The 288,358-nt window shown below is 43.0% G+C and overlaps 1 protein-coding gene across 1 annotated transcript; it reads left to right on the top strand.

Annotated features, from left to right (window-relative positions):
• The first annotated feature begins 66,928 nt into the window (after positions 1–66,928).
• Positions 66,929–283,690, top strand: SLC26A9 (solute carrier family 26 member 9). The gene is made up of 20 exons (XM_089677378.1): positions 66,929–67,053; positions 70,832–70,971; positions 71,066–71,176; positions 71,265–71,440; positions 76,219–76,383; positions 76,922–77,074; positions 78,719–78,801; positions 102,424–102,571; positions 104,966–105,079; positions 128,776–128,853; positions 129,102–129,197; positions 149,545–149,651; positions 186,413–186,482; positions 191,566–191,658; positions 195,924–196,031; positions 244,884–245,171; positions 249,382–249,436; positions 250,427–250,572; positions 270,004–270,078; positions 282,699–283,690. Exons 1-20 carry the CDS (start codon positions 66,929–66,931, stop codon positions 282,744–282,746), a joined length of 2,379 nt encoding a protein of 792 aa, XP_089533504.1. The 3' UTR covers positions 282,747–283,690.
• The last annotated feature ends 4,668 nt before the right edge of the window (positions 283,691–288,358 follow it).

The raw sequence follows: 288,358 nt of genomic DNA, 5'->3' as shown, positions 1-288,358 counted from the left end.
TTTGAGAGAAAAGCGCATAAAGGTTGCGCATTTGGTGAGTGCGCAATTTGTACCCCCATTTTTTTCACCGTGCACACAGTCGGTGTTGCCTGGAAAGTATCAGAACGTTTGGAAGTTTAGTCACATCCTCACATTGAACTCTTGTTTGGACATTATCCTTTCCTCACGTTTACCAGACACATTAGTGTTTATTAACTATATGCACTATGTCACCTTGAATTTTTATGTATAATCATTTTCATTTATTTGTATGTTAGCGCTGCACCTTTTATAGATTGTCAGATTTACTCAAGCACTCCCATCTGGAGTGTGTGCATAAAACCTCCTAAAGCCACTGCCATAGTTTCTATGTCCGTGACAGTAAAAGGGTTAAAAGAGCATCCATAAGGATATATTTATCATTAACATTTGCACATTTTTTTTTTACCAAGGTTCCACATTCCCTCTGTTTATCACAGTGGATTTTACCCATTTTTGCCCATCTAAAATAGCACTAAACTAAATTTGTCCATATAAAATTTTTATTTAACAAGATTCACCAAACATCTTTTCTTTAAAGGGAAAGTGCTTTATTGTACTACCCATCCTATTTATAATGTAGATTTGTTCTGAAATGTGTCCAACAAATGCTTTCCTTGATCTATATTTAAAGAATAATTCTAGGCATGGATATATTAATCATAGTTACACTGATCCGGTTTGGACCAAGGTACTGTATGTATATACATACAGGGGGGTCAACACCAATAAAATATTCCCTTTTTTAGTTAATATCTACTTTTTCAGGTTCCATTGATGTCCATAGACGTTTTGCAGGATCTAAAAATGGACAATGATGTGACATTGTTGCTTATGTTTGGCCTATGTCCCAATGTTCCAATATCCAATCTATGCAATGACATCACAGGGAACTCCACATTACATCACTGCCCATATTTGGACTTTAGCCAAATGTGGGAAACATTGTCTCAGGAAACTCCCTCCCCAGAGTTCGCTGGGAACAAAAAACAGTGTCAGTGGTGAGAACCTCTTCAGCACTCAAACACTGCTTGCACAGTGAAAGAGGGACCAGTGTCCCCCCATACTCTGACCTGTCATCTCTGAAATGGACATTTTTGGACATCACTGGAACCCGCAAAGGTAATAAATGGTTACATACAATACATAGTTAGTCTGGTTGAAAAAAGACACAAGTACATCTAATTCAACCAATAAAAGGGGAAAATAATGTATACAATCCTATATACTCAATTGTATAGAAACATAGAAAAGTGAAGGCAGGAAAAGACTGAGTGGTCCATCAAGTCTGCCTTTTTTGTGTTTTTATGGGGGGGGTGATTTTTTTTTTTGTGGGTGTTTTTTGGATTTTTTTTGTTTTTTGGGTTTTTTAAAACCAACTTTTTGTGTGAATATAGATCTATGCTTGTCCCAAGCATGTTTGAAGTTATTTACTGTTGACTGGCTCACTACCTCTGCCGGAAGTTTATTCCAAGCATCAACTACTCTTTCAGTAAAATAGTATTTTCTGAGAGTAGTTTTGAACTTTCTTCCAGTTAGTTTAAAGTAATGTCCCTGTGTTCTTGATTTTGGTTTCAGGTTGAAAATACTGTCCTCCTAAACCTTATTCGCCCCATTGATGTATTTAAAGGTTTCAATCCCTTTCCCTTCTTTCCTCCAGACTGTACATGTCAGATTCCTGAAGTCCCTCTTCATATGGTTTTTTCCCCCAGACCTTTCACCAGTTTTGTTACCTGTCTCTGGACTCGATCTATCTCATCAATATCTTTTTGTAAGCGAGGCCTCCAGAACTGGACACAGTATTCCAAATGAGGTCTAACTAAAGATCTATAAAGGGGAATCAGGACCTCCTTCCTCCTGTTGGTGACCCCTCTAGTGCTACATCATAGAATTCTATTTGCTTTCCCCACTGCCTGGCTACACTGTTTGCTCATTTTGCAATCATCTGAAATAAGTACCCCCAAATCTTTTTCTTCTGTAGTGCTGGCCAACAATATACCCCCAATGTTGTACTCTCTCAAGGGATTCTTTTTCCCTAGGTGCATTATTTTACATTTAGAAACATTGAACTACAATTTCCACTGTTTTGATCAATCTTCCAGCAATGCCAAATCATGTTCCATGTTACATACACCTCCAAGGATATCAACCCTATTGTACACCTTTGTGTCATCAGCAAAAAGATATGCCTTACCCAACAAACCTTTAGTTATATCACTTACCTATAGATTAAATAGAACAGGACATAGTACAGAGCCTTGTGGTACACCACTAGTGACTGGTATATTTTCCGAGTGAACCCCATTTACAACCACACTCAGGTATCTATCCTTTAGCCAGCTGCATATATACTGAACCACCCAAGGGCTAACTCCTATCTTGTACAACATTTTTATTAGATCATTATGTGGAACTGTATCAAATGCCTTGCTGAAATCAAGATATGCTATGTCCACAGCACCACCTTAGTCCAAAACATTGGTAATATAGTAAAAAAATTCAATCAGATTAGTCTGACATGATCTGCTCTCAGTAAAGCCATGCTGCTTTGGATCTAGCAAGTTATGTGTTTTTAAGTGATCAATGATCCTTCTTTTCAGGAGTGATTCCATTAACTTGACTACAACTGATGTTAAACTCACTGGCCTGTAATTGCTAGCTTCTGCCTTACATAGTTACATATTTAGTCTGGCTGAAAAAAGACAAAAGTCCATCCAGTTCAACCAAACAAAAAAAAAAGTTATAATCCTACACTCACAGTTGATCCAGAGGAAGGCGAAAAACCCAGAGAAGCATGATCCAATTTGCTCCTGCAGGGGGAAAAATTTCCCTCCTGATCTCCCGAGAGGCAATCGGATATTCCCTGGATCAACTTTACTTATAAAGGTTAGTATCCAGTTCTATTATGTGTATCTAAGAAAGAATCCAGGCCTTTTTTAAAGCAATCCACTGAGCTGGCCAGAAACAACTCTTGAGGGAGTCTATTCCACATTTTCACAGCTCATACTGGGAAGAAACCTTTCTGTATTTGGAGATTAAATCTCTTTTCCTCCAGACATAAAAAGTGCCTCCTTGTCCTCAAGGACCTCTTTTTCTTCCTCATCCTCTTCTTCATCCTCTTCTTCTTCTTCTTCATCCTCTTCTTCTTCTTCTTCATCCTCTTCTTCTTCATCCTCTTCTTCTTCATTCTTTTCTTCTTCATCCTCTTCTTCTTTTTCTTCTTCTTTTTGTCTTCCTCTTGCAGGTCACTGCTCATGCGCAGATTTTTTATCGGTAAAAAGATCGGCCAATTTGACCATCATTGCCGTGAAAATTGGCCGATCGGCAAAATCGGCCGATCTTTTTCAAACTTTAACGATAAAAAAAATCTGCCAAAATACCGAAAAACGGCCGACCTTTTTTATTTTCTTTTTTTATTTTATTTTCAGACGAAAAATCGGCCGATTTTCGACCCATCTATGGCCTGCATAACTTTCTGTAGTTTGAGCTTGCCTGCATTTTGCTTGCTGGACCTTTGACACCGCAGGGGCAGACTGACCATTCAGGCTCTCGGGCACTGCCCGAGGGCCCGGGGTCAGTAGGGGGCTCCATGAAATGCCCCTGGTACCTTTTATAGGCTTTTTTGGATGTGCTTTGAGTGTGGGCAAGGACACAGGGACCCCATGATCCCCTATTACCCGGGGGCCCCATGAGTTGTCAGTCCGCCCCTGTGACACTGTGGACATTTGATGAGTGGATTTAAAAAACCGGAGTTGAAAACAGGAGATTATAACAGGAGTTTACTAACCTGTAAGTGACAGCTGATATTTCCTGTTAATAGTGTAACTGGGATAATGTGTGCTAGCAGGGTGGAAGGTTTTGTGCAGTGCACAGTGTGCCGCATGTATGCAGCAATGGAGCAACAGTTCCAGGATGGATACTGCTGCGACAGATGTGAGCGGCTTGCCCTTTTTGAGACTCGCGTTAGACATCTGAAGGAGCAAGTTGCAACACTGGGCAGAACCGACAAACTTGAAAGGGGTCTTCTGCTCTCTGAGCAGGTAGCTAATGGTATTGATGTGGAGGGTGGAGGGGCTAATCACGATTATGAGGTAGAAAGATGGGTTACTGTAACAAGAGTGAGTGGTAGGGGCTCACAGAAAAGGAAGAATGGCCCTGGATTTGAGCACCCAAACAGATTTGCCAAGTTGGGTGAAGATGTGGGGGTGGCAAGCTCAGTGGTGGCAGCCCTGGATGTCATTGCTATCCCTAACAGCCGGGAGGGCAGACCATCTGGGAGGGGTAGTGAGGGTAGTACAGGAAGGCCTAGATAGCTGGTGGTAGTAGGGGATTCCATAATCAGAAGGACTGATAGAATAATTTGTCGCCAGGATCGCCTCAACCGAATAGTTTGCTGTCTCCCTGGTGCCAAGGTTCGGCCTGTGGTGGACCGGATTGATAAATTACTGGGAGGGGCTGGGCATGACCCAGCTGTCTTGGTTCATGTTGGAACCAATGAGAGAATACATGGAAGGTGGAGGCTCCTTAAGAATCAATTTAAAGAACTAGGCTGCAAGTTGAAGGGAAGGACCTCCAAGGTGATATTCTCTGAAATATTACCTGTGCCATGCGCAATTCAGGAAAGACAGGGGGAGATTAGAGAACTCAATGCATGGCTGAAGATCTGGTGTAAGAGGAAAGGACTTGGGTTTCTTAGAGCGCTGGGCTGACTTTTCATTGGGGTGCAACCTATATGCTAGAGATGATCTGCACCTAAATGGAAGGGAGTCTGCTGTGCTAGGGGAGAGGTTTATAGGAAGGCTGGAGGAGTATTTAAACTAGGATCGATGGGGAGGGAGAATTAGATTATAACAGTGTAGACAGATCAGACAGGGGTCAGTACTTACTGGTGGGTGGAATGGTGAAAGATGGGGGGAAGGCTATGGCAGATAGAAGGTTCCCATGTTGCAAACAACCAGTGGAATTGGTAACATTTTTATGAAAATAAAAAATATGCAAAATACGTGTGAACAAGGTGTCAATGACTTAAAGTGTTTGTTCACCAAATGCCAGAAGTCTACCAAGCAAAATAGATGAGTTAGAAGCTTTGATGCATGAAGAGAACTATGATTTAATTGGTATTGCTGAATCTTGGCTTCATTCTTCACATGACTGGGACATTAATATTCCTGGCAATGTTCTCTTTTGGAGAGACAGGGTAAATAGGAAAGGTGGTGGTGTCTGTCTCTATGTGAGAAGTGATCTCAGAGCAAGTGTGAAAGAGGACCTAGTTGATGAAGAGTGTGATGAGGCTGAATCATTATGGGTGGAACCGCACATGGGGGTGCGTACTACAAAGGTAATTATTGGAGTTTGTTATAGGCCTCACAGTGTTAATGAGGAGGTGGAAACTCAGCTCCTTGCACAGATGGAAAGGGCTGCAAGGGCTGGGACAGTGATAATAATGGGGGATTTTAACTACCCGGAAATTGACTGGAGTAATGGTACTGCAGGAATAGTTAAAGGGAAAACATTTTTTAACCTACTACAGGACAATTTTATGGTACAGTTCACAGAGGCCCCTACTAGGAATGATGCTCTGCTGGACCTTGTAATCTCAAACCACGCAGAGCTTATTATGAATTTAAATATAAAAGAACATCTGGGTAGCAGTGACCATAACATGATTTAATTTATTGTTAGCTGTAAACAGCGAGTACATACTGGAAAAATAAAAACACTCAATTTTAAGAGAGCTAATTTTCCAAGGCTGAAAGCTGCTCTACAAGACTTAGACTGGGAGGGAATATTGGCATTGATGAACACAACACAGAAATGAGAGTTCTTCGAAAAGACTATTTGAACACACTGCAAATATATTCCCATGGGAACAAGTTTAAAAGACTAAAAATCAAACCTATGTGGCTTAAAGTTAAAAAAGCAATATATAATAAGAAAAGAGCTTTTATTAAATCTAAAAATGAAGGAGCTCTATCATCGTTTAAATATTACAAAGAATATAACAGAATATGCAAAAAGGAAATAAAGGCAGCAAAAATTGAAATGAACGACAGATTGCAAAAGATAGCAGGATCAACCCCCAAAAGTTCTTCAAATATATTAATAGTAAAAAGGTCCGGTCCGAGCATGTAGGCCCTTTAAAAAATAATCTAGCGTGGGTGACTGGGTGACTGGGGATAAAGAGAAGGCAAATTTATTTAATACCTTCTTCAGCTCTGTGTATACAAAGGAGCATGGGGGAGTGCACTGCCTATACTCGCCGTGGATACCAGAATGCGTTGTGACGTCAGAGCCCCTCCCCTACGCGTTACGCCACCGGGTCACGTGGCTTCATCAGGGGGATACGATTAGACGACACTCCGCTCATTGCTTTATATAGGACTTACGGGCGCCATTTTCTTAAAGTCCGCATGGACGCGGCCATCTTTATGGGGCCAATATCTGCAATATGTGCTGTAAGCACACTCTCTACCTTACTAAAACACCAAATCTTAATTAACTCTGCAATCAGTCACGACCTTCTTCCAAGACGATAAGGGTGTGCAAATCTACAAAGAGGACACTGAATAAGTAAAACAACCCAATTATTATCAAACATATAAATAACAATGACATATTTTATTCCTATGCATATATAGATATCCGCATACTATCACATATTGCCTGCTGCCCATAAGACCCACATATAATTATTATAAAACTCTATATATTCATATTATTAAAATTTATAAAACACCATTCTGTACCTAATAATTATTAATATGTTATCTTCATTTAGCCATCTACATAATAATGATCCTTTAAAATTTTTACCAAATAATGATAGAACTGTTAGTTTAACTTTTATAGTTGGGAAGATACAGGAGAGTTTAATAAAAGACCACATAGATGAGTTCTTGCTGGAAAAAATATTTTAAGCACAGACAGAATGGATTCATGAAAGATGACAGAAGTTGTCAAACAAATCTGATTTCTTTTTATGAGGGGGTGAGCAAAACCTTGGACAGAGGGGTGGTGGTGGATGTGGTATACGTGGATTTTGCAAAAACGTTTGACACAGTTCCCCACACACAGCTAATGTGTAAGGTAAAGTCTACGTGCTTTGAAAAATCCATATGTAAATGGATGGAAAACTGGCTAGAAGATCGTATTCAAAGAGTAGTGGTTAATGATTTATACTCTGAATGGTCTAAGGTTGTCAGTGGTGTACCCCAAAGTCCAGTGTTGGGACCCTTACTTTTTAATATATTTATAAACAATATAGGATCTGGGATTAAAAATCCCATTTCAGTCTTTGCAGATGAGACCAAGCTGTGCAGTGGAATAACGTCCTTACAGGATGTCTTCAATTTACAAGCTGACCTCAATGCACTGTTTAATTGGACAACTATGTGGCAAATGAAGTTTAATGTTGATAAATGTAAGGTTATGCAGTTGGGAGCTAACAATATGCATGCATCATACATACTAGGGGGGTACAACTGGGGGAATCAATGGTGGAGAAGGATCTGGGAGTTCTGGTAGATCACAAGCTTAATAATGGCAGGAAATGCCAAGCTGCGGTTTCTAAAGCGAGCAAAATCCTCTCTTGTATTAAAAGAGGTATAGACTCCAGAGAGAGAGATATCATATTACCCCTGTACAAATCATTAGTAGCACCTCATCTGGAATATGCAGTTCAGTTGTGGGCACCAATTCACAAAAAGAACATTGGGGAACTGGAGAAAGTACAGAGAGGGACAACCAAACTGATGACAGGCATGGAGGAGCTCGGCTATGAGGAAAGATTAGAGGAACTGAATTTATTCTCTCTTGAGAAGAAGAGATTAAGGGGGATATGATCAACATGTATAAATACATCAGTGCTTCATATAGTGAACTCTGTGTAGCGTTATTCACCGCGAGGTCATCTCAGAAGACAAGGGGGTACTCTTTATGTTTAGAGGAAAAGAAATTTAGTCTCCAATATTGAAAGGTTTCTTCACAGTAAGAGCTGTGAAAATGTGGAATAGACACCCTCAAGAGTTGGTTCTGGCCAGCTCAGTGGAATACTTTAAAAAAGGCCTGGATTGTTTCTTAGACACACAGAATATAACTGGATACTAACATTTATAGGTAAAGTTGATCCAGGGAATATCCGATTGCCTCTCGGGGATCAGGAAGGAATTTTTTTCCCTGCAGGAGCAAATTGGATCATGCTTTGCTGGGTTTTTTTGCCTTCCTCTAGATCTACTGTGGGTATAGAATTTTATAACTTTTTTTTTTTCATGCTTGAACTGGATGGACTTTTGTCAGCCAGACTAACTATGTAAAGTATATGTATATATATATATATATATATATATATATATAAAAAAGTATATATGTATAGCAAATGCACTCAGCTGTGTGTATATACAGTCAGGTCCATAAATATTGGGACATGGACACATTTCTAACATTTTTGGCTCTATACACCACCACAATGGATTTGAAATGAAACGAACAAGATGTGCTTTAACTGCAGACTGTCAGTTTTACTTTGAGGGCATTTACATCCAAATCAGGTGAACGGTGTAGGAATTACAACAGTTTGCATATGTGCCTCCCACTTGTTAAGGGGCCAAAAGTAATGGGACAATTGGCTTCTCAGCTGTTCCATGGCCAGGTGTGTGTTATTCCCTCATTATCCCAATTACAATGAGCAGATAAAAGGTCCAGAGTTCATTTCAAGTGTGCTATTTGCATTTGGAATCTGTTGCTGTCAACTCTCAAGATGAGATCCAAAGAGCTGTCACTATCAGTGAAGCAAGCCATCATTAGGCTGAAAAAACAAAACAAACCCATCAGAGAGATAGCAAAAACATTAGGCGTGGCCAAAACAACTGTTTGGAACATTCTTAAAAAGAAGGAACGCACCGGTGAGCTCAGCAACACCAAAAGACCCGGAAGACCACGGAAAACAACTGTGGTGGATGACCGAAGAATTCTTTCCCTGGTGAAGAAAACACCCTTCACAACAGTTGGCCAGATCAAGAACACTCTCCAGGAGGTAGGTGTATGTGTGTCAAAGTCAACAATCAGGAGAAGACTTCACCAGAGTGAATACAGAGGGTTCACCACAAGATGGAAACCATTGGTGAGCCTCAAAAACAGGAACGCCAGATTAGAGTTTGCCAAACGACATCTCAAAAAGCCTTCACAGTTCTGGAACAACATCCTATGGACAGATGAGACCAAGATCAACTTGTACCAGAGTGATGGGAAGAGAAGAGTATGGAGAAGGAAAGGAACTCCTCATGATCCTAAGCATACCACCTCATCAGTGAAGCATGGTGGTGGTAGTGTCTTGGCGTGGGCATGTATGGCTGCCAATGGAACTGGTTCTCTTGTATTTATTGATGATGTGACTGCTGACAAAAGGAGCAGGATGAATTCTGAAGTGTTTCGGGCAATATTATCTGCTCATATTCAGCCAAATGCTTCACAACTCATTGGATGCCGCTTCACAGTGCAGATGGACAATGACCCAAAGCATACTGCAAAAGCAACCAAAGAGTTTTTTAAGGGAAAGAAGTGGAATGTTATGCAATGGCCAAGTCAATCACCTGACCTGAATCCGATTGAGCATGCATTTCACTTGCTGAAGACAAAACTGAAGGGAAAATACCCCAAGAACAAGCAGGAACTGAAGACAATTGCAGTAGAGGCCTGGCAGAGCATCACCAGGGATGAAACCCAGCGTCTGGTGATGTCTATGCGTTCCAGACTTCATGCTGTAATTGACTGCAAAGGATTTGCATCCAAGTATTAAAAAGTGAAAGTTTGATTTATGATTATTATTCTGTCCCATTACTTTTGGTCCCTTAACAAGTGGGAGGCACATATGCAAATTGTTGTAATTTCTACACCGTTCACCTGATTTGGATGTAAATACCCTCAAATTGAAGCTGACAGTCTGCAGTTAAAGCACATCTTGTTCGTTTAATTTCAAATCCATTGTGGTGGTGTATAGAGCCAAAAATGTTAGAATTGTGTCCATGTTCCAATATTTATGGACCTGACTGTATCAGCAAAATCTCATAGTTGCATTACACCTTGTGTGGCAAACTCTACCACTCATTAACACACTATTGTATTTAAAGGATAAGTTCACCTTTGGAATATGTTACATGTTCCACCCTTTTGTAGGATGGAACAAGTAACATGTTCCCATATCTGCAGCCCCCCTCCCTCTGACAGATAGTACGAGGAGAAGTTCCCCCGTACTATCTTTCAGATTTGAAAACATCCCGTATGACAAGCAGATATTCTGACAGCTCTGCAGGAAACTTATATGGCATCAGCGACTTACTGATTGCCGGTGCAATGCTTTCCAGGCTCCTTTGGACAAAAATAATAAATGCACATTATTTTACCTGCAAAAAAAAATGCATTTAATATTTTTGTCTGAAAGGTGAACTTATCCTTTAAGGAAACAAGAAGTCCTAAATCTTCACTTCTCATATGATACATATCCATAAGGTGGAATAGTGATCTTTGTATAATCATATTTGACATAAGTTACAGGAAAGAGAGGAATGTTGGTATGACAGGAAATCTAAATTTCAAAAAAGCTAACTTTTAATGTGATCCTTACAACATGACACTTAATGGGACCAAATACAGTATCTAAGACAAAGAGTACACAAGGCAAGGGGAGTGTTTTAAAGATAACTTAAACAAGTGCTTTAGTAATTGTATTTCATCGGATAACAAACATTTTCTCAAATATATCAATAGTTTAAAGGTCATGAATAGGGATTAGCTGAACTGTCCTGGTTCAGATTCTGAACCTGAACCCCACTGAAATCCAGGGAAGCCAAATTAATTGGAACATGTTACCAGTTGAAAAAGTTTTAAAAAATTTGATTTGGCCAGGAGCAGTGATTTAGCGGGAGCACTAACATTTACCAAGGAAAACTGGTTTTAAATTGCTTGCAAATTACATCTCCCTTCTGGTTTCCATTAAATAAAAATGGCACACAGACCACTCCAAAGGTAACCACCTTTTCTAACATGAATGGGTAAGGGCTAGCAGCCCTACTCATTCACAAACAAAATGTAAATAAAAATTTCTGAAGAAAGAAATGCAAATGCTTGAAAAGTTCTTTATTAAAAAAATAAAAATCCCCCAAAAAATGTCCCTCCCTGCAAATCCATTGTCCATCATAATGCCCTGTGACTGACTGAAATGAAAAACTCAATGGACCCAGCACAGAAAATGTAGCTGTCATCAAATAGATAAGGAAGGGCTTTTATATTGTTGATATCACTGACCAAATATGGCCAAGGCCATGGTCAATGTCATGGCCCAGATATGGCCAGTGGCCACATTTGGAGAGTGATATCACTGCTAACCTTGCCTCTATGCTTATGTGCGTGACCAGGAATTCCCATCAATGTAACCAATGTGCTGGTGACAGTGGCAGTTGCTAGGGGTGTAGCGGATGTCCGCACTACCTGCTTTTTTAGAAATCATGGACAGCAGGAAGTTGTCATATACAGACGCAGCAGAAATTCAACTTCTATATATATGGTGCTCAACTCCTGCCAAACATGAAGTCGAACGGGCAAAAGTTCAGACAGCTCATTATCAGCTCATACCTAGGTATGGAAGAACAGACAGGCCCATAACAGATGAACACAATGCCTTGTAGATTATACAAGCATATTCAGCACTCAGAATGGTGATGGAATATAGCCTTTGTGCAAGTCTTTGGATAAGTGGATCAGCTCCTTGCCCAAGGTTAGGGAAACTTTCACAGACATGTAAAGTAGAAAGACAGCAAGGCACCAGATTAGTATGTGTAAAAACAAACAATGCTTTAATGTAGATGGTGAAACCGGCTGCACCTGCAAGGCTAGGGGAGACCAGCTGATCGATGGAGCCAGTCAGCGTCTCTCCTCACTTGTTCTCGACAACTGACAGGGAAAAGTGACAGGTCTGGGGGCGGCAGGTGGACAGGTCGCAACGCATTTCTGAGGCCCCGTCTCCTTTGTCAAGCTGGCCTGCCCCTTGGACAGTGGGAAATTTAAGAGCTGTAAAGCAGCTAGCAGAAGCCAATCAAAGAGGACATGGAAGGAGCCGGACCGCAGAAGGGAAATGCCAGAAGTGAAAATGGGATTGGGACACAATGATTGGGAAATGTACATAGAAAAGCCAGATTAAGAAAGCTATGCAGCTGGCTAGTTGGATCCACCTCACAAATGGGTGCTGCGTATAATTGCTGAATATAATTAAAACAACAAAGAAACATATAGTACATGAATCATAAGGGAGAAAAACAAATAAAATAAAACCACAACACCAGAAACTCAGATGTCAAGTACATTCTCACTGTTTCTAAAAATTCTAATATATTTCTGTATGCACTTAAGTGTATATATATACACATATATGTGCATATACATGCGTCTCTCAATAGCATATATAAAAGCATAATATTATATATGTAAAATATCTTACAAGTGACACACTCACACCGGATGAGACCTCACTCCTCAAAAAAGGTTTGAATTTTGCCCCGATGAATACTCACAACTCCTTTACACTTTTTAAGGATTTGAACAGATTCATCCACAAACTTACTTTAAAACGCTACTATTATATCAAGAGTCTTAGTTTTAATACAGATGCTCAGTCCCCCACTGATCACATAGAGAATAGTGCATGGGATCCAGAGGACCTCATGGCTTTTGGCAGCCCTAGAGGATCTCCTGACGGCTCAACCGGTCACCAGTGAATCTTCTGGTGCTTCTATCCCCTGTAATTCCATTTCACATACTGGATTTAAACCATCTTCCACTTTTTATCCCACTCATGCAAAAGCTCCATTCATAGACACATTTTATCAAGTCACATATGCAGACGTACTCAAATTTTGCTCCACCACTCATCTTAGTCGGCATAAACACCATAACCTTATTAGATCAGAAAGATTAGCTTTAGACCATCTAGCTGCAAATGATGACATAGTCATCAAACAAGCAGACAGGGGAGGAGGTATCAGTATCCAAAACAAATCAGATTATGTAGTGGAGGTGGTTAGACTCATTGCTAATCAATACACTTATAAGAAACTTTCTGGTGATCCCCTGGAAACATACAATGCTGAACTCAAAACCTTGATTGACACTGCTTACCACAATAAGATCATTGATTTAGGGGAGTTTCATTTTCTGTATAGAGAATTCTAAAAGCATCCCTATTTTTACCACCTATCAAAAGGTACATAAGAATCTCATCTGCCCCCTGGTAGACCAATCATTGCGGCCATGGAGATCCTTACCAGTGGTTTGTCCCAATATGTGGTTTTTATTTTTTGCAGCCCATTGCTCAGGCTCTCACATTATATACTCAGGACTCATTGCATCTACCTAAACCCCTGTCCCATTACACATGGAAAGAAGCGTACCTGTGGCTATCCCTTGATGTCTGTTCCCTCTGCACCTCCATCCCACATGAGGTTGGCCTCATGTCCAACCTACATCACAAACAGGCTCATTTCATTCAGGAAGGTATCAGATTTTGCCTGGAACATAACTACTTCAAGTTCCAGGGGGTTACTATCTCTAGGTGCATGGTACTGCCATGGGTGCGTCCTTCACACCATGTTATGCCAAACTAACTATTGGTGGGAAGAAACATGCATCTGGAGAGGTAACCCATCATTCACTGTGTGCTCTGCTAGTAATACGGAGCCATGTTAGAGCTTACTGACCTTCAAAGAGGGCAAATTGTTGGTGCCGCTCAGCTGGTGCCTCTGTGACTGAAGTTATCAAAAGGGTTTGATGGCATATATGGTTTCTGGCAAAAACATCATCTGATCAGCAAAGGCGTGGTCGACATGGTCAACTGACTAAAAGAGACAAAAGGACATTGAGCAGGATTGTAGAAGTTGTTTTCTTATTCTGGGTCACAATCCTGCACAATGTCCTTTTGTCCCTTTCGGTCAATTGACCATGATAATCGCATTTATGCTTGTCAGACGATGTTTTCCCAGAAACTGTATATGCCATCATAACCTTTGATACTGTACCTCGCGACACCGCAAATAAATTGACAACTTCAGTCACAGAGGCACCAGCTAAGTGGGCACCAACAATTTGACCTCTTTGAAGGTAAGTAAGCTCTGGCATGACTCCATATTACTAGCAGCACACAGCGAATGACGAAAGTAAGGCTTCCCACCTGTTAGCTAGGGATCTCATCATGCAGTGGAAGCAAAAGAATGTCACATCACGTCCGCTTTTAATGTGAAACATGTTGTCACTTTCACACCTGCAAATCATGTAGTATTTCCATTGTTTTGTCTGACCCCTGTATATTGTTCTAAGATTCCTGAAGAGGACCTCAGTACATCAGAAAGTCTCTGAGCACATCAGGAATTCCTTTGTTTCCAGCCCTGTGTTCCCATCAGGTATTCCATGGCAGGTCTAGATGTCCCTCACACTTTATAGAACAACCTCTTACCCATGAATGGATATTGTTTTAATCTCTAATGGCTTAGTACATATTAAAACAAATCTAAGGGATTGCATATAATCCCTCACCAGATTTGACCTTATAAATAAAGGAAAATTATAACTTTTAATGAAATCTTTCTTGAGAGAAACATGGAGGCTGCTTTTTCTGACTTCTCATTAATTAAAATCATGGTGACTATTTTGTTTCAATAGTTTGAATTACTAATACACAATGGAAATAAGAGCTTCTGACTTTAATGAAGCACATAATGAGCAGCAGCTCAGTATTGACAATAGAGGGTCAAAGTAACAGCCAGGCAACATTTTCAGAAGGTCAGCAATAGCTTCACCCACATCTCTCTCAGAAATGGTTTACTTTATTTGCTTCTATTTTTGATATACAGTATTTAAGGAGGTAATATGCAGAAACAGTGTGTTTCATAAAGAAAAATATTTTATTTGTCAAGCTTAGCATTATACAGTAGGTGACATTTACTCTACAGTTATCTTAGAACTGTAATGTAAGTACCAGACCCAATTATCCCTTTTATAACTACATGGATACCTGCATAGGTTGCTGAGTGGCCTGTCCTGTAGTGTTTCTGAAAGACAAACTTGGGGAGTCAGATGTGTGAATCCTTACAAAAAAAATGAGGACCATCTGCAACACTACTGGCTGGCTGCCATTCACAGATTTCTGAAAGTAGTTGATTGTTGAATTTTAAATAGGTTGGGAGCATCAACCAGATTATCATCAGATCCAGCTTTGATTCAGTTTCAGCATAATTGATACATGCTCTGTGGAAGATTATTTTCCAGGACTACTGTCTGCAAGAACCCAATGTTACCTCTACATGAAACTGAAGGCAAATTTCCCCAATGGTACACAGACAGGGAAAAAAAACCTGGTAGGGGTAGGAGTAGGGGTAGGGGTGTTTCCTACCCCACTCTATCAAAAGCTTTGTAAAAGGTTTGGCTATATACTGAATGCAATTTAAACTTGTAGATTTTTGGAGAATGTTTTGTTTTAACTCAGAATTTCATATCTTTTAGATTATATTAAGAAACTACATTCCACAAGGCAGTGCAGGAGTTAAGAAACTTTGTTTGCATAATATTAGAGGCTGTTCAGAAGATTAAGGAATTCTACGTCAGATTAATGCAAACATCTGAAGTAATGACGTTATTCATAGCCATAATCCACAGCTTCACAATGGCTGGACAACTTGTCAGAACATGTGTAAACGTGCAGTTCGATCATCAACAATGTCCAATCTCATCAACACCAAAATCATTTGGTTTATTTTACATCAGTAAAACTGCTTCATTGCTAAAAATATCTAACCCTTTCATTCCCCGTGCTAACTGAACCTTCATTAACAGACCAGTTTATACATACACTATATTGCCAAAAGTATTGGGTCACCCCTTCAAATTATTGGATTCAGGTGTTCCAATCACCTTCATGGCCACTTAGGCATGCAGACTGCTTCTACAAACATTTGTGAAAGAATGGGTCGCTCTCAGGAGATCAGAGAATTCAAGTGTGGTACCGTGATAGCTTGCCACCTGTGCAATAAGTCCATCCGTGAAATTTCCTTGCTACTAAATATTCCACGGTCAACTGTTATTGGTATTATAACAAAGCGGAAGCAACTGGAAACAACAGCAACTCAGCTACGAAAATGGTAGACCATGTAAAATGACAGAGCAGGGTCAGCGCATGCTGAAATGCACAGTGCGCAGAAGTCGCCAACTATCTGCAGAGTCAATAGTTAAAGACCTCCAAACTTTGTGTGGCCTTCAGATTAGCACAACAGTGTGTAGAGAGCTGCATGGAATGGGTTTCTATGGCTGAGCAGCTGCATCTAATCCTTACATCACCAAGTGCAGTGCAAAGCGTTGGATGCAGCACGCCACCACTGGACTCTAGAGCAATGGAGACGTGTTCCCTGGAGTGACGAATCACCCTTCTGGCATTCCGATGGACCTGTCTGGGTTTGGTGGTTGCCAGGAGAACGGTACTTGCCTGACTGTATTGTGCAAAGTGTAAAGTTTGGTGGAGGGGGGATTATGGTGTGGGGTTGTACTTCAGGGGTTGGACTTGGCCCCTTAGTTCCAGTGAAGTGAACTCTTAAGATATCAGCATACCAAGACATTTTGGACAATTTCATGATCCCAAGTTTGTGGGAACAGTTTGGGGATGGCCCCTTCCTGTTCCAACATGACTGCGAACCAGTGCACAAAGCAAGGTCCATAAAGACACGGATTATAAAGTTTAGGATGGAGGAACTTGACTGGTCTGACCTCAACCCAATAGAACATCTTTGGGATGAATTAGAGCGGAGACTACGAGCCAGGCCTTCTTGTCCGACATCAGTGCCTGACCTCACAAATGCGCTTCTGGAAGAATGGGCAAACATTTCCACAGACACACTCCTAAACCTTTTGGACAGCCTTCCCAGAAGAGTTGAAGCTGCTATAGCCGCAAAGGGTGGGCCAACTCAGTATTGAACCTTGCAGACTAAGACTGAGATGCCATTAAAGTTCGTGTCCATGTAAAGGCAGGCGTCCCACTACTTTTCGCAATATAGTGAATCTACTGTACATCTTTATATTTAGACGTCAAATCAGCCTCAGTTCCTGCACCTTAGAGATGTCAGTTCAGCCCTAATTACTGCACCTCAGGGACCTTAGATCAGCCCCAACTCCTGCATGCACATTAGAGACATCAGATCAGTCCCAATTCCTGCACCTTCACACCTCAGATCAGCCCTAATTCTTGCACTGTCACACTTCAGATCAGCCCCAATTCCTGCACATTCAGATCTCAGACCAGCCCCAATTCCTGCACTATTGAGACCTCAGATCAGTCTCAGTTCCTGCACAGTTCCTGCACTGACACACTTCAGACCAGCCCCAATTCCTGCTCCTTCTAACCTCAGACCAATCCCAATGGCTGCAAATTCAGATGTAAAATGAGTCCAATTACAGCACCTTCAGACCTCAGATTACTCCCAAATCCCGCTCCTTCACACATCAGATGAAACCCAATTCCTGCATCATAACATCTCAGATCAGCCCAAAATCCTGCACTTTCACACTTCAGATTAGTCTCAAATTCTTGCACCTTCAGACCTCCAATCAGCCCCAAATTGCTGGACTTTTAACCTCAGGTCAGCCCCAATTCCTGCACCTTCTAACCTTAGGCTAGCCCAAATTTCTGCATCTTCACACCTCAGATCAATCCCAGTGCGACTATCCCCCGCTCTTCAGAAACACGGGGGATTTACACTCCCAAAACATTTTTATGACTACTTCACCCTCCTCAGACCTCTTTCACTACTTCACCCACTACATACCTCTTCTACCACTCTGCTTCCGCTCCCCCCTGCATCTGTTACACCAGGGGTGGGCAACCTTAAAGAGGTGGAGATCTACCTGAACATCATGGGAGAAGTCAAAGATCACCTGGCACAGTGATGCCCAGTATCTCCTCCTCACACCCGATTTAAACCTCTAATTGTCATACTACCATGTTGCAAATGCGTGTACTGCTTCACACTGACCTGAAGATCTCTTTTTTCCTGCTGCTGGCAGCACTCTGGAGAGTGGTGAAATGCAGGTATCACTCCGCATGGAACAGGAGCCAACACTAGAGAAGAGGCATTGGCTAATGCGGCTCTTGCTCCTTACTACAGCTCCAACTTTACAAGTAGTCCCTCTGCATTGCACTCTGCTTGATGGTCTGGGATGGTGGTTCAGCAAGCCCAGACCGCGATCTACCAGTCACTTGGCCACGATCTACTGGTAGATCACTTTCTACAGGTTCCAGACTCCCATGTTAAATCACCACTGCACCTTTCCTGCACATCTGTTCTTCTACCCCTGTACTTCCCAGCACACCTGTTCCATCACTGTCACTGAACATCTGTTCTGCCACTGTACCCCCCCACACATCTGTTCTGCCACTGTACCCCCCTGTACATCTGTTCCATTACTGTACTCCCAGAACACTTGTTCTACTGCTGTAGGCACCTGCACACCTGCTTCACTGCTGTACCTCATATCTGCTCAGCCACTGACCCCCCTGCAACTCTATTGACCACTGTACCTTACTGTACACCCGCTCCAACACTGTGTCCCATGCACACCTGTTTACTACTGCACCTTTTGCATGCCTGTTCACTACTGCACCTCATGCACACCTATTCTCCATGGTACCCCCCCTCCCTCACATCAGCTCGACTGCTGTACCCCCCAAACACCTGTTTTGCGCTATACTCCCTGCACACCTGTTCACCATTGTCCCTCTTGCACACCTGTTCACCATTACAACCCCTTGCACACCTGTTCACCAGTGTACCCCCCCACACACACACACATCTGCTCCCCACCACTGTAGCTCCCCATGCATGCCTGTCTTACCAATGTAGGCCATTACATATCGGTTCTACCAGTGCACTTCCTGCTTTTCATCCCTAAGATCTGTCGGTGGAATTTCATGTGTCTGCATATGGCCCAGGGGGGAGGGGCTGGATGTCATGACAAGCCAGGGATTGGAATGCAGTGCTGGGTGTCTATGCCAGTGATCTAAAAAAAAACCCCAAAAAAACAGGAGACCTACTAGAGAGCCATTGAGAGGAAATTTTCTCAATGCAAGAACGCCAGTGTGTACCACTGAAAAAGGCAAAGTGTGCCAACTTTGGCACACATTTTGGGTTGTTGCTGACCCCTGCAATAATGCTTTTCATAATAATATATACTTCCTAGCTACACAGTTCACCAGGTTTAAAAAAGGACTATTTCATCTGGTTCAATCAAGAGAAAAATGAATGAAATAAAAATTTGTTTAATACCTTCGTGTACAGAACTCATACCTAAAGTTGATTCAGAGGAAGGCAAAATAAACCTTAATAAAGCATGGTCCTATTTGCACATAGTCACACACAGTCACACCTTTTACTGTGAAAAAGCCTTTCCAAATGTGGATGTAACCATTTTGTTTCTCCAGAAAAAGAGCACCCTCTTGTCCTTTTAATATCTTTAAAGTGAATAACTTTGCACCAAGGTCACTTTAAGGCATTTTATGTATTCACAAATGATTATTATATCCCTGCTCAAAAAAACTATTTTCAAGGAAGAAGAAAAATGTAGTGGATGATCTTTCCTCATAGCTGATGTCCTCCATGCCTCTTATCAGTTTGGTTGCCAATCTCTGCACTTTCTCCAGTTCCCCAATATCCATTTTGTAAACTGGTGACCAAAACTGATCTGCATATTCCAAATGAGGTGTTGTTAATGGGGTAAGATGATGTTCTTTTTTCTGGAGCCTGTACCAGTAAAAGTATTTTGCTAGTTTAAGAAAGTGCAGCTTGGCACTGTATGCTATCATTAAATGTATCATCTCCTTTCTCTGTAAGTATGGGCCTCTACTCTCTACTCTTCTGTCTGTAACTGTAGGTTTTGTGTCCTCTCCCTGCTCCACCTGCTGCCATTATCTTCTCTAAGTCAAATGTGGTGGGTTGGGGAAGAGGGCAGGTTACAGTGCTGTTCTGGTTGACAGAGGAGGCAGTGAGAGGATGAGCAACTGTAGTTCAGGTATTTTACAGACACACGTGCCCATAATAGACATTCATGGACAGAAGTAAAAGATCACATTTTTTTTAAACTATCTGAGAATTTACAGATGGTTGGCAACCCTGTATAAAAATCTGAACAATTTGTTTTCTCTGTTCCTAGAACTTGTAACTTGTCATAAAATGCATTTTTCTTGTTGGCTGACTCTTTTTAACTTGGTATGGTAATATAAAGTGAGCAATATAGTTTTAATGTATTCTTTTAATCTTGCTGCCCACGTAGCAGTTTTTTTTCAAACACTCTGTTTAAAGCATTTCCATATATATTCTTTGTCATGTGATAACAATATTATTATTTATATATTATAGGTACTTATATAGTGCCATGAATTTACACAGCACTTTACATATATATTGTACATTCACATCAGTCCCTAACCCTCAAGAGGTGTACAGTCTAAGGTCCCTAACTTACAATCATACATACACATACAAGGGCCAATTTAGACAGGAGCCAATTCACCTACCAGCATGTCTTTGGAGTGTGGGAGGAAACCAGAGTACCCAGATGAAACCCACGCAGGCACAGAGAGAACATGCAAACTCCATGCAGTTGGTGCCGTGGTTGGGATTTGAACCGACGACCCAAGTACTGCCAGGCAGAAGTGCTAACCATTTAGCCACTGTGCAATATTCCCATGAGAGTGGTCCTCAGCACTGGCAAACTGTCTCTCCTATAATTTAGTGTTTTTGTCTCTCCAGTATGTCCTTTAAAAAATAATTAAATTGAAAAACGTTATGATCACTGCTACCCAGATTTCCCTTTGTATGAAAATTTGTAATACACGCTGCAATGTTTGAGAATAACAGGTCCAGCAGAGCATCATTTCTATTTGGGGCTTCTATGAACTGTTCTCTATATAAAACTGTTTTTATAAATTTAAAGTTCCAGCAGTGCCATTACATCAGTCAATTTATGGTAGTTAAAATTTGAGATTATTACCATTGTCCCAGCCAACTCAGCCATTTTTCTCTGTGTAAGGAGCCGAGTCTCTACTGCTTTGTTATGGCTCTAAAAATGAATTTAACACTATGTATATCAATGTATAACTTTAAATTGTATAACTGTATACAATTAGAATTATGCACACCCAATAATGCCCATAATGCCCCAGTCCCATCACTAGTTAACAGCTCAGTTATGTAAAACGCCATGGTAAGATTTGGCAATACCAGTTATATCAGCATTGTTTATCAATCAAAACTTTCAGACTTACCATTTTGCTTGCCAAAATCCTGGCAATTGTAAACACTTTAATTCATCATTACACCTTGCACTTATATTTAGCAAATGTTTTTGTTGTACATTTAGTACTGTATTCACCAATGTTTGTATGTAACAAAATTCAAATTGATAGTATGAAAGCACATCAGAGTTAAGTAACCCAGAAGTCTAAAATATGTCAGTAATATTTAGCACTACTCTCGCAGGAGCTGCTTGGTTTGATGGGTCCTCTGTTTCTTGTGACGACTCAGTAAATCGCTTTGTCCCCTCTGACATACCTGGTTCTGTAATAGCATGCTGCAAGGGCCTATGTTAGTATAGGTATTAGTATACTGCCCCAACTATATCAGCATATAAAATTAGACACCAGTTTACTTGACTGTAAACAAAGTAAATATATTATTGCAAAGAAAAAAGAAAAAAAGAGCAATGCACAATAACAGTAAGTAGGTAAATAAGTCTGTTTGAGTGCAGTGCATTAACTGACATGAGTAACAGACTATGACATAGCAGTTCGTTCAGGTCACAGTGGCAATAGACTAAATGTAACTGGTATCAACTGTACTGGCAAAAGAGCAGCATAAACTGTGAACCATTTGAATTATGAACAATATAAACAGTAAAGTCTTGTAGTATCTCTTATGCAGTAAACCACTAGCAGTTTCATCACTCTGCACTCCATGTATATATATATATATATATATATATAAAAAAATATATATATATATTTACTGTATATATTCTTCTAAGACCTAGTTGCCCCTAAAAGCAGCTATTCAGTAAATGGTGCCTGACTTGCTTCTTCAGCCAGCTAACAGTGGGGCCCAATCTGTATGGTGGTGCACTTATTACCGTCTCTTTAAGGTTGCATGCAGTGATTTGTATTTAGGCTGTTGTGCAAATGGACAGTCTCCTGGTGTACTGACCTTGCTAAACAGTGATGCAATCAGCACAGTTGCAACCGCTCACTAGACCTCATACACAGTGAAACCTGTCCTTGATACTTGTCAGGCTTCAGTCCTCAAGATCCTGATCCTTGGTGGCTTGTCTCCAGCATTCTGTTCCTCACAAGCTCAATTCACTTTCACAGTGCAGCTCTCCTTCTAAACTACATTACCTAGTGCCCTGTGCAGTTGCCTCATCCAGGAGGGCAGAGCTAGTATAAAGGGGGAGAGACGTGTGCAGAGAAACACATACAGCCTTGGAGAGGGAGAAAAAAACAGTCAGAGGAGCACATACCCAGCAGAACACCTTGCTACAAATATTTTCATTTTCTTTAAGTAATATACATATTATGAAATAAAGAGCATTAAAAAGTTATAGGTTTTATTCAGTGTAGAGTGTGGCACATACAGTGTATGCATCAATGGAGCAACAGTTCCAGGAAGAATACCGCTATGCAAGGGCGGACTGACAACTCATGGGGCCCCCGGGCAATAGGGGATCATGGGGCCCCGTGTCCTTGCCCAAACTCAAAAAAGCCTATGAAAAAGGTACCAGGGGCATCTCACGGGGCCCCCTACTGACCTCGGGCCCTCGGGCAATGCCCGAGTTTCCAAATGGTCAGTCCGCCCCTGCCGCTATGACAGATATGGAGAAGCAAAATACAACACTGAGAGAAAATGACAAACTCAATAGGAGTCTTCTGCTTGCTGAGCAAGAAATTAATGGGGTGGATGTGGATGGTGGAAGGGTTAGTCAGGATAATCAGCTAGGGAGTGACTGTACTTAAAGGAGTCTCAAGAGCTCTCAGAAAAGGAAGGCTTGCCGCTCTCACCTCTTAACTTATTTTTGTTTCAGTGCTCAAACACAGCACTGGCTCTGGAGCCGTATCGCTTGGCACAGAATTAGGTATATTTTAAGCCAACTCCGCTGGCATATTAACAGAGGAGGACTGTGCAGCAAACAGGATCTCGAGAGGCCTGGTCAACAGACAGATCTTGACAGAGGTAGAGTGAACAGCACACATTATTTCACATAGACAATTTGTACATCAGATGGGATCTTTACAAAGGTAGGATGGATAGCAGAAAGGATCTTGGCAGAGGCATGCTAGATAAGAAGACAGAATTGTGACAGAAGGAAACTGGACAGTGTACCACATCTTAGAACCAGTAAAGTATGTCATAGATTGGGCCCCTTTATAGAGTATAAAGATTGCTATCTATACTGTTTTCTTGTTAAGGTATGTTTTAAGAAATTCTCCAAAAGTAATGTTTTATAACTGAATAAGGATAGCTAGATAAACATTTATTAGCTAAAAACCTTTTACAAGTTTATAATTCTACCAAATTGAAGTATTGGAAAAGTTAATATTCTGGAGTAAAGCAATAAGCTGGGTATACACGGACTGAAAATCAGTTGGTTCAGCAGGAACAGGACAACTTCTGATCCGTGTGTATTGCTGTCTTTTCAGTAGAAGACTGTCTAACGGCCAGCTGTCAAGCTCAAAAACTAGCGTTAGATCAGCACTTGCAGCCAATGGCTGCATTGTTAATCTGTGTATTCCGATGTGCAGGGAGAGTCCCCCATTTCAGAATGCAATATCACTGCAGGGGAAATGCCTGCATCACACATCATTTGTATTGATGTGAGGATCTTCAATTTTTTTTGCTCAACCCACTGGTTGAACAAAAAAAAACCTGAATGTGTATACCTTGCTTTACTTTTTAAAATCCTTCATAGGCTCCCTTAACTTTTTCCTTTTTCTCTACACATTTTGTGAACTGTCTGCTGCCTTCTTTTTCTGCTATTTTGACACTCAGAATACAGTAACGTGACCAGATTTTCAAAATAAAATCCTGGGACATCCTACTGACCATGCCCACTTTTATTGGGGGTGTGTCTGGAGCAGAGCAGGGGGTGGGGATAATAGCAGCATGTAACACAAGCTGCACCAAATGTTGGAATGGGAGGTACATAAAGGTGTGTAGTTTAATAACCTAAGCCTACTTTGATCTGGCTCAAGAGTGCATAACAAGCAGGGTGTTGAGGTCAAAAGTAAATAGTGCCTCTCAACTGCTTTTCTAAGAATGCTGGGTGCTGCGATCAAAATTCCTCTCTCCACCCAATTTACTCCCCCATGACAAAACTCCCTTTAGCAGAAATCCTCCCCATCCTAAATTTTTCTGACCAGACCTTGAGATGACGTTGGTAGTGAGTCGTCACAGTATAGCATCAGCTCATGTTCAGAGCTCCGGTGGTAGCACCTGTACAGCTGCAGAAGGCACCATATAGTCACAGGAAGGGAGGTGTCAGATAGTGTATGTAACCTCTCCAGCATCCCCCTGCCTCTCTCTGCATAGGCTATCACCTACAAGCTCAGGTGACAGGTCATGTCTCAGGATTCATTTAGAGTTGGATGCCAGCAGAAGGCTATCCAGTCCCAATCCACTTCAGTAAAGTTATGTCACAATGTGCCATTGGTGTGTATTGCTACTGATTGCCACACTGCACCAACACCCTACTCTCCTTCCCCCACATTAAAATGCTGTGCACAGTGCAGCTGCTCCTCTTGGATGCCCACACACTCCTTTGTCCTGACCCTGTACCCTAGTATGCAGTTGACATTCCAGCTGAAGGCCTAATTGTGCACTGCAAGTCACCATCACAAAGAAGAGCAAGGCAGCAAATGATATCCTTATCCCACCCCATGGAAATGTCTACAAAAGCCGAGAGGGGAGGGATCAGATAGACCACCTGATATCGGCATGTGACATCATCAATAACCATGGACACAGCTGGTAGAAAACACACTCCTTCCCTCCCTCCTCCAACTCCAGACCAGTCACAGAAATGTTGCTGGATAGCTTACCCTGCAACTACCTGGGCCAAAGACTTCATTATGCAAAGAAATCACACTTTTTCCTGGGGACAGCCCCCTAAAATCTGTGGATTTCCCCCAAAGCCAGGGATATCTGGTCACCCTAGAATACACTTAATTAAGCTTTTCACTGCCATTGATGTACGATATATGACAGAACAGGGTCGCTCTCAGTATACATTCCTACTTCTGCTATGAGCTCACGGTCACTTCAGTGTCCAGGAACTTATATGAGAGCCGTCCCCTACATGGGGGGGGGGGGTGTAGTTGGTAAACATACCTCTTATGTTTATGGATCCCTTTCTTTCCATAGCAAACATTGCTTGGCATGTCTTCTTTTTGTGAATGTACAGGAAGCCTCTGTAAATAATGTTTCCAGCTCTTTCATTTATTTCTTAAGCGTAGTTTTGGCTGCAGAGGAGGAGATTAAGGATTCTGTATCCTCAATATCTTTCACTAATTAAAAACTGAAATATGAGGGGTCTGTTTAGATCCCTGAAATTTCACAAAGGACTGTAAAAAAAAAAATTTTAAAAAGTATTAAAAAAATTTAATGGTACAAAATTCTAGAACATAATATGTAATATTAATAATAAAATATTATAAAAATAAATAGTGTATTTCTGCACCAATAAGTCACAAGTATTTGTGTACATGTAACTGCGCATCCTGGATGCCAACTACGCCACTCATACACCCCTATATGCATGTAACCAGTCAGATGAACAGTTGCAGTCATACAGCCATGGCGTCTGTCACGGTCACCCTTTCATTGATCTATACAGGATGCCACTCACAGCTGTAATCAAACATTCATGACACCGGTGTTTAGAAATATGCTCCTTCTAGATTTTTGAAGTTCCTTTGGAGCAGTGTGCATGAGGCCCAACACACTCCCTATACATACACACACACTCATATGCACTCATATGCACACACACACATACATTACACTTACAGGTAACGTACACGTGTGCATTACAAATATTGAGGTAATGCACTTTATGTGTGCACTGGACACTGGAGGCCCATTCACAGCAGTCAATCCTTCAGTACACATTATAATGTACATAATCTGTGCGCACTGGTATGTGCTGTGCACAAGCGCTGCAGTGCATTGCTACAATGCATAGGAGAGTTTGATTTTTGAACTCTATGTGCAGCAGGGCATTGTAAACAAATGTAGGCCTGCAATATTTCATCACAACACTCAACAAGGCAGTGCACCCATGGCACTGTGATTTTGCCCAATCACAGTGCCATGGGTGCACTGCCTTGTTGAGTGTGAAGCCAGCTTCCAGATTGCTTATTTACAGTTTTGCATACCTTTGAATTCACTGTTTTGCAAAAAGCACAATTTAAATGTAAATGTTTACAAGTATTTGTTGTTTATTGCCTCAATACTTAAATAGATAATTTTTCTCGTTCTTATACTAAAAATTACTATCCAGCATAATGTGTTCTCCTTATATATAAGCTGAAGTTGACAATGGACAGAGTTATTGTCATTAAATTCTCTTTTTACCATCTGATGCAGTATAAAAAGCCCCAAGATGCATATAATGCAAGGATCAGTTCAGTAGGTATGCCGGGCTTACAGCACTAGAAACTGGCTGGTGCTATGACCATCAGTAAAAAAATATAGCTAATCAGGGTTGTTTGATCATAGCTGCATAAAATGGGATTTTTGTACTCACCATAAAATCCTTTTCTTGGAGTTAATTGAGGAACACAGGATTCAGAAAGGGACACAGGATTCAGAGACATTTTTGTGTTATACTGTTGCTTTTGGGAGGATTTGGACTCTGGCAAAAAAGGAACCAACCTGGTATAACCCCTACCACCCTCAACATGCCTCAGTTTTGTAACAAAGCAGTGCTGAGAACAAGATCACAAACACAAAGAGGTGGGACCTGTGATCCTCAATGAACATCAAGTACAAAAAACCTAGTTTCTGGGGTGAAAGTGTTTTCCTTCAGATGAAAGTATGCCTTTATGTGAGATGATATACCTTGCGGTAAGTGGACTTCATGGTCTTTTATTTCATGGGGATCACCAAGCTGGGGAGGACCCTGCTATTTAAAACCTAGACCTCAACAGCCATGCTGATAAACCCAGTAGCTGTAAGGCAGGATAAGAAATCAGTCAGTAGGACAGAAGATCTGGTATATCTGGAAAAGCCCACAGAGCATCTGCTAGGAGTTTCATCAGGTCAAAGTACAACATCAATCTGGACCCATTGGGAGCTATGAAGATCACTGGAATGACCTCCTGGATCCTGAAAAGCAGACAAAAAGGAGGTTAGGTGACAAAAGGCATAGATCAGGTTATACTTCTCCAAAGGTTGCCCCACAACTTTTAGCAGGTTGTGTAACAGCTGAACAACTGAATAATGTATTATCACAGCATACAGAAAGGAGTGTGTCCAGTTAGTGGCTGATCACCTTAGGGAATAGCAGAAGTGTTCACGGCGGTGCTCAGCTTTGCAGTAGGTTTCCCTAGGCTTGACACAAAGTTTGATAGTCAGTTGAAATATCTAGGGCTCAGGAGCTTTAAAAATGGAGCTGCTTGTCTAGTGGCCAAAAAGACAGCAGTAATGCCCAAGCAAGTTCCAGTGCATGGGCCATGGGCTTGCAAAAATATATGACAGATATTATGTAAGGCATGACCTCTTATGATCTTGCGGTCTTAATATTTGGTAAGAGTCCTTAATGCTTGTGGTGGTGGCTAGCTGTCTCTGACAGCTACTACAGTATATGAGAAATTACCTTTAATGATCTTGAGGTCGTAATATTTGCTAAGAGTCCTTAGTGCTTGTGGTGGTGGCTGGCGTTCACACAAAGGAGTCTTCTATTTAAGGATTTAGGAGTGGACTGTTATGGATCAACTTTTACTCTGAGCCCTAGTTCACACTGATGCAATGCAGTAGATCGCATGTGATTTGCACAGGAACCGCACCGCATTCCTGTGCAGATCACGGTCGATGTCTGTGTGGTGCGCTTTGAGCCACACATTTTGTATGGCTCAAATTGCAGCTGCACCAAAAAGGTACATGACCATTTTTTCCCCGCACCTGTTTGGCATCGCATGGGTGTCCACACCAATTTGATTTGAATTCTGGTAAGCGCACTGCAGGGTGTTGTTAATTTAACATTGACACCCATACCAGATCGCATGGATGATGTGTGGGAAAAGCACAGGATTCACTGCGTTTCCCACACTGCATTAGTGTGAATCAGTGCTCAGTAAGCTTTTTGTACTTTTTAATGCACTGCAATAATGATTTAATTTGTTTACTTGTTTCGGGTTATTTGTTTGTATCAAGTTGATTGTTTCACTTCAATCACAATTTATAGCACAGCATATTTGGGGAATTACAAGTGTGTTGGTGTAGTTTAATCCTTTTTAGGACTACCTTTTTGTGTGTCAGCAAAAACTGCAGTTGCTGATAAGCTGTTGTCCCCCTTTCCTGCCTTACAATGTTTTTTTTCTTCATTTCACATTTATTCACATTTTTTTAGTTAACAAAATGGGTTGCGGTTTAGTGTTTCAGCACTAATTTTCGTTGGGAAAGGTATATATTATTTTCTCTTCTTTTGCTAGGGCCTTTGTGATTTTTGTCTGACAGGCAAAGCTACCTTTTTGTTTGAAACACATTACCCCATACTGGTGCAGTAAAGTAATGTACACCAAAACACTGCATATTTTTTTTACCCCAATTGCCCTAGCTGCCATTACTTTCAGGTATTCCATTATTTGAAAATGTCAGGCAGGCCTAAAGTGAGAGACAGAGATTCTGCACAGATGGTAGGGGCAAGTTTTGCAGAAAATGTCACTTGCTAATTTTTGTCCTATATATCAGGCATCACTAAATGGTGGACCACAGTCCGTGTCCAGATCAAGTCAATGTCCCATCTGGACCACTGTTGTACCACCAATTAGGAGGCGTTCTGTTCAGAGCTGTCTTCAACACCTCTGTCATTCTAATTTTCACTGAGCCGACAGCGGGAGGTGGGACAGCTCTGGATGGAGGGTGGAGGCTGCCTGACTTAACAAGCAGGTGATTGGTTGCTAGGATGCAGGGCAGCCCCAGCAGCCAATCACCAGCTTGCAGCTCCTGTGCTCTTGCCAAACCTTCTCTACCTTCTGTCATCCTCCTCGTCTGTGTAGTGTAGGACAGGAAGGGGTGGGGGGTGTCATGATTGCGGCGTCAGACCCCAGACCTTCTCACCAAACTCGTGACCGAAGGACTAGCCGATCTAAAACCGCGATGTTACGTGCGTAACAATGCCACACCCAGTTGCACCCTGCACAATGATTTCCAGCTAATTGGACCACAATTGATGTACCGGCAGCCTGAGCGATTGTTACTGGGCAGGTTAATTACACAATTAACCCTTCACACTGCCACCACCTCCTTTTTTACAGAGAAAGAGGAAACTCGGCGATATCCGCAATAACACTATAATGGTTGAGGTAATCGTCTGTATAACACGGTTATACAGAGGGTTAAACAAACACAGTAGCGTTCTCTTTAGAGGCAGGAATTCGTAAATTGCAATACAGAGCTATAGAAACAGTTCAACACTTTCAGAAGGAAAGATTTATTACTAAAAGGTCAAACGGGTGCAATAAAAACATTTACAGAAAAAGATGTAACTAAGATATATATATATAAATATACAGAGACTAACAGCACAGCAAAGAGATATCAGAGAGGTGAAAGGGTTAAGGTACATGCCAAAGTCCTGAGTTAGCAGATCCAAGTTTCAGAGCGAAAGGGCACGGGTCTCCCCAGGTGGTACTGATGTTAAAATGGGAGACATCTTCAACTTAACTCTCTTAGGTCTGACAGCCCATTTTGTGGTTCCCCAGCAGGGGGTGTCTCTGAAGTCAAGGACCAATACCCCGTTTAGGGCGTGCAGGTATGGGCGGATACCTCAACTAGAGCCAAAATCTCCCATAACTCATATTTTGGCCCATAACTTTCTATCTGCACAAGTGACATTCCACCTGCGGGTAGATTATTATGCAGACACGTCTGAGGATTGATTAGATATGAATTATGAAATTATACACTGAACGGTTCATGAGATCTACTTTTCTGTTTTCCTATGTATTCGAGACAATGCGAGTGACCTACCAAACTGTTCATCCTCTCGTGGCCAATCTGACGATATGTCCGATTTTTATGTAAGTCTCTCATATTCCAAGATATGAGACATAGGGGAAAAATGGATTTTAACAAAGGTTATCTGGTCGTGTTTCCTTGGAATGTTCTTTGAACTCCGGGGAAAGCTTGCCTTATCTTATATGAGGTGTTAAATTGCACAGGTTCTTTGGACAGCTAGGCCCAGGCTCAGAGAGGTGTTTTATAGCTCTGGGCTCCCTGCTGGCTCTAGCCTGCCAGTGACCCTTCCAACACACATATGTCCCTGTGGATTAACAGAGAGGAAAGGGGGAAAAATGAGGGACAACATGGAGATTCTTAACAAAATGGAGGACTGCGTCAGTCTCTGGTGCGCACGTTTGCGACACCTCCCCCTCAGGTGGTTGCATGGGAGGGAACTACAATTTCCCTCCTGACACAACCGACCTCTGCCCAGAGGTTAACCTTGGGTCGACCTGGTACCGCTGCACTGCGGGAGAACCAAGTTCCGTCTGAAAAGGGATCTTTTTTCCCCGGGAACACTGCTGTGCTGACCAAGTGAGTGAGCCCCAGTCGGCTGTGGCTATCCGAATATTGTGGCGACTGCCGGGGTGCCCACCTGTTCACAGAACACTTCAGCTCAGGGGTGTCATCTCTTAACATATTGATATGTAGCTTCTTGTCGAGGTAGAGGAGGAGATTTCCCTCTCCCATCTCCTTCCTCAGGCCTATGACTACATCTGGCCCAAAGGTAGTGGCGCCTGTGTGCACCGGAACCGGACAGGTGAATTCTGGAACTCGCCTCCCAGATGTGTCTACCGGTATCTTCATCCAAGATGAACAGTCCCCTTTACCTGCTAGCATCCAGGACATCAGTTCCTCCAGTTTCCTGTCTGCTAGGTCAGTCACAGGTCCAGCTGAGCCATGATAGTTGCACCCAGGCGTCTTACCGTAGCCAGCTGCACCCACGACTGACGTAACCTGCTTTTTGGCCTGGGGAGCAGACCAGGCCACAACTGCCTCAGTTTTCCCATGCCCAGACCTCTGGGGGTCTCTTCCTACTGGTGGTTCCCAAAGCTGAACCACTGACATGCCCCTCTGACAGTTACCCTTCTCGACTGTCAGACTAGGCACAGGCGGTTGGTTCCTGACTAGTGACAGAGGCCCAAGTTGCTCTTCCCAGACAGGGCCGAACACCGCAAGGCCCCTAAAGTGGACAACTGCACCCAGTTCCACTCCGCATTGCAGGTCATTCCTGACCCCTGGAGAGGCGGTTGGTGCGTTCTCAACCCCAACTAGCTCTCCCATGGATTCAGACAAGCCACACGGGGTAGTGAAGGCTGGCTCGTCCTGAGCCTCCTGGGTTAGAGATGGTGGCCCATACCCCCTGCTCAGGTCCATGATGGTTAAACAGCGGGCACCTTCCGGATGCTTCATTACCTCATGGCCCTCGGACATGGGGTGTGCCACACCCACAGGGCTGGCACTCAGTTTTCCAAGGTCCTCAAAAGCCGGGTCATCTGATCCTGTTTGGGGATCGAGACTACCGGGGATGCCCAGACTCGAGCTAACCCCTGGATTCCTGACTGCGCCAATCCCTCTGTCTCTTTGGCCCATTCAGCCTGCACCTTCTAGGAGATGATGTTGGCGGAAGGCAGGAGGGAGGCAGACATTCTGCCGTCTAACTCCTGAACCGCAGGGTGAGCTCTTCCCGGGTTCTCCTGAATCCAGACACCATCTATCAGAGGCATTGCCAGCAGCTTCGGGACCTAGTGTCAGGGAGCGAGGAACCAGACACACAAGGAGGTGCAATTAAAGGTAGGTTTATTAATATCAAAATAAGACAAGACTCTATGCAAGTCCAACAGCGGAAATCGTAGTTAAAGCCGGGATCAAGAGTCAGAAAGAATCATCGCCAGAGCCGGGATCAAGAGCCAGGAAGAATCGTCGCCAGAGCTGGGATCAGGAGCCATGAGGAGTCTTAGCCAAAGCCGAGTCGGTATCCAGGAAAGCAATGAGTAGCTAAACAGGAGTTTGCTGCTGTGCAAGAGACAGGACACGAATGCAATGAGCAGCTGCAGACAGCAGGCTTAAATGTGATAAGCCACCACCTCCTGGAGGAGGAGCCGCAGAGGCCTAAAAGCATAAAGGATCCCACAATGCTTTGCAGACACCTAAGATGGATGCCAGCACATGGAGCAGCACAAAACCTGAGGAAAGGTAGGACCTTGACAGTACCTCCTCCTCAAGGGCCCCTCCCCCTCCGCGGCTCAACATAAGGCTTCTGGAGAAAGCGGGCGTGAAAAGCTCGGTGGAGAGCAGGAGCATGAACATCTGTGGAAGGAACCCAGGAACGCTCCTCGGGACCATAACCACGACAATGGACCAGGAACTGCACCCGACCGCGGACTAACCGAGAATCCAGGATGCGGCTCACCTCATACGCCTCACGACCGTCAACCCGGATGGGATGAGGCCGAGGTGGGGAGGCAGTAAAGCGATTACAGACCGGAGGCTTCAACAGGGATACGTGGAAGACATTGGAGATACGCATCCCAGGAGGAAGAGCAAGGGCATAGGCAACCGGGTTCACCCTGAGGAGGATGCGGAAAGGACCAACAAAACAAGCAGCCAGTTTCGGTGCGGGCACCCGAAGATTGAGGTTACGAGTGGACAACCACACCCGATCTCCGACCTGGTATGAAGGAGCGGGCAACCGTCTACGATCAGCCTGGAGCTTCTGGCGCTGTGCTGAGGCCTTCAAGGACCTCTGGATCTGCCCCCATGAGGAACGCAGGGCAGCAAGATGGTTATCCACAGCCAGAATGTCCTGTGGCGAGAACAACTCAGGCAATACAGCGGGTTGGAACCCATAGTTGGCCATGAAGGGAGACATCCCGGAGGAGGAGATGACAGCCGAGTTCCTCACAAACTCTGCCCATGGCAGGAGATCGACCCAATTGTCTTGATGGTTTGATATATAGCAGCGAAGGAATTGTTCCAGGGCCTGGTTGGAACGCTCCGCAGCCCCATTGGACTGCGGGTGATACCCAACTGGGAGCAGAAGGCGCACCAGAACCTGGACACAAACTTACTCCCACGGTCCGAGACAATCACCTTGGGCAACCCATGCAAGCAAAAGATCTCCCTGGCGAAAACTGTAGCCAGTTCTTGCGCAGTTGGCAATTTTTTGAACGGAATACAATGGTACATCTTGGAAAAATGATCAATGACCATAAGAATGACCGTATGGCCTCGAGACACAGGGAGGTCTACAATAAAATCCATGCCCAGGTGTGACCAAGGACGCTCCCCATTGGGAATGGGTTGCAGAAGGCCCAATGGAAGATGCCGAGGAGATTTATTCTGGGCACAGACCGAACAAGCCGCTACATATGAGGCGATGTCGGAACGGAGAGATGGCCACCAGAATAACCGAGAAACGACCCAGGACAACTGGTTCCTCCCTGGATGACCGGCAGTCTTGGAATTATGGTAGGTACGCAGCAAGCGGGTACGCAATCCCTCAGGTACGAAACATCTGCCAGCCGGTCTCTCAGGAGGAGCATCAGTTTGAGCCACCAAAATCTGCTCCCCAAGGGGAGAGGTCAGGTTGGTACGAATGGCAGCCAGGATCTGGTCCGGAGGTATGACCGAGGTCGGCTCAGAGTCCTCCCTGGACAGCTCAGACTATTGCCGCGACAAGGCATCAGCCCTGACATTCTTGAAGCCAGGCAAATAGGAGACCACATAGTTAAAACGCGACAAGAACAGGGCCCATCTGGCCTGACGGGGCGTCAACCAGCCTCCGAGAGATACGTCAGGTTCTTGTGGTCAGTGAGAATGAGAACCGAAACCGCAGAACCCTCGAGCAGGTGCCTCCATTCCTTGAGAGCCTGAATAATGGCTAACAACTCCCTGTCTCCAATCTGGTAGTTGCATTCTGCGGAGGAAAGCTTCCTGGAGTAGAACCCACAGGGAAGTAAGGGTCCATCGGGTGACCGACGCTGAGACAAGAGGGTGCCTACTCCCGTCTCAGATCCATCAACCTCGAGGACAAAAGGCAACCCAGGATTGGGGTGAGACAGTATCAGAGCCGAAGCGAAGGCGGACTTCAGAGCTTTGAAAGCTAAGATGGCCTCGGGTGACCACTCGTGAGGATTACTGCCCTTCTTGGTCAGATCTGAGAGAGGCTTGGCCAGCGTGGAGAAGTTCCTGATAAACTTCCGATAATAGTTGGCGAATCCCAAAAAGCGCTGAATGGACCGAAGACCACTGGGACGAGGCCACTGCAGAACCGCCAAAACCTTCTGAGGGTCCATGGAAAAACCCACAGCGGAAATGATGTAGCCCAAAAAGGCAACCTGGGTTCGGTGAAATTCACACTTCTCAAGCTTACAGAAAAGCTTGTTCTCCCGTAACCGTTGCAGCACCCACTTAACATCCTGGATATGAGACTCCATGGACGCAGAGTAAACCAGGATGTCGTCCAAGTAAACCACCACTGCTGCAACAACTCACGAAAGACATCATTAATGAACTCCTGAAAGACCACGGGCGCGTTACACAACCCAAAGGGCATAACCAGAGATTCATAGTGACCGGTTCTGGTGTTGAACACGGTCTTCCATTCGTCGCCCTCCTTGATCCGTACGAGGTTGTACGCAGCCCTAAGATCGAGTTTAGTAAAGACCGTTGCTCCCTTGAGGCGGTCAAACAACTCGGTAATCAACGGAATCGGGTAAGCATTCTTAATCGTGATTCGATTGAGGCCCCTAAAATCAATGCAAGGCCTCAACTCACCGCCCTTCTTTTTCACGAAGAAAAAGCCAGCTCCTGCTGGAGAAGTAGACTTGCGAATGTGCCCCCGGGAAAGCACATCCGCAACATACTCCTCCATGGCCTGATTCTCCGCAACCGAAAAAGGATACACCCTGCCACGCGAAGGAGTGGCATCGGGTTGTAAGGTTATGGCACAATCGTATGGACGATGAGGAGGCAGAGCACCAGCACGCACCTTGTCAAACACGTCCAGGTACTCCCCATATTCAGTGGGCAACACAGAGTCCGAGGAGGCACACAACACCTTAACAGGTCCATGGATGCAACCGGCCCCACACTGTGGTGTCAAGGTCCTACCTTTTCCCAGAGGTTATGCTGCTCCATGTGCTGGCATCCATCTTGGGTTTCTGCAGAGCATGGTGGGAGTCTTTTATGCCTTCAGGCCTCTGCGGTCCATCCCCCAGAGGGGTGTGGTTGATCACATATAGCCTGTTGTCCGCACGTGCTCTTTTCATTCGTGTCTTGTGTGTTAGTGTTGCAACAGCTTTGTTTATACTCTCGTGACTCTCCTGGAATCTGATTCGGCTTTTGACTAGACCATTCTCTGCGTATTCTTGTCTACTGTTCTGTACCGTTTGTCCCGTTGTTGTCGACCCGGCCTGCCCGACTACGTAATTGTCTGATCTGGTTCCTACCAGCTATATGCCATTGGCGGCGGGCATTACAGCAGCTGGGGTGTCTCGGGGGCCGCGACCTGGTTCCTGGCTGCGTCAAGTCCAACCCCACCATCAGGGGCCCTGGTGAAGGGCAGCCTGGGACTTAGACTCCGCGCCCTGAGGGACTCCAGTCTGTGGGTGGTGGTTGTCGTCAGTCAGTGCGTGACCCTGCCACTAGGCCTGCCTGTCCGTTCCACAGCTCCTGCCCTGACATATGGCGACCATGAGAGAATCTCGGCTGACCGCCAATCAAAGGTCGGATTGTGCTTCTGAAGCCAGGGATAGCCCAAAACCACGGAGTAGTGCGGGGAAGAAATTACCTGGAAACAGGCCAACTCCCTGTGAACAGCCCCAATAGCTACTTCAACCAAGAGGGTCTCGTGGGTAACCTGCGACGGTTGCAGGGATCTGCCATCTATCGCCTCGAGGACCAATGGAGTAACTTGATCCTGCAGAGGAATGGAGTACTGGGCAGCAAACGAACTGTCCATAAACAACCCGCCAGCCCCAGAGTCTACTAACGCCTGGGCCGTCACCGAGCCTTCCGCCCAAGAGAGGACAACGGTGATTAGTGGTTTATCCTTACGGGAAACCGGGGATGAGGAAACTCCACCCAAGATCTGCCCCCGACAGGATCTCAGGTGCGAGTGTTTCCCGGACGGACCGGACAGGACTGTCGAAAAAATGCCCACTGAGACCACAGTACAGGCAGCGACCCTCCCGACACCGAGAGGCCCGCTCCCCCTCGGAAAGGCGAGCAAACCCCAGCTGCATGGGCTCACCGCCAGACAAGCCATCCCCAGGAGGCGTGGGAGGAGAGGGAGGCACGGGTGGGACAGAAAACGTTAGCGCCAATCGGTTAGGAGGCCTCCGCAGACACTCATTAAATTAAGGCCTCTCTCTGAGCCTGGTGTCAATCAGGATTAGGAAGGAAATGAGTGCCTCTAACTCCACAGGCAGTTCTTTGGCTGCAATCTCATCCTTCAACGCATCTGAGAGACCATGAGAGAACGCAGCCACCAGAGCCTCATTGTTCCAACCCACCTCTGCCGCCAGGGTACGAAATTCTATGACGTACTCGGCAACGGTTCGTGAACCCTGATGCATGGACAAGAGCAGTTTAGCAGCAGAGGTGGAGCGAGCAGGCACATCGAATACCCTACGGAAGGAGGCAACAAAACCGTCAAACTCGTGAATCACAGGGTTATAGTTCTCCCATAAGGGATTTGCCCATGCTAAGGCCTTGTCCGAGAGCAGCGAGATTAGGAAGCCCACCTTTGACCTCTCCGTAGGAAAAGCATGGGGTATCAATTCAAAATATATGCCCACTTGGTTAAGGAAACCCTGACACTGACTCGGCTCACCCCCAAAGCGCTGTGGAAGGGTGGCTGAACCAGTCATGCCTCTGGGCACCACAGGTGTGGCAGCAGATGCGGATGTAGGCACAACAACCGGAGCAACATCGGAAGCGACCACAGGAGTGAAAACCGGTCTAATAGCACCAGGAACAAGGTGCGCTGTGCGTGCAAGCAGGGTTTGCAACGCCTGAGCGAACTGATCCAACAAGCGATCCTGCTGATCAAGTCTGGCAACCAACATAGGGAGCGAGGGCGTACCTGCACCGTCAGGATTCATGGCATTCGTGTAGTGTCAGGGAGCGAGGAGCCAGACACACAAGGAGGTGCAAGTAAAGGTAGGTTTATTAATATCAAAATAAGACAAGAGTCTATGCAAGTCCAACAGCGGAAATCGTAGCCAAAGTCGGGATCAAGAGTCAGGAAGAATCGTCGCCAGAGCCGGGATCAAGAGCCAGGAAGAATCGTCGCCAGAGCTGGGATCAGGAGCCAGGAAGAATCGTCACCAGAGCCGGAATCAGGAGCCAGGAAGAATCGTCACCAGAGCCGGGATCAGAAGCCAGGAGGAGTCTTAGCCAAAGCCGAGTCGGTACCCAGGAAAGCAATGAGTAGCTAAACAGGAGCTTGCTGCTGTGCAAGAGACAGGACACGAATGCAATGAGCAGCTGCAGACAGCAGGCGTAAATGTGATAAGCCACCACCTCCTGGAGGAGGAGCCGCAGAGGCCTGAAAGCATAAAGGATCCCACAATGCTTTGCAGACACCTAAGATGGATGCCAGCACATGGAGCAGCACAAACCCTGAGGAAAGGTAGGACCTTGACACCTGAGTGGCAAGGAAAGGTGATTGGAGCTGAGGACCGCAGCCTTCTCTCTGTAATCCAAGCATCAACCCCAATAAGGCCCCTTGCACTCCCAATCCAAGTGTGCTGTCCCTGCCTAGGACACATGTTTGTCTGCCGGATGACACACCAATAAGGTCAGATCAGATTACATGCTTTCAGGCTTCCAGCCCCCTGCAGATAGGCCATTCTTTCTGTCAGGCCTGTGTTTACTCTTCCCAGCAGGGAAGTTCACATCTAGCCAGAGGCTGAAATCCCTGTGTGAATGGCTTTCCAGTGCTGGCCTGCATGTGGGACTACAAGGCCCAGCCAGCTGTTGTTTACCCTCCTCAGCAGGGAAGCTCTCAGCTAGCTGACCTCTGAAGTTCCTTTGTGGATCGCTTTTGAGTGCTGCCTTATGCGTGGAACTACAAGTCCCAGCCGACTGCCCAATACCATGCAAGGCCAACGGCTGGGCACTTATCAAGGCATAATCTTCTGAGCCTGGGCAAGGGACAGGCCTATCCAGACCATCCCTTTGCTCAGCCCCCAGAGATTGTACCTATGCCCCCTTCACAGCACTGTGGTTGACCCCCAACAATGAAAATGCATCATTTGTTTCATGATGAATATCATAACCATCATTAGCATTACCAACATTCTCATCAACATTGCTGACATTATCAATAACAGTGTCACCGTCATCATTATCATTATCAACAATCACGTTTATAATATCAATGACACATGAGTTCGATACCTCCCCAGGCAAGGGGATTTCTTCTCGTTCTCCAGCTAATGGAGAATCCTGTAGCCCCACTTCATTCCCAGCCCCCTCCCTCTGTCCATCCACAGGTTGCCCAGACATTACACCAATATCTGCACACAGTACCTTGGCATGTCCAGAGTGTTCCAGGGGGCCCTTCCGGGTATTCTCGGCAGGGGCATAATAAGAAACAAGAGTGCCTAGATCAGCACCCAACAAAACAGGTGTAGGAATTTCATCCGAGACCCCCACCTCCCTTAGCCCCCTTTCCGCACCCCAATCAATGAATACCTTTGCACAGGGTATGCGTGAACGGGTCCCCCCAACTCCTGTGAGGGTAAGGAACTTTCCTGGGATTAGGTTCCTTTGCTCAATCACCTCTGGACGGATCAAGGTGACTTCTGCCCCGGTGTCCCGGAAACTAGTTACAGACCGGTTGCCCACAGTGACTGGTTGCAAGTTGGTGGGGTTTACCCGCATCTTCCTGTGGACGAACAGCACGAAAGAAGAGTTGCTGGCCGGTTGGCCAGATGATGTCCTCTGCTTCTGCTCAGGACACTGCGTCCTGAGATGTCCGGCTTTCCCACAGGTGAAACATATGCGGTTGTCAGGCAGGAATGGCTTGGCTCCAAGTGCTGCAGGTGTGGGCGGAGGGGAATCTTGACTCACCGACGTAGGAGGGGTTGCTAGGGGTGATTTCCCTCCTTCCAGCCGTTCGGAGGAGCCTTGCGATGGTCAGACACTTGCATGTGGACGAAGGTATCTGCCAAATCGGCTGCAGCTTTAGTAGATGCTGGCTCTCTCTCCAAGACAAACTGTCTGACGTCAGCGGGGTAGATGTGTAGGAGTTGGTCTCGTATCACGAGATCTTCTAAAGACTCGTAGGAGTCGGCTTTCATTCCCCTGGTCCACTGTCGGAATGTGGTGCGTAAGCGACTCGCCACATCCGTGTAAGAGTTCCCAGGTCCCTTCTGCATGGACCTGAACCGCTTGCGGTATACATCCGGGGTCATCTTTTAAAGCTTCATAATCGTCGTCCTGCCCCTCTGGTAATTCAACAAACGCATCCAGGGCCTTGCCTCGTAGCCCTGGTGTCAGGTACCGAGCCCATTGAGTTGGGGGCACATGGTACTGACGGCACGTTTTTTCAAATGACAGTAAATAGTGTCAATGTGACTATCTTTTTCCATCACTGGAAACTTGGCTGCGCCCACAGCCAGAGAGGCGTCCCGGTGCTCTAAGGACCCAAGGTTCTGGCCCTGTCGCTGCTGCTGCTGGAGCCTCGTCATCTCCAGCTCATGCCGATGATCAGCTTCCCTCTGGCATTCCTCTATGTCAGCCGCTGCTTGGCGTTCTGCCACCTCTCTGTCAGCCTGGCGTTCCTCTCTCTCAGCCTGGCGTTCCGCAGTTTCTCTGTCAGCCTGGCGTTCAAGGAACCGCAGGTATGCCTCAAGATCTGTCTCCATGAGGCATTTCAGGGATTCCTGCATCTGAGGAGAGTCTCTGCTGGTTACAGGCACTCCGGTGCTGGCCCGCTCAGGCGGTGGTGTGATGATACCATTCGGTGATCCTCCAGTGTCAGTCTCTGTATGCCCATCCTGCGAGGCTGTCTCTGAGCCACTGGGAATGTAGGTAGCGGGAACCCCGTCATGCTCAAGCTCCCCCGAGTTCTGATCTGCTCGGCTATCATGCTCCTGTAGATCCCGAATCAAATCTTCACGGGTTTTGCGACTGATGTCCATTCCCCGTTAGGCACATTCCACACTCAAATCACTTTTGCTAATTTTCTTGTATTCTGCGTCACCAGGCATAATTGCAAGCAAAGATAGAATAGAAAGTAGAAAGAGGAAGGAGTTGTTGCTATATGTCTCTCTCTCTCTCTCTCTCTCTATATATATATATAAAAATATGCACCACTTGTTTCTAAGGACTGTTTCCACAAAGGTTACAATCCTTCAGTGCAGAGCTGATTCCTAACAACGCTCTGAAGCTCCTAATGCAACTATCCCACGTACGCTGCCAGCCAATCTGTCACGATTGCGGCGTCAGACCCCAGACCTTCTCACCAAACTCATGACTGAAGGACTAGCTGATCTAAAACCGCGATGTTACGTGCGTAACAATGCCACACCCAGCTGCACCCTGCACAACGATCTTCCAGCTAATTGGACCACAATTGATGTACCGGCAGCCTGAGCGATTGTTACTGGGTCAGGTTAATTACGCAATTAACCCTTCACACTGCCACCACCTCCATTTTTTTTCAGAGAAAGAGGAAACTCGGCGATATCCGCAATAACACTATAATGGTTGAGGTAATCGTCTGTATAACACGGTTATACAAAGGGTTAAACAAACACAGTAGCGTTCTCTTTAGAGGCAGGAATTCGTAGAATTGCAATACAGAGCTATAGAAACAGTTCAACACTTTCATAAGAAAAGATTTATTACTAAAAGGTCAAACGGGTGCAATAAAAATATTCACAGAAAAAGATGTAACTAAGAAATATATATATATAAACATGCAGAGACTAACAGCACAGAAAAGAGATATCAGAGAGAGGTGAAAGGGTTAAGGTACTTGCCAAAGTCCTGGGTTAGCAGATCCAAGTTTCAGAGCGAAAGGGCACGGGTCTCCCCAGGTGGTACGGATGTTAAAATGGGAGACGTCTTCAACTTAACTCTCTTAGGCCTGACAGCCCATTTTGTGGTTCCCCAGCAGGGGGTGTCTCTGAAGTCAAGGACCAATATCCCATTTAGGGCGTGAAGGTATGGGTGCGGATACCTCAACTAGAGCCAAAATCTCTCATAACTCATATTTTGGCCCATAACTTTCTATCTGCACAAGTGACATTCCACCTGCAGGTAGATTATTATGCAGACATGTCTGAGGATTGATTAGATATGAATTATGAAATTATACACTGAACGGTTCACGAGATCTACTTTTCTGTTTTCCTATGTATTCGAGACAATGCGAGTGACCTGCCAAACTGTTCATCCTCTCGTGGCCAATCTGACGATATGTCCGATTTTTATGTAAGTCTCTCATATTCCAAGATATGAGACATAGGGGAAAAATGGATTTTAACAAAGCTTACCTGGTCGTGTTTCCTTGGAATGTTCTTTGGAATGCTTTAGCCTGCCAGTGACCCTTCCAACACACATATGTCCCTGTGGATTAACAGAGAGGAAAGGGGGAAAAATGAGGGACAACATGGAGATTCTTAACAAAATGGAGGACTGCGTCAGTCTCTGGTGCGCACGTTTGCGATGGGGGGGCAATGTGAAGGGGCGCTGAAGTCAATAATGGGATCGCTGAAAACTGTAATGGAAGTGTCCAGGACATTTAAGAGGGGGAACTCAGGACAGTTAAGGGAGAGCTAAGGATGGTTAACGGGGGGGAGCTCAGGACAGTAATGGTGTAAATCTCTGAAATGGCTAACAACCTAAACCAGTAGGTGCACTCTGCTACACCACAGACAATGACTTATTATTATTATTATTATTATTATTATTACACAGTTTTTATATTATGGGTCCTGGCAAAAAGTGTACTATACATTCAAATTAAAGTTTTTTTAATGGTAATTTATTAAAGATGTGTTGGTCCTTTTAGATAATATAACGTATTTACCCATATGAAAGAAAAATATATTTTAAATATATTTTAAAAATATCCTTCCCAAATATATTGCCATATATTTGAAATGCTACAATTGTGGCCATATTCAATATATTTCAAAATATATTTCAATAAATATATATATATATATATATATATACTGCGTGTTGAAATGTGTTTTTATTACAAAATATATGAAAAATATTTTTAAAAATACATTTCAAATATACTGTATGTCTTTAAAAATACAAATCTATATTTTTGGAATGCATTATGTATATATGTATGCTTTTATATATATATATATATATATATATATAATATAGCCAAAATTGTAGCATTTCAAATATATGCCAATATATTTGAGAAGAATATTTTTAAAATATATTTCAAATACATTCTTCATCCATTTGAGTATGAACATTATGTGCATGAATTGCCAGGTAATTCAGGTCAGTACACATAATAATAAATATATATATATATATATATATAGTTTGTGCAGACATTGCTACTGCAGGTCAGCCTGTGACAGTTTTTTTTTTTTGAAGTGCTTGTGTGTCTTGCTTCTCTTCTATTGTTCTCATTATATATGATTACTTCATCTGTTTGCAGAACTAGGAATTTAATTTGCTGCCTATTTTTTTGCTGTTTGCTTCCAATGTTTATTTTTATAATTTTTCCTTTTAGCCCTAGCTTTAAAGACCTCTTTCCACAATGATTGCAAGGACAGAGTGCATGTAGGAGATGATGTCGAGAACGTTGCTTTATTGGTAACTAGCTATATTAAATAAACAATGCAGGACAACCATTAAACAGAGCAATTTGTATATTGGTTAAAGTAGCGTGTTTTGAGTCTGTAAGTATCTAGGTTAATGTTGCTATTGTAGGCCCTTCAATGCAAAACCTTTTTAGTTTTGGATATAATTAAAACACTTTTGAAGCTCTGGGAACTATTGCTGTGTCTGTTTTTGTGTAGATTTTATGGGTGTTATAAAAAGAAAAAAAATCTCTCCAAAGAGGATACAAACAGCAAGAAAAATACACTTTGTGTATAAAAAAACAGGAAAAATCATTCCATGAGATTGTGGTTGCTATCTCTATAAGAATAACTTGGCTTTACCTGTGTTTCCTGTCTAGGTAATCGGCATTAGACAGAACAGAAAAAGAAGGGAAATCTGTATAGGGACACATACATGAATAAATTCTAACTAAAAATGTCCTCCAAGTGTACATAGCATTTAAAACCTGACATTAGTTTAGCACTTCCCTATCGTATTATCAGTTGGCGTAGGACTTTAACACAAATAGGAAGCCTAACCTTTTTCACTTTCGGTAGAGTAGAGGATTGTAAAACCCCTGTCAGTTTGTTTGCTGTCTTTTTTCCCATTGAGGAAATTTGCCATTATTTCTGGTCCTGTAAATACCAGTGGTCACCAAGAAAAACTGTGATGATGACTCTAATTGGCCAATCAGGCTTTGTTACAAAGCTGACCAGGGTAAGCACCCCTGTCAGTATTAAATGGTTTGTTTTAACCCTCTAACTGCTACTTTGCCTGGACAGCTTGGTTTGTTGAAGTAAGTTAGAAAAATAACAGACTTACTGATTGGATCACAAGGTAAAATAGAGGAAAACATCCTAAAAAAAAAAAAGAAAATGAATGCAGCCACCACATCTAAGAGATGGTGAGCTGCAATTTTATACATTTTTATTATGGGGGTTATTACCAATTTAAATGTGCAGCTGCAGGCTCCAGTGGTCCTTAAATAAACTGCAGAATTGTACTCCTCTGATCCTTTAACGTTGTCCCTTGCCATTCCATCTGCCGGCACTGTCACTTATTGGGTGGACACTGCATGGGTTACATGGCCTTTGTCACCTGCCTGCTCTTCAAGCTTCCTAAAGATGCTGGGGATGAGCTGGGGTGTACACTGTGCATGTGCTTCAGGAAGTGTACATGATTTTAAAAGTTGCCAGGAGAGGGGCAAGGTTTTTTTTTTAGCAGTTGAGACATGCAAGCTGAGACTAAAAAAAGATGTCTGGATTAGAAAGTATGCAGAATTTGTTTTTTGCAGGTAGGACGGTATGCACTTCAGGTATATTTTGAATTTAGTTGTTTGTCAGCCCTCCTACTAAAACTGTGGGAATTTTTTTTTAATCAAATGGATATACAATGAATCCACTCAGAAAAGAAAGCCTCACACATTTGGGGAACTGTGCAAACCATCTGAAAATACATTTTGTCATTCTCAGTTAAGGGTAAATCATCATGCTTTTGAGTCAAATTTTGTTGTAGACTTTTTAATGGTATATTTTACTGTTAATATAAATAATATTTGTTTTACAAAATGTAGTACAGAGTGCACTGGTGTTTCAAATCACTATGAATTTTCTAAAAAGACAGCACAACAGAAGATGGCATTGTGTGAACAGGCAGGCAGGGAAGGGGTATGAATCCCTGCTCATTCAGCTTTGTGTCTAAATTTCAGCTTCAGCTATTAGGCTCTGTAAACAACAGACATCTTTTCAACACAACAGCTAAGAATAAACAAGTAAACCTGAAAAGAAGACCCCAGCATTCCTGCTGGCTATCGTAAATATAACATAATGATATGCACTAATTTATATTTATGTTACCAAAACTGTTTTTCTTCTTTGTGGAGCATTGCAAATAGGTAAAAATATATATATATATGCAAAACTCATTCCCATTAGAGTGCAAACTTATATGCACAAGGGTTTTATTGTTTTGATAAATAAGGAAATTGGCATTGTATACAGCTAAAATATTATTGTTATTGCCATGTAGTATTATCTTCCTTGACATCTGCCAAATTCTTCATGCCTGTCCTATACACATGACAAATATTTGGCATGCGGTTGTTTTGGCATTATTAGCTGCCCTTCTGTATGAAAGTGCAGAAAGCTGAGAGAGACAAAGAGCTGTCATACAGTGGCCAGATAAGCAGGGAACAGGTTACTGGCAGTCAATCGCTCTTGAATGTATAAGATAATGATAAAAGAATGACATCTATTTTTCTGGAGAGAAAGGCACATTTGTGTTAATTATACTATTTCTTCTAGAGAAAAAAAAAACAGAGTTTACTGAAATTAACTAAATTGTTAAATATCAGATTTTGGTTTGGAATCTTTTAGTGTGTTTTTTCCTTACAATACAAAAGTTACAACACCACAATTTTATGTTTATGCTGGTCCACTCCATACTCCATCCCTAAAATAAATTGATGGCTTACTTTCCAGATGCTGTGTATATTGAATTGTGATGTGTTGCTTAAATAGACAGATCTGTGCAAAAGGTCTAGGCACTTGTCAAAAACTGATCTAAAGTAAAACATAATGAAATCAGTCATTTTTATTTATCCCTTAAGAACCTTAATATTTTGTGTAGCCATCCTTTCGCTTTAAAAAGAGCATCCATTCCTCCAGCTACGCTTGCATGCAGTTAACTGCTTCACATCCTAAAAATTATTTTAATTTTCCCCACACATGTTAAAATCTGCATTTTTTTTCTAGGAAAATTAAATGAAACCAGGACAGGGCAGAGGTTTTTATTGTTGCACAAATTTTTTTATGTTGCACAATATTTGTAAGACTTTTTATCAAATCTATATTTTAGGGAAATTTACACCAAAATGAATTGTACTGCACAAAAATACAATATAGTACCCTTTTGGGTAAAAATATGGGTTGTGTTGAGTAAATAGATAGCAAATCTGTCAAGTTTTAAAATTGTGCGTGTCTGTAAAATGGCAAAAAATGACAGTACCCAAAAATGTCCATAGTTGATGCTTTAACCAGAGAGAACGGCAACCAAACTGATAAGAGGCATGGAGGAGCTCAGCTATGAGGAAAGATTAGAGGAACTGAATTTATTCTCTCTTGAGAAGAGGAGATTAAGGGGGAGATATGATCAACATGTATAAATACATCAGTGGTTCATATAGTGAACTAAATGTAGAGCTATTCACCCTGAGGTCATCAAGGGGGCACTCTTTAAATCTGGAGGAAAAGAAATGTAATCTCCAAACATAGAAAGGTTTCTTCACAGTGAGAGCTGTGAAAATGTGGAATAGACTACCCCAAGAGTTGATTCTGGCCAGCTCAGTGGATTGCTTTAAAAAAGGCCTGGATTATTTCTTAGATACACAGAATATAACTGGTTACTAACATTTATAGGTAAAGTTGATCCAGGGAATATCCAATTGCCTCTCGGGGGATCAGGAAGGAATTTTTTCCCCCGCAGGAGCAAATTGGATCATGCTTTGCTGGGGTTTTTTTCCTTTCTCTGGATCAACTGTAGATTTAGGATTATAACTTTTTTTCGTTTTTTTATGGTTGAACAGGATGGACTATGGTCTTTTTTCAGCCAGACTAACTATGTAACTATGTAACCACTTGCCTACTGGGCACTTTTACTCCCTTCCTGTCTAGGCCAATTTTCAGCTTTCAGTGCTGTCGTGCTTTGAATGACAACTGAGTGGTCATGCTACACTGTACCCATATGAAATTTTTATCATTTTTTTCACATAAATAGAGCTTTCTTTTGGTGGTATTTAATCACCACTGGTTGTTTATTTTTTGCACTATAAACGAAAAAAGACCAAAAAGTTTTTTTGCTATTTCTATTATAAAATTTAGCAAACAGGTAATTTTTCCCTTTCACTGATGTGCATTGATGATACTGCACTGATAGGCAGCACTGATGGGCACTGATAAGGTGGCACTGATAGGCAGCACTGATGGGCACTGATAGACTGCACTGATGAGGTGGCACTGGTGGACATTGATGAGGAGGCACTGATGAGGCTGCACTGATATGCGGCAATGATGGGCACTGATAGACAGCACTAATAGGCAGCATTGAAGGGCATTGACTGACGGCACTAACTGGTGGCAATGACTGACGGCACTGACTGGCAGCACTGATGGGCAAAGATTGGCATACTTGCTGGGCACTGATGGACAGTACATATGGACACTGATGGGCAGCACTGTTGGGCAGCACTGATGGGCACTGATGAGGCAGCACTGATAGGCCCTGGTAGGCGCATTCTGGGAGGATGTCATATGACGCACTCCCAGAACTGGATGACCGCGCTGTAGCCATCATTTGGCTTTAGTGCAGTCAAGAACAGATTAAAAGCCTTTACAGGTTAACACTTTATTATGGCCCTAGAATTATCCCTGTCTCTCTGATGATAACAGCGATACCTCATGTGTGGCTCAATCACTGTTTACATACGCGTGTGCATGCACAGGGTGATGGGGGTGCTTTTAAAATTTAGACTTTACAGATCACATTTACTAAATAACTGGGAGCTGACTGAAAAAAACAATACTAAGCACATGGCACCAGCTGAAGCCATGCCCTTGTTTTTGCCATTTGAGGTCGTTTATAAATGAACTGTGGATGGTAAGTGGTTAAAGCCCATCTCTGGGCAAACATGACCCCCTTCCACCCTCCTCTAACCCACCCTGCATGTATCTTTTCTTACATTGTAAAACATGATTTACTCACCTAAATCCTCTGTCCAAGTACCTTGCTGACAGTGTATGAGATGCAGGGGACCACTAATCCATCGCTAACGATGTGCCAGAACTAATTGCTGTATACCTAATTGCAATACCCTTGCACTGACATCACTCCCTTTCTGGATCCAGAGAGGACCCTGCTGTTAGACAACCAACAGTAGGTGTCCACATCATCCAGCCACTAACATGGGAACCTGATGTACACCTTATGTAAACAGAAGAGGAAAGAAGACTCTGGATTCAAGCATCACGTGACTGCAACTTTAAATCTTTAAATAAAAAGGGCATATATTTGTGGGGTTTTTTTAGCCAGCAATCAGTTAGAGGGGGGTGTGGGGAGGTTTGGTCTATTCCAGCAATGGGCAAACTACGGCCCGGCGGACCTTTTAATCCGGCCCGTGGAGCTAGGCTCCCGCTAGGCTCCTCTCACAGTCCGCCCTGAAGACCGGTGTAGCATGAAAATCTGTCTCCTATGAGGATCTGTCCCCCTCGACGTATCTGCGCATGTGCCGGAGATCGCCGATCGGCTGCTAATGCCTGAAACTGGCACATGCGCAGATACGTCGAGGGGGGCAGATCCTCATAGGAGACAGATTTTCATGCTACACCGGAACGGCGCGGGAACACGGCGAGAGGAACGCGCGGAGCAAAGGTAAGTGAATTGACACAGGGGGGACTTGGGGACTTAATATGGGGGATGAATTAATATGCTGGATGAATTAATATGGGGAATGAATTACTATAGGGGGGATGAATTACTATATGGGGGATGAATTACTATGGGGGATGAATTACTATGGGGGATGAATTACTATATGGGGGATGAATTACTATGGGGTGTAAATTACTATATGGGGGATGAATTACTATGGGGGATGAATTACTATGGGGGATGAATTACAATATGGGGGATGAATTACTATGGGGGACAAATTACTATGGGGGGATGAATTACTATGGGGGATGAATTACTATGGGGGATGAATTACTATATGGGGGATAAATTACTATGGGGGATGAATTACTATATGGGGGATGAATTACTATATGGGGGATGAATTACTATGGGGGATGAATTACTATATGGGGGATTAATTACTATGCTTACTATGGGGGAATATTACTATACTTACTATGGATGACACATACACATCATTCATCTACTCTTGGTCCGTCCCCCGGGTCCAATATATGAACCCATTGCGGCCCTCAAGTCAAAAGGTTTGCCCACCCCTGGTCTATTCCATGATTAAAAAGATTTACCAAACAGGTGCTAATGACAAGATAATTTGTAAGTTAAAATACAATTATTAAATGTCAGCTGTGTAGGAAGAAAAAAACTGGGTAAGGAAAAGCAATGTTCTGTTAACATATTGAGGTTGCTGAAGACGTGTTAAAAATCTTACAGCAAGTCTGAATATAGAAACAAGACACAGGGTGGTCTTAATATACAAGGTCTCTGCTAAACTCCAGAAGGGTCTGGTCAGAAGTGGTTTCCTTGAAAGCTGAGCCTCCGACTTGAAAACAAGGCCAAGTGCTAAGCATGAATACACAAAATTCAGGTGCGCAGAGAAACGGCAGGAGGCAATTTGGACTGATTATTCCATTTTGAAATATTTGGCTGTATTGAAAACAGTTTGTTCTCTAAAAAGCCTAGAGAGTGTTACAAGCATTACAAGGATGAGTTTCTGCAGGCAACAGTGAAGCATATGATATCAGTTAAAGAAACCTTATCAGTAAAAAAAAAAAAAAAATCTAAATCTAAAATGTATTCCTTTTTAACCCCGTATTACCCATTAGTTTACGTTAACAGGCCCCTGTTAACTCTGGCTTCCCCTTCTTCTATTAGGTATTTTTTTACCATTAATATTACATTATCTTAACCGTACAGTACAGGACACAAGCAACCTATTCATACACCATGGCATACAGGCTGGTACCTTCAGGTGACTGATTATTGGCAAGCTTTTGAGGATATCCCCCCCATGTGGCACCTATCCTTTATCCATACTCTACTCTGTGAGTCCTCAGTCTTTTGCTAGTGTCTGAAGATTATGGACCTCTTCTCTAGCTTCACTAGTTTAATATTTTTTCTTGTTATGTTATCCTCTGATTCTTCAATCAGCCCTCACTGTCTTCTACTGTCTGCACAGAAGTAGTGTATTCCAGATCAGTGTAAACTCAGTAAAGCCTTGGGAGCTACACCCATACACCCTGCTGTGGGGACATCCAACAACAGCACTCCAGTCACTAGATCCTATGTTAACCTCAACTTAGCTTGTGGCACAATTCATTATGTGAGTAGGTCTAGGACTATACTCCATCACTATAGAACCCAATCCCTGAAGTCCCCTTCGGTGGTATGCTGACCATGATGGGCAAAGCCTGGATTTTATATACAGTACAGCATTGTGGACAGGTAAAACAGGGTTATGTTGTATTGCTGATGGTTACTGTGTAAAACGGGGTTATGTTTGGAATGTATTGACTTCATGTGTATCTATGGCAGAGACCAGGCAAAAGGAAGCCAATTCTGAACCACTAGCAAACATTCACTCTGCCAAAGACCAACACAACACAAAAACGTAGAGTGACAATGTGTCCCTTTGAAGTAGGACCCACTTTTAATGGCTTTCTCAGCATCTGATTCTAGCTCTATTTTAGGCATGCAACAAATGGCCTGCTCTTACCAGGTATCCATATCAGAATTTCTCAGACAGATTATGGCCTTAATTCAGCTATCTTTGTCCATGGTGCAGAAACACCCCACCTCTTCTCCTACTCCCGTTTCTCAACTGGAGTTGGACCCTGATAAGCTTATCTTAGAGAACACTGAATCAGAGGGGACAAAAGGGGTTGTCAAGGCAATGTTGGAGGAAGCTGCAGAAGATTTCTCTCCCTAATGTTGTCAATGTATTTAAGAGGGAGCTTCACGCAACATGCTTGTTAATTTTCATTGCCTCTGACTACAAAACCCTTGACATTATGCAAATTGACTCTCCTCCATCTCGCCATGCCCCTGAGGGCACAGAGACATACAAAAGAATGCAAAACATTCCCTGTTTATAAAAATATAGAATATGCAGTCTATAATGACTGGGTCACTCTTGAAATGATTTGTATGCCCCCCAAAATTTAGGTGAACTCTATCCAGTGGAAAAAGAGATTCAACAAAAATAATTTTTTCCCATGGTTGACCCTGCATTTCTGTCCTAAACAAAATATTCACTGCTGCCTATTAAAGATGTTCACTTCTACCTTTGAGAAAACACTCTTGCCCACCAGGACAACTCCACAGTTATTCTAAGAAACCTCTAGTTCCCACACTCCAGACCCCTGGGAGGTTTCTAGGGAAACCTCTGTTTTACCTGAAACCTGATACTGCTGACAAGGAAAACGGCACCCTTTCCTCAGTGGCCACCCATATCGCCATAATTAACTAAATTTCTGCCTAATGCCTGGGGGGCTGATCCTTTGTCTGCACACTGGCCACATTTCTGATTGCCTCTGGATTTGGCCATGGCCTGTTTATCTACCACATTTATGCCTGCAACCTGGAGCAGTCCTTTGACTGTTTTCTCACCTTGTCTATGCCCTGGCCTGTTAATCCACATAATTTTTGCCTGCTGCCTTTACTGATCCCGGACTTATTGGCCATGTTTCTGCCTCCTCCTGAACCAATCTTTTGTCTGTTTGTTTACCATGTCTCTGCCTGCCACCTGTACTGTCTCACTGACTACATTCCTGCAAGGCACTAGTCCCAACCATCTCCTGTGGACAACTGCATTACTGGAACCATGGGTACTCTTTTGTTCACCCTTTGCTTAGACTCCTGTACCTCTTGGCCAGGGAACATAGCATTTGTGTATAATTCCTGGGGGAAACCAGGTACCAGTAGATTAGGTCTGCTAGGCTTTCAGGACCAGGAACTGCTACAGGTGAAGCTACACTAAGCTACACTCCCTGACCACTCATACAGAGGTGAGCATTACAGTACAGTACACTGTTTTGATACAATGTCAGTCGATTTTTGCGATGCACAAGATACAATGCCGAGTCGATAATCAGTCAAAATACTACAAAAGTCTCACATGTGGTATCTCTATATTCAAGAGAAGTAACAGAATGTTTATTGGGGTGTAATTCTAAGTATGCCTATTTTGTGTGTGTTGAGATATCTTATTCAATTGAAAACTTTGTGTAAAAAAATACAATTTCATTTTCTTTCCTCATTTCTCAAAAACTTGTGGCAAAAAAATTAAATATTCAAAAGACTCACTATGCCTCTTAGAAAATACCTTGGGATGTTTGCTTTCCAAAATGTTATCATTTTGTGGGTATTTTTGCTGCCCTGGTGGTCTAGGGCCCCCCAAAAATGTAAAAGATAGTCAGGAAATTAGATCTGAAATTTATGTCCCATGAAAGCCTGGAGGTGCTTCTTGGATTTTGATCCTCTCTTTGTGGCTAAAATGGAAAAAAACTCACACATGTGGTATTCCTATAATTGAGAGGAGGAGTAGAACGGGTTTTGGAGTGTAGTTCTAAGCAGGGGCAGACTGACCATTCGGGCATTGCCAGATGGCCCGGGGTCAGTAGGGGGCCCGTGAGAGGATCACTGTCCAATGACAGCGTGGAGAGCGGAGGAGGAGGCAAACTCAGATCCCGACCCAGAAGTAGCTCACCTGTCACTTCAGGTGGGGGCAGAGTGAGTCGGGCGATGGGACCGGACACTGCTGGTGATGGAGCCGGTGGGCAGTGGGAAGGTGAGAGGCATATCATCCATGGTGCGGGGTGTTCACTGCACACACCCTGCACACACCCTTTCCCCATGGATGATATGTATCAGGAACAAAGTCGAAGGTGATCGGTGCAGTGGAGGGACAGTGACAGCACTGATCTTCCTGCATGGATTTCAATGAAGCAGCTGAAAGACTTCCAGCTGCCTCCTTGAAATCCATGCAAGGAGATCGGTGCTGTCACTGCCCATCCACTGCACCGATCATCCCTGACTGTGCATCGGATTTCCCTCCTGGGCCCCCCCTCTGTGCTCCTTAGTCCCCTCCTTGCAGGTCTCTGATGCTTCTTCTACTCAGATGGTGTCCAGCCCCTCCCACCATCTTCCACAGCAGAGCAGAAGAGAAAGGATCTGCTCTGCCTCCCCTGTCCAGATTAACTGGCAGCTCTGTGATTTATTCTCTCTCCCCCCCTCCCCCCCTCTCTCTCTCTCTTTATCTCTCTCCCTCTCTCTCCCCCTCTCTCTCCCTCTCTCTCCCCTTCCTTTATCCATCCCCTCCTTTCATTCTTTCCTCCCTCCCTCCCCTCCTTTCATTTCCTTCATTCCTCCCTTCCTTCATTCCTTCCTTCTTCCTTCTAATCCTTCCCTCCCTTTTCTTCCTTCCTTCCCTCCCTTCTTTCCTTCCTTCCTTCCTTCCTTCATCCATTCCCTCTCTCCCTTTTCTTCCTTCCTCCATCCCCTCCCTTAATTCTATCCTTCCTTCCCTCCCTCTCACCCTTCCTTCCTTTCGCTCTCCCTCCCCTTCTTTCCTTCCTTCATTCCTTCATCTATTTCATCCCTCGTTTTTCTTCCTTCCTTCCTCCCTCCACTCCTTCCTTCCCTCCCCTTCCTTCATTCCATCCTCCATCCATTTTCTTCCTTCCTTCCTTCCTTCCTTCCTTCCTTCCTCCATCCATTTTCTTCCTTCCTTCCTTCCTTTCTCCATTCCTCCTTCCCTTCATTCATTCATTCCTTCCTTCCTCCATCCCCTCCCTTCATTCTTTCCTCCCTCCCCTCCTTTCATATCCTCCCTTCCGTCCTGCCTCCCTCCCCTCCTTTAATTTCCTTCCTTCCTTCCTCCCTCCCTCACTCCCCTCCTTCCTTCCCTCCCTCTCCTTCATTCTTTCCTCCATCCATCCATTTCCTTCCTTCCTCCATCCATTCCCTCCCTCCCTTTTTCTTCCTTCCCTTCCCTTCTCTTCCCTTCCTTCCTTTCTCTATTTATTCCCTTTTCTTCCTTCCTTCCTTCCTTCCTTCCTTCCTTCCTCCATCCATTCCTTCCTTCCTCCATTCATCCATTCCCTCCCTCCCTTTTCTTCCTTCCTCCATCCCCTCCGCCATTCTGTCCTCCCTCCCCTCCTTTAATTTCCTTCCTCCCTTCCTTCATTCTGCTTTCCCTCCCCCTCCTTCATTCCTTCCTTCCTCCATCCATTCCCTCCCTCCCTTTTCTTACTTCCTTTCCTGCCTACTTTTCTTCCTTCCTTCCTCCATGAATTTCCTTACTTCCTCTATCCATTTCATCTCTCCTTTTTCTTCCTCCCTCCCCTCCTTCCTTCCCTCCCCTTCCTTCATTCCTTCCTCTATCCATTTTCTTCCTTCCTTCCCCCATTCCCTCCCTCCCATTAATTCCTTACCTTCATTCCTTCCTTTATCCCCTCCCTTCATTTGTTCATTCCCTCTCTCCTCGTCCTTCAATCATTCCTTCCTCCCTTCATTCTGCTTTCCCTCCCCCTCCTTCATTCCTTCTTTCCTCCATCCATTCCCTACCTCCCTTTTCTTACTTCTGTCCCTGCCTTCTTTCCTTCCTTCCTTCATCCATTCCCTCCCTCCCTCCGTTTTCTTCCTTCCTTCCTCCATCCATTTCATCTCTCCTTTTTCTTCCTTTCTTCCTCCCTCCCCTCCTTCCTTCCCTCCTCTTCCTTCATTCCTTCCTCCATCCATTTTCTTCCTTCCTTCCTCCATTCCCTCCCTCCCTTTAATTCCTGACCTTCATTCCTTCCTTTATCCCCTCCCTTCATTTTTTCATTCCCTCTCTCCTCGTCCTTCAATCATTCCTTCCTTCCTTCCCCCCTCCTTCCCCTTCCTTCCTTTCTCCCTTCCTCCCTCCCTTCATTCCTTCCTTCCTCCATCCCCTCCCTTCATTCTTTCCTCCCTCCCCTCCCCTCCTTTCATTTCCTTCCTTCCTCCCCTCCTTCCTTCCCTCCTGTTTTTTTATTCCTTCCTCCATCCATTTCCTTCCTTCCTCCCTCCATCTATTCCCTCTCTTTTCTTCCTTCCTTCCTTCCTTCCTTCCTTCCTTCCTTCCTTCCTCCCCTCCTTTCATTTCCTTCCTCTCTCCCCTCCTTTCATTTACTTCCTTCCTCCCTCCCCTACTTTCAATTCCTTCCTTCCTCCCTCCCCTCCTTTCATTTCATTCCTTCCTCCCTTCCTCCCCTCCTTTCATTTCCTTCCTCCCTCCCCTCCTTCCCTACCTCCCTTTCCTTCATTCCTTCTCTTTTCTTTCTTCCTTCCATCTATTCCCTCTCTTTTCTTCCTTCCTTCCTTCCATTTCCTTCCTCTCTCCCCTCCTTTCATTTACTTCCTTCCTCCCTCCCCTCCTTTCATTTCCTTCCTTCCTCCCTCCCTCCCTCCCCTCCTTTCATTTCCTTCCTCCCCTCCTTCCCTACCTCCCTTTCCTTCATTCCTTCCTCCATCCATTTCCTTCCTTCCTCCCTCCATCTATTCCATCTCTTTCCTTCCTTCCTTCCTTTCTTCCTTCCTTCCTCCCTCCCCTCCTTCCTTCCCTCCCTCGCCTTCATTCTTTCCTCCATCCATCCATCCATTTCCATCCTTCCTCCATTCATTCCCTCCCTCCCTTTTTCTTCCTTCCCTTCCCACCTCTTCCCTTCCCTCCTTTCTCTAATTATTCCCTTTTCTTCCTTCCTTCCTTCCTTCCTTCCTTCCTTCCTCCATTCCCTCCCTCCCTCCCTTTTCTTTCTTCCTCCATCCCCTCCCATCATTATGTCGTCCCTCCCTCCCCTCCTTTAATTTCCTTCCTCCATTCTTCCTTCCCTCTCCCTCTTTCATTCCTTCCTTCCTCCATCCATTCCCTCCCTCCCTCCCTTTACTTACTTCCTTCTCTCCCTTCTTTCCTTCCTTCTTTCCTCCATTCCCTCCCTCCCTCCTTTTTCTTCCTTCCTTCCTCCATCAATTTCCTTCCATCCTCCATCCATTTCATCCCTCCTTTTTCTTCCTTCATTCCTCCCTCCCCTCCTTCCTTCCCTCCCGTTCCTCCATTCCTTCCTCCATCCATTTCCTTCCTCCCTCCATCTATTCCCTCTCTTTTCTTTCTTCCTTCCTTCCTTCCTTCCTTCCATTTCTTTCCTCCCTCCCCTCCTTTCATTTACTTCCTTCCTCCCTCCCCTCCTTTCATTTCCTTCCTTCCTTCCTCCCCTCCTTTCATTTCCTTCCATCCTCCCTCCCTCCCTCCCTTTCATTTCCTTCCTCCCCTCCTTCCCTACCTCCCTTTCCTTCATTCCTTCTTCTATCCATTTCCTTACTTCCTCCCTCCATCTATTCCATCTCTTTCCTTCCTTCCTTTCTTCCTTCCTTCCTGCCTCCCCTCCTTCCTTCCCTCCCTCTCCTTCATTCTTTCCTCCATCCATCCATCCATCCATCCATCCATTTCCTTCCTTCCTCCATTCATTCCCTCCCTCACTCCATCCCTTTTTCTTCCTTCCCTTCCCACCTCTTCCCTTCCTTCCTTTCTCTAATTATTCCCCTTCCTTACTTCCTTCCTTCCTTCCTTTCCTTCCTTCCTTCATTCCTTCCTCCATCCATTTCCTTCCTTCCTCCCTCCATCTATTCCCTCTCCTTCCTTCCTTCCTTCCTTCCTTCCTTCCTTCCTTCTTTCCTCTCTTTCTTCCTTCCTTCCTTCCTTCCTTCCTCCCTTCCTTCCCTCCTTTACCTTCATTACTTCATCAATCCTTTTTCTTTCCTTCCTTCATTCCTTCCTTCCTCCATCCATTTCCTTTCTTTCCTTCCCCTTTCTTCCTCCATCCATTCCCTCTCTCCCTTCCTAACTTCCTCCATTAATTTTCTTTCCGTCCTTCCTCCATCCATTCCCTCCCTCCCTCCCTCCCTTTTCTTCCTCCATCCATTCCCTTCCTTCCGATATAAGGGGGTACAGGTTCTGTTTATTCATCCCAATCTAATGACAGCCCAACATGTACTAGTGCTCCCACTGACACTGTCCACTGCCCCCACAAAATTATTGTGAAAAAAATAACACAGAAATAAATTGTAAAAAATAATTACAAAATTAGATAATAAAAATTCCTTCCTTCCTTCCTTCCTTCCTTCCTTCCTTCCTTCCTTCCTTCCTTCCCTTTCCTTCCTTCCTTTCCTCCCTTCCTCCCTTCCCTTCATTATTTCCTTCCTTCCTTCCTTCCTTCCTTCCTTCCTCCCTTCCTTCCTTCCTTCCCTGCCTTCCTCCCTTCCCTTCATTCTTTCCTCCCTCCCCTTCCTCCTTTCCTTCCTCTTTTCCCTTCATTCTTTCCTCCCCTCCCTTCATTCTTTCCTTCCTTCCTCCCCTCCTTCTTTACCTCCCTTTCCTTCCTTCCTTTCTTCCTCCATCCATTCCCTCTCTCCCTTCCTAACTTCCTCCATTAATTTTCTTTCCGTCCTTCCTCCATCCATTCCCTCCCTCCCTCCCTTTTCTTCCTCCATCCATTCCCTCCCTCCCTCACTTTTCTTCCTTCCTTTCCTCCATCCATTCCCTTCCTTCCGATATAAGGGGGTACAGGTTCTGTTTATTCATCCCAATCTAATGACAGCCCAACATGTACTAGTGCTCCCTACTGACACTGTCCACTGCCCCCACAAAATTATTGTGAAAAAAATAACACAGAAATAAATTGTAAAAAAATAATTACAAAATTAGATAATAAAAATTTAAAAATTTTGACACCCACGCCATTGCTCTACTAACACCTTCCACTGGCCACCCAAAAGCATTGTGAAAAAAATGATAAAAATAATAAAAAATTAATTTGTAAAAAATTGTAAAAGAAAATAAAATAATAATAATAAAAATGAAGAACTACTGACACCATCCTACACATACTACCCACCACCATACACTCCACACTCCTCTCCCTGTACATACTACCCACTGTCATACACTCCACACTGTACATTCCCTATTTAACATTACCTCATTCTGCACTATATAAGTCATCTCAGACACTATTTAACCACACCCCTTTTAAGCCCTTTTTTAGCGCAATTTAAAACACAACCCTCCTCTCTCATCCCTTCCTCTCTCACTCCTCCTCCTTCTCTCTTTCTCTCTCTCTCTCACACCCCTCCTCTTTTTCACCCTCTCACTCCCCTCTCTCTTTCACTTCCCCTACATGGCAGCCATCTTTAAACCTGAAAGTGCCCAGTGGCTTCTACGGAAAGAAGCTGGGAACATGCATGCAGTCTTTACTGCAGTAAATATTTAAATGCCCCTTCTATGCAGCTGAGCTGCAATATGTAGGTAGGGTGTTGTGTGGGTGTGCTTGAGTGTAGGCGGGGACACAGGGGGCCCCATTATCTCTTACTGCCTGGGGGCACCATGAGTTGTCAGTCCGCCCCTGGTTCTAAGTATGACTATACTGTGTGTTAGAAATGTCTTAATAATTGACAATTTTATATAAAAAAAAATTTTTTTTTAAATCATGTGGCAAAAAAATTGTAATCTTTTAAAGACACACTATGTCATGTGTTAGTAATATCTTAATTAACAACAAAATAGATTTTCTTTTTGCATTTTCTAAAAACAGTAGTTAGGACATTATATGCATAAATAATGTCCCATGAAAGCCTGAAGGAGCTCTGTGGATTTAGGTCCTTTATGTGGCTAGGCTGCAAAAAAATCTTACACATGTAGTATTTCTATACTTGGGAAAAGAAGAGGAATATGTTTTGGGGTGTATCCATCTCAGATGAAGTCACATGACCATGATTTAACACATAGGGAGGAGTCAATAATGTCATGCTGCAAACCGGACATGTTTGGCCTGCAATCTTGTGAGAGACTGCATGAAGTTAAAAAAACTCTTCAGCCTTTACAGCCACTTTAAGGGGAAATTCAGCCTGTAATACTGAAGTGCACCAGATTTGTGCGCATCATTATGTGAGTGATATTTTCATTGAATGTTAATAAAATATAGTGGGAAATGGAAAGCACTATGATTATTTAAATTATTTTTTAACCAGATTCAGAATTTTTTCCATGGATTAATAAAGGTAGAGTTGGACTGACTATGCCTAAGACAGCACAGAAGGGAACTAGATGTGGCTATAGTAACCCCATTAAAAGGGGAATGTGCATATTGAACTAGAATAACTTTTTAGGTCAAATTGCAAAGGTGAAAGTATTTGGAGATTGGTGTTGGAAATTGCACAGTGAAAGGTGTATGGTGGACACTAGACACAATTAAATGGTGGACTGTTTATTTTGAGATACTCATGGTATATATTTGTTTGTTTCACAGTTCTGTTAAAAAAAAATGTATATATATATATATATATATATATATATATATATATATATAATTATTTTATTTTATTTTTTTAATGGCATTTTGAAGCATTGTAGCACACAATTTTGCATGCACACTTTAATATTTCTATTTTGAGTGTAATTATAGATATGCCCATACTGTGTTGTAGAAATGTCTTATTATTTGACAACTTTGTTAAAAAATAAATAATTTTCTTTCTTTATGTTCCAAAAATTGTGTTATGTTGAGGTGTCTGCTTTCCAAAATATCATCATTTTGTGGAACTTTCTAATGTTCTGGCACACCAGGGTCTACCGAAATGTCATAGATAATAGACATAGACATAATTCATGCCTCATGAAAGCCTGAAGGTGCTCCTTGGATCTTAGTGCCATCTATGCAACTAACCTGTCAAAAACATCTCACATACTGTAGGTAGCATCCCTATACTCAGGGTTAGCAGAATATGTTTTAGGTTTTTAAGTGTGCTTGATCTGTATGTTAAAAATGTCTTATTGCCAACTTTGTGTAAAAAATAAATTTAATCTTCTTTCTTCATTTTCCAAACATTTGTGGCAAAAACGTACAATCTTCAAAAGACTCACCATGCCTCTTTGTAAATACAGTGGAGTGTCTGATTTGCAAAATGTGGTCATTTTTTGGGTGTTTCTTCTGTCTTGGCATTTCAGAGCCTCAAGAAATGCAATATGTGGTCAAAAAAATTAGATATGTAACCTATGCCCCTTGAAAGTCTGAAGACTTTTATGGCTCTTCTATGCATTTAGACAATAAAAAAGTCTCACACATGAGGCATCCTTATGCTCAGGAGGAGTTCATGAGATTGAGGTGTATTTTAAGTATCTGTAACGGAACCGACCCAGATTGTGCTTCAGTTCTTCCGTTAGAATACTGCTTCCCCGTCCGAACACCGACCATAGAAGACTAGACAACAAGACAACATCAGTCTTGAAGTAAACCAGTAGGTAGACTAGTTTATTAGAAAACACAGATACAATATATACACTCAGGGGACAGTCCCCCCTCCCTATATAATGACACAGGGTGGAGCAATCTACATTTAGTAACAAGAGCTACACAGATATTCAAACTTCACACCAGCAGACAGTCCCATCAGGAGGGAGGGCTGCTGGAGACCCCCCCCACTAAGCTAATACACATAAACACATTAAACAACAACAACCCCTCGCCCCCACCTATCTCCAAAACATGTCTACACAGTGTGAGACAAAGCCCACACAATATTAGGACAGATCACCCTGTAACCCTAACAGGCACATGGAGTCTTACATATAAGAGGGATATGGGGAGCTGAGACAAGGGTCTCCCTACCCCTCCAAAGTGAGCTGGGTTCCATGGGCCCCCCACCCAAAGTGACTCCCGTCACATACCTCCCCTTTCGGCAGGAGACTAATGCAGGAGGAAACCCCAGACAGGTGGACTCCGAAGTTAGTCGGTACTTCCAGTCCCCCAATGCCAGAACCCACACAGTTCCCCAAACAAATTGTCCCACACAAAGCATTACTCACCCAGCCAACCTCTGCCTCTCTCGTAGAACATACCCGCCGCTGGGGAGAAGTACGGACTGGTCCTTCTCCCTGAAGTCCTCTCAGTCACTGGAGAGAAGACAGGGTGGCTGGGCCGACTCCATCATGCTGTTGGGGATCTGGGCTGACTGCCCAGCATCCCTGGGGTATCCAGGTGGTGACTATAGTCTCATCCTCTTTGACTTGATGGACATCCCCCAGTGTTCGCAAGGTAAGGCGACATCCTCCTGTCCCAGTGCCAGACCCTTTTCTGGGGTTGTGTCAGTGGATACCGAAGTCCCATCCATGGACAGCAGCTCAAGCTGCAGTTGTGAGGTGCCGATTGCATCCTCTTCCTGTAGCTCCTGCAGTACTGACTGTTGTGGGCAAAGGTCAACACGCCATGCCCTGATGCCAGCTCTTCTTCTGGAGGCACACCGGCTGGTTCCTCCTCAGCAGAAAAGTCAATCAAATCCCTAGTCTCTTAAACTGGTGTCTGGGGATAGGGGTTCACCATTTCCTGTCCGTGGAACCCAGAAGATGTTACCAGCGCTGGGCATAAGCTAGCAGAGCTCTGCCCTTTTGCCAGCACTTTAGGTTTGGGGATGGCAATCTCTGGAATTTCCACTGCCCCTTTTGGGCATGCTGCTGAACATATTTTAGCAGTTGCCTGTATACCCTTTCCAGATGCTGTTATTTCATCAGCAGGTACTCCAGATCTGATTAGTGGAGTGGATGAGCTGTTTAGTGGTTTCTGGAGTTAGGAACGTGCGTATTTTGGCGATGTTGCGGAGGTGGAGTCTTCACGAGCTTGTTAAAGATTGGACTTGGGGCTGGAAGGATAGGTTGGAGTCCAGAATGACACCAAGTACTCTGGCCTGCGGGGCGGGTTTGATGGTAGCGTTGTTCGATGTGATAGAGAAGTCAATGGGGGGTGGTGTCCAGGCTGGGGGGAAGACAAGAAACTCGGTTTTGGAGAGGTTCAGGTTAAGGAAGTGGAGCGACATCCAGTCTGATATGTCGCTCAGCAGGTGTGTGATTCGAGCGGAGACAGAGGGGGTGAGGTGGGGGGTTGAGAGATAGATTTGTGTGTTGTCGGCATAGAGGTGGTAGTTGAAGCCGTGAGAGTGTATGAGTTGGCCAAGGGAGGAGGTGTAGATGGAGAAGAGAAGGGGCCCGAGGACAGAGCCTTGAGGGACCCCAACAGAGAGGGGGAGTGAGAGGGAGGTGGGAGCATTATAGGTAACGCTGAAAGAGCCTTGTGACAGGTAGGATGAGAGCCAGGAGAGAGCAGAATCTCTGAGGCTGAGGGAGTGTAGTTTTTTGAGGAGGAGGGGGTGGTCGAAGACCGCAGAAAGGTCAAGGAGTAGGAGCACTGAATAGTGGCCATTAGCTTTGGCGGTTAGCAGGTCGTTGGAGAGTTTGAGTAAGGCAGTTTCGGTGGAGTGTAGGGGACGGAAGACAGACTGTAGGGGATCGAGGAGGTTGTTGTTGTTGAGGTGAGAGCATAGGCGGGTGTAGACTAGGCGCTCGAGGAGTTTAGATGTAAATGGGAGCAGGGAAATAAGTCTGAGGTTGTTCGGGTCATTGGGGTCCAGGGAGGGCTTTTTAAGTATGGGGGTGATGTGTGCATGTTTCAGAGGGATGGGGAAAGTGCCAGAGGAGAGGGAGAGATTGAAGATGTGGGTGAGGGAGCGTAGGATGGAGGGGGAGGGAGGTCGTAGGAGTTGTGAGGGGATAGGGTCGAGGGGGAAGGTGGTGAGGTGGGCATCAGAGAGGATCTTGGAGACTTCCTCGATGGTAGTAAGGTCAAAGGTGCGGAGTGTTGGGGGAGCTTCAGTATGAGGAGTGTAGGGTGGGGTGGAAGAGGAGGTCAGAGCAGTGGTGGGGCCGTGGGAGAGGAGTGATGAGGGGCTAGCTGAGTGAGGGGGAAGGGGGTTGGAGGGAGTTTGAGCAGCAACGAAGTCCCTGTGGGTTATGTCGAGGGGGAGGGGGGATGAGGGGGTAGCTGTGTGAGAGGGGATGGGTTGAGAGGGCGTGTGAGTTGCGGCGATGTCCTTGCGAATTGTGTCAATCTTGTTTTTGAAGTGATTGGCAATCTCAAGGGCAGTGAGTGAGGTGCTGGGTGGAGGTGGGGGTGGCGAGAGTAGAGAGTTGAAGGTGGAGAATCCTCGGCGAGGATTGGAGGAGAGGGCCTTGATGAGGGTCAGGAAGTAGGCTTCTTTGGCAGCGTGGAGGGAGGAGGTGTAGGTGTGGAAGGCAGATTTGTAGCGGGTGAAGGCTTGTTGGGATTTTGTTTTGCGCCATAGTCGCTCCAGGGCACGACTGTGTCGTTTGAGGGTTTTGGTGTGATCAGCCTGCCAGGGCTGGAGCGGTCGGGGTCTGATGTTGCGTGCGGTTAAAGGCGCTAGTGAGTCAAGGGCTGTTGAGAATGCGTTGTTGTGGGCGGTCATAGCCAAGTCGGGGCAGGACAGGGGGAGGATGCTGTCGTGGAGTTGATCAGCTGCAGAGTGGAGGGGGGCAGGGTTAAGGTTGCGGAGGTTACGGCTGGTAGTAGTGTGACATTTGGAGGGGTAGGCGTTGAAGGACGAGGAGATAGAGAAGGTAATCAGGTTGTGGTCAGAGAGAGGGAAGGGGGTGTTAGTGAGGTTGTGGGGAGCGCAGCGGTTGGAGAAGACAAGATCAAGGATATTACCGTCAGAGTGGGTGGTGGATTGTATGCACTGTGCAAGTGCAAAGGAGGAGGTTAAGTGGAGGAGACAGGCTGTGTCCAGGTTGTCGAGGTTGACAGGGATGTTGAAATCCCCAAGGATGATGGTGGGTAGCTCAGAGGAGAGGAAGAACGGTAGCCAGGAGGAGAAGTCATCCAGGAAGCGGGGTATGGATCCAGGAGGCCGGTATATTACAGCAATCTTCAGGGGGGTTGGGGAGAATAGTCGGATGCAGTGGGCCTCGAAGGAGGAGAAGGATAGGGAGGGGGGGTTTGGGAGGACCCAAAGGTGCTCTGCGGTGACAGGAGCAGACCAACCCCACCACCTTTACGACCGTTGGGCCTGGGTGAGTGGGTCCAGGTGAGACCGCCGTAGGAGAGTGCAGCAGGGGAGGTAGAGTCAGTGGGCTGGATCCAGGTTTCCGTAATTGCCAGGAGGTTGAGGGAGCGGGAAACAAAGAGATTGTGGATGGCGATAAGCTTGTTGCACACCAATCGGGCGTTGAGGAGTGCACATGAAAACGGGGGGGGGAGATTTTAGGGAGCAGGGGAACAGATACTAAGTTGCGGGGGTTGCGGCGGGACGTGGAGGCGGGAGGGTGTTGTGCGGGTGAGGGAGGTGGTGGAGGGCCAGGATTCAGGGAGATGTCCCCCGCGGTTATTAGGAGGAGAAGGGTGAGAAAGGTGGCATGGGAGCCGGATGTGCAGGAGCGTGAGAAACTACTAGTGGAGGTGCTGGGGTCAGTGGGAGAGTGGAGTAACAGGAGGAGGTGGTGGGTGCCGTAGAGGGGCGAAGGAAGCAGTGAGAACACAATATACAATTGTTTGGGAGGAGCAGAGAGATATAGTGAATGGATTTTGGGAACGGAAGAGAGAAAAACGAGAAGGAGGAGTGGAAGATGCATTTTGGGGAGGTGATGAGAGCAATAGTAGGGAGAAGATAGCAATGAGGGGGAGATGTACAAGTTTTAGGGTGGAGCAGAGGGGTAAAGAAATGAGATTTGGGAACAGAGGATAGTAATAAGATAAGGAGAAGAGGGGGCGTATTATATAAAAGGTACACGGAGTGGGTCTCAGGCATGTAAGAGATGTTTCCCAGGGTGTTTGTTTGCAGTCTGTCCAGCTTGCAGTAGAGTTTCTTGCTATTGTTGTGTCTTCCTGCTGCTTGAGTTCTCCTGCTTAAGTTCAACTGCTGTGTTTAACTGCTTCGCACTCGTTCAAAGCCGCACTCAATCAGAAGCAGCGACTTGCCCCCCATCAGTGATCTCCCCCCATGAGCTGATCTAAATTTATAGGGAGATGCTCAAATGAGCATTCAACTCCGCCCCAATTAGAAGCTGATAAGGCTCACATGAATAGTGGGGGATGTTTCTTAGGAACCAGGCTACAGTCGTAAACCTGATTGCACCTAGAGGTGAGGACTGGTCAACATACACACAAATATAAATACACCATTTGTTCAGAATTTAGCAGGAGTCAATGCGTTTTTCTAGTTAAGAGCGGAGGTAGGAGATAGATGCAGTTACCCAGAGAAGAACAGCAGGAGTCAATGCGTTTTTCTAGTTAAGAGCGGAGGTAGGAGATAGATGCAGTTACCCAGAGAAGAACAGCAGGAGTCAATGCGTTTTTCTAGTTAAGAGCGGAGGTAGGAGATAGATGCAGTTACCCAGAGAAGAACAGCAGGAGTCAATGCGTTTTTCTAGTTAAGAGCAGAGGTAGGAGATAGATGCAGTTACCCAGAGAAGAACATAATGAAATAGGGTGGGGCAATCTACATTTAGTAGCAAGAGACACACAGGTATTCAAACTTCAAACCAGCAGACAGTCCTATCAGGAGGGAGGGCTGCTGGAGACACCCCGCCACTAAGCTAATTCACACATTAAACAACAACAACCCCCCCACCTCCACCTATCTCCTAAACATCTATACACAGTCTGAGACAAAGCCTAACAGGAACAGGGTGATTTACACATAAGAGGGATATGGGGAGCTGAGACAGGGGTCTCCCCACCTCTCCAAAGTGAGCTGGGTTTCATGGGTCCCCCACCCAAAGTGACTCACAGTATGTGTCTATAATATGTGTGAGAAACAACTTGTTGAAACGTTTGTGAAAAGAAAAACAAATTTTATTTCATTTCTTCATTTTCCAAAAATTTATGCCAAAAAGTTACAACTTCAAAAAACTTACCATGCTTCATACTAAATACCTTGACATGCCTACTTTCCAAAAAAGGGTCCTTTCGTGGGTTTTTGTACTGTCCTCGCAGTTTAGGCCCTCTAGAAATCATGGTTGATATATTTTTACATTTATCTACCACGGTTTGTAGATGCCATAACTTTCACAGTCTAAATATTATACATTAATTCGTTTTTTTAGAGATGATATGTCGTAGAATACATTTTAACCTGAATATTTGAAGAAGAATTATTTATTTGCAACATTTTTTTACAGAAACTAGGCAAAACCTTTTTTTTTTGTGTTTTTCCCTTTTATATATATATATATATTAAAAAAAAAAATGAATGGTGATTTGCCACCCAGAGATCTGTTGGTCTGTGTCACAGTGCTGAAGCCTGGACAGGAAGGATGTTTAACATGCTGGTCTTCAAATGGTTCAAACTGCACCGGCCATGTGATGACGTCAGCACAGGCCTGCAGAGCCCGTACTGATATCATCACATCGTCCAGAGCAGCCGCAACAGAGGCATGCTAGATGCAGATGTGTTGATTTTTTGTGAGTGGTCTTTTAATTTGTGCTTCAGTAAACCTGGAGGTTTTATGCTATGAGATCTGTTTTTTTGCCGGATACACGGTGATCTAAGTACAGAAAAGGTGACTGTATGTATCTCACGTTGAAATGCCCTGTGTACTTCCCAATCTTTGTGATATGATTGCTTCAGCATTTCTCTGGTATCTGTGAGTCAATTAACACCTGCCTATAACTTGGGGGGCTTGATTATTGGTAAGAGGCAAAGTGTGACAATGATAATGGAACTCACCTGGAGGAGGGAACACATGCAGTTTTATTGACTTTTTTATGCACATCTTGGCTGATGAACCATATAGTAGACTTTATAGTTACATATTCATGATTTTTACACTTTGGGGTGAGTATATATATATATATATATATATATATATATATATATATGTACATCTGTGTGTGTTTCTTTTCAATGTACATTTGGTTTGTACATTTAAAGGGAAAGCAGTTACCAGTTTTAAAGGTTCAAACATTTAAAAAATGACAAAGTCCCCACAAAAAACAAGCAATTATGCTTCATAAATAATCTGTTTGCAAAATTAAATCCAAATTGTTACAAAAGTTAGGTTTTGTTAAATGAAATATATTTTACATTTTTCATAGCTAACAGAAAATGTTTTCTTTTCAACTGTATAGGCTGCAAACATGAACAAAGTTCGTCCTCGATATGCAGTTGACCGATTTACATACTCACTTGACATTTTCAATGAGGAATATGAAAAGAAGAATCGTTCTTACCCTGTTGGTGGGAAGGCCCGAAAACTGTTCAGGTAGTGTATACCTACATTATTTTATTTACTACATTATTGCTTATTAGGGAGTTGTTCAAAATAAGCAATTTACCGGTTCTTCCAATAAATTGCTGAGCAGCAAACCAGAGAGATCTGTCCTTTCTCAATTCTCCATTTTTCAGAAAACTAAATCTCTGTGTTTTTACTTAACACATTATTTATATAAAGGGGAAATAAGTGAAGTTTTAGTCCAGAGCATCACAGGAAGAATTCAACAATATTTATTAAGGATTTGTATTGAATTGAGTAGAACATTGTCTTCCTAAGGGTTTTATAATACATTATACCCCTAAAAGAAAGGTAGAGGTATAGCAAACTGGGAAAAAAGAAGGGACACAGCGCTTTAAGAGTATCTCTATATTCACATTAAATTCCACGTAAAATTGTGCACCCTTACATTCTAGTTTGGCTGCACTTGCACCAATGGTGCATCTTGGTATTCAAGCTGTTTGCAAAACAGTGGTCCCTCAGTCCTCAGAATATTGCTGGGTGAAACATCCATGGCGATTAGTGCTTGTAATCACAAAGGAATAATTGCTTGCAAAAGGTTTAGATGGACCAATGCACCCGCTTCAGGAGTATATTACAAACACTATGCAATTTAAAACCCCAACAAAAAAACACATTAATCTAAAACATATGGATCTCTGGAATTAATTCTAACATTGCCAAATAGCAAATATATGGGTTTTTTGAATAAATTTGCTTGCTAGCCACAAAAACCGCTTCCATCATACATTCGCACCCAGGGACTACATATCAAATTCAAATCAAATTACAATACCTCAATCACAAAAAGAGCTATACAGATATCTGTCATACACATTCTTGCCCCCAGGCCTCAACGTAACATATAAAAAAAAACCCATCATGCTAAATTCACCCAAAAAATAGGAATTGGGCAAGCTCCTCAATCTTTTTCTTTGCCGAATCTACTATAATAAATATACAAATTGTAAAATTACACTGCGCAGTGACAAGAATAGTAGGTTGTATATAAGGAATTTGGAGCAACATATTGAATATATTTTTATGTAGAAAATATACAAACCAAATTCTATAAAATATAAGATCTAGACCAATATATCTCCAGTTAGTATAAATCCTATTTGCGTCAGTAGTATTAATTATTTTTAATAGTATTAATATTAACATTTATACAGGATCTCTATAGTAAATAAAATGCAACAGAGTTTGTCTCAATAAAATAATTATACTATTATATTCAAAACTAACCTATTGTCATAAAGGGAACAGGGAAGGACAGAGATGAGGATCTTGGAAAGCATAATCTCTTTCCTGTCCCTCTCAGGTGGGCTATAAGAGGATGCAGTGATTGTGGTTTGAAAATGTATACATTTAAAAAATAAATAAATAAATAAAATTGAGACAAAGCCATTATTGTTTCCCTTTAATTTGTATTTACCCGAGTTAACTATTTGCTTCATTTGCCAACAAGCTATATTCAAAAACAAAATATTGTAAAACCAAGCACGTAAATGTGCCTACACCACTCATCTCATATAAACAGACACTATATAAGATGTGCAAGTGAGAAAAAAAAATGTAGATGTTATTTAAATGTATGCTCTGTCTGTAAAGGAAACAAGGACAAAAGTCTCCAAACAAGTCTCTACTAGTGAACGGTGAAATAAAAGTAGGCAGAAGGAGTTACCTAATGTTAGAGTGCTAGAGAAAAAGTTAGGAGTTAGCAGTGGCTTGGTGGTTAAAGGATAAGTTCACCTTTGGAAACATGTTACCTGTTTTTAGGATGGGAACATGTGACATGTTCCCACAGCTGCAGCCACGTCCGCCCCCCCCCCCCTCAGATATTACAGATAATACAGGGAGAAATCTCCCCCTACTGTCAAATTTTGCGTGGCTGTATGTTGCTCCACCCACACGGCCGCTTCATTCATTCATTCACTCACAGACTTTCCTGAATGCATGAACTGCAAGTCCCGACAGCCTTAGCGGCTGTGGGCTTAAAGTTTTCAATGAATTACCACGGCGCTGTGGAGCACCATTGTGGTTAATTGCAGCTTCTCTCAGAATACTTGCTTGCTCAAACATCCCGTACGGCATGCAGATATTCTGACAGGTCTGCAGGAGACCTGCATGGCATCAGCAATCTACTGATCGCTGGTACAATGCTTTACAGGCTCCTTTGGACAAAAAATAATAAATGCACATTTTGTTCCCTGCAAAAAATGTGCATTTATTATTTTTGTCTAAAAGGTGAACTTATTCTTTAACACTTCTACCTTGCAGCACTTATGCAATCATTTGAATCCTATTCCTGACCCTACCTTCATGGAATTTGTATGTTTTCCTTGTGCTTGTGTAGGTTTTTGCCCAAACTCCAAAGACACATTTGTAAGTCAATTGGCTCTTGTCAAAATTTGACCTAGTATGCATTTGAAGCAGGGACTAGAGTTATCTCTAATCAATTCCCATATGTCCATTTATTGCTTCAGCTAGCTAGTCCATATACACCAAGAGGGACAGGACAACTTCCTGTTTTTGGTAACACAGAGTCCAATGCATGCCTCACCATCCTCTCTGTGTTGCATCACAAATGTTGGAAGTAAGGCATGTATTTTATTAAAAAGAAATTCATAGCAGTTCTTCCAATGAAAGTACAGTGCCTTCACTGTAAACATATTTCAGATATTTATTTGTAAAAGATTTTGAAAACCATATATCATTTTCCTTCCACTTCACAATTATGTGCCACTTTGTGTTGGTCTATCACATAAAATCCCAATAAAATACATTTACATTTTTGGTTGTAACATGACAAAATGTGGAAAATTTCAAGGGGTATGAGTACTTTTTCAAGGCATTGTACATTTGTTCTGTGCAAATGAGGGAAAATATATTGGTAGGCCATTTCATGTACTACTCGAATGTTTTTAATTTGGAGTGGAAAATACCACATTTTGCTACTAGATGGAGATAATTATCATCTAGTGGTGAAATAGGATAGCCTTCATTTTAAAGTGGAGCTCGACCCAAAAGGGGAAGTTCCGCTTTAATGCTTTGTCCCCCGATCACCATTACGGATTGGCATCTTTGGGGAGCAGGTACCCGAATTTGACAGGTTCCCACTTCAGGTGCGATCGCCTAAGGCGATTGGAAGCAGAAATTGTCCTCTCCCTTTCTCCCTCCCTGTCTCAGGAGACTACGGGACCATTCACAAAGCGCAATGCTACTTGCGCATGCTCAGTGGACACCCAGCTGTGAAGCCACAAACTGTCACAGCCGGGTGCCCACACTCAAGATGCCGAGGAGAGCAAACAGCCGATGAAATCAGCCTTGGTGAGGACAACGCTAGACTGAGGGAAAGGTAAGTGTCTGTATTTTAAAAGTCAGCAGCTACAGTTTTTGTAGCTGCTGACTTTTATTTTTTATTTTAATTCAACTGGAACTCTGCTTTAAATCTATGAAAAACGCCCAACTAAAAAAAAAAGTAGCCTAATATCATGCTGTGTTGTTGCGTATACAGTATGTTAACAGTATGTATCTTTCCTTATTATTCACAATATTTTTTTTCTTTATTAATGCATGCCTGAGAAATAAAAAATAACCCCTGCTTAGAGTTACCATTTCTATTACCATTACTATACAGTAATTGCAACTATAAGTGATCAAAATTGCAGTAACTGAGTTCTGTATCAGTAATCTATGTTATCACATATGCATAAAAGAACCAATCTTTAATACTGTATATTCTCAACCCATCACTTTTTTGTAGCTGTTCTCCAGCCAAATTTAAATCTCTGATATTTGGCCTCTTTCCTATACTCACCTGGGTGCCCAAATATAATTTAAAGGAATATGCACTACCAGATGTTCTTGGTGGCCTGAGTGCTGGCACGATACAGGTACCACAAGGTTAGTAATACATCTATTGCATATTGATACAAATTCATTGACATCGGGGAAAAAAAGATGTTGCCTTTTTTCTTTTTCTTTTTTTTTTATACAGGTATGGCTTTTGCTCTTCTTGCTAACCTTCCCCCAGTGAATGGCTTGTACTCTTCCTTTTTTCCTCTTGTGATTTATTTCTTCTTGGGAGGAATTCCACAGATGGTGCCAGGTATGATATTGCTGACATGGTATCACATATTTTAATTATCTATTTCATTGTGTTATATTATTCCTTTTTTTAAATTATTTTTTCAAAGGTACCTTTGCTGTCATTAGCATTATCGTGGGAAATGTGTGCATGCAACTGGCTCCAGAATCAAATTTTCAGACATTAAACACAACTACCAATATAACTGTTACAGACACTGAAGCAATGAATGCTGCCCGGATGCAAGTTTCAGCCACACTGGCATGCTTAACAGCTGTTATACAGGTAAATGTGGCAGTAACCTGAAACTGAACAAATCTGCCAATGTTTGATTCACCAAAATTTCAGCAAATTCATTAAAAAATGGTTAAACTGTGAATTTTGACACTGCACAGGGACATTTCTGTAAAGAGAGTAATGTCACTAGGTCCCCTTGTGGTTGTCAGCAGGCAGTGGGCAGACTCTTTTGCCATTGGACAGCCTGCTATCAATCACAAGGAGAGAGTGCGCCTGATGGGGAACTGGTCCCTCAGCTTCAATATCAGACTCTGCCCACTGTCAGTGCAACTGGTTGCTAGGATCTTTTTGGCTGTGAAGCCGGTAGTGTTCTTAACAATCAGTGGTAGGTGGGGATGGGACCGGGTAGCAGAGACAAATATGTAGCTCTGCTAAGCAGTGTATAGAGACAGACACCCTTCCTGTACACCAGCTTACAACTGGTCTTAAATACCTCTAGTTTCCTCATCTTTGAACTGAAGGTAATTTATTTTTTAATTTAGTGCAGCCAAAGTATCAAATAGCACAAAAGCTTTATTGAATTCTCCTCAGTGAGTAAATGGGTACAACAATGTTACAACAGCATACAATGACCTCGTATTTTTAGCTGTGAAATTATTTACTTCCTTTTACAATTAGGTTGCCGTAGGCCTCACTGACATGGGGAGTACTAAAGCATACACCCATGGAGGGCCGAGATTAACTTCACTGGGATGCACAAGAGTTCCATGTACCCCTATGCAGGCAGTCTCATTCATGTCAGTTAAGATACAGGGGCTGTATGAACACTGCATGACACTGCTCCAAATCTGACATTCATGTGGGTGTAGGCTCACAGCCCCAAGTGCACTCTGTCTGCATTTGGGGCTGTGCACCCACACTGATGTCAGATTGCGAGCAGCATTTGTATCTGTGCAGCTGCTACATCCCAATTCACATCAATGGGACTGCCTGCACTGGTATGCACTTAAGACCTGAGCAACCCTATGCAGGTAAATAAGACTTTAGTATGCACTAGGTCAGGGGTCTGCAACCTTTAAGACATAAAGAGCCACTTGGACCCGTTTCCGAAGGGAAAAAAAAGACTGGGAGCCGCAAAACCATTGCAACATTTAAAACAAATCCGACACTGCATATATTGTTTCTTACCTTAATGCTATATACAGGATCGTGCAGTTAGCTGTCAATCTGAAGAAAAAAAGAACTTTTTCACTTAACAATGTAAAATATATTTTTGCACATTAATAGCTAATTAAAATATTTAATTTATCTGGTTAATGGGATTTTTTCTCCTGAACCTCAGTGCACAGTGTCTGCACATCAGGGCTGTAAGACGTCACCTTCATTTTCACACAGGCTTGCAAGCTGTCATCTGTGAGGCGTGATCAATGTTTGTTTTTAATATAGTTCATGTTGGAGAAGACCTGCTCACATACATATGTGGAGCCGAAGATCGACAGCACTCCAAATGCATACTTTTTATTTTGAGAGCCACATTTTTAAAACTAAAAATACATCCCTCATATAGTAATTCATCCCCCATATAGTAATTCATCCCCCATAGTAATTCATCCCCCATATAGTAATTCATCCCCCATAGTAATTCATCCCCCATATAGTAATTCATCCCCCATAGTAATTCATCCCCCATATAGTAATTCATTCCCCATAGTAATTAATCCCCCATAGTAATTAATCCCCCATAGTAATTCATCCCCCATAGTAATTCATCCCCCATATAGTAATTCATCCCCCATAGTAATTCATCCCCCATATAGTAATTCATCTCCCATAGTAATTCATCCCCCATATAGTAATTCATCCCCCCTATAGTAATTCATCCCCCATATAGTAATTCATCCCCCATAGTAATTCATTCCCCATATAGTAATTCATCCCCCATATAGTAATTCATCCCCCATATAGTAATTCATCCCCCATAGTAATTCATCCCCCATATAGTAATTCATCCCCCATAGTAATTCATCCCCCATATAGTAATTCATCCCCCATAGTAATTCATCCCCCATAGTAATTCATCCCCCATATAATAATTCATCCCCCATAGTAATTCATCCCCCATATAGTAATTCATCTCCCATAGTAATTCATCCCCCATATAGTAATTCATCCCCCCTATAGTAATTCATCCCCCATATAGTAATTCATCCCCCATAGTAATTCATTCCCCATATAGTAATTCATCCCCCATATAGTAATTCATCCCCCATATAGTAATTCATCCCCCATAGTAATTCATCCCCCATAGTAATTCATCCCCCATAGAGTAATTCATCCCCCATATAGTAATTCATCCCCCCTATAGTAATTCATCCCCCATATAGTAATTCATCCCCCCTATAGTAATTCATCCCCCATATAGTAATTCATCCCCCATAGTAATTCATCCCCCATAGTAATTCATCCCCCCTATAGTAATTCATCCCCCCTATAGTAATTCATTCCCCCCTGTGTCAATTCACTTACCTTTGCTACGCGCGTTCCTCTCGCCGTGTTCCCGCGCCGTTCCGGTCTTCAGGGCGGACTGTGAGAGGAGAGGAGTTTGTCACGCTGCCCCGCCTACATCCTGACAGCCAATGTTTGCCACGCTGAAACCCTATTGCCTGTCACCTGGTGGGCAGTGTGCTCCGGAGCCGCAGCAAAGATGAAAAAGAGCCGCATGCGGCTCTGGAGCCGCGGGTTGCTGACACCCGCACTAGGTGAATAAGGCCTTATGGAAACCATCAGCGCTTATGGAAACCATGAGCCTAATGGTAGTTTCCCACTGCCCTGTTGTGCTTTTCCTAAAGCGCAGCTAACCCATAGTTTTTATGAGGGTTAGCTGCGCTTTATTATAGACTTTCATGAGGAGCTGCAGTTTTGATGCAGTTTTAGAAAGCTCACCAAAACTCCTGAATGCTGCATCTTTGATTCACTTTTTGAAACCACACCAAAACTGCAGGACATCATAGAAGTCAATGGAAAAGCACAGCTAATCCACACGAAACCGGCAGGTTAGCTGCTGTTTGCCAAAAGCACAGCGGAATCGCATCGGGGCAGTGTGCCCTAAGGTTCAGTTTGAATACAATAGCTATTGAGCAATGAAATTTATTGCTAATATAGAAAGTAGTACTACCAATAGGGTATGTGAATAAAGCCGGTCATAGATTAATCAAATCTCAGCAGGTTCAGCAGGGATCGGCTGAGATTCAATCCATCTATGGGCAGGCTGGTTGTACTGAAGTCGATCCAGAACAGTAATATAAGTCTTAATGAAAAAGAACAGACAAGGGTGCACTCTCATCGTGCATTACCGTGGTAAAACACGTATTTATTGAAAAAAGAAGATATATACTCACAAACCAGCGTGATTAAAAGCAGTATATGTGGTCCACAAACACGGTCACAGTACATCTGTGTCTAATGATGCGTATGAGTTGACGCGTTTCGGGAGCTAAACCCCCTTCCTCAGAGCTAAAGATGCTCCTACTGGCCACAAGCCAAGGGGGTTTAGCTCCCGAAACGCGTCAGCTCATACGCATCATTAGACACAGATGTACTGTGACTGTGTTTGTGGACCACATATACTGCTTTTAATCACGCTGGTTTGTGAGCATATATCTTCTTTTTTCAATAAATACGTGTTTTACCACGGTAATGCACGATGAGAGTGCGCCCTTGTCTGTTCTTTTTCATTAGCGCTCAGATTTCCCGATCTTAGAAGGGCTGCACCTCTTCGGTTGGAATTTTGGCATCTTCTTGGTTGTATGAAGACTGGAGTGCTGGTTACGTTAGTAATATAAGTCTGTATATGCAGTAAGGGGTCAATCCTCTGCATTGTTGTTAAAAGGCTATTTGATCCTTTCTTCTCTGCCCCTCCTCTTGTTGAAATGACTACCTGATACAGACTGAATCTGTAGTCACATACGCATGCTCAGTTTGGTGTGTATTGCTAGAGATGTTTTTTTTTCTTTGGAGAGTGCATATGATCAGCACAGGGCCAATCAGCACTGTCCAGACAGAGGTCAGGGGTTTCATATCCTCCTAGAGCAGAAAGAAAACTCCTACAAGCTTTAGCCAGTGCTCTGTTGAAGTCACAAGACTGCTCTAATTGCTGATGAGAAAAGTTAGCAGTTTATATATACTAAAATAATTGCATTTCCATGTTCTGTGTACTGTGGGAGACCAGACATAGTGAATGCAGGGTCCTGGGTTTAGTAACACTTTAAGTGTTTGAACACAGGGAGGACAATGTAGCCCATCTCTGCAACCTACAGCTATACAGCTCCTAGAAACACTGACTTAGTGGTTTAGGTTTGCAATATGGCTACACTCTTTTGGTTTTTTTCCTTCAGATAACGTGATGAAAAAAACAAACAGATTCTCCCATCCAAACCAACAAGGAGGATGGAGGAATTGCCTCCCCGAACCAGGACATTGTATTCTGATAGGAGGCCCACTACTATCAGAATGCACTGATTGGCAGAGAATGGCCAGCTTTTACTGTGAGTCAACTCTTTAAAGTATAACTAAAGGCAAAACTTTTTTTTTAGTCTAATGGATTTAAAGGGATGGATTAGAACATGCCAAGAAAAACAAACATCATTCCATATCAATTATAATTGAGAAGTACGTTCAACAAAAAGGTATATTTTTTATGTTTTTTTTCACTGACTTTTTGCATAGTAATTGTAAAGTATTTCCCCCAAAGGTTTAGATGGTCTGACCCTTTAGTGTAAAGAATACAAGCAATTTTCACTATCTTTTTATCTGCTTCTTTTTTTCAGATTGCCCTAGGCTTTGTTCAGTTTGGATTTGTTGCTATATATCTCTCTGAATCCTTTGTACGTGGTTTTATGACTGCTGCTGGCTTGCAGATTCTTCTTTCTGTGCTCAAGTATATATTTGGAGTCACCGTTCCACCATACAGTGGCCCTCTGGCCATTATATATGTAAGTCAGCCTTTAACACTTTCTTGCCTAGGGGTCATTGAAAACTGGATACCCAGGTCAAATTAAGAAGTGTCAATATGCTTTGGTAGCTTGGCAATAACTCTGACTAATGTTCCAAAGCAGTTTACATTTTAACAGACATATAATGTTTATGATTTGGTGTGTTAATTTAAAAAAAACCCCACTGCTTTGTTTTTATTATAGGGTGATAAATAGACAACAATGTAAAAAAGTTATAATAATTCAAATAATATTTGAATACTGTCTTTGATACTGCAATTGTATTTAACAATTACAATATTAAACAAAGACACATTTCCCTAATGATGCACCCAACCTGCATGTGATCTCAATCCCATTTGTTAGTGGGGCATCTAGATATCAGTGGCAGCCAAATCACAATTTGAAGCTACACAAAATGTTGAGTACAAGCTGTCACAAGGGGAATGTAGATGAACATACCCTGAGCAGGAGACACTGTGCAGGGGAAAGGTAATCTACAGCGGTATTTTAATTTGTTTTTTTTTTTCTCCTGCAGACATTTATAGACATCTGTAAAAAACTGGGACAAACCAATGTGGCATCTTTAGTGTTTGCTTTGGTCAGCATAGTGCTGCTAATCACTGTGAAGGAGTTGAATCTCAAATATATGCATAAAATCCATTTTCCCATCCCCATGGAGATTATCATCGTAAGTGTCATTCATTTGTTTTGTTTATAAAACTCAATCACCTGCACATTCACTGGATCAAGCAAAATACTGACATTCATCAACATCTGTACTTACTGTACTATTTGGCTTACTTTTAAAACCGTGAATGCAACATTTCTTCCACATTCACAGATAACCTTTACCTCAGACATTCAATGTTGTGAATTTTAAAACATGTTTTAAAGGTCCATGAGTACAGGATCCAAGGATGATTAGCCATTTAGTATGCGGCAGTCATGTCTTCCATGCATCCTATAGTTGCTACACAAAATACTTTTAAGTTCTTTATAATAGTGATAAAAAGATACTGTATGTAAAGATCTGGATAAATTGCTAGGTTGCCAAAAAAAAAAATCAAAACAGGTTAACTACAATTCTAATTGTTATATACATTTTTTTCGTAATCAGAAAAAACATTGAAAAACTAATTAGTAAATGAGTTATATCAACTCATAAAAGTATACTTGTATTTTTCCATACTGCACCGCCCTGTACATCACATCAGCACTGTGGTGTGAATTAGGCACGTAAAAAAAACTTTATGTGCCCTTTTTGTGACTGGCATTTTTTTCTAGTACAGAAAAACTCTAATCACCTCACATAGCGTGAACAAGCCCTCAATGAACACTTACTCCAACATTACATTTTAGACTGTAAGCCCTCATGAGCAGGACCCCCCTAACCTCCTTGTCTTGCATTGTCTCCTTTTATTTTGTAAAGCTCTGTACAAACTGTTGCCTCTATATATTCTGTATAATATAAATAATAATAATAATTAGAGTGGTTCTAAAGGCAGACTTTAATTTATTCTCTGCATTAAAGCGTAGTTCCACTCAAAAGCGGAAGCTTCGCTTATTTGCCTCCTAACCCCCTCCACTGCCATATTTGGCACCTTTTGGGGGGGTACCTGGTTTTGACAGGAAGCCGCAAGCTGTCACAGCCAGGTGCCCACAGTTGAGATGCCAATACAATACCGTGGAGGAGAGAAGGGGAGAAGGGATGGCACGGGTGAGAAAATCGCTGGACTCTGGGACAGGTAAGTGTGTGTTTATTAAAAGTCAGCACCTACAGTTTTTGTAGCTGCTGACTTTTAATAAACACAAAAACTTCTGGTCTGGAACTCTCCTTTAAGGTAAAAAAAAACTTTTTGTCTCACGGACACACAGAGCCAAATCGAGGGCTAGCATGTTCGAGTGCCCCATAGCAAGCATCTTGCTATGGTGGGCACTTGGTGGGGGGGGGGGGGTCCAGGAGCAGGAGACTAGAGAAATGGAGGATCAGGGCTGCTCTGTGCAAAACCATTGCACAGAGCAGTTAAGTATGGCATGTTAGTTATTTTTTTTTAAAAAAGTATTCTTTACAATTACTTTAAGACATTGCTGCAGATTCATAGGTTTGAGCATCCACTGACATCACATTCATTGCATTTTAAATATTTTAATTGATGCTGATGAATATATAGTAAATGTAAATGAATCCATTACGATGAATGTGACTAGATGCCTCAGAATTTCATAAATATGCTTGCAAATTTTAATTTGTTGTTCTAACTCAATACAGCATTTATTATTTTTTTTAAATTTTACTTTTACGTCTTAAATAAAATTATATATATGTTTATAGGTCATTATTGCTACAGCCATCTCTGGTAGTTTTAACCTTCCTGAAAAGTATCACATGGATATTGTGGGACAGATCCCTCTAGGGTATGTATTTAAAATGAGCATTGGTAAAGCATTACAAAACAATCAGGGACAGCTATATACTTCCTACCCTTCACACTGAGCATTCTGTCTTGTTTAAAAACAAAATTGTGAGCTGTACTTAAACCGTCTTTCAAAACTTTACATTATTTACAGAATTAAATTGATAACTGCATTGTGTTAATTCATCAAAAATATCAGAATTCATATTAATCATCAAACCACAAAAAAATGGGTGAATAATATAAAGTGCAATGTGCCAAGAATGTACATAAAATTAGCACAAATTTATGCAATTTATAAAGTGTTTGAAGTGCAAATACATTTCAGCGCAAAAAATTAATCTACTGAAATGTTTTTGCACTGGACTGTTTTTTTTTTTGCAATTTTTTTAAAGATGGCAATACAATCAAAAAATGCAAACAAGGAGCTAACTAAAAATGGTACTACTACTAACCCATCTTTAGTAAAGCCGACTATGGTTTAAAACCTTCACAGAAAGAGAAAAGGATCAAACGTTAGTCATTCACAAGTCTTGTTAACCTGCCCAGCTACGGAAAAAGTTCCTGTCTGTTTTCAGCGTCTTCCACAAAGAAAGACGGTGAGGGACTCTATAAATCTGTGACAGACTTTTGATAAGCTTATATATTCTATAGTTCTCTTTCTATTAAAAATGTATTTGTCGCAAACCTGGACCTTTTAAACCGTACATGATGAACAATTGCATAAGTAAAGATACCTTCAGTCAAATGAAATATCACATATAATCGCTACAGACAAGGATATGGGCAACTGAAATTACATGCAATCTCAGCCCCTTACTCCTCCTATACCTATCCTGGTCAATGAGGCTCTTTTTCATAGGAATAGGACCAACAGGAAAACTCAAAAGGTGGGGTACTGATTGGTCCAACAACAGTACCCGTCTGCATTGCTTCAGATTTACCAATCCCTGACTGCTGCACAATTAAGGTATTAAAGATACAAATGTTGAGGATTCATTAGGTACCTTCTTCAGGCTTCAATTCTGAAAATGATTTTAAAACCTCCATATTTATATACAGAGTTACAAAGAGAAGCAATCAAGTACAACCATTTCTTTCTTAAAACACTTGAGTAGAAACAGCTGTTGTAGAGGATTAGACTATATTATAAAAAAAAATGTAACAATTTAACAAAGATGAAACTGCAATCATCTCAGAGAGATAGCTAGGCCATCCACAGAAGTTAACACCTCAACAGGAGTGTCTTCTGATGAGAAGGGTTGAAGAAAATCACCATGCAAGTACAATGCAATTAGCTAAAGAAGTGTACACAATACAGTGTACACTGCAGAGGAATGGCATGCATGGGTGTCATCCATGAAGGAAGCCTCTCCTACAGCCCATGCACAAAAATATTTGTTAAATTAAATAATAATGGTTAATAAAAACAGAAATAAACAAAAAAAAAATCAGCAGGAAAATAATAGTTGAATGGAGACAGGGAAGAATAAGTTAATTTGGGCTAGGTAACCAAGGGTTAATAAGGATTAAACACATTTTATTAAACAAAAAACAATATATATTTTTACCTTATCAAGTTGCTTTAACAGACAGCATCTTCAAACCATCCCTTTGATCTGCAGTTGAATGAAACAGTGTAGATACAGAAGTAACATCTCTCTATTTTGCTTCTGATATTGATGTTGATAAATACTGAGTCAGACGGTTCTTTTTTTTTTTTTTTTTTTTTTTTACAGTAACAGTCGCCAGAGCTGCTATATTTGCACAGCAGCTTTCTGGCTTCATTTTGAGACCTGAGTTTCAAGTTTTGTGTTAGGGGCACAGCAGATATTAGAGGGACTGGAGGTGCTAAATACATCCTGCATACTTTGATAACTTTTTTGGGGTGTGTGTAAAATGAGTCCTCAGCTAATTAAAGGCCTCAACTACTGCAACTATTTAAAGGCCCCTTACAAGAGTGTCATTGAAAGGTTTGCTGTTTTCCCATGTTGCTCTCAAAATCACTTTAACCACTTGCAACTGGGTACTTTTAATCTCTTCCTGCCCAGGCCAATTTTCAGCTTTCAGTGCTGTCACACTTTGAATGAGAATTGCTCGGTCATGCAACACTGTACCCAAACAAAATTTTTATCATTTTTATGGGGACATATAGAGCTTTCTTTTGGTGGTATTTAATCACCACTGGGATTTTTATTGTTTGCTAAACAAACTAAAAAATACTGAAATTTAAAAAAAAAAATTCTTAGTTTCTGTTTTAAAATTTTGGAAAAAAAGTAATTTTTCTCCTTCACTGATGTGCGCTAATGAAGCTGCAGTGGTGGGCACTGATAGGTGGCACTGATGAGGAGGCAATGATAGGCATCACTGATGGACAGTGAAAGGCAGCACTCATATATGGCACTGATAAGTGGCACTGACTGGCACTGATAGGAGACACTGATTGGAACTGTTAGGCGGCACTGATTGGAACTGTTAGGTGGCACTGACTGGCACTGATAGGCAGCACTGATAGTTGGCACTGAAAGGCAACTCTGATGGGCACTCATATGTGGCATTGATGTGCACTGGCTGACACAGATATGTGGCATTGATGTGCACTGGTTGACACTGATATGTGGCATTGATGTGCAATTACAGGTGGCATTGATGGACACTGACAGGTGGCACTGATGGGGCTACACTGATCACCAGTGCTATGATGATCAGTGTAGATGTCCCCTCTGAGGAATACTGATTACCGGATCTCCTCTCCTCACGTGCTGTCAGCGTGAAGAGACATCTGCTGATAACCTGCATTTCTAATTTAAATGTGATCAGCTCTGATCACAGCTGATCACATGACAGAGCCGACATCATCATCTCTTTACTCTGATCAGTGATCCGCTGTGTCCCAGGGACACAGTGCACCACCGATCACACCCCCAGGGGCTTGCATGCACAGTTAAAATGGGAGGACATCATATGACGTCCTCCCAGAATGAGAGAACCGCCTTTAGGAGGCAATTAAAGGGAGGACCCACTCCCTTACATACAGTATATTTATTTATTTATTTTTATTACATTGGTAAATGTCTTCATGCCATATTTTGACAATACCTTGCCTATTAGCCTTAAAAATGTTCAGATTGATTATATAAATTTAGCCCCCTATAGACTTCAATGGGATTCAATTTAAAATTTGGAATTTTAATAGTTTAGGAAAGATTTGAAGAACGTCTCATGAACAGAATCAAGCATATTCACTCATACTTATTGTTGGGGTAATTAATTAGGAGATTAGAAGTCCACGCACATTTTCATCTTAGTGTGACTTGGTGAGAATGAGAATCAAAGGATTTAAGGAAATGTTGTTAAAGGTCAAAATTTCAGTTGAAATCAAAGTGGTATATAAAATGTGTCTCCCTATTTAGACTACAATTGAGTTTTGAGTATTTCTATGAATTTGCCTACCTTTCTTTCCATGATATGACCACCTCCAGTGGTACCATAGTCCTAAAATCAGTCACTACATCTGAGGACATGTAATCACTGCAAAAGCAGATAGCTTTGGTGGGGCAGAAAGATGGAAATGTGTAAGCATTCCAGATGTCTATTGAGGCCATAAAATCAACCAGAAGGACAAAGGCAATGATCCATCTAGCAGTTTTCATATGGAACTTTTGAACCCATAAGAACAAATTGAGATTCTTCAGATTCAGAATGGGTCAGGCACTTCAGGTCAGTTTGGGAACTTTAAAAAGGTTTGAGCGAAAACCTTGAAACCTTTCTAATGTTAGCACAGGGTTAATGACCCATTGAGTCAAGAGCTGATGAACAGCAGCAAGAAGATCAACCCGCCATGACAGGGAAGAGGACAAATTTGTAAGTGTGAGTTGGAGAGGAGGCAGAGAGCGAAAGTCCAGTTTGTAGTCCCTGGAAATTACACTTTGGACACAAGCATCAAAGATTTTCTGGAAGAAGAAGGCAAAGAAATCCAACAGATTCCCCTTCCCTAGTCTTAGAAGTAGGGGTGCCCCCATAACTAGGAAGAGGCCCTGGAACCAGTCTTGTCTGGTTTGGTGGGTCAAGTTGAAAGTAACTTCCAGTTCTTACTTACGTAAGTCAGTTTCAGGCTTGGACTTGACATTGGAAGACTGAGAGTGACGAAAAGAATCATTCCTATTTTCAGGAGTAGAAGTCCTACTGGTAGAGGTGTGAGCCTTCTTTTTCTGAAGGAGAAGAGTACTCTTACCCTCTGTGATCTTCTTGATGTACTGTACATATCCAAAAGAAACCAAACAGGCTTCAAAGGGTAACCGCTCCACCCTTCAAAGGGTAACTGCTTGTATGAGACCCAAGTTGACCAGCATTTAAGCCAAAGGGTCCTGCACATCTGGATGATTTGTCAAAGTATGTCCACCAAGCTATTCACTCAATAGTGTAAGGCCATAAATGAAAAGTCTAACTTGGGGGAGGAGCTAGATTCCGGCATGTGTACAGCAGGATGATAGAGCTCCAGCCGGGACAAATAATTATACAGTCATCCTGCGGATCTATGGCATCTGATTTTGTCATAAATCGGTACACCAAGAGGAGCTGAAAAGACTATCCGGACCATCATGGTAAAGATCAGCCAGGCAGCAGGGAAATCCTCTGCAGAGCGCTTAGCTAAAGTTTGCTTGGGGCTTGCAAGACGGCGGAGGCGGCAGTAACAGCAGCCAGGAGCCACGTGGAGAAGAGCTGCGGCACCGGAAGGTCCCGGTCTCTTCAGCTGGATCTGCGGCAGTAAGCCCTCTGCCCCAAAGAGATCATAACCTAAAAAGGGGACATTCTCTGGATAGGTTGTCTCAGCCTGCTTATAGTAGTGAGCAACAGGAGGAAAGTGATGCGGAGCCCTCTTTGAAACAAATCATGGTGGCCATTCAGCTCTGTCAGTCCACTCTCACTGAGCACATTGATGGTAGTAGAGTGGAGTTATCTTTTCTAAAACAGGACAACAGGACGTGTAGTCTGTTAAAGAGAGATCTTCAGCTGTGGAATAACGCATAAGTGATTTAGAAGATATAGTGCATCCAATGGAAGGATCTCTGCAGACTGCTCAAAAATAATTGGCTGCCCATACTGACAAGCTGGGGGATATGGAAGACAGGCTGAGACATAACAATATTTGGCTTGTGGGTTTCCCGGAGGGAGTAGAAGGCAAACAACTGGAAGATTTTTTTTAAGAAGTAGCTCCGAGACAACATGGCTGCTGACACCTTTTTTCGCCTACTTACGATAGAGATAGCCCATTATATTCCACCAGAATCCCCCTTTGAGAGTCCAACCCAGACCCCTTATTGCCCGAGTGTTACACTTTAGGGACAGGGGAAATATTTTGAGGGCTGAAAGGTCTATTGGAGAGCTGCAGCTATGCAGAACCAGCGTGCCAGTTTTGTCAATGTGAAGAAAAAGACTAAGGGACTATCAGCTAATCTACAGTATGCTATACCTTGCAAAGCTTAGGGTGGTAGATAGAGGCAGGGTGCATTTTTCAATGCTCCAGTGGATGCCTCACGCTGGCTGGATTCTAGACGGCACCCTAATGCATCAGCTGACCACGGAGAAGTTTTACTATTTTTCTTTTTAGGGATGCTTTGGACTATGATCCGATTGATTTGAGACTGATTTACCATGATGCCACTATTTCTTATGGGGGCCTTGCTTGAGTTGACAGATCTCATTTTCCCCTTCCCTTCTTTCTTCTCCCTTCCTCTCTCCCTTCCCTGTCCCTTTTCCTCCCCCATTACATCTCTCCTATATTTCTTCTTCCTTCCTTTATCATTTCCTCCCCCCCCCCTTTTCATTTTTCCCCCTTTTCCTCCCCCCCCCTTTATTCCTCTCTTCTTTCTTCCCTTTTATTGACTGATTATAAGATATCAATATCTTGTCGCATTTCCGATTTTTATATAGTCCTATGCTGCACTGATTGTTGCTCAGGTTCAGTGTTCTTATCCTACGATTGTTTTTTTTATTTTCAATTGTCTGAGTGCTCATGTGCCAAATCTGTAGGTTCTTTCCTTCTGAGAGTTCAGAGGATTGGATCTTATACTTTCTAGAGTCTACACTTCTGATGGAGGACCTTTTGACCCCAAGGTCGATTCATTAATACATCATGGGTATAAAGCACTCATCATGTTTGGGTTGTGTGCGGGGTGGGGGGAATTGGGGACTGTTTTTTTTTTACTCGGAGTATGCTAATTTTCTGCTTCTGTTCTCTTATCATGTATCTAGCATTACCAGTGTTTTCTGTTACTGTGTAACTAGGAAAGGACCATATGACCCTGGAACATGAGGGGTACGATATTTGCTATACCTGCTATATGTAACGGCGTATCTATGACACAGTCTGTAAAATTATTGTCCTGAAATGTCCAGGGCTTGAATTCCAAAATTAGGAGGTCTTTAGTTTTTGATTACATTCAGTGCCATAAACGTCATATTATTCTACTTCAAGAAGCCATTTGCAGGGTTTCAGGGTCATGACCTTAAAATGATCTAATATTGCACAGGTTTTCCATGCAGAATATTATACCTATGCAAGATTTTAGTTACGAAATCTCTGAATATCCATATTATACAAATTAAAACTGACCCCAAAGGGCAATATATAATTAGGTGTGTAATTATTTAACACGTGTTTCACAATAGTGAGTTTAAATGTGGGAAACTCTACTAAATAGGACACTGCTGAGCAAAGCATATTGGAGGAGTAAAAAATATCCTCCTGGTGAAACCAGTCCCTATCCAGGACTAGTTATGCCAGTGAGTGGACTGATAAATTCCTAACTGATTTGGGTAATTTAAAGGACCCCATGCTGGATACATTGGGGTGAGAAGACTCAGGTACTCTAATGCTAAGCAGGAGCATATAACCTCATATGACCTCGATAAAGGTAGCTATAGTATCCTTTAAATTGAATGCAATTTATGCTACAGACATGTCATCCTGATCTGATTCCTTAGAAGGAGAGGTATCATACTAAATTGCTACCGCCTTCTTAGGTAATACAGTATGTCTGGCTCAAAGGCAAATACAAAGAACAATTCAGGAGGGGAGGTTGAAGGGGCACATCTGTGATACCTGCTAGCTGTGGTCTTAATAAAATGCCCATAAAATCTGGCATTTTGGCAGTTTCTTTCTGGATAGAAAAGAGGAAGTTGGTGTGGCAGATGGTCCAGCAGAATACCCAGTGGAAGACAGGGAGACAGATTGGGGAAACTGCCAGAGTAAAAAGTAGAGCTGACCCTAAACTAGCAAGTCTATCAGACCCTTTTCATTTGTGCTTCAGATCTGCCAAGCTTGTGAATATACTTACCAGAGGGGTACTGACAGCTCAATGACTGTGGAGCAAAAGGGAATGGTCTGGTGCCAACCTTTTTTAGGTTACAGGAAAACCCAAATAATGAAATGTAATAATAACTAAACAATGCCACCAGGAGAGAGTCCAGAGGTGTTGCTAGTCAATATTGCACCCAAAAAAGTAAGAGGTATGGCTCACAGCTGGAGTAAGCCAACTTAAGGTGATGTGGCACAAAAAGGGTCTGGGTCGTGCAGGCTCAAAAGGCACAACAAGGGGGAAATGTACAGGAATTGTAGTGCATTTCAGGCATGTGATAACAGTCTCCAAACTAGCATCAATTGTAAAGGCAATCCTGGCGCACAGTCCACCACCAGGGTGGTGGATAGTAACTTCCACACACACCAAAGGGGATCCACAGCACTAAAATAGGGCACCCTTGGCCGAATATTTAAAGGGCTTCTGCCCTGTATTCAATAGTGTAGATTTTGTAGGCCATAGTAACAGAGAATATACATCATAATGACTAATGACATGATGGGCATACCCCAACAGGGGTCTTCAGAGACAGAGCTCTGCCACTGGCACACTGTGGCTAACTCTATGCATTGCTCTTTGTGCCTGCCAGCAACATTACAGGCCAGCCCACCATTTTTCATCCAGCAGGCACTTACTGGGTGCTGTGGAGGAGTCAACTGATCCAGGAGCTGCATTAGGAGCCTCAGTGACAATGGTGCAACATGAATTTTAATAAAAGAATCATCTTCGTGAAATATTATCAGAATGCAAGATAGAGAGAAGCCTCCATAGTAAGAAGGTGAGCTTCTCTCAATTGGGACACTAGCAAAATACGGAGGCTGGCTTGGAGTACGAGGGCTTATATAGAGGGATGTACCTGCAGTCTTCTTTTTTTGTCAGTAGACAATCACCTAAATGTAGCTGTAAATAACCTACTCATAATGATTAAAGAAATGAACACTAATAGTAAAATAATAGCACTTGTAGTGGTAAAACACCACTTATTGCAAAGCTGACTAAAACACTTATACCACATTTGAGGATCTGTAGAAAAAGTACCCAGTATTCTGTACTCCTGCTTTAATCACACTCGCATCTTTAATAACTTAAGTTAACAAACAAAAGCTAACACCAAACTATTTGCAAAAATTGATGTTCAAACATGGTAAAAAGATTCTACTACATTGATTGTCTATTGAGATTGCTTTGGAGTATTGGCCTTCCAAACCCTCATTGCCAGTCTTTCTGGCCTCTCCAATTCAAATACCCTTTCATCTCTATATGTCTCTGCTCTTTGCTATCTGCCTTAGGCCCCTTTCACGAGTGAATTGGAAGCTATATTCTCCTCTAGGGGCATTTGAGTGTAAATGGATAGCTGGTCAGTTTACATCCGACTGCTTATAGAACAGAGCGGGCTGTGTCCGTGTCCGTGTCCGCTTTGCATAAGCAGAGCAAAGACAGTCCTTGCATCTGGCCACTCTGCTGAGCTCTGCTCAGACTGCATTCATGGCAACAGTTTATAAGCTATTGTTATTGATTATTAATAAGTCTGTAGTTGTTCTTTTTCCCCTCTGACCTATTGGCCCACCCGGTAGTGATTAAAGTGTCTTTGATTTTAATTCTGATGGTTTGAAATTAGTGTAAACCTGTCATGAAAACAATTCTGCAAGCTGCAACAGTTGACTACTTCTTTTGAAACATCCAAATAATCTGGGTTTCCTAAGCATTCAGGAATACTCTCCCCATTCCAAAATCTGGTGATTGCTGTTTACCATATGGTGTTTTGGAGTATGAATCACATTGGAAAAAGTACTATTAAAGATGGTATGAAGATTCTTAGGGCCCATTCACACTAGGAATTGCACAGGAAGGAGGTGCGCATTCCTGTGCAATTCACATGCAGTTCTGTGGTGCCATGTTAGCCCATAAATATATTAACAGGTTCCCGTCTGGCCTATAGCCAGATGGTGGCCTGCAAAACCCCTCGTCCCTCCGGGTGGACACCATATGGCGTCCTTTCGGGCATGTGCAGATTGCATGCCCGCAGAGCAGCGCAGTGGCGCGATCTGTCACCGGCCGTGTACCTCGGACAGATGACAGATCTGAGTACCGGCCCCATTGCCGGTACCATGTGACCTGCTGTGACCAATCACAGCAGGTCACATGACAGTTGTATACAATGGATGCCTTCCTTTCGTGTGTCTAGCTGTGAATGGTCACAGCAATCACATGCACAAGCTGGGACAATCACAGCTGTGTCATGTGATTAGCCGTGGCCAAATCACAGCTAAGCACAAAAAAAAAACCCTGAATGAATGCTTGCTTATAGCAAAGTAATTCTTTGATATAAGCAAATTGTGTAAAAATTTTTTTAAAAAAATACTGATCACTTCCCCAAAGTAGTACAATGTTACTATGGTAACATTGTACTACTTTGGTCATAGTAAAATAGGAAAACAAATCTTAAAAACAATGTAATAAAAAATTAAAACTAATAAAAACTTTTTAAAAAATTAAAATATAATTTTTTTTTTCATACTGTCACCAGTCCGTGTCCCTGATGCCAGTTATATGATGACGCTGTACTGCACCGGTGACAGTATGTCAAAATAATTTTTTACATTTTTTTATTTTCCGAAAAATTATGACAAAAAAATAACAACTTCAAAAAACTCGCCATGCCTCTTATGAAATACGTCAGACTGTCTACTTTGCAAAAAGCGGTCATTTGGGGCATATCTGTACTGTTCTGACATTCTTGGACCTCAAGAAATTAGATTGGCTGTCAATACTTCAGGACTGATCAATATTCAGATCTATACCATAGTTTGTGAACTCTATAACTTTCCTACAAACAAAATAATACATCCTAATTTGGGTTATTTACACCATAGACATGTAGCAGAATACATCTTGGCCTAAATTTATGAAGAACAATTATTTATTTGCAAACTTTTATAACAGAAACAAGGAAAAACATGTTTTTTTTTTCAAAATTTTCGGTCTTTTTTTGTTAATTTAGCAAAAAATAAAAACCCCAGTGTTGATTAAATACCACCAAAAGAAAGCTCTAGTTGTGTGAAGAAAATTATAAATTTTTAGTTTGGGTACAGTGTTGTATGACCGCGCAAGTCATTCAAAGTGTGAGAGCGCTGAAACCTGAAAATTGGCCTGGGCAGGAAGGGGGTAAAAGTGCCCTGTATGGAAGCGGTAAATAGTAAAAAGCTTAGATCCGAGCATGTAGGTCCTTTACAAAATAATCTAGAGTGGGTGACTGGGGACAAAGAGAGCTGAAGAAGGTATTTAATAAATTTGCCTTCTGTGTATACAAAGGAGCATGAGGGATCTCTTGTTCATAGTGGGCATGGTATTGACACAGCCCCACATGATCCACATTGGCTCACAAATGATATGATCCAGAAATATTTAGACAGAACAAAGGTGAATAAAGCAAATGGACTGGATGGTGTACACCCACGGGTCCTTAAAGAAATGAGCTATGTCATTAAAAGCCATTGTTTCAACCGGAAATCCATCCAGCAGTGAGCCTGCAAACTAAAGGACCATCAAGACCCACCACTGCACACTCCCCGGCCACCCACGCAACCGTAAGCCTGCAGCCCCCATCTCCTTCTCCTCCTGAACCCACAGTTGAACCTGGCCTGCGAGACCTGCCTCAGCCTGACCCGTACCTGAGGCCCTCCTGTCTACCCCCCGTGCACTTTGAAATAGATGTGAACCATAAATTTCTTACATCTCAGCCTGGTGAGGTCTACCATCTCCCTCCACGACGCAACCCTGCCCGGACCTGCTGAGCCCAACCGATGATCTCGACCTGGTAAGACCTACCATCGCCTACCACGACACAACCCTGCCCTGACCCAAAGCCCATTCGATGACCCCCGGAAACACTCCCACTGCTGACGTCCACCCCTCATCTCCTCAAGCCAAACCTCACCCCTCAATCTGGGACTGACACAAACTGGAACTTGCTGCTTGACTACCCTTGGCCACAACTGACCGAACTGAACTCTACCCATCCTGATCCTAAGCATGAGAACTCTTGTTACAGAAAGTTACAACTACGAGATACGCCACTGCACGCTTGACTATCTACAACCAAGCGCACTAAGAAACTTTCCACCGCACTTGTCCGCCACTCCGTTTACCGTCCTAAAATGCCACCTGTACTCCTCCTCATACTCGTCTCCTCCGTTCCCAAAATCTCTTCTCTCTATCCCTCTGCTCCTCCCAAACAACTATACATCGCACCCTCACTGCTTCCATGTCCCCACTGCGGCTCCCACCACCTCCTCCTGATACTCCACTCTCCCACTGACCCGAATGCTACCACTGGTAGACTCACACGCTTTTGTACATCCCGCTCCCATGCCACCTTTCTCACCCTTCTTCTCCTAACCGTGGGGGACATCTCCCCGAACCCTGGTCCTCCACCACCTCACTCACCCACAAGGCACCCTCCTACTGCCACGAACTGCCGCAACCCCTCAACCTAATACCGGTCCCCCTGCTCCCCAAAAACACCCCTCCATTTTCGTGTGCACTCCTGAACGCCCGTTCGGTTTGCAACAAACATACCACCATCCACGACCTCTTTGTCTCCCGCTCCCTCAACCTCCTAGCGATCACCGAAACCTGGATCCAAACCACCGACTCTACCTCCCCTGCGGCACTCTCCTATGGAGGTCTCACCTGAAACCACTCACCCAGACCCAGCGGTTGAAAAGGTGGTGGGGTTGGTATGCTCCTTTCACCACTGAGCACCTTCCAAGTCCTCCCAAACCCCCCTCTATATCCTTCTCCTCCTTTGAGGCCCACTGCATCCAACTATTCTCTCCAATCCCTCTGAGGATTGCAGTAATCTTTCGGCCTCCTGGACCCGTGTCCCGCTTCCTCGACGACTTCTCCGCCTCCTTACCCTTCTTTCTCTCCTCCGAGCTACCCACCATCATCCTTGGAGACTTCAACATCCCTATCAACATCAATAACCTGGCTACATCCCAACTCCTCCACTTAACCTCTTCTTTTGCACTCGCACAGTGCATACAGTCCACCACCCACTGCAACGAGAACACCCTGGACCTTGTTTTCTCTCATCTCTGCACCCCCCACAACCTCACAAACACCCCCTTTCCCCTCTCTGACCACAACCTCATCACCTTCTCCGTCTCCTCATCCTCTAACACCTACCCCTTCAAACGTCAAACTATCACAAGCCGAAACCTCCGCAACCTGGACCCTGCCCCCTTCCACTCTGCAGCTGACCAACTTTACGACAGTATCCTTCCCCTGTCCTGCCCTGACCTGGCCACTACTGTTTATAACAACTCGCTGTCAGCCGCTCTTAACTCCTTAGCACCCCTAACCACACGAAGCATTAGACCCCGACCGCTTCAACCCTGGCAGAATAACCATACCAAAAATCTCAAGCGACGCAGTCGTGCACTGGAGCGACTATGGCGCAAAACCAGATCCCAACAAGCGTTCACCTGATATAAGTCCGCCTTCCGCACCTACACTTCCTCCCTCCACGCTGCCAAGCAAGCCTACTTTGTAACCCTCATCAATACCCTCTCCTCCAGTCCTCGCAGGCTCTTCTCTACTTTTAACTCTCTACTCTCTCCACCCCCACCTCCACCCAGTACCTCACTCACTGCCCACGAGATTGCTAACTACTTCCAAAGCAAGATCAACGCACTTCGTAGGGACATCACCACTGCTCAGACTTCCGCCCCACCTAGCATCCCTCGCACGAAAACCCCCTCAACACTCCTTTCCTTTGACCTCGCCACTGTCCAGACTTCCACCCCGCCCAACATACCTTACACTAAAAACCCCTCAACACTCCACTCCTTCGACCTCGCTACTACTGAAGAGGTCACTAAGGTCTTCTCAGAAGCCCACCTCACCACCTGCCCCCTTGACCCTGTCCCCTCACAACTCCTACGATCACCCTCTTCTTCCATCGTACGCTCCCTCACTCACATCTTTAATCTCTCCCTTCTCTACTGGCGCATTCCCCTCCCCTCTGAAGCACGCGCACATCACTCCCATACATAAAAAACCCTCCCTGGATCCCACTGACCTAAACAACCTTAGACCCATCTCCCTGCTGCCATTTACATCCAAACTCCTTAGTCTATAATCGCCTGAGTTCCCACCTCACCGACAACAACCTCCTTGATCCCCTACAGTCTGGCTTTGGTCCCCTTCACTCCACCGAAACCGCTCTACTCAAACTCACCAACGACCTGCTAACTGCCAAAGCTAATGGCCACTACTCAGTGCTCCTACTCCTCGACCTCTCCGTGGCTTTCGACACAGTCGACCACCCCCTCCTCCTCAAAAAACTATACTCTCTTGGCCTCAGAGACTCCACTCTCTCCTGGCTCTCTTCCTATCTATCACAGCGCTCCTTCAGTGTTACCTATAACGCTGCCACCTCCCCTTCACTCCCCCTCTCTGTTGGGGTCCCTCAAGGTTCTGTCCTTGGGCCCCTTCTCTTCTCCATCTACACCTCCTCCCTTGGCCAACTGATACACTCCCACGGCTTCAACTACCATCTCTATGCCGATGACACGCAAATCTATCTCTCTACCCCTCGCCTCAACCCTTCAGTCTCCGCGCGAATCACTAGCCTTCTGATCGACATATCAGATTGGATGTCACTCCACTTCATCAAATTAAACCTTTCCAAAACCGATCTCCTAGTTTTCCCTCCAGCCCGCGCCCCCCCCCGACCTCTCCATCACGACCAACAACGCCACCATCAGCCCCACCCCGCAAGCCAGAGTACTAGGTGTCATTCTAGACTCCAATCTGTCTTTCCAGCCCCAGGTCCAATCTCTGACAAACTCATGTAGACTCCACCTCCGCAACATCTCCAAAATACGTCCGTTCCTAACCCCAGAAACTACAAAGCAACTCATTCACTCCCTTATTATATCATGACTTGACTACTGTAACTCCCTTCTCACTGGCCTACCTCATCACAGGCTATCCCCGCTTCAGTCTATCCTGAATTCTGTGGCTAGACTCATCCACCTAACTAACTGCTCCGTATCCGCCACCCCCTTCTGCCAATCCCTCCACTGGCTTCCGATTGCCCAACGCATAAAATTCAAATTACTAACATTGACGTACAAAGCTGTTCATAACACTGCCCCAAATTACATCACCGACCTGATATCCATTTACCACCCAAAACTTATTCTCCGCTCCTCACAAGACCTCCTACTCTCTAGTTCCCTGGTCCCCTCCTTCCATGCCCATCTCCAGGACTTCTCCAGGGCTTCCCCCATCCTCTGGAACTCACTACCCCAATCCATCAGACTGTCACCCACCCGACTCACCTTTAGGCGCACCCTGAAAACCCATCTCTTCAGGGAAGCCTACCCCGCCCTCACCTAACTGCCGATCTCTTCCACTCTTCCTACCACTCCATCCCCCACAGCTATTTCCTTCTGTACCACTTTCCCCTCCCTCCTAGATTGTAAGCTCCAAGGAGCAGGGCCCTCGAACCCCTCGTGTATTGTATTGTATTGTTACTGTGCTGTCTCGTGTACTGTCTCCCATTATAATGTACAGAGCTGAGCAAACTGTTGGCGCTATATAAATACTGTATAATAATAATTATTGTTTCTCATTTTTAGGGACTCTTTAATGACTGGCATAGTACCACTGGATTGGTGTAAGGCCAATGGGGTGCCTATATTTATAAAGGGATCATAATATTTAACAAGTAATTATAGACCTATTAGACCTATTAGTTTAACATCTATAGTTGGGAAGATACTAATAAAAGACCACATAGATGAGTTCTTGCTGGAAAAAAATATTTTAAGCAACAGACAGCATGGATTCATGAAAGACAAAAGTTGTCAAACAAATCTGATTTCTATTTATGAGGAGGTGAACAAAACCTTGGACAGAGGGGTGGCTGTGGACGTGGTATACTTGGATTTTGCAAAAGCGTAAAATCTACAGGCTTGGAAAAATCAGTATGTAAATGGGTAGAAAACTGACTAAAATATCGTATTCAGAGAGTAGTGGTTAATGATTCATACTCTGAATGGTCTAGGGTTGCTAGTGGTGTACCACAAGGTTCAGTGTTGGAACCCTTATGTTTTAATATATTTATAAACGATATAGGGTCTGGGATTAAATATACTGTTTCAGTCTTTGCAGATGACACCAAGCTTTGTAGTGGAATAACGTCCTTACAACTTACAAGCCGACCTCAATGCACTGTTTAATTGGGCAACTATGTGGCAAATGAGGTTTATTGTTGATAAATGTAAGGTTATGCACTTGGGGGGTAAGAATATACATGCCGCATACATACTAGAGGGGGTACAACTGGGGGAATCAATGGCGGAGAAGGATCTGGGAGTTCTGGTAGATCTGGTAGATCATGGGCTTAATAATATTATTAAAGATGGCGTCCGGAGCGGCCGCATAACCGCCAGCTCCGGTGCCCGCCGAATCCACCGGCATCCGGGCGTTAGAAGGGTCCGGTGCATCCCCCAGAGATCCTCCCAACACCCAGAAGGGGTGCTGGGCGCTCTGTCCCTCCGAAGGTGCCGCGGCGACTCGCGGCCTACCCCGGCCCCTGAAGCCTTTCCTACCGGCCGCGAAGGAACCACGGAGGACCGCGAACCGCGGAGGACCGTCACCGACTGAGACGCCCCGCTCCGGGCTCCGGAGCATCCCCTGGGGATCCTCACAACACCCAGAAAGGGTGCTGGGCGCTCTGTCCCTCTGGCAGAGCCCCAGCAACTTGCAGCCTACCACAGCCCCTGAAGCCGCAGCCTTTCCTGCCGGCCGCGGTGAACCGCGGAGGACCTCGGCTGACCGAGACGCCCCGCACCAGAAGGGACGCAACCCCGCTCCGGAGGGGATGCCACCACCAACCCCGCCCCGTCGGTACCCTCACCAGCCGCTCCGGAGGTCCTGCCATTGCCCAGGAGGGGTACTGGACACCCTGTTCCCTGCGGCCTAAGCCTCCCTACCCCCCCAACGCCTGAACCAGGACGCCGCCGCCCGCGCCAACGAGAGGGGAACCACCACCGCCTCCCCTACCTACAGCCGCCGCAGAGAGAAGGGAAGCAGCAACCACCCCCATCGGCACAGAGAGGGTAAGCCGCCACTGGCCCCGGGAGGGTTAGCAACTGCTACCACATCTGCTCCCCACCGTGTTCCACACAGCCGTGCCCCTGCCACTGCACAGCCCTGAGCCCCGTCCAATCCGGCGGAGGCGAGCCTGCCACGCGGCCTCCAGCACCCCCTGATGCCGGGCCATACAACACCTACGATCGCTGGACCCTACCGCTCCCACAGACGCTGGGCCCCTTAGCACCCTCATTCGCTGGCCATCCACATGCACTGGCCCACAACACCCATTGACGCCGGGCCCTATTGCGCCCACCAACGCCTAGCCCACTCCACCTCCAGACATCTGCCTACACCACCTCCAGACGTCGGCTTACACCAGCTCCTGCCACCGGGCCTTTAGCACCTCCTGACACCGGGCCTTCATCACCCCCTGATGCCAGGCCTTCAGCACCTCCTGATGCCGGGCCTTCAGCACCTCCTGGCGCCGGGCCTTCAGCACCTCCCGACGCTGGGCCTTCAAGACCTCCCGACGCCGGGCCTCAACACCTCCCAACGCCGGGCCTTCAATACCTCCCGATGCCAGGCCCTCAACACCTCCCGACGTTGAGCCCTCAGTACCTCCCGATGCCAGGCCTGAAGGTACTGACGCGTCGGGAAGATTGACTTCATACAGCACCTCCTGACGCCGGGCCTACGGCACCTCCAAACACGGCTCGTCCAGTCGACGAACTACTGTACCCACCGACACCGTGCCACAGCTCCCACAGATGCCAGCCTACAGCATCCACAGACTGCAACTAGCCAGCTGCTAACCCAGCCGCCCACCACTCTCACTCTCCTCCTACAGATGGACACAGATGAACTGCGCCAGGACATGACAGACTCTCCGCATCATCACGTCCTGATTGAAACCTCTCACCTCCCCGATCTGACCAGCACTCCGCTCACCCTAACATGCCACCTGCACTCCTCCTCATTTTCCTCTCCTCCATTCCCAAAATCGCCTCCCTCTACCCCCCTACTCCCCCAAAACAGCTCTACATTGCTCCTTCACTTCTTCCTATTCCCCACTATGGCTCTCGCCACCTCCTCTTGATACTCCACTCTCCCGCCAACCCACACGCTACCACTAACAGATCCACACGCTCCTGCACATCCCGTTCCCATGCCACCTTCTTCACCCTTCTCCTTCTCCTAACTGCATCTCCCCGAACCCTGGCCCCCCACCTCCACACTCCCCCTCTCAGCACCCCCCTGCTCCTGCCAGCCGCCGCAACCCCCTCAACCTTATACCTGTCCCCCTCCTCCCCGCATCCACTCCTCCTCTGTCGGTTGCACTCCTGAACACCCGTTCAGTTTGCAACAAGCTCACCGCCATCCATGACCTCTTTGTCTCCCATTCCCCCAACCTCCTAGCGGTCACCGAAACCTGGATCCAAGCCACTGACTCCACCTCCCCTGCAGCACTCACCTATGGAGGCCTCGCCTGGACCCATTCACCCAGACCGAGTGGTCGCAGAGGCGGTGGGGTCGGCATGTTCCTGCCACCACTGAGCACCTTCCAGGTCCTCCCTAACCCCCCCTCCCTATCCTTCTCCTCCTTCAAAGCCCACTGCATCCAGCTCTTCTCTCCCACCCCCCTGAGGATTGCAGTAATCTATCGGCCTCCTGGATCCGTATCCCTCTTCCTGGACGACTTTGCCGCCTGGCTTCCCTTCTTCCTCTCCTCCGAGCTACCGACCATCATCCTCTGGGATTTCAACATCCCCATCAACGTCAACAACCCGGCTACTTCCCAACTCCTCCTCCTAACCTCCTCCTTCGCGCTCACACAGCACACACAGTCCTCCACCCACACCAATGGAAACACCCTGGACCTCGTTTTCTCCCACCTCTGCACCCCCCACAACTTCTCTAACATTCCCTTCCTCCTTTCTGACCACCACCTCCTCACGTTTTCCATCTCCCCCTCCTCTAACCTCCCCCCCTCCAAAGCGTCAAACCATCAGCAGCCGTAACCTCCACAACCTGAACCCGGCCCATCTCCACTCGGCTGCTGACCGTCTGTACGACAGTATTCTTCCACTGTCATGCCCTGACCTGGCCACTATTGCGTACAACGACTCACTGTCGGCTGCCCTCGACTCCCTGGCACCCCTAACCACGCATAACATCAGACCCAACCGCATCAACCCTGGCAGAACGACTATACAAAATGTCTCAAACGATGCAGTCACGCGCTGGAGTGATTATGGCGCAAAACCAGATCTCTTCGTGCGTTCTCCCTCTACAAATCAGCCTTCCTCACCTACACCACCACCCTCCACACCGCCAAGCAAGCCTATTTCATAACCCTCATCAACACCCTCTCCACCTGTCCTCGCTGGCTCTTCTCCACTTTCAAATCCCTGCTCTCTCCCCCCCCACCTCCACTCAGTACCTCACTCACCGCCCACGAGATTGCCAATCATTTCCAAAACAAGATTGACGCAATCCGTAAGGACATTGTCAACTCACAATCTACCTCTCCACCTAGCCCCCCTCCCTCCATCACCCCTTCAACTCTCCTCTGACCTCGTAACTGCACTGCCCCCTACCATACCTAACGCTCCGCACACTATCACCTCCCCAACCCTCCACTCCTTCAGCCCTGCTACCACTGAGGAGGTCACTAAGGTCTTCACTGAAGCCCGCCTCACCACTTGCCCCCTGGACCCTATCCCCTCACAACTCCTCCGGTCACCCCCCTCCTCCGTCATTCGCTCCCTCACCCACATCTTCAATCTCTCCCTCTCTACTGGCACATTCCCCTCCCCCCTAAAGCACACACACATCACCCCCATACTCAAAAAACCCTCCCTTGACCCCACTGACCTAAACAACCTTAGACCCATCTCCCTATTACCACTCACTTCCAAGCTCCTTGAGTGCTTAGCCTACAATCACCTAAGCGCCCACCTCACTGATAACAACCTCCTTGATCCACTACAGTCTGGCTTCCGTCCCCTACACTCCACCAAAACCGCCCTACTTAAAATCACTAATGACCTGCTAACCGCCAAAGCTAATGGCCACTACTCCGTCCTCCTGCTCCTCGACCTCTCCGCGGCCTTCGACACAGTCGACCACCCCCTCCTCCTTGCCAAACTGCACTCCTTTGGCATCTCTCCTGGTTCTCCTCCTCCCTATCCCAACACTCCTTCAGCGTCACCTATAACGCTGCCACCTCCCCCTCTCTCCCCCTCTCTGTTGGAGTCCCCCAAGGCTCTGTCCTTGGACCCCACCTCTTCTCCATCTACACCTCCTCCCTTGGAAAACTGATACACTCCCACGGCTTCAACTATCACCTCTATGCCGACAACACACAAATTTACCTCTCCACCCCTCACCTCACCCCCTCACTCTCCGCCCGCATCGCCCATCTCCTGAACGACATATCAGACTGGATGTCGCTCCATTTCCTCAAGTTAAACCTGTCCAAAATTGAGCTCCTGGTCTTCCCCCCAGCCCGCGCCCCCCCCCAATCCTCTTCATCACGACTAGCAACGCCACCATCAATCCCACCCCACACGCCAAAGTCCTGGTTGTCACCCTGGACTCAAACCTTTCCTTCCAACCTCATGTCCAATCACAAAGTCATGCAGGCTCCACCTCCGCAACATCTCCAAGATATGTACATTCCTCACCCCAGACACTACTAAACAACTCGTACACTCCCTCATCATCTCACGCCTGGACTACTGCAACTCCCTTCTCACTGGCCTACCCACACAAACACTATCCCCACTCCAGTCTATCCTGAACTCAGAGGCTAGACTCATCCACCTCACCAACCGCTCCACATCTGCCACCCCCCTCTGCCAATCCCTTCACTGGCTCCCAATTGCCCAGCGCATCAAATTCAAATTACTAACTCTGACCTACAAAGCCATTCACAACGCCGCCCCAAACTACCTAACTGATCTGATACCCAAATACCACCCTACCCGTGCCCTTCGCTCCTCACAGGACCTCCTACTCTCTAGCTCCCTGGTCTCTTCCTCCCACGCCCGACTGCAGGACTTCTCCAGGACTTCCCCCATCCTCTGGAACTCCCTACCCCAATCCATCAGACTGTCACCTACCCTCCTCACCTTCAGGTGCACCCTGAAAACCCATCTCTTCAGGGAAGCCTACCCCACCCTCACCTAAAAACCGATCTCCTCCACTCCTCCCACCACTCCATCCCTCACAGCCACCTCCTCCTGTACCACTATCCCCTCCCTCCTAGATTGTAAGCTCGAAAGAGCAGGGCCCTCGAACCCCTCATGTATTGTATTGTTACTGTATTGTCTCATGTTCTGTCCCCCTCGCTATTGTACAGCACTGAGCAAACCCTTTGGCGCTATATAAATACTGTATAATAATAATAATAATAATAATGGCATGCAATGCCAAGCTGCGGTTTCTAAAGCGAGCAAAATCCTCTCTTGTATTAAAAGAGGTTTAGACTCCAGAGAGAGAGATATAATTGTACCCCTGTACAAATCATTGGTAAGAGCTCATCTGGAATATGCAGTTCAGTCTTGGGCACCAATTCACAAAAAGAACATTGACGAACTGGAATAAATGCAGAGACGGGAAACCAAACTGATGAGAGGCATGAAGGAACTCAACTATGAGGAAAGATTAGAGGAACTGAATTTATTCTCTCTTGAGAAGAGGAGATTAAAGGGGGATATGATCAACATGTATAAATACGTCAGTGGTTCATATAGTGAACTCCGTGCAGCATTATTCACCCTGAGGTCATCACGGAGAACAAGGGGGCACTCTTCACTCCTGGAAAAGAGATTTAATCTCCAAATACAGAAAGGTTTCTTCACAGTAAGAACTGTGAAAATGTGGAAAAGACTTCAAGAGTTGGTTCTGGAAAGCTCAGTGTATTGTTTTAAAAAAGGCTATGGATTCTTTCCTAGATACACATAATAGAACTGGATACTAACATTTATAGGTAAAGTTGATCCAGGGAATATCCAATTGCCTTCCGGGGATCAGGAAATAATTTTTTCCCCTGCAGGAGCAAATTAGATCATTCTTTGCTGGGTGTTTTTGCCTTTCTTTTGATCAAGTGTGGGTATAGGATTATAACTTTTTTTGGTTGAACTGGATGGACTTTTGTCTTTTTTCAGCCAGACTAACTATGTAACTATGAAATTGCACCACACCAAAAGTAATACATGCACTACTTTTGAAAACACATTTCAACTGGATCAAATGGTACTTTTGTAGCATGCAATCCTGTGTGGGCAAACACACTTCGTTTGTGATCTGTATTTGGGGTGTCATTGACATTGCAAGTTCATCTTTGGCAGTAAGGCTACGATCAACAATAGCAACTTTGAAGGTTGATCTCCAAGTCCTATAGTCCTCTGGACAGCCATTGAACCTTGAGAGTGTAATGTTAATGAGCTTGCAGCAAATCATATATTTGTAGAAGTCAGACAGGCTCAGTGCTCTCTCACTCTTTGGTGCCAAAGTCACTTGTGGTACCCCTTGGGCATGAAAGTTCTCTGGGAGGTTCACTAGGATAAATTGATGTTGCAAGAGCATTTAGCTGTGGTTTAGTCACTAAGGCTTCTGCTGACTGTTGCTTGAACTGTGGCTTGTCACTGGGAGTCACATTGTCATTGATAGGAGGTGATATGGTTTGCTGTGTGGATGCACTTTTGTTGTGGACTTAAAGAGGGACTCAGGCTTTTGCAAGTTATAGGTCTTTTGAGAGTCTGAACAGTATTGTTAGCACATATTCACTGGTGCGTTCAATTGGATCTTTCAGTTCTGCTGGAATAGAACAGTCTGAATTAGTAATTTCTCCCATTGCTTGTTCAAGGACCTTCAGCCTTGCCAGGGTAGCTGCTTCCTCCCTTTCCATATGCAGAATCTTTATTTGGGATTCCACCTTTGCTTGGTGAGCTTTGCTCTGAGCTTTTATTTCTCCTTGGCGAGTTGTCATCTCCACTTGGCAAAACATGGGACTGCCAAAACATGTAATTTGCCCACATTCAAGGACACATTACCATGTGGCCTAGAGACAAGTGGCCTTATTCATCCCAAAGAAGACAGTGAAGCAGGAAGAGGAAATGCATCACTAACTAGTGGGAGGGGACAAGATGTAAAACAGAAAAATAAGGTGACATAACTCAAATATCCACAAGATAGCAGTATATTAACATTAACCATAACTATGCATTGCATTATATTGTTACACAATAAGTGTAATAGCACAAGTATTGTTGCACATATACAGTATATAATTTAAAACAATCTGTTTTTCTGATAATGGAGTGTGAAAATGAAGTGTTAACCTGGCCACATTAGTGTCTTTCTTTTACCTTTATGTTTAGTCCTAGTATTTAATCACAGCAGTGATAAAGTGTTAGCCTGGCCTCATTAGTGTCTTTTTTACCTTTATACCTAGTCCTAGTATTTATTTACAGCAGTGATGTAAAAGGACACAGACACTAGCAACAATTGCATGAAAGAGTGCATTAATCTAGTAAAATTAGCTTCATTGTAATTAAACAATATTCTTATTTCTTCTTATTTATTTTGTCAAATTTCATTTCATACTATGTTTTTCGAAAGATTAAAAAATACATCCAGCAAAATTAAAGGCTAAGTTCACCTTTAAAAAGAATAATACATGCATATGATTTTGCAGATAAAATATGTGCATTTATTATTTTTTTACACTGCAGCTTGCAAACCATTGCACAATCAGTTGATCGCAGATGCAATGTTAGGCTCTTGCAGACACTCAGTACAGATGTCTGCCCATACCTCTGTAATGGCTAATTATTACCAAGGTGCAGGAAGATTCCTGCCTTGGTGGAAGATGTGACTTGTAGTTCATTCACAGATCTTGTGAACAAAAAATGTGGCTGCATGGGCAGAGCCCCCACAGCCACACTGTTTTTAAAATAAGACCGCGGGTACAAGGAGAAGTTCCTCTTCCCGTTGTCAAAAGGGGGCTCTGGGGAGTTTGGCTGCTGCATAGTAACAGGTTACACCTTAAATATGGGTGTAACATGTTACAAAAGGTGAACTTATCCTTTAAAAATAAACATGAGAAAAACATAAAAATAATCTACTTGTCTAACTTGCAGATTTCCTTCTCCTACCTTACCGCAAGTCAGTCAGTGGGGAGAAATGGTTGGCACAGCATTCTCCCTAGCTATTGTTGGCTACGTGATTAACCTTGCCATGGGCAGGACCTTAGGAGCAAGACATGGTTACGATGTTGACCCAAACCAGGTTAGATTTTTGCAGTACCAATCTTTATCAGTCTGTTCAAGACTCTATGACACATCATGTATTAGTGGTGTCAGATTTCACCTGCCACATCCTGATTTCACTATTCAGCAATTCACATATAATAGCTTTTTCTAAGAATGTTTTATTCTTGTAATAAACACATAAAATAAAACAATATAACACTGAGCAAGGTTTTGTAAGAGTCTTGCAAGGCAAGGGAAATGGGTCACTTAAACCTAGGGCTGCTGTTAGAACCACGGGGGCCCCATACAGCTAACCTGACAGGGCTCCCCCTCAAAAAAACACATTTTATTATGCTTTGGTTATGAATGAACACAGTGAGTGATCAAAAGTGTTCATTTAGAAAAGGAAGGGGATGGTAAATGTGATGCATTTACCGGACCTTTCCCACACTCTCCATCCTGAAGGATCCTATTGTGTGCTTGCAGCTGCCAGTGGGAACGAGGGAAGACGGCAGTACTGCAGCGGGGGGGGGGGGGGGGGGCCTGGGCAGCTCTCCTGGCCCAAGCCACATACAGGAGGACTGGTGGTACTCCCTTTTCCACTGACTGCCCTGCTAACCCCCCCCCCCCCAAGGCACTCCACACCCAACATCATATACTCACCTTTTCATACTGCTGCCTTGCAGCTCAGTTTTCCCAACTTCTGCCTAAGGGAGTGAAGCAAAGTAACCAGCACTCCACTCCATTCTCTCATGTGGCAGCTATAGTTGCCTTAGGATTAGCACTGTGTTGTCACATGGGGCCTGGAAAGGAATCCATAGCTATGTTTGAGTGGAGGTTGAAAGAGCAATACAGGAATGACAAAGGTGAGCTTGATTGCCCTCAAATTTCTCCATTATAAGTGAGAGTTGGCAATCCAACTGTAGAATTTGGGTAATAATTAATTAATAACCCCCCCCCCCTCAAAAGTTAGTAGACTAAGCACATAGTTGTGCCAGGTAGTAGGTGCCAGATAGTAGCACTGGCTGCTGAAATATTCTCTTTATAGCCCTGTTGAAGCTTTATGAAAAGTCTGTGCTTCTGGGATAATGGTCTTATGGTATCTTTCTGGGTCTATATGGGCTCTGGGTTGCATTTACAATTTTTTGGAAAAAGATATTTGCCTCGCATTCTTAAATATACAACTTTGTAATTGGCAAATTAATATGAACGTATTCTGAAGTCTTTTAAAACTTCATATATGTAATCTCCATGTACTCCACATCAGCACAGTTGACATGTCATTAGATATTTCACATACAGTATGCTCAACACTGGTGATATGAAGGCATGTCTTCAAATACTTTTGAAAGTTAACTCACAGATGGTGCAAAGCAGGGGGAAATGCATGAATGATATTTTCTTTCATTCATTTGTTTCAGCATTTCTCTGGATGAGAAATTAAAATAGAAACTGTGTGGAGTTTATGGCTTACTTGTGTACTTGTGTAAAGCATAATATACTAATAGAACAATTACAATATCTTACCATGCTACCATTTGTGAATCCTTTACATATACTACATTAGTACATCACTAATTTTAACAGAACTGATTTTAGAAGCGAAACAAGAAAAAGATTGGATGAGTTAAACTAATTCCATTGCACTTTATGTGACCATAAAATATATGGGTTGAGTTACAAAAACTGGAGAGTGCAAAATCTGGTGCAGCTGTACATGGTAGCCAATCAACTTCTAACTTCAGCTTGTTCAATTAAAGTGGTTGTTAAGGCAGAAGGTTTTTTTTTTTTACCTTACTGCATTCTATACAGTAAGGTAAAAAACCTTCTGTGTGCATCTCCCCCCACTGCCCCCTAAATACATACCCGAGCCCAATCTCTATCCAGCAATGTGCATGAGAGCCTAGGCTCTTTTGGCTCTCTTGCTCCTCATTGGCTCAGATACAGCAGCAGGAGCCATTGGATCCCTCTGATGCCAATCAGAGCCAGTGACGAGGAGCAAGGGGTGGGGCCGAACTTATGGATAAACAGAGCAGGGATCAAGAGCTAGCATGCATCAGTGCCCCCATAGCAATCGGCTTGCTCTGGGGGGGACTCGGCGGTGTGGGGTGGAGCCAGGTTTTCCAGCTGGAGGTGCGAGGAGGATCAGGACTGCTCTGTGCAAAAGCATTGCACAGAGCAGTCCAGTATAACATGTTTGTTATGGTTATAAAATAAAAATTAAGCTTTACAATCACTTTAGACTTTGACAAAAAAAAACATGGAAGATGATTGGTTTCTATGCAGAGCTGCACCAGATTTTGCACTCTCCAGTTTTAGTAACTCTCAACTCCATAGTATTTACAATTCACAAATAGCTTTGACACTAGTCATTAGTGTTCCTATTGTACTTATAAAAATATACTGAACACAAGCAATACTTTTCTTTTAGGAAATGTTGGCCCTCGGCTGTAGTAACTTCTTTGGTTCATTTTTCTTTATCCATGTGATTTGCTGCGCTCTTTCTGTTACTTTGGCAGTGGATGGGGCTGGAGGAAAGTCACAGGTAAGTATTCACGTTTCAGAGATGTGAGATGTGAAATGTCAGAGATTTTATTGAAAGAAATTATCTGATACAAGATAAAAAGCATACACCCCAAACAATCCAACTACCAACCAATATAGTAATCCATTGAATCCAGTCAGTTTTCAAGCTACTTTAGTCTAATCTGTTAAGAAATGAATTAATGTTGATTGTGCACATAGTCACCATTACACTGTCTTATAGAATAAGAAAGTTCAGAACACAAGCATCTTATTCCTACAAAATGGGTTATAGGCCTGTACCTTCACGTAATTGTTCACTGACAAGCTTTTGCAGACGCCCCCTGGGGTGCCTCGCAGGCAAGACAGAATGCTCAGAGGAGAGAAGGCATAGGTTAGCCTCAACTAAGATCAGGGAATAACTATGGCATCTGAGGCCAGAGCTAGAGGATTCCTAGTTCTGAATACAATGGGGGGGGGGTTTATATCAGACCGGACACATCTAGATGAAGAGGCTATTCCCCTTGGTCCAAGCTGTGGTGGCTGAGATAATCCACCTGCCAGTTGTCAACTTCTAGGATGTAGACCACAGAATCGCTAGACAGCATGTTTTTGTCCATGAGAGAAACTGGTTTGTTTTCCACTGGACAATACATTTCTATCCGCAAGAGGATCTGGTTTGTTTTCTTCAAGACAGCAAGCCTCCTTGATGGTTCATATATGCCACTGTTTTGCCATTGTCTGATTGTACCCAAATTGGGTGTACCTTTAGAAGGGGTGTGAAGTGCTGCAGGGATACCCTGACAGCTATGAGCTCCAAGATGTTGATAAGGAGCTTGGCTTCTTTTCTTGACCAAGTTCTCGGAACTGTCCAGAATTACAGAAGACTCACATCTGTTGTAAGAGTCTTCCAATTTTAAAGAAAGAAGGATTTGCCCACTGTTAGAGATGAAGTGCTGATAAACTAAAACAAGGAATTTCTTGTTTGGAGGGAAATTAGCATAGGTAGCTTCAGGGGAAAAGCCTACTTTTTCCATGCTGACAGGATGTTTTACTGAGAGTTCCTAATCAGAATTGAGTGAAAGGCGGTGCCTTAAAGGAGACCACCAATTGACCAAGAACTCACCCAACATTTCAAAAAAGTTTTTTAGGGACACCTGTTTTCCCATATGTCCAGAAAGCCACTGCAGATGGAACATGTACTTTAACTAGGGAAAGGGCATTCATTTAATATGGAAATGGTTTTACAGGAAGCATATCATTACTTATTTATTTGTTACAGATACAGGTGAAACTCAAAAAATTAGAATATTGTGCAAAAGTTCATTTATTTCAGTAATGCAACTTAAAAGGTGAAACTAATATATGAGATAGACTCATTACATGCAAAGTAAGATAGTTCAAGCCGTGATTTGTCATAATTGTGATGATTATGGCTTACAGCTCATGAAAACCCCAAATCCGCAATCTCAGAAAATGAGAATATTGTGAAAAGGTGCAATATTCTAGGCTCAAAGTGTCCCACTCTAATCAGCTAATTAAGCCATAACACCTGCAAAGGGTTCCTGAGCCTTTAAATAGTCTCTCAGCCTGGTTCAGTAGGAATCACAATCTTGGGAAAGACTGCTGACCTGACAGTTGTGCAGAAAACCATCATTGACACCCTCCATAAGGAGGGAAAGCCTCAAAAGGTAATTGCAAAAGAAGTTGGATGTTCCCAAAGTGCTGTATCAAAGCACATTAATAGAAAGTTATGTGGAAGGGAAAAGTGTGGAAGAAAAAGGTGCACAAGCAGCAGGGATGACCGCAGCCTGGAGAGGATTGTCAGGAAAAGGCCATTCAAAAGTGTTGGGAACTTTCACAAGTAGTGGACGGAGGCTGGAGTCAGTGCATCAAGAGCCACCACACTCAGACGGATCCTGGACATGGGCTTCAAATGTCGTATTCCTCTTGTCAAGCCGCTCCTGAACAACAAACAACGTCAGAAACGTCTTACCTGGGCTAAAGAAAAACAGACCTGGTCTGTTGCTCAGTGGTCCAAAGTCCTCTTTTCTGATGAGAGCAACTTTTGGATCTCATTTGGAAATCAAGGACCCAGAGTATGGAGGAAGAATGGAGAGGCACACACTGCAAGATGCTTGAAGTCCAGTGTGAAGTTTCCAAAGTCTGTGTTGATTTGGGGAGCCATGCCATCTGCTGGTGTTTGTCCACTGTGCTTCATTAAGTCCGGGGTCAACGCAGCCGTCTACCAGGAGATTTTGGAGCACTTCATGCTTCCTTCCGCAGACGAGCTTTATGGGGATGCTGACTTCATTTCCAGCAGGACTTGGCACCTGCCCACACTGCCAAAAGCACCAAAACCTGGTTCAATGACCGTGGGATTACTGTGCTTGATTGGCCAGCAAACTCGCCTGACCTGAACCCCATAGGGAATCTATGGGGCATTGCCAAGAGAAAGATGAGAGACATGAGACCAAACAATGCAGAAGAGCTGAAGGTCGCTATTGAAGCATCCTGGTCTTCCATAACACCTCAGCAGTGCCACAGGCTGATAGCTTCCATGAAACGCCGCATTGAGGCAGTAATTGCTACAAAAGGGGCCCAAACCAAGTACTGAGTACATATGCATGCTTATACTTTTCAGAGGTCCGATATTGTTCTAGGTACAATCCTTGTTTTATTGATTGCATGTAATATTCTAATTTTCTGAGATTGTGGATTTGGGGTTTTCATGATCTGTAAGCCATAATCATCACAATTATGACAAATCACGGCTTGAACTATATTGCTTTGCATGTAAGTAGTCTCATATATTAGTTTCACCTTTTAAGTGGCATTACTGAAATAAATGAACTTTTGCACGATATTCTAATTTTTCGAGTTTCACCTGTGTATACACTGGGGAAAATAATTATATGATCCCCTGCAAATTTGAAGAAATGAAGGGCCTAAAATGTTTATCATAGGTGTATTTTAAATGATAGAGACAGAATATCAATTAAAATCCAGAAAAAAAACACACAATACAAATGTTGAAAACTATCAAAACAAGCTTCCTAGTGTCAAATCCTGTAAATATTGAAAAGAAAAAGGACTGCTAAGTACGGTAAGGCATTGGATTCTTTGGGAACAATAAGAGATCACACAATAAAATACATATAGCCATTTATTAACATAGAAGAATCATATGTCCATAATAGGACCCATATTACAAAAGATACTCTTAATAAGAGAAGATAAGAACAAAGCACATCAAGTTGAGCACAAAGCCCCCCTCATGTATAGTGAAGGATAACCACTCAGCACATAGTGACAACATACGTATATTTCAAAATACGGTCAACGCATTTCTCCTGTGCATTTGGCATCTTCAGGACCATGGCTTGAATGAGGGAGGGAGAGTAGTGCTACTGCATAAATAAAATACAAAATAGATACAGTATACAAACATATAAATGTATATACATTGGACACAATTTACATACAAGAAATGAGTCTGAGCTTACGTGGAGATGGTAAGTCAGTGGCATAGATGTCTGGAGGGTGGACCATGGCTGGAGTCGAGCCATACCTGAGCAGAAAGGCCAACCTTAATATAAGGAATTCCTATAATAGGAAATATATAAAAATGTACCACCAGGAACAAATGTAAATAGAACCAAATGATTTAAATTGGCCAGTACTCACAGAAAATATATAGATTATTGGTTTCCAGTACAGACAGAACAAACTTATCTCCAAAAAAACATAAGAAGGAAAGCGAATGGCTAGGACACCAGTGGGCCTGCAACATTACCATATGTTAGTAAGATAAGATAACCAAGATAAATGTACTTGCCATATAAGGCAGGACACAAGTTACAACCCACCTGCATATTCTTTTATTTTCTATTCTATTCTGCTTTATTCTATTCTTTTCAAAATGCAAATTTTGGATGACCGCTATATTCTAATACACACAGTCTTTGAAGGAAATCAGCAATAGTAAGCAATATGTTTACATTTCAAATTTGTTTTCAAATTCATTTAAAATTTTATTCAAATTCAGATAATTTGTTATTTTGTTATTCTGGATTCGTTTGACTTAGTTACTATTGTAATTCAGAAATTCAGATACATCTGAATCTTTGAATAACGGTAATATTGTCCGAATTTCAATCCGAAACGAACTGTACATGTGTGTGCGCATATATATATACATATAACTATATACAGTGGGGATCGAAAGTTTGGGCACCCCAGCTAAAAATTTGTATTAATGTGCATAAATAAGCCAAGGAAAGATGGAAAAATCTCCAAAAGGCATCAAATTACAGATTAGACATTCTTATAATATGTCAACAAAAGTTAGATTTTATTTCCATCATTTACACTTTCAAAATAACAGAAAACAAAAAAATGGCGTCTGCAAAAGTTTGGGCACCTTGCAGAATTTATAGCATGCACTGCCCCCTTTGAAAAGCTGAGACCTGCTAGTGTCATGGATTGTTCTCAATCATTGTCTGGGAAGACCAGGTGATGTCAATCTCAAAGGTTTTAAATGCCCAGACTCATCTGACCTTGCCCCAAAAATCAGCACCATGAGTTCTTCAAAGCAGTTGTCTAAAAACTGAAACTGAAAATAGTTGACGCTCACAAAGCTGGAGAAGGCTATAAGAAGATAGGAAAGTGTTTTCAGATGTCAATATCCTCTGTTCGGAATGTAATTAAGAAATGGCAGTCATCAGGAACAGTGGAAGTTAAAGCAAGATCTGGAAGACCAAGAAAAATATCAGACAGAACAGCTCACAGGATTGTGAGAAAAACAATTCAAAACCCACGTTTGACTGCACGATCCCTCCAGAAAGATCTGGCAGACACTGGAGTTGTGGTACACTATTCCACTATAAAGAGATACTTGTACAAATATGGTCTTCATAGAAGAGTCATCAGAAGAAAACCTCTTCTACGTCCTCACCACAAAAATCATCGTTTGAACTTTGCAAATGAACATATAGACAAGCCTGATGCATTTTGGAAACATGTTTTGTGGACCGGTGAGGTTAAAATTGAACTTTTTGGCCGGAATGAGCAAAGGTACGTTTGGAGAAGAAGGGGCACAGAATTTAATGAAAAGAACCTCTGTCCAACTGTTTAGCATGGGGTTGGATCAATCATGCTTTGGGGTTGTGTTGCAGCCAGGGGCACAGGGAACATCTCACGAGTAGAAGGAAAAATGGATTCAATAAAATTTCAGCAAATTTTGGATGGTAACTTGATGCCATCTGTGAAAAAGCTGAAGTTAAAGAGAGGATGGCTTCTACAAATGGATAATGATCCTAAACACACCTCGAAATCCACGGGGGATTACATCAAGAGGCGTAAACTGAAGGTTTTGCCATGGCCTTCACAATCTCCTGACCTCAACATAATTGAAAATCTATGGATAGACCTTAAAAGAGCAGTGCGTGACAGAAAGCCCAGAAATCTCAAAGAACTGGAAGACTTTTGTAAGGAAGAATGGGCAAAGATACCTCAAACAAGAATTGAAAGACTCTTGGCTGGCTACAAAAAGCGTTTACAAGCTGTGATACTTGCCAAAGGGGCAGTACAAGATATTAACTCTGCAGGGTGCCCAAACTTTTGCAGACGCCATTTTTTTGTTTTCTGTTATTTTGAAAGTGTAAATGATGGAAATAAAATCTAACTTTTGTTGACATATTACAAGAATGTCTAATCTGTAATTTGATGCCTTTTGGAGATTTTTCCATCTTTCCTTGGCTTCTTTATGCACATTAATACAAATGTTTAGCTGGGGTGCCCAAACTTTCAATCCCCACTGTATATATATATATATATATATATATATATCACCTACAATTTATGCAGTGCATTACATATGGACTTGATCTTAATAATCCTTATGAATATTGATATTAACAGAAGATAATTTGAACATACATTCACAGTATATAGCAAAAATGGCAGCAACATAAAATAATCTGTAATGCTGGATTCACACTGGATGGCTGGATGGAGATGACTGTGTGTACTGGATGGAGGTGACTATATGTACAGGATGGAGATGAGTGTGTTTACAGGATGGAGATGAGTGTGTTTACAGGATGGAGATGACACTGTGTACAGGATGAAGATGACACTGTATACAGGATGGGAATGAAAATGTGTACAGGATAGAAATGACAGTGTGTACTGGATGGAGACGACTGGATGGAGATGACTGTGTGTACTGGATGGAGGTGACTATATGTACAGGATGGAGATGAGTGTGTTTACAGGATGGAGATGACACTGTGTAAAGGATGAAGATGACACTGTATACTGGATGGGAATGAAAATGTGTACAGGATAGAAATGACAGTGTGTACTGGATGGAGACGACTGGATGGGGATGACTGTGTGTACTGGTTGGAGACAGTGTGTACAGGATGTTGATGTCTGTGTACTGGATGGAAAATACTCTGCATACAGGATGGAGATGACTGTGTGTACTGAATGGAGATGACTGTGTGATCAGGATGGAGATGACTGTGTGTGCTGGATGGAGATGACTGAATGGAGATGAAAGTGTGTACAGGATGGAGATGACTGGAGATGACTGTGTATACTGGTTGGAGATGACTGTGTGTGCAGGATGGAGATGACTGGATGGAGAGGACAGTGTGTGCATAATGGAGATGACTGTGTGTATTGGATGGAGATGACTGTGTGTACAGGATGGAGATGACTGCGTGTACAGGATGAAGATTACTTTGTGTACGGATGCAGATGACTCTGTACAGGATGTAGATGACACTATACAGGATAGAGTAATATACTTCTATCTAAAAGTCTTCTATCCAAAAATACTTTTAATATAGCACTGTCCTGACTGTGAAAAAAAGGGCAATGTAGTTTTAAACCCAATTTCTCACAATCAGGACACTGTCCTGCAGGGAAAAAAAGGAGATACTGGCATTTGCAGTTTTTATATAGCAGTTGATATGATTGGGCTAATCTGCAGTCCTCGGAAAATCCAGATCCCACCACCACAGAATTTCCCTCCCTGTTGTTCTCTCACTGCAGCTGACATGTGCACACCAGAAGAAGGCAGGCCGGGCGCAACCATCTCCGAAGTCGGGCGCACCCCCTCCAGCCCACTCACACTGCAGGACAAAACCTCACAGGCAGGCTCTACCTAGGGGATGCCTAGTCCGGATTCTGTGTCTTCATGTGGACACCCCAGCCGGCAGACAGCACATCTCACTGTCAAATGTGCTCCGCGATGTGACACATCATGATTGTCTGTGTGCAACAGTGCTGCCACTGGCAGGTACAATGTGAAAAAAGCCCCGACAGTTCAGTTCCAATTGTGGGGCTGGCCAAGATCAATGTAAATGACAGAAACTCCCTGTGAATATGAGTAGCTTTGATTTCCAGGATGCAGCCTGGGATGAGCTCTTGTTGGGACTTCTGTTCAAAAACCGTGACTGCCCTGGCCAGTGTGGTATTTCTTTTGGATCTAAGTTAATGAAAATGAGCTCTTAGGCAAAGGAACTTTCTTTACTGGATGAAAGACCCTTGCTTGGGATATATCCAGGACAAAACAAAGATAATCTAGGCACATTGAAGGCTGAAGAGCAGATTTTTTTTCAGCTGATCACACAGCTAAAGGACTGAAGCAGTTAAATTGTATTTTGGACATTTGTGGAGAGTTGTAAGGGATATGACTCCCCTTAGGTTGAAGGTTGTCTAGATAGCCTGTCACCTGGATGCCCTTAGTTTTGAAAAGGACAACCAAGGGTGCTGAGATCTTTGTGAACACTCTGGGAGTAGAGAAAGGCAGAAGGGCAATGCTACAAAGTTTAAGTGGTCATCTGCCATTGCAAATTGTAGAAATGGCTGATGAGGTGGGTAAATGGGAACATGCATTTCAGCATCTTGGCTATCTATAGATGCCTCAGTGAGTCAATTATTGACCTTGAAGATTCCATTAGAAATGTTTAGGTGTTAAGGAATTTGTTGAGGGATCTTAAGTCCAGGATAAGATGGATACCTCTTTTGGGCATTGGTACTGTGAACAATTTTGAGTAAAATACCTTGAACCTGACTTGTGGTGGTACTGGTAAATGATTCCCTGGGACAAGAGGTGGTTCAGGGTCTCTATTTGGTATCCTTTTGAAATTCTGATTGAACTGCTAGGTCTGGGACATCCGTGACCCAGAATAATGCAAACTTGCAGACTTAGGAGTGAAAATCTTGGGGGGTTAGGTGCTTCCTCATTGTGAAAAGGGTTTTGGGAAGGGCTTGATGGTCTTTTTGAGCTAAGCATTCTACAAAACTTTAGAGAAGCTAAACTGATGAAAGGGGTTTTGGGACCTTTCTCTGAGAAAGCAAAACTTTCCCACCTGTGACCTCTTTTATGAATTGGTCAAGTGCCTCACTAAACATCTTCCTTGAAAAGGCATACAGTTGTGTTCAAAATAATAGCAGTGTGTTGAAAAAAGTGAATAAAGCTAAAATTCTAATAGCTTTATTTCCATACACACACATGCATTGGGAACACTACACATTCTATTCCAAATCAAAACATGAAGAAAAATATATCAAATTTGTGTTGTTCCTCTAAAGAAAAATTGAAGAAAAGTGAACATTAGACTGATCAAAAAAAATAGCAATGTTTGTATTCTTCTTTACAAACTCAAGCATTCACTATATAAACTGAAAAATGTTTGAAGATTTTGCTTTCCTTTGAATCACTTAATTAATATTTAGTGGTATAACCACTGTTTCTGAGAACTGCTGTACATCTGTGTTGCATGGAGTCAACCAACTTCTGGCACCTGTGAACAGGTATTCCAGCACAGGATGATCGGACTACATTCCACAGTTCTTCTCTATTTCTTGGTTTTGCCTCAGAAACTGCATTTTTGATGTCACCCCACAAGTTTTCTATTGGATTAAGATCCGGGGATTGGGCTGGCCCCTCCATAACGTCAATCTTGTTGGTCTGGAACTAAGATGTTGCACGTTTACTGGTGTGTTTGGGGTCATTGTCTTGTTGGAACACCCATTTCAAAGGCATTTCCTCTTCAGCATAAGGCAGCATGACCTCTTCAAGTATTCTGATGTATTCAAACTGATCCATGATCCCTGGTATGCGATAAATAGGCCCAACACCGTAGTATGAGAAACATCCCCATATCATGATGCTTGCACAACCATGCTTCACTGTCTTCACAGTGTACTGTGGCTTGAATTCAGTGTTTGGGGATCGTCTGACAAACTGTCTCCGGCCACTAGACCCAAAAAGAACAATCTTACTTTCATCAGTCCACAAAACGTTGCACCATTTCTCTTTAGGCCAGTCAATGTGCTCTTTGGCAATTGTAACCTCTTCAGCACGTCTTTTTTTCAACAGTGGGACTTTGCGGGGGCTTCTTGCAGATAGCTTGGCTTCACATAGGCGTCTTCTAATTGTAACAGTACTGACAGGTAACTTTAGACCTTTGATCTTCCTGGAGCTGATTGTTGGCTGAGTCCTTGCCATTTTGGCTATTCTTCTATCCATTCAAATGGTAGTTTTTCGCTTTCTTCCATGTCTTTCAGGTTTTGGTTGCCACTTTAAAGCACTTGCGATCATTTTAACTGAGCAGCCTATCATTTTCTGCACTTCTTTATATGTTTTCCCCTCTCCAATCAACTTTTTAATCAAGGTAAGCTGTTCTTCTGAACAATGTCTGGAACAACCCATTTTCCTCAGAATTTCACAGAGAAATGCACTGTAACCAGCATGTACCACATTTTCTGCCTTCCTTCCTTAAATAAGGGCAATAATTGCCACCTGTTTTTTAAAGAATGAATGACCTCACTAATAGAACTCCACACTGCTATTATTTTGAACATGCCCCTTTCAATTAGTGATTCAATTACACAGAATCAGCAGCATTCATGTCATGACTGTTGGGTCTGTTGGATTTCTATTACTCTACTACACCTGCTAGTAAATTATTTGCCATGTAGAAATATAATTTCTACCAAAAACAGTGATTGATCAGGTTAGTGATGTCTGACTGCTATTATTTTGAACACAACTATATGTGTAAGGCAACGTCTGCTGTCCAAACCTTTAGCCAGAGGATTCTGTACATAAAAGGAATGATTAGAGCCATTCTGGATATTTGTCTCATGATGTGTTCCAGGGCGTCTACACAAAAAGAGCAGAAGGAAGCTGTTGTGAATGCTCTGCGACTGTACAATCCTGATATACAGGGTTATGTTAGTTAGACATACAGAAATAGCAACAAGAGCTGGTTGCAGGGTTAAAAAGAACTTCTCAATTTATCTGTCATCAGAAGCTCCTTCTTCAATATAGTGACAGTCTGGGGGGTGAAATCTTATGCAGCTTCCTCCAGCACTGTCTCAACATCCGCTTCATTTGCTTAATTAGCTGCTGATTCAGCATAAACCAGGAACGGTATATCAGGGTCTCGCTTCGCTTGAGAAATGGGAGTGGGAGGGCAGGGCAGGGCAATTCTGAGCTCTGGATACAGATGGCTGAATTAAGGCCATAATCTGTATGAGGAATTGTGACATACAGTTGCAAGAAAAAGTATGTGATCCCCTTGGGATTACGTGGAGTTTTGCATGAATTGGGCATAAAATGTGCTCTGAACGTCATCTAAGTCACAACAATAGAAGAACACAGTCTGCTGAACATAATACTACACAAACATTAGATGTTGCCATGGTTTAATTGCACATAACATGTAAACATTCACAGTGCAGGGAGGAAAAAGTATGTGAACCTTTGGACTTAATAACTGGTTGACCCTCCTTTGGCAGCAATAACCTCAACCAAACGTTTCCTGTAGTTGCAGATCAGACCTGCACAACGAGTAATTTTGGACCACTCCTCTTCACAAAACTGTTTCAGTGTAGCAATATTCTTGGGATGTCTGGTGTGAATCGCTCTCTTAAGGTTATGCCACGACATTTCAATCGGGTTGAGGTCAGGACTCTGACTGAGCCACTCAAGAAGGCGTATTCTGTGCTGTTGCAGCCATTGTTTTGTTGAATTACTTGTATGCTTTGGGTAATTGTCCTGTTGCATCACCCATCCTCTGCGGAGCTTCAGTTGGCGAACAGATGGTCGTATGTTTTCCTACAAAATGTCTTGAAAAACTCTGGAATTCATTTTCCCATCAATGACAATCCGTCCAGGCCCTGAGGCAGCCCCAAACCATGATGCTCCCTCCGCCATGTTTTACAGTGGGGATGAGGTTTTGATGTTGGTGTGCTGTGCCTTTTTTTCTCCACACATAGTGTTGTGTGTTCTTCCCAAACAACTCAATCTTGGTTTCACCTGTCCACAGTATATTTTGCCAGTAGTGCTGTGGAACATCCAGGTGCTCTTTTGCAAACTTCAAATGGGCTGCAATATTCTTTTTGGACAGCAATGGCTTCCTCCGTGGTGTCCTCCCATGTACTCCATTCTTGTTTAATGTTTTCCTTATTGTAGATGTGTCAACAAAAATGTTAGCATGTGCCAGAGATTTCTGTAGGTCTTTAGCTGACACTCTGGGATTCTTCTTTACCTCATGCAGCATTCTGCGCTGTGCTCTTGCAGTCATTTTTACAGGATGACCACGCCTAGGGAGAGTAGCAACAGTGCTAAACTTTCTCCATTTGTAGACAGTCTGTCTTACCATGGACACATGAACATCAAGGCTTTTGGAGATACTTTTGTAACCCTTTCCAGCTTCATGCAAGTCAACAATTCTTGATCCTAGGGCTTCTGAGAGCTCTTTTCTGTGAGGCATGGTTCACATCAGACAGTGCTTCTTGAAAGCAGTAAACCCAAAACAGGTGTGTGTTTTTTTAAGGTCAGGACAGCGGTCAGCAACACATCCAATATCATCACACTGATTGGAGTCAAGGTTGGCTCACTCCTGGCTCCAATTAGCTCAGGGAGAAGTCATTAAGCTAGGGCCTCACATACTTTTTCCTCCCTGCACTGTGAATGTTTACATGTTATGTGCAATTAAACCATGGCAACATCTAATGTTTGTGTAGTATTATGTTCAGCAGACTGTGTTCTTCTATTGTTGTGACTAGAGATGAGCGAATCGAAGTAGGCGAAGTGGAATTCGTTTCGAATATTAGGAAAATTTCGATTCGCGTCGAATCCGAAAATAAGCAGACTTCGGATGCGCGAATCAAAATTTTCCTAAAATGGCGGCGACATGTGCGGCGACGGAGCGGGGATGTCTGGGAAGGCGCGCAGACAAGGCGCGCTGACCCATAATGCATTCATTCATGACATGTGATCGCATTAGCCAATCAGCAGCCAGCCAGCCAGCACAGTGTAATGGTAGAGCTATAAATGGCGGCCATTTTAGAATTCTCCATTTGCCTCCAGTCATTCAACAGAGGCAGACCTGGCTGTATTCAGGGAGAGAGTTAGGGACAGAGAAACGTTACTTAGGGACACAGAAACGTTAGTTAGGGCCACAGAATCGTTACTTAGGGCCACAGAAACGTTACTTAGGGCCACAGAAACGTTACTTAGGGCCACAGAATCGTTAGTTAGGGCCACAGAAACGTTACTTAGGGACACAGAAACGTTACTCAGGGACAGACAGAATTGTTACTGAGGGATACAGAATTGTTACTGAGGGCCACAGAATCGTTACTTAGGGCCACAGAAAGGTTACTTAGGGCCACAGAATTGTTACTTAGGGACAGACACAGAATTGTTACTGAGGGACACAGATTTGTTACTGAGGGCCACAGAATCGTTACTTAGGGCCACAGAAACGTTACTTAGGGCCACAGAAACGTTACTTAGGGCCACAGAATTGTTACTTAGGGACAGACACAGAATTGTTATTGAGGGACACAGAATTGTTACTGAGGGCCACAGAACCGTTACTTAGGGCCACAGAAACGTTACTTAGGGCCACAGAATTGTTACTTAGGGACAGACACAGAATTGTTACTGAAAGACACAGATTTGTTACTGAGGGCCACAGAAACGTTACTTAGGGCCACAGAAACGTTACTTAGGGCCACAGAATCGTTAGTTAGGGCCACAGAAACGTTACTTAGGGACACAGAATTGTTACTCAGGGACAGACAGAATTGTTACTGAGGGATACAGAATTGTTACTGAGGGCCACAGAATCGTTACTTAGGGCCACAGAAACGTTACTTAGGACCACAGAATTGTTACTCAGGGACAGACACAGAATTGATACTGAGGGATACAGAATTGTTACTGAGGAACACTGAACCGTTACTTAGGGCCACAGAAACGTTACTTAGGGCCACAGAAACGTTACGTAGGGCCACAGAATCGTTAGTTAGGGCCACAGAATCGTTACTTAGGGACACAGAATTGTTACTCAGGGACAGACAGAATTGTTACTGAGGGATACAGAATTGTTACTGAGGGCCACAGAATCGTTACTTAGGGCCACAGAAAGGTTACTTAGGGCCACAGAATTGTTACTTAGGGACAGACACAGAATTGTTACTGAGGGACACAGATTTGTTACTGAGGGCCACAGAATCGTTACTTAGGGCCACAGAATCGTTACTTAGGGCCACAGAAACGTTACTTAGGGCCACAGAATTGTTACTTAGGGACAGACACAGAATTGTTACTGAGGGACACAGATTTGTTACTGAGGGCCACAGAATCGTTACTTAGGGCCACAGAATCGTTACTTAGGGCCACAGAAACGTTACTTAGGGCCACAGAATTGTTACTTAGGGACAGACACAGAATTGTTATTGAGGGACACAGAATTGTTACTGAGGGCCACAGAACCGTTACTTAGGGCCACAGAAACGTTACTTAGGGCCACAGAATTGTTACTTAGGGACAGACACAGAATTGTTACTGAGGGATACAGAATTGTTACTGAGGGACACAGAACCGTTATTTAGGGCCACAGAAACGTTACTTAGGGCCACAGAAACGTTACTTAGGGCCACAGAAATGTTACTTAGGGTTACAGAAACGTTACTTAGGGCCACAGAAACGTTACTTAGGGCTACAGAAACGTTACTTAGGGCAAAAGAATCGTTACTTAGGGCCACAGAATCGTTACTTAGGGACACAGAAACATTACTTAGGGACACAGAAACGTTACTTAGGGACACAGAATTGTTACTCAGGGACAGACACAGAATTGTTACTGAGGGACACAGAATTGTTACTGAGGGACACAGAATTGTTACTCAGGGACAGACACAGAATTTTTACTCAGGGACAGACACAGAATTGTTACTGAGGGACACAGAATTGTTACTGAGGGCCACAGAACTGTTACTTAGGGCCACAGAAACGTTACTCAGGGACACAGAATTGTTACTCAGGGACAGACACAGAATTGTTACTCAGGGACAGACACAGAATTGTTACTGAGGGACAGACACAGAATTGTTACTGAGGGACACAGAATTGTTACTGAGGGACACAGAATTGTTACTGAGGGACACAGAATTGTTACTCAGGGACAGACACAGAATTGTTACTGAGGGACACAGAATTGTTACTGAGGGACAAAGAATTGTTACTGAGGGCCACAGAACTGTTACTTAGGGCCACAGAAACATTACTCAGGGACACAGAATTGTTACTCAGGGACAGACACAATTGTTACTCAGGGACAGACACAGAATTGTTACTGAGGGACACAGAATTGTTACTGAGGGACACAGAATTGTTACTGAGGGACCCAGAATTGTTACTGAGGGCCACAGAACTGTTACTTAGGGCCACAGAAACGTTACTCAGGGACACAGAATTGTTACTCAGGGACAGACACAGAATTGTTACTCAGGGACACAGAATCGTTTAATGAAAGAGTATGTCAGACAACATGCAGAGGAGTGGCAGAGGAGGCAATGTTTTAGGAGCGAGCAGATGTGGCAGCAGAGGAAGGGGTCGAGGCAGCACTATTCGCAGCCAGAGGCCAGTGCTCCCGGTGTCATCCAGTACAGTGAGGAAGAGCTAACAGAGGGCGGTCAGGAACGGGGGGAGACATCCGCCTCTTCAGCAGCCAGGCGAAGAAGTAGTGGCGAGGAGAGTGGCGAGGAGAGTGGCTCGGTAGCCGGTCTAGAGACAGGTCTGTCTCCTGACCCACACGCAGCCAAGGGGGCTAGTAGTGACGCGGAGACCCTAATTGATGATGATGAGGCTGATCGCACTTGGCAGCCTCGTCGTCATCAGGCTATTGCTTCCGCATCATCAGGAGAAGAGGGTGGCAGCTTGGCAGCGAGCAAAACAGTCGGTGGGTTGTCTCCATCGCCACACTCTGCCATGTGCCACTTTCAGGTCTCCTTACACACTGCTGGTGTGTTCCATTTTTTGTCATAGGGTGCTGGCAGATTACGGGCCTCCCATAGCTGCTGCCAGGCCCCTAATCTGCCATGGGCCCCTGTACCGCCTCCTCATGCTGCTGCCAGGTCCACAGTGTCTCATGCCATGTGCCACTTTCAGGTCTCCTCACACTGCTGGTGTGTTCCATTTTTTGTCATAGGGTGCTGGCAGAATACGGGCCTCCCATAGCTGCTGCCAGGCCCCTAATCTGCCATGGGCCCCTGTACCGCCTCCTCATGCTGCTGCCAGGTCCACAGTGTCTCATGGGTCCCTGTACGGCCTCCCATTGCTGCTGTCTCCATCGCCACACTCTGCCATGTGCCACTTTCAGGTCTCCTCACACTGCTGGTGTGTTCCATTTTTTGTCATAGGGTGCTGGCAGATTACGGGCCTCCCATAGCTGCTGCCAGGCCCCTAATCTGCCATGGGCCCCTGTACCGCCTCCTCATGCTGCTGCCAGGTCCACAGTGTCTCATGCCATGTGCCACTTTCAGGTCTCCTCACACTGCTGGTGTGTTCAATTTTTTGTCATAGGGTGCTGGCAGATTACGGGCCTCCCATAGCTGCTGCCAGGCCCCTAATCTGCCATAGGCCCCTAATCTGCCATGGGCCCCTGTACCGCCTCCTCATGCTGCTGCCAGGTCCACAGTCTCTCATGCCATGTGCCACTTTCAGGTCTCCTCACACTGCTGGTGTGTTCCATTTTTTGTCATAGGGTGCTGGCAGATTACGGGCCTCCTATAGCTGCTGCCAGGCCCCTAATCTGCCATGGGCCCCTATACCGCCTCCTCATGCTGCTGCCAAGTCCAGAGTCTCTCATGGGTCCCTGTACGGCCTCCCATTGCTGCTGTCTCCATCGCCACACTCTGCCATGTGCCACTTTCAGGTCTCCTCACACTGCTGGTGTGTTACATTTTTTGTCATAGGGTGCTGGCAGATTACGGGCCTCCCATAGCTGCTGCCAGGCCCCTAATCTGCCATGGGCCCCTATACCGCCTCCTCATGCTGCTGCCAAGTCCAGAGTCTCTCATGGGTCCCTGTACGGCCTCCCATTGCTGCTGTCTCCATCGCCACACTCTGCCATGTGCCACTTTCAGGTCTCCTCACACTGCTGGTGTGTTACATTTTTTGTCATAAGGTGCTGGCAGATTACGGGCCTCCCATAGCTGCTGCCAGGCCCCTAATCTGCCATGGGCCCCTATACCGCCTCCTCATGCTGCTGCCAGGTCCAGAGTCTCTCATGGGTCCCTGTACGGACTCCCATTGCTGCTGTCTCTATCGCCACACTCTGCCATGTGCCACTTTCAGGTCTCCTCACACTGCTGGTGTGTTCCATTTCTTGTCATAGGGTGCTGGCAGATTACGGGCCTCCCATAGCTGCTGCCATGGGCCCCTATACCGCCTCCTCATGCTGCTGCCAGGTCCAGAGTCTCTCATGGGTCCCTGTACGGCCTCCCATTGCTGCTGTCTCCATCGCCACACTCTGCCATGTGCCACTTTCAGGTCTCCTCACACTGCTGGTGTGTTACATTTTTTGTCATAGGGTTTTGGCAGATTACGGGCCTCCCATAGCTGCTGCCAGGCCCCTAATCTGCCATGGGCCCCTGTACCGCCTCCTCATGCTGCTGCCAGGTCCACAGTGTCTCATGCCATGTGCCACTTTCAGGTCTCCTCACACTGCTGGTGTGTTCCATTTTTTGTCATAGGGTGCTGGCAGATTACGGGCCTCCCATAGCTGCTGCCAGGCCCCTAATCTGCCATGGGCCCCTGTACCGCCTCCTCATGCTGCTGCCAGGTCCAGAGTCTCTCATGGGTCCCTGTACGGCCTCCCATTGCTGCCTTCTCCATCGCCACACTCTGCCATGTGCCACTTTCAGGTCTCCTCACACACTGCTGGTGTGTTAAATTTTTTGACATAGGGTGCTGGCAGATTACGGGCCTCCCATAGCTGCTGCCAGGCCCCTAATCTGCCATGGGCCCCTGTACCGCCTCCTCATGCTGCTGCCAGGTCCACAGTCTCTCATGCCATGTGCCACTTTTAGGTCTCCTCACACTGCTGGTGTGTTCCATTTTTTGTCATAGGGTGCTGGCAGATTACGGGCCTCCTATAGCTGCTGCCAGGCCCCTAATCTGCCATGGGCCCCTATACCGCCTCCTCATGCTGCTGCCAAGTCCAGAGTCTCTCATGGGTCCCTGTACGGCCTCCCATTGCTGCTGTCTCCATCGCCACACTCTGCCATGTGCCACTTTCAGGTCTCCTCACACTGCTGGTGTGTTAAATTTTTTGTCATAGGGTGCTGGCAGATTATGGGCCTCCCATAGCTGCTGCCAGGCCCTAATCTGCCATGGGCCCCTGTACCGCCTCCTCATGCTGCTGCCAGGTCCACAGTGTCTCATGCCATGTGCCACTTTCAGGTCTCCTCACACTGCTGGTGTGTTCAATTTTTTGACATAGGGTGCTGGCAGATTACGGGCCTCCCATAGCTGCTGCCAGGCCCCTAATCTGCCATGGGCCCCTGTACCGCCTCCTCATGCTGCTGCCAGGTCCACAGTCTCTCATGCCATGTGCCACTTTCAGGTCTCCTCACACTGCTGGTGTGTTACATTTTTTGTCATAGGGTGCTGGCAGATTATGGGCCTCCCATTGCTGCTGCCAGGCCCGTAATCTGCCATGGGCCCCCGTACCGACTCCTCATGCTGTGACATTGCAACAACGTGGAATTCAACCCTACATATGTTAGACCGACTTTACGAACAGCGAAAGGCCATCACAGATTTCCTGATGTTACAAGCGGATAAAGGTACTCCCTGTGTAACTTAGATGTCAGCCATTGGCAGCTCATGCTTGACACCTGCGCTTGCTCAGGCCCTTTGAGGAGGCCACGCTATTCGTGAGTCGGCAGGACTATGGGATGAACGACGTCATTCCTCTGTTGCACGTCCTGGAACAAATGCTGTTAACAATGGCTGGTCAGGGTGCGGTAGACGTGGCGCACAGATCTCAACGCCACATGACCCCTGTGGGGGCAGGACAGGAAGAAGAGGAGGAGGTAGAGGAGGACATTGGTGCTCAGGAATTATTGAGTGAAATGGGTGGTTTTTCCACTCAGCGGACAGGAGTGGAGGAGCAGGAGCATCTGGTAGAGGAGGAGGAGACAGAGGACCCAGACGCACCGTGGCAGTATGCTGTGGAGATGGAGGCAGGGAGTCCCTCGCATTCCTTGGCACAAATGGCCCATAGCATGCTCGCTTGCTTGCGTAGCGACAGCCGAATAATAACCATCAGACAGAGGGATGACTTTTGGCTGTCCACCTTGTTGGACCCTCGCTACCGTTCAAAAATGGTGGCCTTTTTCACACCTGCTGAGAGGGAGGCCAAAATAACGTACTATAAAAACCACCTATGTAGTCAGCTGGTCTCTGCCTTTCTGCGCCAACGTCCATCCTCAGACACTGTGGGCCCTGTGCGCTCGCGTTCCGCTGCCATGGCAGCAGGGGAGGGGTGGGGTGGTAGGAGCAGTGGCAGCTCCACCAGCAGCGGCTGCCTCAGTCTGCAGTCAATGATGAGTAGCTTTCTTCACCAGCGCAGTGAGGAAACTACTAACCAGCCGCAGCAGCAGCAGCATCAGGTGGACCTGGAGCAGGACCTCAAACAACAGGCTTAGGCCTACTTGGACAGCACCCTGCCAACCGAGGTAGACAATCCCCTTGACTACTGGGCAATGAAACTTGACCTTTGGCCCCAACTATCTGAATTTGCCCTTGAAAGGCTGTCATGCCCGGCCAGTAGCGTGGCATCGGAGCGCGTGTTTAGTGCGGCAGGAGGTATTGTAACTCCGCGGAGGACACGACTGTCCACCCAAAGTGTGGAGAGACTCACGTTTGTGAAAATGAATCAGGTGTGGATTAGTCTGGATTTCAAACCACCAGTTCCTGACACAACTGATTAAATCCGCCATGAATCATGCCCCAAACATGTGCCACTTTCAGGTCTCCTCACACTGCTGGTGTGTTCCATTTTTTGTCATAGGGTGCTGGCAGATTACGGGCCTCCCATTGCTGCTGCCAGGCCCGTAATCTGCCATGGGCCCCTGTACCGCCTCCTCATGCTGCTGCCAGGTCCAGAGTGTGTCATGGGTCCCTGTACGGCCTCCCATTGCTGCTGTCTCCATCGCCACACTCTGCCATGTGCCACTTTCAGGTCTCCTCACACACTGCTGGTGTGTTCAATTTTTTGTCATAGGGTGCTGGCAGATTACGGGCCTCCCATAGCTGCTGCCAGGCCCCTAATCTGCCATGGGCCCCTGTACCGCCTCCTCATGCTGCTGCCAGGTCCACAGTGTCTCATGCCATGTGCCACTTTCAGGTCTCCTCACACTGCTGTTGTGTTCCATTTTTTGTCATAGGGTGCTGGCAGATTACGGGCCTCCCATTGCTGCTGCCAGGCCCGTAATCTGCCATGGGCCCCTGTACCGCCTCCTCATGCTGCTGCCAGGTCCAGAGTCTCTCATGGGTCCCTGTACGGCCTCCCATTGCTGCTGTCTCCATCGCCACACTCTGCCATGTGCCACTTTCAGGTCTCCTCACACACTGCTGGTGTGTTCCATTTTTTGTCATAGGGTGCTGGCAGATTACGGGCCTCCCATTGCTGCTGCCAGGCCCGTAATCTGCCATGGGCCCCCGTACCGACTCCTCATGCTGCTGCCAGGCCCGTAATCTGTCATGGGCCCCTGTTGTCGCTTGTTGGCATATTCCGCTCGTTCAGATGCTCCTTCTCCTGCTACTCCTCTTCACGGATTCCGTCAGCAGTCTTTCTTGGAATACGTTTCCAAGAGACAACAGTTTGCGAGCACGCACCCGGCGGTGCAGAAGCTGAACGTCCTCCTGTCCAAGTTGCTGCTGCCAGGCTCGTAATCTGTCATGCGCCCCTGTACCGCCTCCTCATGCTGCTGCCAGGTCCAGAGTGTGTCATGGGCCCCCGTACCGACTCCTCATGCTGCTGCCAGGCCCGTAATCTGTCATGGGCCCCTGTACCGCCTCCTCATGCTGCTGCCAGGTCCAGAGTGTGTCATGGGTCCCTGTACGGCCTCCCATTGCTGCTGCCAGGCCCGAAATCTGCCATGGGCCCCCGTACCTACTCCTCATGCTGCTGCCAGGCCCGTAATCTGTCATGGGCCCCTGTACCGCCTCCTCATGCTGCTGCCAGGTCCAGAGTGTGTCATGGGTCCCTGTACGGCCTCCCATTGCTGCTGTCTCCATCGCCACACTCTGCCATGTGCCACTTTCAGGTCTCCTCACACTGCTGGTGGTTTCCATTTTTGTCATAGGGTGCTGTATGGCCTCCCATTGCTGCTGCCTCCACCGCCACACTGTGGCTCCACACTCTGGTTTTGGCCCCGTGACTGCCCAAATGAGTGAAGTGTGCGGTGATTCTAAGATCGACGGCACTCATCTGCATGTCATACTGACTGTCAGTATTATTTCTCTTCCCCAGCAGACTCCAAGGGCATTTAAATTAAAGGTACAGTGTTCTGCACTAATATAAAGGCTCTCTGAAGCCTAGAAACACCCTTTTATAAGTTAAATTCGCAGCGAATATATTCGACTCGAATCGAAATTTTTCCACGAATTCGCCGAATCAGTCGAATCGAATTTTTGAATACTTCGCTCATCTCTAGTTGTGACTTAGATGACGTTCAGAGCACATTTTATGCCCAATTCATGCAAAACTCCACGTAATCCCAAGCAGTTCACATACTTTTTCTTGCAACTGTAGATGTAGAAAGTTACGCTTTTGTCAGGTTGGTCACTTGTTGACTGCCTGAAATAGAGCAAGAATTTTTTTTTTTTCAGTTTAGGATAGAGTGGAGATGGAACTGCTTTTACTGATATCTGTGCCCCCACATTATGGAGATTCACCCTCTCTAATTGTCCTGTTTATCATTGAAAGTAAAAATTAAAAAAAATACCACATTTTTGGGTGACACTTGAACAATAATAGAGGAGAAATCTTCCAAGGGGGACACTAGTTCTGGTGACCATGCTGACACCCCAGGTTTCCCTCACTTTAAGGGCATTTTCTCTCACTTCCTGTTTTGGCTATGAGACAGATGGCAAAAAGTCTGACAGGGGTTATCATCCTCTCTTAATCTATCCAAAATTAATAGAAATTACTTTAGTTACACTTTAAGATGGGTTCCTGCTCTGGTGCAAGGGATGCATCCTCACTCGAAGGCTGAATTTTATGCAGGCCTTCAGAAGAGTAGATGTTTGCCTGCTGTTTAGAGTTGTCTTTGTTTTGCCTGGTCTCCGCCATAGCTAGAAGTGATGGTTTTCCTTGTAGGGTACTCATGGAGCAAAGCTTGACAGATAATTCAAGCATGTCCTGTCGGAGTATTCAGTAACCCAAGTGTACACCATACTGCAGTGAACCCTCATACCAAAAGGGAAGGAGGAAGCACCTGAGTACTTTATGAGGGCAGTGGGTAGAACTGGATGTAAAGTGTGTGACCAGAAGTGTGACGTAACACCTAGTCATCCACCTGAGACTGAATTCTAAATAGATTAGTTTTAGCACCAAGTTGAAAAGTTTACAATGTGAAGTGAATACAGTTCAATCATAACTCTGTTTACACAGTAATGGTCAGAGTCTTTTCCCATTTACGACACTGGACTATATATAAAGACCAGGCTTTGCTCATCATGGTATCCCTAAACAGGTCTTCAGGGATTGGGTTCCACAGCAATTGACCATGGCTCTGAATCTGTATAGCACCCTGTATCTAGCTCAATGCATTTCACCAAGTGATAAGTTTAACACCCCATGCAGGATTCAGTGCCAGAACAACATTACAGATTGTCCCCACAATGTGGATTCCAGGTACACCTCCCAAAGTTTTGCCAAGGTTGCACTGATCCAGATACACTGCTTCTCTGCAGGTATTAGAAGATAGTGAGGTTGACTGAAGAATTCTTAAAGTGTTATAAAAGCCAAAACTAAAAATGTAATATATTGCATCTTACCAGTCATTACATGCAGTGGCTGCACATATACCACATTAAGAAAATAAAGAAAAATAACAAATCTGTGTAGGTGATTGGTCTGGCAAGCAGACACTGATCACTTATAGATACTAGCACAAAACTGAGGACTCATGGAGTGGGATAGGGAAGGCACCCCAGGAGTATCCAATAACCTGAAAGTATGAACCTATAACTCATGGTGTATGAATAAGGTACCGGTGTCTTGTACTGTATCGTTAAGATAAATCACATGCACTTTTTCTGAAAGTGTAAAAATAACAAAACAAAATAACAAAAAAGGCTCATTTAGAGCTATTTGAGAAGCAGAGGATTTTTTTTTACCATATCTAATGGGTCATACTGGAGAGTAAGATACTAGAATGATTGAATATTTTCACAGTATTACAAAAGTACATTTTATGCAATTTTTTACAATTAAACCTAGTGCCTGAAAGAAACATTGCCAAATTATCAGGGTAAGCATTATAGCCATGTTATATGGCTAATTTAACCAGAATAATTGGACAGGGTCATGTTAACAGGTACAGAGGGATGCCATATTGTATGATAAAATATTTTTGAACGCAATTTAGCTAAAGATGTTCAATGACTGGTGTCAAGCAGGTGTGCCCTCATGTCCCAAATGCCATTAGCCTACACCACTGCTAGGCAGATGCCAAGAAAAATGTTTGTCTTGGTTAAATATTCATTTTATGTCACTGGAGAGACAGTGAGCATCACTGGAGAGGGGATGGGAGGATGAGTATTGCTTTAAAGTGGGAAGAAAAAGGAGAGGAGTGATACTATAGAGATGTGAGGCAGAAGACATGAACCATACTATAAAGAAGGGAGGCAGAGGAGAGGAATGACAAAATGGAGAAGGGAGGTGGAAGAGATGAGTGATACAATGGGAAGGAAACTTTGGTAGAGAGCAGGCATAGGATATGAACACTGCTATGTAAACATACACAATAACATGTCTACACTATACATAAAATATATATTAGCCCCACCTTTGGACCCAACATACAGTACTAACAGATGAAGCAGCGATGCTTTCCTTTTCCTTCAGGTAAGACCTGCAGTGCTCACATTCATGTGGCCTGGAAGTATAGTGAACGTTGTACTAATCCCGGCATCTAAATAAGCTGATTTGCAGAACATAAGAAGTTAGCCCGCATGACAGGGGGTTGCTTTTGAGACAGATGAATGATATACGGCTTTAAACCTGATGTTATTTTGCCCATAGTTGGGCTTTAAGCCTAGTGGTGAAATTCTATTGGTTCAATTTATGTATGTTTATGCGCGTGTTTCTTTTTCCTCAGATGTCCAGTTTCTTTGTCATGATGGTGGTCATGGTAACTATGCTGTCCCTTGGTACCTATTTACTACCCTTGCCCAAGGTATACATGATTTTCTTATTTATTCTTTCCACCACTGTCCTTTCATGTTATAGTCAACCTGTTTTTTTTTTTTAATTGTATGTGTGAGTGTAAGGATAAAAACATAGCAGATGAAGGAATGACAACATTAGCATTCTACCAAGTTCTGTAGAGAAATAGTTCAATTACATATTCATTGGTTTAATTCTCAATTATTTTTCTTCACCTTGTATTGTGTATCATGTAAGTCTGTGTTGCTTTGTCTTCAGGCTGTCCTAGGAGCTTTGATAGCAGTGAACCTTAAGAATTCTCTGAAGCAACTTGCTGACCCTTTCTACCTTTGGAGCAAAAGCAAACTTGATTGTGTAAGTTCTATAGTTGAACTTCTATTTCGTAATACACATGTATCCCCTCTAAACTAGCACATCAGCAAGTATATACATAGCCTGTTTTGAAATGGTCACTGATATGTTGTACATGCATGTGTATGAAGGAGTAAAAAAAGGGGTGGGTGGATTCCAACAATAGTGTGTAAGTCATGTCCGCATGACTGGATTGTCATAATTAAGAAAGGCAGAGCCTGCAAAATTGCATTTTCCCTGAAAACTTTCAGATACACTTGTAAAACTAGATTAAATTAAACTACCAATAAAATATTTCTTAGCTCTTCTCATCACAAAAAATGACAGGTGATCAGATAAAGCGGAATATATATATATATATATATATATATATATATATATATATATATATATAAAAAAATAAATATAAACCCTTTCATTTCCAGAGCCGTTTTTTGCATCCTTTTTTTTTTGCCACATATGTTAAAGCGGAGCTCCACTCAAAAGGCTTTATGGCTTCGTCCCCCGCTCCCCATTAAGGATTGGAACCTTTGGGGAGTGGGGGAGGAGGAGGTAATGGAATTTGCCAGGCACCCGCTCCCACTTCCACTACGATTGCCTAGGTGATCAGAAGCTGAAGTTGTCCTCCCCGCCTCCCTCCCCATAGTCTTCTGGGACACGTGACAGATCCCAGAAGGCTACGGGACCATTCACAAAGGGCTGTGCTACTCACGCATGTGCAGTGGGCACTAGGCTGTGAAGTCACCACCTGTCACAGCTGGGTGCCCACACTGAAGATACAGGGGGACACAGGACAGTCGCTGAATCCAGCTGGTGTGAGGACCCCATAGAATCGAGGGACAGGTGAGTGTCTGTTTTTTAAAAGTCAGCAGCTACAGTTTTTGCAATGAAATTTTTGTCCTTTTTTTCCCAAAAATAGAGCTTTCTTTCTGTGGTATTTGATCACCTCTGCAATTTTTATTTTTTTGCGCTATAAACAAAAAAAGACCGACAATTTTGAAAAAAAAAACTATATCTTTTTACTTTTTGCTATAAAACATATCCAGTAAAAAAATGTTAAAAATCAAATTTCGTCATAAATTTAGGCCAAAATGTATTCTGCTACATGCCTTTGCTAAAAAAATCCCAATACATGTAAGTTAATTGGTTTATGTGAAAGATATGGCATCTACAAAATGGCGGGATATATACTGGACTTTTTATTTTATTTTTTTTTTTACTGGTAATGGCGGCAATCAGCAATTTATAGCAGGACTACGGTGGGCATTCTGACACTGGGTGGGAACTGACTAACTGACACTGACATCCCAATAACACTAATACAGTAATCAGTGCTAATAAAAAGCACTGATATTGTACTAATGACATTGGACAGGAAAGGGTTAACTGTGTGCTGTTTTACATAAAGTGCTGTGTGTGTTTTACTAGGGAAACATGTTGCTGTGTATTTCTCTGCTGTGCTGTGAAGAGAAAAATACACAGCTGCATGTATGAGGTCTCTACCCTGTCAGTGTTACTCAGGGATCACCAGGTGCTGGCAGAGAATCTCCAGCCGGGACCCGGTGATTAACATCTGTAGCCGCCAATGGCAGGTCAAGTAGGGTGGCACGCACATGCACCCCCTACCTGGATATGCAAATCATGTATATATATATACCTGATTTTGCACAGCCCTGCCACCCTGTAGCAGTTCTTCTGCTATAGGGTGGAGGGAAAGCGGTAATATAGAAGTGACAAAATGTTTTTCACTCCGGGGGGCATTCACGGGAGGGAAGTTTAGGGCACAAATGTTTGCTAATTTTCCTCCTTTCTACCTGATGAGTCTGCAGGTTGGATATTGGGGGAAGGGTGGCACTTTCCAATGTTTGTGGAAGAGATCAAGCAGCTTTACAGTCACCCAAATTACTTGCATTAGATAGTTCCACTGGTTGGCTTGACAAGTTTATGCAAGTGTAAAGAACTGGCTAAATGAGAATTCTTACAGACATATGAATGCGTTGTTGTTGTAAAAGCATGTCCATGTAAAAGCTGTCTGTGTATCAATGACAAAGGCTGTAACTTAAAACACTGGCTTCAGATTTGGCCACAACTAGAAAAATTTTGCAGCAGCAGTTTTAACAGCTGTTCAACTTAGCAGTTGATATACAGCATATATACCTATATTGTATATATTTTCATGTATTTCATTATTTATTTTAGTTATTGATTGTTTAAATGCTATTTAACAAAAAGAGTTATATTTATATGGGTGTCTTAAATAACAGTGCTTGGGTCATAAACGAAATGCCAAAACTATTCTATTAGAGTATGACATTTCATTTATGATTCATAAAATGAAACTTTATCAGAAATATCAACACATATTCAATGTCAATGAATGAAAAATAGGGACATTGGCATTTCTGAACATAAAATTGCTGCATTCTCATATTTTATTTGTGCTATGTGTATGGAAATATTTGTTATGGTTCTCTGGTCTCTCTTTCTCTGGTCAGTGGGGAATGTGAAGGTCATATGATGAGGATGTTGTCAGGCCTGCAACTTGGAGCAGAGCCCTATTCCTTATCAGTTCAATATTTTTATCTAGTGAACAAGTAAAATAAATAATGAGAAAAATTATTGAGCTGGTAAGGAGCGAAAAGAGAGGGAGACATATGTACTGTGAAGTACTAAGCATATGTTGTCTCATAATGAAAGCCAAGTGCCTAATGCATTTTTCTCAGTTTCCCAGATTGTTGTGTGGCAGCAGACAACATTGGCTGAGTGTTCTTAGAAGTGTAAGAAATGATCTGAGTTGGATATTTTTTCTAAGCATACTCAAAACAAGTTTACATATGCCCTAGGGTCCCTTGTATCTCAGAATGATTTGTTGAGTGAGCAGAAAACATGAATGACATACAGTACAATACAAACATTAAAAAGAAAAAAAATATTTCATGGACAAAGTTTTTAAAATTTTGAAGTCATTTTTGTTATTTTGTGTGTAGTGCAGTCTTATCGTCTTTGTTTCAATAAGTATGCAGGTACAGTTCATACCTAAATCTCATGACACCCCTAAAACCCAGTAATACAGTGAAACAGACAATGGTAAACAATATGCAGCTATATTCATTGGCAGCTGCATGCTGAAAGTAAGAAAAATGTCTGTATGTAGATGAACAGTCTTTTCTTGAATATGCAATACAGTCTACCTCCTCATGAAATTAACAGGTAGCTGCAGTAATATAATCCTAGAAATATGAAAGACAATGACTATAGCACAAGGAACCTCTTTGCAGAGGCCATGTACATTTACAGTATAGCAGTCAGCTCTCCTCAGTCCTCTTAGGCAGACATAAGAAACCGGAGGAACAACAGAAGTTACCAGGATCTCTCCCTGAAGTCTCACTCAGCTACCTTCTTCAAAAAGCTTCTCTTAATGAACCATTTCTTCCCAGCCTCCCTTACATTCCTCCCTCTGATGTCACACACTCTGCAGACTAGCATGTGTCTTTTATTTCTTTAGGTAGCCTATAGAAGTAAATTGTGGTGGCCATCTAAATAGTCTAAAATCCATTGCTGGCAAGCTGTTAAAGCAGAATTTTATCCATATCTACTTTATAAAAAAATAATGTTTTTTTTAGGAAGGAACATACATTCCACATTAATAATTATGCTGCTAAAATTAGTGTGCTCTGTAAATTGTCTCCAGAATTGTTCCTGTTGCTTGTAGCCTGAGGCTGCCATTTTGATGAAGTGCAGAACCCCTGAGCAGCAGTAAATATTTAGGCTGTCAGCAGATCAGCCTCTACAATTTTGGCAAACTGTTGAAAAATAGACAGCAACTGGACATGTGCAGAGCAGGGTGAGACAGTGTATTTCTGGATTTAAAACAGTATAAGCACTTATTTGTAATGTTTTACATAGCTATACCTGCTAAAGAGGCCAGCATGAAGTGATCTAGCAGGACTGAATTTTCTGATTAAAGTTCCACTTTGAACAGTGGCGGAAGATTAACTAAAACATGAGCATGCACAATCTGGAGCATACTAACCAGATCAGCTTCTAGGTTTTATTGTCAAAGCGTAATTGAACAAGCTTAAGTTAGAAATGACTTTCTCTAAAAAGATCTAAAGTTCTGACATAGCCCAAATGGGCATATGCTCATTGTGTAGTGACTGGAATACTACATGTTGGTGCTTCTTCTGAGGAATTGATTATTGCCATTTCGACTGTGATGAGTATTAGATGCTTTTCTATACCCTAATCCATTTCTCATCGGTAGCCTGTCCCCTTTTTTGATGAATAGCCTTGCCAAGGGATGAGTATCTCCATGAAAAACATCCACTTGTTTTCAGAGCCTCCACAGTCAACACATAGAGACAGTCTTTCCTTGGTCTCTTCTTTACTCAGAGCTAGTAAAGAAGCTTGCAAAGTAACAATGTCGCAGCATGCCTGGGGTAAGCTCTTTTCTGTCAAATGTATCTTCAGGGCCCAGCATCCCTTTTATTAATAACAGGCTGCAAATTGGAACATAGTCCTATATCCAGGTCAAGGAATTTCTTCTCACTCATGTGGACATGGCATGAGTGCTTCAGAATAGGCAATCTACATCTCTATTCGGATGTCCTGGATGATATATCAGACTGAAGTTATGGTTGTATAAAGCAGAAATCCTGCTATCAGTCTAGACTTCAAATTCAGCTCCATAGAGGTAGTCATTCAGTTTGTCTATTAGAGCCCACTTCAAAGTAAGGAATTTTAGTTCATGTGCTGGGTAGTTGTTTACTGAGATAAGGATCAGTTGGTGAATGCCATTAATCTCAGCTTCCTTTAATGCTCCTGGTAGAAGAATTATTTTTAAACTTTCTCTGCTAGCATCTACATACAGGGTGAATGACTTTTCTGAGTCAGCATATGCCAACACTGTTTCATGGGTGATGCAGCACTCGAGTTTTTCAAAAGTCTGTTCTCACTCAGGAATCCAACAATCCTCTTTGCTTAATTTAGAGCCTCATTGGTGCATTTGGCTTTTTTAAAAGAATGTCTTAATCTGTCTTATCAATGTTTGTATCATTTTGCAGTACCTGACTGTGAGGTCTGGAGACTTTTGACACCTCTCCAACACACTATTTGTAGTTTCTACAGAATCCAAGGAAAGAACAGACTTCAGAGATAGTACTTGGACTGTTCTAAGATATTTGACAGCTTTGACTTCACCCAGATCAGTGGCTATTCGTTTAGCTCACACCACATGTCCAGTGAATATCATGGATGGTTGTAAGAATTTTTGCATGTTGAGTGACAATTTTAGTCCCTCTTTCCTTTATTGCAAGTCTGTCTGCACTTTACTAAGTCTCTCTTCATGCTCTTCAAGAGTCTATCTTAATACACTTATATCATCTAGAATAGATCAAAAGTCTCCAAACTTTTAAACAAAGGGCCAGTTTACTGTCCTTCAGACTTTAGGAGGGGCCAGACTGTAGCCATTGGGAGTAGAAAAGGTCCCAAGGGCAGTGAGAAAAAACAATGCCACCTTGTTTGTGTCAGTGGGAGGAGTTTTGTTCCACCCTTAGTGTCATTGAGCTCCATTGTTTGTGTCATTGGGAGGAATTGTGCCCCTTCATTGGTGTCAGTTATTATGCCCTATTGTTGGTGTCAGTGGATGAAATAGTACCCCAAGGGCCAGATAAAAGCAAGCAAAGGTCTTTGATCTACATAGACAAAGACCCCCAGCAGATGCATTTCTCCTACAGTGCTTTCCATCAGCCTCTGAAAAAAACAGCAAGGGAGTTACTTAAGTCTTGTGGCATGATGTCAAATTCAAAGAATTCCAAAGTACAAATGAAAGCCATCTCCCTACATGTTATGCCACAGGGTCACATGGCTTCCTCAGGGGGATGTGATCCTGTGGTGTAACGTGTAGGAGAGGGGCTTGATGGTGCTCATGGTTTCTGGTGGATTGGTAACACGAGAACACAGATAGTATTGCTTCGGACATATTACTGTTATGGCTGTATCTGGTGCAACTGAGCACCAGGGAAATGTGAGTGACTCATTGTTAGACTTTTATGTTTTGGAATAAAGGTGTTTTAAATGATAAAGCACTATGTTTTGCCAATTTGTTTCTTCATGCTGAGCGGTGGAGTTAGGAGGAGGTTGTACATAGAGGATTCAATTTGCCCACAAGAGTGAATCATAATCCAGGAGATATCCCTATAAAGTCCAATTGAAGGGACACAAGTGCTGTTAGACCAAACGTTATATATCTGAGGTTGATGTGAGAGCACATCGGGTGTGTTGGTGAAGGTATGAAAGCCGTGTACCGGGGTGGGCTCCCCAGGATACAGTGAAGTCATGAACGAGGAGAGCAACCCCAACACCAGCTTTTGTCACAACAGAATTTTACTTAGATGTGGCAAGTAAACACAACCACAAATGCTGGGAACATACAATAAATTTACATACACCCAGCCCAAAGGCTGAGACCCTTGTGCTGCACAGTACGGCGCCTCCTGATGGATGAAGGTAGAAAGTGTAGTAATTTACCTACTGGCAGGCACAATTAAGCTGCCACACCTTACCCGTTATTACCCTAAGAGAACAGGAATCAGTGTATGGATATATGGTATGGGCTAGCAGCACAACAGCTTACAATCTTACACAAATCTACAGTATTCCCCCTCCCATAACTGGTCCTGTAGCACGTGCCTGAGTATTCCTTCTGAGCAAAATGCCAGTCTGGCTTGTGTTTGTAGGATTTTATCAGCTCTCCAATGTGAAATGTCACTTTAAGTTGTGGAGTCCTTCCAATAATCGGTCACAACACTTGTGGCCTGACACAAAACAGAGACCCTAACTAACTAACTATAGGCCTGGACTCAGTCTATAGGCGCCAACACTGAAATGAGGTGCTTGCACGATCTTACCGACCCAGGTCTGCTTTGTATCCACTAGTGAATCTGAACAGAACAAATGTCTCTCCAACAAGCTTGCGATATTGCAGTGTATGCTGCGTTGTTCCTCTGCTCTCATCAACATTACTGGCAGCAATCTTCCTTTCTCTGAACACGATCAGGGTCTTGGACATGATCAACTTCACTTAGCCGCAGCTCTGGTTACCGAGGGAAGCTCCCACACCTGGATGTCATCGGATTCTCAGCTCACACAGTCCCTTCATTCAGCACCGTTCAAAACATGGCTGCAGTCTCCTCTTCCTGTTCACTCCAACTTCCTGTGAAAACTCCACCTCTTCATTAATATACAAATATCTATGCAGTCTAAGGCTGTGTTAGAAAAACAGTGACATCTTGTGGCTAAACCGCAGAATGTCAGTCAAAACATTAATTTACTTCCACACAATCAGTGTTCAAACAATGAGAGCTGTTTCCCCATCTCACAGGTACAGAAATTGAGAGATTTGAGCATTAATATTGGATAAACATTGATTGGTGGCACTATATTGATTGGACAAAATAATAAGGATTACCCTATCCCTATGTAATATACGCCAATACTTCTTACACATATTTTTCTATTTCCTTATATTGACTATTCTAATCAGTGATATGGGCAAGTTTTGTTCCTGTTACTTCACACTTTTTATTATCACTACTGGTCCTTCTTATATAACATTCCCCCACCTTCTGTCATATTTAGACCTACTTAGCAATATGTGATCATGGAAATTTAACAGAGAGATCATTGAATCCATAGCTTGCAACCATGAAAAAATACAAAGTCTTTCAAAGTGACCAACCCCTTTTTGAGCTGGGGTTCAATAAAGCATAGAGTAGGTGGCCCCGGATAGCCTTAAATCGTTGTGGGCACCTAGTGGAACAACAACTATGACAGTTATCTAGGAGTCGTTACTTAATCGTGACCCATGCACTCTGTACATTACATACTCCTGACCCACAGCAGCATAGGCACAGGTTTTTTTAACCTTACCCCTTTAAGCCCCTCCCACTGTTACCACAATTTGGCTACACCCACAATTCATGGCAGCAATCTACATGTGCTTCATCATTCCTCTCCTATCTTTATACTTTTAATGTCAGCCTCATGTTTCAAACATCTGTGACCAACTGTCTTTCTCGTTAAGTACAGGGATGTGATTTTTTGAGTTTGATTTAAAAGTGGGCATCATTGGAATGTCCCTAGATTTCATTCTAAAAATATGGTTATTTAACAGTAGGAATAGAATGTTTAGGAATGGAAGAGATAAATGTTTTGAAAATTGAAACAATTAGGGCTCATGTACACAGGGCGTTGGAAAAAAATTTCTGAAAGCTGGAAACTGACTGCTAGAAAACATAAGTTAAAAACATCAGTTTAGCAGCATTTACCTACTGCGATTATGCGCATTTGCCGCGTTTAATGCGCGTTTGCGTTTAGAAGTGTTTTTAAAAGATAACCTCAGGAGACCATCCCAAATGCCCAGAATGCACTGAAAAATAGTAAATAATGAACTAGTTCAGACATTTTGTGAGAAAAAGAGAGAGCAGAAGCAGAGAGAGCACTACTTTCTGAAGGGTGTTGCAACTGTAGCAAAAGTGGCTGGTGAAACATGCTTGGCACTGTGGGAGGAGTTACATACTGCTGTAATTCCTGTAATGCCACCGAATGCATTCTGGAGTGCACACAACACTCCTTGTGCTTTTTTGCTGTGTTTTGATGTGTTCCAGTACAGTTCTGTGGAGATCTAATGCAGCACATTCTACCATTTTTTCCTGCACGTGAAACCTGGAACTGACTGAACTGGTGTATTAGGCCCATTTGAATACATGGAAAACGCTGTGCATGGATTTTTGATGAAGAAAAAAGGCATTTGGAACGCCGGTAAACTCTACTCCTGAACATGATTGTTGTGCTTTCAAAAAAATGCCTATAACCTCAACTGCCTGTAAACGACTATGTGTACATGGACACATAGGAAAACATAAAGGAGAGTTCAGGGGCTGCTGAAAAAAACTTCACTTTACCATCTGCAGTGTACATGAGCCCTAACACAACAGCTGATATAGCAAATATCTCTGAGGTAGCTACTGTACATATGTAAATCTAAAATGATTAATGGATACTGTGCAAACTTTGTGTACAGAAAAAAAGTACACTAGTATAAATATGAAATGTAGTCACCATAGCTCTTGAGATGAACTAGGGACTATGGCTGGCCATACATTATTCAAATTTCTTATTCAATTTCCATCAGATTTACCTTCAACTAAGTAGTGCTAGGGCCTTCCTGATTGCATACAAATGTAAACTGTTTAGGTTTGACCTCATATTATATGGTTTGGTAAATCTAAAGGAAAATTGTATACTGTATAGCCAGCCTATGGGCTGTGGGATTTGTAGTGTGCATAGAGAAGCAGGGGATCAATCGGGAAGCATCAGGGGAGGACAGCCCATACGTAGGGGGCCCAGGAGTCCCAATGAGCTGAGGCCAGGCCGCAACCAACGAGTTGTTAACTTACTGTATAGTAACAGCCGGGGCTTTTTTTTTTGGTGGAAAGACATTTCCACCAGAGACAGTGAGGGAGAAGCACTCTCTGTATACTATTGCTTTAGCAGGGCAGTTGTAGAGTGAGCCAATGCAGCTCACTTCAGTCCAACTGCAGCATGAGAGAGGGGAAGGCAGAGTGATATCATCTGCACTCCATCTCTCCCTGCAGACTGCATGCTAGTTTGGGTGCCAGTCGCAGCCCAGGCATGTGGAAGAGCTGCGCTGCTTGTAGCCTGTCTGACTGACTGCTCACTGTGGACTGGAGACAAGTTGTTAGACACCACATTTTTGGTAAATTGCTAACAAAGTTTCTGGATGTGGGCTGTGACTGCCTTTGTTGGATTGGGCTGTGACTGTCTCTTTCTTGGGGCTGTCTCTTTGCTATATGGGGAAGTCTATTTGCTGAATATATGGGGATGTCTCTTTGCTATATGAGGATGTTTCTTTACTGGATTGAGATGTCTCTGCTGCACTGGGCCAACTCTGTGGAATTTTGGTGGTCAGTCCTGGGGTGGCCTGACCTAAAGCTGTGTATGGGACCCCAAAATTTCTGATGCCTGCTCTATAGAGAAGTGCACATAACAGCAACTAACATGCACTTCTCATTCCAAACAAATGGAAGTGAGGGAGAACGGAGGTGTTCAAAATCTCATGGATAACATTACAAGGAAGCAGAAAAACACAGAAAGAGACAACTTAATAAAAAATAGATTACAGGGCCATTAAGGACTGGATGTGAATGTATTATTTTTGGTGAATAACAAAATATTTTAGTGCCACCTTAACCGCTTCCCGACTGCCCTGTAGCATAAATACTGCTACAGGGCAGCACAGGTGCACAAAATCACGTATATATACGTGATTTAGCAGTTCCGGGTAGGGGGCGTGCACCCTACCCGCGCCTTCATTTGTGGTCGTGGCTGTTAATCACCGGGTCCCGCTGATTACTCGCTGGCGCCTGGTGATTGCCAAGAATCTCTGACGGGGAGAACTGTTTGTAAAGAAAACAGTTCTCCTCCCTGTCAGCTCGTGCACAATGCTTTGCATGGCTGTGTACAGCACAGCTATACAAAGCAGTATGCCATGTGTTTGTGCTTCTCAAAATTATCGGTCTTTTTTTTTTATAGCGCAAAAAATAAAAATGCACAATCAAATACCATAGAAAGAAAGCTCAATTTTTAAAAAAAAAAACGTAAATTTCATTTGGGTGCAGTGTTGCTAGACCGCACAATTGTCAGTTAAAGAAATGCAGCATTGTAATGCTTTTTGCATTAGCCTGGTCAGGAATGGGGGTAAATACTCAGGAAGGCAAGTGGTTAATAACCCATCTGGTACATCATGCACGTTCAAATTTACCAAGAAAGATTGTATTGGTAGCTAGTATGAATAAATGAAAGCACTATTTTACTTTTCCACAGTTTGGGGGAAAAGCCTACAAATTATGCTGAATTTTGCTGTTATGATAAAATGCATTAGAACCAATGGGAACCAATGGGGAAGGTCAAATTCGGTAGGTTTGAGGGAATGAACCACCTGTTCTCTGGAATTTGTACTGTAGATAAAGGTTTGTACAACTCCGGCTCCTTTTTGAGAGTGAGAGAGCCAGGAACAGTGTTCCTGAAAACTGGTACACCAGTGCAGTATTGCCTCTCCCAGCCCTGAACCTGACCTGTTTATTGATCACATTTCTGCTCCCATCTGGACTGATCCATCATCTGTTTATGGACCATGTCTCTGCCTTCTGCCTGAACTGACCTATCTGCACATCCCAGTGACTATATTTCTGCAGGACACCAGTCTCAATCATCTCCAGTGGACAACTACACTCCTGGGAGCTGTTTTGTTCAACCACTCTTCAGCCTCCTGTACTTCTTGGGCAGTAAACATACCATTCCTGGTTCAGTAGGCTAGGCTTGCTTGGCTTATAGGTATGGGGACTGCTACAGTTAACGCTACCCTCAACTATATTCCCTGATCACTTGTACAGAGGCAATCATTACAGTATGTTTAGAATACAATGTTGATTGATTTTTGTGATACACAAAGTGTCAAATGTGGGAAATCTCCAAACTCAGAAGCACTAGCAGAATGTGTTTTAGGTAAAATTCTAAGTATGCCTATGCTGTGTGTTAGAATATCTAATTAAATAAAAAACTTTGTGTAAAAAATGTCATTTTAATTTTCTTTCTGCATATTCCAAATACTTATATAAAAAATGAAATCTTCAAAAGACTCACCATGCCTTTTTAAAAAATTCCTAGAGGTGTTTTCTCTCTAAAATGTATGCGGCTTGCAAGCTTGAAGGTGCTACTTGATTTTTGGACCCCTCTATTTTGTTATTTTCTTTCTTTATCTTCCAAAAATTTGTGGCAAACATGGGATCTTCAAAAGACTTGCCCTGCCTCTAATTGAATTTGTTGGAGGTTCATTTTGTGAGTTTCTCCTGTACTGGCACTTTAGGGCCTCAATAATTGTGACAGGTAGTCAGGAAATCAGTTACAAAATATATGCCCTTTGAAAGCCTGAATGTGCTTCTTGGATTTTAGGCCCCTCTATGTAATTATGCCCATGCTATTTATTTGTACCTTATTAATAAAAAGTCCTTTTTTATTCCTTCATTTGCAAAAAAATTGTGGCAAATAACAACTTCAAAAAACATATCATGCTTCTTACTAAACAGCTTGCACTGTCTATTTTCCAAAAGAGGATCATTTTGGGGGTGTTTGTACTGTTCTGGCATTTTAGGGCCTCAAGAAAGAAGATAGAAAGTTAGAACATGAGGGCTGATAAATCTGGATGAAGTTATAGTTTGCAGGCTCTTGAACTTTCACATAATAATATACACATATTTGTTTTTTTTTAAACCAAAGAACTGTAGCAGAATACAGTTTGTCCTAAATTTATGAAGTAAGATTATTTATATGCAGTTTTATAGCAATTTTTTTTTTTAAGTTTGTTCATTTTTCCTTTATATAATAACAAAAAAGTGGTGGGTAGATACCAACAATTGAAAACTATCATTCACAAATTTAACCCGAGTGTGTGTGTCACTACTATTTTCCTTATCCCTGTATATTGTGCTCACTAAAAAACACATCTAAAGGTTTTTAAAATATATCTACCCTCCCTACTGACACCCTCAATTGTGAAAGGGAGTTCCACATCCTTATTGCTCTAACAGTAAAGAGCCCCTTATGCTGTTTACGATTGAACCGCTACTCATCCAACTTCATTGTGGGGCTGCACATCCTCTTAAAAGACCTTAGATAGGTTCTTCCCTGTGCTGAAGTCACTTTTTAAAGATTTGTATATTGCAGTCATATCCTCTGTTACACATCCCTTCACCTAAGAGAATAGGTTTAATGTTAGTAGTCTTGTTGTCTGGGGCATGTGTCTGCAGTAGACACTAAGTCACATAACAAGCAGCAGACACTGCGACATTACCTACATATGAAACCAAATAAAACTCTACTACATTGCATGGTGTGCCAGCACCTGGAGGAGAGATATTTTTCAGTAAGAGTCTTGCCTTTATACTCCTCCTTTGGTTGCTGCATTCCCCTCTCCCATGATACATTCAACTGGTTCTTTGGCAAATTTGCTAGGGGGCTCAAAGGTCTGTCCTTTCCTATCTCCAAGCTGGAACATTAACTCTTGTCAACACTCACCTCACCATCTCCAGTAACCTTACATTCCTAGTTACTGGAGTGAAAGAGAAATCTCTCCCTTATGCCATTCCACACCTAGCACCCAACGGCAAGTTTAGCCAGGCCCCTGGTGTTGCAACTCGTCCAGTAAAAGTAAGTGGAAACAGCCTCCAATGACTAGTTTGTGGCCCACGCAAACCCACAGTGGCAGATATGTCAGCTACCAAAACTATCCCTGCCTTCCACAATCACTGAAAGTGAAAAGTGTGTCTGTTGATTGATCATGCTGTCAGCGACAGCACCAACATCTGGTCGGGCAAACTTTTCTAGGTATGGTAAATGTTGCTCACTACATATTATGTGAACCTGTTGGTGGTAATGGAAATGTATGCTATCAGTTTACATATGAGAGAAAAAACGTCTGTTTTCAGAACCAAAGTTCAGATCCATTTGAATACAGAATTGAAAGCTTTCAAAATGATTGTTAAAAGTCAGTATTTCCCTAAAACCTTTTATGTTTTAAATTAACAATAGGACCTGGTATGGTCATTTAATTTAATTATGAGCAAATACTAACATAAGGCACAATAAGCAGCTGTGTCAATATGTATCAAGATAACTGATCTTGGTAGCTGCCCTTTGATCTAGCTGACCTGTAGTTATGTGATACTACACTAAAATCTAGAGTACTTCAGGGATACTCTGTCATTAAAAAAGCTGATATAGACAAAGTGGGAGGGGCTATAAAGATAATATAATTCTGCACTTCCTGAAGACTCCCCCATACGACATAACTAAAAACTTCATAACATGAGACAGACCTAATCCACCATACCTGAACCAAGATTAAGTTCCCATTCCCTCCAATCACTTAGGATTGTTAGACAAATCATGGATTAGCAGTAACATAAGCGAAGTATCTTTGTGTATCCCTATTGGAATAGCATATAGACTCTTGTCTATGTTTACTCATTAGGTCATGATAGATGGCATGTTCATGTGTGCATAAGAATGCATATATGATTTCCTCTGTTTTTCCTTGTAAGAGTAAGCTAGCAACATTTTGCCTTTGACTTGATGCCCACACCATTGGGCTATGCACTGGTAGGAGTAGCCAGTAGAAAATGGAAGAGGATTATTATTTCAGGTACTTATATAGCACCATCAATTTACGCAGTGCTTTACATCCATATTATACATTCACATCAGTCCCTAACCCTCACGGGGTGTACAATCTATGGTCCCTAGCTTACATTCATATACTATGGACAATTTAGACAGGATTTAATTCACCTACCAGCATGTCTTTGGAGTGTGGGAAGAAACTGGAGTACCCAGAGGAAACCCTCTTACCCACAACCCTTGAACAGTAATTTTGGGGGTCTGCAAGCTTGGGGCTTATTGGAATCTGATAGCCCCTTCTACCAATAACAAGGTGCAGCCCCCGCTCCACACCTACATGGATTGTAACATAGAAATAAACAGTGTGCAAAACACTCTATGCAAGAAACATTAATCATAAAATATGCTACTCCCACTAATTCTATAAAATGATAATAATGCAATAATCCTAATACAATATTGTGCAAAAAATCATAAAGCCATTATCTCTAAACAATAAAATACATCAAATAGTGTCCAGAAAAGAAATAGTCTATGCAGTTCTACAAATAATCTCTGTAAGCCGTATGCCCCAAAATATCGATGAATGTAAATTCCAATGATCCAATATTCCACCACGTGTGGTAAGATTGCTAACTTACCAGATACTTATCATCATATCACATGCCAAAGTGTTAACAACCATCAGAATGGTATCTTTAAAAAAAAAAAATAGCTGTCATCAACTATATATAAGGGGAGGGGCAGGGACTGCAGTGAAACCATTGAGCAAATATGGCCTTGGACCACATTTGGACAGTGAAGTCACTGCCTGCTATCCCTGTCTCTTTGCCTACGTGGTGGGGATTTCCAGTGACTTCAGTGATTCCTAGGGATGCTTCTTTCCTATGGTTTTCTTGAAAAGCAGTGACATCAGGAAAGCTGTCATATATAGAAACAGTAGAAATACCACATACATATATAATTTTTGGCTCCCACCAAACATGGGGCCAAACGAGCCAAAGTTTGGTCCAAATCTAGGTTCAGAAACAAATCGTAGGTTCATTCCTAATGGTGATCATATCCTCTCTAAATTATTTCTTCTTCTCAAGAGAGAATAAGTTCAGTCCCTCTAGCTGTTCGTCATACCTGATCTCCTCTATGCATCTTATCAGTTTGGTTGCCTTTCTCTGCACTTTCCCAAAACTGACTTGCATATTCCAGATTTACAGGACCAAAATTATGTGGCACTTTGTCTGAAGTCTATACCTCTTTTTTAAATATAATCTTTATTTAATAAAGTTTTTTTGAACACAACACAGACATATTCTATTCAATGAAAGGTTAGGTTAAGTTTACATGATGTCGATAACAAATGAAACAACATCTTAATCTTTAAATCTCAAATACAGTAATAGAACAAACTAATAGAGCATCTTAGCCTACAAAAGAATATGCTTTGTGCCATTGTTATTCTTCTTTGGTATGTCTGTATTGACATTTGCACAGTCAGAAGAAAAGAGGTGGATCTAATAATGGGCTAAGGTTTGTCTGAGGGTAACTGTGGTAAGAGGCAAACAAAGTAGAGGATAATAGTGAAATGGGAGTAGGAACTTGGGTCTTTTTTTCCAATAAATTGTCAAAAGGGATTTAGCAGTATTAAGACGGTGTAGGAAAACACTCCATTTTGTAATGGCTAATTTGATATAGTGGGGACATGAAGTAAGAAATGTAGTGGAGAGTCAGGTAATTTTATGTCAAGTATAGTTTTAACTTGGGTTTTGATATCAGCCAAAAATATATACATTTGAGTGCATTCCCACCAGATATAGAGGAACATGCCACATTGGCCTCCAACAAAGGTCCAGGACAGATGGCGAAATTTGTGCCAGTTTAGTGGGCACCTAATACCACTTATAAGTCAGCAGCTTATAATTATTTTCCTTCATTTGAGATTCAACATATCTAGAGTGGGCCAATTGGTAGAGGTGCCGCAATTGCAAATTAAAAAATTCAAATTGCAATAGAGAGATATCTGTGGCCAACAACTGTCTATGTTGCTAGTTTTTGCAACTGCAGCTGGGCATTGCATGCTGTTATTAGATCCATGATCTACCAGAACACCCAGGTCCTTCTCTATCATTGACTCCCTCAGTTGTTCTCCACCTAGAATGTATGATGCATGAATATTTTTAGCATCCAAGTCCATAAGTTTACATTTATAAATATTTGCCAAATAGTTGTTCAATTAAATAGTTCATTGAGGTTGGCTTATAAGTTGGAGACATTCGGCAAGGACATCATTACACTACATAGCTTGGTGTCATCTGCAAACACTGAAATGGTACTTTTAATCTTAAGCTCTGTATCTTAATGAATATGTTAAAAAGTAGGGGTCCCAATGATGAACCATGATGTACTCCAATAATAACCTTAGACCATTCAGAGTATGAAACATTAATCATTACTCTCTGAGTATGGTCTTTTAGTCAGTTTTCTATCCATTTAAAAAACGGAATTTTCTAACCCTGTAGGCTTTAACTTGCACACTAGCTGTGTGCAGGGGCGGACTGACCATTTGGAAACTCGGGCACTGCCCGAGGGCCCGGGGTCAGTAGGGGGCCCCATGAGATGCCCCTGGTACCTTTTTCATAGGCTTTTTTGAGTTTGGGCAAGGACACAGGGGCCCCATGATCCTTTATTGCCCGGGGGCCCCATGAGTTGTCAGTCCGCCCCTGGCTGTGTGTGGGGAATTGTGTCATATGCTTTTGCAAAATCCAAGTATACTATATCCACAACCCCTCCTTTGTCTATGTTTTTGCTTAGTCCTCATAAAAAGAAAATTGATTTGTCTGAAAACTTTCTGTCTTTCATGAACTCATTGCTTAAGATATTGTTTTCTAGCAAAAACTCTTATATGTGGTCTTTTATTAAACTCTTAAGTATCTTCCCAACTATAAACGTTTAACTGGTCTGTTGTTACTTGTTAAAGATTTTAATCCTTTTTTAAATATAGGCCAATCCAGTAGTGCCACACTAGTCCTTAACCACTTGAAGACTGACATGTTAAACTCTCCCCCCATTCAGGCTATTTTTCAACACTGTGATTTTATTTACTTATTACAGGTACTTATATAGCGCCATCAATTTATGCAGCACTGTATATATGTATATATACAGTTGTGTTCAAAATAATAGCAGTGTGTTGAAAAAAGTGAATAAATCTCAAAATCCTTCTAATAGCATTTATTTCCATACACACAAAATGCATTGGGAACACTACACATTCTATTCCAAATCAAAACATAAAGAAAAATATATCAAATTTGTGTTGTTCCTCTAAAAAAATTGAAGAAAAGTGAATATTAGACTGTTCAAAAAAATAGCAGTGTTTGTATTCTTCTTTACAAAGTCAAACATTCACTTTATAAACTGAAAAATGTTTGAAGATTTTGCTTTCCTTTGAATCACTTAATTAATATTTAGTTGTATAAGCACTGTTTCTGAGAACATCTATGTTGCATGGAGTCAACCAACTTCTGGCACCTGTGAACAGGTATTCCAGCCCAGGATAATTGGACTACATTCCACAGTTCTTCTCTATTTCTTGGTTTTGCCTCAGAAACTGCATTTTTGATGTCACCCCACAAGTTTTCTATTGGATTAAGATCCGGGGATTGGGCTGGCCACTCCATAACGTCAATCTTGTTGGTCTGGAACTAAGATGTTGCACGTTTACTGGTGTGTTTGAGGGTTGTTGTCTTGTTGGAACACCCATTTCAAGGGCATTTCCACTTCAGCATAAGGCAGCATGACCTCCAAGTATTCTGATGTATTCAAACTGATCCACGATCCCTGGTATGCGATAAATAGGCCCAACACCGTAGTATGAGAAACATCCCCATATCATGATGCTTGCTCAACCATGCTTCACTATCTTCACAGTGTACTGTGGCTTGAATTCAGTGTTTGGGGGTCGTCTGACAAACTGCCTCCAGCCACTAGACCCAAAAAGAACAATCTTACTTTCATCAGTCCACAAAATATTGCCCCATTTCTCTTTAGGCCAGTCAATGTTCTCTTTGGCAAATTGTAACCTCTTCAGCACATGTCTTTTTTTCAACAGCGGGACTTTGCGGGGGCTTCTTGCAGATAGCTTGGCTTCACATAGGCGTCTTCTGAGTAGCTTAAAATTGTGTAAAACTGCGCAAAAGCTTCTAATCCAGGAAGCCTATACTGTGTTTTGACCCTCTTTGAAAAGGCGAAACACACACTGCGTGGCTTCTTGGACTGTGCACTGGTGGCATAGCAGCAGGAGGACAAGGGATTAATGCTATCCCACGGCCACCTGAAACCTCTGTTCATAGCATGCATCCCTAGAATGTATATCTAAGCTGCTCACATACTTTCCTGCTGCTCAAAAATATTGTTTTAGCAACTGTGTCTCAAATGCTACACTCTAATTTTTATTTCAGGATAAAATCTGCCTTGCTTTTCTCTACCTGATACCTTTTTGGTATCTGTGTTTATTGCAGGATAAAAACTGCCTATATGGGTGATATGAAACTGTTGTGCCATAGCCAAATTTGTACAAAGCATATGTGCTTTAGGTGTAATTTTATTAAGAAGCCATTCCATAGCTTATATAGTTCTGTTGCAGCTGCTACTTGGTCAAAGCAGGCTTTGTATTACTTGATGAAAACATTGTTGTTTCCTTTTTTAAAACTGAAATGATGCAGAGTAGAGTGCTTTCTGTAAGCTCAGCTAACTGTAAGAGATAAAAATAAATGTCACGACCAAATGTATGCTGTTACAGTATGCTGTAATTGAGATGATCTGTGGAAATTGTGATGTTCTGTAACACTGTAAACAACTTTAGGACTTCCTTTTTGGCATTGGTACATGTCCTCTATGACAGTGCCTTTTATTTGATAACTTACTTTTCAACCACACAAATAACTGAATTAAATATTAGCCCCCCTCCCCTTGAGAAGCTGAGTTTTGGGAGAGACCCAGTATAGTTTGCAAAAGTGATGAAAAAGATCTTGAAGAAAATAACATTAAGGCATATATATTAACACCCATATGTATAACTTAACTAAGTTTACAGATTGAGAAACCAAATAAATAGGGTTCATAAGGAAATATAATGCTATTCTTTCAATATCTTGAAATATCCACAGTTGTTACCTGTTACCTGTGTATGGTTATAGAAGCAATTTAGACCTGGCATATAGCAATGAACATGAAGTCTATGACTATCAGTAATAAATAGGTACCACATCCCAAAAACTGTACTAAAGAAAAAAGGAAGAGAAGGGTGGGACTCTCTAGGTACCAAACAACAACACCATTAAGATAAAAAAGAACAACATTTATTGAGGGACCCTGCCTATTGATCTTTCTGGGTGTATGAAGCACTGGGTCTATCCATTGTGACCATTTATAGGATCCTTAAAGTTAATATCCATCACACTCTGATTCTGATAGTAATCAATGTAGTCCTTTATGATGTAGCTATCATATTTTGAACATAGGGTCCTCTATTAGTGGGCACGATATTACTATATCTCCATTTGTTTAGGCTTGTTGCCTCTACCCTTTGTGCCAACTGGCTGGGTTTATCCTCCTTGCACTTTACCTGATTCCATTGGCGGTCTGTCATAGAGGACATGCATCTTTCTATGTGTGCCTTTTTATATACTTGTTTTTTACATGTGGTGTTTACCCATATGTGTTTTTGTCCTAGACCATTTTTCTTCCTCCTGATGAAAGCTCGTTAAGAGCTTAAACATGTTGAGGTGTCAAGGTCTCAACAGATGGAATGCAATCGAAGCAGCTATGTAGTTATAATCTAGTTCAAATTGATCCATTATATGTGTTATGTATAAATTGTAATCTTGTCTAATAAATGTTGTACTATTTTTATCTTAATGGTGTTGTTGTTTGGTACCTAGAGAGTCCCACCCTTCTCTTCTTTTTTTCTTTAGTAACATTATTTACTTTAGATAGTCATAGTCCAGTGGAAGAAATAAGAGAAGTTGCTATAATGTATAGTATTTTCATTTACATTTATTTTTCATTGCTAACTAAGGTTTGTTTAATGTTCCTGTAGTGTGTCTGGGTTGTGAGTTTCCTCTCCACATTCATCCTTGGTCTTCCATATGGAGTTGCTGTCGGTGTGGGCTTTTCTGTCTTGGTTGTCATATTCAATACACAATTGTGAGTAATTTTTAACATTTTCTTTGCTTTTCCTTCAGATACATAGTTTACATATATGGGGCAGAATGAATATTAGGTTGCAGTGGTGATGTTGACAACATATTCTGAAATTCGTTTCCCATCCTTTGCAAAAATATTAACTTTCATATTAGAGGCAGGTGGCATAGTTCATGGCACAAGACAGGTCATTGTTATTTTGTTGTTGTTCAAAGAATATGAAATAGCCATGGGTCTTTCATAGGCCGCTAGGCAACCATAACCTTCAACATATGTAAGTATTGATCCCTTGCCAAGTGACTGCACCAATTTAGCCTTCACAATAACCATTCTAGAATAGACTACATCCCGAATCAATGCAACATCCAACCTCAAATAATCAGGTCACAATATTAACAGTTCCTTGGTCAGACAACAACCTCACCATCATCCTATGCCACTCCCTCCCCATCACACCCTATCTTTGCTTCTCAGCAATGCCATTCTATCTCATCCTGATATAGTTAAATAGTTAGTTTGGTTCCAAAAAAGACACATGTCCATCTAGATCAACCAATATAGCATATTATTTTAAAAGCCTGATGACAGATTCCTTTTGAACACAAACTTATTTTAAGTTTTCTTCTTAGAACATATATGTCTGAACTTATATGTCTGTCCTACCAGGCCCTCTTATGCAGATAGATTGAAAATGGAGCCGCTAATGTGAGAAGCACAGAACAGGCCTGGAAATTGAGCTCAAAGCTATATCAGCTGAATGCTTCTTTAATCGCATATCTTTTAATCTTGTCTTGCAATGCAACGTTTGGAAGCCCTTTCATAGCACCTGCATGAAAAATAAAGAGGCTGTTTAGTTTCCTCCACCCTTTATTGATCTCCAATTAGTTTGGAACAGCCCTGTTTACTGTATGTCTAGATAATAAAAGTCTGTTTCCTTTTGGATTGGTTAATAGGTTGGAAAGCTAGTGGTTTAAAAACCTTGAGTATGATTTCTAAATTGCATTATGAGATTGTTTTAGAAGCTGGAGGTTGACTTTTACTAAAGGATTATCCTGAAATTTAAAAAGTAGACAGGACAGCTGCCTGTACATTAAGGCTGCTTTCACACTGCATCACTTCTAAAATCTGCTATGTGTTTTAACCAATAAAATCTGCTATGTGTTTTAACCACTTCAAGTCCGGACACTTTCACCCCCTTCCAGTCTAGGCCACTTTTCAGCTTTCAGTGCTATCACACTTTGAATGACTATTGCATGGCTATGCAACACTGTGCCCATATAGATAAAACTTTATTTTGGTGGTAGTTATTCACCAATGGAATTTCAAAAATTTTGAAAAAAAAGCGTTTTTCAAATAAATAATCTTTAACAAATCTTGGCCAAAATGTTTTTATCTATCTTTTTAGTAAAAAAATAAAATAACCAAAATTAGTTTATGACTAAAAGTTATAATAATTTTTTTTTTTTAATTTCACATTTTTATATTATTTATGTTTTTTTGTTTTTTTTTTTAAAACATACGGTCACCCTAGCAGTACAGTGTCACAATAGTGACACCGTACTACTTGTGGGGGGTGAAGAAGATTTTTTTTTCTATTTTTACACTGATTGCTTTTACACCCATAAAGGCTCTAAAAGCAATCATTTCTCCTTCTCTCTGGTTGCATTCCTGCAGCCATTGAGAAATACTGTGGGAGCTGTGATTGGTCACAGCTTGTCACATGGTACAAGGCTGTTGCTAATAACCTTGTACCATGTGACCTCTGTGATCATTCACAGATTCACAGATTTTAGTAATAAGCAATGATGCCAGGAAGTGACTTGTTTACTACTATTCATGTGATCACTGATTGGCTAATCAGTGATCACATGAATCGGGACCTCACACAGAGGTCTCGTACAGCGATCTGTGTTCGCGGTGCCTCGTGCTCCCAGGGAGCACGCCCAGGCAATGGATGTGGGGGGATGTTTAGAAACATCCACCCGCATCGGCAGTGCTCCCATCCGGCCGTTTATCTACATGGGCCAGATGGGAAGTGGTTAAAAATGCATAGAATGTTTAAATGCATTGCATTACAAATTTAGCGCAACACGTTTGTGGTGAATAGCTGGTTGTTAAGGAGCCTAAACACAAATGCATCCTTAACAGCCAGCTATTCAATAGTTGTTAAAGATTCCAGTGGGTGCCTGCTCTGCTATTCACTGGTTTTTAAGTTGTTATTCTGAGATAGAAAAACTGCAAGTGCATTCCTTATTGCTCCTAATTCTCTTAAATTGGAAGCCTTTCTGCTCAGTTCTGATTCCACTTTCTTGGAGTTGCTATCTGGTCTAAGCAAGCCTCCAGTTCCCAAGAACTTGCATCTCTTATTGATGCCTGGTTACCTGCAAGCCATACTTGCCCATGAAACCAAGTACTGGGTGGTGAAACAACTGCCAAAACTTGTCTGACGGATTGTGGGACTGGGATCTGGGTGTCCAGAGTTTCCTGTAAACCATCCCAGTTTGCCAGAAATAAATTCTGCAGTAATCTTTAATAGCGTTGAGCTTATTGTACTACAGGTATTGAAAAGGTCATAAAACCAAGCAGCCTCATGATGGCTCCAAAGGTTGCTAATGTTTTGATGACTATCTGGGGGTTTTGAATTTTTTCAGTGTGCAGAAAAATCAAAGTTACACTTACGGTAATGCCTTTTCCAGTAGTCTTTCAGGACAGCACCTTGAGAGACCTCGGTTCCTCCCCTCCTGAGGAAACACCTCCACCCTAAACAAAAAACCTATCACTCCCCTCCGACCTGAGTTCCTGGAAACGTACCTCCGGTCACCTGGGGAGACAAAATATGAGACAACAGGACATACTATAAGACATGTCATATACAATTCTGCACAAAGGGTGGGTAACCAGTGCTGTCCTGCATGACTACTGGAAAAGGCGTTACCGTAAGTGTAACCTTGATTTTCCCCCTTCGTCTTTCAGGACAGCACCTTGAGAGGATAAGTGAGTACTTACCCCTCGGGTGGGCTGTCTGCTTGCAGTACCTTACGTCCGAAGGCCTGCTCCTGCACCGAGACCAGGTCAAGTCTGTAATGCCTCACAAACGTCTCATAACTAGACCAGGTTGCTGTTCTGGGGAGGCTCCTGCCAGTTCAGCTTGAGTTGCCGCCACGGCCCATGTGGAATGAGCCCTGATTCCTTCTGGGACTTCTAGACCCTCGGTTCGGTATGCCTGTTCAATTGCTAGCTTTAACCATCTAGCTACTGTGCGCCTGGAGGCTTTTTTCCCTTTTCTCGCCCCCCGCAAAAGAAATAACAAAATGACTCTGTGCTTCAAAATTCTTTAGTCCTATCTAGGTAAAGGAGCACACACCTTTTTACATCTAACAAATGAAATTTCTCTTGACTTTCCCTTACCAGGTTAGGGAAAAATGAGGGCAAAACTATATCCTGTTCCCTCTGAAATTCTTGGGCCACCTCCGAAACAAAGGATGGGTCCGTCCTGTACACCACCCTATCCGGAAAAATTTGCAAGTAAGGCACCCTGACCGACAGGGCTTCCAGTTCACACACCCTCCTTGCTGTGGTGACCGCCACCAAAAAAACAGTTTTAAGCGTGAGAGCCCTTAGGGAGCAGGATCCTAGGGGTTCAAATGGTGGTTCCGTCAATACCTTGAGTACCTTTGTCAAATCCCAAATTGGGAATGGTCTATTCCCGGGAGGTCTCTGTCTTGTCAGAGCTCTAAAGAACCTGATTACCAATCCCTCCTTAGCTAAAGAGGTTTCCAGAAACACACTAAGGGCCGAAATTTGGCTCTTGAGGGTGCTGATAGCAAGCCCTTTATCGACTCCCGCCTGCAGGAATCCCAGCACCGACACCAGGCTATGGGTATCCACTGAGGCCCTGCAGCACCATTCTTTAAAGCGACTCCAAACCTTCCTGTAAATGGCTTGGGTTTCTGTTTTCCTGCTAGCCAGGAGCGTAGCCACCAGCCTGGCTGAGAGCCCCTTTGCTAACAGGAGTTGCTGCTCAGAAACCAAGCCGTCAGTTTCAGCCTCTCCACCCTGGGACATAGGACCGGGCCTTGCAACTGTAAGTCCTTCCGCGGAGGTAATACCCAGGGTGGCAGCGTGGCTAGGGCCCTCAATGTTGCGAACCAAGCCCACCGGGGCCAATATGGAGCTATCAGGATGAGAGAAGTTCTCTCCCACTTGAACTTCCTCAACACCACTGATAGTAAGGAGACTGGGGGGAAAATCACACCTCTGTCCCAACGCATCCACTGCCCGCGCCCCGTCCCACCGGTTTAAGGAAAAAATCTTGGGACCTTGTTGTTTTGACCTGACGCGAAGAGGTCAATGTTTGGGGATCCCCACTTCTTTACAATGGCCTGGTAAACCTCTCCATTTAGGACCCACTCCGACTCTCTCAGGCTATGTGTTCAGTTAGCGGAAAAAGGAGGAGAGGATGCCAAGGGTTATGTTACCATAGAGCAGGAGAAGAGGATGTTAAGGGCAATGTAATCAGTGAACGGGAGCAGGAAGAAAGGATGTTGGGGAAGGTGTGACCTGTGGGCGGGAGTAGGAGGAGAGAACACAAAGGGTGATCAGTGATCAGGAGCATGAAGAGAGGACACCGGTGGCTCTGTGATCAGTGAACAAGAAAAGGAGGAGACAACTCTAGGGTCAGTGTGATCAGTGAGCAGCAGCAGGAGGAAAGGGTCCTTGTATAACCAGTGAGTCAAAGGAGAGGTGCCATGTGATCAGTGAGTGGGATCAGGAGGAAGGGACAATCAGGGCTGTGTGACCAGTGAGCAGGAGCAGGAAGAAAGGACCTTAACGGTAGTATGATCAGTGAGCAGGAGTAGAGGATGCCAGGGCCATGTGATCAGAGAGATGGAGCAGGAGGAAAGTATGCTGGATGTCATGTAATCATTGAGTGGAAGCAGAAGAAGACATCAAGAGCCATGTGATCAATGGGCAAGAGCAAGAAGAGGATGTCAGGGGCTTTGTGATCAGTGAGCAGGAGATCCCAAACAATTAGGGAAACAACTAGTGCTCATAATGAAATAAAATTAAGAAAGATGATAAACAATAAATTATATAAAAAATAATTCCTAGTTTTTCCGGGATTATCCTCATTGCTGCACAAAATGTAAGCAAATTGTTTCCTTGGAAACCTAGGACCCAAACCTAAGGAAGCAACTGGCAACACTGAGAAGCATCATCAACCTGATAGATAGTACCCATCACGTGCTGGCAGGGACCAGCATAGAGGAGGGTGGTGATATGGAGGTGCAGGCACCAGAGGAGGGAGACAGTTAAAAGATGGGGTAGAGGGAAATCATTAAAGGACAGTCCTGAGAACACATCCCAATAAATACACCTGTTTGCATGATCTTGGGGATATCAGATCAGGAGTGGAATTGCTAGAGCAGAATGACTTCCCTAGCTGCCAGGTGAACAACTCGTCCTGTGAGGGGCAAGATTACAGAAAAAGAAAGATGGATATTGGTGGTAGTGGGAATAAATTATTAGAAGAACAGATAGGGCAATTTGCCACAAAGACCATGATTGAAGGACAGTATGTTGTTTACTTGGCATTCGGGTTCAGCGCTTCACAGACTGCATGGACAAATTTGGGGCTGTTATGGTACATACTGGTACCAATGACAAAGTTGAAGAAAGATGGAGCATCCTAAAAAATATTTCAATGACTTACAGTAGGTGCTGCTTTAAACAAAAGAACCTCCAAGGCAGTATTCTCAGATATTCTGCCTGAACCTCAAGCTACACCAGAGAGGGAGCAGGAGCTTAAAGCAGAGTTCCAGCTGAGAAAAAAAAAAAAAGCTACAAAAACTGTAGCTGCTGACTTTTAAAATACAGCCACTTACCTGTCCCTCGGTCCAGTGGTGTCCTCACCACCGATGGTTTCACCAGCTGTCTTCTCTCCCTGGCGATGGTATCTTTAGTGTGGGCACCCAGCTGTGCCAGCTTCACAGCCAGGTGCCCACTGCACATGCGCGAGAAGTTCTGTGATTTGTGAATGGCTCTGTAGTCTTCTGGGACCTATCACATGTCCCAGAAGACTACGGGGAGGGAGGGGGGAGGACAACTTTCGCTTCCGATCACCTAGGCGATCGTAGTGGAAGTGGGAGCGGGTACCTGTCAAATTCGGGTACCCGCTCCCCAAAGGTGCCAATCCTTAATGGGAAGCAGGGACAATGCGTTACAGTGGAATTTCCCCTTTTGGGTGGAACTCCGCTTTAACAATGGCTAAACAACTGCTGCAGGAATACCTGATCAACTGCTGCAGAAAGGAGGGATCATGTAGAACTGGGCTCACTTTTCAGTCAGCTACTGGCTCTATAGCAGAGACGGACTGCACCTAAATGGGGAGGGAGAAGATGGCCAAAATGTTAGAGGAACTTTTAACCTCTTCAATACTGGGCACATTTTCCCCCTTCCTGCCCAGGTCACTTTTCAGCTTTCAGTGCAGTTGCACTTGAATAATTGAATACAATTGTACGGTCATATAACACTGTACCCATATGAAACTTATATAATTTTTTTGAGACAGATAGAGCTTTTTGCTGGTATTTAATCACCACTTGGTCTTTTATTTTTTGCTAAACAAAAATTTTGGAAAAAGATGTTTCTGTTATAAAACTTTGCAAATAAGTAATTTTTCTTCTTCACTGATGTACTCTGATGAGGATGTACTGATGGGCACTGATAAACTGCACTAATGGACACTGATGAGGAGGCACTGATGAGGTTGCACTGATGAGTACTGATAGGTGGCACTGATGGGCAATTATATGCTGCACTGATGGGCACTGATATGCTGCATTGATGGGCACTGGTTGGCATGTTCACAAATGCTAGAAAAGTTTGAGTAATAAAATGGAAGAACTGGAACTACTGATACATGAGAAGGATTTTGTCTTCATGGGAGTATCAGAAATCTGGTTTGACAGCTCATATAACTGACTTGCAACTTTCCAGGGATACTTCCTGTATCCAAGTGACAGGGTATGTCAAGAGTAATTTGCTAGTAAACACAAGGGATGACACTGCTAACAGGGATGATGTGGAATCTTTGTTGCTGGAGCTTCTAAGGGGCAAAAACAAACAGGGAATAAATAGTGGGTGTATGCTACAGGCCCCCTAACCAGAAGGATGAAGAGGAGACTGATCTTCTCTCACAATTAGAACTGGTGGTGAGGCAGGGTAAGGTTATTATCATAGGGGACTTCAATTATGCAGATATTGACTGGACAGCTGGAACTGCTCACCTATCTAAGGCTTCTCAGTTCTTGAATGTCATGCAGGACAGTGTTATGCGTCAGTTGGTAGATGCCTCAACCAGAAGTAAGGCTCTGATTGACCTACTAATTACAAACAACACAGAGTTGATTGCAGATGTGGAAGTAAGGGATAACTTGGGATAACTTGGGAAACAGCAATTACATGGTATTTACATTCACCATAAATCACATTTCAAGAGAGCCAACTTTACTAAACTGCAGCCAATACAATGCAACATTAAATGGTAAAATATTCTAGAAACAAACAACACTAAGGAAAAAAGAACATATTCATCAATGACATTTGCCAGTGCATTCTAATGGGCAACAAATCTAAAATAACTAAAGGGAAACCTGGGTGGCCAAACTCTAGCATAAAATGGCATATTGAACAGAAAAAAATGTCCTTTATAAATTTTAAGTCTGAAGGGTCACCATCAGCATTCCAACACTACAAAGAATACATAAAGAAATGTAAGAGCGTGATCAGGGCAGCAAAAATAGACCCCGAGAGACACCGATAGCCGAGTAGAGTAGAGAAAAAATCCCCAAATTGTTTTAAATATATTCATAATAAAAAGACAAATTCAGAGCATATAGGCCCCATAAAGATTAATCAGCTGGTTACAATTGACAGGAAGAAGGCAACTGTATTAAATACATTCTTCTCCTCAGTTTTTACTACGGAAAAGAACAGCTGAGCACTGTCCATGATACTTTTTTTTATTTGCACGAACACCCATATTTTCAAGACAAGCTTTTGGGGTGTATCCTCTTCTTCAAAGTCCAAGCAGTCCAAGCAGTACTTATACTTTCAACAAGCTTGTCCTGAAAATTTGGATGTTAGTGCAAATAAAAAAAGTATTATGGACAGTACTCAGTTGTTCTTTCCCATAGAAAAAAGTGAGGAGAAGAATGTATCTAATACAGTTGCTGTATTTAATAATAGACAGTACTTTTTGCAATTGCATTAATGACAACAATCACCTCAAGCAGGATGAAAGAAATAAAGGAAAAGGAGAGGTATAATAAACAAGACTGTATTATTAGTAACACAACATGGAATGCACCCTTTTTATACAACTTCATAGAAGATGAGGTCACGTGAAAGAAGAGGCAAAGGGGAGATCTCTCTATGTGGCTTAAGGTTAGTTTTTGGATCCAAGGAGTGATTGCATCCCAAAAGGCTGTAATTTTGGGGCAGGTTCACCAAAGGTGAAGAAATGTACCACATTGATCGCAGCCTCTCCAACAGCGAGCATTGGCAGAGGGGAATATCTTAGCCAAACAGGATGGTGTTTTATACCATCGAGTGAGAAATATATAAGAAGACTCCTGGATACGGGAACTGATGGAGGAAGTATGCATCATTTTAATAATCCTATGTATCTGAGGAGGGGTAATGTCAGGGATCGCCGCGGCGCTGGTCCCGGCGCAGGCGCAGTGCGCCGCCTTGTGCAGGGATGCGGGCACTAGGTCCGGGCCGGCCGCGGCGTCCGAACCCGCGCATGCGCTCTAGAAGCCACGGGCGAGCCTGGCACCAATGACAGCGCAGGGAGCGATATTTAAACTGCCCTGAGCTGTCATTGAGTGCCGTCTGATCTTTTCTGAATCCCTGAACCTGTGTACCTGTATCCTGATTATTGCTGACCCAGATTGTCCTTGACCACGCTGTATTCTCCTGCTCTGACCCTTGGCTTGCCTGACCTCTCTCTTGGATGCCCCCTATTGGATCTGACTTTCTGGCGTGTGACCCGACTAATCTCTGCCCGCTGCTTTGTACCGCACCATCCCCACGGCTACCGACCCGGCTTGTCTGACCTCACACCTGCTCAGCCATCCATCCATCCCATCGGGGTCACCCGACCTCCTCATATCAGGCTCCCCTGTGGGAGCCCCTGGCGGACACCCCTACCACTGGTGGGTGTACTCAGTAGTTACGACCTGGTCTCGGAGCGCTCCAAGTCCATCCCCACCATCAGGGGCCCTGGTGAACAAATGCTCTGGGGCTTAGATTCCATGCTCTGGGAGCACCTGACCAGTGGAGTGCTAGTGGTACCGCCAGGCAGTCCGTTACAGGTAAATTCCAAGCCCAGTTCCTTCTCCCATTCCCTTATGTAATATGTAACCAGCGTAAAATGCATACTCAACACTACTTTATACATTTGGGATAATAAATGTCTAGAGTTTGGGAGTCTAGTGCACATAGATTCATATGGCGTAAGGGGTTGTCTAGGTCGCAGCTTGGGGTCCAACCCAGATAAGAAGTAAGTCTTTGGCACAGGAAAAATCTCCATCCACTCCCCAGGAACAACAGAATCCAAGATCCTCTCCCGGAGGGAACCAAGGGTAACCCTCCCAGTGGAGCTAATGGGGATGCCCCAGGAGCATATAATCCGAACCCATTCATTCTATCTCAAACTGCCAATGTGGTTCGAGTCAGGTATGACGTCCTGTCAGAAAGTCCTCTGGAAGCGGTCGTGATCCAAGGGGCACCTGCTAGATTCCTCCCCGCCATTGATTTCTTTAATGAAACCCGCAGTTTAGTCATGACATCATGCGGCCAGTTTAGAATGCTATGTCTGGGAACCCTACTCCACTGTCCATCTGATGTCTTTGTAAGATGTCGTATGTCAATCTAGGGTGCTTATCATGCCAGATAAAAGTCAGAAATGCTCTACAGAGCCCTTTAAAGAAGGCCTGGGGCAAGATAATAGGTATAGTATATAAAAAGTATATAATCTTCAGTAGGATTGACATTTTTAAGACACTTACATTACCAAACCAGGTGAAGGGGTGGATCCACCATTGCTGTAAGTCATTTAATATGCCAGTCAGCAATGTGCCGTAGTTAAGGTCAAATAAAAGTTTAGGGTCTGGAGAAATATAAGTCCCCAATTATGATAAAGAGTCCCTCCGCCACACGAAGGGGAAAGACTGTTGCAGCGATTTAGGGAGTGGAACATGAAAGGGAAGCAGAGAAGATTTATTATAATTTATTTTAAAGTTGGATAAGATGCCAAACTGTTGAAGTTAATTGACATAAGCCGGCAGCTTATGTTCTGTGGACCCAATACGGATCCCTGCAATGTCCGGATGATCTCAGACTCTCCATAAAAAGGGCTGTAGGACCAGGGCAAAATAACAAAGGGGACAATGGGGCAACCTTGCCTTGTCTTCATGAATATCAAATCAAGCAGAAAGCGTACCATTCACCTTCACATGGGCTTTAGGTTCTTGATATAAGGCTAAAATCCAGCCCATCATCCGTTCACCATAGGCCCAGTTCACACGATCAAAAACCTTCTCGGCGTCCATTGAAAGTACATCGCAAGGAGTGTGAGCAGGACCATGTTAGGCCCAGTGTAATATATGTAAAGCCCGGATTGTATTGTTGTCTGATCTGAGTGAACTAGTTCCACAACAGCTGAACCGCCAGAATCTTGGCCAACAGCTTAGTGTTAGAATTCAGTAAAGAAATGGGCCTATAGTTAGCACAATATTGAGGGTCCTTGCCTGGCTTTGGCAATATGGTGATATGGGCCAGGAGAGCCTCTGGAGGCAATGGATTGTTAGTGGTGATAGAGTTAAAATAACTACAGAATGGGTTGGCAAGGATAGAGAAGAATTTCTTATAATCTTGAATAGTGAAGCCATCCAGTCCCGGACTTTTGTTCAAGGGAAGGGCAGCATCAGCCTTTCCCAATTCTTCAGTGGTTATCGGGCATTCTAGTTCCTCAATAATATGAGAGGGGAAAACAGGGAAAGTGGAGTCTTGTATGTATGAGTGCACGGTTGTAGTCTGAGTTACATCATCCACAGTAGGGAGGTTGTAAAGAGAGGCATAAAACTGTTGAAATAGTCCAGTGATAGCATGAGTGTCCTCCACCTATCCATTCTGTGTTGTCAAGCCATGACGTAAAGCCTGCTGTTTTTTTAATTGTCTAGCAAGGAGGTGTCCACATTTGTTGCCATGTTCATAGAAGTGATGGGCATAGAATCTAAGTTTGTCCCTAGCTCTACGGTCCAAGCACTGAGAGAGTGTGGTGCGCAAGGTTTCTTGCGCCTGAGTGTCCGAAGGGTGAAAGCATGTTTTATGTTTAACCACTTGACAACCGGGCTATAGCCAAATGATGGCTACAGCATGGTTGTCCAGTTCTGGGAGGGCGTCATATTGCGTCCTCCCAGAGCGAGCCCTCCTGCGCTCCCCCAGCGGCGTGCACCCGGCGATCTCTGTGATCTTTGTGTTCTACGGACACAGCAGATCATGTGATGTGGTAATAGGCCAATCACAGTGGCCTTCTACCACATGATCAGCTGTGTCCAATGACACAGCAGATCACTGGGTAAATGCAGTTGCCGGTTGTCGGCTGCACTTTCCTCACGCTGTCAAAGCATGAGGAAAGTACTGCCGAGAACCGGCAATTTCAGAAAAGAGATCAGCACTGATCATCAGGACACTGGTGATCAGTGCCCTGATGAGCAGTGCCCAGCAGTTCCACCCACCAGTGCCGCCCACCTGTGCCCAGCAGTGCCACCCATCTGTGCACAGCAGTTGCACCCATCTGTGCACAGCAGTGCCACCCATCTGTGCCCAGCAGTGCCACCAGTCAATGCCCAGCAATGCCGTCAGTCAGTGCCACCCATCAGTGCCGCCTATCAGTGCCTGTCAGTGCTGCCTATCCGTGCAGCCTCATCAATGCACATTAGTGAAGGAGAAAGATTACCGGTTTGCAACATTTTATAATAGAAACAATTTTTGCTCTTTTTTTGTTTATAGCACAGAAAATAAATAAATACCACCAAAACAAAGCTGTATTTGTGTGAAAAAAAATGTGAAATATTTCATATGGGTACAGTGTTGCATGACCGAATTGTCATTCAAATTGTGAGAGCGCTGAAAGCTGAAAAATTGGCCCGGACAGGAGGGAGGTATAAGTGCCCAGTAGGCAAGTAGTCAAGTTCTAGGGCATGAATTTTATCCAACAATTCCACAATCCCCCTCTGTTTTTCTTTTTTAATCCAAGAGCCATGGGCTATCAGTTCACCCCTGATCACAGCTTTGTGACCTTCCCAAATCGCCTGTGTGGACATGTCTCCAGAGGAATTAGTTTCAAAGTAAAATTGTAGTGAGTGAGAGACCGCTTCGAAAACAGCTGGGTCATCCAGCATGTTCTCATTAAGTCTCCACACCTTCTCAGTCTGGTAAGCAGCTGGAGGGCGAATAGACAACATCACAGGAGAATGATAGGAAATTGTTATGGAACCGATTAAAGAAGAAACCACATTATGCAGATAAAATTGGTCAATAAAAAGAAGATCTAGATGCGAGTAGGAATCATGCATGTATAATAATAGCTGAAATCTTTATCTCGGGCATGCGTCTCCTACCAGCTGTACACCAAGTTAAGAGCACACAAAAGCTGTTTAACATGCTTTAACGCACGGTAGGATAGAGGCGTTTTGCCAGAGGATGTGTCCAAACAAGGATCTAGGGCAATATTAAAATCACCCCCCAGGATCACCATGCATTCCCTAAAATCCATAAATTTGTTTAAGGGTAGTAGATAGGAAATTAACAGTGCGGATATTTGGGGCGTAAATCGCTGCAAAGGTAAATTTATGACCATGTATTATACCTTTTAACAAATAGGAAACGGCCCTCTGGGTCAATTTGCTGAGACAAGAGAGAAAAGGGGCAGGAGTAGCTATCAAAACCCCCCTGGACTTAGAAATAGGGGATGTACTATGATACCATTGGTCAAAAGTCACAAGAGGCATGCGGGGAGTGGAGTGGCAGTGAAGTGCGTCTCCTGCAAGAATATAACATCTGGGGACAGGTGACACAATTCCTACCAAAGGCAGAGAACAGAGCCCCAGTACATTATAGGACAAGATGGTCAATTTGCTAGCCATGGTAACAGCATAAAAGGGGTGCACAACCGACTATGTATAGTATACTATTCCTCCAGATTAGCAGGGCTATATACACTAAATAAGCATTATCAAACAGATGAGTTCGGACCCCTTCAGTCACCAGAATAAAAAAACAGATATCAACCAGTGAAAAAAACAAAAAACAAAAACAATAAGGACCACAGGGAAAAAGGCGGACCACCTAAAGAAATGATACCCCCATAGAGAGGGAAGGAACCTCTAGCTGAGGGTGTCACCTACACTGCAAAATCACAGAATGTAAGTCCTCCACCACTGACACTGTACTAATGGCACTGGCTGGCTGACGAGGTGATTAAAGGGTTAATGGGGGCAAAAAAAGGGTTATACGTGCTAATATAAAATGTAGTGATTTTACTCACAGTTTGGTGTTCTGTCTTTTCTCCCTGGACAGGTGGGGTGGGGGGCGTAGGTGCGTTCACAATCCAAAATAGAAAGCGATGTAAGGTTAAGTTGCTTTGCCCAGAGCAGCTGCAGGCGGTCTGCAAGTGATAAAAAAATTTTGTTTTCTTCTAAATTCTCAATACACTATTTTTATTGTATTTTATTTGTTTACATTTTCTTTATTATTATTTTTTAAATACTTTTATCAAAGTAGTGTAATGGGGCTGATCAGGAATTTTTTTTTTACACTTTGCATTGCATGAGCAATGAAGATCATTGCTGTGCAATTCAAATCTTGTTTTGAACTGTCATGAGTGAGTTTGATTCATGACAGTTCAAAATAATAGTGATCTGTGATTGGCTAGAGCTGGTCACATGGTACAGGGTGCCATCATTGGCCCGATGTATCATGTCAGAGCTGTAGGCCAATCACAGCTCACCAGGAAGAGAAGCAGAGCTGTTATGAATCAGAATGATCACAGAGTTCCATTCACCGGGATCTTCATTCCGCTGTGTCTCGCTGTGTCCCTCGCGGTTGGGGAGCGACATACCTGTACAGTGGATATAAAAAGTCTACACACCCCTGTTAAAATGTCAGGTTTCTGTGATGTAAAAAAATGAGACAAAGATAAATAATTTCAGAATTTTTTCCACCTCTAATGTAACCTATAAACTGTACAACTCAGTTGAACAGCAAACTGAATTCTTTTAGGTGGAGGGAAGTAAAAATAATAAAACTAAAATAACATGGTTGCATAATACTTTGTTGAAGCACCTTTTGATTTTATTATAGCACTCAGTCTTTTTGGGTGCGAGTCTATCAGCATGGCACATCTTGACGTGGCAATATTTGCCCACTCTTCCTTGCAAAAACCCTCCAAATCTGTCAGATTGCGAGGGTATCTCCTGTGCACAGCCCTCTTCAGATCACCCTACAGGTTTTCGATCAGATTCAGGGCTGGGCTCTGGCTGGGCCATTCCAAAACGTTAATCGTCATCTGATGAAGCCATTCCTTTGTTGATTTGGATGTATGCTTTGGGTTGTTGTCATGCTGAAAGATGAAGTTCCTCTTCATGTTCAGCTTTCTAGCAGAAGCCCGAAGGTTTTGTGCCAATATTTACTGGTATTTGGAACCGTTCATAATTCCCTCTATCTTGACTAAGGCCCCAATTCCAGCTGAAGAACAACAGCCCCAAAGCATGATGCTGTCACCACCATGCTTCAATGTGGGTATGGTGTTCTTTTGTTGATGTGCAGTGTTTTTGTGCCAAACATATCTTTTGGAATTATGGCCAAAATGTTCACCCTTGGTTTCATCAGACCATAAGATATTTCCCTACATGCTTTTGGGAAGCTTCAGATGTGTTTTTGCAAAATTTAACCGGGCTTGGATGTTTTTCTTCAATCTACCCCATATCCCAGACCAGGGGCGGACTGACAACTCATGGGGCCCCCGGGCAATAGGGGATCATGAGGCCTCTGTGTCCTTGCCCAAACAAGCAGTGCCTGAGTTTCCAAATGGTCAGTCCGTCCCTGGTCCAGACATATGAAGAATAGGGGAGATTGTTGTCACATGTACCACACAGGCAGTACTTGCCAGATATTTCTGCAGCTCCTTTAAAGTTGCTGTAGGCCTCTTGGCAGCCTCCCAAACCAGTTTTCTTCTTGTCTTTTCATAAATTTTGGAGGGAAGTCCAGTTCTTGGTAATGTCACTGTTGTGCCATATTTTCTCCACTTGATGATGACTGTCTTCACTGTGTTCCATGGTAAATCTAATGCCTTGGAAATTCTTTTGTACTCTGCTCCTGACTGGTACCTTTTAACAATGAGATCCCTCTGATGCTTTGAAAGCTCTCTGCGGACCATGGCTTTTGCTGTAGGATGCGACTAAGAAAATGTCAGGAAAGATCTACTAGAACAGCTGAACTTTATTTGGGATTAATCAGAATCACTTTAAATGATGGCAGGTGTGTACTGATTCCTATTTAATATGATTTTGAATGTGACTGCTTAATTCTGAACACGTCTACAGCCCCAGTTATAAGAGGGTGTGCACACTTATGCAACAATATTATTTTAGTTTTTTTATGTTTACTTCCCTCGCTAAAAGATTTCAGTTTGTTTTTCAATTGAGTTGTTCAATGTATACGTCACATTAAAGGTGGAAAAAGTTCTGAAATGATTTTTGTCTCATTTTTTACATCACAGAAACCTGACATTTTAACAGGAGTGTGTAAACGTTTTAAATCCACTGTATGTCGCTTTCCCTGTAGCTGCTGCCCATCCGCAGTACATTGCGAGTGAGCAGGCAGCAAGCAGTTAACAATGGACGTTCCTGCCAAACATTTTATGAGATAGTGCACTGCCATCTAGATAAAGGAAGGCCGGTAGATGTGGTGTACCTGGATTTTGCTAAAGCATTTGATACAGTTTCCAATAAATGCCTAATTAACAAACTGAGGTCTGTAGGCATGGACCAGATGGTTTGTAAATAAATAGAAAACTGGTTACAGGAGTGCGTCCAAAGGGTGGTGACTAATAGCAATTATTAAAACTGGTCTGGGGTCGTAAGCGGGGTACTCCAGGGCTCCGTCCTGGGACCATTTCTTTTTAATGTTTTCATAAATAATATAGAGGTTGGTATAAATAGCTCAATCTCAGTGTTTGCTACGTAGGACGATAACGTCACAGCAGGATATGGAAACCTTACAAGAAGACCTCAATAAAATTAAGGGGTGGACAGATAAATGGCAAATGTGGTTTAATGTTGATAAATGTAAAGTAATGCACTTGGGGATAAAAAAATTTGAATGCAAGTTACATGCTGGGGGGAGAACCTCTGGGGAAATCCAGGATGGAGAAAGATCTGGAGGTCATAGTAGATGGCAGGCTGCCCAAGCTGCAGCAAGCAAGGCTAACAGAATATTAGCACGTGGCTGAGCACATGCGCGGCTTCCACCAGACTGGCAGCATGTCGGGAGAGCTCCACCGCTGCTTTTACTTTCACCTGCTTCCCGAGGCCAGATAGCCACATTTTTCAACCACAAATCTTTTTATCACCCCTGGGAGAGCCTGGTGCATGCCGTCAACCCAGAAATAGAGCAAGGGGACTGCTCAGAAGTCTCTTACAAACTACCTGTTACGGACTCAGGAGTGGTGCAGCATGTCTCAAGATGGCACTGGCTGTTCTTCCCCATCACACTTATTGCAGGATACTGTGGCCATATCTCTTGCAAGGGACTGTGAGTATACTTCACAACATACTAAGGGGGACTTAGAAAAAAGCCTGTATTCCATGTACACAAATTTGGTGGCTAAGTTTGAATTTGAGCTCCACAAAAGCACTAATGTTCTATCCCAGGAAATTGCTGCACTCGGGGCCCGTACGGACCGTTTAGAAGCTAAGCATGATGAACTTGGTCTGGCCTATAGTGAGCTTTCCAGGGACCATAAGCTCTTGCATACAACTATTAATCAGCAGCAGGCACAGGTGGAGGATTTAAACAATTGTAACCGTAGAAACAACCTGCGTATCTGCTGGGTCCCCAAAACGGTTATTGATCTTCTTCCAACTACACGCAGTCTGTTTAAGTCCATACTGCTGGGTAAGGAGCCACAAGTTTTTGCCTGTGACCGTATCCATAGGGCCTGGTGTCCTAAACCACCTGCTGATAAACACCCCCCCCCCCCCCCCGAGATATTGTCCTGTACATGAAAGATTTTCTGGTCAAGGAAGAAATTCTTTGTTTGGCCCGTAACACTCTGGTGATGTCCCTTGACGGTTCGCCTCTACAAATATTTCCGGATGTCTCTCAGCTACCCTGGAGAAAAGACACAAAATTAAGAATGTTACTGCTGCCCTCTCCTCTGCTCGTATCACATATAAGTGGGGATTCCCCTTTAAATTGATCATTCCACATAATGGGACCGCTTACATGGCTGCCACTCCTTTGGAAGGCCAGGAAATCCTGGTGAAGCTGAGTTTAGCTGAGGCAGAGGTGCCTCAATGCCCCCCTTCTACTCCTCGGATATCCCCCATTTGGAGCACTCTATCACCCCGCTGCGATAGAAGACGTGTCAGAGATGAAGCTGGGTGATGGTGAATCTGTATACGGGAGGTTCCTATACTCACGTCACAGTGTTGCTATTTGCGATACCCTACTATTATTTTGGGTGGATTCCCCTATATCTAAGTGGTCCACTTGTCCCTTGACATGCATGCTCTGTTGACGTTTTAGTCTGTCTCTAACTTTTTGCCTGCAGGTTGGGTCCCCAAAACGGTTATTGATCTTCTTCCAACTACACGCAGTCTGTTTAAGTCCATACTGCTGGGTGAGGAGCCACAAGTTTTTGCCTGTGACCGTATCCATAGGGCCTGGTGTCCTAAACCACCTGCTGATAAACACCCCCCCCCCCCCCCCCGAGATATTGTCCTGTACATGAAAGATTTTCTGGTCAAGGAAGAAATTCTTTGTTTGGCCCGTAACACTCTGGTGATGTCCCTTGACGGTTCGCCTCTACAAATATTTCCGGATGTCTCTCAGCTACCCTGGAGAAAAGACACAAAATTAAGAATGTTACTGCTGCCCTCTCCTCTGCTCGTATCACATATAAGTGGGGATTCCCCTTTAAATTGATCATTCCACATAATGGGACCACTTACATGGCTGCCACTCCTTTGGAAGGCCAGGAAATCCTGGTGAAGCTGAGTTTAGCTGAGGCAGAGGTGCCTCAATGCCCCCCTTCTACTCCTCGGATATCCCCCATTTGGAGCACTCTATCACCCCGCTGCGATAGAAGACGTGTCAGAGATGAAGCTGGGTGATGGTGAATCTGTATACGGGAGGTTCCTATACTCACGTCACAGTGTTGCTATTTGCGATACCCTACTATTATTTTGGGTGGATTCCCCTATATCTAAGTGGTCCACTTGTCCCTTGACATGCATGCTCTGTTGACGTTTTAGTCTGTCTCTAACTTTTTGCCTGCAGGTTGGTTCCGTGAAGGCCGGTGCAATGCTACCCCACCACGTTGCTATTCATGGATAGATACGCAACTACCTTTTTGCAGAGCTGTCCTTTGTATCCCCATGTCTTTCAGTGGCGGGGACTGAAGAATTTTGGCACCTTCAAATTATGGTATTATTTATTTTCAGGTTTGTCTGCTGGACATCCTGATCCACGGTTCTTCATATGTGTTGTTATGTTTGTGACCTCTTATGCTCTTTTGTTATTTCTGTATTTTTGTGTTTGTATTTTTATTGGTTGTTACTGGTATGAAGCACGATTGTTTTGGTCTTATCCTCCAATTCAAGCAGTGGTACTTTTGACTGAATTTGCTATGGTCATTTCTACCCTTATTGAAACCTGGGCTATTTATTATTTTTGCTGGGAGGACTTTTTTTTATTCCTCTAACTTTTTCAAGGAGATTGTAGTTATAGGCCTTGCTATCAATGTTATTCAATGGTGATTTCCTGCATTTCACATAATGTCCAGGGCTTTAACTCACCGAATAAACATAAAAAAGCTTTTCTCTGCTACAGGCGGCTAGGGGCTAAGCTTATTCTGTTGCAGGAGACCCACTTTGTGGTGGATAAGCATCCCGCCTTTTTTCACAAAACGTATAAACAAGCTTTTTATACCTTGCACTCCTCTAAGAGTAGAGGGGTAGCTATATTTCTCCATAACACCTTCCCAATGGAAGTATCGCAGGTCTTTAACTACTTGCTGCCTGGCCTATAGAAAAATGACGGCCAGCTGAGCCTCCCGTCCCTCCAGAAGGGTGTCATATGATGTCCTTCCCGAATCGTGCCGTGCGCAATCCCGCAGGGCCTCACTGTGGCGAGATCTGTCAACAGCTGAGTACCTCCGACAGGGCCAATGACAGATCTGTGTACCGACCCTGTTGCCAGTACCATGTGACCTGCTGTGACCAATCACAGCAGGTCACATGACAGTTGTAAACAATGGATGGCTTCCTTTCATGCCATCCATTGTATACAAGTGTGCCTAGCTGTGAATGATAACAGTAATCACATGCACAGGCTGGGCCAATCACCGCCCATCTGTGTCATGTGATTAGCCATGGCCAATCACAGCTAATCACAACAAAAAAACCTGAATGAATCGATTTCATTCAGTTAAAAGATTGCTGATAGCAAAGAAATTATTTGTTATAAGCAATCAAATTGTGTAAAACAAAAAATACTGATCTCTTCCTCAAAGTAGTACAATGTTACTATGGTAACATTATGCTACTTTGGTCATTGTGTAATATGAAAAAAAAATCTTAAAAAAAGAAAAAAATGTAATAAAAAATAAAAACATTAAAACAAATTGAAAAAAATTATCGTTATTTTTTTTTCATACTGTCACCAGTCAGTCTCCTGATCACTGCCACACTAGTTATATGATGATGCTGTACTGCACTGGTGACAGTATGTAAAAAAAAAAAAAAAAAGTGAAAATAATTTTCATTTCTTCATTTTCTGAAAAATGACAAAAAAATGACAACTTCAAAAAAACTCTCCATGCCTCTTATGAAATACGTTGGACTGTCCTCAAGAAATTAGATTGGCTGTCAGTACTTCAGGATTGATCAATTTTCAGATATATCCCATAGTTTGTGAACTCTATAACTTTCCTACAGACTAAATAATAAATACTGATTTGGGTTATTTTCACCAAAGAAATGTAGCAGAATACATCTTGGCCTAAATTTATGAAGAACAATTATTTATGTGCAAACTTTTATAAACAGAAACAAAGAAAAACGTGTTGTTGTTTTTTCAAAATTTGTAGTCTTTTTTTGTTAATTTAGCAAAAAATAAAAACCTCAGTGGTGATTAAATACCACCAAAAGAAAGCTCTAGTTGAGTGAATTACAATTGTGCGGTCATGCAACGCTGTACCAAAACTACATTTTTACCATTTTGTGGTAAGGGGGGTAAGGAAGGGGGTAAAAGTGCCCGATACTGAAGTGGTTAAGGTCCCAGAGAGTAGGTTTATCATTGTTAAGGGTACCCTTTTAGGTCAAGAGATTACCATAGCTAATATACGTATATGCTTCCAATTCAGCTCAAGCTACTTTTTTCTCCTCTTTTTTTGGAATTTTAGAAAAATTTTCCTCCAATCATATGTATGTAGGTGGGGATTTCAACCTGGTAGCCAATCCTCTGGTGGATAAAAGTACTTTTTCACCCTTTTCTTCCGCCTTTCCAAAGTCTCTCACAAAACGCTTATAGTCCTTTCAACTGACAGACTCTTGGCTGGCACATAACACTGGGGCCAAGGATTATACTTTTTATTCCCACCCCCACGACTCCTATGCTAGATTAGATTATCTTTATTGTACCCCAATTATTTTGGCGAACTCTACAGATGCCAGGATCCACCTATGTCCCCGGTTGGACCATAACATTGTGTCTTTATCCACTTCCTTTATAGGCCTAGCCACTACCCCTTACTCCTGGTGGTTAAATGATTCTTTACTTGCAGACCCTGCTTCTCATCAGGAAGCAGCTACATCCATCCAAAACTACTTTCTATTGAATAACACTCCTTATACTTCTTCCCCCATGTTATGGGTCGCACCCAAAGTCCTTCGAGGCCGCCTGATCTCTATAGCAACCACCAAAAACAGAGAATGTTGGTGACAGATTCAGACACTTACTAAGGGATTAGAAACCCACTATAGGAGTCCCTGTTGAACAGACAATTGTTTGCCCAGAAACGTCTTGAGCTAAATACACTATTGTCCCACAAAACTGAAAAGGCACTTCTATGGTCAAAGGCCAACTTTTTATTAGTAATTACATAGTAATTCAGCCTCCACTATGTTCACCGTAAGCTTGGTCAGTCGTTACATCCTCCCCATGTGTATAAATTACGTAATGACAAGGGCCATAGCTCCTCATTACCCCATGAGGTTTTGGATATCTTTAAAAATATTTACTAGAGCAGTGTTTCTCATCCTTTTTTCAGTCAAGGCACCCTTTAAAATTATGAATAATCTCAAAGGCACCCTTTAAAATTCTGCACAATCTCAAGGCACCCCAATCTAAAATGTAAAAAACTAAATATTAGAGGTGATTTATTCTTCTAAAGCAAATACACCTTTGAACACTGGTACTGACTGACTAGTATTCCAGTGTGTCCCTCTCATTTTCTCTCCCTCACTTTGCTACTGTGACCCCAGTGCTGATGGAGATGGGCAGGAGAGGGTCAAACAAGGATGAGGTGCATACACCCGACATCCTCCTTATCAACTGAAGATGTTTTTGGCTGTTAGGATGCTGGCAGCTAGGCGGTCATAAAAGTGCACAAATAAAAACCTGTGACTTTTGTGTACTAAAAGGCAGGATTGATCCACCTGCTGGCTTGTATACAATTCTTGGGCAACCCTGAAGAAGCCTGAAGGCACCCTGGTTGAGAAAGGCTGCCTTAGAATAATTAATACTTTGAAACGGTCTACGGCACATGGTCCAGATAGATTTTCTGCCAGCTATTATAAGAATTTTACACCACTCCTAGCCCCATACCTGATGGAGCTGTTTAACTGGGTCCTACAGGGTAATACGTTTCCAGAGGAGATGCTTTTGGCTAACTTGTCTTTTCTGCTGAAACCCCTGAGTGATCACCTGTTGCAGCAAAATTACAGGCCCATTTCTGTTATTAATAACGATTTAAAAATCTTTAGCCGTGTTCTGGCTGATAGACTGGCTCCGGTGATATCTTCATTGGTCTCACCTGATCAATCAGGGTTTATCTCGAATAGGCTTATCACAGACAATATTAGACTTATACTTGAAGTGATACAGGATGCCATTTTACACTCTAAGGAGGTGCTACTACTGAGCCTAGATATTAATAAAGCCTTTGATAGTGTTCTTTGGTCATACCGGTTTTCGTTTTTACAGTGCAGAGTATCCAGAATTTGTATCAGGAGTGCAGGCCTTGTATACCTCTCCTAAGACGCGGAATTTCAGAGGGGGGGGGGTAGAGTTATCTCTTTTGATCAACTGCAGACCCTTTTTGATATCCCACTCTGTGAACATTACTGTTATGTGCAAATACGTCATTTCTACCTCACGCATTTTAGCCTGGTGCCTTCCTCCCCGCTTACCTTTTTGAGTGTATCTGCCGTCACTCTCAGAGGCAGAGGCCTTATCTCAGATTTGTATCGCCTCTCATTTGCTGCATGTTATCCATCGCCTCCTCTCTATAGAACCAAATGGGAGATTGACTGTAATACCATTTTTTCAGCTGAGGATTGGGATACCATGGTGGATAACAATTGTAGGGGTTCTAGGTCCCTATAAGTCCGTGAGACAGCTCTTAAGGTTCTTACCCATTGGTATTACACTCCATTGAGATTGCATGTTATGTTTCCATGGGGCCTCGCCCCTCTGTTTCAGGGGTTGCGGCCTTGCTGGTACTCTCATGCTCATGTTTTGGGATTGCCCTTGTCTCTCCCAGCTATGGAGGAAGATTTTGGAGGTTGTGTCTGCATTGGTAGGATCTCCTGTTGATCTATCACTGAGGATGTGTTTACCTGGTTCGCCTATCCCAGGGGTTTCCAGGAGTTTATGGAGATTGATCCCTACGATTTGTGTGTCTACTTTGTGGGCTATAGCACTGCACTGGAAATCCCGTGGTCCCCTTGGACTCGGTGGTGAATAGAATTGATATGGTAATGCTTATGCTGTTAGCTTGATTATCTCTATGGGATATATCTGTATATGCTTGCTGGCCATGCTGATGTTGATAGGCCTTGTTTTTCTTCTGTGCTTCTTCGTTTTTCTCTTGACGTTTTGATCTCCTCTTTTCTAGTTATTTTGTATTTTATAACCATTGGTGCATTTTTGTACACTTGTATATGGTGATATACTTTGTCAATTGATATGTTTTTTCATTTTCATAATAAAAAGAGTTTGTAAACAAAAAAAAAAGAATATTAGCATGCAAGGGAATTTACTCCAGAGATAAAACTATAATGCTACCACTTTATAAAACTCTGGTTCGACTGCATCTAGAGTATGCCGTCCAGTTTTGGTCACCAGTCCTCAGATGGGATGTGCTAGAGCTGGAGAAAGTCCAGAGAAGGGCAACAAAGTTAATAAGGGGCCTGGGGGACCTTAGTTACAAGGAAAGGCTACACACATTAAACTTATTTTCCATGGAGTAGAGACGCTTGAGAGCAGATATGATAACAATATACAAATACCTGAGTGGTGATTCTACCATAAGGAACAAACTATTCTGTCTCCGGGAGTATAAGATGACACGGAGCCACTCAATGAAATTGGAGGAGAAACAGATTGGCCTCAAACTGCGTAGGGGTCTTTTTTCACTGTCAGAGCGGCAAGGATGTGGAACTCACTTCTACAATCAGTGGGGTCCGTGGGTAGTATTAATAGTTTCAAAAAAACTCTTACATGGGCAGCTTAGTGAACAAAATATACAGGGATATAGGATATGAGTTTTTGACATGAGCACACCCAAACCCACACAGATTGAACTGGATGGACTGTTGTCTTCATTCAACCTTACTAACTATGTAACTATGTAGATCACAGGCTCAGAAATAACATGCAATGCCAAGCTGCAGAAAGCAAAACTAGAAGACTATTAGTGTGCATTCCAAAGGGTAAATACTCAAGAGACTATATTATAATTCTACCATGTTACAAAACTCACATTTTGAGTATGCTATCCAGTTCTAGTTGCCAGTCCTCAGAAAGGATGTGCTGGAAAAGGAGAGAGTCCAGATAATGTTAACAAATCTAAGACAGCTGGAGAACCTCAGTTGTAAGGAAAGGCTACAAACATTAAACGTATTCTCCCTGGGGAAGAGGCGCTTAAGAGGAGATATGATCAAAATTTTTACATATCTAAATGGTGATTCTAATATAGGGAGAACATTATTCATTCTCAGGTCACTTAAGAAGACATGTGGCCACCTAATGAAGTTGGGTGAGAAGCAGTTTAAGCTTAAACTGCGTAAGGGGTTCGTTACTCTTGGAAGGATGCTGTCACCACAGATGGTCATCTCCTGTACTGTGTCCGCAGTCTCTGGTCATCCCCTGTACGGTGTCCGCAGTCTCTGGTCATCTCCTGTACGGTGTCCGCAGTCTCTGGTCATCTCCTGCACTGTGTCCGCAGTCTCTGGTCATCTCCTGCACTGTGTCCGCAGTCTCTGGTCATCCCCTGTACTGTGTCCGCAGTCTCTGGTCATCCCCTGTACTGTGTCCGCAGTCTCTGGTCATCCCCTGTACTGTGTCCGCAGTCTCTGGTCATCCCCTGTACTGTGTCCGCAGTCTCTGGTCATCCCCTGTACTGTGTCCGCAGTCTCTGGTCATCCCCTGTACTGTGTCCGCAGTCTCTGGTCATCCCCTGTACTGTGTCCGCAGTCTCTGGTCATCCCCTGTACTGTGTCCGCAGTCTCTGGTCATCCCCTGTACGGTGTCCGCAGTCTCTGGTCATCCCCTGTACGGTGTCCGCAGTCTCTGGTAATCCCCTGTACGGTGTCCGCAGTCTCTGGTCATCCCCTGTACGGTGTCCGCAGTCTCTGGTCATCCCCTGTACTGTGTCCGCAGGCTCTGGTCATCCCCTGTACTGTGTCCGCAGTCTCTGGTCATCCCCTGTACTGTGTCCGCAGTCTCTGGTCATCCCCTGTACTGTGTCCGCAGTCTCTGGTCATACCCTGTACTGTGTCCGCAGTCTCTGGTCATCCCCTGTACTGTGTCCGCAGTCTCTGGTCATCCCCTGTACTGTGTCTGCAGTCCATTGGTTCAGAATGTTTTTTTTCTTGTTTTTCTCCTCTAAAACCTAGGCGCGTCTTATGGAGTGAAAAATATGGTACATACATACATACACATAGATACACACACTGAACTGGATGGACTGGTGTCTTTATTTAATTATACAATAACCACCTCCAATTATTGTGACTCCCCTACAACACAAATCAACACCCTTCCCTAAAGGTGTACAAAATTGTATCAATGAAAATGTGTTTTTATATAATTAATCCAAAAATTAATAAATAAAATATAACACGTGAGTACAATTCCTAAATATATCACCCAATATTCAACTTAATCCCTCAACGTCTTTATTAAAAAATAGTCCACTACTAAATATAAAGTCCAAAAAAATATAAATCAATAAAATCCACAAAAAAATCCATAAAAAAAATCAAGCCAATTCTTCCACCGAATCCACCTCAAAAAAAAGAAAAATTCACATAGTGCATTACCTTTTTAAATAAAATTATCAGCTTCATATATAGTGAATCCGTGAAAAAAACAGTAGTCATGACTAAGTAGATGACGAAATGCGTCAAGGGAGAGTGACGTCAAGACGCATACCGGAACCGGAAGTCGACTGGCGGCCATTTTGGAGAAGGGAAAAGAACGTGTAAGCGCATTGGGACGCTCCCTGGATGGCTGTGAGACTCCTTCTATTGCACTAAAAAGCGGTTTTTAAAGTTATATCATGTGAGCAGTTGGGAATAAATATTTAAACTATAAATCCGATTGGCGGTATTATACTATGTTGTTCTATATGTTTTTTTGGAGACATTGTGAGCAGAGTGTCTGAGGAGCCCAGAGAGTGTCGCAGCAACAGGATATATATGAGGTCTAGTCTGTGCAGTCCCTGGAATGTGATAGGCATACTTTATATAGATGGTTGGTAAGGGTACCCTTACAGCAAAATAGAAGTGTACACCTGTTTGAATTGTTTTTTGGTGTGGCACTAAAGAGTGGTATATACACTTTATTTTCACTGCTTGATCACGGTTTTTCACATTTTCTCACTGTTTTTTTCACGGATTCACTATATATGAAGCTGATAATTTTATTTAAAAAGGTAATGCACTATGTGAATTTTTCTTTTTTTTGAGGTGGATTCGGTGGAAGAATTGGCTTGATTGATTTTTTTATGGATTTTTTTGTGGATTTTATTGATTTATATTTTTTTGGACTTTATATTTAGTAGTGGACTATTTTTTAATAAAGACGTTGAGGGATTAAGTTGAATATTGGGTGATATATTTAGGAATTGTACTCACGTGTTATATTTTATTTATTAATTTTTGGATTAATTATATAAAAACACATTTTCATTGATACAATGGTGTCTTTATTTAACCTTACTAACTATGTAAGTATGAATTACTGGCTAGATCATCAGGTGAAAATGAAGGAAAAAGAGTAAAAACTAATGCAGCTTCCGCATATAAGACTTGGTGAGCTGCAATGTAATACAATGTGGTTTTTGGGTGTAATACAGCTTCATGCATGCACCACTCATCTAAGATTAAAGTGGTTGAATACCTCATACATACATGAAAAATGAACAAAGCGTATCCCTCTATAGTGCGAACTTGCCCCAGTTAAGAGCACTTTCTTCCTGTGCTATCAGAATGAATCACTTCTGACAAGTTTTTGTGCTGTGTGCATGGGGATGTGTCTCTTCCCTCCAATTAGCTCTCATAGCTCTACTTATTGAGCTCTTAATGAGCTCTGCAGAGTGAAACTTCAGCTCTCCACCCCCTTTTTTCTGAACTCTCAGAAAGCTGTACACATTCTGGAATTTGAATGAATGTAGAGAAGAGAAGACTGCAGATAGACAGGTACAACTTGCGTAGGAGGAATTGTTTTATCTGTGTGTATCACCTGAGGCCAGTCACTTCATTGGGTATATGTAAGGGTTTATTACCACTTTAAAAAACGGAGCAGATCTTGCTGATAATTAACAAAAAAGGGCTCTGTGTACTATGCCTTGACAGACACAACACAAGGACCAGTTCAGTTGGATCTACTTACTGGATCTTTCTGACTCCTGCCCCCTCCCTTGGGTTAGACCAGTGTTTCTCAACTCCAGTCCTCATGGACCCCCAACAGGTCATGTTTTCAGGATTTCCCTCAGATGAAACAGCTGTGGTAATTACTAAGGCAGTGAAACTGATCAAATCACCTGTGCAAAATAATGGAAATCCTGAAAACATGACCTGTTGGGGGTCCATGAGGACTGGAATTGAGAAACACTGGGTTAGACCAAAAGGAAGGCAGAAAGCTATTAACCCTGCAGACTCCGCTTGTGCAGTGTAATCAGTGCATGTGCAGAGAGGAATGTGAGCTGTCTGCAGATAGTTCAAATGCTTTTCTCCAGGCCCTAACTGGTAAGAATCTGCATCAGCTATATTGAAAACTGTCATAATAATTTTGTTAATTAGGTACAGACCCTGCATTAGTTTCTATTTCACTCTGAAATAGAAACTGGCACAGGTGATGCAGATAGACCTGAAATAGGTGTATCTGCTTTCCTAATGTGGTGCAATCTACTTGCGTCACTCCTAAAGCATAGTTCATTCACCCCATTGAGTTCATGTGGCCACAGGGATTCATTTAGTAAAGGCTATTGCTGTTCACTTTGCAAAGAAATTCTCACTTTGCAAGGGAATTTTTTCTTAGCTTAGTGAATGCAGTGGAAAATTCACTTTACAACAAATACTTAATCTCATGCAAATAAAAGTAAAAAAAAGTGTGTTGCTTGCACATGATTAGAAGACGGAAGTCAGAAGAACTTAATCTCATTCACTGAGTTAAAGGAAAAATCCTTTGCAAAGTAAACAGCCTATTTTCCTATAGCAAGCAACCCCAGAACTGTGTTCGTGGCATTGAGGTAAAAAATTTCAATATGCAGCTTGAAAAGTTGATTGCCACTCTAAATTTCTCAAAGAATGGTTCCTCTGAAAATGTACAGCCAACAGGTCTTGTTCTGTGTGTCCAATCTAAGCATTGATAGTGTGATCTCTGTAACTTACAGTTGTGATGAGATAGCGATAACTTCAACCTCAGTTGGGGTCCACAGTCAGTGACTCAATCAGAATGATATCTTGCAGATCTTGTGAAGTTTATTCCATAAACTGAGAGAATCTTACAATAAACATTCGATAGGTCAAAAGAACATACTGTGCCTTGCTTCATGCCATGGGGCTGTTGCAATGCATTTCTGGGAAAAAGGGGAGGGCTATCTATGCAACATTAGCTAAACTAAAAGGAAAGGGAGGAGCAGAGACAAAACACTGAAACATTTAAAAGGCATATGACAGTCAATATGACAGTCATGTGAAACATGAAACTCCCAGTTGAAATCTATGATTTCTATTATAATAACTTTAGTTCAAGTCCAATACATAAATAAAGATTCTTTCCAGGAACATCTGCAAAAAAGAGGGAAGGGAAGAACAAGGGAAAACCATTCAAAACATTTAGGATAATACTTGCAGATGTTTGTCTCAAAAGTCCAGGCTGAGACATGGAAATCCATATTCAGAGGAGAAGGCAGCAACATGCATGATTCCTTCTTACCTCCCTTTAAATCAGGTTGGCAAAAGAAGTACTAGTTCCTTTATAGGCCTGGAGTAAAGGTGTGCAGAACCTTCTTTCATGGTGGATATAGCCAAGATGTGTCCCAAAATGCAGTAGTAGGTACTGCATGACTGCCACGGTCAGCAGGGTTGAGGCTTGTGGGAACATAGTGCCATTGTTCAATCGTAGAGAAGACATGAATTTCTCTTCTGGTGGCATTCTTTAAGGATGCTTGGGTGTAAGAGCATGGTATCTGGAGTTGTTCTAATGCTTTTAGAGACTGTTTCTAGGATTCCCACCTTTGTTGTTTCTCCTTGGGTAAGGGGGTATCCCAGTCTGAGCTTTCAGAAGTAAGTTGTCTCAGCAGTATCTTACCCTGAATGGTGAGAGGTGTAATGAAACCTAATGGATCATAAATGCGGTTCACTGTAGACAATACTCCACGCTTTGTGAAGGGCTTGTCACAGGTTGATGCTTCAAAATGTGAATGTGTCTTGTTTAACATTCCAAAGCAATCCAAGACTGCGTTCTGTAACAGAAAGGTCAGATCCTAGTTGGAATTTCTTCACACTGACAGCATGGTCATCAGAAGGAAAGGCTATCATGACCTTGTCGCTGTTAGAGATGATTTTGTGAAGTCTGAGGTTTGAAGTGGCAAGCATGTTCTGGGTTCTAGTAAGAAGGTCAATAGCTTCTTCTTCATTGGGCAGAGATTTGAGTCCGTCATCTACATAGAAATTCCTTTCGACGAACTGTCTTGCATCAGATCCAAATTCTCTTTCATCCTCTTAAGTGGTTTTCCTCAGTCCATAAATTGCTACTGCAGGAGAAGGACTGTTACAGAAAACATGTACCTTCATTCGATAGTCTATGGACTTCATCGTTGACATCATTATTGCGGTACCATCAGAACCTGAGGAAGTTTCTGTAGTCTTCACAGATGATGAAACAGTGGAACATCTGCTGAACATCAGCCATAACAGCAATTGGCTCTTGTCTGAAGCGCAGTAAAACTCCTATGAGATTGTTGTTCAGATTAGGCACAGTGAGAAGATTTTCATTGAGGGAGACGCCTTCATGACGAGCACTTGAGTCAAAGACCACCCTAATTTGATCAGGCTTGTGAGGATGGTAGACACCAATGCATGGTAAATACCAACATTCTTCTCCTTCCATAACAGGAGGTGCAGGCTCAGCATGATCTTTCTCAAACACCTTCTGCATAAAGTCCACAAAGTGCCTTTTCATCTCAGGCTTCTGGTTCAAACTGCAATTTAAAGAAACAAACCGTGATTCTGCATGTACCCTGTTTGGTAGTCTCTTTCTTGGGGTACGAAATGGTAGAGATACTACCCAACTGTTGGAATCATCTTGGTAGCACTCTTTACTCTTGGGTTTTCAAAAATTCTTTGTCTTCTATGGTAGCTGCTAACTCATTGTCTTTAGTGGTTACCTCAAACACTGTGTTGCCGATGTTGTCATCTCAGAGATTAAGAGCTTTCTTATTGCCTTGTATGATGTGCTGTTGTGCACCTTTTTTAAACAGTCTTTCTTTCATAATATATTTATGTGGTCGTTGTGCGGAACAAGTTGTTTGTCCATTTGACAGGACACGTGTTTTAAAGAAAGCGACTGAGTAGGACCTCCTGTCCTTGTCTAGGCAGACATTGCCTATGATGACCCATCCTAGATCCAGACGCTGAGAATATGGTGCATTGAGTGGACCGCTGATTTGATGACAAACTTTGTGCACCTTAAGGATGTCTCGACCAAGTAACAGGATATCGGCATTTTTATCGAGGGCTGGTATTTGGTTGGTTACGTGCTTTAAGTGAGAATGGTGAAAAGCAGCTTCAGGAGTAGGGATTTCCTCTTTGATGCTTGGATTCTGGTTGCACTCAGTGATAGTGGGCAAAGATATTTCCACATTGTCATTCAGAGGAGCAACTACAAGACCACTGGCTCTCCTGCCTAAGACTTCTGTAGTGCCGGAACAAGTGCTTAGAGTATAAGGCAGAGCATCTCCAGTTATGTTCAACAGTTCAAAAAAACTGTGTTCTTGCAAGAGATCTGTTACTCTGATCATCCAGAATAGTATACAGTCTTGTAGCCTTTTCAGGTTGACCTTTGGGGTATACACGGACCAAGCATATCTTTGCACAAGATTTGTCACAAAATCCCTCTCCACAGACCTCTGTAAATGTAGAGAACACTGGGGTGGTAGGTGCTGCTTGATCTGGGTGCTCTCCGCCTTACTTCGCCTCGGGAAGATTGTTTGTAAGTGTAGTAGAGTTGTGTGAATATTGATTGATGAAGAGCTTGCACATGGTCATCACTGTCACACTCTATACATTTTGATGATTGCTTTACAGTCCTTTGCAAAGTGTTCTGTGGAGGCACAGCATTTGTAGCAAACCCCAGATTTCTTCAAAAGTTCCTTACGTTCTTGGAGGGTTTTCTTTCTGAAGCAGATACATTTCTTAAGTGGATGTGGTTTGTTCTGTATTGGACATTGGCATTTTGGGTCCTCAATTTTCTTGTTTTGATCAGTCTTTTCAAGAACTGTAGCAGCTGCAGGTAGAAGATTAGTCCTTTTCACTAACGCTGGATCTCTACGGTCTCTGTGCGACATACAGTTGTGTTCAAAATAATAGCAGTGTGTTGAAAAAAGTGAATAAAGCTCAAAATCCTTCTAATAGCTTTTTTTTCCATACACACAAATGCATTGGGAACACTACACATTCTATTCCAAATCAAAACATGAAGAAAAATATATCAAATGTGTTGTTCCTCTAAAAAAAATTGAAGAAAAGTGAATATTAGACTGTTCAAAAAAATAGCAGTGTTTGTATTCTTCTTTACAAACTCAAACATTCACTATATAAACTGAAAAATGTTTGAAGATTTTGCTTTCCTTTGAATCACTTAATTAATATTTAGTTGTATAACCACTGTTTCTGAGAACTGCTGTACATCTGTGTTGTATGGAGTCAACCAACATCTGGCACCTGTGAACAGGAATTCCAGCCCAGGATGATTGGACTACATTCCACAGTTCTTCATTTCTTGGTTTTGCCTCAGAAACTGCATTTTTGATGTTACCCCACAAGTTTTCTATTGGACTTAAGATCCGGGGATTGGGCTGGCCACTCCATAACATCAATCTTGTTGGTCTGAAACCAAAGATGTTGCACGTTTCCTGGGGTGTTTGGGGTCGTTGTCTGGTTGGAACACCCATTTCAAGGGCATTTCCTCTTCAGTATAAGGCAGCATGACCTCTTCAAGTATTCTGATGTATTCAAACTGATCCATGATCCCTGGTATGCGATAAATAGGCCCAACACCGTAGTATGAGAAACATCCCCATATCATGATGCTTGCGCAACCATGCTTCACTGTCTTCATAGAGTACTGTGGCTTGAATTCAGTGTTTGGGGGTCGTCTGACAAACTTTCTCCGGCCACTAGACCCAAAAAGAACAATCTTACTTTCATCAGTCCACAAAATGTTGCCCCATTTCTCTTTAGGCCAGTCAATGTGCTCTTTGGCAAGTTGTAACCTCTTCAGCACGTCTTTTTTTCAACAGTGGGACTTTGTGGGGGCTTCTTGCAGATAGCTTGGCTTCACATAGGCGTCTTCTAATAGTAACAGTACTCACAGGTAACTTTAGACCTTCTTTGATCTTCCTGGAGCTGATTGTTGGCTGAGTCCTTGCCATTTTGGCTATTCTTCTATCCATTCGAATGGTAGTTTTTCGATTTCTTCCACGTCTTTCTGGTTTTGGTGGCCATTTTAAAGCATTTGCAATCATTTTAGCTGAGCAGCCTATCATTTTCTGCACTTCTTTATATGTTTTCCCCTCTCCAATCAACCTTTTAATCAAGCTACGCTGTTCTTCTGAACAATGTCTGGAACGAACCATTTTCCTCAGGATTTTCAGAGAGAAATGCACTGTAACCAGCTTGTACAACATTTGCTGCCTTCCTTCCTTAAATAAGGGCAATAATTGCCACCTGTTTTTTAAAGAATGAATGACCTCACTAATAGAACTCCACAATGCTAATATTTTGAACATGCCCCTTTCAATTAGTGATTCAATTACACAGAATCAGCAGCATGCATGTGTCATGACTGTTGGATTTCTATAACTCTACTACACCTGCTAGTAAATTATTTGCCATGTAGAAATATCATTTCTACCAAAAACAGTGATTGATCAGGTTAGTGATGTCTGACTGCTATTATTTTGAACACAACTGTACATGTGGTCTTGGAGAGAGTGTATTGAGAGGGTTACAGTCCCTATATGACAAACTTGGGTCATTCTTAGTGTCTGTAATTCTTCTGATGAACTTGCAGAAGTAGGAAAGAGGAGGAAAGGCAACTTTATGTTCTTCCTTGTACTTTGATCCAAGCACTGCCCATCTTTCTTGAATTCCATATGGTAACTTGAGAACAACAAATTTGAGTTCGCTGAGTTCTTGAAACTTTAGATTGTCATTAGCAGAAATCCTTGGGAAGCTTTGCAACCTTTTGAATAAAGCATCTTCAATGGCCTCCGGGCTGCCAAAGGTATGTTCAAGTCTGCCCCAAGCAGCATTAAGGCCTGCAGCAGGGTTGTCAATATGAAATGCTTGAGCCTCTTGATGCGTTCAGTAGACTGGGGACCTAGCCATCTGATGAGTAGATCTAATTCCTCTGTGGCATTGATATCTAGGTCACTCATTGTGGCGTTAAAAGTGGATTTCCAGCCTCTGTAATTTTCAGGCTTGTCATCAAACTTGGTGAGGCCTGTCTTAACAAGCTCTCTGTGGAGCATGTATTTAGCAAACTGTGACATGTCCGTGTTTTCATATTTTGGGTGCATGAGTGCAGGTGCAACAGAGTTGGTTGTGACGGTTGGTGGACTTGCGTGGAGTGACTTGGGAACATATGTTGCTGCTAAGGCATTCAATGCTGGAGCTGGCTTAAAGTCCAATGCAGGGGCGGACTGACAACTCATGGGGCCCCGAGCAATAGGGGATCATGGGGCCCCTGTGTCCTTGCCCAAACTCAAAAAAGCCTATGAAAAAGGTACCAGGGGCATCTCATGGGGCCCCCTACTGAACCCGGGCCCTCGGGCAGTGCCCAAGTTTCCAAATGGTCAGTCCGCCCCTGGTCCAATGGCATGTTGGTTTGTAGAGTAGTGCGTTTGCTAGGAGGTACTCTGTTGGTGTCAAAGTATGATGGACGGTCTATTAAATACACACCAGTGTCTGCGGCTAGCTGAGATGTTGCAGTCTGATGTATTGGAGGATATCAGAGCAAATTGTCTTGAGGTACAGTAGGTGCAGAGAAGAGACCTTGATTGAATACTTTTGCTGCTGTGACAGGGAGTTGACGTTCTGGAGAGGTGTGTGAAGAATCTGAGACATAAGATACAACTGAGTGTCTGGAACTGTTGTCTCTTTCATTTTCACTAGCAACTTGTTCTAAGACCTTTAACCTAGACATGGCTGTGGCATGCTCACATTGTTTTCCCAAAACGTCAGTTTCTGCCTTTTGGCGTGTGGCTTCAGCTTCTTTGCTTTCTGATGTGCGGCCTGAGCCTCCATTTCTGTGGCCTGAGCCTCTATTTCTGCGGCCTGAGCTTCCATTTTTGCTTTCTTATGTGCGGCCTGAGCCTCCATTTCTGCGGCCTGAGCCTCCTTTTGTGCTTTCATTTGTGCGGCCTGAGGCTCCATTTCTGTGGCCTGAGCCTTCATTTCTGATGTGCGGCCTGAGCCTCCATTTCTGCTTTCTTATGTGCGGCCTGAGCCTCCATTTCTGCTTTCCTTTGGGTGAAAGCTGCCTGAATTTTAGAAGCTTCAGCATCAGCACAGGCTTTTATTAGTTGTTGACTGAGTGTAGAAGATCTTGATTGTATGGATTTGGAAGATCTTGAGGAGCATCTAGTAGATGCAGAGCGATAAGATCTGGATTCATGAAGCTGTGCTATTCTCACCTCTGCCTTTGTCTTTGTTCGCACCACTAAATTGTCTCGTTCAAGATTGAGCTCCTCAAAACTCCTTAATTCTTCCAATGACCCTTGAGAGTTGTACCGCTTTAACAAAGCAATAAATTTAACACGCAGTCTTTTATAATTCTCATAAGCAACATTCAATTGCTGAATAGCGCCCTCTAGTTGTAATGGCTCATGAGATTGTTGGGAGAGAGCAGACATGCATTTAACAGTATTAGACCATAAGTCATTAATATTAGACAGCAATTCTGACTTGTCAGCATTAAGATTTTCTTGCACTTTCCAAGATGGATTTCTTAAGCGTTTTTCTCTTTTATCTAAGTCCTGCTCTGGATAAAGCTCTGGTTGTGGTTGTGTATTAGTTTCCCCAGACTGTATATCACTTTCCTGAAACATCATGTTAGCAAGGAGAGGGTTGATAGAAAGCTTACAGAGAAATGTATAACGTCTTCTGTGGCTGAGTTCAGGTTTTAATGCAATAATTGAAGGGATATTTTCTTTTTCTTTCTTCTAAGTTAACAGACAAGAGTTGTGTTGTAATGACTAATGTGTACACATGCAGTGTATAAACTTGTAGTCGTAAAACATTCACATCAATAATTTGTCCTAACACTGATGAGTGTTATGCTGGGATATACTTGGAAGCATGTACAGACTTGTGTAGAGGTGGCTACACTCTCTATAGCTGTTAAATCCAGTATCCATGTAACATCTCACTGTGTATACTAGTTAGCAAGGATTCTTATGAAGCATTCCACAGTTCTTTTGACTAGCCAGGTTCATATGAAGCATGCCACCGTTCTTTTCACTGTTCTGTGTGTCCAATCTAAGCATTGATAATGTGATCTCTGTAACTTACAGTTGTGATGAGATAACAATAACTTCAACCTCAGTTGGGGTCCACAGTCAGTGACTCAATCAGAATGATATCTTGCAGATCTTGTGAAGTTTATTCCATAAACTGAGAGAATCTTACAACAATAAACATTTGATAGGTCAAAAGAACATACTGTGTCTTGCTTCATGCCATGAGGCTGTTGCAATGCATTTCTGGGAAAAAGGGGAGGGCTATCTATGCAACATTAGCTAAACTAAAGGAAAGGGAGGAGCAGAGACAAAATGCTGAACCATTTAAAAGGCATATGACAGTCAATATGACAGTCATGTGAAACATGACAGGTCTAGCTTTATTTTGAACATAAATGCTGGATACCAAAAATTCTGGTTGTCTCCTCCACCTTTTTTTCCTTTCTTCTCCCTTCTCATATATAAAACTCACTTAACTCCTGTCCATTCATTTTCTAAAATTGACTACACTCTTTTCCTATATTATATTAACAGATGCCAGCAGGATTTTATTCTCACAGTACAGAGCAACCCCCAACTGAGGAACATGGCCATTGATACTCCCCAATATGATAGAGTGGATTTGTTACCCCAACCTACCATCAAAAAGATTATGTTCTAACATGATACAGGCACAAAGTACATACTCAACCCAAACTGTGTTGCATATGGCCTTATAGAAACAGTATGTAGACCAAAATTCACTGAGGCACCTGCACCTGTCCTACTTGTTTTAAAGCTGAAATTGATTCTGCAATATGCTGTAATATGTTTTTTTCTGAAATGTAATGAACTTTATTAAGGATTAATTAAGGATTAGTGTAACTGTTAACTGTGAATTAAGCACAAAATATATACTAATAAAATGTTATGTGCATTTTCTCTCCCATGACAGTCGAAATGGTTCAGCATTGGGTCAGATTTCTTCCACTGATATATACAAGAACCCCAAAGTTTACAGCAAGGTACAGTAAAACACTATTTGTATAAAAAAAAATTAAATAGTGAGAGTAGGTTTTTCTGAAACTCTGTGGATTTATCAAATCTAGCGTAGCCACTCTTACATTTCCCTTTATCATTTTAGCAACAAATGTATTTATTAAATGTATATTCAGAATCAGGGGCATAGCTAGAAGTGTGAAAAACCTGGGGAACCCTTCAAAGATAGGAATGTTGTGGCATGCATATTGTGCCATGGTGAGAGTGGTCAAATTGAGATTAGGCTTCATACACACTGGGGTTTTCATAATTGCTTTTCTCCAGGCAGAAGAAAATCATCTTCAAAATTGTGCTTGGGCTGCATTTTTTGCAAACGCTCATAGGCGTGTTTAGCAGTGTCAGGGGCTTGGACGATTATTTATTTAATTGGCCAGAACATTAATTTATTCTGGTCACTGAAATGAAAAAACAGTTAGGCCACATTTAGATGTTTTACCTGCGTTTAAGCGCATCAGACATTTTTCAAAATCAAGACATTTAAAAAGCTTCCCTGCTGAATACAACTTTGGTGTGTGTGTGTGTGGGGGGGGGGGGTTCTGCCTCTAAATGCCCATGCCTCTAAAAACCTCCTGCACCCACCTATAGAGTGTATGGACACAGGGGGGTTGATTTACTAAAGGCAAATATACTGGGCACTGCAAATGCACTTGCTCCAGAGTTTAGTACATGAGATAAAGATTCACTTTCCCTTCATTTTAGAGCTTCCCCTTAGATCTAGAGCAACTATACTTGAAGTGCACAAACTATTTGCCTTTAGTAAATCAACTGGAGAGTGCAAAATCATGGTGCAGCTGTTCGTAGTAGCCAATTAGCTTCTAACTTTAGCTTTTTTTCAATTAAAATATAAAAGATGCGGCGCTATATCACAACTATGATTATGCAGAAATATTCAAGGTATATGTGGTGATTAGGTGACTAATGAGAAACCACAAATATTCTGTCACAAGCAGAGTGACATGCAGTGCAAAATAGTCTTAGTGACAATCCCTCTCCTTCAAAAGGTGCTTCTTCCACGTGGTGATAGTGAAAAGGTAAAGCTGTGCACTCACCAGATGCACAGTTTAACTGCGCATTTAAAGATGAACTCTTTTCCAGATCCGCTGGTTATTTCTTAAAGGTCAGGTCAGGCCAGATATTCCTCCCCCTGCTGTGTTGCTGACAATCCACGGTCTCTCCTTTAGGTGGCTCTATAGGTGATAAGTGACTCACCAAGGGCCACAAAAAAGGAGACCAATAGCGTGATACCGTTTCAAAAAGGTTTCCATACAGTATACAGGTAAAGAGATAAAAACACACTGACCATGAGGTGAATTTAAAAGATGGCCACCGGGACCTCCATGGTGCCGACGGCAGAGAGATAATGACGCTGTAGCTCCTTCTCTGACGCGTTTCGTGCTAATCGCACATCATCAAAGGGGAAAGCTTCAGCGTCTGCTTTTGACAGCGTCCATTAAGTATCGTAAATGGCGCATGCACATTACGAATGCGCCATTTTTCGTTAGAGATATGTCCCCATATCAGGCGCCATTTTGTCAAAGACCAATCGCATCTCACATGCGCGGGCGCCATTTTTAAGTTATAAGTGAGTGTCACTGAATCACCAGGGAAACTAAATATAAATGTACAGAAAACGCATCAACAAATGCAAAAAATTATTTGATAAGGAGCACCCAGGACCAAATAAGTAATAAACCCACTAGTTTAAATTGGGTTTTATAAATCCCGCCGCAGACCAACCACTGCGCATGTGCGGGATCCCATTATGAGAATGTGAAGATTTATGTAAGTAATAACTCCACATAAACGCATAAAAAAACTCATTAATGGTGAATTTGATGATAATCATGTTTCATAAAACATGTCATATTATACATAATAGAATATACAAATCTTTAATATGAAATATACTAAATGCCATAAAACATATTTTTAAAACCATATTCTCAAATTGTTGTTTTTTTTAAAAAAAATATATATTCATAAAAATCGCAATGACCAAAACGCATCCAAACAATATTAAAAAATAATTTAGTATATTTCATATTAAAGATTTGTATATTCTATTATGTATAATATGACATGTTTTATGAATGGATATTTATTCTGACATGCGTTTTTATGGATAGTATTGAATTTATTTATCAATTTATAATTAATTTTATTTTGTAATAATGTGGGTGCCACTATTATCATCAAATTCACCATTAATGAGTTTTTTATGCGTTTATGTGGAGTTACTTGCATAAATCTTCACATTCTCATAATGGGATCCCGCACATGCGCAGTGGTTGGTCTGCGGCGGGATTTATAAAACCCAATTTAAACTAGTGGGTTTATTACTTATTTGGTCCTGGGTGCTCCTTATCAAATAATTTTTTGCATTTGTTGATGCGTTTTCTGTACATTTATATTTAGTTTCCCTGGTGATTCAGTGACACTCACTTATAACTTAAAAATGGCGCCCGCGCATGTGAGATGCGATTGGTCTTTGACAAAATGACGCCTGATATGGGGACATATCTCTAACGAAAAATGGCGCATTCGTAATGCGCATGCGCCATTTACGATACTTAATGGACGCTGTCAGAAGCAGACGCTGAAGCTTTCCCCTTTGATGATGTGCGATTAGCACGAAACGCGTCAGAGAAGGAGCTACAGCGTCATTATCTCTCTGCCGCCGGCACCATGGAGGTCCCAGCGGCCATCTTTTAAATTCACCTCATGGTCAGTGTGTTTTTATCCCTTTACCTGTATACTGTATGGAAATAAAAATCCAAACCTTTTTGAAACGGTATCACGCTATTGGTCTCCTTTTTTTGTGGCCCTTGGTGAGTCACTTATCACCTATAGAGCCACCTAAAGGAGAGACCGTGGATTGTCAGCAACACAGCAGGGGGAGGAATATCTGGCCTGACCTGACCTTTAAGAAATAACCAGCGGATCTGGAAAAGAGTTCATCTTTAAATGCGCAGTTAAACTGTGCATCTGGTGAGTGCACAGCTTTACCTTTTCACTATCACCACGTGGAAGAAGCACCTTTTGAAGGAGAGGGATTGTCACTAAGACTATTTTGCACTGCATGTCACTCTGCTTGTGACAGAATATTTGTGGTTTCTCATTAGTCACCTAATCACCACATATACCTTGAATATTTCTGCATAATCATAGTTGTGATATAGCGCCGCATCTTTTATATTTTATGTGTTTGCAAGGTTTTTGGTATACTTTTTTGATGCTTGGCTGCTTTATTTCATTCATAGCGCTCACAACTTTCTCCTAAGCTTTTTTTCAATTAAGCTTTGACAAAAACCTGGAAGTTGATTGGTTTCTCTGCAGAGCTTCACCAGATTTAGCACTCTCCAGGTTTAGTAAACCAACTCCATAGGCTAACAGTGAGGGGCAGCTTATTGTAACTGTACGGTTTCCCTTTGTAAAGTGCTTCACAAACATTTTGCACTATACGTATCCTGTATAACAATAATAAAAAAGAAGAATAAAGTGTTATGGTTAAATAAACCATAAAGTATTACTATACCCACAACAGTAAAATCAGTCTGTATATGCAGTAAAGCATGCTTGTTATACTCACTGTGGAACCTAAGGGGTTAATCCTCTGCATTGTGTAAAAAGGCTGTTTGGTCCGGTTTTCTCTGCCCCTCCTCTTGTTCAAATGTCCACCTGATTAGACAGACTGAACCTGTAGTCACATGCACATGCTCAGTTTAGTTTGTATTGCTAGAGAGGTTTTTGTTTCCTGGGAGAGTGCATGTGATTAGCACAGGGCCAATCAGCACTGTCCAGACATAGGGTTGGGGATTTTGCATCCTCCGAGAACAGAAAGAAAACTCATCCTACAAGCTTTAACCAGTGCTCTGCTGAAGTCACAAGACTGCTCTAACTGCTGATGAGAAAAGGTATTTAACAGTTTATATTTACTAAAATAATTGCATTTCCATGTTGCGTGTTCTGTGTGAGACCAGATATAGTGAATGCAGGATCCTAGGTTTAGTAACACTTTATTTTTCTCACTGTATATTCAGTATATATATGTCATAGTACTTGTATCTACAAAAATTTGCTTTAATGTCACAAACAAGAGGCTTATGAGCACAGACTAAAAACCTCCACACAATAATTTTTTAAATTACAACTGTTCCCATACCTTTGCTTGCAGGGGTCAGGAGTACATACATAGGAGCATGCAGGGCTCAGATGTGTGTAAACACACAGAGTACAGGGCTCAGGGGTGTATAACCTACAGAAGTAGGGGTCATGGATGTGTAATGTACGGAGGTCAGGAATATATAAGACACAGACTGCAAGGGTTAGGGGTGTGTGCCATGCCTGGGTTAGCAGCGTGTAATGCAGGGAGTATAGAGGCTAGCATGGTTTAAGACACAGAGTGAAGGGTTCAGGAGTGTGTAAGGCACAGAGTACAGGAGTCAGGAGTTGTAATGCACAGAGTGCATTACAACTCCTGACTCCTGAGGTCCAGAGGTCAGAAGTTTGTGTGTAGGTACAGGATGTTAGTGTCAATATATAGTATGTAATGTATAGAGTGCAGAGGTATGTGTAATGCACAGAGTGAAGGGGTCAGGAGAATGTAACACACAGAGCAAGGGTCAGGATTGTGTGTAACACATGGAGCACAAGCAAAAATCTCACCACCAGAACCAAAAAAAGACAAATTCCCTCAAAACTACTTCCCCAAAATAACCCCCCCCCCCCCTCCCCGGTACAAATCTCATACCAGACTAGCCCCTGGCACAATTTCCTGCCTCCCTCCTTGATTCACTAGGTTTCAGATGCAGTGGTGCCCAGTAAAGTGAGGAGAAGCCCTCCAAGGATTGCCATCAGTGGAGGAAAAGTTTAATGGGCGTTTGCAGTTTCAGGACCTGGGACACCTTGCAAGAGATGTGGGGGCACAGGTTTTGGGCCCAGATGATGCTCATGTTCAGAATTGTGGTATTTAGCAAAGCTGCAGCTATTTGAAAATATTTTTTAGACAACGCATGTCTTTACACCCTCTGTCTGACTTGCCTTTTTTAGGTTCAGTCTATTGATGGTATTAAAATTGTCAATTACTGCTCTCCGTTATATTTTGCAAATTCAGAAATATTTCGACAGAAAGTCATCAAGAAGGTAAACTATTTTAACTGCTTGACATCATTTTCTATTGCTTGTATCTACCAAACTTTGCTACATCAAATTTTTTGTATTGGTACTGTATTAATGAAGACATACAACCTCACTGGGAGTCAAGCACAAGATTTATAAATTCCATCTAATCTCGCTTTTGGCAGCAAAATAATCTAGCCTTTTTGAATTGTCAGTTTTTCATACAAAAAAAAAGAGGTAATTATTTCAGTGATGCAATATTCAGAGGTTTATTGGAGAACAATGCACAAATATACTGTTTACATAGCTAATGCGCTGATGCATTTTGCACGGACCAGCTCTAACACATAAGGCATCACAAGACCTATTTAGGCGCCTGATCCTGCCAAATGCATCAATAGATTAACTGTATAACTAATTTATTTGTGCTTTGATCTCCAATAAACTCCTGATTATTGCACCACTGTACTAACAGTCTCTTTTTTTGTATGGGACTGTGCTGTTAGCCCGTGCAAGACGTGTTTACCAAAGAGCTGTTGCATGTGTATGGCATCATGTTTCCCTGGAAGGAGCAATGTCACTTATTTATATTGTCATATTTCCTGTCTAAGCCTTACAATTATATTACTTTATGAATATTGTTGCATGTTGCTGATATATTGAGTCTCTACTAATTAATCTGTTTATGTTGCTTCAATGCAACACCTGTGAGTGCCTCTTCTACTGGACCATTTAAGCCACTGCTACATAGTTATAGTTATGCACAGTGCAGGACACAGACTAATTCATAGACTGGGTTATATGTGGTGATTGGACACTTGCAAATCAGAGCTTTAAGAAACCCCATATAACCCATCCCACTCCCAACAATTCAGTTTTTGCTAGTATACTTAGATGATGGATGTTCCTCTCTCCTAAGGGAGATTAGTGTTTTTTTCTAGACGTTTTCTGAGTGTTTTCCTAATTTCAGTGCTACTGTATGCAGCTATGCACCAGCATCTTTGGCTAATGGCACAGTTTCTGGATCGGTACCCTAGGCACACCACTGAGACCTTACCTGGAATCTGCCAGATGGAAGATTTGGGGGCCAGCCTATAATGCCACTTCGGACACCGGACCTTGCATTTGGTTCTCCTCCTTGGCGAATAGTGCAATGCATAACATTTGCTGCAGGGTGCTTTTTAAGTCCAGAGTAGGGGCCCTCGATACAGATGTGATCCAGTCCCTGAAAACTACCTCAGAAACATTCCCATCTAAGGAGGAAACCAGGATGGTGTTTGTCCTTAACATTCTGCTATTAGACAAAGTCTATTCTGCTGTGGATGAACCTGGGGCTTTTAGTTCTCCCTGGGCCCAGTGTGCTGTGCTTTAATCTTGTGTGGACTATACCACAGCATGGGCCTCGATACTTTAAACAAATGACATAGCTATTGGCAGCAGTGCTAACTTGGGCACATTTTAGGCTTGAACTTGGTGCCTTTTGATTTCTAAACTAACCTCTCCCTGCAGCTCTCTCAGCACACCACTAGAACCACTGTGGCACAATGTTAGTCTCCCAAACAATGTGTACACACTTTTATTTTCACCTCTGTAGTGTGAAATGGACTGCTTTACGAGTAAAGCAGGAGCTCTACTGTACCATGGTGAGCTCAGGATGCTGCAGGAGACTAGCGGCAGCAAATGCATGGCTTGGCTGACATTTTTTTCTCTACCAACCAACGTTGCCTAAGATGAGTACCTCTGTGGAGTTGTTTTGCACTGCTTATGGCATATCCCAGATTTAAGGGTATGTGGTAAGAGGGTTTTATTAACTTATTTTCATGCTCTGTCAGGATTAGATTGGATTGGAAGACCAGAGCCAGACTATACCTGATGTGGTGGATTTCAAACCCAATGTTGAAAGTCTGGACAGTCATTTTTTCCGATGACTTGTAAGGTGCTCTTGATGGATGCCAGCCTGTTGAGCTGGGGAGAGGGGATGTTCCACAAGATGTCAGCAGTCCAGGGAACCTGGTCAACATTCTGGAACTTGGAGCCATTCACTTGCCCCCTTAGCATTCTTTTTTCCAACTTCAACTATCAAGGGAGCACCAGACAATACACTGTTCAAGAGATGATTCATTATTCTGTACTGGACAGAATAGCATGTTCTAGCCCTGACTGCCAGACAAATGTCTGCATTGGAATGTTGGCAGATGGAATTCCTCAGCTGACAATGGCTGAACCCAGGGAAGTGGCCCCTTTACCCTAGGTATTTTTGGACCTCAATCATTATGGAATGCTGTGGTGACTCCCTGGTGTCTCTGTGGATGCTGTGGTGACCCCGTGGAATCACCTCCCCCTATGTCAACTGTCTGTGATAGTGAGCCCTTGTAGATCACAAACTTGGGATTCCCCAGGGTGTCGAGTCTAAGCTCCAACCTGCTTCTTCACCAGGGCCCTTGATGGTGGGGATGGGCTTGCAGCAAGATGTAACTAGGATGCAGAGACCATTTGCATGTGCAGAGTACGTGTAAGGGAATTCCTGTGAGACGGCTGGTGAATAGACGTGCACATGTGCACAGAAATGTGCGCTCACGCACACGCACGGTGAAGATTGGCGCCAGACGGAGTATTTAAGAGTTGCCTCTGCCTGTGCTGAGTGCTGACTGGTCTTCAGCTGTTCCCTGTTTCCTGCTCGTTCCTGTGTGTGATTTCCTTGTTACTGACCGGGCTTGTTCCTGACCTGACTCGGATTCCTCTCCTGCTTGATACTGGTTCCTGACTTTGGCTTGCTTATGATTTGGTACCTCGCTGTCCGCCCGTTGATGACCCTGGCTATTCCTTTGACACTGCTCCTGTCTTCTATCCCTGCTTCCTGCCTTGCTCTGGTGCACACTTGGCGATCTACCATACCAGCTCTGCATACTACTACTGTGCCTGAATCGGAGGTTCATCAGGCTTCCAAAGTCTCCAACTACAAGGGCTGCAAACAACATCTTCCGGCGCTCTTGTCCCCCTGGTCCCTAGACACCCTCTGTTCCACTTCCAGTGGGGTCAGGGCTAGTGACACAAGTGAGGCCGACCTCGTCATTTTAGTTTCCATTCAGGTACGTGACAGTACGATGACAGGAGACAGAAGGAAATAAGCTGAGGTCAGGGCAGGCAGCAGGCAAGCAAATACCAAAGAAAACAAAGAGTGTTTGGACTCCCCAGTCCTTTGAGGGCAGCAAGGCATGCACCATCCAGGATCTCCACAATGGATCCATAACTGTATCGAGTTCACCCCCAAGTGCAGGAGTATTTGTGTCAATTACTTTGGAAGCACATACAAGGGATGGTACATGGTAAATCAGACATTGAATACAAGAATAGTAGGAAAATGGGTGTTCAGAGAACTGGGAAGTTGCTCAGGCAATGCGAGCTACACTGAGCATGTCTTATATAGGAAAGCAAACTGGGAGGTGGGCGAGGAAGTGATGGAAGGGAAAGGAAAGATAACCCCACAGAATAGCAAGTGACACCTATAGGTGAGCACAGAAGGTGAGCACAATACATGTGAAAGGGATACAGGGATACAGATCTAGGAGAAGCACTGCAGCAAGGAGGTAAGAATTACATAGGCAAAGAAACTGCATGCTAAATTGTGACACCCTAATTTAAGGCTTTTTCTTCAGTATAGGAACTCCCTTGGCCGCATTACAGGATTAAGGGAGAGGGCATTTCGACGATCCCCAAATTTGCTCAAACTCCTGGCAGAGACTCCAGGAATGCTTCTGGACTGCCCATTTCTTCTTTCTCAAGGACTGGCCCTTCATCCTGCTTATCACTTACTAACATTGATGACTTGGCTGTTGAAATTCAAGTCCTCAGGAGCAGACGTTGGATTTGGTCATTCCTATGTTCTTGCATGCTAGGTAGTCAACTTCTTGCAAAGTTTACCATGGCATCTGGTCAGCTTTTTTTGCTTGGAGCAAACAGAGGAACTTGCATGATAGATGGTACTCTGTGAGAAGAACCCTGGCCTTCCTCTAGTCAGGTCTTGATCTGTATTTGGCCTTGAACACCATCAAGGGGTATATCTCATCCTTTGCTATCCTTTCCAGTGACCACTGGCCTCTTACTTCTTCCTGAGAATTGCTGACAGTGTGAGGAGTTATATGGGGTATGGGATTGGCCAGTATCCAGTCACCTGAAGGTAGCTGCATATAACCCTGTCATCTATGATGGCTATGCTTGTGTTCTGTACTATATTTCCAAGAAAAAGATTTAACAGGTAGGTCAAATATCCTGTTTTTTTCAAATTCTAGACTGGGCTGGACCCTAACAAGGCCTATCTGGCCAAAAAAAAGTACTTGAAGAAGCATGAGAAGGAAGAACAGAGAAGACAGAGGGGTTCTGTGTTTATGAAGAGCAAGGTGAGTCTTTAACTTTAGCAGTGGTGTACTGCTGACGCCAATCTCCAGGATATGCATTCATTCAAAAAATGTTTCTGAGGTGATGAATTCAGGTGGAAATATATTCATGAAATATCTTTTTGTGCTTATTGAACTGATTTTAAAAACTATAAAAAATTAAATAAAAATCACAATGGTGATGTCTAAATGCACCAACCCACAGCTCTACCAAAGCAGAAGTTAGCTTTCATAGCTACATAGTTAGTCTGGTTGAAAAAAAAGACACAAACCCAACTAGTTCAAGCAATAAAAAATATTTACAAAAGATGTCTACAATCCTATATCCACAGTTGATCCAGAGGAAGGCAAAAAAATTCCAGCAAAGCATGATCCAATTTGTTCCAGCAGGGCAAAAAAAAAAATACTTCCTGATCCCCCAAGAGGCAATTGGATATTCTCTGGATAGATAGATAGATAGATAGATAGATAGAGAGAGGAATTTGCTCAGAGACAGCAGTATCTTAGTGAAATACAATTGTGTTTTATTTATAACGTCTGTGTTTACAAGGTGCAGATATCAAAATGGCAAAAAAAAAAACCCAAACCCATAAAAACCTCCACGTTGGGCATCTAACTACAAACTCAGGAATCTATCTGTCCTTGAACAGCCTTCTGCTGCTCAGACACTTGCCTTTCACACAGGATAAATCCAGAGTCATACAGACCTAATCTCACCATACAAGCAAATGGCTGCTCCCCAGTTTGTCCTGCACAGAAATCTGCTTCCAGGGTAGAGCATCCTACCTAAGCAGCCTGGGAGTTTTGTAGAGCCCAGAGTACTCCACCTGCTTCAGCTGAGCTCATTACCCCCTTAGTAAGCCAAGCAAGCTCACTACCCAGCACAAAAAGGAAAACAATTTGTATAATGCATGATCCTGGGACAAATATATCTCCCATCCTGAACACAACCAATAGTTTCTCCTGGCTTCCTGTCACAATATATATGTAGCACTACTCCCGTAGGAGCCACAGGAATACTGCCCAGGTCCTCCCCAAATATTTTGCCCCGCAGCCAGTCACATAGGCTCATTCACTTGTTTCTCCAATCACTCTAGGGGTGTTGTTTTTGTTGTTTTTATTTTTAAATAATAGGGATGATGGAGATGAGTGGGATACTCCAAATTAGGAACTATGTACACTGAGGACCTTGTCTTCAGAGCAAGCTGAGTTCATGCTTGAATAAAACAATAGACTTCAGCTTTAAACAGTAACAACAAGCAGTAGCAGTGACAGCAGTAACTTCTTTAAAGCCCAGAGCAGTGTAAGTAGTAGTGGGCACAGACGAAGCTGTTTTGAACCCACGTCATTATTCTCTTTGCTAAACCGCAGCTGACTTTCTAGCACCATAGAGGGTTAAACAGCACACAGTCTCTAAGATCCTTAACCTCCCTAGCGGTCTGATTATGTCTATATTTCTGTGCTCAAAAGCGGTACTTTTTTTGCATGCAAATATGTATTTTTTTTATTGTAGGCCTGTAATTTTTAGGAATAACTCACTGAAATCTGTCCGAACAAGAGTCTAGTAAACATCCCGGGTATGATAAAATTTTAAACACGAAATCATAAATTATAATTTAATAAATAATCATAAAAAATAATAATATAATAATAATAAATTTAATTCAATAATATAATCAAACCAAAAACACTGAAATTTGAAATATAGCGCCGAGTTCGCACATCACTGAGCAAAGTCGCAAAATCGTTTTCAGTGTCTGATGACGAATTTCCCCACGAATCATTATCACTCAATTCCGCAAGTAGTTCTAATTTACTATCGCTGTATTCTAGCTGGTCTAAAACCACTTTTGACATAAAGGGACGTTCTTTGGACGCCATGGACGTTTCTCAGTTTCCAGGCAGAAAGAACAGTAAAAATGCAGGCAGGGCACAGGACAAAGCACTGGGCACAAAATGTATGTGAGATGGTTTGATACAGTAATGTTTTACTATGTGATTTTAGTGAATGTCACTTTTTGTCATTTTCAAATTTCCTGCTGTTCCGTCCCCCGTACGTCCCGACTCTCACAGGGGACGAAACCCAAATGACAGATGCCGGCATCCGCCGGATTACATTGCCGGGGACACTGCAGGAGGGACATCGCGGGAGCGCTGTGGCAGGCGCAGCACCCTTTGGTGCCTAGTGCGCTGTGGCATTATAAAAATTATGCAATAGCTGTTTCTTTGTTGGATTAGACTGACTTTACTCTGTAATTCCTCCAATGCCGCTCTATGGATGCAGTAGGTTTAAAGAGCACACCGAATACTTTAGTTAACTTCTTTAATAACTTCAATTTTCTTCATATAACTGCTTACAATGGCTTGTTTCTTTCATATTACAATGGTTTAATTCGTATTACATTGGGTTGATTCGATAGCTTATCTCGATAGGTTCAATAGATTTGATAAATTCGTTCTGTATATTTCGATAGATTGATAAATTCACTTGGATTTATAAATTCGTTAGATTACTCTACAGTGACTTGATTCGTTTAATTTGGTGGAACTACAAGTAAACACATACAACAGTTTTTAGACACAGATCTACCTGCACTGTTAAACAATAGAGGAACACACAAGTGCATTAAATACCTATTTGGCCTTCTCTACTTCCATGGAGCTTCTCTGATTGGAACTTTGTCTGTTTCCTCCTCTGTCTGGTGAGCATGTGTCTCTAGAAAATCCTAGCAGGGAGATTTACACAGGCATTAATGTGAAACTGGCTGGGATTGGTTAAGGCTCTGTACAGTGTGAGGCTGTCTGTGATTGGCTCACATTATACTAACTCTTAAAGGCATATTTTCTTTTTCTGCTTCTGCTAACACAATTAATATAATGTCATATAACAATCAAAGACATAAATCACAGCAATGATTCTGCTTTTGGCTTTAACATATGCACATATATACTGTACTGAGGTTATTGGCAGGTTTGGTATACACATATATGTGAACCATATTAACAACCTAGGACTGGTCTTAGCTGGCCAGCTACACTCCCACCAAAATTACCTATAATTCTATGTTCTCAGCAATAGGATTCGAACATGAATTTGAGGAATTTTCCATCAGTTTCTCAACTTTCCAGTGTCTTTGTTACTCTCAAGCAGAACAACTAACTTTTGTATTGGACGTTCCAACTTGAGTGGAGTTGTGAGACGTTTTCCCTTTTTGTCCAGTTTTGAGTCTCCCATTTGTAACAAAACTCTTCTTACTAGTCCTTCTTCATCCTTTCGAGCTTCTAGGACTTTGGCCAATTTCCATTGACTTCTAGGTAAGTCGTCTTCCTTTACTAACACTATGTCATCAACATGAACATTTCTTCTAGGCGTTTGCCATTTACTTCTTAGTATGAGATGAGCTAAGTACTCCTTGCTCCATCTATTCCAAAACTGCTCTGATAGATATTGAACTCTTCGCCATCTTTTCCTTGCGTATAAATCCTCTTTGGTGAAGTTGCCAGGCGGTGGCTGTATGTAATCAGACTTAAGGTGAAGTAGATGGTTGGGAGTTAGAGGTTCAAAACTTGTTGGGTCGTTGATGTTGTTGACTGTAAGTGGACGACTGTTAACAATAGACATTACTTCATAGAATAGTGTCCTAAGTGAAGCATCATCTAATCTTCCGGCGTTCTTTTTCAACACTGAACTTAGTACGTTTCTTACAGTTCTGATTTGCCTCTCCCAGACTCCGCCTGTATGGCTTGCATGTGGAGCATTCATGTGAAAATCACACTGTTTCTCTAACAAGTACTCAGTTACTTTTTCTTTATCAATCTCTTTTAGAGCCTTGTTCAATTCGTTCTTTGCTCCAACAAAATTAGATCCTTAGTCAGATCTAAGTTCTCTGACAGTACCTCTAATGGCTATGAAACATCTTAAGGCGTTGATAAAGGCGTCGGTTGACATATCTTCCAACATTTCCAGGTGAATTGCTCTGGAGCTTAGACACGTAAATATCAGTCCATATCTCTTGTACTCCTTGCGGTTTTGTTTGGTGATAAATAGGCCGAAGCAATCCATTCCGCTATAAAGAAATGGTGGTGATGGGTTTACACGATCAGCTGGTAGATCAGCCATTCTTTGTTCTTTTGTAGGTCAACGTGCCTTTCTACAGATTACACATTTACTTATGTACTTCGCTATAACTTTGCTTCCTTTCACTATCCAGTAACCACCTTCTCTCAAACAGCTTTGAGTAAAGCTTCTTCCTTGATGCAAGGATTTGTTGTGGTAGTGATATAATCAATCTTGTGAAGGTAGAATTTTTGGGTAGAATTGCTGGATGCTTAACTCTGTTAGGTAGCAACGCATTTTCCAGCCTCCCTCCCACCTTCAGTATACCATCCTGCAGAATAAGATTAAGCTTGTACAATGGGTGGTTTTTTGGAAGTCTCTTAGGTTCTTGACTAAGTCTGTTCAATTCTTCACTGTAGAATCTTTGATGAATGAGTCTTATAACCGTTTCTTCAGCTTTCACTCTTTCCTCTACATTCAACGATTCTTTCTTTCTGATTCCTTTTGCTAAGCGTTGAATTCGAGCTACAATGTTTATGACTGTATTCCACTTTAAACATCTGGCTAGTCGTTCAAGTATGTCATCTTGACACTTGGCAGCAGTGCTCAATGTTTGAACTACCTTTACTTCTGGATCACCCATAGACAGTTCTGTATAACCTTCACTGGGTATGATTTCCCTTTCCCAAAGGAACTCTGGACCGGTGAACCAGTTTGAATTCTTCAATTCTGTTACATTTAGGCCTCTTGAAGCATGATCTGCCGGGTTTTGCTTTGTGTCAACATAGTGCCAATGTTCTGGATTCGTTGCTTTTCGAATTTTTTGAACTCTGTTAGCGACAAAGGTGTGGAATCTTCGAGCTTCATTGTTTATGTAACCTAGGACAACTTGTGAGTCTGTCCAAAAATGTTCTTCATCTATTTTCAATTCCAATTCTTCTTTCAGAAACTGACTTACTGATGCTGAAACGACTGCTGCCGTTAGTTCGAGTCTTGGTATTGTCTGAATATTGTTGGGTGCTACTCTGGCCTTTCCCATACCTAGGGCAGAGTGTATCTTTCCTTCTCCTACTGCTCTGATGTAGGAGCACTGACCATAACCATGACTACTGGCATCTGAAAAGTGATGAAGTTCTATTTTCTTGTACTTTCCGAAATCAGGAGGTACAAAACATCTGGGTATCCGAATTTCTTTCAAATTTTGCAAGTCTCTTATCCAACTCTCCCACCTTGGCCTCAAGCTTGCAGGTATGGGTTCGTCCCATCCCAACTTCTGTCTGCGTAATTCTTGCAGTATTTCTTTTGCTCTGAGGATTACTGGTGCCAAGAATCCCAACGGATCATATATTGAGGCTACTGTGGAAAGAATGATACGTCTAGTTGGAACTTTCTCTTCCATGGATATTTCAAAGAAAAAATTGTCGTTTTCTACATTCCATCCCAATCCGAGTACATTCTTAACTGGAAGAGGATCATAGTTAAGATCCACACTCTTCATTGTTGATGCACGTTCGGAGTCACTGATGGATTCTAGTACCTCTCTGCCGTTTGAGATAAATTTGTGAAGACGCAGGTTTGCCTTTGCGCCTTTTTCTCCATTTTTAGGCTGACCATCAACTTTCTCTGCGTGCCCTTCTTTGAGGATTTCTTTCATGAATTTCAAATAATCGTCTTTGAGTTTGGGATCTCTTCCCATCCTTTTCTTTAACTAGTTGCCGACCGCAGATAGCCGAATGACGGCTTCACTGCGGCCGGCCAGTTCTGGGTGGACGTCATATGACGTCCCCCCAGAACGCACTCTCCTGCGCGCCCCAGGGGGTGCGCACCCGGCGATCTCCGTGATCGCTGTGTCCTACGGACACAGCTGATCACGTGATGTGGTAAAAGGCCGATCCCAGCGGCCTTTTACCACGTGATCAGCGGTGTCCAATGACACGCTGATCACAGGGAAATGCAAGTGCCGGTTCTCGGCTGCACTTTCCTCACGCTGTCAGACCGTGAGGAAAGTACTGCCGAGAACCGGCAGTTGTCACAGCGGGGATCGGCACCGATCATCAGGACACTGATGATCAGTGCCCTGATGATCGGTGCCCAGCAGTGCCACCCGCAAGTTCCGCCCACCTGTGCCCAGCAGTGCGCCCACTAGCTCCGCCCACCTGTGCCCAGCAGATCACCCACCTGTGCCCAGCAGTGCACCCACCTGTGCCACTCTGCAGTGTCACACACCTGTGCCCAGAAGTGCCACCTACCTGTGCCCAGAAGTGCCACCCACCTGTGCCCACCCACCTGTGCCCACCCACCCGTGCTGCCCACCAGTGCCACCCACCAGTGCAGCCCAGCAGTGCTGCCAGTCAGTGCCACCAGTCAGTGCCCAGGGGTTGTGCCAGTCAGTGCCGCCAGTCAGTGCCCAGCAGTGATGCCAGTCAGTGCCGTCTATCAGTACCCATCATCAGTGTCACCTATCAGTGCCGCCTATCAGTGCTGCATATTAGTGCCGCCTATCCGTGACACCTCATTAGTGCTGTCTATCAGTGCCGCCTATCCGTGCCACCTCATTAGTACTGCCTATCAGTGCCCTTTAGTGCTGCCTATCAGTGCCCATCAGTGCCGCCTATCAGTGCCCATCAGTGCTGCCTCATCAACGCACATCAGTGAAGGAGAAAAAATACCTGTTTGAAAAATTTTATAATAGAAACAAAGAAAAAAGTTATAGCGCAAAAAGTAAAGCGCCCAGTGGCAATTAAATACCACCAAAAGAAAGCTCTATTTGTGAGAAAAAAATGATCAAAATTTCATATGGGTACAATGTTGCATGACCGCGCAATTGTCAATCAAAGTGCGGCAGCGCTGAAAGCTGAAAATTGGCCTGGTAAGTAAGGGGGTATAAGTGCCTGGTAGGCAAGTGGTTAAGCTTTTCAATCTTGCCAGGGCAAGATCTCTGTTATTTGGCAGATGAGGTCGTTCTCTAAAAGGTAGGGGCATTTCAAGATGACCTTGTTGATTTTGCTGAATATTAGCTTCTAGAACTTGTACAAACTTTATGTCCTCTTGGGATACACTCTTTTCATTACAACTTACGTCTGCAAAGTCGGATTCTAGGACTTTGAGTACTTTCACTGGACTTACAGTTGGTAACTCTTGGACAGATATTCTATGACACAATCCTGTCACCTGTCCTGAATCTGCAATCTGTCGTTTTCCTCCAACAACACCCCATCCTAGAGCAGTCTGGACTGCGTAGGGTTCACCCTTTCCTCCTGCGATTATCTTTCGGGGCACCAAGGCCTCGGGACAGTCGTAGCCTATCAACAGTCCAACACCAAATTCCTTCAGCGGGGACATTTCATGAGATATGACAGATAGGTGTTCCCATTTGTTGGCTGTTTCACGGGTAGGTATGCAATCTCAATCTAGAGGTATGTCGTCTTTTGTATAAGCTGGAGGTAGATCTAATTTGCAGTTTGAGTGGAGTCCTCTAACTCTCGGTCCTTTGACTCTTTGACTGTTCACCAATGTGTCTCTTCCTGTCATTGTGGTGAGTTTGAGTTTCACTGGTTCTGTGGCCACTTGTAATTTCTTGCAGATTTCTTGATCAATGAAGGTGACGTCACTCTGGGCATCCAGTAGCGCATAGGCATATACCTTCTTATTCTTCCTTTTAGGATTTGAAATACACACTGGTACAACCATTGACGTGCCATTGATTTCCTGGGCATTAAGGATTTCTCTTTCTTTGGACGTTCTTCATATAGTGGTGTAGGATGACGTCCTTTACAAATGCTGCAAGTGGCTTTTTTCTTGCATTCTTTAGTAATATGGCCTTTTCTTAAACATCCAAAACACAGCTGATTATCAAACACAAACTTCTTCTTTTCGTCTGGAGACCTTTCCTTCAATCATTGGCACTTATGTATGGAGTGATTCTCTTCACAGAACATACACTTGAAGGTAGTCTGAAGACTTGTCGGTTCAAACTCTTTACTAATCCCAGTAGTGTTGTTGAACTTGCTTTCCTGGGCATCTGGACCTTTAGTAGCTGTGTTGGTTGCAAAGCTAGTTGCTCTTGTGCGTCTTATCTCTCTTGTAGGCTTTTCTTCTAAGGGTTTTAAGACATAAGATGCTGTTACTGGATTACACGCTATTCGTGCTTCCTTATTGACAAATTCAGAGAACTCTTTGAAACTTGGGAAGTTTTTGCCGTGATCTAACTGTTCAGTCACATAGCGATTCCATCCAGAAGCCACTTGTTCTGGTAGCTTGGCTAGCATCCTGTGGTTTTCTAGATAGTCGTTCAATACTTCTAGTCCTTGAACATGTGGGATAGCATTGCTGCATGCTTGCAGGAAGTCCCCATACTCTTGGAGCTTGAAGTGTTCTTTAGGACCTATTTTGGGCCAGTTTATCAACTTCTCTCTGAAAGCTCTTTGCACTAAGAAGGGATGACCATATCTTGCATTTAATTTTTCCCAAGCTTGCTTGTAGGCTTCTTCATCTTTCCTATAGAAGTTACCTTCAAGAACCCTTTTTCCTTCTCCGCCAGTATACCGCTGGAGGTAGAATAACTTGTCCACTGGACGGGAGCAATTATGTTCAATGATCATTTCAAAACTTGCCTTCCATTCTATAAACTTCAGTACGTCTCCGGAGAGTATAGTAGGTTCCGGAACAGGAAGTCTAGTGAGAAAGCTTCTCTGAGGTTTCACCAGGTCAGCAGTTGCAACATTCTCATGACCACTGCCATGACATATGGGAGTTGAATTATCTGGTTCTCTTTTTCCACTTTGTTCTGAATCAGGTGAGTCTCTCTTCTTTTCTCTCTGAGCAGGGATGGAAGGACTGTGACTTATTTCTTCACTACATGCTGGAGATTTCCTTCCATTTTTCTGGGCGTAAGGAAGATCGTAGCAGTCAGCTTCTCCACTTAGTACTGATTTGGATCTATGACTACCCTGATTCGTATCCTCTTCGTGCACTCTGAGTCTGGCTTCTATAATCTTAACTTCCTTCTGCCTTTCCAGACTTTTCATTTCAGCTTCCATTTTATGGCGCTGAGCCTCCATTTTATGGTGCTGAGCTTCCATTTCCTGGCGCTGAGCTTCCATTTCCTGGCGCTGAGCCTCAATGGCAGATTCCATCTCTACTTCTGCTCGTTTGGCAGCAAGTTGTTCAGCCAATTCCTTTCTTTTGGCTGATGTACTTGAGAACTCTGTTATGTGGCTGGCGCTTCTGCTAGTGATGGAAGTCACACTTGAGATTGTGGTTCCTCCTAAGGACCTAGCATAGTCTTTCATGAAGAGCTCATTCATTCCCTTTCGGGCCTTGACTTCATCATAATTTGCTGCAGATGATAGTTCTCTCATAAGCTTCACTATATCCCTAGTGACTGCGGTACATGTATCCATGTTCCTTACAATATCCTGGGAGGGTGTCAAGGACAACCGCAAGTTGACATATGCTGTCATAAGCTCTGACTTAGAATCTTCTACCGTCTCTATTATTTCACTCAAATTCTCCTTTATGCTTTCTTGTTTTAGCTTTCTGCGAATGTCTTTGATGTATGCTTTCCACCTCTCATATATTCGGACAAACTTTTTTCCTTTCAGTGCTGCCTCTTGCTCCATATTTTCTAGCACCTTTTGGGTCGGTTTTCTGTCCCGTGATGAACGTCTTAGTTCACCTGTTTCAGCTATATTTGTTTGGGGCGAGACTACCGTTACATTGCACTTTTCAGATTCAGACAGGTTCTCTTGCTCTTCACCTTCTACCATATCTATCATTGCATCCGCTAACAGTGGGGTGGCAATGCTAGGCTCAGCCATTTCTGAATGCTATAACAATTAATATGAATAATAAGGACCTGTCACTTTAAATGCAATACTAACAAATGCAAGAATAAATGACTTTCACTTTACATGTAATAGCACCAAAATGCAGGCAATAAAATGACTTTCACTTTAAATACTTCAGAGTCATATACTATAACTGTCTCTCTTTTATTAAAAGTCTGTATTCTCTTGAGCACAAAAATGTCTCTTGCAGAAACCTATGTGCATAAGTGAGTAATAAAGGAAAGGTCTGACCTTAATTGGAAAGCAGGATACCGTGATCTGAATGTTGCAGAAACAAATGTCAGTCTTAAAGGAGACTTTTCTTGATGCGGTGACTTGCGATGCTCTGCGGTGACTTTGCGATGCTCTGCGGTGACTTTGCGATGCTCTGCGGTGACTTTGCGATGCTCTGCGGTGACTTGCGATGCTCTGCGGTGACTTGCGATGCTCTGCGGTGACTTTGCGATGCTCTGCCGTGACTTGCGATGCTCTGCCGTGACTTGCGATGCTCTGCGTGAACTCTCTGAATGCAACACGTGGTCTCTTGATGGATAGCGGTGCGGGCACTCTAGCTCTGGACTCTGGCCCTCCCCCCATGCATCTCTTTCTCTCTCTAGGGGTGCAGGAGGTTTGGCGCTCTTTCTCTGACTGTCTTGCCTTTGCCCTTATGCCACTTTAAGAGTCGTCTGCAGTCTGACTAATGCACACGTGCTATGGCCTGTACTGTTGTTCCGCTGAGGTGTCTCCGCGTGGCGGTATATGCTGGCGCTCTGTTTCTCTAGTGTACTCTTTACTGTGCAAGTTGAGGAGCCCTATTGCTTGACCTCTGAGGGTAATAGTTCCACTGTGGCAGGCGCAGCACCCTTTGGTGCCTAGTGCGCTGTGGCATTATAAAAATTATGCAATAGCTGTTTCTTTGTTGGATTAGACTGACTTTACTCTGTAATTCCTCCAATGCCGCTCTATGGATGCAGTAGGTTTAAAGAGCACACCGAATACTTTAGTTAACTTCTTTAATAACTTCAATTTTCTTCATATAACTGCTTACAATGGCTTGTTTCTTTCATATTACAATGGTTTAATTCGTATTACATTGGGTTGATTCGATAGCTTATCTCGATAGGTTCAATAGATTTGATAAATTCGCTCTGTATATTTCGATAGATTGATAAATTCACTTGGATTTATAAATTCGTTAGATTACTCTACAGTGACTTGATTCGTTTAATTTGGTGGAACTACAAGTAAACACATACAACAGTTTTTAGACACAGATCTACCTGCACTGTTAAACAATAGAGGAACACACAAGTGCATTAAATACCTATTTGGCCTTCTCTACTTCCATGGAGCTTCTCTGATTGGAACTTTGTCTGTTTCCTCCTCTGTCTGGTGAGCATGTGTCTCTAGAAAATCCTAGCAGGGAGATTTACACAGGCATAAATGTGAAACTGGCTGGGATTGGTTAAGGCTCTGTACAGTGTGAGGCTGTCTGTGATTGGCTCACCTTATACTAACTCTTAAAGGCATATTTTCTTTTTCTGCTTCTGCTAACACAATTAATATAAAAATGTCATATAACAATCAATGACATAAATCACAGCAATGATTCTGCTTTTGGCTTTAACATATGCACATATATACTGTACTGAGGTTATCGGCAGGTTTGGTATACACATATATGTGAACCATATTAACAACCTAGGACTGGTCTTAGCTGGCCAGCTACAAGCGCAGGACAAGGTAAGTGATCGAGGGATCGCGGAACAGCACCGCATGGTAAGCCCAAGTGTAGCTCAGGGTTACCGCTTGTGGTACTGAAACTTTACCCCGAGCTACACTCGGGAATACCGCCAGGGAGGTTAAGGATGTCTGTACTCACAAGGCTCAAGAACAACTGGGCGCCTTCCTCCGTAATACCAGGCCAGATCTTCAGGGGACAGTCCCATCAATTCAAGCCCTCAGGTAGCCCACCTGGGAGGGCAATGCACCCTCTCACAGGCTTTGGCAATCTTAGCCAGGAAAGTCCTGTGTGCTCACTGAATATATACAGTTACCCAACATCCCCTCTCTCTGGGATAGGCTGAGGCTGTATCAATATTCACACTGCCATCTGCATAGCTCCACACCTATCATCCAGAAACTTCTGCAGTCTCCTGGATACAGAGGAAGCTAGGCAAACTAGCAGCACCTAAGCACACAGAGCAGACCTCACTAAATGATCACAGCTCACTCAGTACAGCGCGTGAACTATACTTTTACCTAGCAATATTTACAGCCACTTAGACTACAGAGTGACAACTAAATTTAAACTTAACTAATTTAATTCTAGCACCTACCTAGGAGGGTGCTACATATCTGAAAATACACACACACAAAAAATAAACAAAACAGTTAGCAGCTGTCTGTCTGCAAAAATATAAACCATGCTGCACAAAAATTATTGTGTTCATATAATGTGTAACAGACATTTGCTGAAAAGCCCAGGAAACAATGTTTTCCCAAACTTTCAATCAATAAAATAAAATCCTTCAGTGTTCCCAATCCAGTATGTAATGAATAAGCTCAACAGACAGCTCAATTTACCACAAATCCGTGCACACAGCCCAGTAAACAGCTCAATTTACCACAAATCTATGCGCACATCCCAATTAAATTAAACTCACCAGATTAAAATGACTAGTCAAATCACTAATCTGATCTCAAAACACTTGTTTTACAAACTCATTTATTTTCTATGATAGATGATAACCACCAAGGGGGACAAATGAAACAAAAGGAGAAACCATCATAATGTAAGCATGTTTAATAACCACTTGACCTCCAGAAGGTTTTACCCCTTCATGACCAGGGCACTTTTTCTTGTTCAGTATTGTGCTACTGTAACTGGCAATTGATCATGCAACACTGTACCCAAATATAATTTTTTCACACAAATAGAGCTTTATTCTGGTGGTATTTAATCACCACTGGGCTTTTATTTTTTGCTATATAAATTTACAAAATACACGGTGACTGGTATGGCAGTTCTCAGGGATACTGGGCACAATTCACTAAGCGGTATCTCACCGCATCTGAATATATGGTATAGGATACCGCATAGCATTTAAAAAAAAAAGATTTTGAATTAAAAAAAAAACGCTACTAAAATACTGCATGAGTTATTTTATCATGCCATCATTTTATCAAGTCATGTGGTATTTTAGTAGTCAAAACCATACGTTAATGTTGCAGATGTCAGCGGAGTTCCCCACTGACAGCTGAATGTAAAAGAAAGAATTGCCGGCAATTAAAAAAATTATTAAAAAACGGTGTGGGATACCCCCTCCCATCCATACCAAGCCATTCAGGTCTAGTATGGATTTTGATTGGAACCCCCACTCCAAAATTTAAAAAAAATGGCGTTGGAGTCCCCCCAAAATCCATACCAGACCCTTATCCGAGCATGCAGCCCGGCAGGTCAGGAAAGGGGGGGGATGATAGAGTGCCCCCCCTCCTGAACCATACCAGGCCACATGTCCTCAATATGGGGGGATGCTTTGGGGCAGGGGGGCTCCCCCCCAAAGCACCTTGTTCCTATGTTGATGGGGAAAAGGGCCTATTCCGCACAACCCTGGGCTGTGGTTGTGGGGGTCTGCGGGGGGGCTTATCGAAATCTGGAAGCCCCCTTTAGCAAGGGGGCCCCCAGATCCCCCCCCCATGTGAATGAGTATAGGGTACATAGTATCGCTACCCATTTACAAAAAAAATCTGTAGTTTGAAAAAAGACAGGAGACAGTCTTTTACAAGTCCTTTATTAAAAGAAGGAAAATAAAAGAATGTCCCCCGAAGTAGATCCAACATCAATCACGATGCCTGCCACCGCCCAAGAAAAACACTCCACTCCAGGCGCTGGTTCCCAGCCATCTGACTGCTCCGCGAGGCCACCCCGTGACATCACATATGTGATCTCGTCCCTGTGTGACATCATGCCCTGGTCAATGATATCACGTGGGGGCAGAGGTCACACGGGTGATGTCACAGGGTGGCCCCGCCCTTACATATTTAGGAACTGTCAAGCCAGCGGAGCAGTCAGATGGCCGAGATCCAGCGTCAGGAGCGGACTCTTTTTTTTTTCAGGTGGTGGCAGAAGCAGGCATCGTGATTGACGTTGGATCTACTTCGGGGAACATTCTTTTATTTTCCTTCTTTTAATAAAAAACTTGTCAAAGACTGTCTCCTGTCTTTTTTCACACTACAGTTTTTTTTTGTGAATGGGTAGCAGTACCATGTACCCCATACTCATTCACATGGGGGGATCTGGGGGCACCTTGCTAAAGGGGGCTTCCAGACTCCGATAAGCCCCTGCCCGCATACTCCCACAACCACAGACCAGGGTTGTGGGGAAGAGGCCCTTGCCCCATCAACATGGGGACAAGGTGCTTTGGGGGGGGGCCCTCTGCCCCACAGCAACCCCCCCATGTTTAGGGCATGTGGCCTCATGTGGGGGGGGGTCGGGAACTGGCAGCACTGATGGGTGTCACTGATGGGTGTCACTGCTAGGCACTGGTGGGTGGCACTGCTGGGCACTGATGGGCACAGGTGGGTGGCACTGCTGGGCACTTGTGGGCAGCACTGCTGGGCACTGGTGGGTGGCACTGTTGGGCACTGATCATCAGGGCAATGATTATCAGTGCCCTGATGGTCGGTGCCAATCCGTCCTCTGACAATTGCTGGTTATCGGCAGTACTTTCCTCACGCTGTGACAGCGTGAGGAAAGTGCAGCCGATAACCGGCAACTGTCATTGGACACAGCTGATCACATTGTAAAAGGCCGCTGTGATTGGCCTTTTACCACATCATGTGATCAGCGGTGTCTGTAGGACACAGCAATCATGGAGATCGCCGGATGCGTGCCTCTGGGGGCGCTCGGAAGGGCGCGTTCTGGGAGGACATCATATGACGCCCTCCCAGAACTGGACAACTGCGCTGTAGCCATCTTTCGGCTATAGCACGGTTGGCAAGTGGTTAATTACTGCATGCATTTAATTATTTATTTTATTTTGTGAATTGACTTGACAGCAGGAGCAAATTGGATCATGCTTTGCTGGGGTTTTTTTGCCTTCCTCTGGATCAACTTTTTTTTAATGGTTGAACTAGGTGGACTTTTGTCTTTTTTCAGCCAGACTAACTATGTAACTATGACCCCATAAAAAAAAAAAAATGGTATGGGATACTCCAAAGTTTGTGCGTGGATGACTGTCTGGTATAGAATTTGGGGGTCCCATGCCAATTTGTTTTTTTTGTTTTTTTGGCATGGGTCTTTGGTGTTATCTTTTGTGTCTGACAGTATTCGTTATTTTGTGTGTCAAACAGAACTATCATTTGAAGTTCAAAGGTTTTTCTTTACTGAGTGTTAAGATTTTATTAGGAATAAAAATATTCCTGGCTTCCATAGAGGGGTCTTGTTTTAGGAAATGATGTAATAAAAGATGTGCAATAATCATCTTGTAGCGCTACCTCCATGGATCCTCTGTCCTTTGCCACAACTTTGTAAACTGCTTGCACGCACGTCTGCGCGCCGATGTCCAAGTACCTGCACATCTGTTTGACTGGTAAGGACTCTGCGCATGCACCTATTTGTGCGCCGCGGAACTTCACGTGCACTATGGGCAGACCTTCCCTGACAGCTGCAAAGGGCCTACATTAGCTTAGAAATTAGTGTAATACCACAACTGTATAGGATGAGACACCAGACCACTTGACTGTTAGTAAGTATATTATTGCAAGGCAATACACAAGAACAGTAAGTAGTTAAATAAGTCTGTTTGACTGTAATGCATTAACTGACACGAGTACCAGACTATGATATGGCAGTAAGTTTAAATCATTGTGGCACTAAGCTAAATCTAACTGGTGTCAGAAACATTGGTAAAGAGCAGTATAAACGTTGAATAGCATGAATCATGAACAGCATCAACAGTAAGAAATCTCACAATACCTCTTTTGCAATAACCCCTTAGCAATTGTAGCAGAGTGCACTCTGTAAATATGTATATCCCCCTACACATCTCCTTCTGAGACAAGGCTGCCCCTAAAAAATGACTGTTCGGAGTATGGATCCTGACTTGCTTCTTCAGTTAATGGTGGGGCCCAAACTGTACCGTGGTGCAAGTGTTACTGTCTCTTTAAACTGGATGGACTGTTGGGCTATTATGTAAGGATAGCCTCTATTGGTATTAACTGTAGGCAGTAAGGGGATAAGCATGGGTAGTTATGCTTACCACTTCTCGTACACAATGAATCCGCTCTAGAACACTAGGCAGTCTGTTGTCCCCAGGAACTTAATCTGATGCACAAAGGTTCAGTTTCTCAGCTCTCTGATGCTCAGTGGCTCAGTTTCTCTCTTCTGCTTTAGGCACAGGCACACCAGCGACAGGTCCCTCCAGCTTTGGCCCCAGCACTCAGAAATCCAGTCCTCATACAGGCCCAGCTCTCACAAGTCCTCACTCTCTATGGGAGCACAGACCCAGACAGCCACAGGTCTTCACACTCTCATTTCCCATGCTGCACTCCCCAGATGTCTGCATAATTTCCCTTGAACTTTCCTGTGCTCTCCTCCTAAGGGGCACAGGGAATCCTATGTAATAATGTCCACCCGATTAGCCTCAATTGTACAGTACTCCTTGTGGACTACATGTCCCATGATCCCCCTCTCTTCCCCACAGCATCATCCTCCCCTCTGCACAGGCTCATCAATGCTGCCAGGAGGGAGGGGGCAGGAAATTGCACAGCTGCAGAAGAAATGGAGAGGGAGCAGGCATCAAGCACAGCCCGCTCTGCGCTAACACAAAGGAGTCCTAGCAGCATGGGAAGCAAAGGAGGAGAAGGCACACATCCAGCGTTAGCAGGCCTACTTTTCAGAAACTAACCCAATACCTTCAACCTGAGCTTTACAGTCCCCAGTGAGCAACGAGAACTATCAAACAGGTAGACTAGCTCACTTCAGGCCCTCGGGACCTGATGGCAAGGAGGTAGTCTGAAAAAGGAAAAGAGCTCTAAACCCCAAAATAACCAATGTTCTTTTAAAGGCAATTAAGAGTCTTCAGAGTGCATGATGGGGCCCAGTTGGTGCACAGTGAGAGGTAGTGTGAATAATGGTTCTCTGAGGAACAGTGCAATAAAGAAAGGGAAGAACAGCACTCCCCCTGGAAGCATCAATTGATTTGTGTAATGCACTAGTCACTAGTGAATCTAAAGCAACAAGAGGTTAAGCTGGCAGAAGTGATTGTTGGCACAGGGCAACTCCTCTCTAGACTGCAAGACTATTGGCACATATTGATGCTGGTGGTGACACAGCGGTGGCTCAGCCTGTGGAATGACTGTCCTGCTATCAGCTCTGAGGATAAGGCTGTGTTGAGTGTGATCAAACTATAGCAGCTGGAGGAACTAGGCCACAACTTCTAATAACTATGTGCAATGTCCGCGATTGTGTGCAAGAGAATAGCAAAGGTGGAGCAAGTGTCAGTATTCCCTGTCCTTGGTAATGCTTGGGACTTACTCACCCGAGGGATGAATTCTGGTGAATTCTGGCAGTCTATCTCTCTCCTCCGATAGGGCCTCCACGCACTCTCCAGTCCAGCCTGCAGCGTTCCGTCCGGTCACCTGCTGGTGGATTAGCTTTCTTCACAATGCAGCAAGGTCAACGATCAGCAGACTCTCCTTGTCTCCTTTTTCTCTCTCTTCCATGGCCTGCTCCAGTCTTCCTGCAGTCAGCACACTCCTTTCTCCAGATCTCTTCCCTCTCACTTCCTCTCCTGGGCTTTCACATATATATGCCTCCGCCCACACATCAACTCCTCTGGGAAATGTAGTTCTTAGATACACTGCTCCTTAGTAAAGTCCTGTTGTTCAGCATACATGTTCCATGGGGCTGCTCTACAGAGTGTGAATGCCACTGTTCTGCACGACCCTGCCATCTTTGGTCGCTTTAACATCCTGCATCAAACACTTGTAGCAGGGTCTTATGGACGTACTATACATTATTGGAGGAGCAGCTGTATGATCAGCAATATTAAAGGTTTTGTGTATGTGTATGTCTGTGTGTCTGACACTTTTTATTTATTTATTTAATGGGGCTGCAATGTTTGCAGTGTTTATTGATGCAAGGTTTCGTTTCCCTGCTTGCATCCCTTTAGTCAGAAGGAAGTATCTTACTGATTATTTTATGTATGAGATTGGGTGGTTGCCTGAAGGCAAGCATTGGAGATTGAAAAGTAGGTTGTTGAAAAGATTTTTTTCAGCATTTCATCTTGTGTTAATAAAGGTTGCAGCTCTTTAATGCAGACCTTCACCCGCGTCCACTACTTCCCTTTACTTCACCACTCCACTCAACAATGTTTTTTTTTTCTTTCTGTTTTCTTTTTTTTTTATAAAAAAAAGTCTGGCTGGCTCCACCTCCCCATGCACGTCATTCACCAAGGCAAATGATGTGCACATTGCCCGCTGTGCCTCCCAGAATATGCACGTCACATATCCAAGGAGGCATAGACTTTCACAGAGGAAAGGAGGAGGGGGCGGGCCTATCAGCGAGTCGGGAAGCTTGCACACAGAACCAGGAAGAACATGGCGATGCAGGACAGAGGCGTGACCAGGTGTGAGAGGATCTCAGCGGGACAGCTTTGGATCTGCTGGATGGGTGAGTATCTAAAATCTGAAAGGTGAGCGAGGGTGAAAAAAAACAGAGGGTGAGTCGGATGCAGATCCGATTTAAATATCATTCATATCTCTTCTAGTATCAGATTGTATGTGTTTACGATAGGTACACATTGTGACAGTGCTGAGCCCTGCAACAGTATGGAAATACTTTTGTATCACCAAGGATCCTCATCCAGGCAAGTTGGGGGACTCTGAGGTGCTTATCTCACATGGGGGAAACTGGATTTTCAGTTTCCTCAGTGGTTGTTAAAACCCAGTTTGTAGAGACTGGGGAGGAATTAAGTTCTGGCTCCAGGTATTAAAGACAATCAGCACACTAATTGTGCAGGTTTGCAGGGTTTTCATTAAAGGCATGACTATGGTAAAGGCCTCTAAGCTGGCGAACAGAAGGGATTACTGCCCAGAAGCCAGGAGGGCTCCACCTAGGAACCAGGTGAGAGCCAGGGCAGCAAGGAGCTGCTAGGTGTATGCAGAAAGCTTGTTTGAGATGACTGCTTAGAGTATACACGCAAAGGGCCTAAAGTGTCAGGCCAAGGCAGCAGCACTGCAAGTGTAAGCCAGGAGGCTGGTGGATATTTGTTTTGTGGATATTTGCTTTGAGAAATGCTGAAAAATTCCTGTGAGGGAAAACCATATGATATCTTGAACTTTGTTTTAATGAAAGTGGGCAAGAAAAGTTCTTATAAAAAAAATGTAAGGATTTAGCTGTTCCTACAATGCCTGTTTGTTTTTGCTTTGTATTTTAGGAGAATTTGTCATTGGGCCTCAAGGCAACATTTACTTGTACTGATGATATTGTTGCTATAACCTTTCTTATGGAAGGATTCTGCTACAGCGAGATCTATGAGATGTTTATTTCGGTCTCATAGGTGAGGGCATATGCTGTGGTACCTAGTGGCCTGGCTGCGTATGATAGCCCATTTGGTGTATGTAGGGGGGGCTTGAACTGTGGAAATAGTTGCATCAGTCAGTGGGTTTTCTGTAACTTGAGGTATACTTTCTCAAGCAATCAGAACAATGATGGTTGATTGGTTACTATGAGCAATGCATTGTTCTATAACTCTTGAAATCTTCTTACATTGTATACTTGCTATCACGTTTTTTTGTAATTGTGATTAGAGTTGTATTTATCATAATAACCTTGTGGGCATTGCTGAGGCCAGCAGGATTGATGGGGCTGCACCAAATCTCAAAATGTGCGAATTGTGATTTTTATTATTTTTTTTCCCCTTCATCTGGGCATTTCTGGGCATTGTTTGGCTAAATTCATCCAGAGAATTGTAACGGAAAGGGGATACAGAGAATGTTGTAAGAGACTCTATTGAATAGAGAACAGGAAATCTCTTTTTCTTTGAAGAAAAGTAGTACTCCTATGGAGCGGATAACATACTGCCTCCAATAGTGCATTCTAGCATTAGTTTAATTAAAGTGTTACTAAACCCATGAACCTGCATTCACCATATCCAGCTTTCCACAGTACACAGATTATTTTAGTAAATATAAACTGCTACTAAATACCTTTTCTCATAAGCAGTGTGTAGTATTCTTATGACTTCTTTCAGCATTCACCCCCCCCCCCAAAAAAAAAAAACCTCTAGCAATGCATACCAAGCTGAGCATGTGCCGAGTGACTCCTAGGGCTCTGTATTATCAGTAGATGGATTGGGGACTGTGGAAGAAGGGGAGGATCAGAGAATCAACCTTTGTACACAATGCAGAGGATTAACCCGTTAGGTTCAACAGTGAGTATAACAAGCATGCTTTACTGCATATACAGACTGATTTTACTGTTGTGGGTACAGTAATACTTTATGGTTTATTTAACCATAACACTTTAGCAGAGCTTGTACCAAATGTTGCCATTATTCAGGTGAGCCTAGGCAGCATGATGTCTACAATTTTTATTACAAAAAAATCATTGTAAATATTTATTTTTCCTTCTAAGTTTCAACAGTGCTTCATTCAAATTCAAAATAGTAAAATTATTTAGATACAAAGGAAAAGTCTGAAAGATTGCAGTCCATTAATAACTGCTGCACTATGTACATGGCAGCTCATCTTGTGAAAAAGAAATCAGGCCAGCAAAGCTCCACTGAGCAGGGAGCTTTGGCAGGATTGGAGGGGATCAGGTCATATGATTTTGACAGGTCACTTGACCAGGCTCTCCTCTAATTTTTTTAAAGAACTGTTATTCAGTTCTGTTGTTATCCATGAACTCTAGAGCACAGTATTAGATTTATCACAGACCTTGCAGACATGCCCACAGTTCATGCAGATTGCTGTTGTGAATTGGTAGATGGCACACCCATGTTATAGTTTATTTTTAACTATTTTTATAAATTATATAGAGTGGAAAATACATTGCATATGAGATATAATGCTTAAAGTGATTGTAAAGCCTTTTTGTTAAATAAGATACAGGTTTAAACTTACCTGCTTTGTGCAATGGAACTGTGGATTGCTATGGGGGCTCTCATGCAGGCTTGATCCAAAATCTCACTGCCTGCTTCCAGAGACAGACAGCACGGCAAAGCCCCGGCCCCGCTCCCTCCTCATTTGACTGACAACAGCAGGAGCCAATGGCTCAAGCTGCTGCCTGTTGATCCCTGTGGGAAGAGGTAGAGTAGAGAAGACTGCAGCCAGACACAGCGCTGGATTGAGTGAGGACTCAGGTAAGTATAAGGGGGGTGAGGGGGGCAATAATGCTACCTAAACATATTTTACCTTAATGCAGGGACTGCATTAAGGGGCATTAAGGTAAATAATTTTTAGGCTTTAGAACAACTTTAACAACATAATGTGTAAGTTCTACTTTAACTTTGCCATGTGTCACTGCTGGATTGTTCCTCCAGTCTTGAATTTAGCTGAACAGAGCATGCAGTGACAACATGCTTCTAGCACCCACCTTGGTCTTTCTCTATTGAGATCATACCCCCCAGCACACACAAGAATTTTTCTCCAGTGATATCACACTCACAGTACACGCTGTCTTTTATCAGTGAGATCCCATCTCTGCCACACAAAGATTGGTCTTTCGTCAGTTACTTCTTACTGTGTAGTGACCACAATCATTACATAACAAGCATATTTAACCAGTTCTGGTTTTACCGGATGGGACTGCTCTTGTTCTGGGAAGATGTCATATGATTTCCTCCCATTCTTGGCACACAGTGTGGCGATAGGTGTTGAGCTGTGTCCCTTGGACACAGTGCATCACCAATCAGGGCAAACAACCAATGCCATTGGCTCTTTACCATATGATCAGCTGTGTCCAATCACACCTGATCACATGTAAACAGTTGGTGGTTATCAGCATTGCTTTTTCTCAGCGCTGTCACTGTCTGAGGAAAGCAAAGCCAATTACTGGCTTTCCTGTGACAGAGGACATTTACACTGATATTCAGGGCACTGATCATCAGTACCCTGATAATCAGTGCAGCCCTATCAGTGCCAATCAGTGTGTATCAGTGCAGCATATTAGTGCCCATCAGTGCAACATATCAGTACTCATCAGTGCCGCCTTATCAATGCAGCCTCATCAGTGCCTCTTCATCAATGCCCATCAGTGCAGTTTCATTTGTTTAGCAAAAAAAAAAAATCCCAGTGGTGATTAAATGCCACCAAAAAAGTTCTATCTGTCTCAAAGAAATGATAATAACTTCATTTGGGTACAGTGTTGCATGACCATTCAAAGTGTGACAGTGAGAAAAGCTGAAAATAAGCCAGTGCAGGAAAGGGGTGAAAGTGCCCAGTAAGCAAGTGGGTAAAAAGTATGTAGGTCTTCCCCCCTGACATTGCTCACTTAAGCCTCGTACACACAATCCAATTATCAGACGAATGAGCTTCCGGTTTTTTTTTGCATGCTAGTCTCATATCAAAAAATAATAGGTTATTAAAGATAGAATACAACTTCCCACGATGATGTAATATATAGTATTGTTATGTGTTCTTTCAGTTCTGAGCATGCGCCCCCTTGGTCACTCATTTTTTTATGGACAAATACTGTACTGATTAAATTAAAATTGTTTGTTCTGTTATTGTACAAGAAACATTTTTGAGCTCGTCCCTTCAGATAATTTCACATAAACTGTCGTCATTGGTTGTCGTCATTGGTTCTCAAAAGCTGTACACTAACGACCAGATTCAGATCAGACAGTTGCTTCAAAAGTGGTATTTTTCGTCCGATTTTCCCTTTGTGTGTACTAGGCTTAAGCCTGCGCAGTATTTCTGGAAGTTCAAAAGCATCCCTGCAAAAAATTTTCTCAATGATTTCCATTTGAGGGCTTTTAGGTCTATTTTTCCCACCTCACCATAACCTGGCAAATTATACCTCTCACTGGTCCTTGTGCCCTCCACCATAGAAGTCATTGGTCCCATGCACAGCAGTGGTGATGGCCAACAAGCCTGAAAGAGGTGTCCGCACATTGGAACTGTGTTATAAATCAAAGTAACATTAAACAGAAGCAATAAGACTGATTCTGAGACAGATACTTCCTGCCTAATAAATTATATAATGTTACATAGCTGGCAGGTTGAAAAAAAAATACATGTCCATCTAATTCAACCAGTACAAAGAAAAATATAGAAAACATCCATAGATACAATTCTATACCTACAGTTGATCCAAAGGAAGGCAACCAAAAACACCAAAAAAGTGTGATCCAATTTGCTCCAGCGGGGGTAAAATTCCTTCCTAATCTCTGGTGTTATTACTTATAAATGTTAGTATCCAGCTATATTTTGTACATTTAGGAATGCATCCAGCTCTTTGTTTGTTTGTTTTTTTAAATATTTTTTATTAGGTAATCCAGTACAAAAATATAACAACCCGAATATACAACAAAATCACATGTACATAAATCCCATTTTGCAACATCTTTTACCCCGCCCCGCCACCCCCAAACCTCACCACCCAAATACCCCTGTCCAGATCTTGTTTGCTAAGATCTTACTCCCCTTGTACTTATCTATCTTTTCCTATGTCCTTTTCACTCTCACTTTCACCCTATCCATCAAGCTCTCTGTATACTTTTCCCCCTAATCTCCAGACCAATTCAGTATATCTTTTAGATGTTTTAAAACCTAGCCAACTACTCCACATTTTCCTAAATTCTTCCATTTTGTCATCCTCCATATGACACAGCTCCTCCATCCTAAAGATATTTTCAGCTCTATTCAACCAATCATTTATTCTTGGTGGCTCCTGGGCTTTTCAAAGCTTGGGGATTAGGCCCTTAGCCGCACTGATTAAATTATATAATACCCTGTTTTTAAACAATTTTCCTGCGGGCTCGGCATAAAATAAATACGTCCACGGGTCCATTTGTATGCTGATTCCACTGATTTCCTGGATACAATGAATTCTTTCCTTCCAAAAATCCTGTATTTTCAGGGCACTTCTACCAAATGTGTGCCATTGTACCCTTCTTCCCACACCCTCTCCAAAGTAGAGGTGAAATATGTACTTCCTGTTTATGTGCCACACTTGGTGTAATATAACATCTCGCCAAGCATTTATAATTAATTTCTATTGTGCTCATGTTTATCACCTCATGTGTTAATTTAAATATTTTATTATTTTGTTGCTCATTCAGTTCTGTTCCAAGCTCCTTTTCCCATTTTTCCAAGAACCCAGGAGGATCGGTTCCTTCCATATCCATCAGGATCTTATATATCCTGGAGGTGGCTTGTTTCGGAACTTTGTTTACATTCAACAGTTTTTTGAATGGGTACATAACCTCCGAGGTCCTCAGTGGCTGTGGGAGCGTTGAAACAAAGGGGTTTATTTACTAAAGCTGGAGAGTGCAAAATCAGACTCACTTCTGCATAGAAACCAATCAGCTTCCAGGTTTCATTGCCAAAGCTTCATTGAACAAGCTGAAGTTAGAAGCTGATTGGTTTCTATGCAGAAAGGAGTCTGATTTTGCACTCTCCAGCTTTAGTAAATAAACCCCAAAGTGTCCTAATTGACCATACTGCCACTCATCTAATGTGAAAAATAAATCTTTTTTTTTCTTTAACTCTTCATAAGTATGAAATTTCCCTTTATTCAAAATGTCCTTCAAACATGCGTTTTTATCTTTAACCACTTCCCGACCGGCCGTTGCATATAAACGGCCGGACGGTGGCAGTGCAGGGTCGGGTGGCCATCTATAAATGGCCTCCCCACACCCTGCTTGTGCGCGCTCCCTGGGACACAGTGAAACACCGATCGTCGGACGGGACCTCTGTACGAGGTCCCGATCATGTGATCACTGATTGGCCAATCAGTGATCACATGCAAAGTAGTAAGCAAGATGTCACTTGTGACATCATTGCTTACTACATGTGAAATCTGTGAATGATCACAGAGGTCACATGGTACAAGCCTATTCACAACAGGCTTGTACCATGTGACAAGCTGTGACCAATCACAGCTCACTCAGTACTTCTCAATGAGTGCAGGAATGCACACAGAGAGAAAGAGAAATGATTGCTTTTACAGCCTTTATGGGTGTAAAAGCAATGTGTAAAAAAATCCTCATCACCCCCCACAAGTAGTACAGTGTCACCATGGTGACACTGTACTGCTAGGGTGACAGTATGTAAAAAAAATAAAAAAATAAAAAATAATATAAAAAAATAAAATAAAAATGTAAAAAAAAATGTTTAAAAATTATAATTTAAAAATTATAATAAACTAATTTGGATTTAGTTTTTTACTAAAAAGATAATGGAATACATTTTGTCAAAGATTTATGCTGAAATATTATTTATTTGCAAAATTTTATAAAAAAAACACTTTTTTTCCAAATTTTTTGACTTTTTCATTTACATAGCAAAAAAAATTAAAATCCCAGCGGTGAATAAATACCACCAAAATAAAGCTTTATCTGTCTCAATAAAATGGTAAAAAATTCATTTGGGTACAGTGTTGCATGACCGCGCAATTGTCATTCAAAGCGTGATAGCGCTGAAAGTTGAAAAGTGCCCTGGTCAGGAAGGGGGTAAAAGTGTCCGGCCTGGAAGTGGTTAATCCATTTACTAGAGATTATATCCTTCCCCGGAGGAAAATACTCCGTACCCTCCAAAGGAGTCAGTAAGGAATTGTATTTCCATCCTTTCTGCTTATAAATTATATCCCAAACACTTAACACTTTTTTTGTTAAAGAACTAATATTCTCATCTAATGTGCAAAATGTATGTGGTATCCATATAATCTTCCCTAACTGTGCATTACTTAGTTTTCTTTCCTGATTTAAACCACCTTTCCCTTGTGAATTAAATGTCCAGTCCAATCTACAACTCATGATAGAATCACTGCTAAATAATATTTCCTAAAATTATGCAACCCCAATCCCCCATTCCTCTTTACCCTACACAATACATCATATCTAATTCTTGGTTTCTTATTTGCCCATATAAACCTGAGTATCATCTTCTTTATCACCCCAAAGAAAGACCCTGGCAGGTTTATTGGGAGCATGTTTTGGGACTATCGTCACCTTTACCAGGTTTATACGACCTATCCATGAAGCTCCTCCCTTAGAAAGTCTCACTAGCTCGCCCTTTATTTCACTTATTAAAGGGATATAATTTGCCTGGTATATGCTTTTTGTTGAAGGAGTTAATTTTTCCCAGATTTTCCTTTTCCTTCCAGGTAAATGGAAACTCTTTTTGCAGTCTCAACTTCTCTTGCTTTGGAATGTTAATATTTAAGATCTCTGATTCTGCAGAGTTTATTTTCAGATTTGACAGCTTTCCATATTGTTTTAGTAATCTCATTAAATTAGATGTTATTCTAGGGTTTACTATATAAAATAACATGTCATCTGCTGCCACCTTATGCTCCACATCCCCTATGTTAATTCCTGCTATATCTACACACTGTATTACCCTCGCCAGAACGGGTTCCAGTGATAGTACAATTAACAGTGGAGATAGTGGACATCCCTGTCTTGTACCGTTATGCATTTTAAAAACTGGAAGAGGGATCTGTTGGCCTTGACCGCTGCTATCGGACCATTATAAAGCCCTTTTATCCACTTTAACATTTTCGGCCCCAGCCCTAAGACTTCTAACGTATCGAACATAAAACCCCAGTCGACCCTGTCAAAAGCATCTATCGACAGGAATATTGTCAGCTGTTTCTCTCTTTTTACCCTTTGTAAGAGGAGCAATGACCTCAGACCATTGTCCCGTCCCTCTATTCCAGGGATAAATCCTACCTGATCCAGGTGTATCCACTCCAGCATCAACTCCTTCAGTTTAGTTGCCAGAACCTTAGCGTATAATTTTATGTTGATGTTTAGTAAGGATATAGGTCTATAACTAGCACACTGTGAGCTATCCTTCCCTTCTTTGAGTATGATAGTTATACTTGCAATTATTCTTCCCTCATTTCCATCCCCTCTCCTATTGCATTCATGTAACCACACATTTTAGGAACCAAAAGATCTCTAAATTTTTAAAAATAGCCCACAGTGTATCTGTCCGGACCAGGGCTCTTTCCAGAGGTCGTGTTTTTTAAGGCAAATATGATTTCCTCCGTGTAATAGTTCTCTCTAGGGCCTCTAGTTTTTCTTCTGCTATTCTTGGTATCTCAACTTCCTTTAAGTATTTCTTCCTTTTCTCTTCTTTTCATCCTCCATTTCTTTTTATTTCTGGGGCTCACAACATAAAGCCTACTATAGTATTCTTGAAACCTATTAGCAATATCAGTGGTAGAGTACATCAATTCTCCTTTACCGCTTTGAATTTTATGTATAAAATTTTTAAATTTCTTTTCCTTTAGCCTGCGCATTAAGTGTTTTCCAGGTCTATTCCACCACTGATATCTTTCTTTTGATACCCTATTAAATATCTTCCTCAACTTCTGTTCCATAAGATCTTTAAATTCTTCGCTTTTAAGAACTATCTTCTGGTATAAATCCGTGCCTCTCTTCTTTTTATGTAGCTGTTCTAACTTATTTAACTCCTCCATCACCCTCTTTTTTTTTTCCCCCCATTCTTCCTTTTTTTTAGCCCCTATCACTGTCAGTATTTCCCTGATATATGCTTTATGTGCCTCCCAGATTGTGGCCACAGTAACCTTCTTGGTCTCATTAAACTAAAAAAATTGCTCTATTTCCATCATTAAACGTTTCTCTATTTCAGGGTCTTGTATTAGCATCTCATTTAGTCTCCAACTAATAATTTTATCCTGGTCTACTCCAACCCGCATTCTCATTGTGACAGGAGCATGATCAGAGATAGACATAACCTCTATATTGGAACTGACCAGCAAATCCAGTTGTCTATGCTCACTCATTATATAATCCAGTCTTGAGTACGTTCTGAGTACTGGAGAGAAGGAGTAGTCTCTTTCTCTTGGATGTTTTACTCTCCAAGTGTCAGATAATTGACCTTGGTGTAATAACCTCTTCAATAGGTTTAATTTCCTACCACCCTCACTCTGCATACCAGATGACATATCCAATTGCGGATTCAGACACAAATTAAAATCTCCTGCCACAACCAGACAGCCCCTTTTATATTCAGAGATTTTTCTTAACATACCCTCCAAGAACGTTATTGAGTTTTTATTCAGCAATATATATTAACTAGTGTATACAGGGCCCTCCTATCCCTCTTGTATTGAACTGTATTGTTGCTGTATTGTCTGCCGTTATATTGTAAAGTGCTGAGCAAACTGTTGGCGCTATATAAATCCTGTATAATAATAATAATATTCAATTCCTTGTAATCTTCCTTTCAGAAATAGAAACTGGCCCTCTGGGTCCTCCATTCTCCCCTCCCCTAAAGCAAACATTTTTTGAAAACCCGATTGCTACTCCTTTAGCCCTTTTAATCTGCATAATACCACTTTGGATAGTACTTAAAGTATAACTTGACATTTGTAACATAGGTTATATGTGTCTCTTGAAGAAACACTACATCAGTGGAGTGTTGGTGTATTTCCCTAAGAATTTTCTGTCTTTTTGTCAGGGAATTTATTCCTTTCACATTATTAATCATGAACTTAATCGAGCTCATTTCTGAAGTTATTTCACTATTTTATCCAATTTCCCAACACGGACACAGATATAGATAACCGAAGATGTGGACGTCCCCCCTCCTACCACCTCCTCCCCACCTTTTTCCCTCCCTCCCCATTCCCCCCAACCACCACTCCAACCCCCACCCCTCCCCCCACCCACTCTCCCTACCCTTAATACTCTCATGGTCTACATACTGCCCTGGAATCTGTCGTGATTTGTTTCCACTATTGATTCCTAGCTTGGGGTGAGGCTCCAAATACACACGTCTACTCCAATCCCTAGTTTGTATTATTAGTTGGATTGAAGTTTGGCAACATGTCCGACCTCCAGGCAACCCACCTAAACAGAAATTCTCTCCCTCCCTCCCAACCATCATCACACCTAGGCAGGGTCTGACTGAAGGCCAGGAAACCATGATTCAACTGGGAGAGGACCAGAGGGCAGCGGAGAGAGGAGGAGAAAAAAAAAAGGGAGAGAAGAGCATCTTCCTCCTCTCCATAACAATACCTAAGTACTCTCCTCCCCACCCATCCCCAGGCTCCCCTGCTCACTGACCTTACCCACCAGCCTGCCTCCCGCTACACCCTGCCTCCCTACTTCTTCTTCCTATGTACCCCCTGCCATTTTCCTGCCCCCTGCCTACTACTCTTATTAAGTCCCTCTGTCCACCCTTCAAGTTCTCTTTTTTGTAAGTCTAACTTCTTGCAAAAATCACTGTCATCTTCAGGAAACCTCAGTCTTGCTGATTTTCCATCTTTCCAACCAATTAGGCATGCATGAAAGCTCCAGTTACAGTGCATCCAGAAAGTATTACCAGCGCTTAACTTTTGCCACATTTTGCTATGCTACAGCATTATTCCAAAATGGATTAAATTCATTTTTCCTCAACATTCTACAAACAATACCTCATAATGACGATGTGAAAGAAGTTCATTTTCAAATCTTTGCAATTTAAAAAACCACATACACATAAGTATTCACAGCCTTTGCCATTACACTCAAAATTGAGCTCTGGTGCATTCTGTTCCCACTAATCATCCTTGAGATGTTTCCACAATTTAATTGGAGTCCACCTATGGGAAATTCAGTTGATTGGACATGATTAGGAAAGGCATAAACCTGTCTATATAAGGTCCCACAGTTAACAGTGCATGTCAGAGCACAAACCAAGCCATGAAATCCAAGGAATTGTCTGTTGACCTATGAGACAGGATTATATCAAGGCACAGATCTGGGGAAGGGTACAGAACAATTTCTGCAGCCTTGAGGTCCCAATGAGCACAGTAGCCTCCATCATCCGTAAATGGAAGAAGTTTGGAAACACCAGGAATCTTCTTAGAGCGGGCTCGGCCAAAATGAGCAATCAAGGGAGAAGGGCCTTAGCCAGGGAGGTAACCAAGCACCCAATGGTCACTCTGAAAGAGCTCTCTGTGGAGAGAGGAGAACTTTCCAGAAGAACAACCATCTCTTCACCAATCAGGCCTGTATGGTAGATTGGCCAGATGGAAGCCACTCCTCAGTAAAATGCAAATGGCAGCCCGCCTGGGGTTTGCAAAAAAGCCACCCGGGGGACTCTCAGACCATGAGAAACTAAACTCTCTGGTCTGATGAAACAAAGATTGAACTCTTTGGCCTGAATGCCAAGCATTATGTCTAGAGGAAACCAGGCACCGCTCACCACCTGGCCAATACCATCCCTACAGTGAAGCATGATGATGGCAGCATCATATTGTGGGGATATTTTTCAGTGGCGGAAACTGGGAGACTAGTCAGGATTGAAGGAAAGATGAATGCAGCAATGTACAGAGACATTCTTGATGAAAACCTGTTCCAGAGCGCTCTGGACCTTAGACTGGAGCGACGGTTCATCTTTCAAGAGGGCAACGACCCTAAGCATTCAGCCCACATAACAAAGGCGTGGCTGCGGGCCAAGTGAATATTTATGTACATGTGGGGTTTTTTTTTTCATTTTTTATTTTTAATAAATTGCAAAGATTTCAAAACAAACTTCTTTCACATTGTCATTATGGGGTATTGTTTGTAGAATGTTGAGGAAAAAAAATGAATTTAATCCATTTTGGAATAAGGCTGTAACATAACAAAATGTGGCAAAAGTTAAGTGCTGTGAATACTTTCCGGATGCATTGGATATCGGATTTTTATCCCTCTCATCTGCTCCAATAACGGTTTCAAAGATCTTCTTGCCAGTGTCTCTGGGGAAATGTCAGCAAAGATGTACAACTTTGTTTCCTCATATTTAATTTCAGTAGTATCCGCAGACTTTTCCATGGTCTATCTGCGATATAATGGAATCTAACTATCATGGCTCTGGGGCTATTCATTGATACTCCTAATGGCCGTCTAATCCTGTGTGCTCTCTCTCAATTTGCAGGCTTTCTTTCACTGACTACCCATTATTGGGTTACACACACTCTTTATTTTTTCCTCTAGATCCTCTTCATGTTCTTCTTCTGGCATCCTTAGATTCTTCTTCTGGATCCTTAGATTCTTTCTTCTATCATTGTTCTCCTGGTCTTCCAATTTAAATGCAAGCTTTCTCTGTTCTCTACGCATCTCCTCCACCTGCGTTTCCAATTTGTTAATTGAGTATGTGCTTCCATGCTCTCCTCTGCCTCTTCCACTCATGTTAGCATCCGACTCAAGTCGTTGCGTAATGCCCCCATTTCATTTTTCAGTCACATTTCCAATTTTGTGAACATTTCCGCAATGTCAATTTTTGTGGGTATTTGTGACAAAGCTGCTTGTTGTTCTGTGACACTCTGTTCCATGACACTTTCCAAGTTTATCGATTCGTTAATCAGGTTCCCTTCCCGGGACCCAACTGACAGTCTAGAATGATCTCCATCAAATTTTCTACCTTGTTGTTTTTCCTGGATTCAATTCTCTGGACTTTTCTCCTTTAAGGGGCATGTAGTTTTTAATTGTAGTAGCCTTCACATTTAATTGGGGGTTTTTTGAGCCCCGTCCTTTAGCCGATTTGCCCTTCATTCCTGATTCAACTCTCCTGTTTCATTTATCTCAGGCTTCCTATAACTATCAACTATGTAATCATCCCTGCGTCCCCACGCTGGATTTTCTGCTTTAATACAATAGAATTGTCCCCCAGAGAAAGCCCTTTATCTATTACTTCTAATGATTTTTTCCGTCCCCATGCTGTTACCTTAGGGGCCAGAGTAAGTTAAACAGTTCCACCGCCAATCTAAGAGAACCCCCACGGAATAGCCCACTGTCTCCCCCAAACACTCAGGTGTGTTAATTTGATTTGTTACAAATGCATCAGATATACCATAAGACTGAAAGTCCTGCCGTTGCCCACAGCAACTCACCATCATCCTCTGCACTGACCTTTCAGGACCAATCCGTCTCTGTTCACTTCTTGACTCCCATCATGGTCTCTACGTTGGTGGTCTGAGGGGGTCTCTATGTCTCCTAAATTTAATGTCTCCCAGGGGTGTCCTTCCAGAGCTCCATGTATTCTTCATCTGTAGAGCCTCCCTGCTCTTCTGAACCTATTAATACTTCCCTGCAGTGTGGAAGATCCTTGAACACCAAGGCTGCGCAGCCACCCTCCTCCTGCTGCCGGATCGCAAGGGATCCCCAATGATCCCGCCATCCTTGAGGCCGCCACCCACAGACCTTCCGGTTGCTCCATGGACCTTGCTACATGCCTTCCAGCAGCTCCATGGACCCCTGCCAGCTGTCACCAGTACCATCCGGCCACCGATGTGCAGCGGTCACCCCCTGCTCCTTGTCTGCCGGGGCTCCAGCGGGTCAGTTCTGGACAGTCGAGGTAGTCAGGGACAGGGCATCATTCAAACTTGGTGGGCACCCAGAGCTCACGCTGCTCATGGCACCATGTTCAGGCGCCTCCACCTTGTCTATCCAGCTCTTTGTTTTAAAACAATCTACTGAGCTGGCCATAACTACTTCTTGAGAGAATCTATTCCACATGTTCACAGCTCTTACTGTTAAGAAGCCTTTCCCTATGTGGAGGTTAAATCTCTTTTTGTCGAAATGTAAAGAATGCCCACTTATCCTCTGAAATTACCTGAAAGTGAATGACTCAACACCAAGTTCACTATATGGATCACTTGTGTATTTATACATGGTGATCACAGTCCCCCTTAATGGCCTCTTCACAAGACAGAATACAGTCAGTTCAGCTAATCTTTCCTCAAAGCTAAGTTCCTCTATGCTTCTTATCACTGCACTTTTTCTGGTTCTCTAATATCCTTTGTGAATACAGGTGCCCAAAACCAAACTGCATATTCCAGATGAGGTCTTACTAATGATTTGTACAGGAGCAAAATTATGTCTCTCTCTCTCTCTCTCTCTCGCTGGAGTCTATACCTCTTTTTAATAATGTAATCTTCAGCTTGGCAACACATGCTATTGTTAATTTTATAATCTACCAGAACTCCAAGATCCTTCTCAACCGTTGACTCTTCCAGCTGTTCTTCTCCTAAAATATATGATGCGAAGGGCGTGGCTTGGCACATGGATCTGTAAGACAACACCTCTGATGGTCTTTGTAACAGCTTGAAATCTCACAAAGAGACCCTTAACTCCCATACAGTTTTACTGCAGCAACTCATGTACCAAAAGGATGACACAGAAATTAGAAACAGCCGCAACAATATCAGAATTTGGGGTATCCCGGAATCAGTAGAGTCTAAGGACTTAGCCGCAGTAGTTACTATTATTTTCATCCAATTACTGCAACAGCCTAAAGATACGCACATCGAATCCGATCGCGTGCACAGGACACTAGGTCCCAGAGACCCTGATCCCTCTTTTGTTCTTGATGCAGAGTACATTACTACAAGGTCAAGGATGCTATTATGAATGTGGCCAGTACACAAGACGCCATACAATTTAACGAGACTCCTATCATGCTCCTCCCTGATCTCTCTCGCCAGACACTGAACATGCGCAGAGCCCTGAGACCCTATCGCTGCTACTGCAAGAGTGACACATTCAGTATCAATGGAAATTCCCTTTTCAACTCCGAGGCTAATGGCAAGTCTGCGCAGTTTCGTACTCTTGGAGATCTACCCAACTTCCTCGGCACTTTTGAACTGCCCCAGGTGTCTTTACCAGACTGGCCTTTCCCAATGCCAACACCCGGATTACCTTTTACTCCGCAATGGCAACTCCTAGGAAAGAAGAAACACTCCCGGTCTTCTTTCCACAAGGCCCCAGATGATTGACTGACTCCCTGCTTTGATTAAGGAGGTTCCTTCCTTCTGTTCTCCTTTTAAATGGGTTTTTACCCTTACCGTATAACCTTAGGGGGTTCCACTGATTTGCTGATCCTGTTGCTCATCACATAGTGTTTTTTATATTATCAGTACTTGTTCACTGTGATTTTCTAATTTGTCTAAACTGGATTGAGGTGGGCTTGAGTCCCCCAGTATGTGTTTCTGGGGAGGACAGTAGGGAGCCCCTTCAATCCCTGGAGGAGGTTTTTTGTTTTTGTTTCTCTTCCCTGAGATATTTCCAATAATCACGGAGTACTGCACTCCCGCCGTTTGCGGGTTTACAAACTTATAGAGAAGATGATGTCATGATTTCCTTTTTTTTTGTTTGAGGGTATATGTTAAACATTTTCTCTGACGGGGTCGCTCACACAGTTGAGTGGCCTCCTACTCCATTCTTTCCCTGCAGGAGGCCTTGGCCGAGACATGCTCTACGTGCCTTCGACGTTCCCCACCTAGGCCTCTCGGTGCATTTCCAATGCACTGTCAGATTATTAGACCGTACTCCATCTCCTAGCTATTAGTTGCTTGCTCTATGGCTTTCCTATTCTGTCTCCTCTTACTATGTCTTCTGCTTTTTTCTATTCTCTTATTCTCTTCTTTCCTCCTTTCTTCCCTATCCCTCTCCCTCCCTCCCCTCCCCCCCCCCCCCGGGAATCAGGAACGATACGGGCTGGCATCACCTGAGACATCACACTCCCTCACCCTTCATCTATTATGGTGGTTCCTACCCCGATTAGTTTTCCTCTATAAATTGCAGAGGATTTAATACCCAAAAAAACAGAGCCAGATACTATATAATTTCCACAAAGCTAGATCTCAAATTTTGTTTCTCCAGGAGACCCACTTCCGCTCCAATAGCATCCAAGTTCTTTGTAAACGTTATTATCAACAATGGTATCACAGCACCAACCCACAGGCCAGATCTAAGGGGGTGTCATTGGCCTTCCATAATACTTTTAGCCCTGAGGTCTTGGGCTCCCTTATAGATTCTTCTGGTGGATGTATTTTTCGTAAATTTAAATATCAGAACTCTATTTTTCGGTGGCAAACATTTATGTACCTAATCAGGACTGGGGCACTTTCTTTCCGCGACCTTTACCAAGTTATCTTTCCTTTGGAGGTCCTTGCTTCATCACTGGGGGTGTCTTTAATGTAGCGCTCTCTCCTGCCACAGACACCTCCTCGGGTAAGTCCTCTATTTCTTTCCCCATGCTAGCTCAAATTAAATCACACATACATGATTTGCAATTATTAGATGTCTGGTGTGTTCTACATCCTACAGAGAGGGATTACAGCTACTATTCGGCGTCTCACGCTTCTTATAGTCGTATTGACTATTTTTTAATTTCTCAATCTTTACTCGATTCCCCTATATCAGCTTCACTCGATCACTTGTTATTGTCTGACCACACCCCCATAAATCTCTCAATATCTAACCTCCCCACATCTTCCCGTAGCCCCTTTTTGGCATTTAAATGCCAATTTGCTGAAGGATTCCCTGTGTGTCGCAGATGTCATGAGCGCCATCCAAAACTGCATTCTTGATCATGCTACGGACATGACGGGTCCCCTCATCCAATTGGAGGCCTTGAAGTGTGTCCTTAGGGGGGGTTTTATCCAGCATGGCTTCCGTTTGAAGAAGGCCCGTACCTCTGAGATATGCCGGTTACTCTCGGTTATCACTACTCTAGAAACCTCCCATAAACGAACACTGGATCCTTTGGTCTATATAGATTTGTCTAATGCCTGCAGTGATCTTATCCAGTTGTTAGATTCCTATTCCCTCATTATGTGACATAAGGCACATAACAATCATTATTCTTTAGCCAACAAATGTGGCCAATACTTGGCTCGGGTGCTCCATCCACGCCCGCCCTGCCGCCCGATCCAATTTATCCAAAAGCCCGCTAACTCAAAAATCTATCATAATTGGAGTATCTCCTCTGCATTTCAACTCTCCTATTCTCAACTCTACAATTTATCTTCCTCGTCCTCCACTCTGCTGACCCTTATCCTTCTAATTTGTTGCAATACATTAACGAGACAGCATTGCTGGTCATCAATACACAGGACTCTTTGGCCCTTGATTAACCCATTTCGGTGCTTGAAGTTCTAGAGGCAGTCAAAGGTTTAAAACCCGGTAAGTGCCCAGGCCCCAACAGGTTTTTCCCAAGGTTTTATAAAACTTTCACCCCCTTATTAGCCCCACTCATAGCTAAGGCCGTTGACGCCATCAACGATTCTCACTTACCCTCTCAGGCTTCTCTTTCCGCCAACATATCTGTTATCCCTAAACCGGGTAATGATCCCTCCCAATGTAGTAGTTACCATGCAATATCTTTACTTAATTTAGATATCAAATTGTTTGCAAAAGTCATGGCAACTGTCACGGCCTGTGCCCACTCTTACCCACTTTAATTCACATAGATCAGGTGGGCTACGTCCCGGGCAGAGAGGCTTGGGACAACACCACCAAAACAATCCATCTAATCTCCTATATCAAGTGACATAACTTGAAGGCATGTCTTCTCTCGTTTGACGCTGAGAGGGCCTTCGATTGGGTTGACTGGCATTTTTTACACCTTACACTGAAACAAGTGTGTTTGGGATCAGGTTTTATTTCCAAGGTTATGTCCCTCTATTCCCATCCCACAGCATTGGTGCTCATGAATGGCACATCCCTGCATAGGATATTGACGTAGGATAGGATGACACAATTTCCTTCTACATCCAATGTCTGCTGGAGGTGTGGCACTGCGGTGGGTACTCATCTTCATGTTTGGTGGGATTGCGATAGAATTCGACCCTTCTGGTCCAAGGTCTTTGCTGTATACAACAAAATCTATGGCAAGTCCTTGATCTCCTCTCTAGAAATCGCTCTTTTATTTATGTTACCGGGCTCACAAGCTGCTCGGAAGAGATGCCTATTGCATTTTTTTCTATCTGCAGCTCGCCAACTGATACCGCTTTTTTGGAAGACGACTACCACTCCCCCTTTGTCTTTATGGGCCTCCACAATCAATGATATCATGCTTATGGAAGAAACGTTAGCACTTGATAATGATACTTATGAGAAATATGAGATGATATGGTCTGTCTGTTTCCACTTTTCCTCTTCAACTGTCCTTAAAGAGATGTTGTTACCTGTAGTATCTCCCTAGGACCTTATGCGTATGCTTTACTAGGTTAGCGACAGACTGCTCTTGGTTTGGTTCATCCATATTTTACATGGCTTGATTCTGTCTCCCCTCCCCCCCCCCGATGTCTGACCAGGGTGTCCATGCGGTGCCCTCCACAATTTATCAACGACCCACAACATATCGTTCATACCCATTGTATTCCTGCTTCCCGTTCTTCCCTACCCCCTCCCACTTTACCTCTTTCTTCCTGCTCTTTCTCATCTCATATTTTATTTATATCTCTCACTCTTCTGCTGAGTTACTTGTTGTTTTCTGTAATGAATGAGTACGGACGCTCCTTGCGTCTTTATCCATAATGAGTCCCTGTGCTTTATTTTTGTTGTGCTTTATAATTTTTCATGCTTTAATATTGAGTTGTGTAGACTCTTGTACTTATTGGTTGTCTTATTGCCTTATCTGCATTTGCTTGACCTACCACGTCTACACACAACTTTACTGTATATTATTACTGAGATAAAATAAAGACAAATTTGCCTCTAAAATATATGAAGCGTGCATTGTTTTTAGACACAAAGTAGATAACTTCACATTTATCAACATCACACTTTTACTCTCACTTTGTAATGTTTTCCTGGGGGATCCAACCAATAGCACAAAATTTGGTCTTTTCCAAGTTACAGTAGATTCTACCCCAACACATAAACCAATTGTTTTTTTCCACAGGGAGACCTGACTACCAGCACACAAGAGATCTCATCCCCAGTATGTTAACCAAATGTTTTTTTTCCCAGCAAGACTTGACCACCAGCACATACTCACACTGGTCTTTCTCCAGTGAGATTCTACTTCAGCATACGGATTTGTTTTTCACCAGGAGATTCCATCCCACTAGAATACAAGTGTGTCTTACAGCAGTGACATCTCACCCCCAGCACACAGACTGGCCTTTTTCAGAAAGATCCAAATATCAGAATATACAGATTAGTCTTTACTTAGTGCTATCTCACCTCCAGCACACACACTTTGGTCTACCCCCAGCACACAATTCTTGTTCCCTCCAGAGACTCTAATCATAAGAAACCAGCACACCAATAAATCCATTTCATTTTGTTATGGAAACATGATATAGCCACTATGTCACCCATGTGATCCATTCTGAGAAAGTGACCCTGTATGTCATCAAGATGTTGGTTATGTGGTCTATGGGACATTATGTTTTGACAGTTTGTTGAAACTGATTAGGAATTAGCTGAATATTTGAACAAGATCTGAAGTTTGACACGTTCCCACCTGACCTATAGAAAAATAACAGCCAGGTGGGACATCCGCCGTTCTGGGTGGAAATCATAAGATGTCCACCTCAGAATGTACCTTGTGCGCTCCCCACAGGGCATGCTGCGGCACAATGTGTCACCCGCTGTTTCCACTGTACACAGCAGATGACAGATCAGTGTACCGGCCGCTGCTAATACCATGTGATCTCTGTGACCAGTTACAGTAGATCACATCACAATTAAACACAATGGATGATGTCCATTCATGCCATTTATTGTGTACTATTGTGTTGATCTCTGTGACTGGTCACAATGATCACATGGTACAGACATGGCCAATTACAGCCCATCTGTACCATGTGATTAATTGTGGCCAGTCAAAGCTAATCAAAATAGTAACCACTGAATGAATCAATTTCATTCTATAGGAATGGTTGTTTATACCAGTGATATTAAAAACAAAATCCTGATCACCTTCCCAGAGTAGTACAGTGTTACTATAGTAACACTGTATGGCTCTGTTCACAGTATTTAGAAAAAAATGTTAAAAAGAAAAAAGTAATAAAAAAGAAATAAAATGTTTAAAAGATTGAAATACATTTTAAATTACTATTTTTTTTTTTTGCATACTGTCACCAGTCAGTGTCTCTGATCACCACCACACCAGTTATGTGATGAGGCTGTACTGCACTCGTGACAGTATACTGAAAAAGAAATTGTGGAAAAAAACTATTTTTTTTAAATTTCTTCATTTTCCAAAAAAGGGACAAAAAAATGACAACTTAAAAAAACTCACCATGCTCCTTACTAAATACCCTGGACTGTCTACTTTCCAAAAAGGGGACTTTGGGGGGATATTTGTACTGTCCTGGCATGTTCAGACCTCAAGAAATGAGCCATCAGAACATCAGGATTGATCGATTTTCAGATATATATAGACAGTTTGTGGACTCCATAACTTTCCTAAAAACTAAATAATACACACTGATTTGGCATAAATTAATGTGTACTGCATCCAAAATTGCATTAGCTCAAAAGTTAAGGATTGATATAGCCTCTACTGATGAAAATCAGATTACACTAACATTTTTAAAATTGTATACATTTTATTACATCATATTTATTTATTTCAGGTACTTTTATAGCGCCGTCAATTTACGCAGCGCTTTACACATATATATTGTACATTCACATCAGTCCCTAACCCTCAAGGAGTGTACAATCTAAGGTCCCTAACTTACATTCATATACTAGGGACAATTTAGACAGGATCCAATTAACCTACCAGCATGTCTTTGGAGTCTGGGAGGAAACCGGCGTACCCGGAGGAAACTCCGCAGGCACAGGGAGAACATGCAAACTCCAGGCAAGTGGTGCCGTGGCTGGGATTCGAACAAACAACCCTAGTACTGCCAGGCAGAAGTGCTAACCATTTAGCCACTGTGCTGCCCATATAAAATACAAATGGATCAACATAATCCTAAAAATTCATATACCCACATAATTAGCATCTCCTAGATATACTATCAAATATCATTTACATAACAGTCTTCACTCCACGAAACAATAAACATGTATCATGTTGCCTTTTGATGATGGATCCTCTTAAGTCAATGCATTTCCCTTAAAGCTTCTTCAGAAACAAATGATCAGATGAGGAGATTACCATAGTTGCAAAATATAGAAAAACAGCTCATTTAAAATCAAATACAGTACACCATACCTCCCAACTTTTTGAGATGGGAACGAGGGACACCTATTGGTAAAAGTATGTAGGCATAGGACACACACCCCTGCTATGCCCCCTTAAAGGAGAATTATACACAAAACAAATTAGTTAAACTCACAAGTACCTTTTTTTACCACTACTATTCCTTTGTTCTGGCTTTTTAAAGTTACAAATGCAGCCATTTAGAAATTAGGCGAAAGGTTTAGCACTGTGAAACACTATTTGGAGGAAAAATAGTGAATTTTATATACAACCCTATAGAAAAGACCAAAATGAGGAACAGGAGGAAAGGAGGGACAGGGGGACTTTGTTCCCAATCAGGGACAGTCACTTGAAATCAGGGACAGTCGGGAGCTATGAGTACAGACACATTAATTAATTGTGATAAAGAATAGTGCAGCGCTGTTGTATATGCAGTATATGCTGAAAAAGCAGAAAATGCCAATATTTCTTTTTAAATAAAATAAGTGATATAATTATAAATCGTACAAACCAAACGAACACTGCCGCAATAAAGGTACAATATTGATAAGGTGCAAAAAAGGGTATAATAGACCATGTGGTTATGGTGGTAGATAAGTGAGAATAAGTCTAAATAGTAGACTTGAAGATCGTAGCAGATATTGGTTAAAGGTGCTCAATTCCTCAAGATCAGGAATGACCAGTAATGTGATGGAAAATAAGAGAATTGCGCACTGACCAGATGTGCGCTATCAAAACGCATTTAGGATCATAATCGTCTCATCAGGTCAGCCAGAACAATCACTCCCAGGTATGGTCAGGTTCCTGCGCCTGTGCCTTTAAGGATCCCTCAAATGGTATCACTGTCTCAGGGCACTTCTAAACCGGCCTCTGTGAATGGTGAGACTCGCAGAGAGCCCAAGAATAATGCCACATACCCTGATACTGCATTCAATAGGGTATTTATTCCAAATAAGGTACAAAACATACAAGGAAAGAATAACAATAACTGACCATGTGTGCAAGATGGCCACCAGCGGCGGCAGGACGTCAGGATGCTGTAGCCCCTTACTCTGCCGCGTTTCGTGCAAAGCACTTAGTCATAGGGTGCAGGCTTACAGCACCAGACGTCTATTCAGCTCTATTTATAGGCAAAAATGGAGTGCACGCCTATCGCGGCCGCCATTTTGCCAGCGATCCAGCGCATGCGCAGTGCACCGACGCCATTTTATCGTGGACCAAAATGTAGTATTAGGTCCCAAAGAGTGTGCGTGTGCACGGCAGCACCATTTTGTTGGTTGTCAACACATACCACACAGCGCTTTGTTTACCAGGGCACAAGGAACAGTAAAAAAACAAAATCCAAATGCCTAAAAGTTTATGATAGCTCTCATCATTTCTGCAAAGATATGTATGGGGCTATGAGGTAATATTAATACGATCCCTTATCATAAATAGTCGCCCTGGGATTTTGCAAAACACTGCGTTAAGCAGTATAGTCCGCCACAATATCATATGTATGCATAACAGTTCTACATTGCAGTTGGAGCTACATGATCCTGATGAAGACATCAAATATGGATGTCAGATGAGGTATATGTACTGGTAAACTGGTGTAAAATTATACATAGAAAAGTGTGTAATCATTAAATATAAAATCACATGGGCAGTCATACAATAAATAATAAACGTACATAAAATCACATAAACATGGGTAATTATCATAAATATATCATAAATAATAAAATTCTGAAAATGTAATATACTAATGAACACGTGTTAAAATTATACATGTGTATATTGAATGGATTAACATTCATTAACCATTTCCATTCCGGGCACTTTTACCCCCTTCCTGCCAAGGCCATTTTTCAGCTTTCAGCGCTCTCACACTTTGAATGACAATTGCGCTGTCAAACAACATTGTACCCAAACTAAAATTTTATCGTTTTCTTCACACAACTAGAGCTTTCTTTTGGTGGTATTTACTCACCGCTGGGGTTTTTAATTAAAAGACTGAAAATTTAGGAAAAAAAACACGTTTTTCTTTGTTTCTGTTATAAAAGTTTGCAAATAAATAATTGTTCTTCATAAATTTAGGCCAAGATGTATTCTACTACATGTCTTTGGTGAAAATAACCCAAATTAGGATGTATTTTTTAGTTTGTAGGAAAGTTATATAGTTCACAAACTATGGGATATATCTGAATATTGATCAATCCTGAAGTACTGACAGCCAATCTAATTTCTTGAGGTCCAAGAATGTCAGAAAAGTACAGTTATCCCCCAAATGACCCCTTTTTGCAAAGTAGACAGTCCGACGTACTTCATAAGAGGCATGGTGAGTTTTTTGAAGTTGGATTTTTTTGTCATAATTTTTCGTAAAATTAAAAAATGTAAAAAAATATTTTCACTATTTTTTTTTTTACATACTGTCACCAGTGCAGTACAGCGTCATCATATAACTGGCATGGCAATGATCAGGGACACTGACTGGGTTTTTTTTTTATTATTGTTCATTTTTTATTACATTTTTTTCTTTTTTTAAAGATTTTTTTCATATTTCACTATGACCAAAGTAGTATCATGTTACCATAGTAACATTGTACTACTTTGGGGAAGTGATCAGTATTTTTTTTTTTACACAATTTGCTTATAGCAAAGAATTACTTTGCCATAAGCAAGCATTTACCTGAATGACATCGATTCATTCAGGGATTTTTTTTTTTTGTGCTTAGCTGTGATTTGGCCACGGCTAATCACATGACACAACTGGGCTGTGATTGGCCCAGCTTGTGCATGTGATCGCTGTGACCATTCACAGCTAGACACTAGTATACAATGGATGGCATGAATGAAGCCATCCATTGTATACAACTGTCATGTGACCTGTTGTGATTGGTCACAGCAGGTCACATGGTACCGGTAACGGGGCCGGCACTCATATCTCGGACATCAGCCGTGTCCGAGGTACACGGCAGGTGACAGATCGCTCCGCTGCGCGGCTCTGCAGGCGCACAAACTGCGCATGCCCAGGAGGAACGCTGAAGGATTTTGCCAGCCACCAAACGGCCATTGGCCAGGCGGCTAATGGTTAACTCATATCAATAAGAAATTAATATATGTAGAATACTTCATGGTAGAATTATATATATAAAAAAATCCATGCTGTATAAATAGATAATATATACTGTATATAAGACCATACATATAAAAATCTGTATATAAATATAGATATAGAAAATAATATATTAAAACATAAAATCATCTAAAAATATTGTATAGAAATCTATTAAAAATTGCGATGACAAAGAACTAATGGTGCGCTTTTATAATTATAAAGTAATATAAAAGTCCCTGAGAAATTAAATAAAATTCAGTATGTATAAAATTCAAAAAGCTATTTAGCTGTTGTCAATAAAGCAGTTTATGTCAAAATCCACATTAAGCCCCTTAGGATGTAAAGAGCCAAGCTCGAAAATCCATTTAGATTCTAATTGTGAAACAGCACGTTTTTTAAGTCCCCTCCAATGTGTTTTTATAATGCCAATGCCCATAAAAGTGAGCGAAGTAGGATCTCTGTTATGGCAAGTCCTATAGCGTAGGGACAGGGAGTGTTCTTTAAACCCTTTTTTAATGTTATTGACATGCTCCCTTAATCTGTCCCTAAGTCTTCTCGTAGTGCGTCCAACGTATTGCAACTTGCAAGGTTATTGTAATAAGTAGACCACATGTCTACTATTGCATGTAATAAAATCATCAATCCTATATGTGCTTCCTTTTGCAGTGGAATTGAAACAATCTACTTTTTTAGTAAATTTACTACATCTGCAAATAACACACTTACGACAAGGAAAGAATCCTTTCATTTCTGAAAAGAACGTGGTGTTTGTAGGGGGATTGATTATATTAGGGGCTATTCGATTTCTCAATGGCATGGCTCTTCTAAAACTAATCTCTGGTGTTTCAGGTAAAATGTGGTTCAAAATAGGGTCTGATTTTAAAATTTTCCAATTATTATTTATAATTTTAGTTTTTAGTTTTTAGAAAAATTGATGACGAACGGACAAACTTTTTGTCCTTTTTGTTTCACGTTATCATTAACCATTTGTTCCCTACTAGTGTTACCTATTTCATCCAATATTTGATTTAACATGGGTTCAATATATCCTTTTTCAATAAATGTATCTTTTATGATAGATTCTTGAGCATAATAAGTATCGGTATTAGTGCAATTTCTCCTAATTCGCGTAAATTGTCCCTTGGGGATATTTTTTAACCAAACCAGATGGTGGCAACTATCCAACGGTATGTAACTGTTACGATCAGTTTGTTTAAAAAAAGATTCAGTTACTACTCTGCCTCCTTGATTAAGTAAGGTTAGGTCTAGGAAGTTGATACTGTGTTTACTATAGGTAAATTTAATGTTTAATGTGTTGTTGTTGTTCAAAGTACTGAAAAATGTATTAATGCTTGTTCGTCACCATTCCATACCAAGAGGATATCATATATATATCTTTTGTAAAAAGAGAGTTCAGGCCACTCTCTCGCATAAATGGTATCCTCCTCCCACCTGGCCATAAAAAGGTTGGCCAAGCTAGGGGCAAATTTAGCCCCCATGGCAACATTAATTAATTAATATAGGACATACATTATGTTATTTCCAAAAACAAAAACTGCTGATATACCAGTGTGTCAACTAAATGCACTCCTATAGTGCACGATGTTGGTTCACAGTAAAGTTGCAGCCCCCGCACTATATTAGGCTTCTTTCCCAGCAGCCTTGTATCAATGTGTTGGTGGATTTACTGCATATACATTCAGTATATGCGGATGGGATGAGGTTTGAACTGCATCCAATCCACATGACATGTGAAATAACATTGCTTCCTATGGTGCCTGTTCACATATGTCCATGCAGATAGAGTTCAGACTGAAAAAGAGTCATATTCAATTTCTGAGCAGTGCGGTTCGATTCAGGTGCAGATTACAGGTTATTGACTTCTATGGGAACCGTTTCTAAACTGCACATGTCATCAGTTGTGAACAGGATAAAATCCTGGCCTGAATGTGATCTAAACCTGTCCGGAACCTAATTTAAACCTGACATGAACCGCTGAACAACTACAGTATTGTGTCAATTAGCTATGAAACCTGAGCTTCAATCTGCACCACACATGGATGAATTTGTGTGATAGAAGGACAGCTCACATTTTTTTAAGGGAAACACAAATTAGTAATGTGCTCTCGGTAATGTGCTGTGTACATTTCTACAGCTTAGTGCTATATACACAGTAATCATTGCTATACTGTATAAATCACTATATTGTGTGCTGTATATTTGTTATTGATACTTTGCAGTGAATTGCTGTTTGTGTGGCTAGGGAGAGTGGAGTGTAGGTCCACCTGTATTCACTGAAAATTAAACGTGTGTGTGTGTTCGTTCTGTTGCTGTGTTCCTGCTATTTCCCCTTTTTTAAAACTTGTTAGCATTTTGTTAATATTAGGTAGCTTTAGTTTTCTGTTTTTGCCAAGCAGCACCAGCAGCATGAATCTGTTGATGTCACCGCAACAGCTGCCCTTTGTTTTCAGTGGAGCACAGCATATCATTGAGATGCTGTTTCGTTGTTTTGTATACCCAAGCACCACATCATACAGGGCACCATGGCTTATAGTGCACCCAAGCAGCACTCACCCTCCCTATCACTAAACAGCACTTCCATTCACTGAAAATAACATTCTTGAATAAGCCCAGCATTATGTTTGGAAGACAAGCAAAGAGAGGCAGGGGTTCCTGTGCAGCTATGAGATGAACAGCCTCCATAGGCCAATGTGTCCATAGGCCAATGTGGTGGTCATGGACATAATACATCAACTACAGGCAGGACATGTTTGCCCTTTTTTTTTTTAGGTGATGGGTATGCTATACAGACACAGCACACATAGGAGGTGGTGGAGTGACTAACCAAGCCAATTCTAACTTGTCACAGTTACTCCTGCCATTGCCCCGCCAACTATCATGGAGGAGTCAGCCGAATGAATTGAGCATAGCATCGGCCACTTTCTGCCAAGGATGTGCATCAATGAATCGGCTCTGGACACCCCAAGCTACGCCCTTGCCAGCATCTAAATGCCAGTTTTGCCAAATTGTTGACTTTGCACCTCATGCCTATCCAGCTGGTTAATTCTGCTCCCTTTCAAGAATTTGTAGAATGAGCTGTACAGCAGTGGCAGGTTCCCAGTATCCATTTTTTCACCTGTAAGGCCATCCATGTCGCTAGAGCACACAGTCAGTAGCAAGGTCCACAGAAACGTGGTCCAGCAAGTATGAACAAGGACACTATGTATCAACCACAGCTCACTCTGTGACTCAGCTTGCAACCAGAAAGTATGGAGTTTGTTGTCCCACATCCTTACAGTTTTTGGTGATGATACCACAGCTGACCTCTTCCTCTTATTCCTCTTCATTGCCCTCCTCAGCTAAATCATCCTCTGAACCACCAGTCCTGGAGACTATGCAATGACTCAACTTAAAACAGGCAACACAATGATGCAGCTGGTTTGCCTCTTTCAGCTGTGCAAGGGGCAGCTGATGGGTTGTTTCCTTCATAGCAACTTGAGCCAGGAATGCAGATGTGCAACAATGAAACCAACCTGCTTCTGTCCTCTGGCTGGAAAAGTTGGCATATGTGCTTCCTGGATAAGTATCCTTGGTTAGAAGCTCTTCTGAAGCAGTCCAGAAGAGTTTGTAACCATTTTCAGTAGTCCTAGCCAGCCAGTGTTCTGCTGAGTGAAATTCAGAAATTGCATCTGCCCACAAACAGCCTGAGTTGTGACATGCCCATTAGGTGGAACTCAGCTTTGACCATGCTGTAACGACTGCAGAGTGAATGCAAGAGAGGGCTAGCAACAAGTGTCTGTGCAAGTATGGCACAAGGTGAGACTCAGAGGAGCTGGTATTCCTTTTCTCCATGCCACTGGCTGCTGATACAGGGTGCATGCACTGTATTGTCACTATTTGAGATGGCAACTGAATGGTACGCCGTGGCAATGCATGCATCAATGTATTCGTTATGTTTCTGAATCTGTTGGAGCATACACTGTATGGCATCATGGACAAGGTACATGAGGCAAAGCAAAGGGAGGAAGAAAAAGACTCTTTCATCTCAGGGCTTGCTCTATGCAAACACCATTCATGTGAGCCTACAGTGGGCAGGGGAGGAAAAGGAACTGGAGTATGGTTGCTTTGGGGGCACTGATGTTTAAAGAAAACATGAGGCAGTTTTCCAGGGGTAAGTTTCATGTCTTCCAAACCCCAGGGGTAGTACGTAGCTGAGGGGCAGGAAGCTCAGGGCAATGTTGTCCTCGGTCACCTCAAAAACCTAGGTTCTTCCACCTCCACTATTTTGCCGTGCCTAGACTTCCTCATGCTCCAGAGCCTACAAGAGGACCCCAGGATTTGTAGCATCAAGGAGTGGGACAATTACTGGTTGGTAACCCTCTTTGATCCACCCCACACAGGAAATGTCACAGAGCTAATCCTGCCCTCACAGAGGAAGAGACATCTGCAGGGCGTGCTACAAAGGAACCTGTGTAATGCATTAACCTGCAGGATGGCATGTTAACATCCATTGGACAGGTTGTCACTGAGTCTCCACTCAGTGAAAAGAGAAGTGGTGAAGAAGGGGAGTACCTGAGCAGTGCCTTTTAAAAAATGCTTCAGCCCTCAGGGCTGTTTGCTATAAGCAGCTGTTGGCAGCATTGGCATAACATGGTGGCTAATTATGTGGGGATAAGACAGATGCATAGAGTCCCCAAATCAAAAATTTCCTGGACTATTGGGTCGCAAGGATAGACCACTGGCCAAAACTTGCTAAGTATGCAATTGAGCTGCTGGGCTACCCTGCAGCCAGTGTGGCCCCTGAACATACATCATTCCTGGATCCACAGCAGCTGCCTAGGCCCTGATGCGATAAATTTGAGGGGATCTTGACACCCTTTTTTTTTTTTTTGCTGCATCTCAAGCTCCTTTTTTAACCATTGCAAGCCTCTCTCAGATGCTGCCAACAATAAAATGTTCAGTCCCTGTGAGTACTCCCAGCTAGCATGAGCACATCCTTCTACCCGCCGCTGTTAACATCTCATGCCACTGCTATAGGGCTGCTACCATTAACTTATAAAACTTAGAGCCATAAATACTGTTATTTGCAGCAGCATATTTTTTTAACTTTCAGTCTTTCTTATTGGTTTAACAAGTACAAAGTTAAAAGACAGATCATTTAGTGAGAGCAGAAAGCAATACAATAATAATGAGTACAATGGTGCGGGACAGAGGCCCTGGCTCTCATTCAGGGAAACAAAGGAGATACCAATGGCAAATAATCTTAGGCAGGAAGACCAAATAAACTGTACATTATCATGTCAGGGACCCTCAGTGTGAGGAGTAATACTCGATGGGGTCTAGCTTTGGTCACAACTAAAGAGCCCAGCCTCTGAAATTCTGGTCTGTCAAATGTGCTTTGAAACACATGAAGATAGTTCTTCAAACCCCAGGGATAATAAAATGTAATTTTGGATTTACAAATGGAGTCTGACTGCTCTTTCCAGGCCAATATACATATTTGCCAGCGCACTATGGATTTTCAAATAACATCCAAAGGTTTTATTCAAAGCGATGAAACCACAGTGGAAGAGTACACTACAGAGCAGTAGTAATTGTATAAGCACATTATTTATAGTAAAATAAATGCATAAATGCTACTGATAATGAAAATTCATCTATGCATGCAATTTATAAGATGCAAATAGCATTCTTAATAAGCTTCCTAATAATTAATTTCTTATATTAACCATGTGTCCCTAATACAGACTTTGTCGCTCCAAGAACTTCAGGAAGACTTTGATGGAGCTCCTTCCACTGACTCCAACAACAACAGCACAGTGAATGGAACAAACAACACTATCAATTACATCGCATCTAACACCCTAACTGTGGGTTCTCAAATCACAGCTCATATTTCAAATGGCGTGTCAGCCCCAGTTAAAACAGAAGATCCTATCATAACGGCTCCTCCAATTGTCAACTTTCATACAATCATTATTGACATGAGTGCTGTGTGTTTTGTTGACCTAATGGGGATTAAAGCATTAGGAAAGGTATTGCAATTACTATTTTTTATTCTTGTAATCTGTTGTATGTTCTTGTCTCAAATTGTTCTTAAAGGAAAACATTGTTCATAAATAGTATAATTGTTAACAATGTACAATTATTAGAAAAACTGAGAACCACATTAAGAGAGTTTGTTTTTTTAGATGCATATCTGTATATGCGATCAGCTCAATTTAAACTGGAACTTCACTCAAAAAGTTAAGTCCTCCTGGTTTGCTCCCTCATCTAAGACTGTAACTGAGTTTCAGATTTTTTTTTTTGAGGGGGGCTGCGAGTAGCAATTTTTAAAAATACCAGCTCCCATTTTTGCAATCCTTGCCTAGGCGATAGGAGATGTCCCTTTCCCCACAGCCTCCATTCATAGAACTGCAGGACCATTCATAGAGAAAAGCGCAAGCTTGCACTTTTGTGCGTGGGGAACCGGTTGTGGTTCCTCAGGAAGCCACAGACGGCTCCCTTATTCAAGTTGGTGGTGCTGAGGACCCACAGCTGTAAGATGAACCATCTGCAGGAAGACCGTGCTGGACTCCAGGCACTGTTAAGTATCTGATTTTTTTTAAGGTCAGCAGCTACAGTATTTGAAGCTGCTGACTTAAAAAAAAAATAGAAAAACATAACTTTCCTCTTCCAGTAATCTTACCAACAAGTGTTACTGTTTTAGTTTGGAAACCTTGTTTGGAAATTTGTACAGTATGTACTTGGCACCGGCCATGCTCACTATAACTGTAGGTTCACACCTAAGCATTTTCTGCAGCATTTTGCAGAAATGCAATACAGTCCATTTAACATAATTTCCTATGGGACAGGTTCACATCGCCATGTTTTCACCCGGTGTGTTTTTTGGAAAGGGTCAGGGACTTTTTTAACACAAAACAGTGCATTTTTTGGTTCTCTAGATTTCATTGGGAACGCTGCAGAAAAGCATGTATTGCATTTTTGCTGCGTTCTTGCATGATGCATTTTTTAATGCACTTTGTGTTTAAAATCTGCCTAGTCACAAGTAAAAAAAATTTTAAAAAATCCCCACAAAACGCATCAAAAACACTTTAAAAATGCATCAAAAATGCAGGTGCACAAACGCAACTCAAGATGCAATGCAGAAACACATCAACCTGCATAGGTGTGAACCTAGGGTAACAGCATTCAGTACTTACTGCTACTGCACATTGTGATTTACTGCCTCTTCTAGAACAGGTTTATGCACCTGATTTTAGTTCCGCTTATGATGGTACCTTGGTGCATCAATCATGTGTGGACAGCCAAATTATATCCCACAATGTTTACTATGTGCCAGCAATGTGCATGGATATAGCGTACATGCATCATATCTGACCTGACTGATAATGAGTGGTTTATTAATAGGTAACTGCAGTTATTTTAGCAGTACTTAAAGCAGTATAAACTCCAAATCAAAAATGTATTATATTTCAGCTTAGAAAAAACATAGAAAGAACATTGGACTTTTAAAATGCTAAAAATCTTAGGAATGGACACAGTATACTAATATATGCATATATTTATTGGAGCTTAAATATTATAAATAGTCACAATACTAAAATATGCTTCACAGCCACAGTAAGTATGTGTATTTATTTATTCTCAAATACAGAGGCAAGTGTTAAAGATTTCAAAATATTTTTAGGATAGGTAGGGTGAATTCCTCTGTAAAGACTAGGTCCACATTCTATACTGTACCATGTTTCATGTTACACCCATTTTTAGGGTGTAACATGAAGTAAAGTTCTTTACACAATCCTCACAACCAATGCTGCACCCCCACCTACCCCTATCTCTTACCTAGATTGGGAGGTGCATCTCCCAAAGAGAATCCTGTGATTGTTATTTTAACTTTAGCTTGGCTTTGTGTGGTTCTACACTCACAGCCATGTCATCCAGGTCTGGGGTCAATTCCTACAAGTCCCATCTCCCACTGTGATACATGGGATATGGGCAGACCATGGGGATTCCCCCACTATGCTGTAGTTCAGCCAGGTCTTTACCTTCTTAAGGACATGAGCCTGAGGAGATCCTGTGCATTGGACCCACAAAACACTGATCACAGGTGCAATGTTCTGCGGGCTTCAAAGCAGATGATTAATAAAGGCACATTACTAGTGTTTGCAAAAGCAGTACAAAAGGTGGACTAAGCCTTTGAAAGAAAGGTGTTATGAGCAGTGGAGGAACTACCAGGGTTGCAATGGTTGCACTTGCGACCGGGTCCCGAGGCTGTGGCTCTCCAGCGGAGTAGCTGGCAGCAGTACTCGGAACTGAGAGTGTTTCTCTCACACTGCCCAGAGCCAGCACTGACAGCCCCCCCCCCCTCATGGATGGGAGAGTACAGAGAGAGCTGGATCTGCTCCTCTTCCTCCTTCCACCCCTCTCTTCCTGTGAGTGGGAAGTCTGAAGCCCAGCAGCCGATGCCTGAGCCTCCATCCCAAGGTGAGTGAGCTCTGATCTGTGACTGAAGTCTCCCCTTTTCCTCCCTTCTCTCTCCTGCCTCCCAGTGAGTACAGTAATGTAATGGGTGCCCTGTGGACTCTGCTGTAAGGGGGCTTTGGTGAAGAAACACCCCCTTACATCACAGTTCACCTTTACATCAGAGTCCACAGCGTTCCCCCTTACATCAAAGCCCCCCCCTTAAATAAGGGTTCCCTTAGCATCCCTTACATTAGAGTTCCTCTTTACATTAGAGTCCACAGAGCTCCCCATTACAGTGTAAGTGAAAATCCTGCAGATGTACGGGGGAATTCTGTGGACTCAGATGTAAGGGAGGCTCTGTGGACTCTGATATAAGGCAGGCTCTGCGGACTCTGAGGTAGGGGGAAGGGGGGGTCTGCAGACTCTGATGTAATTTTCTCTGATATACAAAAAAAAGTTAGAAATGGGGAAAAAAGATGTCAATTACACATGACCCACTTGTAGAGTTCCTGGTGTAAGTGGAATGAGAAATAGTGTTGGATCCTAAGTCTAAAAGGATTAATAGGTATCTCCCCACTCTTAAAGATTTAACACTATTTATGTTTAACTGCTCCAGCTGCCAAGATATTTTATTTGTCCCTAAAATTCACATATACTGTACATTAATACATTTTTCCATGAGCATGCATTTAATGTTGTCTGTGGTGACATGGAACACTGTGGTCCTGACTGGCCACAGGGCGCACTGAGCATATGCCCGGTGGGTCATGACTGCCAGATTGCATGTCCTAACAAGAGTTAACTAGGAGGGGTGGCAGTGGCGGCATATAGAGGAACCGATCCATCCATTTATCCATTTCCCTCCTGCCACTGCCAAATGCTGCTTCTCCTCCTCTTCCTCCTGCAGGCATTCAGCAGCTGCAAGAGAGAAATGGACAGATTGGTTCCTCTATATTCCTCCCCTCCTATCCATCTTCTTTATGCTGCCCCTGAGCCTCTGTCCTCTCTCCTGGTCCTCCTGTGCTCTCTCCAGGCCCCTGTGTGCCCCCCCCCCGCAGAGTTGACAGGTTCCCTCCCACTGGGGATCTGTCACAATGGAGATTGGAGAAGAGGCCGGTAAACGTCATTTGTCGGCCCCTTCCTTTTGCCTGCATGGACAGTCAGTGATCAGTACCAGTCACTGACTTTGTCCATTCATACCTGAGGCATAGTAAACTGTGTTTACTATACTTCAGTTTATGAATGAATAGGAAGTGCTGCACAGAGCTATTCCTGTCCATTCAATCTGTGCTGCTGAGGCTGAAGAGATAGATATTGAGGGCTGTCTCCTTTCTCTGTCTCAAAGGTGAGATGTCAGGGGTCTGTTTAGACCCTTGATATCATATCAAAGCCCCCCAATGGAGCTCCTAAAAAATTGTACAATAAAAAAAAAAATAAAGTTGTAAAAAATAAAATGGTAAGAAAACCTAATTTAAAAAAAAAAAAAAAAAAAAAAAAAAACTACTGACACCAGTGGCGGAACTATTAAGGTTGTAAAGGTCGCACTTGTGACCGGGCCCTGGCATTCCGCCACTGGGATCCAAGGCTCAGTCTAAAATGCCTATTTTTTGTCCCAGTCCAGTCCTGCTTAGGGGCACTTTATTATTTTGTTCTTCATTAAATGTTTTTGTTTCCTTTTCCTATTATCCTATGTAAACATTCAATAATCATATTATACTTCACCATTACATCTGAATGTTTTAACCCTTTTATTCTAATGTTTTTTTTCTCTGACACTAGTTATGTTCCAGTTATCAGAGGATTGGAGTGAACTTCTACTTAGCTGATGTACAAGGTAATTAAATCCCAATGAACACCTAATTGATAGATAGTTCAGTGCTACCTGGAAAGATCCAACTTTTGTATGGATTTCCCAGGGGAACAAATTGATGTAAATGTGTAATTATTGATAGACCAGATTCTGCCCAGATTCAATTCGCCATGGATTCAGTGAATCCTGTTCAAAATTCGGCAAACCTGGATTAGAGGCAAATCCCATTGTGGTCTATGGGGTGAATTTTGCTGTTAAACTCTGACCCACAAAACTCCCCCAAAAAATAATGAAAACCTCAAAATACCACCCCTAAAACAAAGAGCACATTTTCTTTAAAGGAAACCTTGCAGAAAGGAAGAAAAAAAGCATTTTAACGTAAAACAAAGGCATAGAAGCATACAACAAAAATCAAGATTCCATCATTAAATAAATGAGATCTCCCTTTGTTCCATGTAAGCCTACCTACCACAGTTCAAAGACCATTCAGTGCTTTTTGGTTTTTAAAAAAACGTTTTCCTGGGTGAATGTGCAAAAAGTCACCAGGATCTTAAATCTCAAACCTGCAGGTTTTGCCTGGATCTCATGGTAGAAGTGAACCCTAACCGTATCCCTACTCACTACACATGATGGGGAGGCAGTATTGTTGGTAACCTTTTGAAGGTTACATTTAATAACACAGGAGTGATTGGAATTTCTACTTGAACTGTAAGTTGATGCATTAAAATGCCTGAGCAGTAAAACAGGCAAGCATGAATGGGCTGAAGACATGATTGCATGGTTTTACATGCAAGCTCATGTTGTAAAAAAAAAGTCAGTTCTCCTTTTTATAATTATTTATGGTAGTTGTTCCTGGTGCATTCATGCATGTTATGTAAATGTGTATAATTATCCTTAATCAACCTATAAATAAGCATTTGTTGCTATGTTTGCTAATGTACAACATTGGCAATCTTATTAATAAAATATGCATTTCACAGGACTGCAGTTTTTCACACAGGTATTCTGTTTCAGCTCAAGTATATGACGACATTGAACAAGGAGGAGTTTTTGTTGAGGGAGGTCTCAATCGTGATCATATATTTCTCACTGTACATGATGCTGTTTTATATGCATTGGCCAACTATATTGGAACAAGGCATGAAGCCTATATAAAGGAGGTAGGGTTTTGATGTTGATTTTCATGCTTCAAATAATTTGAATTATTGATTCTAATAAAAATTGTTTACATTAAAAAGGATTGTTGTGCTGGTAAAGCTGGGCTTGGCAATTTGGGACTATCCACACTATACGCACATATTGCAATACCTAGGAACGTTTGAATGGCAAATTCTGAGGTTGTGGGAAGCAAATTGTGTCATGATATGCCAAATAGTGGGTGTGGACAAATTGTGCTAAAATATAATGCTGAGCACCCAAAGAAACATTTTGCAGCCAAAACTCTTTACCATTATTGGGGTACAATTCCAAGAATAGAATAGGTGTTACCAAGAACGTCAGGGTCTTGCGCAAGCAAGATAACTTGCATGATACCATGAATTGCGCAAAGCTGCTCAGGCCAAATTAAAATGTAGGTGTATTGTAGTATAATTTTGTAGACACAAAGAAACCAATTGCAGCCAAAACCTTCCATAACAATGGCATCCCAAGAATGGTAAATGTGTAAATGTCTTGGTGTTGAGCAACAAATATTTGTTGCCTTAATACCATGTTTGCATAAAACTGTTTAGGCCAATGAACTCACAGTACAGCCAATAAACTCCCAGTGTAATTCGCTTATGTAAAACGTGGTGTCTGCTGTGTCTTAATAAAAGTTCATTGCTGTCCAAGGTTTCAATCCCACTGTAAGACAAAAGCAGAGCATGTCAACTACTCCAGATGCCAGTAACCAAACAAAAAGTCCAACATCTGAACACCCCAAACCAAGAATGATGTTTAATTTATTTTTAATACGCAAAGTAAACTCACCCATCCATCCACATCTCCATGCTTTATTTTGCTGAGAAATCACTTTGAAAAAGACTCTTGCATTTCTTGTTGTGGCCATCTCGAGTGGATGATTCATGTATCATTTACTTCCTAGAATCCAGCTTCCCTTACCTCAGGCATGCATGCAGGAGGGTGTACTTAGCGTAGAAAACCCCTCCTCCCCTCCTGAAGTCTCCTGGGATGATGTATGCCATCATTTGCCTAGGCCTGAGAACCAAGAAGTAACTGAAGGAATGTAAAAAAGAGTTAAACCACTTGCCCTCCAGAGGATTTACCCCCCTTACTAGCTAGGCCATTTTTAGCGATAGGGCACTTTAACTGACAATTGCACGGTCCTGCAACACTACCCAAATTAAATTTATGTCCTTTGTTCCCACAAATAGAGCTTTCTTTCAGTGATATTTGATCGCCTGTGTTTTTTATTTTTTGCGCTATAAACAAAAAAAGACCGACAATTTTGAAAAAAAAAAAAACTAAATGTTTGACTTTTTGCAATAAAATATATCCAGTAAAAAAAGTTTAAAAACACCAAATTTCATCATAAATGTAGGCCAAAATGTATTCTGCTACATGTTTTTGCTAAAAAATAAATTTCCAACACATGAAATGAATTGGTTTACATGAAAGTTATAGCGTCTACAAATGGCGGTGTATATATACTGGAATTTAATTTGTTTTTATTATACTAGTAATGGCGGTGATCAGCGACTTATAGTGGGACTACGGCGGGCATTCTGACACTGGGGGAACTGATTAACTTATATTGACATCCCCAGTGACTCTAATAAAGTAATCAGTGTTAATAAAAAGCACTGACACTGAGCAGGAAGGGGTTAACATCTGGAGTGATCAAAGTGTTAACTGTGTGCTGTTTTACTAACTGTGTGCTGTGTGTTTTACTAGGAAAACATGCTGCTTTGTATTGCTCTGCTGTGCAGAACAATACAAAGCAGCCTGTTTGTGCTGACGGGAGAGATCTGTGTTGTTTACACACAGACCTCTGCCCTTTCACTGTTTATCGGTGATCGTCAAGTGCCTGTATCTACCATGGGCTTGTTTTTGTTGTTTTAGGGTAAACAGCATGGGTAGGGTCTAGGGATATATGAGATGCCCACCTTGACTTAAAGCAATAACTCTGAGGATAACTTTTTACTTTTTGTACAAAAATGATGGACCCTGGACTCTCTACTGCCTCCAGAATGGCTTTAGTCTCTTGACAGATCAGAAACACAGATTCAGTAAGGAGCAATTGGTCCCCTCTCTATATGAACCTCTTCAAACCCCAGATAGAAACTGCCCATCCAGCTGGCTGTCTTTGAAGGGTATCCCAGGGCAAGAGATTCTAGAACAGATTTGTAGCACTGTCCCATCGAGATCTAGTTGAATATAACACCTAGTAGCCCTGGGGATGTAGAGATACTCACACTGTCCTTGTATCCTGTAGCTTTGGGTAGACTGCTTTACTGCTGGGCTGTTCTTTTGCTGCTGTCAGGACCAGAGCTGTGGAACGGACAGGCAGGCCTAATGGCAGGGTCACGCACCGACTGACGACAACCACCACCCACAGACCGGAGTCCCTCAGGGCGCGGAGTCTAAGTCCCAGGCTGCCCTTCACCAGAGCCCGATGGTGGGAATGGACTTGAAGCAGCCAGGGACCAGGTCGCGGCCCCCGAGACACCTGAGCTGCGGTAATGGCCGCCGCCAATGGCGTATAGCTGGTTGGAACCAGAAGACAATAGCGTAGTCAGGCAGGCTGGGTCGATAACAACAGGACAGACAGTACAGAACGGTAGACAAAAATAACAGGTCACAAGCCGGGTTCAGCAACGGGAGGTCAGATAAAGGGATAACGCAGAGAATAGTCTAGTCAAAAGCTGAGTCAGTTTCCAGGAGAGCCACGGGAGTATAAACAGAGCTTGTTGAAACACGAACATACAAGACACGAATGCAAAGGGCACGTGCGTACAACAGGCTTATATGTGATCAACCACACCCCTCTGGGGGATGGACCGCAGAGGCCAGAAGGCATAAAAGACTCCCGCCATGCTCTGCAGAAATCCAAGATGGATGCCAGCACATGGAGCAACATAACCTCTGGGAAAAGGTAGGACCTTGACAGTACCTCCTCCTTAAAGGACCCTCCCCCTCCGCGGCTCAACAAAAGGCTTCTGAGGAAAGCGGGCATAAAAAGCACGGAGGAGGGCAGGAGCATGAACATCTGCGGAAGGAACCCAGGAACGCTCCTCGGGACCATAACCGCGCCAATAAACCAGGAACTGCACCCGACCGCGCACCAATCTAGAGTCCAGGATCCGGCTCACCTCATACTCCTCATGACCGTCAACCCGGATGGGACGGGGCCGAGGCAGAGATGTAGTGAAGCGATTGCAGACCAGAGGCTTCAACAGGGATACATGGAGGACATTGGAGATCCGCATCCCAGGAGGAAGGGCAAGGGCATAGGCAACCGGATTCACCTTGCGGAGGGTGCGAAAAGGGCCAACAAAACGGGGGACCAGTTTGGGTGTGGACACCCAAAGATTGAGGTAGAGAGTAGACAACCACACCCGATCTCCGACCTGGTATGAAGGAGCGGGCAGCCATCTGCGATCAGCCTGAAACTTCTGCCACTGTGCCGAGTCCCTCAAGGACCTCTGGATCTGCCCCCATGAAGAACGCAGGGCAGCAAGATGGTTCTCCACAGCCGGAATGTCCTGTGGTGAGAACCTCTCAGGTAATACCGCAGGTTGGAACCCATAGTTGGCCATGAAGGGAGACATCCCGGAGGAGGAGTTGAAAGCTGAGTTCCTGGCAAACTCCGCCCATGGCAGGAGATCGGCCCAATCGTCTTGATGGTCCGAGACATAGCAGCGAAGGAATTGTTCAAGGACCTGGTTGGAACGCTCCGCAGCCCCATTGGACTGCGAGTGGTAGGCCGAAGAGAAGGAGAGCCTGATACCCAACTGGGAGCAGAAGGCGCGCCAGAACCTGGACACAAACTGACTCCCACGGTCTGAGACAATTACCCTGGGCAACTCATGCAGGCAAAAAATCTCCCTGGAAAAAAACGTGGCCAATTCTTGCGCTGTTGGTAATCTCTTGAGCGGAACACAATGGCACATTTTGGAAAAACGATTGATGACCATGAGACCCCGTATGACCCCGAGACACAGGGAGGTCTACAATAAAATCCATGCCCAGGTGTGACCAAGGACGCTCCCCACTGGGAATGGGTTGCAGAAGACCCAATGGGAGATGCCGTGGAGATTTATTCTGGGCACAGACCGAACATGCTGCTACATAAGAGGCAATGTCGGCACGGAGAGTTGGCCACCAGAATGAATGAGAAACGACCCAGGACAACTGGTTCCTCCCCAGATGCCCGGCAGTCTTGGAGTTATGGTAGGTATGCAGCAGGCGGGTGCGCAATCCCTCAGGTACGAAACATCTACCATCCGGTCTCTCGGGAGGAGCATCAGTTTGAGCTGCCAAAATCTGCTCCCCAAGGGGAGAAGTCAGACTGGTGCGAATGGCAGCAAGGATCTGATCCGGAGGTATGACCGAGGTTGGCTCCGAGTCCTCCCTGGACAACTCAGAGTATTTCCGCGACAATGCATCAGCCCTGACATTCTTGGAACCAGGCAAATAGGAAACCACATAGTTGAAACGCGACAAGAACAAGGCCCATCTGGCCTGACGGGGCATCAATCTCTTGGCCTCCGAAAGATACGTCAGGTTCTTGTGATCGGTAAGAATGAGGACCGGAACCGCGGAGCCCTCGAGCAGGTGCCTCCATTCCTTGAGAGCCAGAATGATGGCCAACAACTCCCTATCTCCAATCTGGTAGTTGCATTCTGCAGAGAAAAGCTTCCTGGAGTAGAACCCACAGGGAAGTAGGGGTCCATCGGGCGACCGACTCTGAGAAAGGAGAGCGCCTACTCCCGTCTCGGATGCATCAACCTTCAAGGAAGATAGGCAACTCAGGATTGGGATGAGACAGAATCGGAGCTGAAGTGAAGGCAGATTTCAGAGCCTTGAAAGCTACAATGGCCTGGGATGGCCACTCGTGAGGATTACTGCCCTTCTTGGTTAGGTCTGAGAGAGGCTTTGCCAGCGTTGAGAAGTTCCAGATGAACTTTCGATAACAGCTGGCAAAACCCAAAAAGTGCTGAATGGGCCGAAGACCATTGGGGCGAGGCCACTGCAGAACCGCCGCAACCTTCTGAGGGTCCATGGAAAATCCCTCCGCAGAAATGATGTAGCCCAAAAAGGGAACTTGGGATCGGTGGAATTCACATTTCTCGAGCTTACAAAAAAGTGCGTTCTCACGTAACCGTTGCAGCCCCCGCTTGACATCCTGGATATGGGACTCCATGGAGCAGAGTAAACCAGGATGTCATCCAAGTAAACCACCACGCACTGCTGCAACAAGTCACGAAGGACATCATTTATGAACTCCTGAAAGACCATGGGCGCGTTACACAACCCGAAGGGCATCACCAGGTATTCATAGTGACCGGTTCTGGTGTTAAACGCAGTCTTCCACTCGTCCCCCTGCTTGATCCGTACGAGGTTGTACGCCGCCCTAAGGTCGAGTTTGTTAAAGACCGTTGCTCCCTTGAGGCGGTCGAACAACTCGGTAATCAATGGAATTGGGTTGGCATTCTTAATGGTGATTCGATTGAGACCCCTATAATCGATGCAAGGCCTCAATTCACCACCCTTCTTCTTTGCGAAGAAAAAGCCCGCTCCTGCTGGGGAAGTAGACTTGCGAATGTGCACCCGGGAAAGCGAATCCGCAACGTACTCCTCCATGGCCTTATTCTCCGCAATCGAGAGGGGATACACTCTGCCACACGGAGGAGTAGCACCGGTTTGCAAGGATATGGCGCAGTCGTAAGGTCGATGGGGAGGTAAGACACCAGCGCGCACCTTGTCAAATACGTCCAGGTACTCCCCATAGTCGGTGGGCAACGCAGAGTCCGAGGAGGCACACAACACCTTAACCAGCCCACAGATGCACCTGGCCCCACACTGTGGAGACCACGAGAGAATCTTGGCCGTTCGCCAATTAAAGGTCGGATTGTGCCTCTGGAGCCAGGGATACCCCAAAACCACTGAATAGTGCGGGGAAGAAATTACCTGAAACCAGGCCAACTCCCTGTGAACCGCCCCAATAGCTACTTCAACCAGCAGAGTCTCGTGGGTAATCTGTAGCGGTTGCAGGGGTCTGCCATCTATCGCCTCAAGAACCAATGGGGTAACTCAAGCATGCAGGGGAATGGAGTGCTGGGCGGCAAACGAGCTGTCCATAATCAACCCGCCGGCCCCAGAATCTACCAACGCCTGGGTCATCCCCAAGCCCTCCGCCCAAGAGAGGACAACGGTGATCAGTGGTTTATCCTTGTGGAACACCGGGGACGAGGAGACTCCACCCAAGATCTGTCCCTGACAGGATCTCAGGTGCGAGCGTTTCCCGGACAGACCGGACAGGACTGCCGAAAGTGCCCACCAAGGCCACAGTACAGACAGCAACCCTCCCGACGCCGAGCGGCCCGCTCTCCCTCGGAAAGGCGAGCAAACCCCAGCTGCATGGGCTCACCACCAGACAAGCCATCCCCAGGAGGCGTGGGAGGAGAGGGAGGAACGGGTGGGACAGAAAACGCAGGCGTCACTCGGTTGGGAGGCCTCCGCAGGCGTTCCTTGAGTGAAGGCCTCTCCCTGAGCCTGGTGTCAATCAGGATTAGGAAGGAAATGAGTGCTTCCAGCTCCACAGGCAATTCCTTGGCTGCAATCTTGTCCTTCAATGCATCTGAAAGACCATGAGAAAAAGCAGCCATTAAAGCCTCATTTTTCCAACCCACCTCTGCCGCCAGGGTACGAAACTCTATGACGTACTCGGCAACGGTCCGTGACCCCTGATGCATGGACATGAGCAGCTTGGCCTCCAAGGCGGAGCGATGAATACCCTACGGAAGGCGTCGACAAAACCGGAAAACTCGTGAATCACCGGGCCATTCCTCTCCCATAAGGGATTCACCAAGGCCTTGTCTGAGAGCAGCGAGATTAGGAAACCCACCTTTGACCTTTCAGTCGGAAAAGCGTAGGGTATTAACTCAAAGTAAATACCCACCTGGTTGAGGAACCCACGACACAGACTCGGCTCATCCCCAAAGCGCTGAGGAAGAGAGGCTGAACCAGTCATACCTCTGGGCACCGCGGGTGCCGCAACAGCCGCGGCGGTAGGCGCAACAGCCGGAGCAGCAGCGGAAGTGACCACCGGAGTGACAACCGGCCTAATAGCACCAGGCGTAAAGGGGAGCGGTGCGTGCAAGCAGAGTCTGCAATGCCTGAGCAAACTGATCCAACAGCATATCCTGTTGATCAAGTCTGGCGACTAACATGGGAAGCGATGGCGTACCTGCACCGTCAGGATTCATGGCATTCGTGTAGTGTCAGGACCGGAGCTGTGGAACGGACAGGCAGGCCTAATGGCAGGGTCACGCACCGACTGACGACAACCACCACCCACAGACCGGAGTCCCTCAGGGCATGGAGTCTAAGTCCCAGGCTGCCCTTCACCAGAGCCCCTGATGGTGGGGATGGACTTAACGCAGCCAGGGACCTGGTCGCGGCCCCTGAGACACCCCAGCTGCGGTAATGGCCGCCGCCAATGGCGTATAGCTGGTAGGAACCAGAAGACAATAGCGTAGTCGGGCAGGCCGGGCCGATAACAACGGGACAGACAGTACAGAACGGTAGACAAGAATAACAGGTCACAAGCCAGGTTCAGCAACGGGAGGTCAGATAAAGGGATAACGCAGAGAATAGTCTAGTCAAAAGCCGAGTCAGTTTCCAGGAGAGCCACGAGAGTATAAACAGAGCTTGTTGCAACACGAACATACAAGACACGAATGCAAAGGGCACGTGCGGACAACAGGCTTATATGTGATCAACCACACCCCTCTGGGGGAAGGACCGCAAAGGCCTGCAGGCATAAAAGACTCCCACCATGCTCTGCAGAAATCCAAGATGGGTGCCAGCACATGGAGCAGCATAACCTCTGGGAAAAGGTAGGACCTTGACAGCTGCTTTTTGCTGCTGGGCTAGTTTATTTCCAAGCTTGCAAGCTGTCCTTCCTCAGTGAACTGTAGGGCAGTGGAGCTCCCTCTGTCAACTTCCTTCTCCCATCCTTCCGACCTCCAGCCTGGAGACAGAACTCCCTTTCTCCGTGTTCCCCTCCCAGGCTACACAGCAGTACACCACCTGACTAGGCTCTCTCATATTTATGGGCTGATTAGGCCACCTGCCAGGCCTCCTGCCTGGGGATTGGCAATATTTCCATAAATATGCAGATCAGCACCTTCTGGCCCTCACCCACTAGCTTCCAGAAACTTCTCCAAGCTTCCAAAACCAGGGGGAGGTACCAGAGGCCCGACCTGTATAGCCCTCCAGCCTGACCTAAAGTAATCTCACTGACTGACACCTAACAAGCCTCTAACTACACTTACAAACTATGTAAACCAGAGGGCACCACAATCATATGATCCCAGAATGGTCTCAGGAAAAAAAAAACATTTTCAACACCTTTACCAGCACACCTTACAACTGCAGCAGTCAAGTTCAAAATTATCAGAAAAACTGACTCAAGATTTACATCTCTAAAGGGAAGAAACACATAAAAGACTTTGAGGTTGTTAATGCTTGCTACATTTTTTTAACAGTACTATATGCACAGTAGATTTACATACTACACAGAATTAACTGTGTAGACTACTATGGCTTTATGCTCATAACTTGGTTACAATAATGATAGACTAAATTTTAAGGATCTCTTCATTGCTGTTTCAGCATGGTATGGGAATTAATTCCAACATTAGACTTACATGTACTTAGAAGTTTAGAAAATTGCATCAAGGGACAACTTTATTCAGGGCTGAGACAAGGGTGGGCAGAAGAAGCATGTGCCCCAGACACCGTGTTGAGGGGGGTGTGCTGGCAATGTGGCTGCTCATTCTGCTCCTCACTAATCAGGAATGACTGCAGTGTTACTCCTGTCAGAAGGAGCAGCGGTCATAGCTGCTGGAGAGAGGATTCAGCTTTCTCCTACTCCAGCCTGCAGAGGGTGACAGAGAGCTGGCACTGGGACTGAGAACTCACCTCAGTCTCCGCGCAGGTCTGATGAGGAGTGAGGGCACAGTGCCCTTCTTCCTCTTTCCCCTTGTCATAGGATATATCATATAACCGAACAATGAAAAAAAGGAGGTGCCTTCAAGCTCCGAGCAGGCACAATATTATTCTGAGCCAACCTTTGCTAATGTCTGTGGTCATTCACTCGTGCCAAAATTCATGGTAACAAACTACCATGAGCTTTGGTGCAGCACAGTTTTTAAAAGGGTCATTTATTTCTTTTGTACATTTTTTTGGGCATAGTATTGAAATTGGACTGCCTTAAATGTGCTGCGCAAAAAGAAGTGCACTCCCTCCAACCTTCATAGGTGTGAATAGAGCCTTAGGGCTAGCTTACACTTGCAGTGGCATTCTGGAAAGCAATTCACATAGGGCTGTTTTTCAGAGGGAGTTTGACAGTCAGTGAGGAGGTTTTATGTTTTGACCCCCTAAAATCCCACCCCACTGCACCAAAACTGCATGCATTGCATGTAGTTGCAGGGCAGTTGCAGCTCAGCTCCATTCACTTGCATTGGTTACATTCAGCAGTTGGTACTGCCTGTCAAAAATGTTTTGCATCGCATGTGTTTGCCCCTTATGGCTGCCTTTGTAGCTCGGTGGTAGGGGAGGTGAAAACATAGATCAACTGGCTGTTTTTATCACCTCCCCCATCCACAAATGAACAAAGATATGCAGCTACTCAGCACTGTACACATGGTGTAGTTACATAGGTAATCTGTTTGTAAAACCACACAAGTCTGTGCAATTCAAAAAAAAAAAAAAAACAATGTCATGACTGAGATGCTTTGCTTCATGGCCAAAGCAAAAATAAAATTGAATGGGGCCATGCTGCAACTGCATGGAATGCACATGGTGGCAGGGCAGTGGGTTAAAACCACCTTCTTCAGGCAAAAGAATATCTCAAGCATTAGGGTAACAATATTTAATATTTAGAAGTTACTAGGTTGCAGTTCTATCCAGTCCCAATTATGAAAAATGTTGTCTTAAGGTAGATCAATGTGTGAGGGCTTGGCAGTAGATATACAGCTGATTTAATTGCCTTTGCTTCCACAAATGGCAATGGGTAGATTCACAGAAAAGGCACAGTTTTTCTAGAAAATTTCAAAAGAAAAATGAAAGCTGAGAAGAAACTGTACTCAAACAGGACCTTTATAGGATAAGTTCACATTTGTTTTTAAGGTGGAACATGTAACATGCTCCTGCAGCGGCTTGGCAGTCCAAGCCCTCTGTGTGACAGCAGTACGGGGAGAAGTGCAGAGCTCCGCCCACATGGCCACATCATTCATTCACAGACTTCTGTGAATGAATCAACTGCAAGTACTCTCATGCTTTGCGGTTGTCGGCTTGTATTTCTCAATGAACTACCACGGCACTGTTGAGTTCATTGATTCTTCCTGTCATTGTGAAACTGCCTGCCAGTACGAGGTACGAACAGACAGTTTGCACTGACAGTCTGCAGGAGCTCTACATGGCACCAGCGATCTGACCTAAAAAAAAATAGTTAATGCACATTTACTCGCAGCTGAGAGCCAAATACAAGCTGTTCCTACCACCTCTCCAGCCCTCAGTAGAATGCATAAATGTTAAAAAATACCTTGAGACTTTACAGCCATTTTACGTACGAGGACAAAAAAAAACTAATTTATCAGCTGCTATTGGCAACAGATAGGGACTTAGGCAGAGTCTGGCAGGAGGCAAATACAGGGTGCAAAGGTGGTTTCTTGAATGCCACCAATAAGATTCAAGGAGGTGGCACAGGATATTTTGATGACTGTATGAGTTACTATGGGAGAATCAGGAGAATTTTAGCATAACCAGCAAAGAAGCATGACCATTAAGGACAAGGACAATGGAATACTCACCAGCTGAGTTTGATTACAACTAGAGCTTGAACAGCCTTTATCAGCAGGCAAATGCAGGCCTGACTGCAGGTAGATGGTGGGGCGATAGTCATTTGGATGGTACTGGCAATATTCCAAAAGGAGACACAGGTTGGATGACTGTAGGAGTCACTGTAGAGAAAATGTACCACCTCAACACGAGGAGTAGAGAAATTAATCTCCTTCTCATAGTGCCTACCCCACCCCCTGCTAACTTGCCGACCTCCTCCACTCTTCCTCCCACTCCATCCCCCACAGCTTTCTCCTCCTGTGCCACCATCCCCTCCCTCCTCGATTGTAAGCTCGAAAGAGCAGGGCCCTCAATTCCCTCATGTTTTGCATTGTATTGGTATTGTTCTGTCCCCCTTTGTAATGTACAGCGCTGAGCGAACTATTGGCGCTTTATAAATACTGTATAATAATAATAATAATAGTGCCAAGGTCAGACTCGTCATCACAGCTGGAAGATGAGAGATATCACGTCATGAACATTGGTCCTGCTCCTGCTGATGAATATCAATCAGCAGCAGCAAATCTGCAGATTTTATTTTCCAAGCACTCACTCCTCATTACATCAAACCAGCACAGCCTCAGTCACATGTAGCTCAAATAAAAATATGCTACTCCAACTGTGTGCCCCTTCATTCATTTGGTCCTACATAAAAATGTTACCTCATCCAAAATTTCCTCCTGGCATGCTTGTGCTCCCTCGTGCTATGCTGCCAATGGCAAACTTCTTTGTCATTTAGTTCGTCTCAGGGTACACCCACAAAAATTCTTATTATCCATCATCATCATTCCTTCCATCATTATCATCATTCCATCCATCATTCATCATCATTATCATCAGTAGTGTAAGCATTCTATCCATCATCATCCTCAGCATTCCATCAATCATCTTCATCATTGCATTATTCCATCCAGCATTTACAGTGCATCCAGAAAGCATTCACAGTGCTTAATTTTTGCCACACTTTGTTATGTTACAGCCTTATTCCAAAATGGATTAAATTAATTTTTTCCTCAACATTCTACAAACAATACCCCATAATTACAATGTGAAAGAAGTTAATTTTCAAATCTTTGCAATTTATTAAAAATAAAAAAAAAAATTAAAAAAACCACATACACATAAGTATTCAAAGCCTTTGCCATTACACTTAAAATTGAGCTCTGGTGCATTCTGTTCCCACTAATCCTACTTGAGATGTTTCCACAATCTGATTGGAGTCCACCTGTGGGAAATTCAGTTGATTGGACATGATTAGGAAAGGCATAAACCTGTCTATATAAGGTCCCACAGTTAACAGTGCATGTCAGAGCACAAACCAAGCCATGAAGTCCAAGGAATTGTCCGTAGACCTCCGAGACAGGATTGTAAATCAAAGCACAGATCTGGGGAAGGGTACAGAAGAAAATATTCTGCAGCATTAATGGTCCCAATGAGTACAGTGGCCTCCATCATCTGTAAATGGAAGAAGTTTGGAAACACCAGGAATCTTCCTAGAGTGGGCTGCCCGGCCAAAATGAGTGATCGAGGGAGAAGGGCCTTAGCCAGGGAGGTAACCAAGCACCCGATGGTCACTCTGAAAGAACTCCAGCGTTTCTCTGTGGAGAGAGGAGAACTTTCCAGAACAACCATCTCTGCAGCACTTCACCAATCAGGCCTGCATGGTAGAGTGGCCTGAAGGAAGCCACTCCTCAGTAAGATGCAAATGGCAGCCTGCCTGGAGCTTGCCAAAAGGCACTTGAGGGACTCAGACCATGAGAAACTAAACTCTCTGATCTGATAAAACAAAGATTGAACTCTTTGGCCTGAATACCAAGCATCATGTCTGGAGGAAACCAAGCACCGCTCACCACTTGGCCAATACCATCCCTACAGTGAAGCATGGTGGTGGCAGCATCATGCTGTGGGGATGTTTTCAGTGGCAGGAACTGGAAGACTAGTCAGGATCAAAGGAAAGATTAATGTAGTAATGTACAGAGACCTCCTTGATGTAAACCTGTTCCAGAGCGCTCTGATCCTTAGATTGGGGCAATGGTTCATCTTCAACAGGACAACAACCCAAAGCACTTAGCCCACATAACAAAGGAGTGTCTACGGGCCAACTCTGTGAATGTCCTGGAGTGGCCCAGCTAGAGCCCAGACTTGAAACCAATTGAACATCTCTGGAGAGATCTGAAAATGGCTGTGCACCGACGCTCCCCATCCAACCTCATAGAGCTTGAGAGGTACTGCAAAGATGAATGGGAGAAGTTGCCCAAAAATAGGTGTGCCAAACTTGTAGCATCATACTCAAAATGATTTGAGTCTGTAATTGGTGCTAAAGGTGATTCAACAAAGTATTGGGCAATGGTTGTGAATACTTATGTACATGTGTTATTTTTAATAAATTACAAAGATTTCAAAATGACCTTCTTTCATGTTTTCTTTATGGGGTATTGTTTGTAGAATGTTGAGGAAAAAATTTAATTTAATCAGTTTTGGAAAAAGGCTGTAACATAACAAAATGTGGCAAAAGTTAAGCGCTGTGAATACTTTCTGGATGCACTGTATCCATCTATTTGTCAGGACCTGGATCACCTGCTGGTGGCACTATGCTTCCCAGAGCAGAAAGCTGTAGATCTGGGGTCCACCAGTGGGTGTCTCCCAGCAGATATCAGTAATCAGTTTCCACCTGATGCTGGCTGCTGGGGGGGTATTTATGTCTTTCCCTCCTAGTGCCTCTTACTCCAATGTTTTGCTGATGCCAGATTCCCATTTTGGTTCCCATTAAACTTGATCTTGCTCCTGTCCTGTACCCTGCTTCCTTGTACATGATACCAGTTTTAGTTCCCCCTTCCCACCTTTTCCTTGCACCTCCAGTTTTCCCCTGCTTTTCTGTGTTCCCCATTTTGTATATATTGTATATAGTTAGTTGTTAGGCTGTTTGTTAAATTGATTAATTAGGTATTCTGCCACTGGGTTTTTGGTTCATTTATATTTTCATGTTTGCTGTGTGCTGGTGTTTGGGTGGATTTTGATTTGCTATAACTAATGCTTATTTAAAGTATGCACTGTGTGGGAACTCGCTTCAAAGTGGTAGAGCTTTTAAATGCACACAGCTATTTGCTTTCTTTTTTAAGGCCTTTTTTAGCCCACTTTTATTTAAATGAAAGTTCAAAACAGAAGTTTCCCACACAGGGGTATCGATCATCCACATAAACAAAATTCTGCCTCCTGGCTCTCTCAGATATACAATCTTCCACTGGCCTTCCTCTTCATGCTTACGTCTGACTCCTGCAGACCCTTTCAAAAACCATGGCTCTTGCACACAGCTGGCCACTAGCACATAGCTACTACCAAGCAGCTCCTTGCCGCTTTTGGCTTCCACCTCTCCTTGGTGGAGCCCTCCTGACTCCTATCTGCCGCGGTGGAGCCCAGAACTCTGACCCTGACTCTCTGAAAAGGCCTGCACACACCTGTGCAATCAGTCTCCTGGCCATTCCCAAAACCTGGTCCCAGGATTGGAGATTTCATCCCTCCCAGATCTCTTTGAAATCTCCAGGCTCCAGATCCCAAAACAGACCTTACAAACAAAGGAGGAAAGTGAAAAGCCACTTTCCTCTGTATCAAACACTTACCCTGGAGCCCCTCAACCTGCCTAGTTGAGAATCCTGGGTGACAGATCGTCACACTGTCACATATCCCCCCCCCTTTGTTTTGATCCCGTAGGGGGCAGAACACACAACTTATACCTTCTGGCACCTCTGTGCCATCTCTCACTTACAGGGGTCCAATCTGGTCTAACCATACCTTTCCTAAAGGGGAACTCTACCCAATGACTCCTTTGGTGTCTCTCCCCAAGCCCCATTGTCACTCTGCTATGGGCTCTAATCAGACCTTGCCTCCTCTTTTTCCGGGTGCACTTCCATGAACAGTTTCTCTCTTGAAATCCTAATGGGGTCCCCCTGGCCTTTCTATCGACCTTTCTGCCCCTTTGCTTCAGGTGCTCAGGTTTCCTAATACCTCTCTCAGTAATACTGTCCCAAGGCTGTAGGGAAACTATTTCTACTGTATTTGTACCAGGACCACCCCCCTGATTTCTTGTACCTTTAGCTATCAAACCTGCATGACTCATTACCACAGCATTCAGTTTACCATGAACAGATAACTTCCAGTCAATTTTACACCTTTCAATATCTTTTCCAGCATTTGTTAGGACAGTGTCTGCAGAGGGCACACACACCATAGGGCAGCCATCACCCACGTGAACCTCACAAAATGCCACTTCACCTGGTGTCATGCACTCTGCAAGCAGCTGTCCAACCATTTTAACTTTTCCTACACCACTTGGATCTGTATCCAAACCCGGTACAGATGAGCTCTCTTTTGATCTATTTTGCCAGTTTTCACATACCATTTCTCCCTGTATTTCAGGTGTCTTATCAGACCTGCTACATAAACCTCTTTTTGGCCCAATGACCCGGATTTCTTTATGCACATCCGTTTGAGCCCTGGTCAGGATCTCTGCTGTTCTCTGGTCCATGCTCGGCCCTTCCATCTCATGTGGTTTGTCCAATGGTGCAGTAAACACGCCTTTAACTGACAACTGACCAGCACCATCCTGGACCATAGCAGCAGAAATGCTTCCCACCTGGCTGTTAGGAGGTGAAACCTTTTTTGACTCATTTTCCATTTCTCCAAAACATTTCTCATATATCACATTTACAGGTAATCCAGCGGCATAGTCTAATACAACTTTTAACACCATCAACAAATTCAGAAATAAACCATTTTCTTGTTCCCGTTTGATATGTACAGCCAGCCATTCGGTGCTCCACCTAGTGGTACTCCGCAGTACCAGACCATCTGACTGTGGAGGAGACACCCCAGTATACATTGGTTGTACATTCCAAAGTTCAAGCATCTCCTTTAATACTTTGGTTACAACCCAACCACTTGACTAAACCTAAGACCTTCCTGACCATATTTAGGGCACTGGGAACGCTGAGAGACTCACCTGCTGAGACTTGAGAAGCTGAAACTTTTAAAGGGGCCTCCTCTGAGCTGGAGGTAACCACAGCCTGGTGCTCCACTAGAGCGCTGCCATGTGCTGGGCTCACTCTCAATGTCTCAGACTCAGCACCCATAAGCTGCCCCTGATCATTCCCAGTGACAACATCATTTTGACACTCCATGCCAACATCACTTTTGTGGGTCACAGACAAAGTCTTTGCTGTATACACGCCCTTATCCATAGGCTGTTCTATAGATACTCCTGCTGGCACAGCAGAAACAGTGTCTACCTTATTTTTTTGCATAAAAACCTCATCTATCAACGAAATTAGCCTTTTACCCCAACTATCCCAATCTATTGTATATGTGCTCAATTCGCCAGTGCTCCTCAGCACCGATCCATCCGCCCAAGGAGACACATAAGAAAAGACGAGCTTAGTTGCAGATCCATTGCACAAATCACTCTGGATCACATCAGACTTGGGTAACACCTGTTTCCCACTGCAGGTTGCAATACCTCACATCCACCACTTTGCTCTGGTGATACTTCCTGAATTACCCACACACTTGCATTTTTGCCAGGCTGCATTAACCCGCTGTTCACCTGAACACTTTCAGTATTGTTAGACTGCGCCAACACACTCCTATGACAAGGTGTAGTTCCCCTCTGCTCCACCAGAGTGACATCGCAGTTGTCCAGGGCAACCTCTGGCTCCAATACACGGTGACCCCTGGAGATGTCCAAGGACAGCTGTGCTGTTTTCCACCAGTTGCTATGGGAAATGACCCATCTTTAAATACAGCTTTTGCACTGCAAGAGCTCAGGGTTTTCCCAACAGCAGAACATTTAACATCATCAACATTTGTAGCTCTTGTGGGCTGTACTAACCCCCTACCAACCTGTGACTGGCACACAGTGACATCACTTTCTTTTTGAGAACCAGGCACAGGTTTTACTTTAACCCCTAACTCCCCACTGTACAAGGCACTGCACAGGGAAAAGTCACTTTCAAAAGCACATTCAGTGGCCCAACTAACTGGGGTCACTCCTACATCAGAATGGACAGTCTCATAACCAGTCCTTCTCAACATGACAGTCCCAGCCATGGTTTTATCATACACAGTCTTACCCACCGCAGTAGTAGGTGTCACCATCTTCATTTCAGTGCGTCATCTCATAAACGCATCCTCAACTGCACTTTCCTTGGCAACTTTTCCCTTGCCCCAAGGTGAAGTAACAGATGCCCTCATAGGCTCCATGGACTCTCTGGCACCCCCTGCAGGCCCAACAGAAACTTCCTCCCTGTTGCCAGAGGTGGTTGCTGACATTTTAAAATAGGAATTTGGACTTGCAGTTGTAGATATTTCCTGCTTTTGGCTTCCACCTCTCCTTGGTGGAGTCTTCCTGACTCCTATCTGCCGGGGTGGAGCCCTCCTGACTCCTATCTGCCAGGGTTAGTCTTGCTGAAAAAAGACAAAAGTCCATACAGTTCAACCATTAAAAAAAAGAAAAAAAAAGAAAACATTATAATCCTACACCCACAGTTGATCCAGAGGAAGGCAAAAAACCCAGCAAAGCACGATCCAATTTGCTCCTGCAGGGGAAAAAAGTCCTTCCTGATCCCCGAGAGCCAATCGGCTATTCCCTGGATAAACTTTACCTATAAATGTTAGTATCCAGTTATATTCTGTGTATCCAAGAAAGAATACAGGCCTTTTTTAAAGCAATCCACTGAGTTAGCCAGCACCAACTCTTGAGGGAGTCTATAAACACATTTTCACAGCTCTTACTGTGAAGAAACCTTTCCATATTTGAAGATTACATTTCTTTTCCTCCAGACGTAAGGAGTGCCCCCTTGTCCTCTGTGATGACCTCAAGGTGAATAGCTCTAAACTGAGTTCACTGTATGAACCACTATTCTATTTATACATGTTGATCAAATCCCCCCTTAATCTCCTCTTCTCAAGAGAGAATAAATTCAGTTCCTCTAATCTTTCCTCATAGCTGATCTCCTCCATGCCTCTTATCAGTTTGGTTGCCCTTCTCTGTACTTTCTCCAGTTCCCCAATGTTCTTTTTGTGAATTGGTGCCCAAAACTGAACTGCATATTCCAGATGAGGTATTACTAATGATTTGTACAGGGGTAATATGATATCTCTCTCTCTGGAGTCTATACCTCTTTTAATACAAGAAATGATTTTGCTTGCTTTAGAAACCGCAGCTTGGCATTGCATGCCATTATTAAGCTTATGATCTACCAGAAATCCCAGATCCTTCTCCACCATTGATTCCCCCAGTTGTACTCCCCCCTAGTATGTATGATTCTCAGCATGCATATTCTTAGCCCCCAAGTGTATAATCTTACATTTATCAACATTAAACCTCATATGCCACATAGTTGCCCAATTAAACATCCAACATTACATTCATCATCTGCAATACCAATACAGGGTGGGCTTGCAATGCACACACAAATGATCTGGTCTGTATTTAATCCCAATAGGCTCCTGCACATCCTAGCTCCCTCCTGTCTTCTTCTCTGTGGTAGCACGGACTCACGGCACGGCACGCATGCTCAGTAAAATGACAACAGGCACACTGCACTTTGTTTACAAATATTTCCAAAATAGTAATTCTGGGGATATTCCATTCCAGTAATGACCCAGTATTCCAGCATTGCCAGTCAATTCCAACAAATTCCAAAGTAAGCATGTAGTGACATCATGGTAATGCACACAGGTAAATGTGCATGGGCCTTTAAGATTTCCCTTTAAAAGCACACTAAATTGTAGCACACAGATGTAATCCTGTCACATAGTAAAAAAAAATGGGATTTCTACTTCAGAAACAAAGACAAGTGTAAATAAGCCCTTAAGCTTTTTCCTGGTATCTGCCCCACCAAGGTCATTTGGAATAAGGGTCAGTGGCAGAAAAATAATCTTTAATTAAAAAATAATTGAATCTAAGCACAACTAATCTTGTTTGCCTGGTTTTAGGAAATCGCACAGATTAGTCATCTACATTGCACTGTGTACTTTTCTCTGTACTTTGCACTTTTCTGACCTCCCTTTTCCCTACTCAGCTCTCTTACTCTTTCTTGTGTCTTGACTTAAATTATTCTTTCTTTTGCCTTTATCTATGCGTTTTTATGTTCTAAAACACCTATGTTAAAATGTGAAGATGTGATAGAGGGCTATACTGTGAGGTCAATAGCTGAATGTTTGAGAAGTGTACATACGGCATGTAGATTGAGAGTGCTAGCCACATCTTTGTTACATTCATTTCAAACGATGCCTGGATTTAGGGTTTAATAGTTTGTTTTATTATAGGAAATTTTCATTTTTTCTTTGGTGGTCTCCTAACTTTCCATACAGAGTTTCTTATGTCTTCCTAATGAACTTGCAAGTGCACTTACCTAGTATGCTGAATATGTTAGCATTTTGAAGGAATTATGTTGTCCCCCAAATTAATATTTCTGCTAAAAAGGTTGCAAAACTTCTGAAATAAAGTTAGCAATTATTTTCCTCAGGGTTCTGGAGACACAGAGATTTGTATGCAAGACACACAAGATGAAATCAACGAGGATTATCCAAATCTTGAAGAAGTAAGTGAAGATGAACGCTGAATTGAGATATTGTTTAATTTAATCTCAGTGAAATCCATTTCCAAATGCTTCTCTTGTTATCCAAGCATTCACAGTTTGTATAAAACATAAAAATACAATTTGTGTATTTGGAAGTCAAGTAAGCACTGTGCATCAAAAATCCACCTTCTCCTATAGAAACAGAAAAATGGCAAGTGGTCTATCGAGTCTGCTTGCTTTTTTTTTGGGGGGGGTTGGCTTTTTTATGCTTTTTGTATTTCTTTTGTTAACCTTTTTGTCTGAATATAGATCTATGCTTGTCCCATGCATATTTGAAGCCATTTACTCTTGACTGTCTCACTACCTCTGCTGAAAGTTTATTCACACACACAAACACACACACACTGCTCAAAAAAATTAAAGGAACACTTTGAAAACACATCAGACCTCAATGGGGAAAAAATATCATGCTGGATATCTATACTGATATAGACTGAGTAATGTCTTAGGAACGTAAGGATGCCCATTGTTTGATGGAAATGAGAATTATCAACCTACAGAGGACTGAATTCAAAGACACCCTGAAAATCAAAGTGAAAAAATGATGCAGCAGGCTAGTCCATTTTGCTGAAATTTCATTGCAGCAACTCAAAATGGTACTCAGTAGTTTGTATGGCCCCCACATGTTTGTATGCATGCCTGACAACATCAGGACATGCTCCTAATGAGACGACGGATGTCCTGGGGTGTTTCCTCCCAGATCTGGACCAGGGTATCACTGAGCTCCTGGACAGTCTGAGGTGCAACCTGGCAGTGTTGGATGCACCAAAACTTGATATCCCAGAGGTGTTCTATTGGATTTAGGTCAGACGAGAGTGGGGGCCATTCAATGATATTAATTCCTTCATCCTCCAGGAACTGCCTGCATACTCTCACCACATGAGGCCAGGCATTGTTGTGCACCAGGAGGAACCCAGGACCCACTGCACCAGCGTAGGGTCTGACAATGGGTCCAATGATTTCACCCCAATACCTAATGGCAGTCAGGGTGCCATTGTCTAGCCTGTAGAGGTCTGTGTGTCCCTCCATGGATATGCCTCCTCAGACCATTACTGACCCACCACCGAAACGGTAATGCTGACAGATGTTACAGGCAGCATAACGTTCTCCACAGCTTCTCCAGACCCTTTCACGTCTGTCACATGTGCTCAGAGTGAACCTGCTCTCATCTATGAAAAGCACAGGGTGCCAGTGGAGGACCTGCCAATTCTGGTGTTCAGTGGCAAATGCCAATCAAGCTCTATGGTACTGGGCAGTGAGCACAGGGCCCATTAGAGGATGCCGGGCCCACAGGCCACTCTCATGAAGTCTGTTTCTGATTGTTTGATCAGAGACATTCACATCAATGGCCTGTTGGAGATCATTTTGTAGGGCTCTGGCAGTGCTCATCCTGTTACTCCTTACACAAAGGAGCTAGTCCTGCTGTTGGGTTAAGGACCTTCTATGGCCCTGTCCAGCTCTTCTAGAGTAACTGCCTGTCTCCTGGAATCTCCTCCATGCTCTTGAGACTGTGCTGGGAGATGGCAAACCTTCTGGCAATGGCACGTATTGATGTGCCATCCTGGGGGAGTTGGACTGCCTGTGCAACCTCTGTAGGGTCCAGTTATCGCCTCATGCTACCAGTAGTGACACTGCCCTAGCCAAATGCAAGACTAGTGAAAAACAGTCAGAAAAGACGAGTAGGGAAAGAAATATCACTGGCCTTCACCTGTAAAACCATTCCTGTTTTGGGAGTCGTCTCATTGTTGCTCATTTAGTGCACCTGTTGTTAATTTCAGTAACACCAAAGCAGCTGAAACTGATTAACAACCCCCTCTGCTACTTAACTGACCAGATCAATATCCCAGGAGATTATTTGACTTGATGCTATACTCTGATTAAAAAGTATTTCTTTAATTTTTTTTGAGCAGTGTATTTATATATATATATATATATATATATATATATATATATATATGTGTGTTTTATTTTTGAATGGTTGGCTACATTTAGGTGTAAATCTTTTTTCGTTACATGGTTTAAGAAGTGCTTTAACATATTTCAATGTTAATAATTTCAGTGAAACTATAGAAACCTAGGGAATAGTAGTATAACATGATGGCAGAGACATAAAACTGTGTGCTAAGGCACTGGATGGACCAGCTACCATGGGTTTGCAGCAAATCACAAATTTTTTGCTACAATGTTCACAGGTTCACCACCAGAATGAGAAACAAGCTGTAACTTAGTCTTTGCCGAAGTTCAGCAAGAGCCAAAAACGAGAAGGAATGGATAACCTAGTTCCCTTTCCATGAAAAGATAGGTTCACAGCAGCCAAGTTGTAAAATGTGTATTGGAGTTGTAAGTCCCCATTCACATATAGGCATTTTGAGTCGCGGACAGAAACGCCATAATTCTGCTCACGGTTTCAAAATGCGCTTTTAAAATGTCAAATCTCACACCAGCGTGTTCAGGTGCTATTCATTTCAATGGAACCTAAAAACATGGGGCGACTCTGCCATGACTGTCGCACAACAAATTGTGCAACGCGTGTCACCCAAAAGAAGTTCTAGATTAATGAATATGGTTAGTGCTAATGTATTCTGACAGCTGGAACATCTGGTCAGAATACCCAAACAGTGCCTGCATTTGATTGGATGCAGGCCCTGTCCAGCTAAGAATTTTCTGCCCTGGCTCCTCTGACAAAAGTTGATTGAAATATTGAATTTCATTGAGCTGGGTGGTGCCAACGACGAACAGGAGTACAGAGGTCAGGAGTGCATATTGCAGAGACTGCAGGGGTCAGAAGTACATAATGCACAGGCTCGGGCTGACTGACAACTCTTGGGGCCCATGGGGCCCGTGTCCTTCCCCAAACTCAAAAAAGCCTATGAAAAAGGTACCAGGGGCATCTCATGGGGCCCCTTACTGACCCCGGGCCCTCGGGCAGTGCCAGAGTTTCCAAACGGTCAGTCCGCCCCTGCACAGGCTAGTGTACAGAGAACCACCAAAAATTACCCCTACCACCTCACCTCCAAGCTCATATCCCCCACAGTACAGATCTCCCCCCAACATCCCCTAAATAGTGTCTTTCACGTAGGGGCCAGCAGTGCACAGCACACAGGGTACAGGGGTGTACAATGCACAAAGTGTAAACAAAAAAAAAAACTCACTACCACCCACACCCCCAATGTCCACTAATGGCTCCTGCACCACATCCACCATGAACAAAATATACTTTAGTGGCAGCCGCAGCGTATGCCTATAAAGTATCTTTTATAGTGCACAAAGGAGTGGTTATTAAACAGCAGTGTATGTGTAAGGAGTATTTATCAAACAGTGAAATGGTCAGGATTGCGTATTGCACAGAGGCCAGGGAACTGGAGTGTTTAATCTACAGCCTAGTGCATATACAGTATCACAACCAAACATTACCACCTCCTTCCAGTATAGACTCCATCAAGCCCATATTCAGATGTACAGATCTCCTCTCACAACCTCAATTCTCCACCTAATATAGATTTCCTCCCACATCCCTGAACCCTCCTAAGTACAGACCCCTACTCCCAACTTAAACTCACTCTCTAGATCCAAGGCAGACCTCACATGCAGTAGGAAATCCTCCCTTTTGGCTGAGCAGTAGCCTCCCTTCACTTTGCATAAGAATGATCAACTTGTTTGTATGCAAATATTATCACCAAATAATTTATTTGCAAAGCACACTTTGTACCGTCACCTTATATGAGACCGATCTGTCTTTAAATTGGCTTACACATTTGGAATACTCTACATTCAAACTGCTACTCTTATGAAGTGCCACCCTAATAAAATATATTCTTTAACCTCATTAAGGATCAGCACTCTATATAATATTTCCTCCTAGAAATTCAACATATGGACTTCCTACAAGGTAATAGTGGTAAACAGATTGATACTAATCTTATTGTTCAACAGACCAACATGAAGTCCCAAAGAGAATATTCCTTTTCTCCATCAAACCACACAAGGAGGTTATTGGATGTATTGCTTCCCTATTTACCCATTTCTGTGTCTGTAATCACATTAACCACTTAGGTACTAGTCTATATAAACTCTTTCACTCCCAGACTACATTTCAGTTTTCTGTGCTGTGATAGTTTTCTTGACAATTACTCGGCCATGCAACACTGTACCCAAATGGATCTTAGATCATTTTCTCTTTATTGTACAGTACAGAACACAGGAATTAATTAATAAATCATGGACTATATGCCACTACCTCCAGGTAATTGGACACTGGCAAAAGCTCTGTTGGTTCTGCTCCCTGGTGTCCCCATAAAACCCCACCCACTCCATGAGGTTCCAGTTTTTTGCAGGTGTCTTTAGATGATGGATCTTGTCTACATTTTTCGCCAGATTGCACTCTTAGTGTTTTTTCCTAACTTTATTGTTTAATTTTTCATCATTTCATAATTGTAACTTATTCAAGTTTAGTGGTTTATTTCCACCTTCAATCAGAAGCTATTTTCTGTCCATTGACATAATGCTTAAAAGACTCTTAGCTGTGCAATTCCAGCTGCCATTTTCTACTGACCTGCTGTCCATTTCTGAAAAAAAGCCATTGGCACTCAGATAACACCTGGTGTTCTCTCTTACCAAACACACTGAACCTCCTTATAATCCATGTCCCTTCCATGAATACCTCGCTGGGTACGACTCTCACTTTGTACTGGTGGATCACTTGTTCTTTGGAGCAAGAACACACAGCACAGAAAAAAAAATTAAAAAAACTTTTCGTGGTGCTACTAGGAAATATGGGACTATTGGGACTGCAGCACACACGTGACTATACCACTAGCTAATCACAATAATGCCACAGACATTCCAAAACAAATAATGAGATGAGAAGACAATAGATAACACACCATAACATAATCAGTAAATGGAAGGATTATGGGTGAAGAGAAGGTGAAATAATAAAGGTCCAAAATGAGGACCAAAAAGGTATAACAGACAATAAACCGTGACCATGGGCAAAACGCACAGAGATGATCACGGAAAAATAAAATATTAACTAAATCACAGTAATAGTGGGACATGAGTCCGTCATAACATAAATGAAATAACGTGAATACAACTGATGAGAAAGTGGAGCAAAATATGAAAAATACAAAATGAAGTGCTTAATATTAAAAGTAGACAAACCACTTATCACAGAATGACAATAACAACGCACAGCGAGGCCAAAACATTTGACCATGCAACTAAAGAGTCATAACACAATGTGCATCAAAAGGCCATGTGACATAAAATGACTAATAAGTGACCATATAAATACCATAAATAAATGTGGCAAACATATATAGAGTGCAACTAGTATAAAACAGAAAATGGTGATACAAACGCACAGTGAAACCAAATGAATGTATTACTGTGCACTGTAAAATACAATAACACAATGATGAAATAAATAACATGTGACTAAAAAAATCATAAATATGACATAAAGTCCATTTGCAAAGACGTCCAACAAAAATGCATAAAAAAAAAAAAACACACAACGTGGATAGGTAAATGATTGTTGAATCCCACACCAGCTAAATTGCCTCCTCACCTCCGCACCCAGGCCCCAAGGGGCCAAAAGGTTTTCTGGACACTCACTGCAGGGGCCCTTTAAGTGGAATCCCAAACGGCGATGTTAGGGATGATATCCCCCTCACTGGTGGACCATACTGTTCAGCGGTGGTAATATATCTTTCACCTATGGACACGGAAATCAGCCAGCGCACAGAACTCCTGCCAGGGGTTCATTGGACCAGAAACAACAGTCAGCTCACAGCACTCCCAGGGAGACAAGAAAAAGTGCTTCCATAGTGTAATATTGTAAATGAATCAAATTTATTGTAAAGACAAATGCACACTTACATGGGAACAGATCAAACAAGGCATCAATCACATGTGCTGATATGGGTGTACTGGGTTTACCGATATGGCTGCGGCCGTTCCTGTAGGAAATGACGTCACCACATTCCGCTCTCCGACCTACGCGTTACATCACTGTCACATGATGAAGTCATGCCATTTGGGATTCCACCTAAAGGCCCCCTGCAGTGAGTGTCCTGAAAGCCTTTTGGCCCCTTGGGGTCTGGGCGCGGAGGTGAGGAGGCAATTTAGTCGGTGTCGGATGCAACAATCATTTACCTATCCACGTGTGTGTTTTGGGTTTTTTTAATGCGTTTATGTTGGACATTTTTGCACATGGACTTTATGTCGTATTTATGATTTTTTTAGTCACATGTTTTTTATTTCATCATTATGTTATTGTATTTTACGGTGCACAGTAATACATTCATTTGATTTCACTGTGCATTTGTATCAACATTTCTGTTTTATACTAGTTGCACTCTATATATGTTTGCAAATTTATTTATGGTATTTATATGGTCACTTATTAGTTGTTTTATGTCACATGGCCTTTTGATGCACATTGTGTTATGACTCTTTAGTCGCATGGTCACATTTTTTGGCCTCACTGTGCGTTGTTATTGTCATTTTTCTGTGATAAGTGGTTTGTCCACTTTTAATATTAAGCACTTCATTTTGTATTTTTCACATTTTGCTCCAATTTCTCATCAGTTGTTTTCAGGTTATTTCATTTATGTTATGACGGACTCATATGTCCCACTATTACTGTGATTTAGTTAATATTTTTTTTTTCCCTGATCATTTCCATGCGTTTTGCCCACGGTCATGGTTTATTGTCTGCTACACCTTTTGGTCCTAATTTTGGACCTTTATTATTACAGCACAGAATGCGATGAGTTCCCTTCAGGCTCAGGGGACTCTTCAAGTTTCCTTCAAGTTACTAGTGGTTCCCTTGCTCTGGAGCAAGGTCAAATATCAACATGACTCCAACTCTATGACTTGAGCTAGCTTACAGGGGAGCTACATATGACCTGTTTGACTAAGGTGAAATACACAGTCAAGATGTTTGACCTTTTCCAGAGGCTATTGACAGTAGTCACTTCTGCCTCACATGTCCTGATTATAATTCTGCTCAAACATTAGGATTTCCACACTACCTGTGATACAAACCAAGGAGGACACAGGCTTTGTCAGAGGTGCCTCAAGATTTCTGTCTTCCACTATTTAAGAAAATTACTTCATTACCCTTTTGATATATGCTGGTTACTGTGGATTAATTGATTGAGGCAGTACATACTGGTCTCTGGATAGATACATCTAGTGCACACATTCTCTAAAAAAGGTCCTTCTGTAGAAAGCCCTTTCCTACCCTGGATCAAGCAAGTTGGGCCTTATACAATGATTGGCCAAACTTGGAGAGGCTATTTGCCATTTATGATAATTTCCAAGCCTTGAATTCTATGGATACAGAATCAAGAAAAAAAAAATCAATCTGTCCCCACAGTAGACCCAGCCATTCTTGCACCTAATGCTGACACTAACATCCCTATTGAAGATATACCCTCCAATAAAAGACTAAGTGTACATAGGTGTACCACTACCCCCTTAGGAGTTGCTGAAGATTGGGTCCCCCTATAGTCCTGCACAGCCAGGTTGCATTCCTTTATTTAAGTTATAGCACTAAGAAATTTATTTGGTTTCTTTGAGGTGGAATTGCTGCTTTAAAGTATTAAGGGTGTGGCGCTTTTATTACACTTGTGAAAAAAAAAAAAACATGCCTTTTCACCATAATTTGCATTCAGCAGACAGTAACCAGTCATTGAGCTTGTTTTTTGAAGTTTTATTAGGGGAATTGAACTTGGATAGGGTAAGGGAAGTTTTGGCAGCAAACAGTCTCTTTTGGAGAGCTAGCCAGCGTCTCTGGTTGTACCACCCCAGATGAATCCTCCTCTCCTCTCATCCAGCTATCTGAGGGAGATCCCTGAACAGGGGATCCAGTGCCTGTCACTTTAAAGTAAGACAACCCCGGGAAGTCGCTAATCTTAGACCCTGAACCTCAGGTCAGCCTGCATCATCCGCTAGGATGTCCTATACTGCTGGTCGAAGGGAGTCTCTCCGCTGCTATAGCTTCTGGTCTTTGAGCTTGACCCCTGACTGTGACAGTCCTCTCCTTACCTCTCTTGTTCTTCTCCATTTCTGCTCACTTGGAAAAAAACAAGTTTCCTTAACCTCATTCACCCTTTATTAATACAATGGGTGATCATCTGAGGAAGAGATTTCAGAGCATACGTACTCCTGCTTGGTAACTTCTGTGCTGTGAAGGCTTACATACCTTATTGCACATGATGCATAGGCATGATTTATCTTGGTCAGGGCATCCATCAGAAATTTTGGGGCCTCTTACACAGCTTTAGGCCTGGGCCCCCCCAGGCCCACCCACCAATATTCCCCAGGGCCCGCGCACTGGCTGTTCCACCGAATCTGCCCACTGACCATCCCACCCAATCCTTCAGTGCACCCACTTTTATTTTAACACTCTTACAACTTAATATATGAAAATGAAAAGTGTATTCCTTATCATTATTGCTGTCAAGATTTAACTGTAAGGAATTATATTTTGGCCAAAAAATATGAAGCCTGCCACCACAACTTTTTACCTCTCCTTCCTTTACATGCCCATTTCATAGTGAAATGGGCATATGAAGGAAAGGAGGGGGAAGGAAATAGGCATGTAAAGGAAATGGGGGGGGTGTAAAATATTCACCCTACCTTCCTTTACTTGCCCATTTCACCCCCCTTTGCTTCACATGGCCATTTTGTTCCAATCCAGCAAAATTACATCCCCATATATTCAGCTATAATTAGCAAAGAGACATACCAATCCAGCAAAGAGATATCCCCATATAAGAAAGACACATCCCAATCCAGCAGAGAGATCCCAATCCAGCAACGAGACATCCCCATATATTCGGCAAAGAGACATCCCAATCCAGCAAAGAGATATCCCCATATAGGAAAGAGACATACCCATCCAAAGAGACATCCCAATCCAGCAAAGATACATCTCCATATATTCAACAAAGAGACAGCCCAATCCAGCAGACATCCCCATATATTCAAAGAGACAGCACCATCCAGTAAAGAGACATTCCCATATATTCAAATAGACAGCCCAATCCAGCAAAATGACATCCTTATCCAGCAAAGAGACAGCCCAATCCAACAAAGACAGTCACAGCACAGGCCCACACACACATATAGCCTCTCAGCATTCACATAATCCCATTCTGGAGAAATGTCAGCTCAGCTCACCCTTCCCCTTCACCACCACCAACCAAGTTCCGATCATATGATCGGAATACGTATGCACAAGCATGTACAAAAATGTAAATAGTCATCACCCATCACCGTTAAAATATGACAATGTTGTCACTTAAAACTAGGAAAGCCCGGGTAAGATGTAAAATTGTAAGATGTTAGTCCCCAAAATGGTATGTCACAATGCTCACATTCACTACCACAAAGTCATCCCATATGACCTGGTTAAAGGAGATGTGTGGGATTGGAGCACAGACATAGCAAATAGAGGAATAACTAATCCTAAAGAGATGTAATCATGCATATAAATCAATGTTTGTGTCAATCGAGATTATATACTTCTCAGCCATGTATATAATTACAGAAATTCACCACTTCAATTAGGAACTCAAAAACCTAAAAGTCCTATCACCCTCATAAACGTTGTGCTGTGAGTGATTTCAGAGGGACATGATCCTGTATTGGAATCAATAGACTAATAGATGTTCCAGGCAATCCAATCAGTGAGGAAAATGTCCTTTGGCAGATAGATGTAGTCAGTCATGAAATTATTTTGCAGGAGGAGGTCTGTGTGAAAAACATAGATTATAAAGTTGAACAGACTCAGCATGGATGTTCACTCAGATTGTAATTAATCAACTTGTCTCCAATTAAAACCATCAATCAACCACATCAGTGGATAGTTAGGCTGTATAGTGGGAAAGTTATCCACAAGTAATCCACAATCAGTGGCTAATCCACCAGAGACCATCAGAGGGCTGTCACCCTAATAAAGGTTGTGCTATAAGTAATTTCAGATGGACAAAGTCCTGATTTGGAATCAATAGACTGATAAGTGTTCCAGGCAACTTACTCAATAGGAAAAACACCCTCTGGCGGATATCTGTAGTCATTCATTAATTATTTTACAGAAGGAGGTCTGTGTGAAGAACATGGATTGTAAAGTTGAACAGAGCAGCATGGATGTTCATTCAGGTTGTGATTAAACAACTTGTCTCTAACTGAAACCGTCAATCCACCGCATCAGCAGATAGTTAGGCTTTATAGTGGGAGAGCAATCCACTCTCAGTGGCTCATCCAGCGGGGACCATTAGAGGGATCAGTTAAGTATAGTTAAAAATAAATCCCACTTACATTGCTGCTGTCAAAGTGGTCCCGGCACAGTGTGCACTAGCTCTCCACACTTCAGCCAAGGGCCAATCAACACTTATCCAATATCAAGTGGCAGACATCCTCTGAAGACAGGTGATCCCACATGGACAGTCCAGCACTCCAAGTGCAAGTGACCCCGGAGTACTCCTTCCGAGTCAAGGCAGTATCAGACATCTATGCATGCAGACTGACTGAATCCCGTAGAGCAGGGGTGGGCAACTGTGGCCCTCCAGCTGTTGCAGAACTACAAGTCCCATGAGGCATTGCAAAACTGACAGTTACAAGCATGACTCCAAAAGGCAGAGGCATGATGGGACTTGTAGTTCACCAACAGCTGGAGGGCCACAGTTGCCCACACCTGCCGTAGAGGGTTGGCAGGCTATACTGGTGTAAGCCGTGTACCGGGGTGGGCACCCCAGGATACAGTGAAGTCACGAACGAGGAAAGCAACCCCAACACCAGCTTTTGTCACAACAGAATTTTACTTAGATGTGGCAAATAAACAAAACCACAAATGCTGGGAACATACAATAAATTTACATACACCCAGCCCAAAGGCTGAGACCCTTGTGCTGCACAGCACGACGCCTTCTGATGGATGAAGGTAGAAAGTGTAGTAATTTACCTTCTGGCGGGCACAACTAAGCTGCCACACCTTACCTGTTATTACCCTAAAAGAACAAGAATCAGTGTATGGGTGTATGGTATGGGCTAGCCTGCGGCGCAGCACAACAGCTTACAATCTTACACAAATCTACTGTATTCCCCCTCCCATAACTGGTCCTGTAGCACGTGCCTGAGTATTCCTTCTGAGCAAAACGCCAGTCTAGCTTGAGTTTGTAGGATTTTATCAGCTCTCATGTGAAATGTCACTTTAAGTTGTGGAGTCCTTCCAATGATCAGTAACAACACTTGTGGCCTGACACAAACAGAGACCCTAACTAACTAACTATAGGCCTGTCTCAGTCCTATAGGCGCCAACACTGAAATGAGGTGCGTGCACAATCTTACCGACCCGGGTCTGCTTTGCATCCGCTAGTTCCTCAGCTTCCCATCAGCTTCCTGGCAGCAATCTTCCTTTCTTTGAACAGGGTTAGAATCTTGAACACCATCAGCTTCACTCAACTGAATTTCTGATCACGGAGGGCTGTCCTCACATCTGGATGGCATTGGATTCTCAGATCACACAGCCCCCCTTCTCTCTCTCAAGCATGGCTGCTCTCCTCTCCTTTTCCTGTTCACTCTCCAAGTGTAAAACCCCACCCCTTCATGAATATAGAAATCTCTATGCAGTGTTAGAAAAAATAGTGACATCTTGTGGCTAAACTGCAGAATGTCAGTCAGAACGTTTTTTAATTTACTTCAATCAGTGTTCAAACAATGAAAGCTGTTTCCCCATCTCGCAATTGGGCATTAATTCATAGGTCCCAGGGGTATCCTAGGAAAGAGCTACTGTGGATTGGAGCTAGTATCTACACTGGAAGATTTGCCCTCTATTTCTATTTTGTTGACAGCCCAAAATTTTGGGATTTTCTTTTACTTTCACTTTCAGTAATAATGGTAAATAAGTCAAATTAAGAGGTTGAATCTCCCAAACGGGTACACAGACAGCAAAGAAAACATGATAGGTGCTCAATTCCCTCCCAACTCCACTCCACTCCACAAAAAAAAAAAGTTGTGCCTTTAACTTTCAGACACCAGAAATTGTTCAGGGATAATGCAAATTGTTTATAGGTAGCAAACAATACTAATTTGACATTCCAGCCATAACACTTATTAGCAAAAAGTATGCAGGCAGAGGGCACTTCCCCTGCCACACACTCGTCATATGGAGAATTAATACCCCAAAAATTATTGGATAAACCCACAATTGTTTTTTACCACTACTATAACTTTATACAGGCACTTTAAATTCACAAATGCAATAATTTAGAAAATTAATCAAGGGTTTATCACTGTAAAACACTTTTTTAAAAGATAAATGGTGCATGTTTTATACAGAGCTATACATAAGACCAAAATGGGGGACAAATTAAGAGGAAAGAGGGACAGAGGGACTTTGTTCCAAAAGAGGACCAGTCTCTCCAAATCAGGGCCAGTTGGGAGTTTTAGCACGATTACTAGTTGTAGTATTCTATTTTATAAGTCACACACAGCATGTGTCTATGTTTCAATTGCTTTATTTTCTTCAGGCGTATTAATTAAAAATGTCCTTCTATCCTTTCCAGGCAATGTTTGGCAGCATGTTCCAGACAGAAATCCAAACAGCACTGTAAGAATTGCACTTGAGCAGTTGTCTACAACAATGCTCCACACCTTGAACCTACAGACTTTTCAGCAAACTTCAGGACACCATAATTCTGGACTATGTAAAAATAACTATGCTTGGTAATGCATTGGAACAGCAGTATGTGCTGCATTTAACCCAAAATGGAACAAAATTCACATGACAACAGAATTGCTGACAACATTCCACTATCTGGATAAAGAATTCTAACCATTCTCAATCCTCAATCTTCATAAATGCAGCTACAGTTTTGATCTTTGGTGTACCTGCCATAGCTGGAAATTTTGCACAAATCTCACAAGCATAACTTTCCATTGTGATAATGGAAACAAAACTAAATGGAGTCCATATAATAGCACTGATGACTTTCTAAAGTCTGTTAAGCTGTCCATGAAATTTTTAAACTTGCTATTTTTTCAGAGCAAATTTGACTTCTCAGAGACCTGAAAAAAATCATCTAATGTTGCTTTTTCAAATCAAACACTGAATCTTTACATTATTTATGCGATTCACATAACTCAATCAATTTCAACTAAATCAAGTTTTTAAAACCTCTGCTAGAGACATTACTAGCAGAGTATTTCCCGGAGACATGCAGAATTGTAATCTACCATCTTGTACTGCATGAAGCCAATGACCAAAGTGCTACTGACTTTGGACTGCAAAGCTATTAAAACTGTCTTTGGCAGTCGTAATATGCATACTGTTATTAATATGCGTACTGGTTAAACATTGGTATTTACAGTATTTTATCATAATTCCTGTGTATGCTAATTCTAAATTGCAGACAATAAAAAGCACTGATCATGGAAATGTGGCAGCCTCTAGCTTGTGTCTCAGTGAAAATATTTTTGCACACCTTTATCACAAATAAATGTAATACTATAGCACACGTTGCTGATTATATAGGTAATAAAAATCCTTTTAACCTTATTTAGTATATACTGCAGTTTTATCCAGCCAAAACCTCTACTTGTATGCTTTCTTTCCTGAATGTTGCTTGGTTCACAGACTCTACTTGCATCTGTTGATTTAGCAATTTATTTCAGTTACCTATTCATCATATTATCTGTTGCAAGTAGGAAAACCTAAGGACTGCAATCTGACAAGACATGGCTCTCTGTGTCTCTGTGGGTATCCTGATGAAGACTATATAGTCTTTGATTTCTGCACATACGAAAGTCCATATGTATACCTCGAAACACAGTCCTTGCCTACTTATGAGTCATTATTAGGGATGAGCTGATCTGATGTTCAGACGATTCCCAAACTTTTGGGGCATTTGCAGGGGCGGTGCTAGACTATTTTGCACCTTAGGCAAGACCAGCTACTTGCGCCCCCCCAAAAAAAATAAATAAATACAAATTTTTAAAAACAATAAAACATATTAAATAAACAAAACATGAAACTGTTAAATGTATTTTAATTTGCAAAAATAAGTGCCATAAGATGCTACCAGCACCAATATTAAAGAAAAAATTAGTGTCACGGACGGATTGTATCTGTGGCTGGCAGTAGCAGGGTGACAGTTGCAGGGAGAGGAGGATGATGGATCCACACTCTGACAGATCCCAGGCTGGAATTCCCCAGGCAATGGGGGGAGATAAAATGCCGTGACAGCAGGCAGCTGAACTAAGCAATACCACACAGTGACAGATCTGACACAACACACCACTATTAACATTGACACAGATCAGCAGGCCCAGCAAGTACTAGAAGAGTAGGCTGTGGGCTTGTGATGATATCATTACTCACCGAAACATTGCACATGTGATAGATACCAGCCGGCCGGGTCACACTCACACAGACACGAGACATCAGAGTCAGATATTACCTTCTTCTGCAGGCACAGCTCTGCCTGTGCTGATGAATGTGAAGAGAAGGGCCGGAACTCCACAGTGATCAGCAGCCGCCAGCTTGCTTGCAGTAAGGGACTGAGAAACACTGCAAGGAACAGCAGCTCAGCTACTACACTGGACCCAGACACCCGGCCTTTCTTTCTCCCCTCTGCCGCCCCTCCTCTCAGCTGAAGGATCATCCATGACGTGGGGCATCCCACACACAGAGAGTGCTGACCTGTGCTGCACCCAGGCACCCCTAGGTGGTAGTGTGCCCTAGGCAGCTGCCTAGTTTTCCTAGTGGAAGCACCGGCCCTGGGCATTTGGTGGGAATTGCTATGCTCATTTGAAATACATTGACTAATGATAGCTTTGACTTAATGCACAGCCCACACAAAAAAGGTGCTTTACCAGCTTTGTCAGTGTGTTGGGAGTTTAGTGAGGGACAGCTGGGTGGGGTGGTGTAGTGTAGTGTGCTACTACTATTTCTACAGTGCTATATACAGTCCTATATTTAGTGCTGTTTATTTGCAGTTACGTAGCTAAGGCGCGTAGATTGTAAACCCACCTACATTTACTGTGATTTTCTAAGACCCAACAGGTGTTTCTTTGTTTTTCTTTTTTTTTTTTTTTTACTTGAAAAGGGTTTTATTTTGCTTGTAATGTTTTTGGATGGGTGTTTGGGACTATTTTTTTTCTTATTGACTTATTTTTTTTTTTAGCTTTATTTTATTTGGGTTTTGTTGTGGTCTTTAGATATATGTTTCTATATACAGTATATTGTATGGTTTGTCAGATTTAACTAATCTTTAGACCTAGAATGATTTTTTAAATGTGCGCAAAAAACACAAACATCTGCAGCTTCCTTACCTAAAAATCTTCCAGTCTCACTCCTTACCTCCTGAAATTCAGGCCTATAAAGTGTGCTTTTAAAATATTTTGGATTATGAACTTACAGATTAGGGCTACCTGCTCTCCTCCTCTCAAATTGCCTCTGATGAACCACTATTTACATTCTGTGCAGAAAATCAGTATGATTCTAGATGTGTCATAAAAATAAGAGTCTGAAGGATTGTTGCTAGTTGAAATATAATATATCACTCTACATCCTAAATTGCCTTTTTCTAAAAAGAAGTGTTAATGTGCCTCAGTCCTGTGAAATATTTGTATAGTGCGGGTGTCAGCAACCCGCGGCTCCAGAGCCGCATGCGGCTCTTTTTCACCTTTGCTGCGGCTCCGGAGCACACTGCCCACCAGGTGACAGGCAATAGGGTTGCCGTAGCTCAGTGGTCGGCAAGCCGCAGCTCTTTACACATTTTAATGCGGCTCTTCTGTGTGCCGGGCGCCCGCTCCCCTCCCTCCTCTCGGGCGGCCGCCCCAAAAGTCAGGACTCTGCAGCTAGCCCAGCAATGGGCGAACTACGGCCCGGCGGACCTTTTAATCCGGCCCGCGGAGCGTGGCAAACATTGGCTGTCAGGATGTAGGCGGGGCAGCGTGACAAACTCCTCTCCTCTCACAGTCCGCCCTGAAGACCGGAACGGCGCGGGAACACGGCGAGAGGAACGCGCGGAGCAAAGGTAAGTGAATTGACACAATATGGGGAATGAATTACTATAGGGGGGATGAATTACTATATGGGGGATGAATTACTATAGGGGGGAATGAATTACTATATGGGGAATGAATTACTATATGGGGGATGAATTACTATGGGGGATGAATTTCTATATGGGGGATGAATTACTATATGGGGGATTAATTACTATGGGGGATGAATTACTATATGGGGGATGAATTACTATATGGGGTATGAATTACTATGGGGGATGAATTACTATATGGGGGATGAATTACTATGGGGGATTAATTACTATGGGGGATGAATTACTATATGGGGGATGTATTTTCAGTTTTAAAAATGTGGCTCTCAAAATAAATTTCAATCGTGGTTTTGGCGAGATTTGGCTCAGTTGAAAAAAAAGGTTGCCCACCACTGACCTAAGGCTATGATTGTGATTATGACGATACACTGTGGCCCTGATTAACCCTTTGCTTACTGGGCCGTTAAACCCCCTTCATGACCAGAGCGCTTTTTGCAATATATGCAGTGTCGGATTTGTTTTAAATGTTGCAATGGTTTTGCGGCTCCCAGTCTTTTTTTCCCTTCGGAAACGGGTCCAAGTGGCTCTTTATGTCTTAAAGGTTGCAGACCCCTGGTATAGTGAGTCCACAAAAATACATAAATGAAATACTTCCCCACTGCCCAACACCACTATTAACCTGTTTATAGAGCTAGTTAACATAAAAAGTATATCACATATACCTCTAGACTAATTTAAATGATAAAAAAGTGTAGTGTTCCACTTCGTATGGTAAATAAATCAAAATGCACCAAAAATTACTAGGAATGCCGGCACCAGGACTCTGAGAGGATTGTGGTTAGATTTTAGGAAGTTTACTTCCATGATAACACCAAGGGATGCTTCCATTTAAAGCATGCAGTTGCTCATTAGTTCCTATCTTCTGAGGAAGTCCCACTAGGACGCAATGCTTAAAGCAGGATTGGTTAATGATGTCAGCACTCTACTGGGAAGAATTTTAACCAGAGCCTTCAGATTACCTGAATGTCTGTAGTCATTGTGGTGAGACTAAGTGGTGTGAATGCATAGGTGTCATTACATGCAGTATTACAAACTCTGTTTATGTGAGTACTATATTGAAGTAATTAAACTTTATTTTATATGGAAATCATTAGATGGTCCTCTTATGCCTTTTTGAGGAATTCCTATATGTGTTAAGGGCTGCTTTATCAAGCAGGGAGATGTCTCCCTATATGGAGGATTTTGTGCAACAGTGGGCATTCCACGAGAAGACTGTGATGGTGGAACTGGCTAAAATATCTATATGATCACAAGCATTTTATAAATTCTATATATAGGGGTGAAATTCTGATGATGAGTGAATATTTTGCACATGTGTGGTGATCACAAGGTGACATTGAATGAAAAACACTTTGGATGAATGTTTATGAATGCTTTGATTATTTTGGACACTTTAATTTTTAAGAGTTTATAATCATGTATTATTGGAGCACATAAGTTTGTGACACTTTTGGCTGGAGTGCTATGTAAAGTGTTTTTTTTACCGAATGTGGGAATGTAATATTGATTTATTTGATATAAAAGTTTTTATCATATAAACTAAAAAATACATGTTTAATTTGCTGGCAGAAATAAGATGACCCTCTGCCTTTATATATGCCTGATCTCTAAAAGTATTAGGAAAAAGGATTATGTTCTGAAAGTGTGCACAGTTATTGGTGTGCAACTAAATATAGTTTCCTTTTTTAATATCAACTTAAAATAAGCTGACTCTGTCTCCAAATTGTCCTCCCAATAAGAATGAGATTTTGTGTCTGAAATCTGTTCAGTATTTATATAAAAAACTGCTTCTCCTCAAATATACAGTCTAAGTAAATTATTTGAAGGTTAATCTACCTGTTTTGTCCCTCAGAAATAGTGGCCTCTCCTAAAAAGGGTTGCAAAGCTGTGCTAGCAAGTTCTTACATTTTTACATCTGCTGTGTGGAAAAAAATGAAAGTCTGCTTGTTCTCTCTTTCGATCTCTTACTTTCTCACACAAATAGTGGACATTCTGAACAGGTTTAAAAAGGTGTGCATCAAATCTGTAAAATGTGTCCTTCCTCACTTTATGAAAAAGTAAACCTTTCTTGGACAAATTGTAATCTGGTTACTCTCTCCCTC

Source organism: Staurois parvus, unplaced genomic scaffold (assembly GCF_062004578.1).
Source record: "Staurois parvus isolate SC_StPar_1 unplaced genomic scaffold, SC_StPar_1.0 ptg000185l, whole genome shotgun sequence".
Taxonomy (NCBI): domain Eukaryota; kingdom Metazoa; phylum Chordata; class Amphibia; order Anura; family Ranidae; genus Staurois; species Staurois parvus.
This window is presented reverse-complemented; position numbering and strand designations above follow the sequence as displayed.

Bases quoted from the DNA above. Each gene is read 5' to 3' on its own strand.
- SLC26A9 (XM_089677378.1), top strand. From the start codon at position 66,929: ATGAACAAAGTTCGTCCTCGATATGCAGTTGACCGATTTACATACTCA. The intron at 70,972-71,065 runs GTTAGTAATACA...TTTTTTATACAG, and splicing joins CACGATACAGGTACCACAAG to GTATGGCTTTTGCTCTTCTT. The intron at 191,659-195,923 runs GTAAACTATTTT...TTCAAATTCTAG, and splicing joins GACAGAAAGTCATCAAGAAG to ACTGGGCTGGACCCTAACAA.